Raw genomic sequence first — 235,940 nt, forward strand, 5'->3', positions numbered from 1 at the left:
AATGCCACATTCCCTGAATACACAGGTTAATGTACTGTTTGGCTTTAAATTTCAAAAGGAAAAAAAACCTGAAACTATCAATGCTGTAACATTTTAATTACGTGTCTAAAGATATTTTTCTTACTTTACCAGGTAGTGAAGTCGGAAACTTGGGAGTAAATCTTGTTTGTCGATGCATAAAAAAGATCCCACTAAACTTATAACGTAAATACAAAGCTTTTACCTCAGATCACCGCTGTAATACCAAATGCGGAAAAACAACATCCACAGTGCACACAACACAACAGCACATAACACGCAAGTTTGTTAGCTTTTAGTAAGTTTGAGAAACAGAAATAAAACGCATAAAAATAACAGGGCGCCGATAGTAATGATCAGCGCGCGCGGACACGAAAAGCAAGTCTGCTACCGCGCATTAAACACACAGCATATTAAATAATCATTTAAATAATAAGCTTTTTAATATACAGCCCGCATAAATATGCAAACGCATATCTGCCTCATACTTATTGGATGCATGTTTTGTCGGCGTCTTTACTGCAACCATCCTCATCCACCCAGTTAAATGGTGTTTTCCTGAAGGTGTTAACTTTATAACCTACATGGGGAAAGTGGCGTAGCCTGCAGCCAAATGCCGCTCATGCATCTCGCTTTTCCGCGGTTTCAGCGGAGCGCAGAATTACAAGCCGAGGGATGAAAGGAAACAAATTTACTGGCGATCGGTCTCTAGGTAAATACTTTATTATCGCTGCAAAAGCCGACGACGCAGCTTTGAAGTCTTCAGATTGACCACAAGACGAAACGTGAGGCTTGGCTTCATCTTAGCGGTGTTCCTTACCTCGTTTGTTAACCGGTAAACTAGCTTTACCCATGCGAAGTGCGTGTAATGCGCGGCTACACGAGGTGGGCAAAAGCCTTACCTTTGTTAAAAAGCGAATATAACGAAAGTTAAGCGATGGCACAGGCGGCTCTCAAGTTTGTCCTTCCCAGCATGGCGGCTCCCGTCTGGTTCTCTCTCCCCCCTCCCTTTAATCGCATCTGCCTGTAATATCTGAACAGAGACGACAGACGAGGGGAGGGGAAAGATGAGTATAAAGAAAGCGCCATTCTCTCCTGGGATTATCTACGGCGGCACACCTGGAGGCCATCGATCCGCGGCTCCTGTCCGGCTGGGCATCCATACCAACTGCTCACATTTTTGTTCACGTTTTATTCCGTTACTTTTCATTTTATGTATTTCCAAATAATTAAAAATACGATAATCCTTATTGTTAGACACCCGAATGGATGAGTCACCTTAGTATATCATGGTAACTGCTGTTTGCGTTGATCTAGTAGATCTAATAAAATATAAAAAGTTTGTTATATACATAAAATATATACATGAGTCCGTTTCGTGTTTGTATGTAATAATTTTTCTAAACGGTGGTATTCATCCACTTACCAGGTTCTTCGAATTTATTACAATTTATCAGATTCTGGCACCGGACGAGACGAAATGGACGTCACTTAAAAAGTAAAACCTGGATGTTTATTTTTTTATGAGCTTTACATTTTTAATGATCTTCTCCGTATGTTTTCTCATCTAATTTATTATGTAGTATGCGGGAAACCGATGAAGTAAGCACCAAGAAAATATAATAGCAAAATATACAACAAATTACAGCTGCCGACAAATCAATAATATTACAAGCAAATAACATTTAGATTGAAAATGATTATATTTGCGTTCGGCTCGGTGGCTATCTGGAGCTGTGGTTATGGGTGGGAGCCCTTTCACGCTTTCTGGGATAGACTCCAAGCTTGGTAAGAACTTACACTGGATAAGTGGCTATAGATGAGTGGATGGATTATTATGTAGCTCGGTTATTCATCTTTCAAGGACAATTGAAAAAATTGTTATGCTTAATCTATCACGATCAGAGCGATAATGAAAACAGTGCAAGACCTCAAACACGGGAACAAAGCCGGCTTTGTTTTCTTATAAATGGAGGAAACAAAGCTGAGTCTTTCAAAAAAGATATTGTTGCCTGAACACCACTTTTTTTTTGTTGCATGGACCAGAACCATTCATATTTCATAACCACTTACCCAGTTCAGGTTCATGGTGACACTAGACCCCATCCCAGGAGACCCAAGACAACAGAGGAGCTTCCAGTCCATCATGGAGCTCTGGGCATTTTTAAAGACCAGGGGCAAGAATCGAAACCACAGACCGAGCACTATAAGCTGCCAGTGACTCCACTGCTACCCGAAACCAAAACTTTCATTCGGACTCTGTCTAAATAATATTATTCAGTTCTCCTCTAACTATGTAAATAATCAGGCACTTCTCTAACCAGCTGTTAATTTGTAAATATACTGAAGTGAAAGAATTTTTTGTCACTTTATGTTTCTTTTACTGTGCTACATTGTTGTATAGCTGCAATTGAAACAGTGATACTCTTGTAGGGCTCCTTTTAATAATACAAAAAAACCACAGAAAGGCAGCGCAGTGGCCCAGTGGAGAGACCTGCACCCTCACACCTCCAGGACCGGTAACTGGATCCCGTCCCTCAGATCTGTGTGCAGGTCTTCTTTACGTACTACATTTTCCTGCTGCAGTCCAAAAACATGCAATTACACCAATTTGCATCTCTTAATTTCATTTTCATAGCGAGCGATTCTGGGTGACCTTCAACAGTGGAGTTCTCTGCTTTGTGGCCTGTTTGGGGAAGGTTCCATAATAACATAACAACATAAGAATTTTACAAACTAGAGGAGGCCATCGGCCCATCAAGCTCATTTGGGGAGAACTTAACTAATAGCTCAGAGTTGTTAAAATGTTATCTAGCTCTGATTTAAAGGAACCCAGGGTTTTAGCTTGCGCTACACTAGCAGGAAGACTATTCCATACTCTAACTACACACTGTGTAAAGAAGTGCTTTCTCAAATTCATTTTAAAATGTTCTCCCGCTAATTTTCACAAGTTCTAGCATTTAGTATTGAAATAGCCATTTGGCTGAACAGCATCCAGACCTGTTAGAATCTTATATACTTGGATCATGTCCCCCCTTAGTCTCCTTTGCTCCAGGCTAAACAGATTCAGCTCAGCTAACCTCTCCTCGTAAGACATTCCTCTAAGACCAGGAATCATTCTCGTCGCCCTATGTTGCACCCTTTCCAAGGCAGCAATGTCCTTCGTATGGGAAGGTGACCAAACCTGCACACAATATTCCAGGTGGGGTCTTACCAAGGAATTATATAATCGTAGCATCACCTCCAGACACTTAGAGATGTAACCCAACCCCATTGGCCTTTTTTATTGCTTCCCCACACTGGTGAGAGTGGGACATGGAAGCATCAACATACACACTGAGATCTTTCTAATAATCAGCTACCTTTATTTCCGTGGAACCTATAAAATATCTGTACTTTATATTTCTGCTCCCTGAATGGATTACCTTACATTTACCAATGTTAAATTTCATCTGCCAGGTATCAGCCCAGTCGCTATTTAAATCCAGATCCCGTTGTAGGCTCTCTGCTGCTAGATCAGTATCTGCTACACCACTCACCTTGGTGTCGTCTGCAAATTTAACCAGTTTACTGTATGTATTTGTGTCAATATTATTAATCTAAATTAGGAACAATGGTAGTCCTAAAATTGAACCCTGCGGTACCCCACTATGAACGCAAGCCCACTGTGACATTATGCCTCTAATAACTACTCGCTGCTTCCTGTCTGTTAACCAGTTTTTGATCCAGGCTGAAGCACCACAATCCTGTGCAGGATAAGTGCTACAGAAGCTGCATGGAGCATTGTCTTTTTAAATTTGCCTGCTGCTGAAAAGATAGCATCAGTAAGGTGGGTGCGCCACACATGCAGTGCAGTTACCTCTTGTATTTTTTTCAGAGAACCGATGTATCTTTCACCTTTATGCAGCATCACAGAGAGGCAGTGTCCTCTTTTCATGATCTGACTAGGCACCAGAAAGACACGTAAAAATGAAACCAATACACATCTCATTTATATGAACGAAAGCATTTTTTTACATAGCAATGTACTATGAAGGTAAAATCAGAACCAGTTTGGTTCACATAATGGTCTATAGCAGCTTAAAGAATAATTATATGCCACCCACCTGCCTCTAAGTATTTTAGCCTCACTGAGGGGTCGTCATCTAAATGCTTGGCACTTAAGATTCCTTTGCCTTCAGATTTGGTTTCTATCTATGGGCTATCCTATGCTGAGCTTCTCCATGGGCGTGGTGGTGGTATAGGAAGCCATTTGAGACCACAGTCAATGTCACTGTATATATGTGGCACCTTATATTGAAAGGGTCTGGTAACCTGGTATCGTCTGGTAACCTGAGGAGCCACACTATAAGACCTTGGCCTCACCATTTTTGTGTTGGCCAGCCAGGAAGGCGCATTAAAACCTTATAATAGAATGCCACGTTGGAATATAAGACTATGTCAAGGCTGCTGAGAAACTAAGCACTAATTCTACTGCAGATATTCATCAGCCAGTGCTCTCCCCCATTAAAGATCAAAACTAGTTTCAGACGTATTTACTATACTCAAAAGTGCTCAGCTTGCATCAGCACATAGCTTTTTAAAATCCTTTTCTAAGCCATAAAATTAAGGCTTCAAAGAAAACCGTACACAGTTCACTTTCAGGTCACTGTCGGGGCAAGTCCAGCCAGCATCTCAAGGTTTTTCCGGTTTGTTTAGTAATCCTTCTTTTTGTCAAAATTAGCCAACTCTGTAGGTAGTTAAGTATGCACGTACAACAGAAATGCCGTGGGTGGGATCCTTTCAGAAGTCAGATGAGAACATGTTTAGAGCTTCCTGTTACTTCTGGCGTTTCAGTTGATATTTTGTTGCCTTCACATTTTCAAGCATTTTAATGCTGTAATTATGTGCAAATTTCTACCACTGGGGCACATTCTGCTTACAACTGAGAACAGAACCAGAACTCGTGGATTGTGCAAGATTTATCGGGGTTTCTGTTTTCAGGGGAATATAGGTAGGAAGAACGCAAAGTGTATATGCAAAAAGAAATGAAACAGCCATAAAACATGCTGAAGTCTCTCTAAAGCCTCACATGTCATTGTAAATATCAGACTGACTCACTGGACCATTCCAAGCTCTTACTGGACGAGAAGAACAGGAAGCATAATTTAGGGGTGATGTGGTGGGTCCGTGGATAGCACTGCTACCTTACACTTCTAGACATGGAATCCCACCTATGTGGAATGTTGTCCCTCTGTTGTGCAGGTTTCCCACTGTAGTGCAAAGAAATACAAGTTGGCTAATTTGTCCCATAAGGTTCTACAACTGGGCGGCTCATTCCTGTTCCTACACATCTACCAACCTGCAGAATGTAAGTGCAGAGCTAATTTAGCGCCCTTAATACTGCCTTCAGTGTCATCTCAGTATTAGAGCCAGCTTAGCTTAAACATCGTATTGTCCATCTTGCGTAATGGGATTTACTTTTTAAAATATAGTTTTACATGTTAAGAATTATTTTTAAAGATTTGCTATTCTTACCATATTTAGATAGATCATTTAGCTAGTCCATAACAAATGGCAGCACCTTGCCTTTCACCCCTACTAATCGAGCCCCTAAACTGCTGTCGTCTGATTCTGTTCCGTGAGTCGGAAGGACACGCCCCCTCACGACCCGTGTACCAATCAGCGCTCACGTTTTATTCTGCCCTACTTTTGAATTTTCGAATTGGTTTGGGCGACAGAGAAAATGCAAAAACGAAAGAGTTGAGCGGGTCGTTTCCACGTTTCCTGGCTCAATCGTAGTTGGTCGAAACCAGTATCTACTTGGTAGTATAAGGTTTGTATATGTGAGGAGTGTGCCTCATGGTAGATGAGCGTCATCGGGGCGCGATGGACTAGCCGAGGCCACCTGAGACGAAAAGCTGTTCGAGTAGGATGGGCTTCATATTGAATTCCATCAGACTAAGAGCCTATAAATGAATGCCTTTGTGTTTACGTATAAACGTATTGCCTAGGTGGCCGTCAGATTTAAACCCTACTTTACTTTTTATTGAACAATTTCCCATGTACAACAATATGAATTTGAAATTACTTCAAAAATTACAAGGATCAGGTGCATACCGAGAAAAAAACAAGACAACTCGAAACAGACACCACAGAAATAATATTAAGGCGCTAGGGATTCCTTTGTAAATTGTAATATTATGTTATACTAAACAGTTTCAATGCACTTTAATTTTTTTTTTATCAAGGGCTTTTGTGTAAGAAAAAAAACTCACCAAGAAACACACTACACTTAGCTTTTACTTTCAAATATTGGGATTTGTGAAAATAAATTTTTCCAAAAATATGGATATTATTGATCAGAAAGTCATCGTTGTTATTATCTATGACAAGGCCACAAGCAATGTCCTTTTAGGAAAAGTTTTAAGGATCTTTGGGTAAAGCCAATGACGTACATCAAGCCATGAAGCTTCATGATATTTACATTAGAAAAATTAATTGTCAATGGTTTCTGTACTCTGTACTGTAATATTATTGGTTTCAATTCCAAATCGCTTTCGTAACAAGTCTTTAAGCCGTACTTGCCATCCTAGGGGCCAAGATACCAGGAGCAGGTGTATGACGAAAGGTGTGCGTTGTAACTGTAGCCGTGGAAATAAACATCATTGTATTTTTATTTGTGTAACAGGTGTGGCACCGACCGGAAATTGAATTCGCGAAGCTCGCAGCATAATTACCTGACCTTTCCTAAGTGGATATTCACCCTGTCCCACAACTTCCAAATGTGACGTAACTACCGCAGTGAGCTCTTTTACGCGTAAAGAGCAGAGCTGAAAATAATTTGTGAACTTGTTAAATATTAAAGTACTGAGCGCAAAAATCAGTGTTACCCGACTCTCTGGATCCAGGTTGGCCGTGTTCCTGCTTACGTGAAAATCCTGAGGTACTTTAACATAAACAAAGAGCATGAATCTTGCTGGATATATAGTAGATATTGAGCAACATAACGTTTGCTCTACCGTATTCTTAAGAGGTTAAGCTTTACTTTAGACATCTCATGAAGTACATTATTTTTCCCATATTAAGAAGGGTAGCCGCATAGTTTTACATTTCTTGTGAGGTTTTGTCTGTTCTGTAGTGTAACGTTCGTGATAGGCTATAGCTCATTCAGTTCTTTAAGTGAATGGCGTCTCATTTTTGTTTTTCTTGTGCAAACAACTAAATTCGGTGATAATCTACAATTAATAGTATAGTAAATAATTAAATATATTATAATCTACAATAGATTGATTGGGTTTGAAGTTCCTTAGTGGAAAATTAGAGAAATGAGGCCATCTAGTGGTGTAGTCTTAAACCACCTGATTCAGGAGGGGCGTAATCAGTATTTTTGCCATCCTGAAATCTTTTTTTTTTTAATCCAATCAGCTGTACTTCCTTCACCTAAAAAAACCTTTAAAATATGCTGATATGCAGTCTGACAGTTATCCCACCTAAGAACCATTACCATTCTGTTACTTTTGCTAGTGATGTTAAAAGAGGGATGCCAAAATGTTTTGACATTTTTTTCCACCTTTTTTTTCCACAAATGTACACGGTACACAAAGACACGCGGCAAGGTGACATATAAACAGGAAGTATTTTATTGCATGTGTTGTACTGCTGATCTAGTACAGGAGCAAAACTCAGACATGGTGTAAGGGAACTCAAATCATTAGTCACTATTTTCCATTAATTTTTAAATAAATGGCAAGTGTGCAGCAGACACTCTTACAAAAAGGGGTTGATAGAGTAGGACACAGAAAAGTAACAGTATTAAAGTGGGACAGGTTTCGATTGAGCAATACTTCATTTTTAATAATGTAGTACATTGGTTTTCAGTATACTATTGTACACGAAACAATGTTAAGAAGCATTAAAGTATAGCGGTTACATTATTGACTTCAAAAAAAAAACAACTCTACTGCAAGGTGAGATCCAAAATGGAGGTCTTGTGTCAGAATGGTTATTTATTATTTATTTTTTAAAAAATTAACAAAATGTGAGGAGTGTATTTATAAATTGTGACAACACTCAACAGTCAGCTTAGACATTTAATATAAAAACAGATTTAAATATAAATCTATTTATTAAAGTGCTGTTTAACTATAAAAAAATCATTTAAGTTATTTTGGCTGATCCTCTTCATAAGTGCATCCAGTCATACAGGAAGGAAGGTGCAAAATACAAACTGCTCAAAACAGAAATTAAGAGATGTTTTTTTTTCTAAAGACTGTGTATTTAGAAACGGTATTTGGTGACAACATATAGACATACACAGCACAGATACAGTCACAGAGAAACAAAGAGACAGACTCCTCGGCCAACCTGGTGCCTAGAGCTGACTTCATGAAGCATGGGAACCTGGTTCATCCCTTCTGAAATATTCCACGACATTGCATTTGTCAGTGCGGACGCATTTCCTGCACTGTCGAGAAAAGGCAGTTTTCACAGGACAGATTAAATCAGGGCATGGAATGAAAACAAAGTCTGCCAGGAATGGAGCTTGACACTCCTGCTTTATGGAACCTATACCTATGTCATGTTTTTTATAGCCGTGTTTTAAAATGAGGAACTCAAAGTGATGCCTTTCCAGCTTTTCATGGTCCTTGTCAAAAACACCACGCTGGTCGAGTAAGTCGTACCGTTTGGAGCATTTTAACAGAAAGTTAATCCGACAGAAGTCATACAGTGTTTAACATTAACCAGTCCTTCCAGCCAAGGCCATTCAGCGCGTCAGCAAAGCACGGCAACATTAAGAATACAGCAGCTAACTGGTCAAACTGCATCGAGCACCTAGATTCTCCGTGATTTTTGATCTAAACTAACAGAAGACAGAACAAGTGCTAACTGGCAAATGTTGCTGCTGAGTTTAGCATTAACACAGCTCGTTTTCCGTTTGATTTTTTTTTAAAAATGAAATATGACGTCATACCCTGGAGACCAGCGACGAGCTCGTGATGTATTTCTGCAGGTCATTAGATGAACTAACTGGGCTTGTTGACAGAGTTTCATCCCTCAATGGAGTCAATCTTATGAAGTCTTGTTTGTCAGTTTCAGCTACAAATATGGTAGCAACCAAGATTAACCTTACAAATGCATCGTAAGAAATCTGATAAATAGATGTGCACACAAATGTGGTTAAACATAAACAGTCACCAGAAGTGGATAGTTCAGGTCTAGAAAGTACAAATCCAGGCCGCAATTTTGTTTCAACCAACCACTGAAGTTGTCCACCGTTGTGATTTTTTTATGCTTAACTGGTTGGTTTAAGCAAAATCTTGGTCTGGATTTTTACTTTCTGAACCTGATTTATCCACCTCTGCTAGTCCCTATACCACATGTTGTCAAATGCCCAGGTTGCTCCGAAGCTGGGTTCTTGGTTTAATTTTTAAGCATGGTTGCTGCATGGTCAGACATAGTTTTACAGTTTGCAGGAAAATCCACAGAAAATATTTCTTTACATGAAATATAATATCATTCAACAGTATTTACCATACAGGACGTATACCCTCATTTAGTTCTATGGTCTTATATATCCGAGCATAAATAAATGTCATTTCCTCTCCAACTTTTAAAATGAAACAAATTTCAGATAACGGACAAACATGTGACACGTTTCACTATGCCATTGTTTATTCATAGAAAAGCAACCCAAAATGCGGAAGCCAAATGGGGAACCGTATGTGCACCCTTTCTACTGCTGTAGCACTTAAGAAGTTAATCAGCAGCCACTGCTAATCAAATGTATTGGAACAGATGATCATCAGGATGTGTGACCGTCTCTAACAAAGAAGAACTTTTGGCAGTTTGGTCTATGGAGCGAGGCAGTGTTTCCAACGATGCCAGGAATCTATAACTGATTGGGTAAAAAAATTAAAAACCAAAGTTTTAAAATGGCTAAGTCCAGACGTCAACCACACTGAGATGTTTGGTAGGACCTTACCCTCAAATGTCAATGAGTATAAATAATCAAAAGCAGCCAACATAATGGTCCAAACCAACATTTCTCAGAAACAAATAACTTTAGGACCCTGGGAAGAACTAGATTATTTTTTATTCTGAGATATTGGGCCAATACCTTCTTTAATTTACTCCCTAATGTCACAAATTGTTGGCTTATGAATGGCCAAGTTGATAGCAAATAAAATAGACTTTACAAACAATATTAGTTATTTATAAAGTCAGCCTTATTAATGTGTAGATTTGAATAGGTAACATTGGGTATATTCAAGCATGATGTTAATAGCATGAAACATGAAAATGAAGATTTATGAATATTTATGAAAGTGGCCATTGGGCAATTCCGACTGCATTTCAAAATAATTATTTTACATATTTTAATCAATATAGTTTCAACTTAGTTATTCTTAGGAAAATAGGTGATATTTTGTTCATATGTATAAGTGTACAACAGCTACAGATTTGCAATACCAGGCTGTTATAGAGTGAAGCCTCTGGCCGATCGCAATCAGTAATTATTAAACTAACTACTTGGGAGAACTGAAAACATGGCCTGGATTTGGAATTCAGGTCCAGATTTGAAGAGTCCTGCTATATTTCAATTTCTTTTTCCTAGTGTTTAATTATGCATTTTGGAGAGGTGATTGGTCTGGTGATCTGTATCTCTGGCGTGACTGACACTGGAGCTATGAATAATGTTTTCTTGTGCTCTACAGGTAAAAAACAAACATATATCCTACATCATGCTGCTTAGATGATGCCAAACAAAGGTAATAGGACCAGACTTCCTGTTTCACACTGTACAAATGCTCTACTGTACTTTGGAAATAGTGTATAGGATGTAAATACCTCGCTGTACACGATAAGTCGTACGATAGCTTTAGTGTAGTGTGGTATTCCCACGGAATTCGAAAGCTGCTGAAACATCAGTGTGGCACCTAGAAAATATGCGGTAGCGTGAGTGCGACTTGCCACCGACAAGTCGACGCGTGCAACCCCAAGGGAAAACAAATTCCTGCAATGCTAACAAACACGCCCCATGTTTTAGCGATTAGCGGGATTTTGAGTTTGCAGGCTGTAAGCCTGGGTTCACAAACATTACCCAATTAACCTTGGCGCCCATGTGTATAATGCTAGAGCTGAATGATGGTGCACATTTCCCAACGTTTGACCAGAAAGTCCTCAGAGGAGTTCCAGTGAGTCGAAAGGATATAGTGGTTAGAGCTTGACATCAAACAATTATAATATAATAAAATATAATTAATTCTCTCTCATTTTTCTCTCTTATGTACACATTCCACCAAAAAAAGCATGCATCAGAAAAGCATTTATGCTTATAAAAAAGTGAAATCCACCCCAATCATGTGAACCACTTTGGTTCATTCTTTGCTGCTGTCCAAGCCACAGATTGAGATGTTGCTGTTTTAGGATGTGATGAAGGACAAAAACACCTGTGTCTGTTCCAGCAGAGAGAGGTGAGAGTAATATGTTGGCCTTTCTAATCAAATAAATGTTCTACAGAGATCTCGAGAAGTGCAAAAACATACAGGGAAATCCTGAAAGGACACACATGACAGAGGTATGGATAAATGCTCCCCATTGAACCTTTTCTCAAAAGGGTTGTATCAATTTGCAGTTTATTCATTTTGATTGGCTTTTGCAGGGCCCTGAGACAGCTAACTGCAGCAGTCAGTAAGGTGCCAGCATGCTACCTGTATCCACATAGCCGTTTAGTCCCTGCTGGAGGGTTGGTTTAGCTGGCTGCTGCTGGGCACGGCCCTCAACCGTTCCCTCCATGGCACTACAACTGGGGCCCGCCAATGTCGATCCCCTCTCCAGCAGGAGGAGGTGATCGTTAATGACTTCGCTCACTTTGCTGTATTCCTGCCCCCTGAGCCCCACCTGCCAAAGGTCCCCAATGTCCTCCTTTGCTTTGGGTCTCAGTACCAGTCTGTCCTCCTGGTTTACATTCTGAACCTCTACATACTCAGTGGGCTTCAAGGCTGAAGGAGAGACGTCCGGCCTCTGAGCAGTACCGCGATTTCCGCTGTGGCCTGTCTCACCCTGAGTATAGTTACTATCAACGGGAGAGTTGCAAGGGAAGACCCCAGCTGGGGTGACTTGGCGATCTTGCTGAGTGGCAGGGGGCAGCCCCTTTATTAGAACCTCAGCAACATAAAGGGTCTCCTGGACACACGAAGGCCGTAAGGAAGAGGAAGAGGAGATAATATTGGCCTTCCCATCAGGCTTAGGGGCTTGACTGCTGCTAGACGTCACCAGGGGGCCACCGAAGGCTTGCGTCTGTTTGACGCTCCGTGTGGCGGATTCCTCACCGGTCTTCACCTGCAAAGTGTGATGGACACTAGGGCCCTGCCCAGAATCGGCAAAGGGGGCGGGGCTCCAGTCTCTTTGCTGCTCCTTGGCTTCGGGCAGGGGTGTGGCTGCAGGGTCCTGCTGTAAGCTTTCAGACACCTCCAGGTACTCCACTAACAGGTCCTCGCCGTCCGACGTCGGAGGGAATCCTTGGCCGATCAAGACACTGAAGATCTCCTCTGACTTCCCCTTCTGTGGGCCAAAGAATGCAGCATAACAGATGGGCACCAAGGGGGGGAACAAGTCCAGATATCTGCATCTAGCTGCAGCTCAGCTGCTCTGAGTGCTTAGGGTATTACGTTAGACAGTAATTTCCATCATTAGAACCATAACACTAAATCATCAAGTCATTTATGTTCTGGAACAGAGTAAGAAAAACACGAAATGATACAGAACTGAAACATACTGTCCCGTTGTATTGCTTTTAAATTCCTGACAGAGAACGGGACCCAGTCATTTACCTTGAGAAGATGGCTGTCAAAGCCTTTAATTTTCGGTCCTGGCACCGGAGGCAACAAAAAGTGTTTCACACTTGAAAACAGGAAAAAGTCATTAGTGTTACTTTGATCCATACTCCTCCCATAAGCACTAATTCAGTACAGGGTTTTGGGGGGGGGGGGGGGGCTATGCGCTTTCATAGGAAACACAAGGTACAAGTGGGGGGACAAACTAACATACACACAATATGGGCAATGTCCGGTTTTTTAACTGCATGCTTTTGGACTGTGGGATGATATGGTCCCCAAAATGTAATATAAACATAACCCACACACACACAAAGTCCATCCATTCATTTTCCAAACCGCTTACTGGGTCACAGGGGGTCCAGAGCCTATCCCAGAAGCAATGGGAGTGAGGCCAACCCAGGTTGGGGGGGCAGCCCATCGCAGGGCACACTCACACACCATTCACTCACACACCATTCACTCTCACACGCACACCTACGGGCAATTTAGTAACTCCAATTAGCCTCAGCATGTTTTTGGACTGTGGGGGGAAACTGGAGTACCCGGAGGGAACCCCACGACGACATGAGGAGAACATGCAAACTCCGCACACATGTGACCCAGGCGGAGACTCGAACCCGGGTCTCAGAGGTGTGAGGCAACAGTGCTAACCACTGCACTACAATGCCGCCCCACACACAAAGTTCATATATGAAAATCTTTATGGGGACTCTCCATTCATTTATATGGGCATGACCCTAATCCCTACCATGACGACCTTGACCCCAACCCAATCCTAACCTTAACCATAAGTAATCAAAGAAAAAACAAAACTTTTGATTTCGAAATAACAGGTTTATTACATTGTGAGGAAATCTGGTGTTCACAGTGTAATGATTACAAATAATGCGCACACACACAAACACACACACACACAAAGACTGAGGGACAGGATGTTAGAGGGGTAGGCCCACAGAACAGCGGTATGTACAGTACTAAGAGTGATCAGAGTGCCTTACAAACTGAGAAGGGCCATTTCATCATCGTCTTATTTCTACAGCAATAACCTACACCTTCAGCGTTTATATTAAATATGTGTGCAGTTTACCGCCAAAAGAAGCACATGTTCTGACCGGGAGACATGTCATACCTGCTTTTCTTAAGGACAAGTGCCCACGCGAGGATCAGCAAGATGAAGGAAGTGAAAACAGCCAGGAGAATCCACATGGACTTTTCCCTGGGGATATCTTCACAAAAACAACACAACCCATTTAGATATTGCTCATCCACGACGGCAGTATTTCCCAATCGGTTCCTCAGGGACCCGCAGATGGTGCATATTGTTGCTCCCTCCCTGCTTCCTAAAATGTGCACTGGCACGGGTGCGATGGAACAGATCCCAAAAGCACAGGGTATTGAGCAGGGGACACCCCGGACAGAATGCCTGTCCATCACAGGGTACTGAGCAGGGGACACCCCGGACGGAATGCCTGTCCATCACAGGGCACTGAGCAGGGGACACCCCGGACGGAATGCCTGTCCATCACAGGGCACTGAGCAGGGGACACTGCCTCAGGATGACGGGTTTATGCCCAAACAGTCTTAACAAACTTACAGTCGGGCACTTTCATGAAAGCCGGGGCACTCCACTCGCTCCAGTATCCATGGTCAGGCTTGCAGTGCACCTTCACCACGTACACCTCCCCGGGTACGGGCCTGAAGATTCGGAAGTGCTTCTGTTGGCCTGCAAAGTGAAGCTGCAGAGGCACAGACAGGGGGCCTTCAGGGATTTGGTGGGTGATGGGGCTGCTTTTGTGTACTATGAATGACACAATCTTACCAATGGCCAAGTCACCCATTGTACACAAATACTGTACACCGTGCATATCCTGAATCCGCACTCTTTCTCCATGTATGAGCACATGATTCTGTTCCCATAGCAGGACACTTATCCTAAAGTTACACAGCGCAAATGTGTGCTTTCTCTCACAGGAGTTACCATCAAGATAGTACATGCCTACTCCATAGTTGAAAGTCACCTTAAACTCTTATGGCCTAGTATAACCCTGGTGAGCAGTCCAATCATAAGAACAGTCATCATGGTCTAGCAGGCCCCAGAAGGACAGTCCTATCGTAAGAACAGTCATCATGGTCTAGCAGGCCCCAGAAGGACAGTCCCATCGTAACAACAGTCATCATGGTCTAGCAGGCCCCAGAAGGACAGTCCCATCGTAAGAACAGTCATCATGGTCTAGCAGGCCCCAGAAGGATAGTCCCATCGTAAGAACAGTCATCATGGTCTAGCAGGCCCCAGAAGGATAGTCCCATTGTAAGAACAGTCATCATGGTCTAGCAGGCCCCAGAAGGATAGTCCCATTGTAAGAACAGTCATCATGGTCTAGCAGGCCCCAGAAGGACAGTTCAATCTTTAGCACGAACCTCCGACTTGTTGTCTTTCTCCCGCTTGACACACAGCTCGTAGCTGAGAGTGACCCAGCCGGAGCGGGTGTCCACCATGTGAGGTTTCTCCCATTTCACTTGCAGGTACGGGTTGTCACCATCTTCCAGAGTTACTGTCACGTTCTCTGGGTGGTGAGGCTGAACTGGAAAGAGAGAGGACACGAGAGTAAAGGGTTTCAGAAAGACTGAGCCTTCGCTTCCTGACTGTATGAATATTCATATTCAGTCTTCACAATGGTACAGATCACCGTAAATCAAATAGTTTCAAATCCCCATGAAATGATGTCATTCATTCTTTGGGGTAAAAATCATAGAAACTCACAAAACAAATTCACGTGCCGCATACGAACGTCTCAGACAAAGACGGAGCACATATACAATGGTGGGCCCCTCTAGGGATGCGGGAACTGGGGGCTCAGGGGTTTCTAACTTGGCCCTATTCATCCTCCCAATAAACAATCCTTTGTATATATTTTATTAAGTGTTGTCACCCTGAATTACAAACTGTCTGACGCCATTGCTCCCCTCCATAAGATTATAACGGAGCTGAAAAATTCCCATCAACGTTGTAGCCATTGTAATGTCGTAGCACAGCGCATTACTCCTGTTTTTATGGTGATGCTGGTGTAAACAAATCGACTGCGCTGCCAGCCGTACAAAAGAATAGCTCGTAGAATTATGTACAGTATATAATAATAATGATAAAAAAACAACTGTTACTGGTTTGTGTATTTATTATACTGTACTTTCTGTCAATATTTTAGATTAGGTAATATAGGGTTACGGAAGCCAGGGTTGTCAACTCCAACGCATCTGGCGTCTCACTCACGCTTTTAGACTCTCATGCTCACGTCAGAAATCTTACGGTGAATATGCATTATTCCAATAAAAACCGAAAATTAGCTACATCAAAAGCGCTGAGGTAGCTCGCAAATTTTACAGACTATTTACAAGGTAATAAATGTCTTACATACATGTAAATGCATGCGCTTGCTTGCTCACACCAGCCAGCTGACTAACGTTGGCAGCCCTGATGTAGCACAACCCTGATGTATGTCCGCACAACGACAAAATCGTCTAACCATGCATTTCTCAGAACTTATCCCTCATGTTAAGTTACAGATGACTGTACACATTTGAATCTGAGTTTCAACACAGAGTTATACTCATTTAAAATGTTACCTTTAGGCTACGTTCACAGTACATGCCTCATTGTCCAATTCCGATTTTTTTGATTTGCTTATCTTGACGGTTCACATTCATTAATACAAGTGACCTGTATTTAACTGTAATGTAAACGCGTCTGTTCTCTGAAACAGGTTGCATGTGCACATTTATCGTTTTTGCGATCATCTGCATCACCAAAAAAAAAAACATATATTCTGAATATAGACAGAAAAAAAAGATGAATTCTGATCTGACTGCTCACATTCATGTCTCGTTGCCACAAATTCTATACCACATATGAAAGTGATTTGAATTAATCTGGTTTGAAAAGATTGTATTTGTGTCTACACAGCCCTGAAAAAAATCAGATCCAAGTCACATTCAGGCAAAAAAAGCCAATTTGAGTTACTTCAGCTTGATAGTGTAAACATACAAGCCTTAGAACAAATATTTAAGCCTTGATCTTAATTGCTGATTAGTCTAATTGTCAGACTAATTAGTCTAATTGTCTATAAGACTAATTGTCATGCAAAGTTGTCCTCAGTCTGTAAGCCTGCATTATTCTACATATTAGTATGTTTACATATTTCAAATAAAATATAATTTTTAAAAAAGCACAAAATGAAATTGAACGATGACTCCATAGAACAACTATAAAAATATGTTTGGCAATGTGCCTGGGGAGTCTGACAAGCTCAGACATTTCCCGCCCTTGAATAATAGTGAAACATGAGATATGAAGCACAACATCACTGAAGCAACACCATGAAAAAGCAGATCAACTGCTCTTCATTGCGGGTGTCCTGCTGGTGTCTGACGGCAGGTCAAGGTTCGCCTTTCGCTCACAGTCACTGATACCCTCATCTCACTGCTCCTGACAGCAGGTGGGGGAACTTATCCTGCCACTTGACCTGCATTAAATTTCTTTCTTTCTTGAGCTGACTATGAAATATGACTGTGAAGATGAGAGTCCAGCTCAAAAGTCAAACACGAACATGATTAGCAAACTGTCTAACTTATCTGATTCTTAAGTTCTGGGAAATTTCGGCAAGGTGGGAAGGCCGAGTGGTGGGGGGGGGGGGGGGGGGGCAGGGGAGTTGCTTTAGGTTGGTCAGCTGTAGGAGGCACAGAGATAACAGACAACCTACAGCACCCACTGAGAGGCTTTTACATCAATGCTATCGTCCTCTGACTATTCCCAAGGTTGACAGATAGACAGAGAGATCGACAAATAAATGTTGCAATTTAACTCATGAATGAACTCCCTTGTTTTCATGCATACATCTTCTGTAACCGCTAACCATATTCAGGGACGTGGGGGGTCCAGAGCTTATCACAGAGACTACAGGCACAAAGCAGGGAACGCACCACGTCCAACGCACCTTTCACTCACACAGGCACACCCATGGGCAGATTGGTAACTCCAATTAACCTCTGCACACTGGAGTACCCAGAAGAAACCCCACAATGACATTGGGAAAACATGCAAACTCCACGCACATGGAGCCAGGAAAACGACTCAAACCCTGGTCCCACAGGTGCGAGGCAACAGTGCTAACCACCGTGCCACCACATCTTGCCTTTCCAAGTCATAGTATTGTTAATAAGCTGAGCTCATTTTATACTTACAAGTCATACAGTAGCTTGAACAAAAGCTGTTGATCAGTTGATAAACTATACATAATATGGACACATGTAATGATCAGTACCAGCAGATCTTATTTCAATAGAGTTAATGACTATGAGCATTTCTAAGTTATTCATAAAACAAACAAAATGACGTGACGACTCCGTGAGACCATCCCATGTGGCTCAGATTAGGAAGTTTTGTAACCAGATCTAGGCGTCACACCTCCAGACGAGAGACCCAACGTGTTTGTCCTCATTCTGCTTTTCTCGTCTGAATGGCTGCTTCACTGCACTCTGAAAGCTTTCCATCCCATGTTCTCCAGATTCTGCACCAACGTGCTATGTTCCAGTCTCCTGCTCCAGGTGAACTCAGGCTCACCAGGAACCATCTAGTCTGCCTACAGTCCCGTCTTTCAGGAGCAGTTAGGGTTTGCCAGTGAGGACACATGCTAAGCTGCAGACGACTACAGTGAAATTTCCACATAGTGGACTTCTTAGTGTGTGTTTGATCAAAGTAGCCTGGACCTTCTATATAATCCTCTCTGAATACACGTTTAACCATTTCACAGAAAACAATGCAAACAAAGTAACAAACAAAACCCAACCCAGACAAACCCAAACAAAAGAGTATAAAAAGAATAAAGGGATAGTAGTATTTCTATATCTTTACATACAGCATGAGACACAGCTGTTTCAATACTATAGGAGAAAGTGTGGTCTAAACACTTTTAATTTCTACATTTAAACAAAGGTTTAAAATTTCATGTCTTTCTACTAATTATGTATCTGTTTTAATAATACATTTTATAAATTTTACATTCTTTTTTACAATAAGTTAAATGGTTCCATGTTTTAAAAGTACAGAAATAAAAGAAGCATTATGCAATAGAACCCTGTAGTGAAGACCTGAGATTTGATCTAAGATATTTAAGTACCACGCCTAATAAGGTCATGTTGGGCATCCTGCGTAGGGCTGGGGGAGGGGCTCACCAATGTTCATCACGTCCACATCTATGGAGTCTGAGCTGGCGTTCCCCAGGGCGTTCCTGGCCACCACCGTGATGTTGTAGCTCACCCAGATTGATGTGTAGGTCTTGTTGAAGAAGCAGGAGTTTTCACCCGCTGTTTCATAGTCTGGGCACTCAAAGACCTTTTCAGAGCTTTGCAGGGGAGTAAGTGGGGGTGGGGTTTGGAGGAGCAGATGGGTTTGTTTGGGGTGTTAAAGATCTGGCTTGTGACAACAATGTTGTTTGCTTGAACAGGAGCCACATTGCTGCTACACCCATACAAAATATCAGGATGTGAACAGCTTCAGTAGGCATCAAACTGGTAACCCGCAAGTGCATGTTATCCCGCAAGAAAGCATCTGTAATATCTTAAAACAAATAAACTGAGGACCTAGCATTGACAAATGAGAAAATATCAGCTCATTACTAACACCTTCTTCACTCTTTCGACATTAAATACACAAACTACGGAATTACGCTGAAAGTGCAGAAGGGCCCTTCAAAAACACAGACATTTAAACAAGAGTGATTCCTGGCATGATCCTGTTGGCATCAAAAGGTTTCTCTAGATGGGAGCTGTGCAAGACAATATAAATGAAGGACTTCCCCGGCCTGGGGACAGAGTCCTCCTCAACAATGGGCGCGTGACTCATCGCGCCGGCTGCCACACAGGCCCTTCAACTCCATGTGTGCGGTGCTGCTGTTGTTCTGTCTTTTTACGTATCTACACCACTGGTCACCAGGTCTAGGATTCGAACCCACTGAGGCAGGGGTGTCAAATTATTTCAGTTAGCTGGACTTGTTGGACCCAACCAACCTTGGGGGTGGGGGGTGGCTGTCTACAAGGGGTGGCATATTAAGAATACTTTTCATAACTCTGTATGGGGCTTGAGCAGCTTTGAGTTTGGGGAGCGGGTTTATGGTTCCCTCCGTATAAGCGGATTGTGAAGATCGACTGGAGAAGTGTGACTCCCAGTATAATGCGTGAACAACGATATGTTGTGTGTGACGCGAGCAGAACCTCGGCTGGGGATCAGTTTCAGTGAGGAGTTTCCCATCCCAATGAGATTTATGCAATTAATCACTGTGTAATTGTTCACCAGGTAATGATGAATGACGAAGACAGGAACAGAGGCGAGATTTAATGTGGCATCTGTACCAGCGTTTTCAGGCTGGTTCTGTAGCTGTGACTATGTGTGTCCTCGCACCATCTCAATGGTGTTCTTACTTTATTCATATTTATTTAGTTAACTTTCGCGGCTGCGTCACCAATATTAAAAACGTACCTCCGTTTCCTCAGTCCTGCCAGTCATTCATTCATTTGATCTATTCTGAGTCGCGCTTGTAAACCCCAGACTCAGATCATTAAACTCAGTCAGCCATTGCATTCTTCAGCCTGTTGACTCTGATAGTGGCACCAAACATTACAATCTTTCAACCCCCCCTCCCCCAAGCGGAAACAAAAACAATCACAGGATTTTAAACTTTTTAAACTGTAATGGGGCATTTCTCAATTCCACATGTTCGTGCTCTAGAATCGCTTTTTGGGCCACATAAAAACATCCATTGATGTTGTTCTTCGTACGTTCATGCCTGAAATGGGGCTTTTGACAGGAGTTCCACACCTATGCACCGAGGGCTGAAGCCCACATGCCGTGTTTACTGTGTACATATGCATGTGCGGCACATGGAGGTGAGTGTGATCCTCATTTTAAGGTGTCACTCAGCCACGTGTGCTGGGCTCATGCTTCAGGGCTGCAGGGGGGAGGAACTCGCAGCTAGAAAACCAGCCAGTCCTGCAGTTTACACTGCACACAAAAACAGTGGAAGGGCTAACATATACCAGAAAAACTAATTAAACCAGTTCTGTGTGTGGCTGCAGAATTCACAGCTACTATGTTGATGTGAGTCAAACCCCCGGGTTAAGGTGATTAGGACTGAAGCAAAGAGGTGGAGTCTGAACTGTGTTTAGCCACTCATAGAGCAAATGTCTTCTATAAGACTATGTTAATAAACGCAAATCTTTGACTGGATAAAGGCTCAGGGAAAAAGCTACTGTGTTCAGCTGGTGAAAAAGTGAAATTCATGGCTTCTGACCAAGACAGACGACTGTGTTTTGAACATATTTGGTGAAGTAGGTCAACACATACTGGGGAATTTGACTGTGGTAGTCAGTGCTGACAGAAAGAAAGAAAGAAAGAAAGAAAGAAAGAAAGAAAGAAAGAAAGAAAGAAAGAAAGAAAGAAAGAAAGAAAGAAAGAAAGAAAATTCCTAAGTAGGGAGAAAAAACAACCTCTGGGGGTCCAAGGTCAACTGGCTATCCAACCCCCCCAGGCATGCTAACATTATGGAATAAAAATAAGTTAATAAATAAATGGGCTCGTTTTAATAGAAGCAAAGTGTAAAACTGGGGTCATGGTCACAGTTTCATTCACTGACAGTCCATTTTAAATGGGATCTCACTTCTCCGTGTTGTAGTACAGGGCATGCTGGGTAGGGAGGCCTCCTCTGGAGCCAGGCTCCCACCGGCATGTGAAGGTCTCCTTCTCCGGCGATCGACAGCCGATGAGCCGGGGCTTCCCTGGGGGGCCTACGCCTGGGGAGGAGGGAAAGAAGCAGCAGGTCACGGTTCTGTTTGGGCGGGTCGATGATGAAACAGAACTCTGCATGAAGAAACCCAGCTAGGATTTGCTCATGGCTAATAGAGCATGTAGGTGCAGGATTCATACTTAAGTCCTCAACAAGGGGATCCTCTATTAACTTTCTGTTATAGAATGACAAACAGAAGAACAGTAGAAGTTACGAAGAGAGCATGGGTGGTCCTGCTTTCCAGACCCATAACCAATAGCCTTTATTTCTGAATCAGTGACATTAGGCAATTTACTCATTAATAAGCGCTATGAAGTGGCAGGTGTGGCTGGAATCCTCACGGTTACTCACTGGCTCCCTCAGGCCGCCCGGACAGGAGCAGGAGGAGCAGGACGGATGTCAGCCTGCCGTAGGTCCGTCTCCACACCAACGCGGAGCCCTTCATCATGCTGGCTGGGCTCTGGGAAAGGATCCAATGTCACAGAAAGGGGGTGAATTCTGTGCCCTGACCGGGGGACCAGCTGACCCCGCTGTTTCCAGTGGAAACATAAATTTTCAAGGAAAACAGTGTCGTGATATATGTCAGCGAGAAGGCCCTCCACGCTCCTCAATCAGGGAAGTCAACCTAAATGCACCCAAGACAAATTAGGCTGCAATAAATCTCCTGCGACACATGCTCATACACGTTCCCACGCGCCTACCAGTATTTGCTGTACGCATTCTGCGTGTCCTGCCCTTTATGGCTACAGCCACGGCACTGCGACACCACGGAAAGCCAAGAGGAAAGATGTTGAGATGAGGCCCAATGGCAAAGACTAGCAACTTCCAAAACCTGGGCCCCCTTTGGCTTGTCCAGCGCCCGTAGCAGACTCTGCGCTCCAATCACTACAGCTGAGGTAACCATTATTGAGAAAAACGGAAAAATGCAGCACTTCAGAGGTGCTCCCAAGTACGCGAATGTGTCCACGAAGACAGGAGTTTGTAAGCACTGATCTGGGATCAGGCCAGCCTTGAAAGGGAAGTGGCAGTGAGGGGGGTGGGGAAGGTTACTTATTAGTGCGAGTATACTGGTTATGAAAGGCTTCTGTCGTTCCAGGTAAATGAACGACCTTCTTTTAAGGCTACAACAGCCTGCCTCTCTCTTATGCTCCTTCCTCCATGCCATCTTCTCTTCTCCAGAAATTTCTTGGGTCCTTTGGACAGATCTGAGGCTAAGCTCACAGCCTGCTCCCAGTGCTTGATTTGGAATCTGCTAACCACGCTCGCCTGGTTCTTCTGTGCTGATATTGGGTCCATTAAGGGGTATAGAGCATCACCCATCCTGTGGTGTCACACGCAGTGCCACAGTATCACTGATAGCGGAAGACGGCAAAGACAGAGAAGCAGGTGGACGTGAGCAATAGTGAGGTCTCACACTATAGGAGATTAAAGCATTTCGAGTGGTCATTGTAAAAGCCCATCTGTTGGTTTTCCATGCTAATGCACTTCCTGGAAACAGCTGTCGGACCATTACCTTCCACTCTATTTAAAGGGCATTTAAATTGCTGAAATTACAAGGATGGAGTGTGCCACTGTTTACCTGTGAATTCAATTAGCCTCCTCCGTTTGGATGCACTGCCTGATACAACGGTCAAAGATTTATTTGCAGCTCAGATAATTCTGGAGAATGATAAACTACACACTAGCCAGGGGAAAAGCCAGAGATGAACGTGCTTTACTGTTACATCATCAACTTTCTTATTAGAACTTTTTCTCTCTGCTTGACTAGCCTAGTTCTGCAATTTCACTTTACCTGAAGAAATGGGGGAGTCCTCGATAGAGTATAGTTACTCATATGTCATCATATCAAACAAAACATTATAGCAAAAACCGACCAAAATAAACAGAGATTATTCCTAAACACCACAGACGTACACTGTGTGATGCATTTTTTTCCCCTTCTCATTTGTTGAGCCTATAGTCGAAAACACAATGAAAGGAAATAAGCCATCATTTCCCAGGAACACATGAGGGAGCAAAGGGCTAACCTCGAAACAGATACATTGTTTGTCCCAAATTCTAACAATAACCAATAATGCACGGGGCGGAATACTGTGTTTGTCGCAAACTTGTTTCGACGCCGCACACACTGCATACAGCAAACACTCATTCTGTTATATGTTGCAGAAATGCTTCAGGCATGGTGCGGCTCACCTCGCTTTGGTCTGTTGTTTTTATGTGGCCGGTCTTGATAAAACACACAGTCACAGCAGCGACCTTAGTGGTTTTCAATATATTACCATTCCCCAGACTCCCCCCCCCCACTCTCCCACTTGGGGAGGGACTGAGACAAAATTAAGGGGAGAAGGAAAAGCCACCAGGATGCATTTCTGTATATGCTTGATGAAATTTGGAATCATACTACCGGCATGTACAAGACTGCAGAAGGAAAGACGTTCAACCAGGGAGAACATCGACATTCCACACGGAAAGAGCAGAGGCTGGATTCAAATCCCAAAACAAGGAAATATGAGACAACTGCATTACCCACTGAGCCACCATGTTGCCCAACCAAATATGTATAAATACTGCAGAACTGCCAGTAGGCCCCGTGACTATTATAATTGCACCATCCTGCTTCAAGAGATTCAACATTCCCTTAGATCCTAGGAAAACGGACTAAAACTGTACAGAAACTCCCCTGTGGATATACTGGAAGGGATTCCGATGTAAAACATCTTAAATATTCATTTAAAAGAACAATTCATAAACATCATGTCATGCCCGGCTCGTCCGCTCCTCCTGTGTGCCACGCCCCCTAATTACCCACGTGTGATTTCCTGATCCTGCCCAGTCGTGTCTTGTTTCCTGCTGCCTTGTTCCGTGTATTTAAGTCCTGGTCTCCCCAGTTTGCTTTGTCTGTCATTGATGTTGTCAATGTCTGTTTCCCGACCTGCTCCCGTTTCCCCGATTAAACCCCCGTTTTCCCGTATCCCGCTTGTCAGCCTGCTCCTTCCGCACGATCGCCGCTCGGCTCGCGATCGCTGCCCTCGACCCGTGACACATCACATGGCTACTTAAGCCAACCTAATTAAAGATGATTTTATATACAGATGATTTTAGCTCCACAATATCAATCAGAGCACCTACTTAATTATCACTTTTATCCCAAGCACGGTACAATTCAGGGTCAGCTAATCCGCAGAGCAACTGGGATTAAGGGCCTTGTTCAAGGGACTAAAGGTGACATCATTTTGCCAATCACAGGATTGGAACCTACGACCTTCCGACTGTAGGCATAGACCCAGACAGCACTTTCTCTTCTGTCACTTCTGTTCATCCAGATCTAATCAGATTCAGGCGGGATTATGCTCAGTGCTATTATTCTCAGTATCTGCTCTCCATGAGAAGCGGTGATCTTTAGTGTCTTTAGACAATAAGAGTCCAGCTAAGGTAGTCACACTGCATAATACCAGCCTGCAAATGCTTACAGAGGAATGGTAACTTTGTCAGGGAGCGCGCATCGCGGGAAGCTGCTTGGCAACTGTAGACTGCGCACTCTCAGCTCTGCACCCAACACAGTCCCTCTCCCCCCCACCCTCGTTTTATTGTCAGGGAAACCAGAGGCACCCCCTTGAAAAAAGTGCAAGAAGGACTTATCATGACCTTCTCTCCTCAACCTGTAAAATCTGTCGGTTCCACTCCGAATGAGACGACGTCAAAATTATGAGTAAATCACCATGACATCCTGACAGTCCAGTAACCTCCATTTCTACGATTGGGTCATGTAATTTCAGACTCTGCCCTCATCGAATTCTCTTATAGATAACAGGTCAATTCATCATGCAAAGCGTTCCTGTTAGATAAGCAGACAGCATATGCCTCGCGTCGCGTAGCTGCGTACAGTTTACAAAACCAGAGCATCTGGTCTGGCATAAATTACATAAATCAACAGTTACCTTCTTAACCCCGGTCAAGATCAAGAGGAAAGAAGGTTAAACCTTGTCTTGCTCAGTTAACCGTGAACAGGCACGTTGCTAGAGGGTGATCTGGGACTTTTGGGTCATTGCAACATGCCTGGGTGGACCAGTCATGCAGAATAGGTTCCTGATACAGGCTGGGCCAGTCCTGAGGACCGGTCCTCTCTGTACTTTTTAGCTAAAGGGGAGGACATAGTGGTCATAAACCTGAAGTCAACCCAGCAAAACACAGGTCACATGAGCCAGTATACTACTGGAATACCTGGCTCCAGGCGATCCCCATGAACAATATTATTGTTTGTGTTAATATACAACGGGAGGGTGTTACTTATAAGCCCATGGTGGGAATATGAAGGACCGTCCACTTCCACTTTAAAGTGGATGCAGGCTGTTTGGAGAGCTGGGGGAGGGAGAGGGTCGATTAATGGAAAGTTACTAAATAAACAGGCAGAGGAATGCAATAACTATTGAAGGCACTAAGCCAGAGGGAGACGGTCGTTACGAACAGCCTCCTCTGAGATTGCTGGCTTTGTACTTCACATCCAATAACACCAGAAGGTGGTAGGTTTGATCCTCAGCTCTGATTACCTCCAAAACATTTAAGCTGGTGCATGTCTTGGAATTCCAGGGCTGAACAAAGGGGATTAACCTCCAATTCACAAAGTTTATGCTGACCCTCTCCAATGACAAAAAAACAACAAAGATCTGCAATTACAGACACCAGAAGACAGACAAGAGGCCCAAGAGGTAAATTTTTTCCCAAAAAAAGTTCCCAATCCTGGGATAAACAAAAGCACTTTGGCAACCAACATCTTGCTAACTTAAGTGTTGCCCGCACCAGGAAAGTGATGTCCGCACCAGGAAAGTGTTGCCCGCACCAGGAAAGTGTTGCCCGCACCAGGAAAGTGTTGCTCGCACCAGGGAAGTGTTGCCCGCACCAGGTAAGTGTTGCCCGCACCAGGAAAGTGTTGCCCGCACCAGGAAAGTGTTGCCCGCACCAGGAAAGTGATGCCCGCACCAGGAAAGTGATGCCCGCACCAGGAAAGTGTTGCCCGCACCAGGTAAGTGTTGCCCGCACCAGGAAAGTGTTGCCCGCACCAGGAAAGTGTTGTCCACAGGGCAGGAAAATGAGCTCCACTGATGTTCACAATGCTGGCCGTATGATGGATCTGGTGGCCAATCTGCTGGTGCCCCACAATCCAATATTCCAAAGTCCCGATCATCCAACTCCAAACTTCCAGCTCCCTCACGCAGCACAGCTTAATTGAACTGTGCTGCACTGTAAGACATACATGTGACTCAGGACCCGTGGGACGACCAGGTTAAGGCCTCCAGCACTGAGTGCCATAAAATGGTGCCTCACCTGGGAAATCTGTAAACCACGTAAACAAGATTAACTCCATGGAGCTTCCCTGCAGCAACACGTGTCAAGCTGCATTGTGAAACAAAGCATTTAAAGAGCACCGTAAATTGATTTCGATAAGAATTGACTGATTTGCCTGCCAGTCGAATTAAATATAAAAAGCATTTTTATATGCATTTATATAATTTGCATGCTAGTAAGACACAAATCCATCTTCTCTCCAAGCAATGAAAGAACATGGGGACAAAGTACATCAACATCTCCCTGCCAAGTATTAGAGCCGGTCTGTTTATAGCGGCCTTGTTGGCAAACCAAGCACATGCCTACTCACTGAAACATCCAGTCAACCTGAGAGCAGGACACAATGATTAACCACCCTGTTGAGGATCACATGACTGAAGCCCTACAGGTGAGATCATTGACCATGCTGGAAAATTAGGTATAACTTCCTTACATTTCAATTAGTTTTCTTAAATTATGCTCCAACTCCTCAAAGGCTGTTTTACTCATAAGTGTTCACAGAAGCACTTTGTTATGTAATTTTGTTGTTGCAACTCCTGCTTGGAGATAGACAAGAGCTTTCTTTCAAGTCTGAAACAAGGAGGATGCCGTAATTGTTCCTTGTGACAGGAATCCCATGCAAAACAAGGAGAACATAAAACAAACATTCCATACAATATATCTGGAATTACTAGAACAGCCATCTAGTTTTCGACCTGCGGACAGCCTTTGTGAGCCGTGGGGAGGCTGTTTGACTGTTCTGTACATTAAATTATCTAAAGATAGAGCGTCTATGGTCAGGATGCGTCGTATGTCTCGCATTTACAGTAGTGGTTTTGCAGCATGACCATTAAAAGATTATAATTGTAGCTTAGAAAGTGAACAAAGGCGTCTAAGGATGACAAACATGCTACGATCTTAATGCTAATTAGTATTAGAGCTTCGTATTCAGTGATGAGCGTTTAACGCTGGTGTTTCTTTTTAAGAATATCTGCTTGAAAATGTATTTAAAACTATTTCATTTTTTAAATAAAAAAATGAAAAACTGAAAGTTAATTATAGTTGTCAGCATATTAGTAGCTGCTTCTGCCATTTCTGAATATCTTTTTGAGAATAAGAGGCAAATATGATTGTACAGCTTTCGTGTTAATGAAGCTTCCATTTAGCCATATCGGCACGTGATAATAACGTGCTATAAATAAAAGTGTTCAAGCAATACGCAAGAATATGGTGACGAGATCAACTTGGCCTCTCCGACCTTCATCCTAGGAAGCCACAGATAACTACCATCACACAGCCCTCAAAATTATAACCATAACAATCATGTCTTTGGCATAAGGAATACAGAAGAACATTGATATGGAATATTTACACACTTGCTCACAAGAGCACAGGACAGAAAAATATCAACCCGCACATGGAATCAAGACCTCACACACAAACATTTACCGACGCGGCACAGTAAATATGCCGGTTTAAAAGACAAATCCATGGGCTTCTGCAGCTAATGGTTGTAGATTAATGGAATCCTCTTCAGACTTTAAACAGGTAAGTGAATGACACTGGTGATACCGCGGAGATCGTAAAGCGATTGTGAAAGCCTATGAAATTCCAGTGATGATAATCTCCACCAAATAGCACCTGTCACAAGAAATGTTTAACCAGAACTTGCCAGGCAACACAACTATACCTTAAACAGAGGGCCGATCATAAGCGCTGGCAGACTTCAATCCAAAATAAGACAAAGTCAAATATTTTGTCACTTGGGAGACAGTGAGTAAATACCTATTCAACTGGCTTACCTTTCAAAAGGTCACAGGGCCAAAGCTCTCGGGGGCCAGGAATACCATGTTTAACTCACAGGAAAAGTGAACTCATGTCACCTTTCCTCACAGTGCCCTTGTATAAATCTCACCTTCGAATTATTCCTTATATATTTTGCGAAACATCTAGTAAATGTTTATCACATGGGTCAAAGGTCGTGATAAATCAAGCCAATTAGCAGTGCTTTTCAAAATTTTCCCTATTAACTAAATTAGCATCAAATATTATCAGGCTGCGCATTTAATATTGTGGAACTACAATAACACTTAAGAGTACCAGACTTGAAAATAATGAACTAGCCTAATTATCTGATTAGCTGGAGATTGTGTAGGGAAGACCAGGAACAGTGATATGACTGTTGTGTGTTTCCTCAGCAGGATGCTTTCATGGGACCTTCATCACACACCGCCTGCAGCTTCCCGATCGCACTTGCATTACTAGCTACACTATTACTACTAACTCAGTGACTTGATGCGATAAAGGGTGTGTGTGCTCTTCTTGTTTACTGTGCTGTATGTCTGCCGTACAACAAGGAAACGGCCTCTCCCATAAGCTACCTCGCAAACACCCAGATTTCTAAAAATGAGCCTTATGCTGCAATTACGTCTATGTCACCTGTCTCACGGGGCGGCTGGTTTTTGTTATGAGACACTTCAACACGGAGAACAGGGACAAATGATCCCGCCGAATGGAAACGCATAAACTTTTAATAACGTAGTACATAAGGTTTACAGGATGAACCTTTATCTTCAGTCGATTGAAATACGTCCTTATCTCAGACATTCAATAAAAGGGTTGAAGTCCCTTTTCGAGTCAGATTTACTAGATGTCTGAGTATTGCACTTTCGGATTACTACTAACACCGTCCATGGGAACAATACCATTCAACTAGAATGTCCACATTCTTTCCATCTACTGGTCGAGTCGCAAACGATCGGCAACCAGGATAACCTGCAGTAAATGTAGAGCAGATTTCACCGGGAGGACTGCATGCGACTGTTGTCTGAGTCTCTACGATCGCTTACGATGCCTTATCTAGCCTTTTTCGTAATAAAATTTAGCAGCGTTTATAATGGAATAAGAAAAAAAAACATGTACTTAACTAAAGGATCTTACAGATTTTAAGGAAACACAGTGCCAAACATTTACACCTAATGTACTTTCGCTTTACAAGACTCAAAGCAAAAAGTTGAAATACAGGGCAGGGCGCTTTCGGCACTCAGAGCTTCAAGAAAAGTTCACGGAAAAGGAGACAAACACACAGAATTGCTTATGAACGATACTCCCAGCAGTCAGATCAATAAATTACAGGGGGGGGGGGGAAGCATTTGTGAGAACTACGATCATCTGCATCGCTTACAACATGTGACAATTAACTGAACCTTAACAATACGTATAGTAGTGACTGCGAAGAAACGTACATTTAAAATTAAAATGTAGTCATGAATAGAGTAGGCATACTTTAACTACCAAGCATTTTCCTCAAGGGTTATTTACGCTAACAACACTAAAGAATATAACTAGGAAACTATGCAGCGTGTCTTGTTTTTTAAGCATAATTATCTTAATAATACAATTATGAATACAGGTATTTATAATTGTTTGATAGTTGAATACAATCACCCTAAAACCATTACCAATGCATAATTTACAAATCGGACAAAAACTTATAAAAATGCTCCCTTTGGAAAAATTATTAAAACTTATACAGTAGTATACATATATTCTACATACGTTCATTTACAAGATATTGAGAAGAGGCAGATGTCCAAACTGAAAAAATAGAAATAATATAGTTGCACTTTTTCTTAATAATAGTTATATTTTACAAACAATGCACGTTGATATATTGCTTGCTTACATTACGGATGAATAGGAAATAAATGATATCATGTAAGACAGGGACTGACACTCTCACCTGTGTTGCATAAGGTGCAAACCGAACCGTCCTCTACGAAAGTAATTAAAATGAGTTTTTCATTGCCTAAAACGAGCCATAATTATCGCTGCAGGTCGCAGACAGATAATCCCTGTGGACAGTACTGTGAGACCCCGTCAGGCCGAGCGTAGGTGTATCGATCGTGTCTCCTGTCTGGGCTAGTCGTGGCAGCCCAAGATCCGACCCAAGCCGTCTGCGCTGCAACCACAGACTGTCGCAGATCTCAACCCCCCCAGTGGGATCACCTGTGTTGGCGTCTTACGCGGGCGTGGCATTCTATGGGAACCCAGCTGGCTCAAAATATTGCCGATTCCACGCTAATACAGGACCGAGCGAGCTCTCCACAGCCTTCCAAGTCAAGGTTCCTTCGCAATAATTTACGATTTCTCCAGTCAACGTGGGATTCAAGGATTTTATTTGTCACACGGAAGGTATACAGTCAGACTATAACCTACAGTGAAATGCAAGGTGGTATACTCCGTCATAATACATGGTAAAAGCAAAATAAGGACATTAACGATATGATAAAGATGCTATAAATTAGGGAAATTATAGTACAAAAATAGCACAAATGTGCAGCAGATCAACGAAGTTCACACTGGTAAATAATTCATTAAGTTTAAGTTATTTAATTATCTCTACTGAAATAATAATGAATAGATTATTCTTATTTTTCCAAACATTTTGACTTCTTTAGTATATAAACTGGGCTGAAGATGTGAGGCTACGCTCTGAGCACGCAGAAAGCGTTACCACAATGGGTAAACTGTCCTGGGTGCTAATATTAATAATATCAATAATAATAATCGATTATACTGCACTGCCTCGTGCCCCTTGCTTCCGGGATAGGCTCTGGACCCCCCACGACCCAGTAGGATAAGCGGTTTGGAAAATGGATGGATGGATGGATGGATGGATGGATGGATGGATTATATTGCAGTTACCGTCGCGGCAGGTTTTTCCCTCTTGAGCCCCCAACTTCGCCCTGTTTGCCTTTATTCCTATAAATATATATATATATTGTTGGCGGGTGTAACTGTATCGTTACACAGATTAATACTTGGGATCAGAGGATTATAAATTCAAGTTATACGTTGTTAATATCCCTGCGTGGGTTGATAATGTGACTCGGCAAAGGAATTAAACTGTACAATAATAGTAGGCGGACGTTATATAATAAAGAAACATATAAGCAAAGCAGAGAATTCATACAGCCGTCAACCAACTAACTTAGGTACAGGGGCTGCTAGGGGCTGCCAACTTGTCAGCTGGCTGGAGTGAGATTTTCAGGCGCACACGCATTTACATGTATGTAACAGTTTTATTACTTTGTAAATCTAAATAGTCTGTAGGGTTTGCAAACTACCCCAACGCTTTTAATGCAGCTAATTTTAGGTGTATAATGGAACTATATAGATTTGCTAGTCTGAAAGTGGGACTGTCCCGCCAGATGGTTGGCAACCCTGAGTTATACAAAACATCAGAAAAGGTATTGGAATAAATAACACCGATTAAGTGCAAAATACAAGAGAGCACTCAGAAGTTTTAGTTTTATTCAGTTTTAATGGAATGATCAACGAAGGAAAACAAATAGAAGAAGAAGAATCAGCGGTCCGATGAGGTAGATTCAGTTATTCCTGGAAAAAATGCGTCTATTTTTGTTTATTTAGTGTTTATTGAAAGTTACGAGGAACGAAGACCGAATGAAGTTATGTAACTCATTCCACTTACGTTGTACCACGCATCTAGTGCGGGACGAATCACCAGGTTACTTTCGCTTGTGGACTATAGAGGGCGATATGATCAGGAATTCAGTGTAGGTAGGTGCCGGCCATTTAAGAGATGTGAAACAAGGAACCAAGAATTTGGATTTGAAGTCAATGAGGAGAGCCAAAGAGAAGTATGAAAGGAGAGCGTTTTGTCTGATTTAACACCAGACATGCTGTTGCAGTGGTTACACAGCGTTTGCAAGTGCGCGTAAATTCTTTAAATTATGTGGCCACTAGATGGCAGAAGTTTGTAACTATAACTTAAAGCGGGGATGAACATGTCAGACGAATATGCCTCGAGTCATGAACGTAGGATTATCAACATTGATGCCTTTTTCCGTTTTTTATGCCTTGATCAGAATTTTATCTTTAAGATTCAGTATTCAGTATAAAATCGCAGCAGAGGGCGGTGAGGACTGCAGAGAGGATCACCGGGACTTCTCTCCCATCCATCCAGGACATTGCATTCAATGTCTCAGCCGAGCCCATAACATCATCAGCGACTCCGCCCACCCCACCACGGACTGTTCGCCCTGCTGCCCTCTGGGAAGAGGCTTTGCAGCATCAGAACCCGGACAGCCAGATTCTGCAATAGTTTAATTCCTCAAGCCATTAGACTCCTGAACTCTTAATAACTTATGGCAACCCCTCCCCACGCTCCGCCTCTCTCCATCCACGCACATGTCACTTTTTTCAAGAACTTGACTACTATATGTCTTACACTAAAACCGAAACGGTGATGTACGCTGGGTTTTGCTGCTATACTGCGGTTAATATATTTTTATGCTAGTTCCACGTATATTCCGTTTCCCATTAATTTTCTATTTAGACTATATTTTTAAGTTTAAGGTTTTTTTTTAGCATTAATACACTTTGCTAGGCCCCTGGTGAGTCAATGCAACGTAATTTCGTTCTGATTTACACAGCCGGTATATGTTCTGAATGACAATAAAGTGCCTATTCCGTTCTATTCTTCTTCTATTTTTCCCTGGTGAATTTGCATTATTTTTCTAAAGTATTTGAGGCCAACCAAAGTAAATTCATGTAATAGCATTGCAAAGATGATTAACAATTTACTTTCCAGTTTTCCAGTTTCTCTAGCAAAAAAATAAATGATTAATTGCCTGTCTTTCCTTCTTCTCTTATCACCTTTTCCGTTTATCATTCTGACCTCGTTTAACTAAAATGTTATGGGTAAAAATAGGCTTTTCTCTTGGTTCAGGCATGAATGCATGCAGTAGCAACAGACTGAAACTTTCCCACGTTGTGCGCAAGTCAGGATCTAAGCTCACTGAGGCTGAACATCAGATGAAACTTTATGGCTTAGACTTGGATAGAAATGATGCCCGCTGAACGTTTCAGGTAAGTTCCGTTTTCTGTCAGAGCCAATATAGTCAACATTTCCAGAATAACACCTTTACAATATGTATGGAAAGATTTCTAGGGGATCAAAAACCAAGGAACTGCGTTTCCCGAGCCGGAGACTTTGCAAGTGAAGGCACGGTGATCACATTCCATCACTCCTGAAGCAGGGAGGCCCCATGTTCCATGGACATACTCTTCCTGAAGACACTAGGTGGGTCTGTGGGATTGTGCAGAAGGTGACATGTGAAGGAATATCACCACATGATCAGAATAATAACTTTACTTTTGTGATCTACAACCAAGTCGCAAAACTCCGGAGCAGGTAGAGGAGTGAGGCTGGGCCAAAAATGGAGACATTTCATTGTAGGTAATAAGATGCTTCTACTAAGAAAGTTAATGACAATTAGTCATAACTATGAAATGTCTATGGACAAAAACATGTCGACATAACTTTTGAAAGTCAGGTAATTCGTGAAAGGCTCCATTAAACTGATAACATCCTACAGCAGCTGATATACCAAGCATGGCTCATGGCATTGATAAGATCAGGGCTGCAGTTAAAATGGGGTGCCTGTGGATAGCACACACCCCCCCTCCCCATGGGAAAAAAATGACATGAACCATCCTCTTTAAAAATATATCACCACTACTCCCCCCTTGAACCGTTCTGCATAATTTCAATCTCACTAAAGGTAAATCTACTGTCTATATCAGAGAGGAACACTGGATATGAACAACTAACATGCTTCCATATTATGACCCATTTCACCCAAGATGTGCCCCATGAACAATGATAATATTACTCTCTAAATATGCTGTCTCACAGTTGCATTTTGGTAGTTGATAATGTTCAATATCTACTGCGATTCAAAAGGCACTAGACTGGAAATCAGGGGTCAACTGAGTACTGCAAGTAAATCGTTAAAACACAATTCCTGAGGCTAAATATAAGGTCTTGATTGCCTTTTAAGAGCATATTTACAATTAAAATAGGCTTTCATTCAGTCAGAGGGCTCTTCACCCTACTGCTGTGCACTGCACTGTTTGACGCCCGACTGGTGAAAGGAACCTAGTTCATTGACACAGACAACCTGGCCTTTATCGGTCTCCAAGGGCGAGCAAACACAGGGCACAGTATCAAAACCTCATTCCCAGGAGCCACATGGCTGCATCCCAAGTCTCCCTCACCCAGACCTTTGGAGCAGAATATGACATGCGGAGGCACATTCCGGAAAAGCAGTTCATAAACCTGCAGTGAAGACTATGCATGAGTCGCTCAGAAGACAACATCACCCACAAACACTAGCGGTCAGTATTACCCAGATTTATTCTTACTAGTGACACTGATGAGGGAAAAAATAGGTACAATTCAGTGGAGATACCCAGACTCCATACAGAGAAGAAGGAATGGAATATTACCACTTTGAGAATTAATGACCAATCCCAATTAGAATGGCACGGCGTAATATTCAATCAGCAGATGTGTGCCTACGTGGGTTAGGGTTTTGTGCCTGTGATTGGAAGGTTGCTGGTTCAAATCCCATGGTTGGTAGAGTGACTAGCTGACCCTGTTTCTCAGTTGTATATTGCTTTGGATAAATGCATTTATTTAATGTAACGGCATGCATACAAAATATTATGAACAAGCTATCAAACTATATAGTAGCTTTTTACCTTGAGTCTGCTCATGTTTACTGTCGTTCTCATATAAGCACGTCGGCCTGTTTGAGGATGTGTGTGCATCAGAATGCAGTCTGAAGACAATGTGTCTTAAATCCATTCCAGCTAAAGAAAAACCACGGCGCCCAATGAAACCGATCAATACTTCCTCATTAGCTTATCTCCAAAATCAGCTACCTGTTTGTCTAACTTCTCTAGCTACATAAAGGGAGGTTCTTCCTGCAGCAGAGTGCATTCAAAGTACTGTGTGAGCTCTGTTCTGAAGCCGGTGTTCACGTAGGAAGCTGAAGATTGCGGTTTATCCCTGATTTATTGAGGACTTCTAAAGTTGGCAGAGCAAGCTTCGCAGATACCGGCGGCCCCAGGTGAGTCATGGGCTGCTTTTGTCCGTTCCGGCAGCTGTGATTGTGAGTTACTCATTTTGTTTATGGTATTAGTATAACCTGTTTCTGATAACAAAATGCTTCTCATCAGCAATTTGGACTTGATACCTGTGAAACAAGGACTAGAAGTTGTAGAGTGGGGCATGCAATTGTGATGGTAAAAAGAACACTCACTTTTCATCAGTTGAAACTGAAGTAGTTAAAAGAACCATAAAAGCACTGCGTTTTCAGTGGGTTTCGGCTGGTGGCTGAGATGAAACAGGACCGTTGACGCTTCGCACACCAGGTCTGAGAGAACACTATGACAATCTTTTAAACAGTAATATTCCTTGAGTCCGTGTGTTAAATCCATAGAGGAGAGGAAAGCTAACAGAGAAACATGGTAGATTCCAGAGCAACTGTTTTCCCATCTGCCATGGGTCTCTGTGGGGCTCGCAACGTGACTCGTGACCACCTCCTCAAACAGCAGGTTGACCACCATTAACTGAAGGAAAATGTGCACCTGCCATGGTGAGGGGGGGGGGTCACACAGAGCAGGTGCTAAGCTCCCCATGTCACTGTGAGACTGACATTGCAGAACGTTCGTGTGCAACGTCATCTTATCTCACTGTAAGGCCGAGCTGCAGGAGTAGCTCACTGGTGAAATTTTAACACACATTAGGACGTTACTTAAGTGTCTTGCATAAAGTATCTACCGCTACGTTTAAATAACTACATTTCGCACATGTACTAAAAATGTGACGGATGGTGCTGCTCAATTCAGCCAAAGCTTCATTGTCATTTCACCTTACAAACGTGTGTGTACAGCGAAAGCTTTTACGTGCTTTACTGGGTTCACATTTAACAAAAGTGACAACAACAATTACTGTAACAATCCAAAACAGGTGTGGCACATAAAACAAATATGAGGGGGAACGGGTGTAATCATGGGTACAGTACCAGTCAAAAGTCTGCACACGCCTACCTAAAATTAGTTGTTTTTCAACAAGATAGTGACCCTAAGCACACCTCGAGGTTATGTAAGTACTGCATTATCACGTGAATAAGGAAGAAGATGGAGCGCTGTGACAGATGACCTGGCCCCCCCACAATCCCCCGACCTAAACCCCATAAAGCTGCTTTGGGATGAGCTGGGTTGAAGAGTAAGAGCACGGTAGCCAGTCTGTGCCCAGACCATGTGGAGACTCCTTCAGGACTGCTGGAGAAGCGTTCCAGGCGGCTACATGTGGAAGCTGGTTGAAGGAATGCTGTCGTCAAAGCAAAAGGGGGATATTTCGCAGAGTATATAATTCTGAGATGGTGAACATTCCTCTTAGTCATTGCAGTATCTGATATAAAGCACTTCATGGCCTCGAGGTCCTTTACTATGAGCTGAATAAAACGGTTAAAACAGAAACAAATGTGTTAAAAGCAGCTGTTTCCAGACTTTTGGCTGATTTTTTATACGCTTGCAACAATCTCAAAAACCCCTGACTGCCTCTTTTTCTTCCCTCTCTTCATGTCACTGCCTCAGCCTGGTCCCTGCCACCACACTGCTCCTGTCCCCCAGAGTTGTGGAGTGTGACAATGGTGTTTGTGTCCACTGTCATCAAATGCCATTTTCACACTAATAGCTATGGTGAGAAATTTCCCCGCGAAGTATAACAGGTAACCAAAGAGGCCGAGGATGTGCATCACCTGACAACCAGCCCAAAAATAGGCTCGTAATGCAGTCACAGGTTTATTGTTGCTCAGACGTTGTCGGTGCAACACCCAAACCAGCCAGTGATGTACAAAAACGGGCAAAAGATGCTCTTTATTAATAGTTTGCGCCCAGTACTTTGTCTGTTCTGCATTTTATTTAGCAGATGCTTTTGTTGGAAGGCTCGAAGCCAGCCTGGTGAAATACACACCACAGTAGAGGCACACGTGAGGGGGGGCTGGGGGGGGGGCAGTATCTGCCGGTGCACCTGCCCCATTTGCCCAAACGATTGAAGGTATGAATAATGATGATATTAGGACACAGGCAATGGCTCAGTACATAAAATTATGACAAGATTCTGCAGGAAACACTATGGCCTATCATGATATCTGTATGCAAATTAGTCAAGGATCACTAGTGTAGAAATACCACCATTAATTAATCCACAGACAGGCCAATCCATCCATCCATCCATTTTCTGTAACTGCAGGGATAATCCTGGAGGCTACGGGTACAAGGCAGGGGACATCCCAGGATGGGGGCGCCCTTCCATCACAGAATCCACCAATGACTGTGAAACCAAACTCCAATACCACATACAAGCACACACTTTCAAAAAAACTGGACAGTTTTCTTGAAATCAGGTCTGAAATGTCTAGAATGACAAGTTGATCATTTCTACAGTGCCTGGGCAGTAACCATCTTCCTGGAGAATGTCACCCATCATTAAATGTTATTAGTTCATAATAATATCAATAGCTGGTTGATATGAAAATATATAACCATGATGTAAGACATTAAGGGCTGGAAATAAAGAAATATTGAGGTGGGAGCAATTGGTTGTTGTTTAAGTGAACAGGGCACCACAGATGATTTCGGAAGCCTCTGCTCTGTCCCAAGCAGGACTCACTCTCTGGGTCCTGTCACTAGTGAGGTTCTTCATTAGGCCAAGCAGGATTTCCTTCTCCCATGAAGCTTGCTGCCACCTAAAGTGTTCAGCATCAAACAATGATTTAAAAGGAATAAACAAAAAAACAGTGTTTCTATATTGTGGATCCAAGTCCTATTGATGCAAGTTTGATGGAAAATTTCCTTTGTATAAGAAATAAAACAACATCCAGAGCTGGCTCCATGACGTGCAGCTGGTCCAGGATTGGTTGCAGGTCGTGTCCTGAGGCCGTATTCCTTGTTTTTTGTTTTGATTTTTACTTTCCTAATTCTGACATTTCTCAGTGATATGTCTGTTATTTCTTTTCTCCTCAGCTTTTAGCTGTGCTCTCCGTGGCTGGGTGTGCCGGTGACCTTTGTTGGTCTTGTCTCAGGGTGTATTGGGGGTGGGGGTGGGGGTGGAGTACATTCTGTTTTGTTCCATTTTGTTCTTTGTTTAAAAAAAAAATCTCTAATAAAAATTTCATCACAAAAAAAAAAAAAAACATGATACATTTGATTTGTCCCTAATTTACAAGCTCCATGACCCCGCTTTCTCAGGGCCTGGGCTTGTGGGGGTCACCCAGTATCCTTTTCTTTGGAGTCGGCTTTGTCTCATTCCCCGGCCTTCTGGCCTTCGGCTGGGTGGGTTGCAGGGACTGCAGACCCAGTAGCGTGCAGAATTGGTTACACTGGTGCAGTGCCCTGAACTGGTCGATGAAAGACGTGGCACAATTCCCCCTGAAGCCCCTGTACCTGCGAGAGCATCAGAGTGACAAAACTGTGAACAAAGCTGACCGCTTAATGGTGAGGTGAGCTTGCTTTAAAATCTCATCTTCTTTTGCGCTAGCTTACCCCTTTCTACACGTCGCTATGCCAACGTCGGTCAGCTTCATCCCCACACCTGAAGGGGTTACAAACACCAGAGGATCATGAAAACGGTTTTTAGTCTGGCGAATCGTCTCCTTCCGACAGTGACGTTAATGGCTCTGAAATATGATTGTGGCAAATCTCGAATCCCGAGAAATTCCAGACATGCACTTTTCCACGCGTTGGCATGTTAGCCACGCTAGCGTGCTGACACTGCCCACAGTGTACCTTGCATGTCCGTGACCAGCAGGTTTCCCTCCGTCTTGTGGAAGACCCAGTGCTGGAAGGCGCAACACTTCTGTCCCGCCTCGGTCTCCCGCCTCATCAGGTTGACCTCCCTCCCGTCCCGAACGGAGTACTTCACAAAGTCTCCAATCAGCTCCTCCTCCAGTGTGGCATAAGGAATGTCATTGGAGGGCCGGTGTACCAGGTAGATGGGAATGATACTGGGGCAAAGGGGTCACAGAGACCAGAATCAGGACAAGAGGACGGCCTGATTGGTCACCGAGACACGGGGGTTGGGTGTCATACTCACTCGGGAACGTCCCCAAAAGCCTCTGCTGATTTTGCTACCTCTTTGTAGGCCTTGATGTACTCCCGAGCCGTGTTCTGTGTGTAACACTCCTGCAACATAAAACAGACATTTTAAACCAGTAACCCTCACATCTAATCCATTCATATTTATTTCCAGTAACTGCTTAGCCTAGCAAAGCCGCACTGATTTCAATTCTAAGTACAGAACGTCTGCCCATTTTTCATACACACGAAACCAATTTGTCACACGCCAAGCCATTTAAGGTCACATCTTCACTGAATTTTTGTGTTGTGAGAAGACACTTAACTAGAAGATGGAGACCATGCTAACATGGAAAGAAGACAAAGCTTTATTACTCACTGAGCCAATCCTTTACACTGTTCATTGAAGTACAGATTGTGATTTGGTATTAAAAATGTACTGCCATCCTTTAACTGAGCAACCTTTCATTTGCTTGCTTGCTGACTCAGGTGTGCACTTTAGTATTATTCAAAGGCATGAACTCAAGGTTCCCTTTCAAGTGACTCAAAGCCTTGCAGCTGGACATCTTCCTCATAGTTGTATCTCAACACTACTCACCTCCACAGCCAGGTTGTAGTTCTTACAGACCAGGTCATCGCTGCTCTTGGTCCCGTAACTGATGGCGTTATGCACCTTCAGGACGCAGGACTGTCCAGGCCTGAAAGCCTCCACCAGGCCATCCAGGAGCTTTGTCCGGAAGGCCCGCCGGTGCATGCCTTCCCCAAAGTGGACCCCCTCGGTGATAATGCTAGCTGCCTCGTGCTCTCCAAAGTACTGCTCGCGGAGGAAGTCCTCCCTGAAGAGAAGTGGGGCACACTTCACATCCTCTCTAATGCCCTTGATGACTTCTGTAGAGAGACAGAGTAACATCCATTATGATTTAAGGTTTACAGAAATGAATAGTATGTGGTGCCACTTTACCATAAGGCTACCCTTATGAAGGGATTATGAATGGTTTATAATCAGGTTATTAATTAAGTGTAAATAATTACTAGACAATTATAAACAAGTTATACCACAGTTTTCGTCTTATTAATGAGTTACTACCATTTATAAGTGGCAAAGGGTAACCTTATTGTAAAGTGACGCCTAGCGTGTTTAGGTCAGGTGACTTACGTGCAGGGCTGTGGGGAGGGAGAAGTTCACTCAGCACTGTACGAGAGAAGATGATGTCAAAGACGGAGCCGCGATAAATGACAAAACCAAGCTGAAAAGACGAGCTTGCGGTGGTGTACCTTCTGCGGTCAGGTGGAACCTTGAGGACGCCTCACCATGAGGACCACTGAGAAGACACTGATAGGTCCCCAGGTCCGAAGGAGAGGCCTCGGAAATGTCGAGCGAGACCTGAAGGGCATCACCTGTACTGCAGAAGAGAGCAGAATCTCAGTTCTCGAGTCACGTACAAGGAGGCCAGCTCTTCATTAAAGGTGCTAAAAGCCGCCTTCAGATTGCGCCTGTTGATTAGATAGACAGACAGGTGAGAGTCAAGCTTGGGGTCAGAACACAGAGTCTGCTGTTAATCCAGGAGCCCTGGAGCAGTTTTCGTATTGTAACCCAAAGAGACAAAAAGTACTGGTTGTTGTAGCCTCATAAACAGTTCATGACCTCCTGCTTATGAAATACTGTACATTGCAACGACAATGGGTCAAATACCTCAACGCACTCATTCATGCTCAAATTCATGCTGGATGTTAAATTAAAGGGTATTTATTCAGATGCTTAAGCGAGCATCTGCAGGAGCTTGGTCAGAAACCAAACACAGTTACAGTGTACCTTCTCTCCTGGCCGGCCAGAACAGCGCCATCTTTGGACCAGACAATAGAGCAGTCCTCCGTGACGTGCCCCAGCAGGCAGAGCAGCCTGAGGTCCGTGTCCCCGCTCCTCTCTGGCCAGATGTCCCGTAACACGCTGGCGGCTGGAATGACACACAGCACAGTCGTTAACGCTCCATTCTGGCAGGTCCAGCCATTCCTGAGAGACGCCATGAAAAGCCCCTTGGCCTTGTTAAACAAGCTGAGCTCTCAGGGACTCCAGTTACTACTGATTCACAAACCGCATGCCAAAGTCTGCCAGCTCAGCAATCCCAGGGGCAGAAACAGCTTTTCAGTTAGGATGTCCTACCTTGGGACAGGCGGAGGCGTGTAGCGGGGGGGCCAGAGCCACTACAGAAAACTTTACTTAAGCCAAAGTGTTTGGTAACTCATTATGGTAACTGCTGTTACCAGGGGTGTCGTTAGAGATTTTGAGCCCAATGAAAGCATATCAGTCTGGGCCCCCAACTCAGATCAATCATATTATGTTCCAAAATTTTTATGGCTCCTGTCACTCAGGGGCTCTCAGAATCATCCTAACTGCCCCCCCCCCCCCAAGCTTTATGGCGTCCCTGGCTATTACTGTAATATTACTGCAGCATTTAATGCCAGCAGTAAATCATTTCTTAAGCATGTTCTCTACTAGATGTTTTTATCTGCGTAAAGGGATACTGGAAAGTGGTGCAGTGTTCCAGGACCAGGACTGGACCAGCTGTCCGGTTACCTTCCTTCACCCTACGAGGTCGCTCTTCCCTCGCTTCATGGTCAGGCCTTTTATGGGTCGGCGCTCCTGTGGGTTTATCTCGGTTATGCTCTGCTGGCCAGCTATCTCCTAAAGTAGTGCTGCGCTTTTCTTCACTGGATAACTGTCTGCTACGCAGTAGGTCATTTTTATGGTTGGCTGTTTCATACTGAGTCAAACGAGCCACTTGGACTTGGGAATGTTTTGGTTCGTTCCCTGGTGCGGAGCTTTCTGTCACCGTAACGTTCTCCACCACTGCTATGGCTCCACCTGCCCTGTCTGAACTTTCCCACTTAGCACGTGTCTCCAGAGATTCTCCACACTTCTGTAGCATTTCAGGTACCCCCAGTGCAGCTTCCACGACCACCCCCTCAGGGAAGATAAGGTCCTCCTTGCATTCTGAAGATGTTTCCGGTACGCTGGGAGGAATATCAGCACTCTGCTGTCCTTTCCCATCACACACAATATCAGTCGTTCCCATTTTAGCATGCCCAAAGGACGTCTGACCGTGCACGTCTCCCAGACAAACCGAACCAGCGTGAAAGAAGACGTCGTGGAGGTCGAGTGTTAGACAAGCGACGTGGTCTTCCTTTGAAAGTATCAGGTTCTCCGCCGTCACTATGATCATACTGGCGAGCTCCTGGCCAAGGGCTCTGACTCCATGAATGGGATCCGTCCCCGTGGGGTCAGAGGTCACGGCTGTCAGGGGACCTCCAAATGACGCCGGTTCTTTTTCTGGAGCAGGGCCGTCACTGCCGAGTACGACTTGTGGCAGGTCTCCATGAGGATCCTCATCACCCCGATTCAGGAAAACCTTCTGAGGCACAGCTTCATAACTGATGCTGTCACTGGCTGAGTGTGAGATGCACAGCAAGCTGACGTCGGTCTGGTCGTCTCCTCCCAACACTGGGGCCTCAGGCAGTGGGCCTTCCTGCCAGCAGGGGCCCGCCAGTATGCTAACGTTCAGGTTCTCACGTTCTTCCCCTTTTCCACATTTTTCAGGGCAGATAGTCTCACAGGCAGGGAGCTCCTCGGTTACCACGTCCATCCTCCCTGCTGCTCGCTCCCTGGTCTCGTCCTCGGACCCTGGCCGGGTGTGACTTGTCACCTCTGAGTCTCCTACAACACACGTCTAGATAGGAACAAAAAAACAGGCTAAAATCTATTTCATTTTCATTGCAGCATTACGCTCAAAACATCAGATAAAACTACATCACGACATCATGAAACAGTTCAGCAAAACAACAATGATCATTTGTCACGATTTATACAAGACTGAAACAGACGCTGAGGGATACGCCTGAATTATGGCGCCACTGTTTGCATAGTTTAACGCTCTTCGGTTTTTATTATTGTGAACAATGACCTGTCCTCCAATGGAGAAAAATTAACAAAGTGAGACATCGTTCATTCTACTCCAATCATGCAACCTTAGCGGCGCTTTGTTAAACCTTTCAGCTTCAGCCAGGCCCCTGTCAGATATCATTATCACCAAGTGCCTCTATAATTAGTTGTCTTATCTTTCTGTCTGTGTTTATATGAACCAGCTTAAAGCCAGTTTAAAAGCTAAACTTTAGAATGCACCATAGTTGTCAAACAATGAACAAGACAGCATATTTCACAACACTGACACTCTAATGCCTTATTCTCAGATTCTACCTATAATGTATCTTTTGTCCATGTTTATAATGAGTGTTTGTCTACAGGACAATGGATGGTTGTTCTTTATTGTCTGCTGTTGTACTTGTGTTTTTATTTGTGTTATAGTCCAAAGGTCAATAAAAACTTGACGTTTAAACAGTGCCTTTAATAAATCTGCCAAAGACTATTTTTATATGCACAATCGTGAAAGACGCTTTGAGTAAAAACATACACTTAATAACCACATGTAAATGCAAAGGTAAAGCCATGGAATGTACTGAAGAGCTTTACGCAGATCCCTCAGCTCACCGTTGGCCACTGTGACACCGGAGCTGTACTGGAGTATTGAGGTACTCTGAAAATCTCATCAATGGTGCACACAAACACCTTCTCCTGGTCATCACATTCCTCGGTCATCTCCCACACCGTCGCACTTTCCATCCCAGGAACGGGCTCCATGATGGTGCCTGTGAAGGTAGCAGCAGTTCCAGGGTATCTGATCTCGAAGGACCTCCACTGCTGATCCAGGTCTATCTCCAGGCAGGCTTGGTTGCTTTCCAACCTGGTATGATCCTGTGGGCATGTGCTCGAGTTCACATCCTCCACTGGTTTGGTGGCCTCCTGATCTGGCCGCAGCTCCTTGCTCTGGTCTGTGAGGGCCATGGCAGATAGGGTCTGGCTGATTGCAGTAGGAGATTCAGGGACCGTCAAAGTAACCATGTCACAGTTTGTGCTTATCCAGCTGTCTGAAGACGGCCTTCTTTTGACAGGGGAGCTCCGCAGTTCTGAGTCATCACCTGACTCATCGCCTAGCTGTCCAATCCTGGCCTCCATTCCCCTATAACCCGACACCGGCTGGCTCGTGCTTCCTCCAAACGCCCCCTCCTCCGCGACCTTTCCCTGAGCTGACGGCAACTGCACGTGCAATCTATCCACGTGACTGCCGGGAGCCGAAGGCGCAAGATCATCCCCACCTGTCGCCACCTGGCTGTTATTCAGCTCCAGCTCTTTTTCACTGGCGATCCACAAAGACGAGTTGCCGTGCGGCTCACTGCCATGTTTGTTTACATCCCCTGGGCTGACAGGTCTATCAATGTCTTCTGCAAAATGAGAATCGCAGCTCCTTTCCACCTCCTCAGAGCCGGAATCCTTCATTTCGAGGCATGTTGCATCTGTACAGTCTCCCCTATGATCTTCAGTGGAGCGATTCAGATGGTTTCCCATGGTTTGTAGGTAGTGGGCAGGCTTCTGACACCACCGGAGTTAAAGAATGACGAGGTTCAGCACAATGGCATGTCAGAGCCCTCGTAGCTTATTTGTCATGTAAACCAGACTCTTCTTTTCACCTTCAAAAAGAAAAGAAACTGTTTGCAATCTTTTCCCACTAAATAAAAATGGCATCACTTCTAAAATGCAAACACAGAAACTAGTTACACTAATTCTGCAACACCTGTTTTCCATTTAACTGCGATGTATTCATAGTTTCATAGTTTTTGCAATGGGTTGAGCCCCCATTCTCGTTCGTTCCCTGCCTTCCACCTCCAGGACAGGCTAAGGGTTAGACTGGACAAGTGGTTACAGAACATAAATTTCTGGACATAAATTTAAGAGAAGAGATATAACATATTACACGCTAAATAATAATCACTGATATCCATGGTGTGCAAAATTGATAGTATGTGGAGAAAGTGCAATAGTCTAGGATTAAATATGCATTTACATACAGTATGTACTTGTGGGTGTGAGAGCGCTGGCGTGCAGCTCAGAAACAGTGTCCTCATTTAGGATCTAACATGTCTTTGCAAAGGAGCTCTTCCTCAGCCTTTCTGCGCTGCCATTCATGCAGGGTCTGCCTGACCCCAGCGTAGAGAAGAGGCCATTGTGTTTATCGATAGCGCAGTTTCAGCATAATTCTGTAGTTTTGTCTAGTATCAGTACCAGCATATTAGAGTTATTAAAATTACAATATTCCTTTGTTGCGATAACCCTATATTTGTTTGGTTATTTTCTTTTCATTAATGAAAATGTTATTTAATGGTGTGTGATGGAAAACAAGTAAGATAATTCTGAGGGTGCCGTATCAAAGCTGGTGAAGACTAACCCAGTTTGTCATCCGTTTACTATGAACCGAAACCCACAAACTAGCAGCTGACGATCGTCACTTTTAGATCAAACATCATTAATAATAAAAAAAAAAAAATCGCTATACCTTCATTGTATCAGTTTTGTAATGAAAAGGCAGCAGCGACTAATTGTTGGACAGGTTCTTAGAAAAAAAAGTCGACTGATTAAACGGGTGTGCGGTGAGCCACTCAGACCGAACTACCGGCAGTATTCTTTAATTTAAAAAGTGGTACAAGTCACCCAAACCTTGTACGCTACAATAGCAATATACTCGTATATAACTCATATATACAAACATTCTTGTACCAACATATCAATACAAGGTCTTGTCGTTAATTCTTTTTAATTTAATCTCACTGGCTAGTTACTAACCTTTTATAGGCCTATAGTGTGTTATGTAGGCTACTGTATGCTTTTTAAATAAAGAGGAAAATAGGATTTAGTCAGCTCTTTCCTTTCACAAAACAGCAGTGTATTCCTCCAAAGAAGGTTTAAATGATGCCCCTAATACATGTTTACAGAAAACCTTTCCATACCTGTTTCACGGCGTAGAGCTGGATTTGTTGATGTTGGTGCAGGAGCTGGGGTTAAAAAGCTGTGGTCTGCTTAGGGACTCAGGCTATTTTTACAGTGACCCTGCACCCCCTCTCCCGTACACTGATCTATAGTTACCTGATAGCGAAGACATGTGCTACTCTTGAACACTTAACACCGTAGATCTATATCTGTGCTATCTCTACGTTAGCTAGCATGCTAAACTTTCACTTGTCTTTTCATTTTGCCGGAGTCCGCACCCACTGACGCCTGTGGTGGGGGGGGGGGGGGTTGGCTATGCCGCATTCCCCACTCCAGGTAACATAAATATGCCGTCCGGTGCTGACTGCAGGGGTGCGACTGAAGACTTCTGTCCCCACGAAAGCATTCAATGTTTAAGACTCAGGTAAACACACTAATCATGTATAAGGCTTAAGTAAATATGTAATAGCTTCTACATTGAGAAAAAAAGGCTACAGCCCTGCCACTTCTGTTCCCCAAGGTACAAACAATATTAATGTACCCCGCAATGGTACAAAAAAGTTCCTTGGTGTCCATTTCTCTTCCGTAAATTAGACTAAAAGCTAAATTAGTCGATAGCTACAGTACAATTGGCAAACACTTGAGGGCACAGCCCCAGTTACATGTGCCCTCAAAGGTACAAATTGGTACTTTTTATGAGCGTGTACATGCCGATACCCCCTGACTAATGTACATTCTGTACCCTTCCTGCTCTGGGTGAGGCTTTAAATGCCACCCGCATTACGTTTTATATTAGTATGTCCTGATATCCATGTAATTGTATAAGTATGGGGGCGGCATGGTGGTGCAGTGGTTAGCACTGTTGCCTCACACCTCTGGGACCCGGGTTTGAGTCTCCGCCTGAGCCACATGTGTGTGGAGTTTGCATGTTCTCCCCATGTCGTCGTGGGGTTTCCTCCGGGTACTCCGGTTTCCCCCCACAGTCCAAAAACATGCTGAGGCTAATTGGAGTTGCTAAATTGCCCGTAGGTGTGCGTGTGAGAGTGAATGGTGTGTGAGTGTGCCCTGCGATGGGCTGGCCCCCCATCCTGGGTTGTTCCCTGCCTCGTGCCCATTGCTTCCGGGATAGGCTCTGGACTCCCTGGGACCCAGTAGGATAAGCGGTTTGGGAAATGGATGGATAGATAGCTCAGTGTTTCTCAAACTGGTCCTTGAGGACCCCCAGATGGTCCATGTCTTGCTCCATCTCAGCTCTCTGCCAGGACTGCCTGGGGGTCCCTGCGGACCAGCTTGAAAAACACTGCCATAGCTGACCCTAACCCTATCATTTTCAATCCTAATCCATGTGCCCCCAAACCTCCTAATTTCCAAACTGTCATTTTTAAAACTGGTATAATTACTCTAGTACTTATTCAAGTACTTTTAAAATATATGAAAAGGCATTTATGCAGCAGTAAATAATTTCCATGCAGTTTCCATAAATGCTTTTGGAAGTTAGCATGAATATATAGCTCATGGGAGGTGGGCCAACCAATCAGATGTCTTGGTCCCACCACCTCTAGTCACTTGGACTCACCTATACTACAGTCTTTTTGGTTATCACTCTGCATCAATCATTTTGTTGTTCTGCCCTCAGAACAGTTTTGTGGAAGTAAAACTCCCATGAGTGAATATATACCAGGGAAAACATACTAGCTAACCTAAACACATATTTTGTGCTATGGGGGGAATGTGGTACCTGGAGCAAACCTGAAATGACTCACTATCCAAAGCCTGGAGGTCAGGGACGGTTTACGGACCGAGCCAACGGGGCCGCTGCCCAGGGGCCCTTGGGGTGCAGGGGTTGTGTATGACAGTTTGGAAATTAGGAGGTTTGGGGGCACATGGATTAGGATTGAAAATGATAGGGTTAGGGTTAGCTATGGCAGTGTTTTTCAAGATGGTCCGCAGGGACCCCCAGGCAGTCCTGCCAGAGGTGTCCTGGCACATAATCTGTGAGGTTAAATATCGCAATGGAATCTCAGGCATAAAATACCACTCTACCACTGTGTGGTAGATTAATTACAACTATAAATACTACCATCATAACTGGCGCAACACAAAATAGATTATGCAGTAGCTGGTGTACACATAAATTGGCAAATTTCCAAAGCCAACCGGTTTCATTTCCAGTAAATAATGTAGAATTATAATTTTTATTTTAGCTTTCCAGATTATATTCTTGCCTTGTCGGTCTCTACAAGAATATTCCCAAAGAGATCGAACCTCTTTCTGTTCATCATTGTATATGTATCACTGTACATGTATTATTTTCATGTTGAAGTGTATTCATCGCGTGTAACTGAACAAAACTATATATATATATATATATATAAATATAGTTTCCTATAGTTGAATACACTTCAACATTAAATGATTTCAACTTCTGTAAACGTTTCATCATCTTTCTACGTTGGTCGCGCGTCTTTACCACGCCAGACACTAATCAGAAAGTAAAACTAGGCAAATTAACGCGAGGACGTATTTTTAAAACATCGGATTCGCTGTGGAGAAATAAAATCACACGTTTCATTAAAAACAACGCTGATATTGAGTTTTGGTTCAGGTTTGGTTCACTCGAACGAAGTGTAGAACAAGAATTTAAGGAAATCACACCTTTTTTTACTTCATCAGGAAGTGAAATACGTAGTTGCTATCGGTTTCAGTACACTTTCTGGTTTTCCCCCGGCACTCATCACCTTGACATATTTACTGGCTCTTAACACGGAAAGTATTGTGCATAATTTATCGTCACTACACGACAAACAGTAAGTGACGATCTATCTGCTTACCCGTCGCTGGATGCTTTCTACATTCGTGCTTTTATATTGTGCTGCTTGTTTTAATGAACCTATATCAGTATCGTCAGCATGTGCGAAGTCACGCACGGTTCTTTTACTATAGTTATTGGACAGATTATTAAAAATGCTTTATTCGCGGATTTGCCGTGGTACTGTATTTAAAACCGCCGTTTACACAACTGTCTTGAGAAATAAATGGTAATCTCTCACTAACAGCCAGTTCATGGCATGCAGGTGATTGAGGTGTAGAAATAATTTATATGATACTTATTTCCGTAGCATTTCCATGAATATAGCCTAACCGATTGGCTTAAATATCACTTGCATGAAAACATATCTGTGCACCATAAGTAGTGGCCATAAATTAAAAAGATGTTTTTATGTTAAGGTGGGCAATACGCGTGTTTATTTTGTGGTGTTTTAGCTTTTGTAGTCATGTACGAATGAATTAAATGTTTCCCGGAAAAGTACTTTTGTTCAGTTATACAATTTTAACCATGCGAAAAGTAAGGAAAGTGACATGCGTAATAATATAGTTTTTACGTTTCACGCTGCAAAATGAGCTGTTGATATAACTGCATTCCCAGATAGCAAACTGACTCTGGCACGGATCTGATCCAGAGGTAGCATAGGCTTTGGAATGGATCCAATACATGGAATGGATGGAAGGAAGCAAGTACCGTTAAAGATGAAGACACGCACTCCGCAAGAACGTTTCTGGTGCAAGTAATAGTCACCGGTATTAATGGGTTAGCGTTGTAAGTGTCAGCTAAAAAACAAATGTAGTTTGATGATTCCTGTTCATGGGACACTGAGCCCTGAGGAAGATTTATGGATAATTCATAAGATTCAAATACCTGAAGCCTACTTTAAACTAAGTGTGCTTCTCATAGGTACTAATTCATTTGTTCTTGTTGATTGATTCCTGGTCACCTTATTGGTGTAATTTTATTTCATTCAGCGTACATCTAATTACTCATGCTACTTTGAAATAACTGTACAGAGACGGTCTTACGTAATGGAGGATATTCCACAGCGACGCAGGGAGGACAGAATGACAACTGGGAGAGACACACGTGATAATTATAGAAATTAGCAAACAAATTCAGCAACGTACAGCATTGATCACGTGACACACTATGTTTCTACACAGGCGACAGTATTCTGTAGAACAGATAATATATTTGGTGCTGATTATTTGTTAGAATTTGCACTGGTTACAAATCTGCATTGTAACAGTTGACCGGATTGGATAGCATCGACGAGAAAACCTTTTTTAAGTTGAAAAATATAATTGTTTGATATTCGGTTTGTGTCACCAAAAATGAAACAGCATGGCATGACTGTAGACGGATTTCTGGAGTCTCAGTCTGGAGTCTCAGTCTGGGCACAAGATTTCTTGTGCTGTGTAAACAAATTTAAGCCTACTACTCTTAAATGTTTATTAATGAATGTGGTGATATTGGTAAGAGAACAGAATAGTTATAACTTAAAAAACTCCAAAATGCAAAAGCTGGATGACTCGGCAGCTTTGACTTAATGAAAAATCTTCTGTCTGCAGCAGACCAAGGCAGATGAATCCGTGAAGACCATCGTCTTGTTTTTCTCCATTTTGTCGTTTTGGGAGGATAACCTGACATTTCTGAGATGTCAGAGGCCCCTGACTTTTATTCCATGAATATTAACCTGCTGAGAGAGCCGGTTCTGAGGCGACTCTGCGAGATACTGGACAAGACAAACAGCAAAGGATGGCGTAAACTCGGTGAGGTGGTCAGCAATGACAGACGCTTCAGAGTGAGGTGAGGACCAGGATCATATGGAACACGCCAACACCTTCCCCTTCCTGCGACAGGTCATGCAGTTAACACACTAAAATGCCCAAATAACCTTTGCTTTCTTCTCAATTACCTGTTGGAAATACTTTCCAGAAAAAAAATAGAAAACTACTTGATGGGGACTGAAATATATAAATTACTTAAGTTTAGTGAATCATACATACAGTATTTCAAAGTAGTGGGGTATTGCTGGTGTGGGCATTAAAGCTCACTGGTTTATTGACTAGCTGTTTAAGACACACTTTGTTCAAAGGGACTCCTTACTTCTGAGGAAACTAGGAGTAAACTGTGTGTAATAGGCCTGAGAGTCTGGTCTGGTATATTTTTGTGGGTATTTTAAAGTTGGATGTCTTGGTCCTCCTTCCCGTACTTTAGCTCGGACGAGATGGAGCGATGCTCCCTGAAAGTGCTGGAACTGGAGGGAAGCCCAACGCGCTGCCTGCTGAGACTCATGGGAGATCGCGGCTGCCTGCTAAAGGACCTGGTGGACTTCCTACAGGCTATGGACCACACCGAGGCTCTTCAGTGCATTAAGCCAGCAGGTATATGCATCTGCAGCATCTGTGCTGGTGCCTTTATTATGTGTGCGTCCTGTGATGGCTTGGCACCTGCTCCTGGGTCGTTCTCTACCTTGGGCCGTTAGCTTCCAGGATAGGCTGCAGACCCCTGTGACCCTGCATAGGACAAAAATGGACAGACAGACGGAATTATTCCAAAAAGTCCTCACTGAGATCCCCCAGAAAAGCCTGTTCCATTCAGACCTTCCATCAAACAGTGCTACAGAACTCATTAATATCATGGGTAATGAGGGGAATTTGCTATTTCAAAAGGCCATCACTTGCTTTAGTAGTAGGCTCCTTGTCACAGTGGATACATTACATCATCCACCTTCAATCCACTTATTGTGCTGAGGGATACGACGAGGAGCCTGGAGCCTATTTTCAGGGAGCATAAACTGTGGAGCAAGGAAACACCCTGGGTGGGATGCCAGTCTGTGCCAGGGCACATACTGGGAGTTGCTTAGGAATAATACAGTAATGCAACTGGTTTTAAGCTCCTATTTCTTGTCCATAAAAGGATCTTAGAATTACTCTTTGTTTTTTTCTTAGACCTGTCACCATCACTAGGAATAAGAATTGTCATGCAACCGCAGTCTGTGTCCGCTGTACCTGGCCAAACGGTTCGACTTGACTGTCACGCCGTGGGAAATCCAGGCATGCAGTACCAGTGGTTCAAAACAAAAGATGAGGTGAGTACTGTTCGGGGACACTGTGGGAATTTTGGGAACTTCCAGTGTGCACAGTCATTTGTCCTTGATGTCTACGCTGTCACATATATTGTGGTTTTACAGATAAATACACAAATTCTGTGTACATGGAGAGAAAATCCAGGTTCCCATTCCTCCAAAAGTAACTTTTTTTACTGAAGCTTCCAGATGTTCTTTGAGAGGAAGGAAACAAATACAGTGAACATAAAATTATTTAGATTCATGATGCTTTAAATAGTGGACGGTGTTTCCCAATCTGGTCCTCGGGGACCCACAGACAGTCCACATTTTTGCTCCCTCTCAGCTCCCAGGGGACTGTCTGACAGGGAGCCCAGAGGGAGCAAAAACATGGACTGATTGTGGCTCCCTGAGGACCGGATTGAGAAACACAGTTCCATAGCTTATTCAGTTTTGTTCGTATACCATTTATAAGATATAAAACAAAGGTCAACGCAAAGGACTCAAAAGATAAAGAAAAACCACATTGCATGCCATTCCTTAGTATAAGTGTTTTGTCTTCATCTTGTCTTATCCTGTTATGGAGAATTATGAATCCAATCCACTACTTAGAGCTGATTGATTTAGGATGGGTGCTATTCTCAGGTGCCTAATGGAATCTTCCCAGAACTGGAATTTAGTCCAGTGCAAGTAAAGGATACCGGTTACTACATCTGCCGGGTAAATTATGGCGGCATCTTTGAGTTCAGCAACTGGGCCCAAGTGGAGATTCTGGATGCCACACTGACAAGCGGTGAGCATGCGCAGCTTTTTCTGCATGTTGTGCCAGTTAGCTGCAATCAACAGCGTGAGGTGCTACCCAGTGCTGATATTATGCTAACTATGCTAATATTAAGGTAATATTATGACGTTGCGCGCATACTTTATGCCTTCTTCAGAAAGACTTTGAACCTAAAGGTCTTTATTTGAAGACGTGACCTCTGCACACTTGCCCCTCCCCAGGCATGATGTCCCAGTCCTTAGAGGGTCGGGTGAAGGTTGTGCTGCAGCCCCAGGATCAGAGGCTGCCCGAGGGGGCTGTGTTGGAGTTGGAGTGCGGGGCAGTGGGGAGACCCATACCTGAATATCAGTGGTACAGGAACGGGGTGCCCCTCCATCATGCCTGCAAGAGGAAATACATGGTGAGGAGGTGGAGGTTCCAGGCCCTGTAGTCACCTGCTCCTCACACATGGTGGGCCTGGAAGGCTGCCCCTACCTATTGATTTCCATTCACACACCTCCCATCTGTGCCCCAATGCAACAGGTCCACGTAGCGGCCAAGGAGCACGAGGGGAAGTACCGCTGCATGGTGTCCATCAAGGACGAGCGCACGTGGTCGCGAGAAGTGGAAGTCCTCATAGGTACGTCAGCGCAGCAGTGGCTGAAGATGGTGAATAAGTGTCACCCTTTCAGCAGAAACGGGTCCAGCGTGCAGGAAGACAAGTTGCTACTGCTTAGAAGTGCTGCTATTGCAATTATATGGAACAATTTCAGATATCAGTTTCATTTATTTAAAGTTAACTAAAAAAATCCATAATTCATGGCAAGATGATTGAAACTTACACCCAGGACTTGATCTTTCATTTCTTTTCTTTTGTATTAGAGTGTTTTGTGTTCAGCAATGAAACCCTCACTCAAGGTAGAATTCCATACAAAAGTGTGTGAAGTTAGTAGTTTCAGCAAAGATTCGTAGTTTGCATAGTTGGAGATGTTTCAACAAAGAACTGAAGTGTTTCTTGGTTTTGGTGGACAGCAGACAGGAGGTGCAGAGCATGTCGTCAAACATGGCAGCTTAATTGACTTAATCCCTCCTTCACTTGAATACATTTAGTATGTAGTTCAATTTTTAAAAATATTACATTTCATGTTCACATGAATTTACACATTACCGTGTTTTTTTTTTCTTAAATTTTCCAATAACCATGGACAACCCCTGTAGTAACGAAACAAAAAGACTAACGCAGGAAACATGAGGAGTTACGCATATTATTGGATTATAGTGGAGATTCCCAGACATCAGTCATTCTGACTACATTCTATGGGACAAAAATAACTGCGCCTGAGACATTTTGAAACATGACTTTTACCGTAAATGCATTGATCTTTTCTGTTTCCACAGAAGGATATTATTGAGATTACTAAAAGTGCAACATGAACTACTTGTTTTCATAATCCTAGATGTATATTTGATTTGTATTGTTAATGTATTGTATTACCATCGTTAATATTTGATTCATTCATTTGTTTCAGTGTGTCTCTGATTCTTAGGAGACATTTGCCCACTGATCTTATCTATGTTCACAATTTTCTGTGGACATACTAAGATATAGATATTAGTTTGCCTACTAGGATTAAGGAGGACACATCGTGCATAGGGTGACCATATATTGCTTTGCAAAAACAGGACTCTAGCGGGCAGGAGGCAAAGAGAGGCATCAACATAGTGCAAATATGGAGTCAGAAAGTATTCTGTATCAACATGAAAGAAAGTAAAATCCTGGACATTTCAGGCATTTTTAGGTCCCAAACAAGAGGACATGTTCGGGAAAAAGAGGATGTATGGTCACCGTAATCATGTCGGAAAAGTCAGGCAGCATGATTACTTTGATGCTAATGACCGTATTTTTGTGTGTTGCCTTCAGACAGTTATGATACCACCAGGTACCGGATTGCAGAAAAGCCCTTTGGTAAGTTATGGAAAAACCCAAAAACAGCTACCAGCAAAGGAAGTAACTTGTCTGGGTTATTGTTTGTTGAAAGGCGGCGAGCCAAGCAGATCTACGGTGGTCACCGATGTTGCGGTTTCTGTCCTGAGACCGGGACTCGCCTACAGCTTTGAGAGCGTACTTTGAGAGCGTACTTTGAGCCGCTGTTGGATCTGGTTTCAACCAGTATGTCGATGCCCCCACCACACATGTGGTTTTTTTACCACCAGAAACCCAGGTTTCTGTCTGTACCTCCTGCATACCCCACTGGTGAAAATGCAGTGATCACATGACTGGCTTCTGTACGCTGCTGTACGTGTTAACACATAACTGCTGGCTGACGTAAGAGATAAACCTGATGGGGTTTTTTTTTTGTCTTTGTTCCTATAGCAACCGACAAAGTTGCCTTGCTGATCGGGAACCTGTCGTACCAGAACCACCCGCAGCTAAGGGCACCCATGGTTGATGTGTATGACCTCACCAACTTGCTGCGGCAACTCAACTTCAAGGTGGTGTCCCTGCTGGATCTTACTGAGTCAGAAATGCGCAACGCCGTCGACGAATTCCTGCTGCTTCTGCACAAAGGCGTGTATGGTGCGTGTATGACGTGTGCACATTGCATGCATGGCACAAGTGCAGACCATGTACAGTGCATATATGGTGCATTGGAGTCAATTTGTCTAATTGGTCGGTGCATAAATTACACACAAGCCTAGAGGGGAAAGTGGAGAAAAGCTTTGGCAAGGCATCTACTCCAGACCAGACCTCTGAAACGTACCAGTTAAAGGTTTTGCACCCTTGAGATTTTCTACAAAATCTACACTTCGAAATGTCAAACAGGCAAAGTGGCTAAATGAAAAATCTACAAAATCTACCCTTCGAAATGTCAAACAGACAAAGTGGATAAATGAAAAATTTACAAAATCTACACTTAACATTTACTGAAACTACACTGAACATTCTTCGCTAACAAATAAACTGACAATATGTTTACCATGTAACTGTTTTTATTAGCAAGAAAATGTTGTATCTTTCATTCATCAAAGTAACCTCCTCTAGCAATTATAACAGCAGAGACAATTCAAGGCGTTCTTTGTACAAGGGACATTAAATACTGCTCTGTTTCATGGGATGAAACAGTAAACTAGTGCATATAAAGTTAAAGGACAGCCTAGAATTTGACTATGCCATCACCACACAACCAGCTAATAGGATGTCAGACATGCACTATTACATACTCTTTCCACATTATAAAGGAAACTTGTTTTATTTGACTTATATTTTCATTTATAGTTGCTCACTCAAATTTCCAATGCCTAACGACAATAAAAAATTTTAGTGTGCAAAAGCTTTTGATTGGTAGTGTACATGCTGTATGTGACCCAAGGCCAGTATGTGAAGTGCAAACACTTGGGTATAGGAGCAACAAAAATAAGCAATGGGAGAAATGGAATGCTGGGTTTTAGCTATTAGCGACAGCTATTCGCTAAAGAGCAATTTAAGGGCAGTTTAATAAATGATATTTCATAAATAAGGGTGAAAGGTAATACTGTAGCATTGTTTTCAGAGAGGTGGAAATAGTGAGTAGAACTGTTGACAGAAGTGGGCTGTCTGTGGTTTACAATCTTATCAGATTTTGTATGTAACTTCCTGTGGAAGACCTCATGTCAATAAGCTGATACTGAGAACGTGGCATTCAAGGAGCCGGGGTTCAGCCGCTGGGCTACAGGAGTGGAAACTTCACTGAAAGCTCAGCCCACACTGGAAGCGCCAGTCGGCGTACATTTGCCTCAGTGTGCGTTTGATTTATCAGAGTACTAAGTACTTGTTTGTGAAATTCTAGCTGTCATTTTTGCTTGTGACTTGACACGCGCCCGTGCGGCTCCTCTCCAGCGCCCTTCGAACTGATATCCAAGAGTACTGAGATATCAAATTGTGACAGATTTTTCGCGACGTACCTTTGAACCTCGATTTGAAAACACGCCCCCGACAGACATCAACGACGGCATTTGATGATGTCTGTCCTGCGATGGCAAGCTGCGACGCTCCGTCAGAACCGTGAGGTTCTCACGTGGTTTTCACAGTACTGGAGTGGGTCAGGACGAAAACCCCGAGTGAAGATTTAATTTTATCTAGGCCACATGAAGCCCTTGCCAGGAGGGCAGCTGAAAACGTACCTTTGGCCTGGGAGGGGGGGGGGGGGGTCGGAGTGGCCACTGGGACCCTGTGAGACGAGTGATGAAGTTGGCAGAGCACCGTGCGAGGTCCAGTGTCATGTTTCCAATGGGATGACAAATAACTCATGTCACACTGCTAGTGTTCGCCTCTACACCTGATACCAGACACCGGGTGTGAGGGGGGGCAAACGATAGCTTGATGGGCGTCACTGGGCGGGGGGCTACAAAGGGGAGGTATGTCTTCTACAGGATTGCCAGTGACAGTAACCTTTTATGAGGGACGTGACATGTCATAGCTAATATCATGTGGAGACTTTAGTCAAGAGCTGCTCTGTGGTCACGTCTCCGTCTGACGGGTGTCGTAGTTGCTGTCTGCTCTAAATTCGGATCTGTGTGTCTCGTATTTTCCTGGCTTGATGATATGTTTGCGTACTAATGCCTGAATTCCAGAACTGCAGATCCAGGTATGCTTGGATTCATGCACAGAAGAGTCCTCTAATCTGATCACATGACGTGGGCAGGGGTGTGGGTGATGAGCTGCAGGAGTGCTCAGAAGGGGGATGTTATTTTTAAAAAGGTGGTTTTCAAACCAGAGTTTTCCCAGAAAAGTGCCTTGAAGTTGGGTGCTGTGCTTTTGATAGAACCTCGTGCCATTTGGTCATGCACTGGGGACAAGCTCACTGCTCCCCCACCCCCTCAGAGTTCTGAAAATGGTTAACAGGGCTTTAATGAAGACCGCGTGTTCATTAGTAGGCATTCCCAGCCCACCGGCCCATGACTAGTATTCCACCAGGCCCAGGAACTCCCATATCGTTTCACAAAAATACCAGATTCGTCTTACATTTCCATGTACACTGTGTCCCCCCGCTCAGTAATTTATAACACCAGTGTCCCCTCCCACCAAATTGATCGGTCTGTGATATGTTTTGTAGGACGTAAACTGCTCCACGTACATCAAAATGTTGGGAACCCCTCTCCTTCCACTCTGTCACATGACCTCACAGCTGAACGTCTCTCCCATTCAGGGCTCCTGTACTATGCGGGCCATGGCTACGAGAACTACGGTAACAGCTTCATGGTCCCCGTGGACGCCCCCAACCCCTACCACTCAGCCAACTGCCTCTGCGTGCAGAGCATCCTGAAGCTGATGCAGGAGAAGGAAACTGGCCTGAATGTCTTCCTGCTAGACATGTGCAGGAAGAGGTGCGCTGTAACTCCAAATGCCCCCCACTCTCATTTATTGTCTTGTTAAGGGTGACCCGCTGCACTTCTGTAACCATAGCTGTTTGGTTACCATCTTCCTGCCCTTTCTCGTGACATAACATAGGTAGAGCTGAGTCAAATAACCCACCAGTCATCCTGTTGGTTCATTCATTGTGTCATTCAGCGATGGACATCTGAGGCCCTACTGTTACTTACTGAACCATTAATTGCTCATGTACAGACACAGATTTACTGTTCATGTTGCTAGATATTTTCAAATGGTCTTTACCAGCTGGATTACTTTTTTCACTAAAGGAGTAAGTCTAATATCAGACATGAAAGTTGAATGCTTATTTAAGAGAAGTATTCTGAATATGAATTACCTGGTTAATTGCACTGTTTTCTTTAGGAACGTCCATGATGACACCACACCCAACGTCGTGTTGAGAGTCACGGCTAACATCGTCTTTGGATATGCCACGTAGGTCTAACAGCTACGTCCTTCACAGCTTTAGACCTGTACATTTATGCTGCAAATGATCTTCGAGCGGCTTCCGGAATAGGCTCCGGACTCCCCGCGACCCAGTAGGATAGGCGGTTTGGAAAATGGATGGATGGATGTATGGATGATCTTCAAGCGTTTGATCGAGTCTGTCTGAAAAAGTGGCTAAATGAAACGTTTCTACAAAAAGTGGGCCATTATACTACGCAATGCGTCTGGTCAAAATAACATGATTTGGGCATGTTCCAATACAGCACTCCAAGGCATTCATATATCTCTTTAGATATATCGAGCCATATCAGTATATATTTTTTTGCCTGTTTGACATAATTATGAAATATTGGGTCCTGCTCAGATAATAAAATCAAACAACCTTGAATGAGAGGGTGAGTTCTTGTTCTGCTTGGGAACCCGCTGGAACCTTAAACGAGACGTGCTGTTAAAAGGTGCCAGGACGCAGAGGCATTCGAGCTGAACTCGAGCGGATTCACCAATGGCGTCTTCATCAAGTTCCTTAAAAAGCGCCTCCTGGAGGACGAGAAGATCACAGTGCTCCTGGACCGTGTGGCAGAGGGTAGGTGGAGAAGGCCGAGACACAGACTGTAGTTCTGGCGAGATGTCCAACCCTTGCCTGTCTGAACGCAATTCTCGTGCTGTTTGCTGATTGCTTAGCTTGTCTTCACCCAAAAGCTGGGGATGATGTTGTTTTGCAAAGCTGTTGCCCAAAGGAGATTATCTTCACAGTGACCACATGAATGCTCCCTCGTGTAACGCACAAATATCTCATACTGCCTTCCTAAATATAGTTCCTCATCCGCTTACATTGGCCATCGCAGTCTGTTTGGTCCTTGAATGGTGCACATATCCCTCTTGTGATTTCAGCAGTGTCACCTTTAGCCTCCGTCACTGTAACGTCTTCTCTCTACTCCAGACATGGGTCAGTTTGACCCCACCAAGGGCAAACAGGCCCTGGAAATCCGCAGCAGCCTGTCGGAGAGGCGGTCCCTTACCGACCCCATCCTGCCCAGAGGCTGCTCGGACGAGGCCCAGGCTCGCAACCTGCAGTGGGCAAAGGCGCACGGTACAACTCCGGGCCCAGCGTCCCGCTCGCACTGCAAGTTCCCCTGGAAAAGCCTTTGACCTCCCTTAGCTGTTCTTGGAGGCTGATAAAACGCACGCAGCCTTATGCTCATACACCTCCCACATCTTTCCAAACATACGGTGTTTCTGCAAATGCACCTACACTCACCCAGAGAGATGATGTTAATACGTTATATTAGCCAATTATCTGATAACAGTTGCAGTCACCTTTTCCATAATTTGCTTTCCATAAGATGGAACTTACAGAACCTTTGCAACACCTTCTGTCCCATTTTATCTTAAAATATCAATATAACAATATGTACGAATTCGAACATTTGATCAGAAATCCTACTATGCCCTGAATTTATATAGGTAATTAAATACAATGGCTAATGTGCCATTTGTGTGTGACTGTTCCCAGAACTGCCCGAGAGCATGTCCCTGAACTTTGACTGTGGGGTGCAGATCAAGATGGGCTTCGCTGCAGAGTTCTCCAACGTGCTGGTCATCTACACCAGCATTGTGAAGAAGCCCGAAGACATATCATCCTGCCAGGCCTATGTCACCAACTTCAGTCCGGTAAGACTGCACACCCAATCACAAGCTGATATCACCCGACCAGGCAGGCCTCCCACCCAGGTACCACTGGCATAGTGTCCCCTCTCTTCTCAGGAGCTTGACGTGGATCCCAAGGAGATGAACAGGGTGACCCCTGAGGAAACCGGAAGCTACCTGCTGTCCAAGAATTTGCCTCAACACTGCCTGTATACCCGCCTGAGCTGCCTGCAAAAGCTCCGGGTACGTGGGGGCTGCGTTCTGTCGGCACACCTGCTTCCATCATTAAGATCGTTACAGGCTGTTATTAAACCCCTAAGATATTGCAGCGGCAGTAATCCATTACAGACAGAGGTGGAAAGTTCAGGTCCAGAATGTACAAATCCAGAGCAAGGTTTTGTTTCAGCCAACCAGCTGAGTACTATGTGACTGTAACTCTTTATGCCCAGTTGGTTGGTTGAAAGAAAACCTCGGTCTGGATTTGTACTTTCTGGAACTGAACTCTGTCTTTAATTGATTGCTTATGTGAGTGACTTATTCAGCAAGGCTTGCATGTTATAGGGATGAAAAATCACATGATGATAAACAGCAATTAAGTCCTTCCTTGTTCTCCCAGCGTAGTCTGGCTGTATTGCTGATCTCTCCCTGTTCTGTTCATTCTGTGCAGGAGCAGCTGGTCTTCACAGTGTGCCTTCAGGGCACCTTCACAGCTGTGGAGGAGCTGGTAGACTGGACCATGGAAGTGAACATCGGGAAGCCTCTGATCGCCAAGCTGGACCTGCACCGGCCCGTGCGGCGCAATAGCTGCCTGCAGACATGCCTGATGCCCCACAGCCCCTCCCACAGCCCCTGCCACAGCCCCGGGGCCGAGCATCTCCAGCCACACTGCTACTTCCCCCCAGCACACGGTAGCACGTACCTGGAAGTATATGAGCTTCCCCACAGCTCCCACGGCGCCCTCTACTGGGGGCACCCGCACTGCGACCCTCCCTTCTACAGTCACTACCACATGGGTGACGGTGATGAGGACCCTCCCTTTCTGGAGTCCCACAGTAGAGTTAACATTCCCATAGAGGCCACGGACGACATTGACGATCTGCAGACAAGCTTCATCAACAGCCTGCAGATTCACGGCCAGCAATGACACGCCGGTCACCGGGCCAAACAGTAGCATATTGTTAGCGGTAGCATCTTAACAGTCCTTGTTCCTGTTTTACCATTTGTGCGGCAGCTGGTTAAATGTGTAGAATTTTGTCATATATATACTTTGTGAATGTAGCCAGTACCCAGAAGGATTCTGCTCTGGAAAACAGCCGGCTGTATAAATGGGTAAAACTGTGACTTTGGGAAAATAATACGTCTTTCTATTTTTTGTTGGCAATAACGAATCACCGGCGGTGAGTACTGTCTGAATAATCACCTTTGTAGTGTAGCACTTAAGTCGTCATTACATTTCTCATTGCATAACCCGCAGACGGGGATTACCTTAAGCCACCCCATCTGCATATTGATACCATCACCAATTACACTTGAAGTCTCCGCTACTTGGTTTCTTCTTGCCAAGTCAGAATATTTCATTTCCTGTCAGTGCCTGGAAGCTTGAGGCCTCGGTGTATCCGGCATAGTGCCTTATGCAGCACTGTTGGTCAGCTGGAAGCAGGACAGCATTGGTTTTGGTTCAATGCACTGAACAGAAGATGTGCTGTTCGGAACTCCCTGGTATTATAAATGCAGCGTTGAGTGGATTATTACTGTCTACCTTATTACTATTAATAAAATGTTGGTTATTTAATGTAGCAATCGATCACTAATCCAACACAGGGTCTCAGTGAAACGGATCAAAACATACAAACCCCAAAAAAAGTGCACTGATAACTGTGAGCTGATCATATGGGCACCGTGTCCACAGGGGGCAGAACAACCCCCATAACCCCCCACCATCCCATTATGAATGTTTGTGTTTAATATGATTATATATTGTTCTTTTAATATGGCACTCAATGAAAGGTTTATGTGATGTTCCCCTGTGTCAGATGCATTTCTGAATCCTGTGAGCCAGTAATCAGCTCAGTTTCTCTTTGATGAAATGTCATATGTGCTGTTTCCCAGAGGCACTTAATACTTTTAATACTGGATCCCATTTAAACCCCCCGTTTTCTGTGCCCACTTGTCTCATGCAGGGTTGCGGGGGTCCGGAGCCTATATCAGAGGCTACGGATGCAAGACAGGGAATAACCCCGGATTTGTATTGGCAATGTACAATAATATATGAGTGTGTGAAAAACCATTTGAAATGTCAGATATTTAAACATGGGTATCCATTTTGTACTTAATCACTCATTCTTTCATTAATAATGATTCACTTTTGCCTAATTATGAATAGCTCTACATCATGACGAACGCCTTATGATCATTCAGTATAGAATATGAAAACTTTTTAAGTCACACAGGGCCTCGGCTTGATTTAAAGGGATCACATACCCAAGAGGTTTGTGGAAGCTAAGGAAATCTCTTTAAGTCATTGTACGACGGATTTGTCTAAGGTGTAGCTGCAGATGTGCAGGACTGTCAGTTACCAACCGCACTTTCACAGTCTTGTCCAAAAGGTGCATGTATGGTAAAGGGAAACATCACGCTTTCATAACTGACAGCGAAGAGTTAGAAACGGTGTTTTCAGACAGGAAACTATAGTCCTGCTAAAACATACTCAAACTGCACGCAGCAGCGCAGTGTTCCTCTCGCAATATATTTTTCTGAGTTATATGAAAAATTCTGTGTAACTGTTTCATGAGGCTTTTAATAAACATCAATGCAGCCTATTTCCACAGCACTGTCGAGTCACCGGGCTCCCTACCCTTCTTAAATATATACAGAAATTTTACATAAGTTTAACAGAATTAAGAGAGTACGTTTCCAATCAGTGTGGATGCTCTCAGTGACGGACTACCATGTATTTAGCTTTCTGCTAATTAACTGCGCCCCCGGTAGCCACAGGTGTGTAAAATCAAGCACCTAGGCATGCAGACTGCTTCGACGAACATTTGAGAAAGAATGGGTCGCTCTCAGGAGCTCGGTGAATTCAAGCGTGGTACCGTGATAGGATGCCAACTGCAATAAGTGCATTTGTGAAATTGCCTCGCTACTATATATTCCACAATTGTGAACAACAGCAACTCAGCCACAAAGTGGTAGGCCGCATAAAATTACAGAACGGGGACAGTGCATGCTTAGGCACACAGTGTGTAGACGTTGCCAGCTGTCTGCAGAGTCAATAGCTATAGATCTCCAAACTTCATGTGGCCTTCAGATTAGCCCAAGAACAGTGTGTAGAGAACTTCATGGAATGGGTTTCCGTGGCCGAGCAACTGCATCCAAGCCATACATCACCAAATGCAATGCAAAGTATCGAATGCAGCGATACTTTAAGCACGCCGCCACTGGACACTAGAGCAGTGCAAACATGTTCTGTGGAGTGACAAATCACACTTCACTGGCTGACAATCCGATGGGCGAGTCACCAAAGGGTTTGGTGGTTGCCAGGAGAACGGTACTTGCCTGACTGCATTGTGCCAAGTGTAAAGTTTGGTGGAGGGGGGATTATGATGTGGGGTTGTTTTTCAGGGGTTGGGCTTGGCCCCTTAGTTCTAGTGAAAGGAACTCTTAATGCTGTCGCTTTCTAAGACATTTTGGACAATTTCATGCTCCCAACTTGGTGGGAACAGTTTGGGGATGGCCCCTTCCTGTTCCGACATGACTGCACACCAGTGCTCAAAGCAAGGTCCATAAGGACATGAATGAGTAAGTCTGGTGTGGAGGAATTTGACTGGCCTTACCTGAACCCGATAGAACACCTTTGGGATGAATTAGAGCGGAGACTGTGAGCCAGGTCTTCTCATCCAACATCAGTGCCTGACCTCACAAATGCTCTCCTGGAAGAATGGTCAAAAATTCCCATAAACACACTCCTCAACCTCATGGACAGCCCTTCCCAGAAGAGTTGAAGCTGTTATAGCTGCAAAGGGTGGGCCAACTCCATATTAAAGCCTGTGTATTAAGAATGGTATGTCACTAAGGTTCATGTGCGTGTAAAGGCAGGTGTCCCAATACTTTTGGCAATATAGTGTATCTAAATAAGAACAAAATTATTCAGGACAGATTTTGAGAAACTGAATTTTACAGAATCAAATTTCCAACAAGATGTCAATAAAACGTTGAACACATTCTCAACCTGTGGCTCCAAAAAATTTTATTCCTTGTATGATCCAGGTGAAATACACACTTTTTGTGTCCCTCCCCTAATGAGTGTCTAAAATAATATTTAAGCTTGTAATGGATTTTTCATACGGACTCTGAATATATTCCTCCAGTGGATAAAAGAAACTGGATTAGATTAACCGGTGCCCTGTGCTGCATCGGGGTTCTCATTACTCTCAAGAGAAGATATTTGTGTTTAATTGTATGTTATTTTAACGAGACAAGACAAAATACCTGGGCCTTGCTGTTGAATTATATAGATTTTGTACAAGCAGCCTAAAAAGTCTGATGTAAAATAAGTTTCACTCGACTCACCGCGAGCTCCGTTTCTGTAGCGCACAGTCAGCTGAATATCACCACCTAGTGGTTGTGGTGCTTCTTATTGCCTCAACAAAGATGGCGGAAAACATCGACCTCCCGGCCGGGTTTGGCCACGCCCAACTTTATATTCGAGGAGGGACTCCGCTTGGCGGGAAATTGTAACCGGAAAGTCGTGTGGTTCTTGTTATTGTTTTTATAAGAAGCTCTCCAACTATATGAAATTGGAAGTAGCGGGCAAAATATACTGCAGATTTCATAAACTGGCTGTAAAACGCATTATTTAGCATAATAGCAGAATGCGCTGCTTTTTAGTTTGCTAATCTTGTTAATCTGAATGGGCTTCATCTAGCTACCTGATATTCTACTGGTTTAATATAATACCTGCTTTTTAAAATCGGTTACTTTGCTGTCTCAACATAAACCTACAACAATGGCCGATGCGTTTTCCGAAGCAAGTGACAGAAGTGAGGATGACAGTCAGGATGTAATGACCCCGGCAGAGTTGATTGCTAAATTGGAACAGGTACGTAACGACTTGAACCTTTTAATATTCAGGGAGAAATAAGTACAGCTGTACAACTGTATAAAAAAATTACCAAGGTTCCAATAAAAGATTAAAAATGTTAGCTAGCCACTTAAAATAATAATACATACGAACTGCTAGAGATATTTTTCAATATAACTCGTCTTGCTCATCTGATGGCATCGTAGCCATTCTCGGGATTTTTATGCACGTTGCGTCGTTTTTCTACTTAATGCCTACACGTTATATCGTTTTTAGTTCACCCCCCCACCCCGAACATACATACTGCACTTCAAAGGCAAAACACAGTAACTACGCTGACAGAAAAAAATGTGCCCTGCCGTGGTTTTAGTGTGAATTTTGTAACAACTGTAGTTTTTAAACTATTTGCGTTGAAACCCATTAAATATATAGTTAGAATATTTTGTCACGACATGAAACAATCTAAGGAACGCGATTTCGGCAATAACAAAGTTTGTATGAAATGTGCAGTTACAGTGTTTTGCCTGTGTGGGCCAGTATTAGAGCCGTATTCTTTACACCCAGGCCTGGCTGAACGAGAAGTTTTCCCCTGAGCTAATGGAGAGTAAGTCTGAGATCGTGGAGTGTGTGATGGAGCAGCTGACCCACATGGTGAGGAACTGTAATTTAAAGTAATTTGAGGGTGGGGTGATCTTGATTCAGTAGTTAGGGTCAAGATTCACTGTTCCCTCCCTGTGTGGGCAGGAGGGGAATCTGCAACGGGTGAAGAAAGGCGATATCAAGGCCAGCATCCACCGGATGGAGATAGACCGGATCCGTTTTGTCCTCAGCAGCTACCTCCGTTCCCGGCTTCGAAAGGTGCTGATCTCAGAGCAGCCTGTTTTATACCCCTTAGGGGATGGCATCATAAGTGCTTATCAGTGCAGGTCCTGAGCTAAGCAGTTTGTCCAGAACGACTGGAGCGGTTCAGGCTAGCCATATTGTTACATCACACAGCAGTAACGATGCTTTTCCATCTGAGCCCTGCACTCTGTTGGTTACAGCTTTAGCCCCTTACCCCGCCCCCCATGTCTTGTCTTAATTACATCATTCTGAGGAGGGATCAGTAGGCCTCTCACATTTAATTAAGGTACAAGGACAGAGACCCTTTCAGTGGCTTCGCTTGGTAATATATTCATATGTCTCTGCCTTCCTCAAGTATTGCTCTTCCCACTACGCTCACCTGTCTCTTAAGATAGAGAAGTACTTCCCTCACATCTTGGAAAAGGAGAAATCCCGCGCCGAAGGAGACCCGTCCTTTCTGTCCCCGGAAGAGTTCGCCTTTGCCAAAGAGTGAGTGAAGCATCGAAACCAAGTCAGGTGTTGAAATGAAAGAGGGCGGCGGTTCGTGTTGAGACAGGCGGAATGTTCTCTGATTATTAGTGCTTTATCGTTATGCCTGTCTTGATTTGCAGATTGTTATTAATGTTTTTTTAATGTTTTGCTTGCTGAGGTGATTAAGGGGCATTTCGCACTATGTAGGTAAATATCTTCCTGTATCTAATACGATAAGATTCACCCAAAAATTTGAAATTATTTTTAAGAGTAATTCTGAGTAACATTGATGTCAACAGCAGCTACAGCTATCAGATTTTATATGTTAATTCCACATCAGACCATAAAAATGCTTATACTGGATTATGTTCCCAGAAAAGACTAGAGAATTCCAATATGCGACTGGGTATATATGGACATATTAAAATGAATGCCTGTAATTCAGTAGCCCAATGCATCTATTCTGTGACACATTTGGCCTCACTTTCTGCTGTGCTGTTCATACTAAAAAATTTATATAAATCATTATAAAATCGGCTATGTAGGTCATTAGAAATAATCTTTTTATACATTTTTAAATCAGTCTATTGAGCTGTATTGTTTGCAGATGCAGTTAGACCAGTTAACATAACCATATGAGGAGTTAGTATGAATATAAAGAAACGTCTAGCATTTAATTATGTCTAAAATGAGTTTGAACGAGGCTTAAAAAAGGACATGCGATTCTGCGGCAACGGTTTGAAAGTCTCAGTGTCGGTCTGTTAACTGGGTGTAAGTAGTGTGGTACAGGAAAGGCATCAGCTCCTCTCTCCTCCACAGGTATCTGGCAAACACAGAAACCTACCTGAAGGCTGTTGCTCTAAGACACATGCCACCCAATCTGCAGACTGTGGAAATGCTGAAAGCCGGTGAGGTCCGCAGCGTAGGAATGAAGACGAGGGCGTGCATTGCAGTGCGTCACTGATAAAGCTCTGGATGGAGGTGTAAATGTGAGACGCTGTAATTTGCAGTTCAAAACATGCGTGTTTCTCCTGTGCTCATGTCGCCCCGCAGTGCCCAAGCCCTGTCTGGATTCTTTTGTGTTCCTGCGTGTCCATGAGCGTCAGGAGAACATCCTGGTGGAACCTGAGACAGATGAGCAGAGGTGCTGTGACACCGAGATTACTTATCCTGTCAAGTGCTGTCACAGGGCGCCGTTTCACAAAGCAGCGTAATTCCTTTCGAACACGGCTAGGTGGCGAGCTGATCCACGCCGGCGTTTTCCCGAAGGCCAGCCAGCTACCAGTATTATCATCTTACAGCCGTAGATTCGTTGCTGTTTTTGAAGTCGCCCGGTAAAAGCCTAATTTCTGTGTGTCCAAAGGGAAATGAAGACGGGGCATTAACATTAGGATCGAGAGGGTATGGAGGGGTAGTGGGACAGCAGAGGTTGCACTCGGGAAGATGCCAGGTGGCCTTTGCAGATGTAGGAGCATGGTGCATCCCGGTGCTCCTCAGGCTTGCTCAGCGGTATTATGGCTGAGTTTGGTCGTTCTTTTGCAAGTTTGTGATGGATGTTTCATAACAATCCTCTGCAATGTGTTTTGTGGTGGGAATGTAGTTTTAGACTAACATAAGTTTGTAATGACATGCTGAGTAAAATATTGCAGTAAATATAGACTCCTCTGAACTCCTGACCCTGTCTGTTTGATATATATGGGAGACCAGCAGGGTGTGATGTTTCCCATCATCTCCGACCATTTTTCTAGAGCAGGATTTTTTTTGTTTTTTTTGTACGTTCTCTCACTAGCGAACATCCACAAATCAAATGCTTTATCTTTTAGATTATGTGGATAGATTAAAAGCGCTGCGATTTGTTTCTCGCTGCTGTTACTTTGCCTGACATATAGCCCCCTTTTTCAGGGAATATGCCATCGACTTGGAGGAAGGCTCCCAGCACCTAATGCGATACAGCACTATAGCACCCCTAGTGGCCAGTGGAGCAGTGCAGCTAATATAGGAGGTAACGCTGGTCTGAATACTGAGTGCATACCAGGACTGTCTAAATATTTCTCTTCTGCGTGGGAGCATGAATGTTGTCTGGTTGACTTGCGTTTAATTTGTATGTTTAATTTTTTTCAGTGAGCTGATTAATTCTCTACAGTTGTCAGGTTGAGTCTTTCTGCTTATTTGAAATGACATACTTCAGCCTCCGATAATAAACATGAGGTGCAGTAAGGGAAGAATTAATGTCATTCAGTGCCATGCGGAGCATAGGCCCCAAAACCAGCATTACTGAATAATACATCAAAATGTATTTTGAACCGGCTCTGCTGACGGGTCACAGGAAACCGTTACATCACTTCTGCCAAAACTTCATAGGCTTTTTGCTCCTGTTGTTGTGAACTGAGCTTTTATTCATGCAGGGACCTACTGAGAAATTTGGTCAATACAAGTATGACCTAGAGAGGCTGCCTTGTCCTTAGTTGCCACGTAAACCCAGAGTGCCGGTTCATTTGGTACTAGGCAGGAATTAATACAGGGAGGCGTGTCTGAAACCAGCTTTCCTGGTGACGTTCGCCCCGCGCTTCTCTCTGTGGCATCTGTCACATCTGCCCCAGCTGGATTTGAAAGGGAGCCCATTTGTCTTCTGGATCGGTAGTGGCTACTGCATGTAAAGCATTAAGCGGCTAATCTTGTGACAGCTTTAATTCAGTTTTGATTAATTCTAAGCGCGTGTCGTTCCGCTCTTTCAGTTTCTCCTCCGCGTCTCCAGCGAAGAGGCTGGTCGATTTCTTACAGCCGGAATCCATTGAGGTTCTGTTGACTCGAATTGAATGCGGCATCTGAGTCGGCCTGGACGCGTGAAGGAAGCTTGGCTGTCATTTTGTCGGGCCAACCTGGACTCCACAAAGCGCGCAGATCTGAGGTCGACCGACAAATCATCACCATCTCAGCAGCCTGTGTACCTGATGGTCTTCACCTCCATGAATTCTCCCTTTCCCCTGTCCTCTATCGCATAGACATAGACATGGTAATGGACGTGATTGGACATAATTGGCTGAATCGGGTGCGTTGGAGGTGTTGGACCAAAATAGGCAGGAACCAATGGAGTAACGAGTGTCAGCGGTCCTTCAGGTCCTTGGTTTTTATATCTTGTGATGTAACAATGTATGACCCCTGTAATAAAGTGCATTTTCTGAATATTTATTTTAGCCTCTTTGAATTATTTCCTGTCACACCTGATGGTATCTCAGGAAATATGATGCATGTTCCCTTGGACACATCTCAGCTAACTAGTAAATTATCTGTTATCTGCCGCTTGCATGGGGTCGGGCCGTGAGGGCTGCAGTCTAAGCAGGGATGCCCAGACCCCCCTCTCCCCAGCCCCCTCCTCTGCGGGGATACCAAGGCATTCCCAGGCCACCCGAGATATATACTCTCTCCGGTTTGTCCATGGTCTGTTTGGGGTCTCCTCTGGGTTGGACATGCCCGAAACGTTTCCCCAGGAAGGCGTCCAGTAAGCCTCACAGACTGATACCCAAACCTCCTCAGCTGGCTCCTTTCAATGCACAGGAGAAGTTGCTCTGCTTCGAGTCCCTCCCGGATGCCGAAAGCTGCAATGCTGCTGCTTGTTGGGACATGTACACTATGGGATGGTAAGCATGACAGGTCTGGTCTTCAGGGATCCTGGCCCTATATGTACAGCACCAGTTTAAAGTTTTTTGCAAGCTACAGGATTTTTTTTTACCACTTTTCCATTCATTTCCAAACCGCAAATTTGTTATTCTTGCTAAGCATTGGAAAGTTGAATGGGCAACTAAATGAAAATGTCAAATAAAACATGTTTCCTTTATAACGTGGAAAGAGTATGTAATAGTGCATGTCTGACATCCTATTAGCTGGTTGTGTGGTGATGGCATAGTCAAATTCCAGGCTGTCCTTTAACTTTATATGCACTAGTTTACTGTTTCATCCCATGAAACAGAGCAGTATTTAATGTCCCTTATACAAAGAACGCCTTGAATTTTCTCTGCTGTTATAATTGCTAGAGGAGGTTACTTTGGTGAATCAAAGATGTGACATTTTCTTGTTAACAGAAGTACTGAAATGGTGAACACACTAAATTTATTTGTTAGCAAAGAATGACTATTTTTAGTAAACATTGAGTAACATGCAAATTTAGATATGCGTAACATTTTTGATTAACACAATTGACATTCCTTAAATCACCTGATCTGAATTGTGTAATCCATTTGGTGAATAGTTCAATCAAGCCTAATTACTCTGCAGAAAACTGAACCGTTAATCGTCATACAGGGCGTACTGCACCCCTTAGGGTGTGGAAATGCTTTGAAGGCTTGCATACAAAAGTTCACATGACTATACTTTTTGTTTAATTCAGGCTTTTAAAAGCGTACTTATGCTGCTGTTGTATTACAGCTGCAAAAAACATTATATGAATAAGAGGACCAGTTATTCCCCTTAAATACTGAAATGTCTTGCAGGGTGGCATAGAAACTCTTTCAGCATGTTAATCACACGTCGATTAAAAAACGTATAACGTTTTATTTAGGGATCAGTAGTCATTGTTGACACACCACAGCACACAAGGCACAACAACAAAACCTGCCCTCTGCATTTAACCCATATGTGACATCGTGCCATAGCAGGGGGCAGCTAACTCACCGCCCAGGGAGCAGGGCTTGGGGGCGGTACCTTGCTCAGGGTATCTCAGTGGTAGTCAGGGATTCTAAGCAATCTTTCAAATACAAGTGCATTTCCCTAACCATTAAGATGCAAAATGCTGAATGCTTTTTATGAACATAAATGTCTTGTATTTTTATATTTTGTGTAGTGTTTCATTATGATCTGCTGTTCTTCTCGAGCTTAAAGAAATTACTTTTTGCTGAACTGACTTGCAATAACAAAAGTTTATCTTAAATGTTCAGTTTTATTTCACCACTACCCTATCTTTAAGCAGGTTACCATTTGTCTGAAATGATGAGTATGTCACTTTGGGTAACAGCATCTGATGAATGTGAATGTAATCGTTAAGATGTCACCTGAAGGCTGTCGGTGGACCTTCGGAGGAAGTTGATCTCTCATGTTTGTGAACTTGACTGAGTATCAGTAAGTGAATCTCAATCAATGGCCGCAGCCTGTCAGTGGCTTCCTCATTACTGATCATTTACTGTATGAATGTTACACAAAGGAAGTGAGAATTGCATCAGATAAGTTGTGACGCAAATGATTGCTCGTCAACTCCATGACACGGGCCGTCCATTGGATACCGGCAAAAGCTGTGATTAAGGCCTTTCTGTAGGTGTGAAAATGTTCAGCCCGTGTCAAAGACGTCTGACTGGTTCAGCAGTAAAGAGCAGCTTTTCAGATACGTTTGTGAGACCAGGTATTCCTTACCTTGTGGGGACCATTTGATGAATACCCATTTACCTTAAACCTACCTGGTCCCCATATGGGAAAACTCTATTTTATAAATATCCGTTACTGCAATGAAAAAAATCAAAAACTCTTGTATTTTTGTTAGCATTAGCATTTTGGCCCATAGAAATGAATGAGCAGTCCCCAAAAAGATATGATGACACGACTGTGTGTGTGACAGAGTGAGAAGCTCACACCCTTATGAAGCCTCGTCTCCTCGGTCTGCTGCTAGTGGGAAGGCAACTGAGCATATCTGATAAAGGACTCTGCAGTAATTCCTCAATAGAGTTTGATTTCTTCCATAATGTGAAGTGTTAGACATGCCCACACATGCAAAATGCATCACCAGACCGCCAGTTAAGTGACTCCATGCTTTTCATAGGAAAAACATGCAGAGGGTGTGGCCCGTCTACCAAAAGAGAGAGACGCATCCATTGAGAATATCCCATGATGTTCACAGAAACGTAAATGGAGATAATTTCACAACCAATATATTCTGTAACTTGTTCTGACATACAGCTCTGAAAGAATTGAGACCACTTTATGTTTTTTAATAATCTGCATTTTAAAATCCTAGTTTAATGACAGTTATACTAGCAGAAGGCTGCATTGTGAGGCAGGCTGCTTCCAGGCCACCGTACAGAAGAACATGGTGAAGCAGGAGACACTGGCAGTAACCAAAAATCAGCCAAGTAGAGAGTAGAAGCAACTTCCTAATGTCAGAGATGACTGTCAATTTATCCAACAGTCCCTCATGCATAAATCAGAGGTTGACCTTAAGTGACCTTCAAAAAGAATGGGGAACATTGAGTGCAGGTGTGAAGTGCACTGCTAGGACAGTTCATGTCAGGCTCCTAGAGGCAGGACTGAAGTCCTCTAAAGCAAGGAAGAAGCCCTTCATTAATGAGAAGCAGGGAAGAGCCAGGCTGCAGTTTTATATTTTACACAGACATATTCCTATAACCTGAGAAATGAGTGACACTGAATTTTTTTCTGTGGTCTCTCTCATTTTTTTCCAGAGCTGTATACTGACTGGGAATCAAATCAAAGTGTGTTATCTGGTGTCCAGGTTAACAGAGTATGGTTTCGGATGGTAAATGAGACTGTAAAACACACAATACAAACTGAAAGGGATGAAAAAAAAGAAATGGATTGTATTAACTGCATCATAAAATCATAAAAATGTAGGTAAATGTTCTGCAAGGTGTCCAGCCTGGTGAAGTTCACTCGAGTGCCTTGTGTCATGTGTGACCGATGTTTTTCCACCGCTGAGCACTTTCTGCAGTCCTGCTTTATTCCCCCCCTGAGAATTTCATATGTGAGACAGTAAAAATGTATTTTTTCAGCATTTAAATTTAAAGACACAAGTCCATCTGTAAATCTTCCAGGTGCTAAGCCCCAGCGTAATGCCACTGAGTTTTCTAATCGCTGACCGCGTTTCAAAATTAAGCCAACGAGGACTTCAAAACAAAAGATTACTTACGGCAATTTACCGGGTGATTTCCCTTTCTATCAACACACTTGATTGCTTAACGTGTAACCTCTTGAACCTTGCTACAATTAATGTCCTGCAGCCACTGTAGAGAATGCTTAACTGGAAACAGACGTGCTGAATAGCGAAGACCCGCTTCCTACACATAGCACATGTCCCTCTACCCCCTTGACCTATTTGAATGCAAATCAGACGATACCTTAGAGGGTGAAAGCATGTTACACTTGTGCCGTTGACAGTATCCTGACCAAGAGCATCAGCACCTGGATTGGGAGGTGCTCTAAGAGGGACAGCACAGGCCTATGCAGGGTGGTGCATTCTGCTGAATCAGACGCGTACTCCCTAACCTGCAGGACACCTACAGGAGATGGTGCCGGGACAAAGCTAAGAAAATAATGAATAATGAAACCTACCCCATGAACCGCCTTTTCTCTCCGCTGCGGTCAGGGAGACACTGCTGCCGCCTGAAGGCCAGCACAGAGAGCCTTACGACGAGTTTCGGTGCAGTCCGAATGCTAAATCAGAGCGCTTAATAGCTGACACCTCACTTTATGGACTGTGTACAGTCACCACACCATTTTGGGAATTCATCGTTATTCTTTTAGATCTTCCTGACATAAATGCAGTTACTCACTCAGAAGAAAGAGTAAAAATTTGTACCGTCGCTTGTTACTGGGGCTGTACCTTTGTTATTGTACCTTTTAAGGTACAGAAATGGACTCTGAGAAACATCCCAAAGGTACAAACAGCATTAATATACCATCAATGGTACAGAAATGTTCCTGAGTCCATTTCTGTACCTTAAAGGGTACAATTACCTACAGCTAAGGGTACAACTGGCAGACCCTTGAGGGTACATCCCCAGTGACAAGCAAAGGGGCAATTTTTGACCATTTTTTCCTGAGAGTGTACTGATATCATTACTTCATATTTTTATTTTTTTATTGTTAAGTTATAAGAATATTGGTTTTTAAATCATATTTATTTTCAGTTTTATTTTTTGTAATTGTGCATTTCCATGTAGCACAATCACTACACTGCACTAGACATCTTTTGTATGTTCGTGTATGTGGCAAAACTTGAAACTGATTTTTTTATATGCATACAATACTATTATCACATAAAAGCAATTAATTTTGTCAAGTTCCCTCTTTAAATTGATATCGGGATATGTAATTCCATCCATCTCCCAACCTTGTTATTCTCTTCAGGGTCACCTAGAGACAAACGTCTATGTAAGTCAGGATGGCCGAGCGGTCTAAGGCGCTGCGTTCAGGTCGCAGTCTCTCCTGGAGGCGTGGGTTCGAATCCCACTTCTGACAGTTTGTTTGTGTCCAGACGATACCTGGAAAGATTGCTGTTTCGAATCCCCGACTAGCGCGATACCCTGAGCAAGGCACTGCTGAATTAGCTGCCCCCCTTCTATGCCATATATTGGTTAAATGCAGAGGACACTTTTTGTTGTTGCGGACACATTTGTTTGTTTGTTGCAACAATGACCGCTGGTTACCAAACTCTAAATTGCAAAAGTCACAAAAGTGGATTTTGGATGGGATGCCTGTGCAATCAATCTGTACACCCCCTCCGCCACCCAAATAATATATCATTTTATTTGTACCGCTGATGGAATTTGGCTCTCAGGGAAAATAATTAAGTAACCTTATTGCAGTAGCGAAAACGATTGACAAAACGTATTTCTATTTCAGTGTATTTTAAAAGGACACTTATCTGATAATGATATCAATAACGATAATGTAAATAATAAACGACGTTTTGAAATGACGGGTCCAGATTAGTGGAAACTGAGTCACGCTTTTGCCATCGGCTTGCTCAACGGAGCTTCTCATTGGCTGATGGCTGCTTGGTGTTGATTGGCTGCCAGGAGGCCGAGGTCTGAACAGCTGGAGAAGCGCAACTGAGAAACTTCAAAATCGTTACAGTCGCGCATCCCTCCGTGTTTCCAAAGCGCGTATCGGGGGAGAAGGTGCAGGACCACAGGTATTATTATTATTATTATTATTATTATTATTATTATTATTATTATTATTATTATTATTACTTGTTTGCTGTCAGAAAGTAAAACGGCGAAATAAGATAACACATTATCGCAATTACAGTCCATTGTTCATTTTGTCACTCTTTTATATTGTTTTGCAGTCTGAAAGTCCGAGGGAATTGCAGTATAACAATGTTACTAATAGTTTAAACATTTCGGAATGTTTTTGTGTAGCGAATTCACTTTTAGAAGACGACATGCACGTGTAGTATTTATCTGACAGTTACATGCCGATTTATCGATTTAAATATTTGTTATTAGACCATGGCACTGTTGAATTGTCGAATCTGATTGGTCAGAAGGGTGCTGATTTATTTTCTATAACTGCACGCGTAGTGCCATCCAGGCGAATCACAGTCGCAAATCAATGCATGATTGTAATCTCTAAATTTAACTAGGGTTACTTAAAATTCCAGAAGTATTTAAAATGTAAACTATAACAAGGAACTAATACACATCACTTAGACAGCAAGAGTGCTTCAGGATGAGGACCAATACCTGTTTAATAGACATGCCAAAATCATTTGCTGACGTAATACACTTGTTGCCCAGTCGTACATTACAGTCCTGTGTAACCTGCCTGAACGGGATGGTGCGCAAGTTCGGCTTAAGTAATCGGTAAACTGTAAAAAGCTCGACTACCAAGAGGTACATAACACTAAATTAACAGAATAATAGCAGTATATGTTTACATTTCTTTGCCACTGCAGCCAGTGTTTACAAATGGACGGCTTGCTGTGCATTAACTACACATTTGACCTACATGTTTCTACCTAAAAACTGGCCTTCGGGCTTAGCAATGGGCAATTTCTAATTAACGACTGTGTCGGGTGTTTCTTCACTTCTGCAGCTGTAATGTATGGCTTGTCATGCATTAAATCTTACTTAATCAGCTCCTGTTTCATCCTTCAGAGGGGTTTGTAGTTTCGACAGTCCATGACACCAGTGGAGCTCGCTGTGAGGTGCTCATTCAGCCATAGTTCCTCCCTTGAGCCAAATGCTGGAGGTCCCTTCCCTCGGCGAGAACCTCCGCAAGTCCCAGCTGCCCCCCAAAGAACTCCTGGTGTCAGGTATCCATCAGGTGCTTCCTACCATGGGCAAGGAACAAATGCAGCCAGCAGCCGGCACAGCCTGCAGCGTGGCGAAGAAGAGGCGCGTGGTTTTTGCCGACTCCAAAGGGCTCGCCCTCACAGCGGTGTGCGTCTTCACAGCCGAGGAGGCCATCCCGTACCCCAAACTCACACTGAGGTCACGCCAGCCAGTTACACTCAAGCAGGCGCCACCTACAGGCTGCACCGGGCATGACCGGGGCTCATGGGGAAAGAGGCGGGTGCGTCTGGGCTTTCCTCAGCCCTCGTCAGACTTCCAGTCCTTCCGTGCCCAGCTGCAGGGAGCCCTGGTGGCACTGGAGAGCTGCACCGTGACGGGACTCACCCTGAGCGGCACGGTGCTCGTCAAGAACGTCAGCTATGAGAAGGACGTGCGGCTGCGCATCACCTTCGACTCGTGGCGCAGTCACCGCGACATGCCCTGCGTCTACCTATACCAAGGCTACTACGCTCCAGATACCGACACCTTCACGTTCAGCGTCCCACTCCCCGACAGCCTGGACCCCCAAGACCGGCTCGAGTTCTGTGTGTCCTACCTACCGGGAGGGTATGACACCCCTCTGTGGGATAACAACAGGGGACAGAACTTCCGCATTCATGTTGACCCTGAGAGTGTCGACCCGAGCAGCGAGCCGAGCCGTGCCCCCCCGACAGTAGCCTGTGCGCTTAGACACTTTGGGGTTTCGCAGCCCTGGAGCTGGAGGCCTGGTTCAGATTACCTAACACTCCCCCATTCATTCAGCTGCCCCGACCTCCTGATGGGACATTGCTGGGACATTCTGGGAAACACTGCCCCCTTCTGATGAGAAGGACACCCCAGTTGTCCACTTCTACATACCTAATACACCCTGGAAGCAACTCTGACTTTTGCTCCAACCCCTTCTAAGAGCAGTTTGCTAGATTATTGATTTTAGAGTTACACCATTTTCTCCCTGCGTGGTTCTCAAACAGAAACCACTCACTGCAACATTTGTGAACTTACTGAAAATCTGGGGTAGCAGGAACACAACTACCCTCCAAGTTAAAATCAATTGTTTAATGTTGGTCCTGCCAAAAACTGGACATTGGAGAATTGGAGCGTGCCGTACTATGTGAGTACATAGCTGTAGTCCTCTGTGCAGTTTCATTTCTTTTCAAATCACTCCGTTATATTCATTTGAATCCTTTTGTACTTGTGTATAATGGACATAACATTTGCAGAAACCTTCATTTGCCCCTTTTGTTGTAAATGAAGTAGACAAATGATTCTCTTTTTTGTAAATAAACTAATTTATGAAATTGGTTGCTGTTATTTTAGAGCATATAATCAAAAAGACAGAAAATACCAGTAGTATACTCTGTGTGTGTCTGTGTGTGGTGGGTGTATACAGTATATTACTGATATTTCCTGTTTTTTAAAATAAATAATTTCACAGTAATATAATGTGAAAGGAGTCATACCACTTGTTCACAGGACTGAAATTTCAGAAACGTAGCACTGATCAGATTGCATCCTGAAATCTATTTGGAGTAATCTGACTGCCCTTGACTTATATTACAAATGTGAGTTGGTGTTTTGTGGATTGAGTGTTTGATTTAATCAATCAACCGACCAATCAATCACTTCCTACCTCATTTACTCTACAAAGGCTGGCTAATCAAGGATAATATATATAGACATAGGTGACTCAGGCGGGGGGTCCACAATAGCTCTTTGTGTCTTCTTTGCCCTGTACATAGTATATTCCAGTTGGATGAAATAGTTATTTTCTGGGGTAATATATCACCAGTCCTGTAATATTGGAGAACTAGTGCATGAATACATTTTGACCAAGTGCTAAATTGGTATATATACAACTATGAAAATATTTTAAAATGATATTAATACAGCTGGCTTGTAACCCAGTGAAGGCCTTTGATGATAAGAAACGAAAACCTGAACCAGGCCACAGTCAGTCGCACACAAGTAGAATAACAAAGGAAAATCCAAAAGCGCTTTTTAAATGCACAGGAAGATGTGTCAAATGCAGGAGAATCAGAAAGCAGAACTTATGGAAGTAAGAGACAAAACTTTGCGGAAGTCATGGGGTATTTTAATGGGTTTGAATCCACACAGTTAACGAGAGAGAGGTGAAAACACCAGTCTGGTTAGTACTCGGGAAACGATGACAGCTGTGTGGGTGTTACTGAAACACGCAAGGGTGCCATACAGCTGGTGCCGCAGGACGCTCTTCCTGCAGATCTCCCCTGAAATGAGCTGGTATGTGCTCTTCGCCCTTCGCTGGTGTCAGACCGCGAGAGCTGCCCGGTCACTCTCCGTGTGCCATTTCCAGTGTCATGCTGTGCTCCCATTTTGCTGCGGGACAAACAAGACATCGAACACCCCTGCAGTTCTAAAGCACATTCCCCAAATCGGTGTGAGGAGGTACAGTAAGACTAAGAAGTACATATTGTACCTCGTGGTACCATCACTGGTGACGGGCTGCTGGCTGGCCTGGCTGGCTGGTCTCTCATGGCTGAGTGACGCGACCCGTGCAAAGCTCAGTCAGATACTTTGCCTTGAAGACGAGCCAAGCCACACAGGATGTTGCTGTCAAAATGACAACAGGAGTTGCTGCTAGCCAGCACGTACACAGTGGGTCACATGATGGAGGAATTTAGGTTTTGGTAAAGAAACGAGGGCAGGCATGTCTGTTGTTTTAATAGTAGCTGTTCATTTAACTACTGGGTCGCTGCCATTTCTTGACACGTCCATGGACTTTCGTAAACCATTCAAAACTATTGCGAAAGCAAACGTATTGCATTCAGAAGAGCGAATACCTTTCCAGAGCAACTTATAGTTGTAGTATTTTGTTTGTTTTTTCCAAAAGAGAATATTGTAGCTTGCTAAAAATCCTGTGTTACGTGCAACCATGTCTTGGCTGGGTGTGTTGCTTCTGGTCCAGGTGAATTTTCGCCTCGGTACCCCAAGGTACTGCTCATGTGTCTGCACACGTGTGTGTGTGTGTGTGTGTGTGGTCCAGGTGTACCTTACCTTGTGGGGACCATATGTCCCCACAACGTGATGAATACCTGTTTTTCTTTTTACCACATGGGATTTTATAAAAATCCGTGACTGCGATGAAAAGACTGAAAATGCAAAATCTCATATTTTGTTTGGTTACTTAAGATTATGGTTGTCATAGTTAGCATTAGCATTATTCCCATAGAAATGAATGAGCTGTCCCCAAAAAGATATGATTACCCGACTGTGTGCGTGTGTGTGTGTGTGTGTGCGTGTGTGTGTGTGTGTGTAAGAGAGAGATTTTCACTGCAACCTTAGAGTTCCCATCTGCGACAAGGACAAAAAAATATTGCTAACTCTGGAAAGTCACGGGGCCTCCCTGCAAGAATCTCCTGGGGTTGCTGGGGTAGAGGGGGGGGGGGGGGGGGCAGAGATTTGGAGGTGGGGGCGTGATACCGCATTATAAATTGGAGCTGACAGGGTAGCTCTGCTGAAATGCCAGAAATGCATATCGGCCTGCCTCCCCTTCACCAGGAGAGACAGTCACCTGCTCCATGTGCTGAATGCAAAGACCGCAAGCTCTGCTGCCCTGCCTTTCATGCTGCCACCCCCAAGCCACTACCCCACGCTCTGATCCAGGCCGGTGTGAAGCACTGACCCGGCTGCCGGCTCTGTCCCTTTAAATGTTACTGCCAGCCTGAACATGGCTCACATCAGAGTTAATTAGCACCACCTAGTGGTTTTATTGATGAGATGATTGACGGCTTCAGATAGAGCAGGAAACTCTTCAATCGTGCTTTTAAAAACCTATAACCCTCCCACTCTGTTAACACCCCAGGGTGAGATTTGCTGTTCAACAGACCTGGTTACTGTTGTCATGGATGGTGATGTGATCTCTTTTCAGTATAGTACACCTCATCTTATTGTTAAACTGTGACTGATAAAAATAAGTGTTTTTTTCCATTTCAAGGTCATTTTGAGAGTGCGCGAGGCATTTCCTGGCGCGAGGGTAGAGCACGAAGCTAATCGCTGGTGGAATATGCTGCTCATTCCCTATGTAAAAGAAATGTGATTTCTCTGAGTCTCAGCTCAGCTTGGCATTCGTAGGAATGTGTCACAAGATAACAAACACAAATATTTAGTGTTTTACAAAATGCACTCGGCTGAAAGGCGTAGATGGCAGGTTCACGTAACATAACACGGTCAAGAATGTGTGTTTAAATAATAACTCTGATCAAGCAGACACTCCAGTATACACAGATCACAAGACTCATCCTAGCTTTATTGTGTGAATATTTGTTACGGCCTTATTGAAATACTACTGGTGGATGATGCGTCTCTGTTAGACTAAAAGTGCTCGTTAGCATGACCGATACACAGATGTCCTCGATCTGACATAAAAGCTTAGAGAAAGAGAGGGATGCTACGTCCGAAATCTACGGCTGGCACCTCATGTAGGAAGGTTAAAATTTCTACCTCGTAGATCAGATGATTTAGCACCTTGGTATGTCCGTCGCTTTCAGATTCTCAATTTCCACACAGGCAGTACAGCCGTCTGTGACATCTTTTGTCAAGAAGCCGAAGAGCTTGCTTAATGGCTGGAGGCCAGCAGATGCAAATAGATTTTATCTTTACGTTACATATTATCCTCTCTTTTTCCAAAATATAAATCACATACATCTAAACAGACTAACCATGCATGCATATATTTTGTAAGACGATGAAATAAGCATTCTGACATTCATGATTTCCTCAATGCATTTGAGTCGATGAAACCTCTGACAGTTCATCAGTCCTCTTCTGTCCATGGCTAGTGGACTATAGTCATTGTTTAAAGAATGCCAGTAGAGTTGTTTTTTTTTCTGTAAATATCTGCAGCTGCACTATGAAACAACACTGTCAAGAGAAGTTAATTATTTTGAACAGGCAGGGAGCAACAGTGAAAAATGAACAGAAAGACTGTACAGGATGCAATCTATGCATAGTATATACAGTGATACCAAATATGCGCCTGGTAGACGAGATCTGGTGCCCACATTTTGGAGGTTTATCAGTTAAGAATCTGGTGAATCGAGCAGTGAACAGTTTGGCCGGTTCCTGGGTATGTTTGCAGAGGAGGGGGAGGGAGACGCAGGTGAAAACGAAGACTTTCTGCTATGTGACCTGGTGCATGGGCACCAAAACGCGGGACAAAGTTAGGACAATTCCTAGGGCCCCAGAGTGACAGGGGCCCTAAAAAAAAGTGAAGCATGATAGGATTGGTCTGGGTTGGGGGGCCCCAATGTGCCCCTGGCCTGCTGCTTCACAGGGGGTTAGGGTTCGCATTCTAGATTTGGGAAAGGGTTGGGACTCCAGGAGTGTTATGGTTAGCAGTCACGGACAGCAGTAGTGGAGAAACACGCAACTTGATTAAGGAGTAAAACTGTAAGGTGTGTCCTTTGCTTTGAGTGATAGGAGGGAATCAAAAAATATAAAATCAAAATAAAAAATCCAGTTCTCCACCCTCACTGGATCCCCATAACCATGCACAGACACTGACAGGGCAGACTGTCTGCCAGTTTGTCAGGTTGTGTTTCATTCCCTGCTTTTGGCCTTTGACATTGTTAGAGAGATAAGCCCTCTGAGATCTCCATCCCTCTCATTCAGCGTCCAACGCTGATGTTGCACACCTTGCAGCTGGGGTCCTTTTTGGCATTGGCGGTGGACAAGCTCATCAGCTGGTGACCACTGATCTCCACCAGTGTGCCCTGGTCCAGGTGCAGTGGCTCCGTGTAGAACACCTCCAAGATGACGTCGCGGGCGTGGCAGTAAACCGGCTCCTCCCCCTCCCTCTGTGGCGGGTTGTATGTCAGGAAGGGGTTTGCCGCAAGGTCCAGCTGGGGCAAGTGGGCGTGGCAAAAGCGATCGCCCTCTGAGCCAGCAGTGGTCAGCACAAGGATGACGTAGTGGTAGGGGGTGTACATGCAGTAGAAGTCGGCAAAGTAGAGGCAGGCAGTGGAGGGGTTCAGCAGCTGAGATGCAGGGATCTGGAAACGCAGAGGGCCATAGGGCGAATCTCTGGGGGGCAGGCCAGTGTCGAACTCTGTATTACAGCTGAGAAACACTCCGTTGAGTGTACCGTTGATAGGAGAACCATGACTACCGCTGCTGTCTTTGAGGGAGGGGTACATCACCCCCGCACACGATGACCTACGAGAGAGAAAAAGAGAGAGAAGGATCACAAAAAAAGCAGAGGATAGAGGAATTGTACAATACAGAAGGGATAATGCTTATCAAAGGACTGCGAAACAGCTTGAAGCAGGTGGTATCAGAATAGATCATTAGAACCAGAGACTTTCTGGAAAGGTACCTGATATAGTGGAAGTATTCTGGGTGCTGGTTGCGGTAGAAAACGGAGAACCTCAGAAGTCTCCCGGCAGCACCCTCAGCCTTATGGAGAAGCTGCTGAAGATGGACTGTACCGTAATCTGCGATGCCAGAAACACACAGGGGGAAAAAAGCGATGCGTCAATCTCTGTGACTTGTGAGCGGTTTGCTCACATCAAAACCTGGGCTTTCAGGTTTCAGGTTGCTGAAGACTGCAGTAGTGGCAAAGATAGCAGAATATGTGGTCTTTTAAAAGCACAAGGGCAGTGTTAGTTTATAGCTCTCAGCACCCATCATCTACTCCCCATCGGCTCCTCTCTGACCTTCTCCAGAACACGGTCCCTCCAGGCTTCTCCTCCCACTAACCTCCAGTGTGGAACTCCACCACTTGGCTCCATTCTGACACCAGGTAGTCAGCCCCCTCTGGCTGCCTCACCGCCGTCTGAACCGCCACACAGTACTCGGTCCGTGGGCTCAGGAACCAGTGACCCCGCACAGCCATGGGAAGGGCACCTGCTTTGGCTACCAGCTTGGTCGGCACATCCTGTGGGGAGGGCAGGCGATTCAATCAGCATACTGGAAAAAAACTAGAGATGTATAGAGGTTTCCGTTAACAAATATAATGCATCAGAATATATATTGTTTTGATATTTTATGCTAAGTTCAGTGTTTCCACTGGTCCATGGGGACTTGTTTTTGCTCCCAAATGTGCACTGTCTGGCAGGGACCTTGGAGGGAGCAAAAACAGGCACTGGCTGTGGTCCCCCAAGGACCAGATTGGGAAACACTGCTAAGTCAACTGAGTTCCAGCTGAGTCGATGGCCTGTAAGACATTTCAAAGCTAAATAGATCTGTGCTGATTAGGTGTTTCATCAATATAATGGTTTGTGTAGAATAAAACCTTCTATTGTCTCTCAGACACTTTTTTTCTCCAAACCAGCATAAGATCTGTCCATCTTCTGAAACTGCTTGAGCCTATGGGTGCAAGGCAGGGAACAACCCTGGAGGGAGCACCAATCCATCACAGGGCACACTCACACACCATTCACACACACACACCCACTCACACACCATTCACACACACACACCCACTCACACACCATTCACACACACACACCCACTCACACACCATTCACACACACACACCCACTCACACCTGGGCAATTTGGTATCTCCAGTCAGCCTCAGCATGTTTTTGGAGTGCGGGGGGGACACTGGAGTTACCCCCGCAGTGACATGGGGAGAACATGCAGACTCCAAACACATGGAATACCAACAGAGAGCCTCAGCAGCATGAAACGACAGTGCTAACCAACACAGCACTGCACCGACGCAGCATGACACGACAGTGCTAACCAACACAGCACTGCACCGATGCAGCATGAAACGACAGTGCTAACCAACACAGCACTGCACCGACGCAGCATGACACGACAGTGCTAACCAACACAGCACTGCACCGATGCAGCATGAAACGACAGTGCTAACCAACACAGCACTGCACCGACGCAGCATGAAACGACAGTACTAACCAATACAGCACTGCACCGACGCAGCATGACACGACAGTGCTAACCAACACAGCACTGCACCGACGCAGCATAAAACGACAGTGCTAACCAACACAGCACTGCACCGATGCAGCATGACAACTGACTTGCTCAAGGATTCATTGTAACTTTACTAAGGAGCATAAACCTCTTAATTCTGTCTTTTCTGGAATTGCCACGATTTATGGTTTAATAAACAATTGTTACCAAGGGGATCCTGTTTTAATGTTGTTTTTCTGTTTATTTGTTTTTCAGTGCTTAGACCTGTATGTCTTCCTTCCAGGAAATTTATGTCTTTGCTTTGTTCTGTCCTGGTTACAGGCCCGGTAAAATTTTGGGGTAACACTTTACTTGGGTACAAACAGCATATTTATGTATTAATTAACCACAAACTAAGTCTTAGTTGCATATTGATCTTAAGTTAATTCATCATTAATGACTCGTGATGCATGTTTTATCTTAAGCAGCTACTGTATTTGTTACTATATCTGTTAATTCTGTAAAGCTTTGTGAACAACTGAAGGAATAACGACGTCATGAACAACACAAGAAATACTGACCTGTGCTTGTTCAGTATTAATGAATCCTGATGCATCTTTTATCTCATGCAGCCACTATATTTGCTCACGATTTGTACCTCAGTGTTTTCATTTTCGGCAGCCACGCAGAAACGCGGCGTCACACAGCTTTAAACAATGTGCTGTGTAGCTTTAAATTGAGATTACATAAAAGACAACAGATGTAAAGACATTTGCCTCACACCAGCACTGGCAAAGAAACAGAGGTAGTATATAGGGATGCCAGGAACTGTCACAAAAGGGAGAGTAACAAATCCGTGCAGAATCTCAGATCGAAATGCTGTTATCTTCTCGACTACCAACAAATTAATTTTAAGAAGAAGGTTTTTACAATTGAGCATAGAAGTACAGGTATCATGTCCATTTTTGCATTTCAAGACATTGTTAATAAAATTTTATCCACATCCACTATCAATAATGACCAATTCAGAACCTCCGACTGACATTCAAACTCATGGTTTTTACTCATCTTCCATGCCACATAGACGCAGTGCACGTCTGGAGCCTATCCCAGGCAGCATAAGGCACCAGGCAGGGGTGGACCTTGGACAGGACCGTCCATCACGGGGCACACAGTACCACACACTACGGGCAATTTACAGAGGCCAATTCACCTAACCGCATGTTTCTGGACTGGAGAACATGTAAACTCCACACGCCAGAAGAAGGACGGGATTCAACTAAAATATCATAAGATATCGATGAACCATTTAAAATTTCTCTTCATGAAAAATTTCCTTCTAATTCTTTAACCAGTTGACAAAATACACATTTTGTATGAACTGAACTATAGCCTATGTACTGTAAAATTCTCAGTTTTATTTACAAATCACCATGACCAAGGATTCAAATTAAATATTTATAATTCAGACTGAATCAGTTGCTGAAATTATCCATTAATTGTATTTCTTTTGCACCTTCTGGTTCGAGTCTGATCTGACAGTGCATATGGACAGAACTCAATGTAACGGAGGATCAACACAGCCCCCCTCCAGGGTCCACGGGGTTCGGCCTCCTCCACATTGTGCTCTGGGGGGCTTAAGGCCGTTCAAGAGGAAAGAAGCGACTGTGAGTCAGGGATTTATTTATTTCTGCGATTCGTCAGGCCTTTGCGCTCCGCCTTTTACTGGGTGTTGCTGGGTACCTTTCATCGATATCACTGAGTAATCTTCCTGTAACAGCACTTCAGGAAAATGCAAACTGTTTCTCCACCAACGCATTTCATTTCCAACGCCATGAAAACAATCTAGCTACACTGTGATTTGTTTCACCGCAATTATAACTCATTTCATCGTATATTTGTGAGTGCCTTTAGAAAGTGTAAAAGAATAGACGTAGACGCAGGTTTTGAGAGGATTCAATGCGAAGTAGATCGACTCTGGAAAATAAGGGAGGCACTGAGAAGAGGACGTGTGTGGCTTGGTGTAGAAGAGGTTTGATGAGGCCAAACCCTGTGTTTGAAGCGATTTGGGTCCCTGCCCTCCTTGCGACTCAGGTCGATGAAGTAGTGGGTGACGCGGCCCATGTCCTCTGGTGCCATGTCCCAGCCGATGCGGAAGGAGTCGCAGGTCACGTCGGAGATGCGGATGTTGTTTGGGGTGGAGAGGGAGTCCATCTCCGCCATGAACTGGCATCAATACATAAATACAAAGGAGTGAATGAACAAAACGACCCGATACACAAATACAAGCTGACAGGCTCATGAATTTCCATCTCCCTGCCAGTACAGCCCACCACACAGCCAGGCACAGTGAATGCCCTCACCTGCTTCTATCCTTCACTGGGGACCCATTTAGTCGGCATTTTGGGCCGGAGACCCAAACACAATAAATAAAAATGTAGACCATGTTTTTTATTAGCTGTATCTTTGAGCCTCATCATCCATGTAGCTGTCAGTTATAATTACTTCCCCCCCCAAAAAAATGTTAATGTTACTATAACCATCAGTTTTACCAGCAGAGTGGCGCTTAAGCTGTTTACATTATGAAGGAAAGACGCTGTCGCCCAGGGTCTGATCAATAGCCAATCAGCCAGGTGGCTGAGCTTCATTAACACTGGGCCCCTTTCTGTCTGGGGGGAAGGGGGTGATGTGAGTGGTGTTGACACTGACGCATGCACTGCCCCCCCTCACCAACGTTTGATGGCTCACTTTGTCTGGAAAAAAATGCCCCCCCCCCCCCCCCCCCCACTGATTCCTACTCCCGGAGTTGGACGGTGGTGAGGCGACCAGATTTGGTCACAGGTATGGCGAAATTGATGCCAGCCCCCCCCACCTGCCCACCCTTCCGACACGATTTTCTGAATGGTCTGGGTTTATTGAGGCAGCGGAGTCTCCTGGCAACGAGCTGAAAAGCCACGTCGCTCCCCACCCCCCCCTTTTCTGAGGGGCATTCCAGCCTCTGCGTATTCGCGGCCGCACACAGCAGCCCAGCAAAGTTTAATTAGCCGCGCTCTGATCCACTTCTCTTACATTTCCCTTCTTTCTTCCCCTTGTCGACCGAACGCAGCGTGTTTTTTTCCCTTTTCAGATGAGGCAGGCAGCAAAAATAGCAGCGCCAGCAGAATAAAGCCCCAAAATCCAGCACAATAGCATCACATAATGGGTTTTATGGCATTTAAGACACGGGGGTAAATTGAATCGCAGCGGAGCAGGAGGGTGATATATTTCTTTAGAGCGGGCGATCCGGTTGGACGCCCGCAGCCCTTGGGAATGTGGGCCCTTATTCACCGTTATTCACCGGCCCATCCATCGTGTTTGATTTGCCATCAGCCTCTGCCCTCGGAATCAATAACCCAACTGACGCTTTCCTAGGAAAGACTATTATCTGCTTGTGCGATCTTGACGCTGGTCCACGTCACGCCCGAGGCTGGGAGGGGGGGGGGGGGCAGCATGACCTACGAGTGCTTGCTTTGGTGTCGTCGTTCCTCTCCTCTTCTATCACTTTTCTTGCATTGCGCATCCCCTCACTTTCTGCAGGATCCTCCCCAAAAGCCTTCCACCACAACAAACCCGTTCCAGCCGCCTGGCCCCTCGTGGCCGGGGCCGGTCTCCCTCCGGAACTTTCCGTGGCCCTGAGTGTGGCGGATGGTCGTTAAGCCCAGTAACATGCGTGACGGTCACCTTCGCCGTTTACGGACTCTGCGGGCAGCTGTGGCCTCTGTTCCAGCATCTCCACATGACGCGTGTGATGTAGGGCGATTGGGGGGCCTCCCCAGAGCCCCTGTGACTCGTTCCACTTTCCAGCTGACTCCCGGCCCGTTTAGACATATGTGCACCCCAAGGCAATGCCGAAAATCTCCCTCGCTTGCAACTGTACGCTTTTCTCTGCGTATCCCCAAGCGAAGGATGGAGAAGGGAGGGAACGTTGCCATTTTACCATTAAACAAATGCCGCGAGATAAATTTAGGGCCCGATAAATCAAAGAAAATGAATAAACAACTCGGACCATTTCCTGGCAACTTTACCGCCATTAACGTGCGTTAAGTAGCTTAAATGAGCAGGTCGTGTCAGACCGTCTTCCTCCCAAGAGGCTGTAAATTATCGATGTGCGAGTAGCAGCCGTCAGGTCGGTGTGTGCCGACAGCTAGACACACTTATAAGCTCACACTTATAAGTGTGCACGCAGCCCGTGCTCAGGAATATCACCTTCAAGATTTTCAGGGCTGTGATTTCTTTTTGGGTAGAGGGCTGACCGCAGGATGTTCCGGAGGTGCATAATGATTTTGGGAGGAGGCGCCGCTGAACGGGAAGGGGAGTTGGGAGCTCTGGGGGGGCCGCCGTGGGCTGGCTCACGCTCTGAAGTGCCATTGCGGGCACCAGAGGAGTGGGGACGGTGCCTGAGGGTGCTGACCAACATGCCGGAAAGTTCCACTTTAACGGGACTTGTGTGAGTGTGTTTGTGATTATTACATTCTGGGGACCAGATGTCCCCACAATGTGATAAAAACCTGAAACTTTTCACCTTGTGGGGACAGTTTTTCGGTCCCCACATAGGTAACCTCGGTTTTATAAAAATCTGTGACTGCAATCTAGAAATGAACTTTGTTTGGTGGCTTAAGGTCAGGGCTGGGTTGGAGTTAAGGTTGCTTAAGGTTGGGGTTCGGATTAGGGTCATGCATATAAAAATGAATGGAGAGATTCCCATAAAGATATGAATATGTGGACTTTGTGTGTGTGTGTGTGTGGGGGGGGGGGGGGTTATGTATATATTACGTTACCAAATGTCCCGACAATGTGATGAAAACTTGTTATTTTTATATCGAGGGGACCATCTTTCAGGACTCCACAAAGATCTGTGAATGCAATCAAAAAAGTAAAAATGCCGAAAAATGTTGTATGGTTATCTATACTAGAGCTGGGTAGGGGTTAAGGGTGTCATTGTTGGGATTAGTGTTTTTCCCATCTAAATGAATTGGCAGTCCCTGAAAAGATATACTATATATATATATATATATATATATATATATATATATATATATATATATATATATATATATATATATATGTGTGTGTGTGTGTGTGTGTGTGTGTGTGTGTGTGTGTGTGTGTGTGTGTATGTGTGTGTTGGTAAGCTGGTCATGTCCAGAAACATTTACAGATTCAGCATATCTACACGACACACATTGAAATGAACCCCAAACAACATGTATAGATTATGTGGAAATGATGTGTACAGAGCAAAGTAGGACATCAAACACTTCAGGGTCATTCTAACTCACATTCATCCACAGTGATATTTTATTTGTGTTGCACCTTCAAATTGCCAGTGCAGACTGAACTGTGACATGAAATCATACATCCTTTCATTCTTACATAGAAAAATACACGTAGACTCCTCGCTTTCTTCATAAATCATTAAATGCCTTCCATTTTTGGCTATAAGATGAAGGAGGGTACTTGGATGTCCAGCTGCTTACTTTGAAAGATCACCTTTGTAACACCGCCTGAAGTGATGTGCGGTTAGTCATGCTGTTATATAGTGCACAGCCATACGACAAGCACAGGGGTGCACAAACAGAGCAAGCAGCCCTCCGACACAAGATACTGAGCCTTTAGAGACTAGCATATTAGCACATGGACTGCTGAACTGAAAACAGCACTTATCATAATGTAACTCAGATAACGCACGCTAAAACATCCACTCTCCTTGCATGATAATTACTTACGCCCTGCTCACTTACTTGAAGCCCCGTTCATGCAATTCTTCTGAGGCAGTGTCTAACGTAGCGCAAGGTACATATATTTTAAAAAAGCCTTTACCTTGCTGTAGCAGTGCTGCCTGTAGCAGTAGACAGTTAAAAATCCCTCTTCGAACCAGACGGGAGACCACAGAGCTAAGTGGTAAATGCTCCTAAAATGATTTTTGTTTCCTCTCTCACCCTCTTGCTTTCTTCACTGCAGTGGATGATAAATCCCTGAGGAAAAACGATTAGGAAGCAAAATAAGCGCCCCTCTCTCTCTCTGTCTCTCTGTCTCTCTCACTCTCTCATTCCCGCTCTCACTCTCTTCTATTCCACTCTCTTTCCCTCTCTCACTGTCTCTCTCTTTTCATTTCACAGAGATGGTCATGTATCTCTCTCCCTTATCACATCTCTCTCTCTCTCTCTCTTTCAGTTGTTATGTTTTTTACAGTTATGGAAACCGATGTTGACTTCACCACCACAGAGCTGCATTACCTAAATTTTGATCCACTTTGATATAACATGCTGTATAGGAATCGAGACAAAGAGCCAGTCACCTACACTTCAACCAACTTAAAAAAAAAACACTCCAATTAGGTCGACAGTAAGGACTCTCAGAAAAAACATTCAGCAGTGTTCTTGGCTCACATGTAACTGCATGTAACTCTTCACACCTCCTAGTGCCGAAACATCCATCAAAACAAAAGTGTCACAGTGGCAAAAAAAATAAAAAAAATACAAAATGGTCCTTTAGAGACAATCTGATGGCCTCTCTGTGAGTTTGCATGTATGACAGGTTGAATTGCTATAATTTTTTAGGACTTAACAAACCAATCAGATCCCCCCCCTACTGTCTTGCCTTCTGTTGGAAGTGGTGGATTGAGATGCTTGGGCCCCCTGAGGAGCGGGGAGGTTCCGGAATGCAGGGATGGCGAAGGGGGGTGCAGATGACCGCATGAGTACAACTGCATGGAGGGCCTGTTCTGTACTGTCCGGGGCTGGAGCCTGTACAGTCTCAGCAGATGCTGCACCATATGGACATTCTCCGCTGGCCGGTCGCATTGCCTCTTCATTTCCTCCGCCAATCGCAGGGATGGAACAGCACAAAGTGGCAATTCGCAAGTCGACTGCGCCGCTCTTGTAAATCGTTAGCAAATGAGCAGGTGGGACATTTTTACTCAGAGATTCACAGCAGAATGAAAATGCTGCCCCTTCATGCTGAAGGCATGAATAATCAATGATGGAACACAAATCTCTCTTAGGAGAGGAGATAAGCATGAAATGGGTCAAAGTGGAGAACAAAGCAGCAGCGGAACATGCGGCTGGAAATGATATCAACAGAGAACAGGAAGGGAAGGGAGAAGAAAAAACTACAGCATTTGTATATTAACAAGAAGCCCATCAGAGGATTCCTCATCCCAAAGCCACTAGACTGATATTACTTGCACTGACTCCAGCTATACATGGATGAGACTGAGCCCTGTGAGTTAAAATGGCGTTTCCAGGCACCTCATACACGGCAGCCATGCTGCAGCTCAGTGATCCTGCCCAAATGCAATTAAGATCGTGCCATCCGTCTTCGGACTGGGCTTGACAGTGCAGAGGAAGGACACAGGATCACTTAACAGTCATATACGCTCTTCTGACCTTCGTGGCTTAACAAAGGCCAGAGGGCATGACAGTTTGTCTTAATGTGTTTTTTATTGAATAAAGCATGAATTTAGATCTCACTATATTTGGCTGTTTATTTATTGGTATTTAATTGTTAGTTTAATATTTCTTAATGATATTCTTGGATTAATGAAATTAGCAAAAATTGATTTATTTCACTCCTACACACAACCGTCACCAGGATAAATGGTTGGATGGTGGATGATGGATGGATTATTTTGGTTCTTTCTATAAAATTCTGCTTGGGGGGGGGGTAAGGGGTGTGATGATTGCAAGTACATTTTTAAATGTATTTTGTTTAGATGTTTAATGCTGTTGATGTCTGACCCCCTGCAAAAATTCCCCACAATAATAAAATTTGCCAAGATGGGGGTCTCTCAGTGTATAATTTTAAATTTTGCATATTTAAGGGCCCCGATAAAGCACTGCCCCCTTGAATCTGCTAAGGTGTCCATGCCCCTCCCACACCCCTGGATACATTACAGAATTTCTTTCAAATCCCTATTTTAATGATATATGGCATCATGCTTCTTGTCCATGATGTTTTACATCATTCTCCGGTAAGTTTGCTGGTTATCCTGCTTGTGCCAATTGTGTAAGAAAGTGCTGTCTTCAGGAAATGTTGACAACAATTTCTTAAAGTGTTGAACTAATCCTTTATTATTTAGGATTTCTTGCCAAATAATGACAGCGAAACCAGACAAGAAAAGGAATATATTTTAAAAAATCAAACAAAAGAAATATGTGAAACAATACAGGGGAGAAAAGCAATGCAGATTATAAAATATTAACTATACAAGATTTACATTTTTATTCACATGCCTTTGATTCATACGGTTATGTGCAGATCTAATGCAGCCTTTACAAAAACAAATATGAAACGCTGTCATCCTCTTGACTTTTAAGAACATGGCAAGCTTAATGCCATCATATTAAATCACTCTACATGTAGCCTACATACAGACATTCTACATGTAACTCTGCAGCCATTCAGACTTCCTGTTTGTCTGTCTTGTGGTCACTGCCTCCAACCAGTTTCACCTCAGTTAAGTAAAAAAAAACTGTTATAAAAAAAATCACCAAAATTCTCTGAGAAATGAACACTGTTAAAATATGACTGCAAACAAAACAACTAAAATGTCAAACGTTTTGTATTTAGTTTGGTTACTTAAGGTTATGGCTGGGTATGGGTTAAGGTTGCAAACAGAGGCAGTCCTAATAGCTGTAGAGTGAATTAATAAGATGGCATTAAATTTGTAGACGTGACACGAGACAAATGTTGGTTGCTATTTTGAATCAGCTGCACGCATTGATTGTCACACGCTCCCATTCGTGCATAAATCAGGAATCACACGGTTTAGTAATTGTGTCTTTCGTAATTCTGTTCAGATATGCATGTTGAACGTCAATGAGCCACAATAACTGCCAAGGTCATTCCAGTAAATGTATTAAATACCCAGAATATCGTTATTAGAAAGTTTATTATTATTATATATTATTTTACACCCGCAGGGGGCATATGTGAGTCTCGTACAGGACCGTTCAAAACGCAAAGAAATGTAATAAAGACCTCACAATAAGCATTTTATGTGTCCATATTAAACTGCATTCTGCGTCCAGATTTAAATCATTTTAAAAACCGAAAATGTAAAAAAAAATAAAAATTAAGTTTTGACCCGCACAAATATGGCGCCTGAGCAACACGTCATCCGGGCCACGTGCTGACGCAACAAAAATGGCGGCGCTGACATGAGGCTGGGGGTGTTTGTTATTACTTATGGGGAATGTGTGAGGAGCGATAGTTACACTGTAGAAGAGTCCTAGAAGTTGAAGAAAATAAAGTTCATACGCAGGTAATTTGAAGCCGTATGATTTTGTTACCTGGCAGTTATAATAAGTGTGTAAACATAATGTTAGAGTATGATTTCGGATCTGTCATGTCATTATGCGATGCTTGAGATATATTACTGTCGGTGGGAAATGAGTAAAATTTAAAATTTAAAGAAGAATGGAGCTGATGAAGAATGACGATTCAGGCTGATTTAATACTAGTTTGACCTGACTTTCATTGGTAGACATCAGAAATGCCTGACTAATTCAATACATATCTGTTTCTGTAGATTGCTTATTTATATGGAAAGATAATAAAACGTAAATTAAGCTGTACTAATTTGCACGATGATCCGTTAACAGAATGGACTTTAAAATCACAGATAAAGCTATTAAAAAAATCTGTCTCTATCGACACCTTCATGTTAAATTAGGGAGGATAATGTAGTTTATTTAGTGGCTTGTGGTATAAGGTGCTGTGTGTGTCGTTTTTGCTATGTCAGTCCACAAAGACAGCATGGCAGATGCAGGTAATCGGGACACGAGCCAGTCCCCCAGGACACCAGTTGCCACTGGCAGTGGCAGGGGGTTGCTGGTGGGCCGCCGGCTCCCGGTCACACTGTCCCCCGGGCGCCTTCCCTCTATGCGTTCTCGGGACCTCACGCTCGGAGGGGTGAAGAAGGTAGGTCACCATCTGACACTGCAGGTTATTTGTCATTGTGTCAGTTGACCAAATTCTCAGACTTTTGTATACATCTGCATATGATATATAAAATGATAAAATATTGTACGAAAGAGGGGAGGCATGGTGGTGCAGTGGTTAGCACTGTTGCCTCACACCTCTGCGACCCGGGTTCGAGTCTCCGCCTGGGTCACATGTGTGTGGAGTTTGCATGTTCTCCCCATGTCGTCATGGGGTTTCCTCCGGGTACTCCGGTTTCCCCCCACAGTCCAAAAACATGCTGAGGTATGCATGTGTGAGTGAATGGTGTGTGAGTGTGCCCTGCGATGGGCTGGCCCCCCATCCTGGGTTGTTCCCTGCCTTGTGCCCATTGCTTCCGGGATTGGCTCTGGACCCCCCGGATAAGCGGTTTGGAAAATGGATGGATGGATGTACGAAAGATGCATTTCCTGCAGACATGTAGCTACTAAATTGTCAACAAGGATCATTTTTATTGTTAATCAGAATCGTTGCTTGGTTATTGGTATATGCATTGGCCCACTCAGGAGTGCGTTTAACCTTGTTGTTTGTCCTATAGAAAACATTCACCCCAAACATCATTGGCCGAAAAATTAAGGAAGAGTAAGTACTTTGATGATAATGTACTAGACATTTAATGATATTGTACTAGACAATGCCACTAGTTCACAACATATGGCCATGGAAAAAAATAAGAGACTACTTTTCACTTTTAGACACATCTGCATTTTTAAATCCTGGTTTAATTGTGGTTTTGCTGGTAGAAGGTTATGCTGAGCAGCAGGTTTCTAAGACAAGAACAAGGTGAAGCAGGAGACACTGGGAATGAACAGAAACCAGCCAGGTAAAAGGCAGAAGCGACTATCTAATAAGATATGACCGTTAACTTATTCTAGAGTTTCTCATGAATCATAGGATGACATGGAGTGACCTTCAAGAGGAATGGGAACCATTAAGCGTAGGTGTGAAGTGCGCTGCTAGGACAGTTCGTATCAGGGTCCGAGAAGCAGGACTGAAGACCCATAAAGCAGGGAAGACACCCTTCATCAGTGAGAAGTGGGGAAGAACCAGGCTGCAATTTGCAAACTAAAATATAATATTCACAGATGCACACCCATGAATTGAGAAATGACTGACAAAAAATTGTGCTGTGGTCTCTTAGTTTTTCCCATGGCTGTATATATATCCATTTATAGCTTCTCTATTGTTAGAATTTTTGTCGATTACAAACATCTGATATGAAAGTAAATTTTAAAGTGCTTTTCCATTCCGCTGTGGCATTGTAGGTATGTCTCGGCATGTGTATCTAGGATTTCCGTACTGGCACATTAGTAGAACAGAACAGTAAACATATCATATAACTACATTAGTCCGCATTATTAATTACTGACCACAGCCAAATCTACTTAACTCCCCCTCCCCATTTAGTATAGTATTTTTGAACATTGTCTGCAACATAATGACCCTCTCCTTTTGAACCTGAGTGATAGCTTCAGAGGAGAACGGAGAGTACTTTTTCCTTCTACAGGCAGAAAGAGGAGGGGGGGCCAAAGAGGGGCAGGAGGGAGACGGAGCGTGGCCGTCAGCGGGATGGGCGTGGCCGAGGCAGGGGCCGCCCAGAGATCATTCAGTCCCATTCCATTTTTGAGCAGGGACCCGCAGAGATGGAGTTAAAGAAGAGGGGTAAGACTTCGAGGCTCCTCTCTGTAAGGTCCACAGCCCCCAGGTTGTGATCCTGCATTTATTTTAAATGTGACTTTTTACAGCCACTAAAAGCAGCCGTTGTGGTTTCACACAATCCAGCCTTATGTTTTCCGTGAAGGTATAACTAACCTTTTTAACCATCCCACCACTTTGCTTGTGTTGTCTGGTCTAACAGCCAGTCTTAATTTAGGGGTTTCTGTCTGTGGTCTGCGTAGGTACATGGGATGGGCAGAGGGACACTCCTACCATGGGCCCCTCCCCCATTATTAACATCAAGAAGGAGAAGCGGGAGACCGAGGAAGAAACCAAGGAGATACTGCGCATGCTGGACAAGGACAACGTGAGCTCGCCCCACAACATGGCCGCCCCCTCCCATACGCCTAACGTGATTTGATGGCCCTTTGCTTGGTATCTGACTGACAAAATAGGGGAACCCCGGATGCTGATGCGATCCCACTTGCGGTGCTTTTCCACTACTACCGAGAATTGAGCCATACTAGGAAGTACAGCACGGTTCCAGCTCGCTTCGGTTTTCCACTGCAGGGGGGTCGGCTTGGTAAAGGCGTTGCCGGGTTTGAAGAGCGAAAGTGACAGAAAACTAAAGACATTTTTATTTGCTGTTCACACAGCGCGCATCACGATTTACTATGTAGTAATTTCCAGTAGCATGTCTATGAGAATCTTCATCTTATGTCAGCATCAAACACTAGCGGAATTAGCATTCGCTTGCGTAAATTTGCATTACAAACACATTATCTTCAGCCATTCTCTAGTACTTTTTTTAAGTAGGCTAAAAATTAGGCTAAAATATTGGGAATGCATCAATACGTCATGATAACTAATAAGGAATTATATATAGAATATGCCCTTTTGTCCACCCAATAATCCTCGTGTATTGGTGCCGATCACGGAATCTCAGTACATTTTGACCAATCAGATTGGTGATACGACCAGCTTGGTTTGGTCATGCTTTCGGCCCTACTAGTAAGCAGGACCATGTGATTGCAGGTACATCTTGGATAATTTACAATGGGACTCTGCCAGCTTGCAGAACGGCTCGGTTATTGGTGGCAGTGGAAAAGCTCATTGCTTACCTCTCTCCTCCTACCTTAGTTCCTGGATGACCCTCGCCTGCATAATGACTTGAGGAGCTGTCCTGTTCAGCTGCCCCTGGCTGTGTCAGGTTGGACCTTCAGGGAGGAGTCTAGCGAGGATGCTGTCAAACTCGAGAACCTGAAGAAGGAGCAGGAAGCCGATGGCATGGATGTGGATGATGCCGTGCCTAAAGTTAAAGGTTGTCCGTCTTAAGGAATATTTGTGCATGAAGACTGAATGGATATCCATGGAATCTTTCCTTCAAAGGAAAATTATCCCCACTTTTTATGTAGAAAATACAGATGGTCATATTAAAAATACTGCAACTGTCTTGTTTAAAATTACTATTGGATTACAAAGGCTGCCTTATGCTCCCAGTCTGATTTTTAATTTGGGGCAATTCGAGATCATGGTCCCCAGTTAATCAGTTGCTCACCCCTGGCTAATTTCTCCTTACAGTGAAAGAGGAACCAGCCGAGATGCAGGATGTGAAGAAGCCTGAGGCCACCTTCAGGCCCCCGCGGCTTCCGGAGCCCCATCTGCTCCCTGTGCTGCTGGATGCATGGAGCCAGTGCAAGGAGGACGAGCTAATCTTTGTGCAGCTTCCTGATTCGCTGCCTGGGCAGCCACCCACTCAGGAGGTCAAGCCAATCAAGAAAGAGGTGCAGTCACAGGATGGACAGCCGATGCTCCAGAAAGTTGAGAACAGTGAGGTGTGTGGAACCACATTATTTAACAGCTTTGTGTGTGGATGTGTAGTTTAATATGCCCATTTATCCATCCATCCATCCATCCATCCATCCATCCATCTATCCATCATATTCTACACCCTGGATACCAGTTTAATAAAGGACAGATGCCCATGCTCTCACACAGTACTCATAATAATCATACAGTATGGGTAGTTTAGAGATGACAGTTAGCCTAACTGAAGGCTTTTGGATTGCTGAGGAAATTTGAGCACCCATGGGAACCCTCTGGAAGACAGGAGAACATGGAAACACTAGAGGAAAAGCCAGATTCGAACCAGCACACGTCAGAGGTTTTAGGCCCCTGTGGTACTCTAGGAGCCTTCATACCCCCACCCAGTCTAAATGTGTGAATTAGCTGTTTGTGTGTGATTTCCACCTCATCGTGGGTAGGAGGAGCAGCAGGAAGACAACAGCTGCAGTCTGAAGGATCTGCGCGAGGGTCTGGTGGGCCGGCTGCTGGTGCGAAAGTCCGGCCGGGTGCAGCTCATTCTCGGGCACATCACTCTGGACCTGGCGCTGGGAACTCCTTGTTCGTTCCTCCAGGTGAATCAGCCGGAAAGTGTTTGCCTTCATTCCGTGAAAACGAACCGTTGTGCTTCTCAGGTTAACCGTCTCTCCAGCACACACGCACGTCACTGATGCCACCCTTACCCGCGACTCTCTCTCCCTGACTCTGTAGGAGCTGGTGGCAGTCACGACAGGGGAGGGCAGGACCGGCGATATGACTGTGTTGGGCCACATCAAGCACAAGTTGGTCTGCTCACCAGACTTTGAAGACTTGCTGGCGAACAGGGCATGAGGAGGACGTCTCGTTTTATGTGGTTCTGAAGAGGAACCTGCTTGCGGGGGATTTGGCATAGGATTATTGGACCCTTTATTCCTAGAGAATGGGGGGTGGGGGTCTTTATCAGTTTGAACTTGTTTTACGAGTTAATGAGTCGCCTACTAAACAATTCAATGCAACCAAAGTCAAAAGAACTAAGAGAATGTCTTTATTTCTTAAGGCAGCAGAATAATGATGGACTATAATTTAATATTCTCTTATTATTAAAAGCGGGTAGTGTGGTTATTTTGAAATAAGAATGCTTTTGCAAGTCATTAAGGAGAGATTTGTGCCAAAAAATGCCTATCTGTGTTGCTTGATAAAGTGGTCTTAGTAATGCCCTGGGATTGTTGAGGCATGGAGTACTTCTTATGTTATAAGATTACCCACACTACACTGGGGTTGCATATTCTGAGCTCTCCTGCCCCCAGCACTACTTGATGATCCGCTCTGATGAATGGGACAGCTGCTCGCCGTATGTGACCAGGTTTAGGTGTTGAGTGGAACTAGAATATTTTTTTAGTTTGAACAAATTTTGTTGTTAATAAAATAATCTGAGAAATTGTGTCCTTGTTCTTTGTAATTAATATTGTACTGTGCAGAAAGCCTGATATTCTTCATTTATGATTGCATCAATTTGTGCTGTATGAATAGCAGAGTACCCTTTAGTTCGGAAGTATATTTTAGTGATTTAATTTAGTTGTCTGACGCTAATTTTATAAAAGCAGCTGTGCCCTTGAATGAATAAAGAGGCAGTAAACGGTGTTGAAAAATGAAAGGTGTTTTTAACCTGGCTAGAGGTGGGATGACGATGAGTACAAATTTGGTTGTTTTCATTTTCGTACTTTTCATTATCCTGTAAGTGTGGCAATACCAAATCTGCCCACGGGGCGTGCCCCGCTGCTCCGGGGTGTCGTCCTTCGAACATCCTGCCGCTAGGTGTCGCCGGCGCGCCGCCCGCTCGTCATCTTTTTGTTCATTTTATTCCCTTGTATTTTAGTTCAGGCCAGTTGCGCGCGGTCTCACAGCTCCGGAGGTTTGCGCTGCTCTGACTTGGCCGGGCGGCACGAGGGAAGCCGCTGGGCAGACAGGAGACGCTCGTAAGCTGGTCACGACAGCGGAACCCGGGTAAGTCCCTCCGAGAGCCCGTCACATTCTGACGGCGGCGTGTCCCCTCAGTCAGCTAGCTAACCACGGCTGTCTGTTAAACAGCGACGCTCGTTTTCCTATCGTGAACGAGGGGTGGAAGCAACATCTTCGCGTACCTCCGGTCCTTCCTAGTCTTTTTCTTAATTGGCAGTTATTTGCCGAACTGTCCCTTTTGTTTAACACGTCGTTAACGGGTTACTTTGCCGGGGTGGGTGTTATCTTAGCATTACCAGCCCAGTCGTCGATAGCTGAGCGTTTCGTCTAATCGGGAACGCCGCCTTTTATCAGTTGGTGGATACGTCGGAACACTATTCCACGGTAAATTAAGCGGTTAGCAAAAGCTGACTTTGCTTATTAACTCGAAAGCATCATTTTTTGTTAAAAAGAAAAACTCCACGAATTTCAGTTTTTAATATCTGTTTATCAGTTGAATATAGAACCGGGGTACGCCGTTCGCTTCCTTTACGGCTTTGTGTCCCAGCCTGGGGTCAGTTACATCAGGGTGACGCTGAAATGTTTTGGTCTTGCCGACGTTCGCGCATCTTTAAACTCTTTTAACCTCCAGCTTGTTCCGTTCAGATGAACGAATTCACGAACAAATATTTGCCAGGTCGAATGGTCACCGCTACACAGGCTCCTTGCCTTCATCCTACTACGTGTCAGTCTTTTGTTGTTCGTGCCCCAGGAAAGTATGCGAAATTGATTTTTATTGGCAGTTCTTCACTTTCAGTTGTTTAGTAGCTTTTGCTACCGATTGGCAGAGACCGCACATGTAGAGTCTACGCAGTCGGCTTTTTTGCCCATTGGAAATCGCCTTGAAATTTACCTGATTTTTGCGAGTGAGTGGTTGTTGGCTGTTTTTTTCTGTCATTATGTAGGAAAAATATTATATTCAGTGTCTCTTCTTTTCTTGTAGTCTCTCGTCTTAAGTTGGTGTCTGTGTGGTGTGTAACAGTTTGTCTTAGGGGAAAAATTGGTTTATTGGTAGGACTTTTGGAAACCATATTTTTTTGCTCTCCCAATCTTGACTCCTGGAAGAAGTTTGCTCTCCAAACAGATATTTAGGGTTAGACATTTCTTCTATGGGAGTGGAAAATGGGTCCCATCTTGATGGAGAAGGCCTGTGTAGGATTTCTTGAGGGTCAATTTGGCAGCTTCTCATCCCTCACCCATCACTGGGTGCCTGTGTTATACAAGGAACTTTCATTTTTGTGTTTTTTGCCATGAATTTTTGTTTGTTTTTTTTCTTGCTTTTAGGAACCCCTGCCCATTTTCTTTAGTACCAGATGAGTTATTTTAGCTACATAGCAAACCGTTTTATCTGAGATGACTTGCATAATGAAGCTATGAATTTATGAAGTTAGAAATTTAGCAGAAACTGTTTCAGTTAATTGCTTTGTTTATTTGTGTTTAAACCTGTTGTTAATGAAACCTGAGCTGAGGTGCAGACTTCTGTCTGCTTAAGGATAGTGCAAGAGTAATCTGTGCTTCTGAAGTTAGGGGATAGTCTTCCAAACATATGACATGCCATCAGTTGCTGCTAGAACATTTCCAAACAGGTGAAATGTTGGCTTTTTGTCTTTCAATCATATTGTATAGACTGTTGCATCTGTTCCCCCAAAGTCATGCCAGAAAACTGCTGGCTGCAGTCAGTGTTTCTTCTCCCTGAAAATAATCAATGTTTTGCTTTTTTTCCTTTCCTCAGGTAAAACAAAGCCGGGAAGGTTCCATCTTCTTTTTTTTTTCTTCAACTCCCTGTACGCTCCCAGCTCATTTCACAGTTTGACTGTTCTACTGATTTTTCAGTTTTACGTGCAGCTGGTACTCGGGTGGGGGAACAGTCACCTTTAATACTTTGCTTTAACCTGCTCATCAATTACATTAACAAATCTGGAGATGGCACACATCGCACGGCAAGTTTTGAAAGGGCATTTTTAGCTTTAAGGAAAAAGGAAGAAAAAAATCTCAACCTCCAAGACCTGCTGCAGAAAAGTAGGAAATAAATATCAGGGACCTCCAGCTGGTGAGAGCAGCACTTGGAATGCTTGTCTCCATGGAAACAGCGTTCCACACTTCTGGGGGAAGGAACCTTGTGTCAAATAAGCATTTATGAAGGTTAAATAGACAGTGGTCATAGAGGGTTTGTAAAAAGTTATTTTTTCTCACTTGATCTGGGCTGCTTGGAAAATAAAGAATTCTTTCCTGTCAAGTGAAAATTTAGCCATCATCCAGGATGGGCTGGTTCCCTTCTCCCTTCGATAATTTGCTCTGCATGCTCCTGGGCATTTCCTTCACTGTGTGGTTCACCCTGCTGCTGGTCTTCATCATTGTGCCGGCCATCTTTGGCGTGTCATTTGGCATACGACGCCTGTGCATGAAGACGCTGATTAAAATCTTCAAGGTAAGTGGCTGACTTACTACGTCCCGTTTTTCTGAATACAGTATATCATGAATATCTGCATTTTCTGTGTTTCAGGACAGGATTTCTTGCACATCAGTTATGATGGGGGTGTGGGGTTCATTCTGATGTTAATCTATAATAAACCAACCATTAGTCTTATGCTTCACTTGTGCAGTTTAACTCATTCTTGATCATAGAACAGTATTCATGTAGCTTTTGTAGTCATCACTGCATTGTCCAACCCTTGTGCTAAAGGGTCACTCAGCAGAGAGTGTGTTTTAATTTGCTTGTTTCTGCCACCTGAAAACAGGGGCTGAATGATTTATTGTCAAAATACTTTTATGATGGAATTAAGAGCCTCGGCTGAGTGAAGCTAAAATTTATGGGCTATCGATTTGCATTGTGCATTAATGCTCTGTTTTCAGGTGGGATTTTGGGCATCCTGATATAAATGCATGTCAGTGGTGTGTGTGTTGTTGGGACATACTGTCCAATGCTGCTACTTCTGGATATATTCATTGGTGTAAAGGTTCTTCCACCATCTAGTATTCTTTTGAAAATCTGGTTTACTTCAGGTCATTGACACTGCTCTGTGCCCTGTGCCACCTGCTCTGCTCCCCCCCCCCCAGCTTGACATGTGATATGACTGCTCCAAGCTTCTGTGGCCTATCCTGGAACATGGAGCCTATTTCCTTCCTGCTATGAGGAGCCTGTTAGCCATAAGAGGGGCATGCTCATGGAAAGCAAAAATAACACATCATCTCAGCCTACCATCTAAGTTTTTTTTGGGCAGGTTTTCATCTTTAATGGACTGTTCATGCAGACTTCATCTGCATCATTTTGGCATTTTAGATGCCTCCCATTACTTTCTTAGTGAATGAATGGCAGCCTTACTATAAGACAAATGCATTCAGTGGGCTACGTTTTCTTCTGCTTTCTAAGATGACACTTGTAAAATTTTGCACTAAATGATCAATAGAGCTATCTTTTTTGATTAAAAAAAAAATGCGGAGATTTTAACAGTTTAACTTAATTCAACCTGAAGCTAATAGCGAATACTGTTTACCACCAACCACAGGCATGTAATGACTTTCTAGGAGCAGGATGAAGCTTTGAATGATGAAGATTTCATGTCTAAATTGGGTGGGTTAAACCTGGAGGTGTTCTGGGTGTCAGGCAAGCAATGATCTGTTGTGTTCTCCCTCACGACCTCGTAAAAACATTCCAACATCAGTCCCAACATGCTTTACTTGGGATACAGCAGCAGTTGAAACCAGAGAAGGTCAGTGCCATGTTGCATCCACAGTGCTGGCTACTTGCCCCCTGGCAGCTCTCTTAAAGGCAAATGTGTGCAAAAGTTGAGTTGGTACATTGTGACCCAAATTAGCTTGTGCAAGAGATAGTGGAAGTGAGACTGAAATATTGTATTCCTTAATGGTGGTAGGAGTTTCATATAAGTTCTAGTAGTTCTTGAGAATTTTTTTGTGGCATCTGTAGTTTAGTGTTTCAAGGGGCTGGATTCAATTTATTTTTGACATTCCGTTTATCCTATTTAATTCTCTAGTTTGGCGTTTGCTCCATTTTATGCTGAAAATATGATTTTGGTGAAGGCAAAGCGGTTTTCTTATTGTGTTGTTGTGGTACCATGAACCAGAATGAGGTCTGATAGGCACAGTTTGCTTGAGTGACTGCTGTCTGGGCATGTGAGGCAGGATGGTTTCGACAGCTGGACTAGCATTAGCATCATGTGAAGGATAGCTAGCTGATTACCAGAAAACAGAAGAGAAATAGCAATCATGGGTTACAGAATTAATCTATGGTAATCAGTTCATGAGTTGACACCTAGGCAACCACAGTTCATATCTAAGCCAGGGGAATCAATCAGCAATGTGTATGTCAATCAGGGGTGCTTTAGGGATGTATTAATTTATTCTTGGGCTGACCAATGAAATTTCCTGATTAATCCGGAGATGAGTTGTGTAAATCTTGTAAACAGACACGCTGTTCTCAGAACTACCAGTCCAGCTATTTGTTTCTAAAAGTAACAAATTTCACCTCAACACCTAATTTCATCCTTGTCACACTTTTGAAATGGAGCACTGTTTTCCACTGATGGTTTATATTTATGTTAAAAACATAGTACTTGTTGGGATTAACAACTTGCTGGAGCTGTCTTCCGTGTGTAATTCCTATTATCAGCAATAGCTTCTGAGCTCTGTCAGCTGAAGATTAGGTTCTCAGGCACCTGTGTGACGTGGAACTGAGGTTTGGTCTCAAAAGAAGTGTTTAAAAAAAAATGCAAGCGACTGACATTGGATTCCTGATTCGGGCAAGGCTTTTGTGAGCCGTACTTTAAATAGAAAGTAGTATTAAAAATACACTCTGCAGAAACTTCCATGGGAGGAAGACCACAGTTCAGAGGCAGGCTGAGCTTTCATGCTGGTGCAAGCATGTGTGAAGATGGTGTGAGCAGCAACAGCTGAGGAGTCTAAAGGCTGGTCCATACTTCTCTGCACCCTTACTATGGGATGTGTCTGCTCTAGTGTTTATGATGCGTTTGACATCACTGTGTGCCTCTACGGACAAACGCCTGCTGCACTGCAAATTTGTGTCCATGCATCCTTGTATGGGCAGCTCTGGACACACTGCGCATGATCAGTTCGCTAGAGTCCACTTTAAATACCAACATACATTTGGGGTAATTTTCAAACCCTGAACATTTACATGTAAAACATACATGTAAATGTGTGTGTGCGTGTGCAGACTTGTCTCAAATTGGCAAAGTTGGCAACCCTGTGAGATGACTCTCAATTTATAAAATATAGAGACCTCGCTGATGGGGTACATGCGCAGGGAATTTGAGAATAATATTTTGTATTAAGAAAAATATAAATAAAACTCATTGCAAAGACCGGAGAACTATGAGCATTTCTGTGTACGCATAAGCAGAGTTGATACGCCAGTGTTGCCCTTTGGCAGAGAAGTATGAACCAGTCTTTGCAGGAAAGCAGGGCAGAATGGACCCCATGGAATAGGGTGAATACAAGGGACCTGCCAAGAAGATGGTATTTCTCATTGGAAGTCCATTCTAAACGTGTGTGCGGGGAATCTTTGGGTTGAGTGGACTGTGCTTGATTGTAGTTAACTGTTGGAACTGGCTAACCGCCCTGTTGTCCCAGTCATATGCTTGTGATGTATTATTCGTCTGCTTGTTCGTCATTTTGGACAAAAGCATCTGCTTAAGAAATAAAGGTACTACTTTACAATAAGAGAGCCCTTGTAAATGGTTTATGGTTTTTAATAAGGCTATGAATTAGGTTGTAACACTTTGTAAATCATTAATAGATAAGTTAAAACACCATTTTTTTTATTGGTTACTGCTATTTATAAGTGACACGAGAGCCTTAGTGTGGTGCCGAAATAATAAACAATCTTGTTTTCTCTTCAGCGGCATTTTAGTGTAAGATCTTGCTGGGTGTGAAAATAAACCATGCCTTCGATACCAATCAGCAACGAGGAAGCATGAGAAGCAGAAGTGTTTGTCAAGTAGAGGTGTTGCAGTGAAGCATCCTGTCACTGTTAAGCATGTACTTTTTTTTGCAGTATTGCCACCATACAAGGTCTCTGACAGGAGGTTCCGCACAGGCAAATTTAGGAGAGGTTGGGGCCGGAGGCTTTTCAGTTAGGGCAGTGTTTCCGAACCTGGTCCTCAGGGGTCCCCAGACGGTCCACGTCTTTGCCCCTACTGGGAGCTTAAGGACCGGATTGGGAATAACTATGGTTGGGTATCTAGGCTATTCTATTGCAAGAAAACGGTGACGCTCGCCAGGAAGACAGGCGGAAGATGGGTGGTGTATGTTGCAAGACTTTTTACAAAACATTCTTTGTGAAAACATGACTTGCTTCCATCTCAAATGAATTGAAGTAAACCCCCCGTCACATATACAAACTCTGATCTGTTGTGAAATGAGTCTAACATTCGGGGTTTTCTCGAGAACGTGGACTGCACAGAGAGGGAGGAAGTCTGTGAGGAATAGGATACACATAATAATGGTGTAACAGTTAACAGTATGAGCTTTGGTTGCAAGTTCAGGTTAAACAAAGGCCTGTGCAGTGGTATCCCGCTTCAATGTCTTTAACCTAAACTGTATCAGTAGAAAATACTGTCCACCATCTACCCATCTATCTTCTAAGCACTTATTCTGGTCAGCGTCATGCAGAACCTGGAGCCTAGGCCCAGGTAGTACAAGGATGGGCTAAACCCTGGACAGGATGCCAGGATGCACATACACACAGTAATACATCATTGGTACATCAGAGATTAGCCAATTAGTCTAACTGCACGTCTTTGGCCTGTTAGAGGAAACAGGGCATTGTAAATAAGAACAAGCATGTCAAGTAGGACTCATTACAAATGTCAAGTCAGTGTGCTTGTTCTACTGGCAATGGTCTGAGATGATAGGAGACCTTCTTGCTTTAACGTTTGTGTTTTGGGGACATTTGCTTTGGTACTGCCAGCGTCTGCGGTAGTGCTGGGCGGTATACCAGTTCATACCGAAAACCTTTTCTTATTATTGTTATAATATGAAGTTTTCTTATACCGCAATACTGGTATAAATAGCCTAAACAACGTTCCAGAAGTGGCATAGCTGGAAACTGTTTAAGGGGGGGACCTTTTTGTACTGCGAAAGATCAGAAACGGAAGATATAGCTGACACTGGAGTTGAAAGTAATGAAACACTTGGGTTGTCAAAAATTGATTCTCAGATACAAATTTTTAATATCGATTAGTATCTGATTAGATACTCATTTTCACCATTGATACCAACAGCGTGGTTCTCGCCTCATTCACCGCACTTCACACAGCACTACTACAGCGCAGGCACGCGTGCATGCACACACTCGCGTAGCCCCTCCCCTCCTCTCAATAGCCGCTGAATGCATTTGCGCTGGTTAACACGCACACCGAGTTGGCCGAACTTGGCATATGCTGCAGTTGAAGGCACTTCGCAAGCTGCTTTAGTGCCGTTTGTAAGTATTTTGTTGACGAGCATGGAAAGGATAAGGATGTCGATAAGCCTGCACGCAAACAGTACTACAAAGTTGTGGTGACGAAGTCAAGTAGCACGTCAAACCTGGCGAAGCATCTTAAAGGCCTAAAAAATCTGATGCATAAGAACAAAAGCCGGATTTCCTCAATTCTGTGCCTGTGGTGGGAGGCTGAAGGAGAAGTTTAACTGATGAGCGGGTCCTGTATGTGTTAGTGCGGAATGTCAACAGTACATATGTACTGCGGTAATTTGCCCATTAAAGTCTTTGCAATAAATCCAGGGAATGCATTTCCTTCTAAGAAAATGAAATCTGTAAGCAGTTAGGCAACAAACACGTTAGCCGTCTGTTATTGTTAAGGTAGCAGATAGGCACACCGGCTAATAATAAAATAATATAGTTAATGTGGGAACAATATAAAACAAAAATGTATCCTTTAAAATCCTGTAAAATGTGGTAAACGCCCAGTAAAAAAACGTTGTATAACGTGAAACTGATATAACTTTTTGAAAAATACCGTGATATAAATTTTTGGTCATACCACCCAGCTCTACTCTGCGTGGCCATGTGAAGGTTCTGACCCGGCTGTCGTGAGCTCAGGCGCACAGAAGCCGCGATGACTGACTGCAGGAAGCTCCAGCAGGATCCCAGGCCTGTGTTTTAATGCTGACAAGACCTGTTCTTTTGAGCAAGCCAGTGGAAAGGAAAAGTGCTGTCTAATGGTGGGCAAGTTGCTGAAGGGTAGTGAGGCTAACAGGTGAGTGATGTGAAGACTGCTGTGATGTGCAGCCTTAATGTAACTTGGCTCTCCCTTCTGTCTTCAGTGGGCCACTTTGAGGATAGAGAGAGGAGCCAAAGAGAAGAAGCACCTGCTGTACAAGCCCTACACCAACGGTATGAAGCCCGGCACATCTCGCTGTGCGTCCATCTCTGCGGCAGTGCTTGTGTTCTGTCACTGCAGGATGGCGAGCAACCAAACGCAGCTGATTCAGAATTACAAGTGTGGCTTAACTTTGTGCTGTCTAATGTCACTGTCTGTGAAGGCATATTGTCACTGGTGTTCTGGTTTGATGTGGTTTCAGGTTAAGCATTTGTAATTAAGTTGTCTTTTAGCTTTTTGGAACTGGGATGTTTTTCCTAACCGTTTTGCCATGAATATTTCTGTAGCATTAATATTTGTGTAGAAATTGGATGCATGGCTTTATATATATCGTGGTTACTTTTTTTAACCCCTTTTGCCATCTTAACTCTTTTTGGAATTTGAATCAGTACTGTTTACAGTTTAGTTTTAAAATGAGAATTATAAAACTTGATGGCGCTAAGCTGTGAAACACCTGATCGTGGACATTAGCCCCCATCAGTAGAATTCTGCTTCATCTAACTGTGCTTAGGAGGTTCTGACAGTTGTGGGTGGTCCAGATATCTGTGAGATTACAGAAGTATCATTCTTCCCTGAATGACCTCCATGTTTCTCCATGCCTCCTAAGGCATCATCGCGAAGGAGCCCACCTCTCTGGAGGAGGAGATCAAGGAGATCCGCCGCAGTGGCAGCAGTCGGGACTTGGGTGCCGCCTCCCAGGAATTTGAGCTGTCGGACATCTTCTACTTCTGCCGGCGTGGCATGGAGAGCATCGTGGACGACGAGGTGACCAAGCGTTTCTCGGCCGAAGAGCTGGAGTCCTGGAACCTGATGACACGCAGCAACTACAACTTTCAGTATATCAGCCTGCGACTCACTGTCCTGTGGGGGCTGGGAGTGCTCATCCGCTATGGCTTCCTGCTGCCTCTCAGGTAAGGGGGAGGTTAATCTGCATGTGTATACGCTACCCATGGCTTTAAAGAGAGACCTCGTAGCTCAATCCCACGGTGGAGGAGCGCTGTCAGCCACTTCGATGACCTCAGTGCTGTGATCCAGACAGACGCAAAGATGGCAGACAAATGCTGTAACCGTTTCAAAATTCCATTGAAGGGTGATTGCAAAACACAACTGTAAATACTGGTTCCAGTGAATTTCTTTGTGTTTCAGTTGTTGCCTTTTATATAAAATTGTGATTACTCCGCTTAAGTTGCAACCCATGTGTGGCTGCAGCGATGGCTTATTTCTTGATGAATGGCGGCCGCAGGCACAGCGGCTGTGCTGCCAGTAGAGAAGGGTCACACCCGTCTGTCAGCTTTCTGGATATGTTCAGCTGGAGCCGCCCCAAATGCTTCCCGACTAACACTGTAGCTGTGATGAATGGCCTAGACCTTTAGCACGGGGTCACACTGTGGAGGCCTGTGATGTGTTGGCCACAGCCGAGGAGCACTGCAAAATACCCGGCTGCCACTTGAGGATTGTGCTTGGATTAGGTGTGTTGTTTCAACCTAGGGGGATGTTGTCTTCTGTTCCACTTTTAGCTACATGTAGGAACTAACATACAGGATGGTGTGCAGTACCTGACACTCTGAATGATTAATGCGTCCTTGCAAAGGCTGCCGATTGTCAGGCTGACTGGGACTGTTATGGGCTCCGTGTGAGAAAGATGTTGAGAAAAGGATATACAGCCATGGTGGCGAGTTTTATTTGGGTGCAGCCTGGTACGTGTGTTGCTGTTGGAGCATGTGCAGTGGGTAAGATGCCCTACCTCATTATGCACGATGTCACTTAAGTTCTCCTGTGGCTGTGTTGTCTTTGACAGGGTGACTCTGGCCTTCACTGGAGTGGGCCTCTTAGTGGTCCTCACCACCCTAGTGGGCTGCTTACCCAATGGGAGGTATGTAGCTTTAACGTCCTTCAGCCTGCCTCCTTGACCCCAGCTTGTAAACATTTGCAGGTACGATTGCTTCTGTAACTTGCGACCCTCTTTTACCATCTTTTTTTCTTGTCCTCTTGAGAACGAAGAACTTCCTCAGTGAGAAGATACATCTGATGTGCTACCGGATTTGTGTGCGTGCCCTCACTGCCATCATAACGTACCACGACAGGTGAGCAACGCGATGTTTGCCGAGCATAATTTAAATTTCCCAATTTAAAAAATGATTGAGCAGGTTATATTATTTAGGTTATACTTGGACCCAATCAGCATACCAATCATAAGTTTAAACCTGTTTTGTCATTAGGTGACTGAACAGTTTTAGGAGACTGGAACACTACTGCTTCTGTTGTTGCTAGATGGATTAGCAGAGATACAAGGCACTGAGTCTTTGAAGCGATGCAGTTGATGGAACGATACACCCCTTTTTGCTTGTCAAGCGATTTGGCGTCTAATTTAACCGTTTGTGACTCATTCAATCAGCACAATGTAAGCAGAATTAAATGGATGAGGAAGAAAGCATGTAGTCCTCAACTGATGCATTTGATTTAATATTCAAATTGCGTGAATCATTCAGGAATCCGCAAAGTGTCTGCTGAAAGCTCAAACGGTTAGATTCTTTGTGGCAGCTATGTTGGGATTGGACTTGAAGATGAACTCTGCAGGCATGAAAACCAGCCTGGGGCTTGGGAGGATGAAGGTTGCACACCCTTGCCAATCGCAGTTAATATGCTGAAATTTTTACAGGCCACTAGTTGTTAATTAGGCGAGGAACACCTTGGCTTTCTTTCAGATCACTTCTGCTAATTTTAGAGGTATGTTGTACTGTGACTTGACCCCACCCACTGTTTCAAACCCATTTTTATGAGCCTGTTCATACGTAGCTGGCGCTGTTGGTTGAAAAGAACCTGCAGGTTCCTCCCTGACATTCGATCTGTTTTCAAAACAGCTATGTAGCAGCACCATACTGATGTTGCATTGCTTAGGTTCAGGTAACTCGGTTTGCACTGTCTCAGGCCCATCGTTGGGAAAACTCCATCCTCCCAGATGCTAAAATTACAGTGCTGGGGAAGGGCCATGCCCACAGCTGTCTCCTGAAGTGCCCTTCAGGAGATTCAGTCTTGTGTCCTGCTGTTGAACGTCAACTCGGAAATGTGATGTTGTGCACTTAGCCTTTCTTCGGTTTGAAGACTGTCACCGCAGGTCATCTCGCTTGTTTGAGGTCTGTGTGGACATATTGATGCACGCAGCTGGCGTGTATATATTTAGTAATAGTTGAGTAAGCTAAACCTGAAGCCAGTGATAATCCACCAAGCTTTTAAAGCCCAATGGGTTACTGAAGCTGAGTAATCTCCCGAAGCAGAAGTAAAATTGAATTGTATTAGATTTATTTGTTTACTTATTTGATCCTGAATTTGTAGGAATCAACAGTCTCCTGCCAAGATTCATAAGATTGTTGAACACACAAGTGTGGCTATTTGTCTCCTAAACATGTTTCTGATTTTACCATCCCAGGCATAGCTGCTAATATTATAGAACAGTGCAGGTTAGAGCAAGGCCCTTTGGAACTGTTAAATTGCAGGTTGGTGCGAAAGTTTAAAAACATGGAGAGCCGTAAAATGTTCGGCGCCAGTAGGCGGATCGCCCGTATTGCACTGCAGTGTATGACTTGCCTGTTGCTGAGCTGAGGGTTTGCTCTCCATGTCGTCTTCCTCTTCCCACTGTTCAGTCCTGCCCATGAGTTCCACGTTTACATTGGTGACCCTCCTTGTAATCACTGCCTTTTAGCTGCTGAACAAATGAGGAAACCGGGAATAACAGGAAAGGCCTGTTTAAGCATCCTATTATGGATATCCGCTGACTGTGTTTACATCTCTGCTGTTTAAATACCATTGCTGCACCTTTGACTACCTTGACATTAATAGTTGGAAAGTCAGAATTGAGTGCTAAATACAGTCCATAATAATCACTGAACCATAAGCAGCTGTGGGGGAGAAGTGAGTCACAAAGAATAAAATATCTCTGATTTAACTACTATGCCAAACCACTGGTTACACTGTACAGGGCTTTCCTGCAAGCAGTGACAGAACACTGGGGGTACCTCCTAAATAGACATGATATAGGTATAGTTATTAGCAAAGTGCTGTGCTGAAAGGGGTGGACAGGCTGCCAGATATCGGTTCTTCTGTTCATTATGTCCATTTTTCTTGTTCTTGCAGTGAGAACAAACCTAAAAATGGTGGGATCTGTGTTGCCAACCATACCTCACCGATTGATGTGATTATCCTTGCCAGCGATGGGTGTTATGCAATGGTAAGCAGTCAGTTTGGAACCAGCTTCAGCTTTGAGGTTCTTCTGGTTTTTTGCTAGGGCTGCATGATATGACTTTGCGATATGATTTTTAGTATTATATCGCAGTATGCCTCTCATTTATATTTTAGACATGCTACTACTCTGCTTGCTAAATTGTGGGCATAAGTAAACTCTTGTATAATACCGAACAACTATGGACAAATGTGTACGCCTGTCATCTGAAGCCATGGTGATTACTGCGTATATACCATACAATTGTGATGTGATATCATCCAGCCCTCGATTTTGCCATCCGAATGAAAATTGGCTTGGTTTTGTATGTCATTGTGCAGATTTTGGCTTCACTGTCTTCATCTTTGCTCACTAAAAACACTGCAGTTTGGATGGAATACATCAGACCCACCCGTTTACATTATAGAAATAGTACAGCTGATTGATTTTATCTTTAGTAGCAATGGTGTATATACACTCCTCACTAATGAATCACTAAAGCATGTCTGCCTGTGATCCAGGTCGGTCAGATCCATGGAGGGTTGATGGGAGTCATCCAAAGGGCTATGGTGAAGGCCTGTCCACACATCTGGTTTGAGCGTTCTGAAATCAAAGACCGACACCTGGTGGCGAAAAGGTAGCATCGCATGTGTTCATTTTTCCAGCATCAGTGAAGTGCAAGGCTTCACAGTGTGCTCTTCCACCAGGAGTGTCACCTAGAGATTAATGAAAGCTTTTGCAAGGGAGCTCTGATTTTTAATGGAGTGAGAACAGACTGTTTACAGTAATTAGTGCACATTTGTTTGGGGGTGGCAAAGGAATGGTTTTATGAGGCTAGCGATGCCCCCAACTGTTACACTTGTGACTGCAATTGTGTGTGATGGCGCTATTCCTCGCTTTTGTCATACAGGCTAAGTGACCATGCGGAGGACAAAACCAAACTGCCCATCCTCATTTTCCCTGAAGGTGAGCTACGTAGATCTGCCGTTCACTCTTTGCCAATCCGCTTGCCGAACAAGCTGTTGGCACGTGCATCTGACCTCTGCATGTGGGCCGCTGGAATCACCATTGTTTGATTTTTTTTATTTTTTTTTGCGACTTAACTCAGGAACCTGCATCAACAACACATCTGTCATGATGTTCAAGAAGGGCAGCTTCGAGATCGACGCGACGGTGTATCCCGTGGCCATCAAGGTGAGACCCATCTGCCAGCCTGGCCCCCCACCTTCACATCCCCCGCGCTCCTGACACTCCCATCTCCGCTGTGCAGTACGACCCAAGATTTGCCGAAGCCTTCTGGAACAGCAGCAAGTTTGGGATGGTCAACTACCTGCTAAGGATGATGAGCAGCTGGGCTGTGGTGTGCAGTGTTTGGTACCTGCCTCCAATGCACAAAGAGGTGGGCCGTCTGTCAGCCTCCCCCCCCCATCAGCCATTACATCCCCCCCCTTGCATAAATGGTATGGGTGGTGTAGCTGTGGAAAGGCCACAAAGGCTACACACCTGTGTGGTATGTGGTGTCACGTTCAGTGGAAGATTTTAACCCCCCTCCCCCCCCCATCTAAGGTTATCGGAAGATCATCTCGGGCCTGCTTTGAATACCCAGTGTAGTGTCTGCAAGGGCCCTGGCAAGTCTGACCAACCCAAGGGTTTTGGGAACATTTGGCAGTGGTTTATTTCCCTGGGAAATTATCCTGGCCCGAAAGGGATGCAAATGCCCTCAAGGTTTTTTGGGCATGCAAATGTCAGCCAGCCTTCGACTGCGCCTTCAAATCAGTGCTCAGCAGTGAGTCCAGCCGCATGACTGGGTGGGCAGGGCAGGCCACAGCCTACAGGCCACTCTACTGTGATAAGTGGAGAAAATGATTACACAGTGGCTATCTGACCAGCTAATCTTCTCAGCTATATTTTTCTTATATTGGTAAATTCTGAACCGCCATAGAAAATGTGCAGTGAGGAGTTTAGCTGAGGAGAGGAGTCATTCCATCATTTCTGACTGCAAAGGTGCCACCAGCCCTCTGGGGTTTTTAAATGCAGCTGGAAGTAGGAGTGCAGATGATGTGACCCAGCTCTGGAATAACAGGAAAAGGGTGAAAGTCTCACTCACCTAGAGCGAGGAGTTGGCAGACCTCCTGGTGGGTGGACTTCCCTTTAAACTTGGAAAGCAGGCAGGTTTGTCTTTGGGAGGGGAGAGGGGATGGTGTAGGCCTCCCAACTGCTCTGTTCTCTCCTTTTCACGCTCAGGCGTTTTGTGTTGCCGGGGGAAACGTGTCTGTCAGCTTGCAGAGGTAGCAGCTGAATTTGGCCTTCCATCAGCTAGGACTCGGATCCTTGACATTTGTTCCATGTCTGCGAGCTTTTTCAGCTCCCGACTCAGTATAATTTTTGTTTCCTTCTCTCAAAGAATTTCACTCCTTTAGGCTGATTATGAAAAACCTTGTAACCGCGAGTTTAGTTGCAAACCCTGCTTCTTTTGTCATGAAATTCTGCAGTGCTGTCAGCACCCTGGCTTTGCAACAAATCTTGATTTGTGGTACGTGCCCTGATTTTATTATGGCCTGATGTTCAAACAAGGGGAATATTTACATCCTGCCCCCTGGAAATGGATTAATGATTAATTCCTGTCAAAACCAGGTGATTTTTCTCAACTGGACGATTGTTTAGACAGAGTCAGCTGCGAAGTAGATTGTAACCCTGAGGCAGGCCTGCTAGTGTGCTTCCCCATTGCCAAGTTGATATATGTAGACACATCTCTGCAGCATTTTCATCTCGGTGCCTCGTGCTGTAATTGAAACATAGGAAGCCACCCTGTATGCAAGATGCATGCCGGTCTCCTCTCCAGCCAGGCATTTATTCAAGCTTTCTTTGGCTAATGAATGAGTTAGTGAATGAATGAATGAATCAAATTCACATTGAACGGCATTTTCTGAGAACTTAAGACTTAGGTTCCTGGTTCTGTTAAACCAAATTGTCCAGGATGAATGTAATGCTGGAAGAATTATTATATGGATGCTTTTGCGTGATGCTTTCGCTTCACCATCAAATTTTAAATGCAAATTTGTTATTGCCTAAAAGACTAATTTTATCCAGATTAGTCAATAGTTTAGCAAAAGAACCTTTTATTAATGTTAATGATTTTTATGATGACTGATTGGATGGACCAGGATTGGGCAGAGGCACTGTTAAGGTTTGGCTCCTTCATCTGTGCTTACAGAATGTGCATGTTGAGGGCCAAAGTAGTAGAAAAATAGTAGTTCCCTCCATGGGGACGTGTGTGTGTGTGTGTGTGTGTGTGTGTGTTGCTACAATCTCCTTCTTTGGGTGATACTTGTCCTCTGTCCAGGAAGGAGAGGATGCAGTGCAGTTTGCTAACAGGGTCAAGGCGGCCATCGCCAGGCAGGGGGGCCTTGTGGATCTGCTCTGGTGAGTTGGCTGTCGGTGTCAGTATGATGTAGGTAACCTTTTAATATGGAGGGACCTCCGTGTCTATTAGACCGTGTTCACAGACGTTACCTAAACTGCCAACATGACACACAAACCCAATTTACTCTCTGGCACTAAGAGCTGGAGTTGCTGAACCTTGAACGCTAGAATAACTATTCCCTGCGCACTTTCCTTCCATTTATTTCTTTTGGCACAGTTTTGAAGGCAATTTACAGGTTTAAGCCCCTTTGGCAAATGGCGCCCTCATTTCGGTGTACCCCTGTGATGGTGGCTGCCCTTTGTGTGCAGGGATGGCGGGCTGAAGCGTGACAAGGTGAAGGACACGTTCAAGGAGGAGCAGCAGAAGCTGTACAGCAAGATGCTGGTGGGCACCCAGGAGGACCGCAGCCGGTCCTGAAGAGGGACAGAGAGCAGAAGAAGCGACGGAGCAGACCCGACAGAGACGGGAAGGGGCTGAGCACCCTGAGGGGCCTGCAGCTCTGCAGTCTACACCGGGGGGGGGGGGGGGGTTCTGGTGCTGCCCAGGACCACAGCAGTACTTACTGTCCAGACTGTTACTCAAATAACGACGAGGAGCCACTATTTTCTTTCAGTTGTGGATTTTTTTTTTTTTTTTTAAATTGCTATTGCAAACAGCTTTTGGCAAGAGGACCAGCCTTCTCCATTTTTTATTTTTAGATTTCCTCCGCTTTTCTTCCATGATAAGAGAAGATAATGTGCCAGGGACTTGTGTAACTGCATACCAGGGAGGCAGGCAGAGTCGTAGCCGTCTCGTTTGTGGTGGTTTTACAGTATTTTTATAAGGAGTGACTGTTAAGTTTCACCATTTTGTTTTGCTTTGTTATTTAATATTTTTATTGTGACATTTAAGACAAAAGTGAAATTACAAGCCATGAGGGACACTCTTATGGGACTCATTGTTTTAAGGACAGTTTAAAGCTTTTTGTTCTCATTCTGTGTGGGAGAAATAGTTTTGAGCTTTTCATGCGAATGTGTAAAACACAGCAGTCTGAAATTAACCAGTCTTTGTTCCTGCCCACCCATTAATTTTGTTTCCAGAAGCATAAAAAAATGCAAGGAATCTCTTTACCAACTTTCGGTTGCAGGAACCGGGGATGGGATGTTATAGTACTTGGTCTCAAACTCAAAGCTCAGTCTATCTGTGGTTTATGTCAGGTGATTGTCGCTGACCGCAATGTGGAAATTATGGAAAATATACGTTGGGGGAGACATGAAAAAAAATTTACATGTTTCTATGCTATATGGAATATTTATTGCTTTAGCCTCTGACGAAGACCCCAATAGGTAAGGGACGACGACTAAAAACTGGTTCCACTTCCGAATTAAGGTAAATTATTTTATTGACTGAAGCTACCTCATAACTGATGTAAAGATTTCATCTGATATTCCCCACTTCTCCTGTGTATGTTGAAGCGGTCATGCTTCCAGGATGTGACTTAACCATACGTAATTTTTTTAAGGGGGTGGGGGGATTAGGGAGCTGTATTACAACAGCTGATGGTCTGTCTTGCAGTCAACCTGTAATTGAGGAAAAAGCAGTCTGCTTCCTATCTGTTCAGTGGTTCACCCTCAACATGAAAAGAGATGCATCTCAAAGTGCCCTTGTTTGCTGCAGATTTTATGTTTTAAGGACAAAAGAATTCTCAGTCGTGTTAATAAAATGACACTGATATGACTCATAAATCTGAAAATAGACACCAGGTAAACTCTGCGCGTTGCGATAAATTATTACATTTTCACAAGGTGGCAAATTGCCAAGAACACTGATATACAAACTCAAATTCAGATGGTAGTGTTTTGTTAGTATAGATGAGATGATGCTGTCAGTTTTACTAGTATAAAAACATGGGGGTCAAAGAGTCCGTCCCATTGAACAGAGGTTACAAAAGTTTCACCAGCTGCTCTTTGTATTATATAGACATCTACATGTTTAATAGTCAGCTACCCAGAAATTTTGTGTGAGCATTGAAATGTTATGGGGATTGAGCACTTCAACTGTACAGCAAGATTTCTTGGAAGAATCTGAAATGGCACTCATGTGGATGTGCTGTCAGCAGCCCCTAAACCACATGTTTTAGCCCTAGCCACATTGCTTTAAGCGAAAGTGAAGGTTCCAGCATTTTTTTAATATAGCGCACAATTTCCTCTGATCAAATTGTCCTACTGGCCATGCTCCAAACCCCACACCCCTAGATTGAGTGGGGGACCATCAAAAGCTCTCAAAGTGAGCAATTGTTACTTTTAATAAGTGCTTACTTTTGGTTTCTTAATGGTGCTTTCAGATTCACTCGCTCACTCAAAGTAAATGGAATGTTCAGTAACTTGCATCGAGGCACCAGTAAGGACTGATTTGATTTAAATGCACATTCCCTTTTTCTATTCACAGTTGCACCCCCATTTGTATACCTAAAACTTGTGGCAACATACCATCAAGATTCACAACAATAGCTGGACATATGCATAAAGCTGTCTTATCTATGTTCAAACTCTCCTCTTGGGTAGTACAAAAGGCGGTTTCTCCATTTGTAACTAGAGGGTCTGATCCATGGTTCGTGTAGACGCAGAACTATCTTATCCATTTGAAGAACTACATTTCAAACTGGGTTCAATCTATTGTACCTGACTAAATAAATTTTCTAGCCACTGAGCATAGTCCCTTTAAAAGTGGCACGAAACTTCCCTTATAGCCATAAAATTAAAACCACTGACATCTGAAGAAAATAACGTAGATTTTCCTGTTACAGTGACACCTGTCAAGGGTGCCATTATATGGTAGGCAAGTGAACAGTCAGCTGATGTGTTGGAAGCAGGAAAAATGGGCAAATGTACGGATCTGAGTGACACTGACAAACATCAAAATGTGATGACTAGATGACTGGGTCAGACCATCTCCAGAACGGCAGGTCTAGTGGGGCTTGCAGTGATCAGCACCTACCAAAAGCAGTCCCGGAGGGATAACCAGTGAACCAGGGACAGGGTCATTGATGCACATGGGGATCAAAGGCTAGCCCATATGATCTCATCCCACAGAAGAGCTACTGTAACACAAATTGTTGGAAAATGTGTAAGAACACAGCGCATTGCAGCTTGCATAGTTGCAGACTGGTCAGAGTGTCCATGCTCTGTCCACCAACGAAAGGGCCTACAATGGTCTTGAGAGCATCAGAACTGGACCATGGAGCAATGGAAGAAAGTGGTCTGGTCTGATAAGTCAAATATTCTGTTACATCATGTGGATGGCCAGGTGCTGTGTTGTTTACCTGGGGAAGAGATGGCACCATGATGCAGGGAAGAAGGAAAGACAGTGGAGGCAATGTGATCTGGGCAAAATTCTGCTGGGAAACCTTGAGGCTTGGCATTCATATGGATGTTAGCTTGACACATACACGCTACATAAGCATTGTTGCACACCATGGACACCACTTCATGGCGACCATATTCCTTGATAGTGTGACCTCTTTCAGCAGGATAGTGCGCCCTGCTGCAAAATATTCAGTAATATTTTGAGGAACATGACAAAGTGTTCAAGGTGTTGATTTGGCCTTCAAATTCCCCAAATCTTATTCCAAATGAGCACCTTATTCCATTAAGGCCCTACCTCACAAACCATGTACTTAGAGGATCTTCTGCTAATGTCTTGGTGCAAGATAACACAAGTCGTCTGGATGAACAAATGGAATACTTAAGAACAGAAAGGTGTGTGTGAGCTTTTGAAGTAGTTTTAATGCTGCAAATGTTTGAAAGTTATGTGTGTTGCAGAATTTGAGTGTTGGAATAGGGACAGAACAGCAAAATAGTTATTTGAAACTGGAGTGGTGGGTTTTATGTGATTTGGCTTTCAAATTTAACAAGCTAGTGAAATACAATCAGGAAAGAATGACCCCACATTTCCAGTCAGTTGACTTCTTACGTTTTTTAGTTTGAAATTAGTTCCGGACATGGTTTTTACCTGAGTTTGTTATGCATGTTGATTAAGCCCATTCTGAGTTGCAGTCTTTGAAGAGCAGTCAAAGTCATACCTCTTGCTTATTAGAAAACAGGCCCACATTTTAATTTTTGCCTTTTAAACTGTCTCAAACTGGCTTTACGGTCAAGTTTTAATTATCCATTTTAACCATATAAGACGCCTGCTTGTACCGCGTTATCTGTCTCTACTGTATACTTCCTTTAAAAAGCTCATGCCTATTTGAAAGGGTAAATCATTTATTTTTGACTGAAATACTACTTCTTTGGTCACCTGAGGCCATTGGACACGAAGAAGAACCCGTTCAACCAGAATGGAAATGTAAGTTATTAGCAGGAGACTTCATCATTAGTGATTTACACTGGCGCGTAAATATCGCCACAATCATCTCTAGCATTTCCAGTACCTGCCAACCTACAGAGATGGTGGAACTGGGATTATAGACGTAGTAAATTTCCGCTTAGGTACAGACCACAGTTCAAGACCCGTGCGCCTCTTAACCTAGTACTGTGACTTTCAGTCCAGTATCTTTTCTTCACTGGTAGCTTCACTGGTGCACACTTAAAACTTGCCATAAACTACATTAAAATGACAGTTTATTACGGCAGAATGGCGGATGAATGTAATTTCATTCTGCGATTACAGCTGCTAGGCCTACTTCAAGTCTTCTCTGCTCCTTAGATCGTCCATTCCAAGATGGTAATCTCCTAATAATCCAGCAAGACTTTACTCGATCATTGTGCGCTGGGTCTGGCGGAAACGCCATCTGAATAAACACACTACAGTGCAATGCCTGGGCGGAGCTCCGGAGCGCCACTAACGTAACATTAACACCAGCGGCGCTAGACTCAGACAGGACGGTGGTGCGTTTAAATGCGGCAGACACGCCGTGCCGGACTTAATTCTGCTGGGAACCAGGTCCAGTTGCTATGCGGGGACGAGAAGAGGCCCCTGTCATGTCGGTTCCTCGCAAGGTGTCAGCCTGAAGAGAGGGAGCCTGGAGAGAAGCTGGGTTTCACAGCGCTAGGAGAAAACAAACAGCATGAGAACAACTAATATGTCTGTCGCAGAGGTCTATTCCGACTCAAGCGTTAGATAGTGTTTTATAGTCGTTGGCGCCAGACATTCATCCTGCTGTTTGTATACAGATACATTGTACGTGCGGGATAACCAGCAAGTCTGCCACAATCCTTCTCCTCGGACTATTTGTGGAGCTCGATCGTTATCATGGGAACCTACACTGACGCCCTGCTAGTCACTGCAAATGTCGGGTCACTTTTTGACAATGTAAGTACTTGGAAATTAAAACTTAAGAGTCAGCCATGGCTTATTCTTAACCAGGGAGTTGTTTAAATTAGGAAACGCTACCGGGGTTTAATGTAGATAGCGAATTGGCACTTTCATTCTGTAGTTTCCACGCGAGTGGTGTTGCGGAATTGATGCATTGAGCAATTCGTGCATTATTGTCAGTCGCGTGCAGAATTTGCGCGAAAGGAATGTGTTTTTTGCGTCTGGCCGAATAATCGGACAGGTCGATGCTATTGCATGAATATTCAGTCTTGGGACTGGAACGATCGCCTAGCACCTTGTCAGTTATTTACATTACCATCCTGATAGCAGTGACATATTTCAATTTAAAAATGCTAGCAATATTTCGTGTATGGTTACATACAACAGTTAGTGAAATATTCGTTTTTTTCCATTCGAATATGTAGATGTACCTACGTCCCGGGAGTGAAGTTTTTGCCCCCCTCCTGTATACGCGTTAGCGTTGCGAGCTTGCTGTGGGTGGCGAAGGCGTAGATCCGCCGTCACAGCCGCTGCCTATCACTGCCGAGCTCTTGGATCGTGTGTCTATTCAAATAAAACAGGAAATTAAGGGCGCACAACTGCGCCTTAAAAGCCCTCGAGAAGCGCTGTCCACCGCTTTACTCACAGCTTTTTATCCATCCATCAATATAGAAATAAAATCCTGCAAGTCTTATATAGATTTTGAGGATTTTAGAGCTTACAGGAGTTTCAGATTGCAGTAGGTTTTACGTAAGGAATCTGTGGAAAAGCGCCAATAAAAGAAAATGCAATTCAAGAATAAAATGCAAATATTACTGTGACAGGGGTGTCGCATGGGTCAGTTTAGGCTTACATTTACCAAATATTTCACTTGAAAACCGCGTCTAAGCTTTGGACACAAGGCAGGGGATACCAGCTCATCTCAGGGCACAAAATGAAACCTAGTGACCCAAAACCCAGCATAGATTATAACAGCTTGTCAGCGGGGGCGATGCCTCCTGTCATGGAGAATGAGTTTGAATCAAAAGCTGCATCAGCCTTCACCTTCACTCCATTTACTCTCCCGCGTCTTATAGGAGGCTTTTGAATAGGAGTAGGAAAACTTGCCGCGATCACATAACAGGGACAAACTAAGCAGGATTCTTAATTTATCTTTTATGTGACGGATGTATTCTAAGAATTTACGGTGTTTTTTTTTTTTCCTAACACGTTTGACTGGTTCAGAGGCATCAAACCCACAACCATGGACGTGTGAGTGTTTCCTTTGCACTGGTAGTATAAAGTGTACGCGTCGGCTTGGTGTTTGTTTGGGTGTCTCCTGCAGGGCGATGACGGGGGTTGGCGTGTAAATTACCTTTAACGTGTGATTGCATGTGCCCTGTAATGAATCCGAATTCCATCCAGGATTTTAAATCACCTTCTGTACTTTGCTTTCTGGGATGGGTTCCAGGTTCCCGTACATTTTCAAAAACAAGTGGTTGTTGAAAGTGAATGGGATATAATTCATTTGAAATTAGATGGTTTGATATACACACAGCCAAATGGTGTAAATTTACGTTATGCTTCTCCAGTTAATACATTAAATATGAAGGTTATATGTTTCCTGAAACTTCCCTGTATTTTCTGTGTAATTTAACTCTACATTACAGTGTTGTCAACAGGTCCTCCATTGTGTTTTACAGTAGAATATGGCTGAAGTTCTCCAGATTAACGTAGTTGGTTCAGTTTCTATTCTGACTTTACTTCTCTTGAAGTCTTTTGAAAGTGTGTAAGAGTCTCTAGTTCACTAGTATGTAATGAACTTAAAAGAGAAGTTTTATATACCTTACACAATAGAGACTGACGTTTTGATAGTAAAACATTGTCATGTGTTCACTGCTTATCATGACCCCAGTGGAAAAGGTTGAAAGGAATGAGAAGGTAAGTCCGTTTGCTCTCAAAGTTCTGCGCAATCAAGATTCCTGTAGCATTACGCTTGCTATCTATCCATTGGTAAAGCCCTTTGAAAATCTGATCTGTCCACTCAGTGTAGTACTTGACAAAGCTGTTGGGATATAGCTAAAATGGATACTTCTTTGTTCATCACGCCATCCTTTGTAAACTACTACAAGTATACCATAACTAAGTAGCCATTAAACAGAGCTCAGTTTAGAAACGGGATACCTTTTAACAGCTGCATTCTGTTCTTACAAGCTTGAGACTAGTGTAATTAGTCACTATAGTCCATCCATCCATACATCCATCCATCCAGCCAATGCAACATTGTGATGTGCCTGGAGCCTGCCTCTGATCGCATAGGGTAATCATTAATTATAATAGATACTTTATTGGTCCCCGTGGAGCCTGCCTCTGATCGCATAGGGTAATTATTAATAATGCATCTTTATTTATCCCCATGGGGAAATTTTCTTTATGATTCTCCCATTTTGCTCTCTGTAGGTGAGGGCATTGCCCAGGGAGCTGGGGGTTAAGGGCCTATAGACGTGCTCTGGCTGGGCTCGACCCGGTGACCTCCTGATCAGGCTTAGCCCACTGAGCCCCAGCAAACACCTTGGATCAGATGCTGGTATATGACAGGGCACAGAGTCACACACAGCAACGTGGAGGCAGCAGTGGCTGTGTTATGATATATTTCTTTATTGCTTTGTCTGATGCTTTCATCTAAAGCAACATGCACAGAAAGCCAGGTGAGAGGGTGTTTGTTGCGGTCGGGGTTAGGGGCCTTGCTCAAGGGCCCGATGGTGACGTCAGTCTGCCTGCCGTGGAAACGGCTGATCCTTCAGTAATGAGCGCAGGGTCCTGTCCAGCAGAGCCCCACACTCCTTTTGTTATGTATGATTTTGTATTGGGAGTTAAATAGGAAGCTGAAGTGAACTCCATCACTGTTATACAGGGGTGGCGAACCTGACCCATGGAGAGCCGCTGTGGGTGCGAGATTTTGGGATGACCTCTCAATCAGCCAATAATAAAGCTGTCCTGGGGTCCCGCTGCCATTGGCCGATTGAGAGGTCACCCCAAAAACCCGCACCGTCTCTCCCATGCTGTAGTAAATGGTAAATTGTTGCTTTCGGAACTCTCCCAGTTATGGGCAATATGATCAGAGGTGCAGCAGGGGTGCGGGTTCCCTAGATTCCCCTCAATTCAGAGGGGCAGCACTTCATAGGGGCCCTTGAATACATAAAATTAGGCAGCGGGGTCCATGGTAGCATTTTGTTAGGGGTTCAGAATTTCTAGGTTTGATACATTTCTAGGTATGCCCCTTCTAGGTACGATACATTTCTAGGTATGATACATTTGGTGAAATCAAGGTTGCAGCAGGACCATCCGTAAAGACAGGCAGGAGCTCTGCTTCTTCTCAATCACAGGGCTTTTCTCCCTGGAGGCTCACAGTCCCTTGCTGCATGCCTTCCACTTCCCCCTGGGTGGACCCCCTGTGTGTTCTGCCTCAGTTCATTTCAAAAGTTTCAGTCACGTTTCATGGTGTCACAGAGTAAACGCGCTTTCTGGCTTCTGGTCGTCCAGCGCAGTAAGGGACTTAAAGCCGGCATACAACTGACACTGCGGTGTGAGGGTTAGCACTGGAGACTTTCACGACACAGACGTGCTAGGAAATGATGGTCATAGTGAATCTCATGTTTCCCCTATTTTGATGTAACTATCTTATTTGGGATGAATCTCTCGCCATGCATGTCTCAGCAGTCCTGCAGCATGTGAGAAATTCTCACCTGCCCACCCATATGTTGGCATGGATGAGCTGACAGCATAATGCTTATCCCAAAGGCAAACGTTTCATTTCACAGTTTTCCTTAATCTTTAAGCATTAGTAGTCTCATTTTCCCAAATGGCACGCTGTGTTAACACTGTATCACAGTCTGTCAGGGTCCCTTTATGCAACATTGTCATGCAAGGTTTACTTATCCCACTCATGGATTCTGACCCATCTTTAAACTCCCTTATCAATTCACTCGCTGAGTACATGTAAATGTAAAAAAACTTTTCTAAAAGCTTAAAAGAGACCTGCACACAATCGCCGCGTGCATGACAGTGAGTCGGCTGCGCTGAAAAGCAGGCAGTGGAGCGGGCGACGTTGCGGGATCCGTTTCTGTGCGTGATGTGGTGCCTGTTTATTGACGCTGGGCCGCAAGAGCGGCAGCTGCACGAGTCCGTTTGCATGCAAATGTCTCTTAAAGGAAAAGGGTTTGTAATTTAGGAGATGACGTACGCAGTGGGTCAGCCGATATCACGGCTGCAAAACACTTTAAGAACCTCGGGATGGTCCTTGCTTTGCATCAGTGAGCAAGGTATGGTTATACAGCCAGCCGTATAAGTAAAATCAGTTTAAAGTGACAGTACGTTGTCGCTGCCAGTCCTGGGGGACTCCTTTGTTTACTTATTACACAGCAATAAATCTAACTGTCTCTGGAAAAGGCCGTGACACCCAAACAGACCCGGGAATTTGGGTTAAACTCTTATTCGGCAGCGTGTTCTAAATCGGTGTCAAGTTCTGGTCTCGCGCAACGTAAACACGTGATGGAGGCGAAGACGTCGCACCTCGACTGCGCTGGAGCGTAACAAAAAGGGACGCCTGGCGTGTGACTTCTTCCCCACATAGGCTCTGCTTTCTTTTGTTTTTGAACGTGTTGTTAAGGCCGTATTTATAGTTTGAGAGATTTCAGAGAGACTCGCTCATGGAAATTTGGCTCCAGGGCAGATTTTCCGGCTCCCATATTTGGTGCCATAGAAAATACGTCGGGTCCCGCCGTAGATGTTAAGGTTTCTGTAAAAACAGAAAGGTTCCTTTCCCAGGAGGGGGAGTCTGGGGGATTTGTATGTAGAGACACTTCCTAACATGGAAGCGTATGGGCCTTGGTCTATGCTTTCTCTGCCCCTCTTCCGCTTGTAGTGCGATGTCAGGATCCAGCCTGGCCAACGAGTTTAGAGTTAATGTGAGATGGTGCGGTAAGATAACGGTGCTGGGCGTTATTTCACGTGTTTCCTGGCTGTTTTTCAGCTTGATCTACCCAGGTCAGCGTTTCATGGCGTTCTGCTGTATTTTTGAGGGTGAGCAGGCTTTGACGGTTTAAGATTTCTTTTTCCCAAAGTAAACAGACAAGTGCTCATGACTTCATGCCCCTCCCACCTCGTAGTCCATGACCACAATCCAACTCTGGAAAAGCAAAAACTGATGGACTGGGATTTTCCCAGCATTTATTAAAAGGTCATTCAGGCATTAATACTAATGACAAGATAAACAGTGTTAAGCTTACATAATGTTTCGCTGCAGAGTAATGCAGCACTTTCTGTATGTATACCTCCATTATCGTCATCAGCAAACAAACAGCTTTATGATTTGTTTCCAAGACTACAGTTTTATGTTTCAAAATAACAATATCATATATTTATCTAACCCATAAATTCTGCGTGTGCTTTTCAGTGTTTTGTTTATACATGTTTATTAAATTTCCATTCGTACGGAATGGAACATTTAAATATCTTTTGTCCTTGTAGCTGCTAAACACACTCATTATTAAAGACATAAAGTTGTCTGCCTGCTACCTTAGAATCTCCATTGAATAGGTGTTTGCAAAAATATTTAGGCTAGAATCTAGGCTTAGGCTAATTTTCCATTGATAAATGATGCCAGGGTGTGATCCTGCAATTTGGGCTTGATGGGACCAGTGTTGACAGGAAAATAGACACTAAATTAAAAAAAAAAAATAGTCCATGAGCTGAAATAAAAATGAAAACGTTATTTACCAAAACAGAAACGGGCTTTAATCTGCAAAAAAGTACCACCATGCCACCAATGTCTTTTTACCTATTTTAACCACAATATCTCCTCCTTTAAAGGATGTGCAGTTGCTGAGCTGCCCCTTTCTTCCCCTCTGCTTCAGCACTTATCACTTCCAGGATTTGCCAAATCAGTCGCATGTGACCTGCTTCGCCAAGCAAATTTAGTAAGCATAAAGAGACCCCCCAGGGTGGAACAGTGGTGCAGTGTTTATCACTGTTGCCTCATACCTCTGAGTCTCTGACATGGCTCCCTGTGGGTATTGCAGTATACCTGTATTCCCGTTTTCCCCCCCACCACAGTCCACAAACATGCATAGGTTGATTGGAGTTGCCAAACTGCCTATTGGTGTGAGTGTGTCCTGCAATGGGTCGGTGGCGCATCCTGGGTTGTTCCCTGCCTTGCACCTGGGATAGGCTCCCGACCCCCTGCAGTCCTGAATAGGACAAGTGGATACAGAAAATAGGTAGAAAGGCATGCCGAACCTTCACAGATTACTGACTTTTGGGCATGACTATACACATCTCCTTAATATTTGAGGCATATTGTACTACTAATCTGCTTATCAGATTGTGCCCATAAAGTACTGAAAAGCCAGCATCTTTTATGTAAAGCCCTGCAATGACATACAGTTCGTTGTTGTCAAAATAAAATGAACTTAAAAGGTCAATTTGATTTCCTGGAGGAAATTTAATCATTTATATTAATCGACCAGTTGGTAAACTAGTCGATAGAGTAATCTGTAGAAAAATAGTCGTTAGTGGCAGCCCTAAGTTGTGTGTAATTGACGCTGTACATGTAAATCGCAGTGCGGTATGATGTGGTTTCTGTAGCGCTGTGAGTACTTAAGAGGTGAGTAACTTAATTAGTTGAGCTAGGTTTGCTAATTTTCTGGCACTTTGAGGGTCAGGACTGGGGCTATAACCTTACCTCACTCTTTACTCTCTGGATAGGGAAGGTTTCCAAGAGCTATTTGTTACAGAGTGACCTGCAGGGACCGATGATCGTATTATGAGGGTCTATTTCTGTGCCTGTAGATGTTGCTTTCCTCCTGTAGGGATGCAATATCGCTGGCATCTTTGCCCTTTAGGAGAGTGTTTCTCAACCTGGTCCTCACAGACCCCTACACCGTCCATGTTTTTGCTCTGTCCCCACTCCCTGCCAGACGTCCACTTTTCTGCTCCCTCCCAGCTCCCGGTGGGAGCAAAAACATGGACTGCCCGGGGGTCCCTGAGGCCCGGTTTCATAAACACTGCTTTAAGTAACTTGTCCCATTGGACTCCTTTCGCGGCCAAGAGGGGCTGGGGTGCAGGGGTGGGACACTGATGGCGAAACGTGAAGCCCATGAGATGCTGCTTTGGTGGTTCTCCAGATGTCCATATCCCCATGCAAATGGGGTATGCAAACCAGCTGCCACCCCCTCACTTCCTGCAGCGGTGACACCGGTGTTGTGACCCAGACTCTCATGGCCAATACCGGCTTTCCAGGATATAATTTTATTTCCCCATTTTTAACACAAGTGACAGTATAAAACTCTTGGGTTTTAACTCTGGGGAAGCAGCAGGGGTCCTGTGCAGAACTGAATTTGATTTTGGTGTTTTTCAAGTATGGAAAGCGGAAAGAACGGAAATATTTAGATTTTTTTTCGTACTATTGCAAGAAATTGGAAATTGGAAATCTACCATGTATTATAAAAAGATATCTGTATTTACTTATTATTGTTTTTGATTAATTCATTGATGTGAGCTGGTTGTCGGTGCCAGAATGTGCACAGTACACAATGAAGAGCAAACCGAGGAGATGGGTGCAGGCTTGGCGTTGTCTGTCTGTGGGGTCCATGCTTGATTCATCTACAGCAAGGAATACAGATGTAGGGTTATTTGCAGTTTACATTTCCTGCATTTCCAGTCCCAAATATTGTAACTGGATGACTATAGATCTCAAATGTGAATGGAAAGCAAAATGCAAAGTATGTGTAAAGCTGGTCCCACATTGTGAACATGGGCGAGCATTCAGCCATCTGGCAGGCAGAAGCATTGCCCTCTAGTGGCTGCCAGTGGCAGGTACTGGTCCGGGCAAGATGGGCAACTGCCCAGAGTGGCATCATCTGAAGGAACACCGATTTAGCAAACAGTCTATGCCAACCCTCTCCACCCCCACCCCCCAACTGCTGCCCTGACAACTTTTACTGTCTCCCCCCCCCTGACCGGTCTGGAAAATAATGGAATTTTTCAATGGGAAGCAGAGTCATTTGTGCACAGCAGATCTGGTCCCAAGTCCACAGGGACTCTCCTTACCTACAGGGCAGGAAACATGCTCTGTGTCCCTGTCACACTCTGTCTGGAGACGGCATCTGGGTGAATGTTGCATTATTTTGTCTCTCGAGTCGATCGTTTTTTTTTTTTTTACATAATACATTACATGCCTGGCAATATTGTATGAATCCTCTTTAATGTGAATACATTTGCAGTGCATTTACATTAAATATTCACATGTATACAAATGTGTATAATTACAATGTACACTATGTACAACATAATAAAATATACAGTTTTGACATTTTTTATCTCAGACTTCAAAAATGTTTGGTGGGGTGTCCGGTCAAACGACTGAGCAGAGAAAGCTCTTAAAAAACTATTAAAATTGGTATTTAAGTAATTAAAAAACTTAATTAGTCAGGTTTGATTCTGTGTTTGAAGCCTTTAAACTCTTGAGTTGCAAAACACTGGTTTTAAAGCCGTTAAGATGATTGAAAAACATTTCTCTGTAAATTTATATTACGTCAAATGTCAGGTGGCACAACCAGGAAAAAGAGATATTTAGTTTTAAATTGTATATGTAAACTTGATATGAAGGACAAACACTTCTGCAGGTGTCTGTTTAATTGAAATGAGCTTGAAAGGTGGTTGGAGCAATTGCAATTAATATAACTAAATATTATGCATCAGAAATGTCTGATGCATTTTAGACACCTAAATTGTTAGTTTATGAAGGTTTTCATTTGAAAACAAAAATTGTATTTTTTTTAATCATGCCACCTTTTATAAAAACCTCAGCTGTCATTCACCCTTTCGCCTGTGCCAGTCAGCGCCAGCCTGTGCCAGACTGTGCCAACCTGTGCCAGTCAGCGCCAGACTGTGCCAGTCAGAGCCAGCCTGTGCCAGCCTGCGCCTGTGACGCTATGCGTGGCTGCAGCTCCAAAGCCATCCTGCGGCTGTTTTAGTCAGCCTGCGCTTCCTAAGTTTATCTGGCTCCGCCGCCCCCCCTTTTGGTTCCCCGTCTTCCTTTCGCTGCTGGCCGTGTGCTTGGGCCGGAGTAGATTAGTGCCCTTTAGACAGTGTGACACAGGGCTGCTGAGGGCGAGGGGAGAATTTACTGAATGTCTGTACATCCCGATAAGGTATTTCTCTGTCCCTTATTATTTGTGTCATTGCATGCAGTTATAAACAGAATACTCTCCGTCTCACTGCACTGCCGTGTGACAACTTACATGAAATGAAATCAATTCTAATGTCATTTTTTTATTTTCTTTTTTGTCTTCCCTTCGGATTGGCGCAGTACTTGGCAGAGAATTCTCATGGATATAAGTTTTTATATTGTGTACATAGAAAAGCCTTTTTCAGTGGTTTTATCTCTAACTGTTTTCCTTGTAATACAAGTCCAAGATGTTCTAATGAGTTCTGTCCCGTCGTCTTGGTATGACTCTGCATTGGTCCCTTGTCTATTTGTTTGTATGTGGATCTTGTGTGTAGTGCTGTTTGATGTGTTATTTAAAAGGGACTTCAGAAGATGTCCTGTCCCGATTGTGCGGTACCTAAAAGTCTCTCTTTCCTCCCCAGCTTGGAGAAATTGAGAGCGAGTGGCTCCGGGAATTCTTCACGGTGAGTTTGGTGCCTGTGCAGCCCTCCCCATCCTGCGTGGCATCCGCGGAATAACCCCCCTTGCTTGTTATTGCAAACCGTTTCCAGCAGAGGGCGCTGTGTTGATCATTTTTCCACTGAGGAGCCGGTGTTTTCTTTATGAGATGTTGCTGTCAGGATTTGCTTTTGTGTTTGAGCAATTAACTTTGCAAAAGCTTTCCAAGTGTAAAGGCTCTCAAAACTATTCCGGAATCTTTCTGAATGTTGCATCCAGTTTCTGTTTTTGAATGTTTGGTTTATTGATGTAATTGTAATTAGCTGTATATAAATAACACATTACTCTGTAGGTCATTCACAAAACACAATGTCTGATGGTGGCTTCATATTCACACTGTGTGCACATGTTGCAACCCTTTCCCAAATGTACATAGATGGATCTGTATAAATATATGTAAATATAGAATTGAATACGCATTGATCCCGAATCCACCGAGTGCCACAGCACCCCTGTCTGTACCTTGTTTCTGTTGTACCATTGAGCAGGTAGCAAAAGCCAGTTGCTCTAGGCATGATTTCAGCTGTATAAATGTGTGATAACTTTATATTAACTGTGCATTCATAATGTATTCGTAGAACATTCAGTGCACCTTCAAAATGCATCCATAATACATTTATAAAACATTCATAGGCAACATGTATGTATACTTTGATATCATAACTTACCCTAACAGGTTCAATAAACTTAAAGGTGTTAAGGTATGTTAGGATGTTGAGGTGCAGTTACATGCTGCTTATGAATGCATTATGAAGGTGCACTGAATGTTCTATGAATGTATTATAGAGGCATTATGAATGTGCATTGAATGTTCTATGAATGCATTATAGAGGCATTATGAAGGTGCACTGAATGTTCTATGAATGCAATATATAGGCACAATGAGGGTGCAGTTAATGTGTTAAAGTATGACCAGAAGTGCTTAGTTGCATCACCCGGTGCAGGTGTGCAGAGCAGAGCGACCCGGTAATGTCACTCGGTCTGATGTGAGCTGTCGTGTCTCTGCAGACGATCCACACGTACAGGCCTCGCTTTGTGGCCCTGCATTTCCAAGAGGTGGGGGGGAAGGAGTACATGTCCAACATGAGCCACACCGAGAATTTCATCTGGTAAGGGGTCCTGGGCAGGGGCCACACGTGTTGTTGCTCCACAGCAAGTTTCCACCCTGTTCGTTGCGTCTTTTTGTCCTAAGAAACGATGTGCCAGACTTGGTTACCGTAGTAACCAGGTCGTCTTGATTGGATCTAGTTCATGCAACAGATGCATTGCAGTAATGTCACATAATATGATGTATGGCTCATGCTAACAAGTGGGAAAACATTAGAGATGCATGAATATAACTGAAAACAATCCATAAAGAGGGGCTGCCGGCATTTAAGGAATGGCCTGTGTTACTGCATATGGCATTAACATTAAATCAGTCGTCATGGTACACACTGGCAGCAGACTGCTCCTTTGTCTCTCCCAGGAAAATAGAGTCAAGCGAGGAGATGAGGGACTTCGACAGAGTCTGCATCTACGTGGACAGTAACTTCAAGGCTGTGGACAGTTTCACGGTGAGATTCCACACCCGGTATTGCTCAGCGCTGGACCAGCGTTTGGATCCAGTAAAAGGACATGCTGGGTTTACAGAGAAAGACAGGAGTAGCCAAGATTGTCACATTCTGGTGTCTTGAAGGCCTGTCAGGAACACAGAGGCCAGTGGAGGCTTTCGGTAACCATGACCTCAATGGGAGCAGTGATGTGAAAAGCATCTCAGGCTAGGTTATAACCTTTAATCAGATAATAACAAATTAATTCGTTTCATCAGGAGCAGATGCACACAAGATTGCAGCCTGTATAGAAGTTTAGAATGGTGTACCACACAGGCAGTGAATTGTTTTGTAAAACAAGCAAACTGATTGCCTTGACTATCACCACTAGAGGGAGCCAGCAGTCTGGCAAATGCATTTCACTTCTTACTGTTCTGCAGTGAAGCAGATTTTGAGAACTAGAGTTTGGAAAAACAGGGGAAGACAATGTAGCGTTCAGTTAGATTTTTAAAATAAACTTCATAGGTTTTATTCCTTGTTAATTTTGGCCTGGAATATATTCTCTTGGTAAAACTGAAATGAATGACTCACTGCTCCTTAACTGTCAAACTTGAGCTGCTCATCTGCGCACCGAATTTTGAGTGAATGCTGCAAGCATTACACCCTGGTGGACGCTGTGACCAGCTACTTCGCATCGTGGAGAGTTAGTGGGCGGCGGGATCTGACAATTAATATCAAACATGAAATTAATGTAAATTTTTGTCTTTTATGTTTCTTCATTGAGCTAGTCAGTAATGGAGCTGTCCAGTGACTTAATCATGGTCCCTGAAAATATGCACTGCATTTATGACTTGATAATAACAGCGGTTTGTTGTATTTAAACCGCCCGTGTATATAGAGTAAACAAACAAACGTGTCACTTGTTGATTTGATTTACTGTTGCATTGGTTTCCTGAATGTGACATTTATGGCCACTAGGAGCAGTGTTGAGTAGAGACAGCTAAGAACTGTTAAGGATCACTGATGTAGGTTTATCAGTCTATTGCAATATTCAACTTTTACATTTTTTTTTGTATTTTTGACAATGAAAAAACATCTGTAAATGGCAGAGTTGAGCATTGTTGCCATAGCAGTCAGATCTTAGACTTACTGCAAAGGTTTGTCTTTTCATTGCCAGACCTGCTTCAGACAGACGTCTTCTTCAACTGGCTTGTTCTGACATCGTAATTCATGATTGCTTAAGTGATGTTTCATTGCACCTTCTAGTAGTTTTTCTTTTTTTCATTTTTAAACATGCCGTTTATGAGCTTTCTTCTTTATGTAAAAACATAATCCATCCTTCTTCCAACCACTTGTCCATAGAGCCAGGGAAGACATCAGTCTACATGTGTGCCCAGTCCATCACTGGGCACACATGTAATCACGTGCTTAGGGCAAGTTTCATGCCAGCTAATCTAACTGCTTGTCTTTGGACTGCTGGAGCAAACCAGCATATCTGGATTAAACCTGCAGAATGCAGGGTTAACATGCAGGAGCCACATGAAGAGAGTGACAGAGCTGCCCACTGAACTGCCCAGTGAAGCCAAATGAGCACAGATATTAACGTACACATTTATCTGTTTTGCTCTCAGTGTAATGCAGAGTCTTCAGAAAATGACTAATCAAAGTCTACACCTCTTTATGTAGCTGTGTCATTTTTAAATTTAAAAAATAACTGGTAATAGTGCATTTTTTTCTATTACAATTGTTTGTTCCACTTTTTTACCTGGAGGTGTTTGGATGCTGTCCCAGAAGACTAATTAACATTTTATGAAAACGAGCCAGTTTAAGCGAGCCCAGTGACTTTGTCCATTTTTTTTTTTTTAAATTACTGAGGCATCGGCTTATTATCAGCGGCCTTGGCCAGGATCCTGGCCTTGATGGAAAGCAAACAGTGCCAGCCGGGTTTGGCATCCGCGGGCGCCGTACCGCTCTGGCACGGCAGAGGGAACGTGGCTCGGGGGCTGTGCCACCCGGAAGCTTGGCCTCGTATGTCAGAACGGGCTGAAGAGAGCTTCAGCGTGGTCACATGGTTAGCTTGTGATGCCCGCCCTGTGTTCATGTTCGGCGGTGTGTGTGGTGGGCCCTTGCCCTCAGGGGGGCTGACCACGATTTTACCTGAGTGTGTCAGAGTGCAGAGCGACCTCAGGCTATTGTTTGAGATTCCTTCTTTGTGAGGCGTTACCTCCATCAGGTTCATTTCTGGCTCGCTACTTGGCAGCCAGAGCACATGATTAAAATACCACGTGTTCTGCTCGTGTTTGCTCAGTCCGCTGTGTTTGCTCGCCTTCTCCCGTCCCGCTGTCAGGCTTGTATGCCAACACGCGTGCAGGATGGCCGACTCGACGAGCGCGTCCGGTTGGACGTACATTTGGAGCTGGCAGCGTGTGGATTGTGTGCTTTATGACTGCGTGTTTGTGTCGCCCGGTTACCGAGGGGCTGCCGCTCATCGCCATGGCTGCAGCCTTGCAGGATTGCGTCTTACGGGGCTGTCAGTGACCTGAGAATCCAGCCTGATTCGTGACTTCAGGCGCCGCAGTGCGCAGTGGCCTCTCCATCTGGCTCTGTGTCACCCGGAGTGGTTGGTACTGCTCTTCCTCATCCTCCTCTCTGCGGGACTGGTACACCAGGACTTGGAGGGGGGGCGCTGAGCAAAGTTAATAAATTTAACTCCAGATTAAAATTATCGATTCTCTCTCCCATTCACAAACGATAAATAACGCGTGGGGGGGCTCAGACGATGCCCCACCCCCTCCTGGAAACAAGGCCCCAGTCCCCCTCTAATCGTTCTCATTTCATCCGCGACTCCAGCATTGATTTTCAATTTGTTTAACTTCGGCCACAGATCAGCGCCTTTGCCAGGGCTGAGGATGGGGGGGGTGGGGGGCGGGGGGGTGGTGCCATGTGTACACCGGTATAAATGGTGTTTTGATAAAAAATCACTCGCAAGTCAATACATTTTTATTAAACTGCACGGCGGGCTGATTGATGAAGATGGGTGAACCTGCTGTTGGGGTCTAAGAAAGGAGGGAAGGATTGGGCGAGAGGAATAGAGAGTAAAAAAGAGGAGGAGGAGAGGAAGGAGGGACAGGGAGTTTAACCCCAGACTGTCAAGCTTCATCCGCACTGTAGCTGCTTTCGCAAACCAAATTAAATGAGTAAATCCAATTAATAAGAATGAGTTAAACAGCTGGATGGTTGTTTTTCCACAAAGTTACTGACTTTTTAACCTAAACTGGCTAGTAGCGGATTATCCGTCAGACTGAGGTCCTGCTGGGTCCGTGAGAGTCGGCATCCGAGCCGCGAACAGACCCGGCCGACCGCCATGCCCCGAAGGCCCCCCCTCATGTCACTGTGGTCAAGGGGACAGCTCTGTCACTTTACGTGAGGATCGTTTTGACCTTAAGATTAATCTGCCATTTTGTGTGTTAGGGGTCCAACACCCCCAGCGTGCCGGAGTTGTGAATGCCCACATCAGCCCTATCGCTTAATCCGTTTTAAATGATTTAATTTTCTGTTTCTATTGATCTCCGGGGGTGTGATTAATCAGATCAGTGAAGCAGGCAGTCAGTACATTAAAAAATTGTCAGGCCGTGTCAGTGGTGATGGTTAGGTAAAGTGTGGGTGTGTACCTTTTCGGGGGGGGTGAAGTAGTGAAAAGGAGAGGGGTTTGGCAAGGCTGGGGGAGGGCTGACAAATGAAGAGGTGCGCGCCTGTCCGGGCACAATAGCGTCTGATCCAATTGGCCCTTCTGCAAATAACCTTAGTACCTTGAGCCCTAATGCAGGACTTGGCTCTGCAAAGGCTTTTTCAGGAAAGCCGGAGCTGAATCCTGTAAGTGCTCCAGTCTGGATTGCAGAGTCTCCCATAAAACTTCACGGCCATTGGCAGAGGGGGCGTGTTGTAATTGAGCCAGATCACTAACGTGAAGTTTGTCTTTAGTATTTTATTATAGCTTGCAGCTTGCAAATATAGCTGCTTATCACAGGTGTTGTTTTAACTCCATAACACATACAAAATGCTGTGTAATATGTTATATTTGTTACAGAGTCCATATTGGAATTTGTGAATAACACATGAACGCATTAAAATAGAGATGCGCATGCATGCATGCATTACAAAGGTTTCTTTCCTTGTTTGGTTTGTCGTTTAGGCCCTTGGCAGCATGTACTTCGTCCACAAGACCCTGAAGAACATATACCAGTATGATTTTAATGGTAGGTATAAAAATTTATATTCGCCCGCCAGCCATTTATTAAAAAGAGAATCAACCCGGTTATGTTAAAAAGCAACCTCTCGTTGTTGTCCGCTCTGGTTAAAAATGGGCTTTGGTGATGTCATGGTTGGCCTCTCCCAGTGGCTTTGGTGATGTCATGGTTGGCCTCTCCCAACAGCATGTGCAAACACTGCGTCTGACCGCTAGCAACATAAACACAAGCGAGGCCTCAGCTCCTGGACTGGAGCAGTATTTACATTATTCATTCACCTGAAAGCTCTTATCCTTAAACAATAGACCGGCCCTCAGCAGAATGTACACCAGAGAGAAACAAATTTAGCAGCATTGTCGCTAGTCAGACGGCTACATGCAAATGACACCGGTGCCTTTGCCTCACCATGCTTGAACTGTTCGTTTGAACGATAACTGCAGTGAGCATTTTCAATAGGCAAACTGAGGGACTGAAACTTCTTTTTTAGTTCTAAATATTTTCGAATGTTTACTTCTTATTCTCCCCTCGTTTGACAAGATTTATACATCTGGGGGTGGGACAGAACCAAGTGGGCATTAAGCAAATGCCGTTAACAAAATCGTTTTCCCAATGCACAGTCCAGCGGCACCACAAGTACCTGAAATGAATCAGGCGATAGAAGAGCTTTAAATCTCCCAATGATGCCGTTCTGTCCAGCTTGTCGTACCTCCGGATCTGGTCCTCAGGCAGCTAATGGGCCGGTTATAGATCTGTTTATCATTGATGTGGCTTCCATGAGTGCTGCATTAGCTTATTGATTGGTGTTTGCATGTTTTTTCACTCTTTTACCTCACCCCCCCCCCCCTCCCCCAACCCAACCCCCAGCGAAGGAATTCAAAGCTGTGTCGGGGCGGAACAGATTCGTCGGCTCGCTAGATGGAGTGACGATGATAGAGAAAGAAAAATTCCCCAAGAATTTCTGGCCAGATGTGAGTATGTAACGCCGGTGGGAGGATTGAAGGTGCCTCCGGAGGTCTGCGGGGTTCTGGGGGAATTTCTGGGCATCTGGGAGTCAGCTTTTATTGACCTTTTCACCACTTAAAATCCTGGATCTGGGTTCCTTTAGGAATTTCCCAGTTTCACACTCGGCCGCTTAGCTTGTGCTTTTACTTGTAGATCCTCACAACTTTCACCTGTTTCTACTGCAGAATTATTTAACAAATTGAACCCTTACAGGAAACTACAGTCAAACTCCGGCCCCGTAGATTACGATACTGCTTAATTCTGTAGTTCACCGAATCTACAGACACCTACTTGTGGGCTCTCTGGCGTGTACCCTGTTCTGGCGTGTACCCTGTTCTGGCGTGTACCCAGGTCACCAGTTCAAATGTCGTGCTCGGCAAAGTGATGTCACCGTTGGCCATCGAACGACGCCCTTAGAAATGTCCGTCAGTTTTAATGGTAAACAAATGGATGGAGATCATGGAAAGACCATAAGCCAAAGTGACGCAAATAAGAATCTCAACACTGGAGTTTTCTAAACTCTTGATGTTGTCCTGTGCTGTGCACTCTTGAGTATTTTGTCATCTATACATAACTGCGGGATCTGGTCACTAAGCCTTGTTTCTAACCTTCCTTCATTCATTTTGCAGTTCAAGTGGTCCAGGAAAGGCTATATGAGATCGCGGTGGATCATCCACAACCAGTAAGTCTCGCCCTGAGTGCTGCGGGGTGTCGCCTGGTGGGAGCTCGCGTCCCCAACACATGTCAGCAAACGTGCAGTGCGACTCCACGTACAATAGCCACTGTTTGCTCTCTCATGTCCTCCCCCCGCCTCGCTGTGATAAAGGGAGCCCAATTCCCAGAGTGCTGCTGGAGTCACTCTAGTGAGTCAACACTGTGCCTCTCAGATGTACATTAATCGTCACCAGGTGGCAGGGAGAAGAGGAAAAAAATGAGGGAACGCCAAGGGGGGGGTGACTAATGTCCCCGTGTGGGCAGGGGCTATTTAACCTGTGCTGCACGCCCCGGGTGGAGGGGCTGCAGGGATAGTGGCTGTTAAATCAGCTCTCTTTGGGACCCTGGGCCTACCGTGCGAGTCATGTCTTGCTTGCACTTTTACCTACTGAAAATTTCTCCTCTGAATGCTTGCAGTTTCTTTTTTGTCAAAAGCATAAAACAGAAGAAAGCAGAAGGCAGCGCCCTGGGCTAAACATGTGGCCTGTAGTCATTTCATTTTCGTTTTTTTTGTTTACCTTGCCCTCTGATCTGGGCAGTGATAAGCTGTGTTTATGACAGGAATCTGTTTATGACAGGAATCTGTTTATGGTAAATATGCTGCCTCGCGATTTTAATCATTTTACAGTCACCGTAAGATTGATGCTTTAAAATGCAGCCGCGATAAGCAGCTGCCTGACATTGCAGGTTCCCGGGTGGGGTGCAGGGGGGGGGGGGTGGGGTCCTCTGAATGTCAGTTTGACCTTGCTGTTCTTGCAGGGGCCTCGACTTGGTCAATGTCCACCTCTTTCACGACGCCTCCAACCTCATTGCCTGCAATTCCAGCCCCTCCATCTACTCGGCCAATCGCAGGAATGCCCTGCGCTACGTCATTGACAGGTGGGGGCGGGTCACTTTTATCACATTCACTTTATTATATTATATTCTGCAGGACGTTCTAGGCTTCACCAGTATTACAGTATCTGGCCCTGTGGGTTGGCCGTAAGCTTGTTGGTTCTAATCCCTTGGCTGGCATTGTAATGTCACCCTTGGGCCTTTGAATGAGACCATTAACCCCAGCTGCCCTAGACACTCTAACCCGGTTTTCTGATCCTTGTACAGTTCTTTGGACAAAAGCATCTGTGAAATTTGTTAATGCACCTTTTTTTGTCACACATCGCAATATCAGTTACTAACTGAAAAGCTTAGGAGGAGTCACAACTTTTCCTAAGCAGGTCAGGCCCGGTCTGCTTGCCTGACTGCTCTTCACCATCCGACTTTGCTTACTGACTATAGGTATCCCTCTTTGCTTACTGACTGTAGCTATCCCTTTTTGCTTATTGACCGTAGCTATCCCTTTTTGCTTATTGACCATAGCTATCCCTCTTTGCTTATTGACCGTAGCTATCCCTCCTTGCTTATTGACCATAGCTATCCCTTTTTGCTTATTTACCGTAGCTATCCCTCTTTGCTTACTGACCATAGCTATCCCTCTTTGCTTACTGACTATAGCTATCCCTCTTTGCTTATTGACCATAGCTATCCCTCTTTGCTTATTGACTATAGTTATCCCTCTTTGCTTACTGACCATAGCTATCCCTTTTTGCTTATTTACCGTAGCTATCCCTCTTTGCTTACTGACCATAGCTATCCCTCTTTGCTTACTGACTATAGCTATCCCTCTTTGCTTATTGACCATAGCTATCCCTCTTTGCTTATTGACTATAGTTATCCCTCTTTGCTTACTGACCGTAGCTATCCCTTTTTGCTTATTGACCGTAGCTATCCCTTTTTGCTTATTGACCATAGCTATCCCTCTTTGCTTATTGACCGTAGCTATCCCTCTTTGCTTATTTACCGTAGCTATCCCTCTTTGCTTACTGACTATAGCTATCCCTCTTTGCTTACTGACCATAGCTATCCCTCTTTGCTTATTGACTATAGCTATCCCTCTTTGCTTACTGACCGTAGCTATCCCTCTTTGCTTACTGACCGTAGCTATCCCTCTTTGCTTACTGACTGTAGGTATCCCTCTTTGCTTATTGACCGTAGCTATCCCTCTTTGCTTATTGACCGTAGCTATCCCTCTTTGCTTACTGACCGTAGCTATCCCTCTTTGCTTACTGACCGTAGCTATCCCTCTTTTCCCCCCAGAATATCCGACAGCAGCTACACATCTCTCCCCTTCTTCCTCTTTGGGGATTTTAATTTCCGGCTGGACACATTGAGCCTGGTTCAGGTACGGCTCTGGTCCCGCAAGCATAGGGTGGGAGGGTGGGGGGGGGGGGGGGGGATTCCAGGCTTGTCAGACATCTGCGTGTGTCCACAGGCCCTGGCCCGGTCGGCGGAGGTCCAGACAGTGAAGAAGGACAGCAGCAATGAGGTGGAGAAGATCATCTGTGAGGACAAAGATGACGACCACAGGGTAACCCCTCCCGCAGTGCCACTCCCCCCCAACCACCACCACCATCTACGCAATGAAGGCCTCTAAACGTCTCCATGTCCCCGTCCACTGTCTCTTTGGCCTCTCTAGGTTCTGCTTCACATTGAGACCAAGCAGTTTGCGTACCTGCACCAGGCAGTCTTCAGAGAAGACAATGGTAGAGAGGTACGGGGGGGGTGTCTAGGCCGACTCTCCCATCACCTTATGTCACCTTTACCACGTTCACCACACATGCACTGTTTTCTCGTCGCATGGGCAGAAAATGTCCTCTATACTGGATAAGGAGTCTCACATTTATTGCTTATTTATCTCTCATGTAAATGACTCCTGTATAAAATATTTTCATGTTGGAATAATCAGGCAAGCAAGTCTGGCAGAATGGCCTTCCTGTGTTTATAACACTACTTCTTCTATAACACTGGTCAACACGTTTTTACTTTTTTTTTTATCACACAAATCAAAATCATATAGGATATTTTATGCTATATGTGTATTTATAGAGCATGTACCTAGTGTAAGTGATTTATCCAAAAAATAGAAATGTATGATTTTCTGCTGTATTTGGCCTTATGAACGTCCCTCTTAAGGGACCAGCAGAAGTCGGGCAGCTTGCTGGGACTCCGCGTGTTTTGATGCTGTCCTTCGATATCAAAAATATCCTGATGAAATGTCCAAACATGTTTCAGCATGTGAACTCTGTCAAAACAGACTTGCAGTACCTTGCCCTCTTCTGTGAATCTTAAAAATGTTCACAGATAGGAATAAAATCCATCCATCCATCCATTTTCCAAACAGCTTATCCTACTGGGTCGCGGGGGGTCCGGAGCCTATCCCAGAAGCAACGGGCATGAGGCAGGGATACAACCCAGGATGGGGGGCCAACCCATCGCAGGGCACACTCACATACCATTCACTCACACATGCACACCTACGGGCAATTTAGCAAGTCCAATTAGCCTCAGCGTGTTTTTGTGCTGTGGGGGGGAAACCGGAGTACCCAGAGGAAACCCCACGACGACATGGGGAGAACATGCAAACTCCACACACATGTGACCCAGGCGGAGACTCGAACCCGGGTCAGCAACAGTGCTATCCACTGCACCACCATTTTCTCCTGGGATCAATAAAGTTAATTTAATCTAATCTTCGAATGTCTCTCTAAATTGTTAACTACCTGCAGAGGTGGAAGGTTCAGGTCCAGAAAGTAGAAATCCGGACCAACGTGTTCCACAAGTGTTTTCAACCGACCAGTTCAGTACTCCCAGTGACTGTGACTGCGATTCTTTATACTCAGCTGGTTGGTTGAAATAAAATCTTGGTCTGGATTTTTACTTTCTGGACCTGAGCTTTACATCTCGGACTATATGGTTTTTTTTTCTTGCAGCTTCTGAAGTACGACAAGGAGGTGATGGCGTTCCACGATGTCCTCACAGAAGAGGACATCACCTTCCCACCCAGGTGCATAGCTCTCTGAACCATGGAGTGCCTCAGCCCCCACCCAGCCCTTCCCCCTTAACCCTGTGTGTGTGTGTGTGTGTGTGTGTGTGTGTGTGTGTGTGTCGCTTTACCCAGTTACCCCTACAGTGAGGAGTACACTAAGCCCACGCAGTACATGAACACGCGATGTCCCTCCTGGTGTGACCGGATCCTCATGTCCCACACGGCCCGCGACATCATGCACAGGGTGAGTGGCCGTGACCCGGAACGGGGGCCATTACTGCAGCCCTTTGTCCCACATGAGAACTGTCACTCACTTAGGGCGACACGTGTCATCTAGTTATTTATCGCCTGCCTGCTATTTATCTTTCTTTTTTTCTTTTTCCAATCTGCCTCCCTAAACTCCATCCTTTGTTGGAGGACGTGTCGTATTTCTCTCTCCCCTCCACGTTCGGCCATTTGTTTCATGACCTGCATAGCAGTAACGGGAGTGTGTGCTTGTCCCTGCAGGAGGACGGCAGCGAGATGGGCATCGTCTACAACACTCTCGGGCCCACGGTCTGCATGGGGGACCACAAAGTGAGTGGCCCGGCGTTTTTCCTCGGGCTCTTCTCTCCGGCTCCGTGTGGCACTGAGTCTCTGACATCTCTTCTCTGCCCCCCCCAGCCCGTTTTCTTGTTCTTTACACTGAAGACCAGCAGACACTGAATAGCCACCGGCGGCAGCCCTGCAGGTGGGCGGATCACCTTCTCCTCGTCGCCTCCATGGCTCGCAGATCTCCGGCTGTCAGAGCGTTTGCTCCACCCTGGCACACAGTCCCCTTCCCCCCACCCCCAGGGGTCTGTTTAGGTCACAAGCAAAGTCATTCGAAGCTGTATTGTCATCTGTCATGTACGATAGAGAACAAGATAAAATGACATTCCTCCTGAAGCAAGGGTACAGCAGGTTAGACGTTATCGTGCAGAAAAACAATTCACATAATGCAAAAGAAGATTCCCGTACCATTGTTCACAATTTAAGGGGACAGGAGGCAGAGGGAAGATTGCTACTTATATTTTCTACCTATTATAAGAAGCATTGCACATTAGACAATGAATATATTACGCCGCAGAGCACTGGTAAATGAGTGCATGGAAATGCTGGCCACCGTCTGGCAGGAAGTCTACAGGAATCCTTCGGTTTCCCTCCTAGTCTCTTAAGGTTCTGAGGCGAGTCAAGGTCTGACTTACCTGAGACACTCCTCTGCAAAGATACCTCGCGTATACTTGTGGAGTGCCCCATTTCTCTCTTTAAACCCCGCTGATAACCTTGAGAGGGCGTCCCGGCAGTGTTTACTGTTCGCCGCGGAAGGTGGGGGGGCTGTTGCGGCCCGGTGTAAGCTCGCTGATGGATGCATATCGAACGTCCTGCGGCCACCGCTCTCCCTGCCCCCGGCGCCATGCTCTTGGCCCCCGGTTCATTAATTACCCAGTGCTTCACTGGCGGGCTAGCGGAAATTTATGACGTGGTGTCGCGTATTGGCATTTTTACTGCCGGGATTCTGTTTTGGCACCATTTATGGGCTTTCCATTGCGTACCCCACTCCTTTATTAAGAGCAATCTCTCCCCCGAAGCCGACAATGATTAAAAGGCGTCCGTCGCGCGCGGGAGGGTCCTGCTTCTGTCAATTAGCTTTTAATTTAAAGGGATCGGCTCGTCATGCATTGCTGGTTGTAGCTTCGCAGCCCAGAATAATCTGAATGTGATTGTCGGACCAAAGCCGTGTAGTTTTAGCTTCAGCTGACAGCAGCTTCATCCCATATGCTCTCCAGGTGATGGGGAGCTTCATCCTGACCTGGGCTGCATGCTGGAGGTCAACTTGCCAGCCTTCCACCAGGGCGTGTATGACCAGGACCCAGGACCATTTTCACTGTGTAGCGCTAGCATTACCCTGGCTGTGTCCGCGTCCCCCCCACCCCAGCTGTAGCCTCTCACAGCTGCAGCGCCGGCATCTCATTCCTGCTCAGCACGGACATCTGCTACACTGGTATTGTGACTCCCTCGCCCCCTCCCCCACTGAGTCGTGACCCTCTGCACACCCGGCAGTCTGATTCCCACTCCAGCTTTCCTTGCGTCATTTACGCAGCCCTCATCAGCCGGGTGTGTTCCCGGGCAGGTGCGTCTCTCGGAGCGCCGGGAACTTCCTGGTAACTCAGGTTCCTTAACCGTTCTGCCACCTGCTGCCGTGTCTTGTCGTTTCTGGGATGCGGCGATGGAAGCCTGATGATCTAGTACTCAAAAAAAAAAAAGATGAGAGCACACATCGTTAAAAAAAAAAAAAAACTCTTAAAACTTTTATTATATTTATTTTTTTACAGCATATGATGTGTAAAGGGAAGGGTGGGTGAAACAGCAGCAATGTTCCCACAGCCCCCCACCTGATCCCTTCCTACCTGAGGATTTGCTGCAGTGGGATCACTGCCCCTTTACTCTGTATTCCCCAACATCTCTCGCCCGTGACCTTAAACTACGAGCCCTTTCTGTATGCTTACTGCTCATTGCGCATTATTCCTGTGTCAACTGCATGTGTCTCATCACTGTTGCGGGGGGGGGGGGTTGTACTTCACCTTCATCAATACACTTAACTTCAAGAACATTCACCCCCCACCCCCTCTGTCCAAGCCGTAACCTGATGGGACCAGTTGTCTCTGTCATGGTGAAGGTGTCTCTTTGCCGCCGGAATCGATACAGGATGTCAGCGACGACTGGGGACACATTTACAACCCCGTCGCCTTTTGCCTTGAATATTGAAATCCTGCCCCCTTGATCCTGAAGCAGCACCTCTGCCGCCTCTGACTTTGGAGCCGGCAGTTTAGGTCCTGCAGCAGTGGCCCTAGCCTGCTAACACCCTCTGCTCCTTACTCCGGCTCAGTCACCCACCCCTCTGCTCTTATTCAGTCTTACTACCACGAAGTGCATCGTTCCATCAGCTCTCGTCTTGCACTTTCTAAACGAGCCACGACCATCGTGCCGCTGGAGGACGCGGTGATTTTAATAAAGAAGCTCCTCTTCGCGGACCTTGAAAGGTTCCGCTCGTTTTCTGTTTTCGTGCGGTAGACGCTTCCCTTCCTTGACAGGGTGACGGGGCTGGTTCTCCGCGGAGCCTGCAGGTAGCTTTTTCGCTGGCCGTCTTCGCTCTTGCTCGTCCGGTACCATTTTGCTGAATTCACTGCCTCGTGTCGGGTGTGTAGAACGTGAGTTTTCTTCATGGGTGTGGTTTTCAAATCATTTCCCTGCCAAGCCAGAAATGTATGTTTAACATTTCCCACACCTAAATGTAGACTTTAAGTATTTAAGGTGGCTTGGATTTCAAAAAAAAAAAAATCCGTATTCGCCAAAGCACAGACGTACTCGCATACAAATGGATTTTATCAAGTCACTGGAATAACCAGGATTTATGATATTTTATTGACGATGAATTTTACCATTCCTTATGTTCTATGATTTTTAATTTTTTTTAACAACTCTTCCACCCGTCCGCACTAATGGCGTGGTCCTGCAGAGATCATGACTCATGTTTAAAATGAATATGAACCCAAGCTCAGTGAAACCTGTAAAACCTCTTTGTAATTTTTTTTTCTTCATTAAGTGCTAAGAGATGGTAAACATTCATTCTCAGGCCCGATTTTCCTCCACCTACCGTTGGGTTTTAACACGTGGAAGGTGCAGTTGATGTTTTTTGCTTGATGCATTAATCAGTTGGATATGAATTAAGTGCCGTTGGTATCTGGAATAAGTGGAGACTGATAGGACAAGAAACCGATGACTTAGTACAGCTAAAATATACATCTATTACACAGCATGTAATAAGGAATATGAAATGTGTTGACAATCGATAATGTGTGTTGTTAGAGTATGCAGCGTAGTACCCATTTGTCAAATGCGTGTTTGCAATTGTGTTTATCTGTATATTTTATATGTATACCCCCCCGGGAAATGTTGTAGAGTTCACCGTTAGGAGTGTGATATTATTAAGCAAGAAGTACTGCTGTAGCTGTACATTTGTTTAAAAAATAAACACTACATTTATGTAATAACTTAAACGTTTGAACTGTTATAAACTGCTGTTTGTGAAATGCACAAGTGCCGTGTTTTAATATATCCTCATTCTGAGCTTGTGTTTGTGTTTTCTGATGTTCTGTCCATGTCTTAGCGTCCCACAGAATGTTAGTGTCCCACAGGATGTGGGACCTGCATGTTTTGTGATCAAGCAGATCTGGTTGCAAACACACTGAGGTTCACTCAGATAAATCGGGTCCCTGCCTTCCTGTTCCTTGGGGTTCAGGGCTACATGTGACCCTCCTGTAGAACGTTACTTGTCTGCTAGCTATAATCTGTTAGGTGGCACCAAATGCTAAACCCAGACTGCGCTTACTTCCCACATGCTTCCAAGACACCAAAGCTCATTCCCAGCTCTTCGCCCCCAAGCCTGTGATTAGACGCTTTTTGTGCAGCCGAGAGTTTTTGACCAACTTTCTAACTAATGTTGTACACGACTCACGGCACGACCACCGGTCAATGGGCTCTAAGGCGCAAATGGATGAGATATTAAACATGCTTTCGCGAAGGTGAAATGGAACCGCTGTTCTGGACCGTGGGAGCTGCGAGACGTGTGAAGATCGATACGCAAGAAGAAAAAGCTGGACAGAATTAGGTGTTTCAGAATCTGGTCCTAGCTGCTGCTCAATCTGAGGAGATAAATGCTGGCCTGATAGAACAGCTTCAAATTTGTCTGCGGTGCCCAAAAGTTGACTGCAGCTCAGTGGAGGAAGCCATGCCTGTCCAAGGACACAGGTTTGGTTTGACCGTTGGTAGGGACGACGTCACCCCCGAACCCCCCGCCCCCAAAACACTTAGGGCACTCCCTCAATATTGATAAAGACGTGGCCATGCCCTAATCTATGCCCTTGATGCTGTCCTTCTAGATCTAGGTGACTTAGATCTTCCAAAATGAAAATGAACATATTATGGTAATGTGACCCGCATCCCATATTTATTAGATATTCAAGATGCAGTCAGCCCTTTGTATCCGCCGGTTCTGCATCAGCAGATTCAACCAACCGCAGATCAAAAATATTTAGGGGGGGGAGATCATTCACAAAGATACACAAAAGCAAAACTTGATTTTGCCGCGCGCCGAGCTCTGCATTGAAAGTGTAATTTGGATTGTCTGGGCAGATTTGGGAGTGTTTGAAAAATGCCCCCCCCCACCCCTCCTAGCATTCCGGTTTGCCGTATTTTTGAGGCTGAATGCCAGAGACGCTCTCCTTTCTCGTTTACCCACACTGCTTTACTGTGCTGATAATGAGGGACAAAAATTCGACATGCGATCCTGAGTTTTTAGAGCAAGTTTTATTTTACATTATCATCCCTCTTATTTGCTGTATTTTCCTTCATTATTTGTGTGCCTTAGGTATTAGCAGTAATCTAGAGGTGATTAAAAGTACGCAGGAGGATGTGCCTGGACCAGTCAATCCTATAGGCAGCCGCCAGGTTGCCAGCCAATTTCACTTTGCCTCAGATGGGGGGCACCGGCAGTGATGCTCGTCTAAGGTTCCATGGCTTGGACCAGTACTGGGATGTGCGTAGGTCATACAGACACTCCTCTACTTACGAATGAGATACATTCCGAACGGCCGTTCATATCTTGAAATGTTCGTATGTCGTTATTCAGCATGATTTAAAGGTTTACGCAAGTATGAAGAGCTAGGATGCTGGGAGTACATAAGCTACGCTGCTGCGCGGCGGGAGTAGCGGCCAGAAGTCGTACTGGGCGGAATTGGTGCGCAGAAAAAAAATGATGTTGTGGACAGGAAACGGGAGCCCAAGGAACACAGTTTGGATTCACAGTCCTCTTCGTTCGTATGTCTGAAAGTTCGTAAGTTGAACGCTCGTAAGCAGAGGAGCGTCTGTATGCAAATCCCACACCAATTTATATAAGGGACTTTATTTTGGTTCCAGGACCCCCTGCAGACACTGGCTGGTTATTCCTGCCCATTATCTTAAAGATGTAAATGTACCATTGTGCGACACATCAAAGACTAGCCCAACCAGAACTCGACAGACCGGGCCTGGTCACATAGTTTGCAGTGACATTTGACTGGTTGTTATAATAAATGCTCACTGCTCTGTACCACCACAACTCATACACATTCACCACTGTCTCTGCTTACATATATAGAAAATACAGTTCGCGTCCTGGTCTTACTGGCGCTCCTGTTTGCAAATGTCTGCTGCGAATTACATCCATTACCTCTAGTTCAGACATTCATTTGTGCAACTCCCTGAAAGCAGTACTGATAAATATTCTCTAATTCCGGTTTAGCTATGGTTTAATTAAGTTAATTTACCTCTGGCATGAGCAACTTTGAGTATCTTTTATATGTGTTTGAATATATCTATATAAATAGAAAAAAAAAGTTACGTATAATCTTTGTAATACTTACGATTTACATCATCGGTTCGGAATGGAGAGAAGGTTCTGGAAGTTCAGATGGATAAGTTCCATTTCATCATGCCCAGGCCGGCGTAATTACAGTATGGTTTGCCCAGTGTGGAGAACTTTCTGGAAGCTCAGGAGGCTGAGTTACATTTCATCATGCCCAGACTGGCATAGTTACAATGTGGTTTAATGACTGATGAGAACATTCTGGAAGCTCAGAAGGCAGAGCTACATTTCACAATGCCCAGAGTTCCCCAGCTGCAGGTTGGTCTCCCCATTCCGTAAACCATTCTAGAAGCTGAAGAAGCAGCATTGCATTTCAGTGGGCCCAGATTGCCATCGTTGCAGCGTAATTTACAGGGAGGAGAAAACATTCTAAAAGCTCAGAGTAATTTTCATTTACCATCTCATCTAAATTTACCCCAACAAGTCTGTCCAGTTTCACTTGCCTAATAGAGATACCATCCCTTGTAGCTGAAAGATGATCATACCTCAGCTACCAGCATTCTTCAGTCTTAATTAATGTCCATTAACCCTTCCTTCTTGGTAATGAAGAAATATGACCACTCTCGGCTGCGCTGTCCTCAGCGAAGAACATAGACTGTTTATCAGATGAGCTGATATTCATGGACAATTTGTACATAACCTAGAAAATGTCAACTAAAAAACTAATAACCAGATTAATGATTAATAGTCATGAACACTTTATATGGGTAGCCGTATTGTAAAGTGGCACCTTCCCTTAGAAGTATTTTGATCAGGATTTTTTGAGTTAATGAAAAGATCGGACACAAAATCTCTATTTTTAACAAATGGGCATTTTATTTTGTACAAGTTCTCAGTTAATTTATATAACTTGTAAGTTGCTGAAACATGGAAGTGGGATGTTTTGCCATAATTGTTCTGCAAAAATATGAACCAAAAGATCATGTTACCAGCCAAATTCAACCTACATCCCAGTGAAAATGCTCTGAAGTTTCAGCCACTCAAACTCTAATACATTATGCTGTTTATACCACAGTTATTATAGTAGCATTCAGGGAAATCGAGTAACAGGCAATGGCAGACGTCTTCAACTGCATCATCTTTACATCTATATTATAATGGATTTAGCAAATTACAGTGAATATGCACGGGCTGTTTTACGGAGGAATCAAACGGCACTATTGCAGTCATTTATGTTCATAGCGATTATCTCATTCTTTAGCCATTATCAGGCCGTATTGTTTCAAAGAAATGATGCCGAGCTGTACATGGTTACTGTAAGTTCTTGAAGTGGAGGAATGGGAAACCGGTTTCTTCTGATTTCTGATGATATCATTGTTTGTGAATCTGACGTTTTCGAGTCTTCCAGCGTCTCTCTCTGGCTCAGGCTCACAGCACAGAGTGAGATGTTCTGTGGATAACCAGTAGCCGCTAATCTCCTTGTCAGGTTACCCTGCTGGAGAACGGGGGTTTCTGTGTGCCAGGGATCGCTGCTGCACGGTCGTAGCTCCACGTTGCAGCGTGAACGTGGCATTGCGTCTGCAGACAGTTCACCGCAGTTGTGCGCAGACGCGACGTTCTCTGGAGCTAGTGTGAGTGTGCGCATGCATGTCAGACCTGGTGCGGCCCGAGGCGAAGCACTGAGAATGCTCTGCGGTGTTTGCGCAGTAACAGCCTGATCTTCTCGTCGTCGGAGTCCGGATCCAGAGGCTTGTTGTACTCCTCGTCCTCCACCTCATTCTCCGAGGCATCGCCTCCCTGCTCCCCCCGTGCCACCTGCGTGGAGGTGGGCTCTGACGCGCTCTTCTTCCGCCACTTGGTCCGGCGGTTCTGGAACCACACCTGACGGGGGCAGATGAACTCATTGGTGTCCCCAGACCCAAACAGCGTTGTTCTGGAGTATGTGAGCATTCTTTGGAATGGCAAACATTATGCATTTATGTCATCGGATTCCGAAACATGGGTGTTCATCGACAGGCAGTGTAATTAACTATAAATACTACATACATTCCTGTGACGTTACAATTTAAAATGAAAGTAACTCAGCGCTCGCTTTCCAGTGGAGATGATCAGCAACTCCTGGCTTCACAAACTCATACAGGCTGAGTTGAACAGAGAACATTAGATCCTGCCTAGACCATCACTACCTGAGAGTCTGACAGTGCTAAGGAGGAGTAGTCATACTGATCCTCTTCCACCGCTATATATATATATATATATATATATATATATATATATATATATATATATATATATATATATATATATATATATATATATATATGTGTGTGTGTGTGTGTGTGTGTGTGTGTGTGTGTGTGTGTGTGTGGGTGTGTAGACAGTATTACAGCTCAGGACAGGAAGGCCCTGCAGAGAATTGTAAGGTTGGCACAGAGTATCATATGATCCGAACTGCCATCCATCACAGGTGGATAGTTGAAATCCAGAAAGTATAAATCCAGACCAAGATTTTGTTTCAACCAACCAGCTGAGTACTCTGTGACTGTGACTCTATATACTCAACTGGTTGGTTGAAACAAAATCTTGGTCTGGATTTATACTTTCTGGACCTGAAAAGTCCACCTCTGCCATCCTTATACAGTACATAGACCTCTGCCGCAACAAAGAACAATGACTATTTCGACCAAAAGCAGCACAGCTGCACCATGGGCTGTTCTGACCCCCGGAGTCTAGTAGGAGGTTTTTCAGCATCAGAATGCTAACTACAAGATTTAAGAGACATATCTACTTTCACGCAGCCTTCATCATGCAGAAATGCACTTAAGAAATGTCCACAATAAGACAGTAACTCTTCTAGGTGTCCCCACAAAATATCGCGACTGTCTTTTTATCAATAAATGCCAAAGATTTTTGCCTTTTTGAGTATGGAGGCAGTAGGCTTGGGGCGAGCAGTATGCAGATATCACAGAAATGGGACTGCGAGTGTGATTTCCCAGCCGTGAGCAGCCTTACCTTCACCTGAGACTCAGTCATTCCCAGAGAGTACGCCAACCTTGCCCTCTCCGGTCCTGCCAGATACTTGGTCTGCTCGAACGTTTTCTCCAGAGCAAAGATCTGGTGCCCGCTGAAGGTGGGCCTCGTGTGTTTCTTTCTGCTGCCAGCATCGCCAAGCTGACCACTGCCTGCAAAAAGTGAACAGACACCTGTGTGGCACAAAGACCCTCACATATACTGGCTCAACCCCATACAACCGTCTTCAGATGTCCAGCAGGATGGAGCTTGATTACACATCCACTCTTCACACTTTTCCTGGGTTTTAAACTCACGTCTCCATCCTCTGACTCCTTAAGAACCAATCCTCAGCACCAAAGGCAATGCAAACTTAATTTACTTTGAATTAAATGTCGTTTCCTTGAAGAGAAACTTATACTCTGTGATTTACTGGCCTGCATTAGTAGCTGAAAACAAATGCATTTACATCAATACAATAAATGTCCAGATTAGTACATGTGCAGTATGGTCTGACATGGTCAGATATGTCAGAATTAATCACTTTACATATTTATAAACTATATATTTATATGCCTATGAACAACCCAAGTTCATAAAATGAAGGTTAATGGCTCAGACAAAAAGAGCGCAAAAATATTTCAGTTTCACAACAATACTTATTTACAGGGCTAGGAAGGCACATAATCCTTACCAGCTGTCTAGATGTTACTGCAAAATAAGTGAGTATTAAATCAAATAAGACACAGACGCACTTTTTTACTTCGGATGACATAACTGGATGTGACATGCTTTTGTGATTCCTAACGTTGATGTATTACTCCGTCGATTTAAAAATTTTCGAAAAAACTTTCGGTTTTATAACAAGAGCCCGAAAGCAGACTTTTCACAATCCAAAGCAGGAAAGAAACCGGATTTTACTAGAAATTTGCAATAGGGAATTCCTGAAAAGCATTCTATCAAGCAGGACCGCAAATCAGCAGCGACAGCTTGTGAGCGCTGGAGTCAGCGCAGCACATTAGTCTGGCTGTTGATATCGGTTCCTCATTAAAGATGTTTGTGTGAAACCTGAGGTGACTGAAGGGATTTGTCCCTTTTGAGGCTCTGTAGTGCTAGTAAAGGATGTGCCCCCCCTAGTGGCGTGGTGCTGTTGGCAAACTCACTGGTGCCGCACTGCTGCCGTCCTCCTCTCCACTCGTACCCGGGGTCACCCCATCCCCCGCCGCTCCGCCCTTTCACCGTGCACTCCGGACTGGGCTTGGTGAAGCTGCCCAGCGAGGCTCCGTAGTCCCGATTGTAGTAGACACCGGAGGCAGGGACGGTTCCGAAACTGCCCACGGCGGAGTAGCCGGAGAGCAGCGTGGAGCTGGGGGAGCCGATGACGGAGCGACTGAGGATGTCGCTGATGCCGTGCGGCGTGCCAGAGGCTAGTTGGCTGTTGAGGCCCGGGCCCAGCTTGTAGAAGGAGTTCTGCACCGAATACTGGCACACCGGCGCCTTCATGTCCGAGGGGTACTGGTTCAGGCCGTTGTTGAAGAGAAAGGATCCCGGAAGGTTGGGATCCATAGGAAAAGCTTCCTCCTCCAGGTTGGTTCCCTCACACAGTCACTCAGTCTCCACCCAGCATGAAAGGATCTGCACCGTCAGACAAGGTGGAGGAGATGGGTGGGGGAGGGGTGTGTTTCTCTGGTGCTTTTGAGATGAGTTTCAGGCTGCCCTCAGTGGTACTGCTGGTCGGTTCGCAGCCCCCCTGCCGCTGGTTGACGTTCTGCCGCTCCCTTCCTTGGGAAAGGTGTTTGCCCCCCCCCCCTATCGAAGCCACTCCGTGGCCCTTTACCTATTTTGTAACATCGCAGTTATTCCAAAACAAACGTTGAGGATTGACGGAAAAACCTATGTTCACATTCCTCCTCGAAGTGAACTGTTTTGCACAGAAATGTTCTTGTCACCCAATAAATAAGAAGTACCTTAAAGACGGGTGACACATTCTTGATAAAGACAGGCCGCATTATAATGCAGAGCGGGATTGGCTGGGGTCTAGGCGCACAGCTGCTTTCTCATTGGCCACTCGCTGGAGCACAGGCCTCTAACTGGATGTCGGCAAATTAATCGCTTTTTAAAAAGGTAGGGTGGGAATAAGTTGCTTTTTGATGGCCTGCTGTTGTGAAAGCCGAAGATGCAGGCACATGGCAAGGGGGACATGCAGAGAAGCGGTGCCTGTTTCTGGGGTCAGGAATGCCCACAGTTCCTCTTGTAGGCCTCTCAAATCATACAAGACTGAGAAGAATGGTGTTACTGTACTCATTAAACTCAAATGCGTGTCACCTTGCAGTGTTTTCACCCAGGGTGATTTTAAGTGTCCGCATTAAAGTGAAGTCTGTCATGCTTGGCTGCATCATTTCTCTATCTGACCTGTAAGAAAAATTCTTTAGTCTCCACTCACACTGACTCTGTTTATATGTAACTGTAGTTAACAAACATTTTACTGTATTTTGCAAATAACGACTTCCTGCAACACTCAAGCGACACACTCTTTGAACACAGTAACGTCATGAATCAAATTTAGACGGCAAAAGTTCTAGAAAAGATCTTTGATTAAGGTATTCTTCTTTGTGATCAGAATTTTGATTTGATTTTCATTATTACACCTACTAACAGATTTACAGGCTGCCCTCGATCTGCTGAATTTGCATAAAAAAGTGGACCTCAGCGAAGGAGATGAGCCCCTAAATTGTACTCTGAGAGCAAAATGAAACTGGCAAACAGCTCTACACCTTAGATCTTATCTGTCCTGCCTGTAAGTATCTTTAGATTTGCTTGTAACCTGGAGACCTGCCTCTCGTGAACAATGGCAAGTGGCGCGTACACGTTTTGTCATGCAGAATCTAAAACGAATCAATCATAGACTAAATTATTACAACACTCAGGCTTCCCCTTTCGTTAGTTCTCCGCCCTTGGTAATTAAAGCCGGCCAGAAGAACATGGATATTAACTGATACCGAGTTCACTGCCTGGTACAAGACATATAATCGACTATGGTTTTAAAGATTATGAAATCAGCTTCATCACAATAATATGTATTTTGAGAAAGACGAGATTTATATGCAAATCTTCGCGTGTTTTTATAGCACTAACCAAAGCGCCAGACAATCGGATTTGGAAGCCGGATAATTATCTTGTATGTTAAAAGACAATACGATACAATACAGTTGATTAGTTTATCACAGTGGTGCCTATTTAATGAAAACTGAGGGTGAACAATTTGCCTTTACCAAACGGTCTTTATTCAGTTATTTGTTCTCTGATCGTTGTATTTCATTTTCTAAGACTTTAGATAACTTAACGATACTGCCGTGACACCCAGCGGATAACAGATATTCAATGCAGTTTTGTATGCCCATGAAACACACACCACTGCGTTCATTTTCACTCGTCACTGGAAACACGGAGCTTTCATTTTCCCCATTAGATATCTCACCAAATTCCTTAATCTACGGAATCACGCGAGTGTAAATTTGTTCCACGCACGGTTAATAACTTTTGTACTGAACTGTGTGTTTTTTTTCCACCAGCAGGGATTTAAATAAAATAATTGCGTGTATTTAACGTTAAACATAGAATTCGAAATCTTTACATTTCCGTAGATATTGTAAACAACAGATATACATTTAACTTAATAAATAAAAGCAATCAAAAAGAAAAGCGAAGATATTGTATAGACGCGCTTGCATCTACCGCATGCAGACCAGGCTAGAGCATGCATGATACTGTAAAAGGTGGAAATTTCCAGTAAAGCTCTGGGTTGCATAGTTAAAGGGCAAGGATCAAATGTGGTCTTGTGACTGTCACGTGTGGGGGTTTCCAATGTGTTACGGTCCCTTCTTGTAAACCATGCATTCCAGTTACAACATTTCACAGCAATATATAACGATTGCCAAACGCAGCATCGCTTACATTTTAAAGTCTATATATCGCGTTCAATTCTTTGTAGTGCTATAACCCCATAAGGTAAAATAATACTAAAGGTACAAGATTAAATGTATTTTAATCATTCTGTAATACACTATAACATGGATTAAAGAGCAAAGATTAGCCAAATCGCTCGCAATTTTATGGTTATTGTACGGCTAGGCTATTTTATGGTTAGTGGCTTAAAGAGAAAGAAAAAGTAGCCTAAAACCACGGTAATGAATTTATAGCCGGTGTTTGATGATATTTGCAATTTCGTCTGTGATACCGGTGATATTTGGTATATCAGTATTTTAATGCCATTACAGGCTTGAGAGAAAATGTGCTTTGCGTTTTCCCCATGTTTCCATGTATGTTAAAGGTAACGATGTGCGGATCGATACTGAAACATTCACATTTATTAACACACAGTCGTGTTTAATGCGCGAGGTAAATAGCACATTACATACAATCCAGTGAGGAGTCAACTAGGCGTTAGTGCGACTGGGCTCAGCTTCCAGTAAATGAGTAAAACGTTAGCAGTCTTTCGATCTGAGTGATTCATTTTTGAGAATTGATTCTAACGTTTAATTAAACCCCAGTTTTTAACCTGTGATTTAAACGCTTATGCTATTACGGAGAACAGGGCAGGCTAGAAAAGGGGTGAGATAGAGAGGACTTCCAGGGGCCCAGACACTAGTGACCAGTGAACAATCAGTTCGCCGGGCACTGCACCCCCACCCAATACCATCGTTAAAATCAATGTTAGTCTTTTTTATTATTTGCACTAATTCTTAAATTGGACACCGGTAATCGGGTAGCCTAATTAAATTTAATAACGGCATTACAGGAAACTGCTGATCTCCAAGCCCCCCAAAATGTCGTTTTGGCACGCATCTCCTTCACCACAGAGAGGTGGTGCCTTGTAGCGTCTCATTTTTGGCTTTGATGCCAGAGCTCATCATTTACAGTGGATATCATTCGCAGGTTATTTTCCTGGAAAGGCGATACCGCACGTTGTCTTCAGATCATTAACGCCCGACTGCGAAACCTGCCACAGCCTATGTAAGGACAGGCTTGACAGCCAATGAAAACTTTTTTATAAGGACCAAAAGGGAATATCAGATATAATGGGAATGTGGTTTAAACGTTATATAATAACATAGGCTATTGTATCGCAAAGAAATATGGATGCATTTTCAAAGAGCACACGAGCAACACACACGGGAATTGAGCAGAAATGTGGGGTTTTTCCAGCTCGCCGTCAGTCCCCCTTAAGCTCCTCCCAGATGGAGTGCAGTTTATCGCCGCCCTGACACATCCTTTGTATACAAACTAGAGCACATGGGCTGTAAATTTATGCGCCTGCGGAGGATCTTACGGAATCATTTGTGCGCCTCTAACCATTGCGAAAACACACCTGTTTTCTTCGGCAGGACGTCGCTGCTCGCAAAGTCAAGATGCCAGATCGGGACAATATATGCACAAGACGCGGTAAGAACATTTTCCGCTACACTTTTCCCGTAATCCTGCTAATTTTTTCTTATTATTTTTTTACGCATTTATGAGTGAGGTGACTTAAAAGAATCTGTAAAATAAATGTAATGATACAGCGATGCTTAAAATAGGCCTACATAAGAAGTATTTTTTATTTATTAGAATTTGCAATATCTTTCGCTAAGCACGTTGAATGTTTCGCTTTCACTTTGGCTGTAGTTATTTTAGTTCCTTTGATCTCTGGCGAATTCCAAGAAATGTAGCGCGGCAGCGGCATGGATATCGGAGTGCTGATCTTTTGCTGTATATCTCACAGATTCATCGCACTGCTGTAGCGGGCGCTGCCTGGGACCCCTTTCGTTCTACACGGGGGCCACGGGGGCCAGGGTGACCCTGAGCTCGGACGGCCGGCGGGCAGAGCGGGTTGGGAACACCTTCCGGGATGGGCTGGTCTTCAGCAGTCGGCCCGTGAAGGTGCGGGAGCGGGTACGCCTGCGTGTGGAGCGCTCCGCCCCGCAATGGCACGGCGCTCTGCGGGTGGGTTTCACTGCCATTCGGCCCACGCACCGGACCCTGCCCTCCTTCGCCATCCCCCACCTCACCGATACACCCGGGTACTGGGCCGGTATCGTACCCGAGGTATGCTCCCATCCTGGATCCGAACTGCAGTTCTGGGTCACGCCACACGGAGAGCTAAAGCTGAAGGTACTAGGGACAGAGAAGATCTTGCTGAAAGGCGTGGATGTGAGACAGCCACTGTGGGCCATGATCGACGTGTATGGTCAGACTTCCGCGGTGCTCCTTTTGGGTACGTATGTACGTCCAAATGACACATACAATTATACTCACCTGAGGCATGCTTCTGTGAACCTTTCGTGCTGAAGATTCATTTGACTTGTGTACATCAGGACATAGGAATTCTTACTCACACCACCCAGTCAGTAACGTATAACAATATTAGACGGCACAAGTACAGGAAGAATAGAAAAGAGGTGCGTAAAGGAAATGAGTAGATTAAAACATGACTTTTAATTATCATTTTAGGTTCCAAGAAAAAGAATCTGTTTTCTGTCCAAACGTCTTGTCCAGTCCCAGTGCCACCTCCAGTCTCCTCACGGGACGGGCTGGCATCTCATATCAACAGCAACGTCTTTCCTTCTCACGCTACTTTGAGCCTGGAGTCTCTATGGCCACCTATGGACCCCTGGTACTTTCTCTCTGACAATGAGCAGATCACAGGTTAGCCTCAAGCACAGAATTTTTATTATCAGACCTTATTGTATTCTTTGTATCCATTGTAAACATCATGTGTGTGTGTGTGTGTGTGTGTGTGTGTGTGTGTGAGTGGGTATACCTATCCTTATGGGGACACAATGTCCCCATAATGTGATAAATATCTGTCTTTTTTCCCTTATGGGGAATGGTTTCTCTTATATTTTGCTTGGTTATGGTTACTTATGGTTATGGTTAGGGCAGGGTGGGAGTTAAGGTTGTCATAGTTAGCGTTAGGATTTTTCCCATAGAAGTGAATGAGCGGGCCCCATAAGGATAGGTATACCCTATGTGTGTGTGTGTGTGTGTGTGTGTGTGTATTTGTCGAATTGTAGCCACCAGGGGGCAGCTTGTCAGCTGATTTTGATGAAGGTTCTGCAGAATGACTGCAAAGGTTCTATCTTAGAATTCATAATGTTGGGATGTTTGAATGTGGTGTTCTATAGTACATGCAAAATATAGTGCCACACATTTAAGGTAAAATGAATGTTCTGTAAAACACTTAGATCTTTTGGCATATCGAGCATGTGCTTTTAGATAATGTCTCCTGACATTAGCCTACTGTGTACAAATAAAAAGCAGCCATATGATAATTATTTTAGAAAATTGTGGTATCAAACACCTATTCCTCCTATTGCTCTCATCAACTCTACAGATATTATTATTATTATTATTATTATTTTTATTATTATTTGGTTTCATAGCTCATTCCTGTTAAAATATTCTAGTTTTTAGTACAACTGAAAAGTGAGAAACATTCTGAAATGTTCACAGGACAGATAGGGGAAAAAACTGTTATTGACTGAATAGAAAGAGAAGGATCAAACACATTTTTAAACATAATCTGAAGTCACACTGTTCTTAAAAAAATAAATTCTGAGTAGACATGCAGAATTGTCTCAGTTCAAAGTAAATCTTTCACCTGAAAGCAAATAGATACAATCTATTGTTTACATATTTTTGTTCATAGACAAATGTACGTAATAGCATATGTGAAATTCCATTGCGTTTCAGAAGAATCTGTGTTGGCAGACATAGTGGAATTGTGTGTATAAGTAGTTGAACAATTTCTCTGCTAGTATAACCTTCTTCCCAACAAGCTACAGGACCTCTGACTTTCTTCAAGACCCCCCGTTTAATCTCCCTCTAAAAATGATAAGTGATGCTTCAGTTTTCGCATCACACACACCCAGGGTCAGGCCATTTATTTGGCACCCCCGCAGCATTTCGGGAGCCTGGGGGCCTTGGCCAGGGGCCCAATGGAGATGCGATGATTCTCCTGAGGAACACTTCCGATCACGGCCACAAAACATTATTTCATGGGAGAAAATTCCCTGAGAAATGCTTTTTGTTTTTTTTTTCCCCAAAATTCCAAACTGTTACTCCACGTTACTGGTAAATATAGGCCAAACATAATAGACAATGAGTGTGTGCACCATTATTCTGGCCTCTGTAAGTGAGAGTACTATCTTTAGTGTATGTTTGCTTTTTGCAAGCATCCCTTTGGCTATGTACATAGTCGCAGGATGCAAGACTGCCAAACCTTGGCAGATGTAGCTGAGATCTTCATGCTGGGGCATGTTTGCCAAGTTGCAGAATGAACTCCCCCTGCTTTACTTTCATAATAATGCAGAAAATGTGAGCCTGACATCTGACTTGAGGTTTTTCTTTTTTGTCCCTCAGGAGCTTCCGAAAACTGCGTTGTCTGTCTCTGCCAGAAGTCCACAGTCATTCTTCGCTGTGGACACCAGTGCCTCTGCCTCGAGTGTGTGGACAGGGTTTGTGTCATCTTTAGGGAGTGTCCTCTGTGCCGGGAGCCGTTCTCGGACCTTCTCGATGTCAGCCTGGCTCCCAGCTAACACCTCACTCCACGAGGAGGACTTATAAGACAGAAGGGATGTTCCCAGTGAGTGTGTTGGGAGAATTCCAGCTGAGCCATTGAATGTAATCTCCCTTTACGGTTTATCATTTACAGATTTGCCTAACAAAGAATGGAGACAAGTAAGCACTATGGTTTAATGGATGAAGCTCATGACTACTAACTAAACCAATATGCTGACTGAGAAGGCAAGATCAGATATACTCTCACTTTACCATCTGTGTTTAATAACAAATGGAATAGCAGTCTATCAGTTTGATTGCAGCACTGACCTAGTTGCATATTGTCAAACTCTTCTACCTCCTGTGCCTGATATTTAAGCTTTTCTCCAAGCCCTCACTAACCCATGACTTGGGGAATGAGCTGCCCATTGTCCAGGACACTTATCACTGCATCAACTCTAACCTAAGCAGCTAGTTTCATACAAAGCAGGCCTCTCCTGAATCTTCATGTTTTATTCAATGAAGACAATACAATTTTAGAGCTGTTTTAACGACACAATATGTACATAATGTACATCCATGCACAAATGTTCTGCGACTGCTTATGAAATTCGAGATCACAGGCAGCCTGGAACACGTGATGTAAATCGGGATGCATATGAAATATACATATAACTTTGTAAAGCTTGAATTTCAGTTAATAAGTGAAAAGTTGCAATGGGTAGCTATTATTTTGTTATTAATGCAACTAAAAACAAATATCATTTGAATCCTGGAATTATGAGAACTTAAATTGACTGTGAAAAAGCAAATGGAATGCATTTATCTTGTACATATGTATAATTTATATAATTGTAATGGAATGTATTTGTGAATATATGAAAAAAGATGAATTATGTCACTTGGATGACTAAGACATTAATATTTTTATAAAGGGTAACTTTCATTATGTGCAATAAAGCGTCCAAACGAAACTGCATATTGTTCCCTTGTAGGACTGTAAGATTATGAAACTTATCAAACTGAATCCATCTCCTGTCAGGGTCAATAACCATTCCTATGGATGTCTGGAAATGATACAGGACACAGGTTGAAACGTATACCCAAAAACGTTGTCTAGCAATCAAAATACTTCAGAATGAGGAGCATTGTGTAATCCATATGGGGACGTACTCATTTTCTGTTATTAGTTTCGGGGCTGGTGATGCATGTAGCGCAAACTCACACAGAGTCACACACTACGGGGAATTCCGAGGCGCAGTGCCCTCAGGAACCGGGAAGGACAGGGGGGTTCTACAATGTGAACCCGAGTCCAGGAGGTGCGGAGATACCGCCCTAGTGAAGGACCGTCAGTATTTGATAACGCCCCCGTGTAATGCTGAAAAGCTGTCTATAAAAATCGTATCCGAACGGCTCAAACAGGGCAGGTCCTACACATGTGAGACGGGCTGGTAAGTCTACGCCCCCTCGGAAGTTGGCGTTTTAGGCGGCTGCTAGTGTTGCCTACGTTTGGCCCTGGGTCCAAAATCATGCTGAAGAAGAGAGTTAAATACTCAAGCTGTCAAAGGAAAAATGAGAGGGCATTATCCATAACCAAGTGTCAAGTGCATTCAGAAGACTTATTATTTGAAAAAAATTAATTTATCGGCGGTAATAATTAGAAATCTAGACGTATAACATAAGTTATGTTAGCTGGTCAACTTTGCTGCAAACCAAAAGATTCTGATGAGAGTTGCTTCCTTTTTTCTGTCTTTCTCCCGGTACATCTGCGCATTATTCACTGACTTAGCTGGTGCTACTGTGAGGGGAAGCGATCCCGGGGAGCCGCCACGGTATTCTAAAAAGCGCATCTCATATTTCTGTTGTTTATTGGCCTAAACATCCGCCGAATGTCCTTTCAAAAAATAGAAGAAATAATTCGCTCACAATTTACACAGGTATATACGCAGAAAAATTAAACATCGATCGAAGGTCTGTGCTTTTCGAAAATCAGCCATAGATCTCCGCATCTGCACAAGTACCCCATGCAGGGCAACTCCGTAACGACAAATTCATATTGAGCTATAACTGTTGATAATGCTGTCTGCCGCGAAGTGACACAAATATTTTACCTAAAGACAATTTTAAATTCTTCGGCTGTGTGTGACTGAAGATGCGAGCGTCAAAACGTGCGTCTGTTTCCAATGAACTCTAGTCCCAAGTATCATGAACGGCGATTATTAGAAAGTGCAACTACTCTCTGTCTAAGCTTCAGGGCCTTAATTGGTTATATGGTTATAAATGAGAAATGATGCTTTGGCCTTAATTCCACTATTAGATAAAAACAAAAAAGCGCATCGCTTGGCCTTGAGTCCTGATTTAAGTAGCATCAAAAAGACCAGAAGGAGCCTTGAGATAAACAAAGAGGACCTAAATTGTTAAATTAGCAAGCCTAAGTCTATAAAGGAGTCAAATTATTTTTAAAATAAAATATGTTCAATACACGTGTTTCTGTTGTCAGAGGGTAAAATAAATGGTTAATTTTTGTCTTATTATCGTACCCATTTTAAGAGTGATTTATAGATGCAATGGTACTGCCTACAGGGAAATTACGAAAATTAAGTCAAACCTAGCGAACGATTCAGACACAATCTCCAAGTTGAAATGATGAGAAATGCATTTAAAACTCAATAGGATAGAGGGCGGCGGCAGTAACGTATGTGTCTAAAAAGGAATGTCATTGGCTGGAAGCTTTCGGGAATGTCAATTGTTTAAAATTGTTTAACTTTTCAGCCTGGGAGCACAAGAAATGCGATTGTCTAATATGAAAGCTAATACTCCGTAAATCTGTAAAACGATGAACTGTAAATCCACAAAGCAACACTAGGCGGCAGCACCATCGCAGTATAAATTATATTTCAAAATAACTTGATGCTTGAAGAAGCCGCAGTTCCTGCTGTTTTGCTGTGTTTTTCTTTTACAATATTTAACTGGTGGTAAGAAATCTTATAGTTCCCATAGTGTAAGTGTTGTTTGAAATTGATTTTCCGGGAATATTTTCCTTTAGACATAATATGATGCACCAATTGAACACTGCAAGTTTATTCATATTATTTATTGTATCTAGTGACGCAGTTATACAAACGTGAATGATATAAATGGCACATATAAATCATGCATATTATATGTGTCCATATGCGTGTGTGTATATATAAATTTGTGTAAATATAAACCACAAGATTAATTTAACTTTCCTAATTTAACATTCCACTCTGAATTTTTATGCTTTGTGGTTATGTTTTAACTACATTTTAGGTAAATACTTGGTGCAGCTATGATGGGAAAGTCGCTGCTTCAATTGAATTTCACGGAATTGAATTTAAATTCAGTTACGTTTGGCATAAACTCGCTTCATAGTCTTCTAACGTCGGCACGCATTTAGTAACGGAATTAGTATTCAAAGTCTGTGCAAATACAACTGAGGTATTACTGAATAAATTAAGGAGGTATCCCTACTTTGCTGCATGTTAAATGCTCTGCCCGGCCACAAAAAAAACGTCAACAAAAACGTCAAAAAAGAACAGCCTTTAGCTTTGATTATGCTGCACATCTGTCAATGCATTGTTTCCACGTGCTTGTGCAACTTTTCATCCAGAATTGCATTAATTTCTTGTCGAGATCTTGCATTGATGATAGGTGAGTTGAAGCGCTCGATAAAGACTTTCAATGGGGTTAAGGTCAAGACTCTGTGGTGGCCAACTGACGTGTGAAAATGATTCTTCATTCTCCTTGAACCACTCTTCGACAATTCAAGCCTGATGAATCTTGGCGTTACCATCCTAGAATATGTCCGTGCGTTTAGGAAAGAAAAAAAATCCATTAATGGGACATGTAAGGCATGCTTCTGTTCATTATCAGTCTCCCAAATTAAAGAAACATCTCACAAACATCTCACCCAAAGTAGCTTCGCGTAACTGCATGCCAACAGTGAATGACAGCTGCCTCTCACAAAGAATGATATGGTTTGGCGTTTATAAAGTAACCAGGCCTGCCTGCCTCGTCAGTGCCTGTCGGTGTGAACGCCTGTCACCCCACATCTGTCCCCAGACGTGTATACGTTAAAACTGAATCTGTATGCGTTCATTTAGCAAATTTAATCGCCTCACATGCTAAAATACTATGAGAGTTGATATTTACATTAATTGTACCGTGAATGGTTTTGCAGTAATGGAAAATGTGTATTGCACGAGAGACATGCGTACTCCGCAGTGAGTGAACAACGTCTCCCCCACGGCGCCTGGCTGCTGCTGGAGCCCGGTGTGGAAACACTGAGTCCTACGGAGCTCAATCTGTTCCAGCTGTGTGTGCGTCCGTGCCCGTCTGAGCCGGAGCGCCGATTCGCGGCTTGTTTCAGTGCTTCCTTAACTTTAGTCAATTGTAGTTCAACTACCTTTATATATGTAGTTGAAGGGATAAATGAATTATTCTGCCTGAAGCCAGAGCAAGTTTCGCACTAATGAATCTTTTTTTGTGTGTTGTGTTATGAAATGACAGCATCGATATTTTAGCGTATGATTCAGATAGTTACACCGTCAGCCCAGAGGCTGAGCCCTGCGATGGGACAGGCCATTTCTATGTGCAATGCAGAGAGGGCTGAGTGGGCCCGTCCTTTCCTGCTTGTGAAACACAAAAGGGCGTTTCCATTATACTGTGCCTGCACGGGAATTTGTATCATTTCCAGCTGCGGGTGGAAACTATTACAAAGCCCCCGCGCGCTGTAGCGGCGGAATGGGAGGGTGCCGCTGGGCGGCGCGGTCCCGCACGCGCGTGCACACACACACATGCACACATACACACACAAAACACTGCCTGCTCCTGAGCGCGCATCACCGCCCGGTCTCCGATCTAAGACGCGGGAGCGGCACTTGGAGCTACTCCTGCACCTCTCCGCGTACTGCAGCGACTCCACGCCCAGGGCGTTGTAAGTACCTAATCCTCGCTCATCTGCACCTCGCTGGCTCCCTCACACGGCCGCACTGAGGGACTGTCTCACGCACCAGCGGGACCGTCTGCACGAGGCTTGCATGTTCTGTCTTTCACCAATTTAAGTGTGGAACCATGTCTAGAGTATGTTAATATCCGCGATTCCCGGTCTGAGCTGAGATGGGCATCACTCTTTCGTTGTCGTGCTGAAACTGGCAGTTGTCTGCTGCTGGATTTGTGAACTGGAAGGTCTGTAGCCTGTTGGCTGTAGAGGTGAGCCCTAAAAGTTGTGTAAGAACTGGCGGATTTTTTTTTTATTGCTACCCCTGCTCCATTCTTGGACTTTCTGTTGCATACCTCTGGGCACCAATTCTGACTTCATTTCAAGTGTTTCGGACATTTTCTGCACTTACTGGGAATTGGCCAATATGTCCCAGTCTAGGGTCTAGTCTGCTCTTGGAGATCACTGTGATCCCTCAATGGAGATCTGCGCCCCATCCCCCCCCCCCACTATGTCCTCTCTGCTGCTTGTCAATGACTGGTAAAACTTGCATGAGAGGTGCAGCGCAGGAAAGGGTTCTGGATTTTTACAAAGTACCATTAGCTTCTGTCACTGAACGTGTGGGTCGAGTGTTCATAGAGGTGCATTTCACAGGTTAAGGGGGAACAGAGCTTGTGACTCTCAAAACAACATGCTCATGTTCATTCATGTAAACAAAAAAAAAGGAGTTTGACATCTTTCCAGCACAAGTAGGATTAAGGGATTGATATCTTTAACTGTCAAACAGCCTTCTGTTATACAATCAAGCAAACTCTGTCGTGCCAAGCGGAGATTTGAGTGCATCTCCTTGCGAATATCGCTGACGGTCAGAAATGGGAGCAGAGTATATCTGCTGTTCCAGTCTTCCATGAGATTTTTAAACCCCAAATGACGGACTGTTGAAGAGTCTGTATTTGGTCATAAAGGCAACCAAGATACAATGTTACAGACTGTGGGCTTGTGGAAGAATGTCGAACAAATGATTAAATGTTTTATTCATTAAGTTCTGTGGGGGGGTTTTGTTTACATTTAAAAAATGTTTCTTTAAAGGTTCTTGGAAGAGCAGATGTTTTAGGGGAGGATTTTCCATTTTTGGTTAAGTTTGTCCAAGGCTGTGATGGCAACAGGCTATGGGTGATAATCACAGTAGATTAAAGTTCCCGAATTTCGTTCCTGGGGGGCCAGTCTGCGACACAGTTTGCAGATTTCCCTGCTCAAACACACCTATCAAACATGGCAATTAGCTGGTGAGCTGAGTAAGTGTGCTGCGGACTGGACCTCCAGGACCAGAATTGGGGAACCCATGAGGAACCCTGGAGTAGACTGTCGAGGAGGGGGTGGTGGGTTAGGGTCATTGTTTAGTCTTTGTTTCACTCTGTGTTTGTCTCTATGTTTTGTGTGGATGCCTGGTTGAGTGGTGCCAGGTCTGCGATCAGATCTGCCCCTCCAGTGAGCTGGCGAGTGACATGTCGCGCAGTGTGGGCACAGCAGGGAACGCTGCCACACTCAGCTCTCACAGCGGCGCAGTTCAGCCCCTCGTCTCACTGGGCCTGGAGCTCCTCACTTGAGCGCTTCATGTTGGTTTGAGCTGTTCCAGCCAGCCTGCGCGACCGCAGAATTATTGAGAATGAGCTGACGCCGCGACTCCGCGCTGAAGCTGGGCTCGCAGAGCTGTCGGCGAGTCGGGAATGCACTGCGGCAGATTGCTGAACAATGGGGAAGCAGATTCAGAATTAGGTGGGTGGACGAGGGTACGTCTCATTCCGTCTGCGTCCTCACAATGAAACAACCCAAAGCCTCTTCGGGAATCTTCTGCACCGAAACTCTTACGGCAGTCAGCAAGAACTTCTCTCGGCCGGCTGAAGTTTTGGGCAAACTAGAATAGCGAGTTTTAAAGTTATTTCAGTTTGGTTATGGATGTATTGTGGATGTATTCGTGGAACCTGAGCACACTGCTTATCCATGGTTCTCCTTAAGAGTGATAAGTTTCACTGCGTTATCCTGAACCTGTGAAGTTCAGACTTTTGTGTTAACATTCCTGCGTCTGTGGACTGATTTTTGATAATCTGCCAGTTTTGACAATTAGTATAACCTTGTAATATACAGTTGTAACAGTAAGACATAGCTAAGCCAAAATGCTCATGGAGTGTTAGGAATTATAACAGAATTTTTACAGAATGAGGTCAGCAATTAATGGAGAGCTAGTGCAATTATATCACTGTCAAGGGACTGCAAGCAGAGGGCTAATGAACATGGTGCAGGATCAGTTTGCACTGGTGCACAAGGTACCTCCACTGGCCATCTACAGCACGTTGAACTGGTGAAAATTTAGTAAACGGTTGTAGAGAACCTGGGGGTTGAGGAGGTTTTGAAAGCACTGCTGAAGGACCTTGGTGGCAACAGGCAGGGGGAAGCACCTTACACATCTCACGTCCCGGAGAGTCGGCAGTTCCTTAAGAGCTCACTCAACTACAAAGAGCTGCTCTCAATGCATCCTCCTGTTTCTCCTTTTCAGGCCAGGGTTATGGAGGAGGAAGGGTGGAGGTGTAGTCTGCAGACTGTTTGTTCCGTCTTCCATAACTTCGTACTGTGAAATATCACCTTATCACTACAGAGTGTTTTCCGCACGGTGCACGGGGCTGGCAGCCGGGAGGAAGACGCCCTTTCAAGGGGGCCAGCGATGTTGCCATGGTGACGCCTGTCAACCGGGAAGTTGTTACCAGAGAGAGTGAATTCAGAGAGGGAGAGAGGGAGGGAGAGAGTGAGAGAGAGAGAGAGAGAGAAAGGGGGAGTGGGAAGAGGGACTGGCCAGAGGGCACAGGGCTCCGCACAGCACTTCTGGCCTGGATAGCGTGTGAGGACTGTTCTCCTGGGATTTCCTCACATGGTCTGGTGAGTGAAGCTTCTCGGGTGAATGCTGCAGATTCCATTTGGCTGTGGCTCTCCGGTGAGGGTTAGTCGGACACAGAGGGCCCGCTCTGGCAGCGAGCTGGCGGTTTGGGTTTCAGCAAGGCTCTCTGACGGCTGCTTGTTTCCGACGTTGCCTCGTTCCGTAAAAGCGCGCCCTTTCTAAGAAAGACTATTCCGCTCTTAGGAAAGTCTCAGTATACGACCAGGATGGTGGGTGAGACCAAAAGAGCTGAATTTGGGCTTTGTATTCCACAGGATTTATCTAAAGATGTACTTAGCATTTTGAATTTCGGCTTCTGTTATAAAAAGGCTTTTTGCAGATTGAGTATTGACTTCCGCTGGGAACAGGATGCTGACATTCTGGGGGCAGCATGGTCTCCGGGCAGCTGCAGGTGGGTGAGGGTCGTCCCGTGAGATGCAGATAGGGATGGACGGCATCTGCAGATTCATTTCTCCTGCTGGCCCCGATGAAAGACTCAGTTTCCCCCTTTGGTTTCCCGGAGAAGGCCCCCTCCTATAGGAGACCTTTGCACACCTTCAGAACGTCGCCTTCAGTTGACCCTGCCTGTAACCATCGTTTCTCTTATCTACCTACCTACCTGAAAGAGATGGAATGGAATGTCAGCAGATGCACCTGATTCTGATAGAGCAATTCATTTTCACAGATAAACCATCTCATGATCAACTCTGCTTCTCCTTTCCATATATGAAGATGTGATATATTTATCTATATCGATACTAATTTTAAAAAGCAGCCGGTTGACGGTGTGATTATCGCCTGATTGGTTTCTATAGCAAAACGTACCTCTGTGCTCCACATCTGTAGTGAAACGGTTGGTGGATGAATCCTGTTAATATGTCGATAAATAATAACAGATATTCCCAGACAACACCATAGTTGTTGGTAGACAGAGGTGGAACATTCAGATCCGAAAAGTAAAAATCCAGACCGAGATTTTGTTTCAACCAACCAGTTTAGCATAAAGAGTCACAGTCACAGAGTACTCAACAGGTCGGTTGGAAAAAAACCTTGGTCTGGATTTTTATTTTCTGGACCGGAATTATACACCTCTGTTAGCAGAGGAATGAAACTTGTATGGGAAAGATGCGGGTGGAACAAAGGGGACTGGAGATTGTAATAGGTTTGGTGCTTATGGGAGTTTAGTGGAGGATAAATTTTAAGCCTGTTTCCCGAGTCCAGCTTTTTGCCACTGGTACCTTTGACAGAGAAATAGATGATTACATGATTAACATATGAAAGAGCTGGATGATAAACTTCTTCATAAATGACCTGAATGAGGTAGGCCTGGTGCGGTAAGCAACTGTCCGCAACTGTCCGCAACTGTCCGCTGGGAGAGGAACACTGCCATACAAGGAGACAAGCCAAATTTGTGTATGATTCATGTGTGTATTCCTTTTAAAAAAAAACACATTTAATTAGCAGGACCCCTCCACATCCTTGTATGGTTCATGTCCACTTTTGGTAGCACCCAGCTTTTCACTCAAGGAGACCTTTCCTTTACAAGGCTGTTTTCTCAGAACGAGCAGGTACCTTGAGGGTCATCTTGCAAAGGGTGCGGTTTTCTGGAGAATTTTCTCTGAGAAATGCACATCCATGCTTGGCGCAGCGCTTAGCTTCACTAGGGGAGCCCTGGCCTTTAACGCCCTGGTGCCAATATGCAGCCTAATGATCGAACAAAAAAACAACTCCTGTGAAGAGACGTGATAAACACGCAGTAAGTAAGAAGTCAGCTTTGAAGTTGTGATGTGGAGGAAGACTGCCAAAGAGAGAGAAGCAGGAACAGATTTACATGTTTGTTAGGCAAATTTAATGCATCTGTTTCCTGTTCTTCCAGTGTTTTAGGGACAGAGTCTGAATCTCAGTACAGAGAAATTTAAACTTAAAACAAGAGTTTACTTTAAGGGCTGAAGTTCGAGGGATAGCTATGTGGGCTGTTAAAACTCCACCGGTGGGTGTTTCGAAGGCCCTGACAACGGGAGCTGTCCTCCAGCAACTGGCAAACAAATACCAGAGTTCTGTTTGCAGAAGACACCCATCTCACAGTCTGGGGCCAGACCCCTCAGTCCCAACGTGTGAAATGGTCAGGCTCAGTGTGGTAACTCCTGCGGTTTTCCCACTGCCAGCCAGAGAGAGAGAAGAAGATCGACAGAGGTTAGGGCTTCTCCTGAAGCTGATTCATCCGAGCTGTAATCGGAATGTCATGCCGGAAGGTGAGAAGGTCATGCACCCACCCAGTGCTGGAAAAAGTACGTGGTAAACCAGACTTTATTTATTGTGTTCAAGGACTTTATAATTTGCAGCTACTTTAAAAGATATACTGTCTTCACTTAGGAAGGCTTCATCTTCTCCAATGGGACAGGAAGTAGCCACTAAGAGATGTAAAGAATGATACTTCCCGGCTTCTGGGTGCAGTCAAGTGGACCTTCTCATGACAGATGTATTGTGCAACGCGCACTTGGCACAGTGTTCACAAGTGCTTACCGCACCAGGACACCATAACAAGCAAGCCTCTGATAAGCTTGTCCCTGCCAGGATCGTCCATATGCCGGTGATTTAATAGGCTCTGTGTGTAATCCACGCGTAATTCTCCTGAAGCCCATTGAGCTGCGCGTGAGAATGCACATCCACCCATCTTTCCGATGGCAAGCAGAGGATTCCTGAGAGAAGCCGTCGCGTAGCCCAGTTCTGGACCCTAAAGCAGCTACTGTGGCTTCAGACAGATTTACCTTTACCCTCTTTGTCTTATAGAAAGATGCTTTACTGGTCTCCGGGAAACCCTGGTGAGAAAACGGTGTACGAGAGCTAAAACAACAGCGTCGTTGTCGTTCCAGCATTTAGCACCCCGCATATTTACAGACGCCGCGGAGCAGGCCGGTGCCTTTCATCCGCGCTGTGACTGCCTCCAGATTACTGGAGTCACCTCTAAAGTCACAGCCAAGTTTATTCAACCGGTGGCAAGTAACGCTGCTCTTTGGGGCATCTTGTCAGGGCCAGCAGTAATTGAGCAGGACGGCTCTGTAGGCCGGAGATTACAGAGCCATATTAGGGAAAACACATCTGTAAATATGTGGCTCGGGCCGCTCGGCGTAACTCGCAAGAATGAGGCCGCCCCTCCATTAATCCCGCGCGGCAAACAAACATTCTGTGAGCCCTTGGAGGGAATCCCGTCCTATGGGAGTGAGGGGATTTGTCTTGATGATTTAGGGGCACCTCCAGCGAATGAGATGCAAAGTAAACACGTTCGGCAGGGCAGTGGTGTTCCGGGGAAAGATTTTCACCCAACATTCAGTCTGATTTTACCTTATTAGGTCTGACTAATTTTTGGCTTCCTCCACCGTGACACTTAGCCAGTCGGCCGGATGTCAGGGTGGTGCTTAAGTCAAACTTATCATTTATCCCAGTTCTTGCTTAGGAGGGATGTGACTGACTGACCGACAGCCACCCACTGCTTTTTTTAGGGCTCCTGAAGCCTAAGCTGCTTTCTTTTTCGCTGTTGGGATTTTATTTTTATTTAAAATCCTTCATGCTAGTCCCAAGGAAATGCAGGAGAGACAGAATGGACGACAGAGAAGGAGACAATGACCGCAAGTCAAGTGAGCAAGGAAGCTTCCTGGCAAATTTAAAGACACCGCGCTGAGGACTGACATTAGTGTCGATCGGAGCGCACAGCTTCGTTTCCCAAAACCTCAGCACAATCAAATACTCAATGAAAAGGGGAAACAGCTACAGAAGAAAGCGCACTTTTATTTATGCCGGAGACTTGCACACACACATGAATGGCAGCAGTGTAATGACGAAGAAGGATGCTAATTGTTCGATCTGCTGCCATATTGAATGAAACAGTCAGTGTAGAAAAGGTCGGTTGTGCGACTGGGTATGGAATACAGGCCACTGTTCTCAGATCTAGCTACGGCCCGGTATCATTGCCCAGGATCCACGGCCCTTGTGTGCCAATGTCTTTGGTGGCATCATGTCAAATCACAACTGGAGCTCTTAGGACTATAGTCAGGGCTTGAACGGGATATTGGGCATTTCCAGGGCTGATTTTTAATCCCAGTCCAGCGCTGACTGTGATGAAGAGTGAATGAAGTCGTTGAAAATCTACCTTTGGCTCCGGTGAATTTGTCCTCCTGACTGCAGATGTCTGCTGTCCACATCTTGGGAGCTGCGCTGTGGGTTACTGGGTGGGAGTCGTACTGACACTCGACATATTCCTTTGCTTATTTAATGCACTCGTTTGATGTGAGTGACTCACAATGATGTAACTCCTTGGAACAATTAGGGGAGGACGAATACTGAGTTCCTCTGGAATTTGATAATGTTAATTATGGATATTAACCTACCCCAGAACGGGTCGTCTGTAATAAACCCAGGAAGGAAAGGTCGTTGTTGCTAATTACTTTTAAGGTCTAATGTAAAAAGTCTGAATGGTGAGGAAACATTGGTTTCTATGGTAACCATGGCTGGTATCCCTCCTGTATCCCTCCTTCCTGTCACATGGTCACCTCCATCTTTCTCTGGATGTGACCTCCTCCATCTGTGTGCCAAGAGACGGTATCTGATCTTCCTCCCACAGGTACTGCGGGGTCGGATTTAGAGTTCAGGCCATTTCTCTGCCTCTCCCCCAATCCCACAGTCCTGGTCGCAATAGAAGAAATTTGTTAGTCCACCGACTGGCCCCCATTGTTTCAGATGACTGTGTTCGGCCAGCAGAGGAATATAAAGCAAATTTTTCATTCTGGAGTCCCGAGATGAATGTTGCTATAAATCAGTTCCCTTAAAGCCTTGCTTTTGCATTGAAAGGCTGTTGGCTGAGTGTTGCTCCTCTCCCTGTAGTGACACACAGCAATGTGGCACCAGGAAGGGGGATTAAATGAAGCAGACCCCTTCAGTGCTCTAAATATGGAGATATTCAGACTGCTATGCGCTCATTGGCTTTGAAGAAGCCGACCCTGAAATGATGGCACATCTGCTCGCCTCCACAACCTGCTATCTCATTTCTCACCTGACATGCTGCCAAAACTCAACTGCACACAGGGTCTGAGACGTGTTCTGCCGAGAGGAGGGAAAGTTGGTGTGTGCAGTGGCTCAGCCGGCGTCATGTGACCTGTAAGAGGTTCTGCAGGTGACTTTCATTAGTGCTCTTTGGACGAGTGGCAGGGCTGAGGAGCGGGATGTTAGCATCCTGTACCTGATTTGATTAGACGTGAGAACAATGGGTTTTATTGTCTTTGTGCAGTTATAAAGGGGGATGGAGCAGGAACCTTCAGCGCACGTTCGGGGTTTTTCACTGTAGCCTCGCAACGGTAACGCTTAGGGAAAATGGAAAGAAACTGAAAACCAAACATCTGTGAGGAGAAATTTAGGTTTTTTTTTGGGATATGATTGTCCTGTGCCTTTTCTGATCCTGTTGATCGTCATGTTTGAATATGGTATCAGTAATGTGACTGTGTTTTTTTTCCCCTGTTTTTCTTCACCCCCAGAGATCGGTGATCTGCACACTAAGAGATAACAGCTAGTAATCAAGAAGCAGGGACAAAACCAGATGAAATGCAGCCTCAGGTACTGGACAATGGCGTGACTCTACAAGACACTTTTTTCCTGTTCTGTTGACAGCTTCACGATTTAGAAAAAGAACAATATTTACTAAAGCTGCCAGGTGAGATTCGGACAAAACAAGGAGCAGCAGGGCTTCCCGTAACGTCTGGCTGCCTGACAGCTGTGCAAACAGGGCGGCATCACCACTGACAGCGGGGCTGTGCTTGGGGTGCCGGCCGATCCCAGTGAACATCGAAGGGCCAAAGTTGGTCTACGGTTCTGACGGCTGTGTCTCAGCTACGGATCCTCCTCGGTGCTGCTTTTGTGCTTGGAGAGCTGTGTGGCGGGTGTCTCAGAGGGCCGCAAGTGCGGATTAGGTCAGAATCGTACCTGGATGGACATCGTTTAGCTGCGTTAAATGACAAGGCGATGACGCCGGAAGGAACAAAACAGAGTGGAGTAGGGAACTGTTTGAGGACGGGCTAGAATTTCCATTTAAATGCTCCAGTCTTTTACGCGACAAAGGGCTGCGCCCTGATTTATCTAGATACGATTTCACGAGCTGTGAGAAACCGTGCCGCTTCCCATGACCCCGATGTGCTAATGGCTATACTTTGCACAGCCCTGTCATCCATTAAGTAACAGAGGCTGGGGGGGTGATGGCGGTGGGTGTGCCGGACGGGGCGGGGTTGGTTTCCATGGGAACAAGTTTGTGATGCGAAAAAGAGCATCGCTGCCCTTCGGTCAGACCGCTTACATCCCTGACCCCTCCTCCTCTTCCCCCAAACCGCCCTAGCAACGCCTTTGCATCTCAGAACGGAGGGCTTTGCTGGATGTCTGGTTAATGGGCACATAATGAGCCTCTCCTGTTTCGACCTGCTGAATGGGCTCCATTCTCTGACCCACGCAAGGGAGCTGATGGAGTAGGTGGAACGGCACTTCCTCTAGGTCCAGCCGCAAATAAATTAGCGGCCTCTCAGCAGCACCCGGGGAACAGGGGCTAATTAGCACTCCAAGGTAAGCAGTGGATGTTCCCCAGACCAGCCAGCTTTTGGGATAGGCAGGTCCTGGAAAGTGCTGGATGGGTGGAGTGTTGGTGCGTGTGTGTCGCGTACAAGCAGGTAGAAGGTCACTCAGCTGCCGTCTCCCGTGCTCACAGCGACGTGTGGAAATCCTGGACCATGTCAACGGCTCGCGGATCACCTTCTCGGACGGTGGCGTCGGCAGTGGGTACCAGAGCCCTTTGGATCTGGCCCAGCAGGTTGTGGTGATCTCGCCCGGACTGCTCACCCCTCCCCAGAGCCCATATCACACCGGCGATCCCGGCCACAAGGCGTCCCCCCCAGAGGAGCAGATGGTAAGCCTGGCTACATTTAGCACTTGTGTTTCTACAGTAGCTACACTCTCAGAAAAAAAAACCTTTGTTTGTCACTGGGGCTAAACCCTCGAGGGTCTATTAATTGTACCCTTAGCTGTAGAAAAGGAACTTTTCTCTACCATTGATGGTACATTAATGCTGTTTGTACCGTTGGGATGTTCCTCAGAGTCCGTTTCTGTACCATAAAAGGTACAATAACAAGGGCACAGCCCCAATGACAAGCAAAGGTACAAATTCTTACCCTTTTTTCTGAGAATGTGCATCTTTGATTTAGGAGAAAATACACCCCCCCATGACAGTTCCTAGTATCAGACCAATTGTGGTTTGTGACTGCGGTAAACATTGTTCTAGCTGGGTTTCACATTATGTTCCTTATTGCTGTCTTAGTTTTTATTTTTCTGTCATCTGAGACCTTGTCTGCCTTCAGGTCTCAGAAGTCAATGGAGGTGCCCTTCCTGTCCCCAAGTTTGGCACCTACTATGGCCCTTCTCAGTCAGCCGGTAAGGACTTGAATGCAATCTTCATGTTCAAAACACCTTCGCTGTAGGAACTGTTATTGACAATGATTTAAGTATTTGTGCAACTTCAGTGCTTATTGCGATGTTCAAAAACAAGCACATCTCCTGTGCACAGTTTTGGTATCCAGTTGTGACTTTCCTGGCTTAATATGGTTGGAAACTCATTCTCTTCACTGCTGATTAATGGCCTGGGAACTTTCTGCAAGACGAACATGTAGCAGTTTAAAGCATTTTTTTAGGAAAGCAATGAACACGATTCATTTTTTTTCACTGTCACTTGGTCATCCACAAAAAGTAAAATTACAGGTTCTTAGATGTGAACTTAGGAGATGTTTCGGGCATCAGCGTTTATGTTGCCAGCCAGTTGGGAAACGAGTATAGAAAGACATGCAAACGAGGATCATGATCAGCAAACGAGGATCATGATCAGCAAACGTGGATCAGCAGAGCATCAACAATGCAGCATGAATTTCAAATGTAAGATGGCAGCAATCTTATTACCCAGACCTGGCGTGAGGTTATTTCAGAAATACCCCAGTTTACATGAGTGTGTACATGCGTGTACGATGTGTGCTGCCCCAATTCTCCTTTCATTACTTGCCCCTTGCACTTGGGGGGCGGGGGACGACGACTTGTCACCTGTGTTACCTATTGGATTGACCTGCACGGGATTAAGCAAAGGGATGTTCATTGATAAGCTTAGTAAATGGACTATTGTGAACTAATGCCTACCAGTGGCTGCATGCGGTAATGACACCAACTATGCAATATTTCAGCACTGCAGTTGTAGTAACACGAATCTTTTTTTAAATTTAGGGTTACAGAAGTAACCGTTACAAGTGCTTTGTATTGGGAAACTGGGTTGGGAAACTCTATTGGGAAACACTATTGTAGGTGATGCTGGCTTGTACCTGTTCACCTGCAGTATGCCTGGTGTAGAGTCTAGCATTGTTTATAGTGTAACTAAGTTAGCAGAGAGTCCAACATATTTCATCCCGTCCATAGTTGGGTCTATCAGTGTTTGATTCACATACACGGTAAAGCAGGGATGGGCAACTTTAATCTTCAGCTGGGCCATAAAATTAATTACAACTGTGATGGGGTCAGTTAGATTTGTCGAGTAGGGGATTTCGATAAATATGCCGATTAGCCACTCTGGTATCGGCCCAGTACAAATGTACCGCAACCGTTTTTAATAATGTCCACCCTTACGGTCCAGCCTCCCACATTGCGGACCACAGGCCCCCTGTGATCTGGGAAAACCAGGTAAAATGCTTTGGTTCCTTTGTCGAGCTAAGAGATCAGGCGAGCAGAGCGAAAGCGGAAAGATAAGACACGAGAAATACGGGATACAAAGTTCACTGCGCAGTACCTCCGAGGTGTCAGGACAGAGGCTGCCGGAAAAACGTTTGCCAGCTTCCAAACCAGCTCTGTTCACGTATTTAATGCATGTATAGGATACTAAATGTTTTGTGTGTCGTCTGTGGCTTTTGCAAGTCAACAAAAAAATTCCATTTTAATTTCTTATGCCCCCCCTCCCCCCATGATATATCGAAACTGCGACAGGGGACGTCAAAAATGCAGGAGAATCGACTGTGCATTACAGAACCCTACAGCTTTCTGCAGTTAGGCTAATATCTTAAATCGTGTTAACGAGAAATCAACATATTGTTTGAAAATACCAAAATGCTGTATACTGTGGTATAATCATGTAAAATGCGCGCAAGGGATAAAGAGTAAGCGTAACGTGAACTACATAAAGTACTCAAGCCATCAGGGTACCGTAATCCCGCCCAGGCCTACGTCTAACCAAGAAATTACGCTTGCTATAATGCATATAATACAACGCGAAACAGAAAATGGAAAGAACCGCTGACGACAGACATGAATATTCGTTATTAATCTGTGGATAGCAGTCGGCTTTAATAATAACGCCTTTTTCATGCTGATCACATCTAGCGTTCTGCATTTCTTCTAATGACTGTCTCCAGCTCCTCCTAGTGGTCAGGCAGCATGAGGTGCTGCTATTCGTTTCAAATTGCTTTTATTTTGCTCATTCGTAAAACATGCATTTAATATTTTTACACAGCAAACAGGCTTGGAAAAACAGTGTAAGGGGTCGGTGCAGCCTGCAGGCTGCCAGTTGTTGATCCCTACCAGACTTTACATGTCTGTGGTACAATCTAGCAGCATTTGACACGTCTACAAAAAACAGAGTCGGTCAAGCAGTAGTATAACGGAGAAGCCGCTCTTTATATTGTATAATATAAACACTCCTTTTCCTCTTGCCTGTCACAGGTTCCCCAGCTAATGGGTCCTGGAGTGGGTCAGCTGCCACGTTACCCAGAATGTCCATGCGAGCCGAGGAGAGGCTGATCAAGTTCTCTGGCATTGGCCCTGTGGACGAGACTGGAATGCCCATCGCCTCCAGATCGGTCAGCAGCGTTTGTATTGAAGACCGGGGATAGGGCAGTGTATCCCAACCTGGTCCTTGGGGACCCCCAGACAATCCCAATTTTTACTCCCTCCCAGCTCCCTATCCGGAGCAACAATGTGGACAGCCTGGCAGGGAACTGGAAGGGAGCAAAAACATGAAGCATCTGGCAGGGGGCTGGAAGGGAGCAAAAACATGAAGCATTTGGCAGGGAGCAAAAACATGGACCGTCTGGCAGGGAGGTGGAAGGGAGCAAAAACATGGAGCATCTGGCAGGGAGTTGGAAGGGAGCAAAAACATGGACTGCTGGGGGTCCCTGAGGACTGGGTTGAGAAACACTGAATTAAGGGTCCCTGGGGGATGGGAGGTACAGGATATGGAGCACAAGTCAACACAAGTCTTTTGACCTCATAACAAGGTCAGAAAGTTTTGCTACTCTAACAGACAATTTGTGTCCTAGAACCAGGAGAATTCCTATAACCTTCTTTCACGTTGTTTGGCAGCTGATCATTCCACTGTTGTGTAATCTGTGTTCATTCTGTCTCTAAAAGGACTCCTTACTCCTCACGTTAGCTATAGGCTGTGTTGACTCATCTTCACTTTGCCTTCGGTCAACAGAGTGTGAACAAGCCCAAGGACTGGTACAGGAGCATGTTCAGGCAGATCCACAGGAAGCCGGCAGGCAAGGACCCCGCCCCCCTCCCGTGCCTCGTGTCCTGTCCCGATTCACGGCCCCTCCACCCCAAACCGAGACTCCATTCCTCCTGCGTGAAGTGACAGAGTACAGGTTGAAGCCGGTGGCTGCAAATAGGTGTGGCTAGATGTAAGATACTCCATGAATGCGGTGAGGTGGAGGGACGCGTCCCTTTTCGCTTCCATCTCGTTGTGTCGTCAACCTCTCATAGCCAGACTGGTTTGCTGTGCTCAGACCTCTCCCTTCCAGCTCATGTGTGTCATTTGGCTCTTACACATGTAGGCACTGAGGTATGCTGTCGAAGGAGAGATAATCACCGGTGAGATGACGAGTATGTTTGACAGTTAGGCTCTGAAAGAAGGTGTTGTGGTTTAACAGAAAGAGGAGGTCATGCTGTTGGAATGGTGTACGTAACAGCCATCTATATTACATCACTGAGTATTAGGTGCAGACAGGGGGCGGCATTATAGGTCACTTCCCCAGGGTTGTGGGTTCGAATCCTGCCCCAGGCTCTGTGTGTGTGGAGTTTGCATGTTCACTCTGTCTGTGGGGCTTTTCTCCTCCTGTTTAGCAAACGTGGTCAGATGAATTGGTGTCTCTGAATGGCTGATAATGTGCTATTTCGCGATAGACTCCCAGACCCATTGGTCCTGCTGACTCATCTGCACGCTTCCTCCCCGTCTCACTGGAGCATTTCTGTGAATTTGTGTTTGGGTCATTAACAGGGGCTTGTTTTCTTGCAGAGCCTGACCTGGTGACCTCTGGGCGGTTGTTGGCGGACGGTAAGTGCAGTATGAGTGGCCCGCCCCCTGTTTCTGAATGGGGAGCTCGAGAAGCAGAGAGGCATGCTGGGAGTACAGCCTCTTGTTCTTCATCCTTGTTTCCCAGGTGACAGGGCCCCGCCCACACATCCAACTGCTGTCGACATACCGCGGGGACAGCCAGCTGAACGGGACCCCTTCATCCTCACGGTGCACGGAGCCCTGCCTGACTGGTGAGTCCGGCTTCGGCCCCATAGATCAGGGGTGGCCAGTCTTACCCACAAAGGGCCGGTGTGTGTGCAGGTATTTGGGGATAACCTTTAGGTCAGCTGTTCAAACCCAGGTGTGAGGACTCTTCTGCCAATTAGTCCTCTAATTAGTTATCTAATTAGGGAATGGCAGCGAAAACCTGCATAACGAATGGCCCATTCTGGATACGGTTGCCCACTCCTGTCGTAGATGGTTATGAGCAGATAAAAATAAATAAAGATGATAAATAAAGATAAATAATAATAAAGGCAGACAAGGGCATAACTTTGGGCTGAGCATCTGGAGGGGGTTGGGGTCTCCATCCATTTATGGGGGTCTAGGGGGTTGTATTGAACAAAAGAATGAATGAAAGTTGCATTTATATAACACTTTTCAAGACACCCAAAGTTGTTACACAAGCAATGGGGAGCCACTTCGACCACTGTGTAGTCCCCACCTGGATGGTGTGATGGCAGCCATTCTGCACCAGTACTCCCACTACACAGCAGCTACGGCGGTGAAGGGGCAGGAGAGAATTCACCAGTTAGATATAGGGGATGATTAGGAGGTCAGACCGGATTTACAACTTTGTGCCATTTTATTTAGTTTTTTTCTGCTGGTGTACTGGCTGGCCTTGATTGTTGGGGGGGGGGGGGGCTTACAACCCCCCAGCCCCCTATAATTTACGCCCATGAGGGCAGATGTTGCTCGGTTACATAAATTTCATGGCTACAGTGTCGAACAAACGTGCTCCTACCACCTGACCGACAAGAACCCAAAGAACCACCTACTGCAGGAATTTCAGCAAATACCCCTGCGGGAGGATTAAGTAACGCGGCGAGGAGGGGCGAGCTGGGGATGTGTCTCTGCAGGTGGCAGCAGTGAGAGCGCCGTGGAGTAGCTGTCCGCCTCTGTCTGTTTTACGTGTGTGTGGGTGTGTCTCAGGAGCCGGCTGGGAGACGGGGACGGAGTGCGTGACCTGCAGAGGCCAGAGCCCCGGAGCATATATGACTACGAGCCTGGGCAGGGGGCCCCGACACCGGACTCCATCAAGGTAAAGAGGGGCTCGTCTGCTCCTGCGGACCCTCCCCAGCACAGCTCAGCGGTCTGATTAGCGACTTTGTGCCGTTTCATTTAGTTTTTCTCTCTTCTTTTTTTCTTTATATGGTGTGTGAGTGATATAAATGGATGCTGTGGGTCAGATCTGAGCAGAATGTTGGCATATTTAAGGTCTGAAGATGAAAAGGAAACATGTATGGAAGTAATTTGTAAATGATTAGAGAATATCGCCATGTGTGTGCGCATAGCAGGGTTCATTTGCATAACAAAAAAAAAACTATGGAATTTTTACACGCTGTACACATCTTACAGGCATCTGTGTAGAGATCTCTGCTATGGTGCCTGTGGCGTGTTCAGAGGGGAGTGCAGGCTTTGGAATAGACGCCTTTGGGGTCCTATTCCCTGGCTTGAGAGTGCCCCTGTTGTTTGCCAGTGAGGCACTGGGGCGGCTTTGGGGGCGGCTGCTGCCTGAGTGGTCTATAGGCAGGTTTAGTGTGGAGACGACCCGGCGCTAAGGCGTGTTCGGACCTGTGTGACCAAAGGCATGTCTTTGAGCAGACGGCATGCTCCCCCCCCCCCCCCCCCAGGGCCCCTTCCCTACCCTGTGAAGAGTCTGAGGCTTTAGCTGAGGCATTTGCAGTCCCCTTTCTGTGTCACATGCAGGGGCACAATAGGGTCACAGATACCCTGGTGGATTCAGGGGCCCCAGCACTTTACTGGGGCCCTTGGAGACATAAAATTACATGCAAAATTGAGTGGGGCCCCAGATTTTTAGGTACGCCCCTGGCTATGTATGAATGGGAAAAATAAAAGACCCAGTGAAACTCTGCTGATGAGACCTCTGTGTCCGAGTCCAGCAGATTGCTGGTTCAAATCCCATGACTGGCAGTGTGATGTCACCATCAGGCATTTGAGCAAAGCCTTTAACCCCAGTTGCTCCATGGATGCAGGCTGACCCCGCTTTCTGATCCTTAGCTGTACTTCTCTGGTGTAGATTTATCTAGAAAACCAAGGTGAGACACAGTGGACCTGCATTTCGAATTACAGAACTCGGGGCCAGTGCCCGGCGTCAGTGAATGGGTCTCCTTTGTAGTTGTCCCAGACAAAAGACCTCCTTAGAAGGGAGGACCCATGAAACCAGGGAACCAGTGTGTGTGCAGGGATGCAGTGTCTGCAGCACTCCTCACTGTACAGCTCATTGCTTTATTCTGAGCTGGGAGTGAGGGTCTGTTGTCTGCCGGAGAGGTGGTGGGCGAGTCCATGGGTTGCAGAATGGAGTGAAGTGGCGTGGTCAGGAGGGGAGGATGAAGAGAAATATTGTTCACCCCCCAAACTGAGGCATCCTGTCTACCCCGTTAACTCATCATGGGATCGCGATCCTCAGAACGCGTGACGCACTGCGGCTCGTTGCCGGGAGACGCACCCCCGATTACCATCTTACCATATCAGGCTCCGCTATTCACTAAGATGACTTATGGTCCGCATTATTTTGGTCGTGGTGGGTGAACCCCCCCCGCACACCTGGCTTTTGGCACGGGGGTCGTCTCGTGTTGCCAAGGAGTTTTAAAAAAAAAAAAAAAACCCAATAAAGGCCAGGAAATGCAACGTCTTTAACTCTCACACCATAAAAGCAGTTCGCTCACCGCCTGTTTTCTAGGTAATCGGTGACCAGCCGATAAATACATGAAGTTAAATGCACCCCATCAGCAGCAATGTCAGCTTCCGCATATGTGCAGAGTCCCCTCTGTGGTTCTCTGTAAGCGCACTGGGCTGGTACTGTGGTGACCGAGGCTGTGTCCTTCTCAGGGTCAGTGGTTCCTGTACCGACCTCCTGCAAGGGCTCATTCTCCTTCCATCGAGGTGAGTGACAAACCGCCGGACCTGTTTCAGCTGCATCGGGTGCTTGGGTTCGGCTAATACTTCTGTGCTGAACCTCGGGAGGTTGCATTTCACATCACTAGCTGTGTACTAGCTGTGTACTAGCTGTGTACTAGCTGTGTACTAGCTGTGTACTAGCTGTGTACGCTTCATTAATGTCCTGGGAAATATATTTCATTTGGGTGAAATGTGGCGATTGTAAGTTTTGGGTCTTTAGAGAGCTTGCTTCCTATAACACAAAGGGGAGCAGCGTCATTTCTGTGCTCTTTGTCTCTGGAGGGTGTTGCATAACCCCTCTGTAACCCCCCCATCCCCCGATCGCCTGGGCCAGGCGACGCTGGTCACAGAGCTGAGCCGCTTTGAGGCCGAGCTGGACTCGGACATCCTGGGCCTGGAGCGGAGGCTGTCTCAGAAACAGCAGCGGAGAGCCCGGGGTCAGGTACTCAGCCCCCATGACTCTGCTGATGCTGCCCCCTCCCCCCTACCCGAGTCATGCTCCCAGTCCCTGCCATTAATAGACTGCAGATTGACCAGTTTGAATCACCTAGGTGATTTTGGTTAAATCAACATGGAAAATGCCATTACAATCAGGCAGTTAACAATCCGATGGTAATTTGAAATGATTCAGCTTAAGTACCTAAATCAAAGGTACGACGATCAGGCCAACTCTGCTCCGCCCCACCCCCCCCCCCGCCCCCCCACCTCGCCTCTCACTTAGCCTCTCCTCTGGGCGGGACGGTGCAGACAGGTCATTTGTGAGAGGAGCTGACCCTGCATGCCAACATCACCTCCGCTTGTGTGACCCGGCCCTCATGCCCCCCCCAATGCCCCCCCCCATGCCCCCCCCGCTAAAACAAGGCAGCCGCCCTTCACCCTCCTTTGTCTGCCGATGGGAAATCAGTAGCGGGTGTCTGATCTGCTTCCCTTTGATTCTGCTTGGGATCTGGATGAAATGGTGAATGCGACCGTCTCGAGTAACAATGCCTGTTGCATTGCATGCGGAAGCACGACGCGTCACTTTGTTCCTGAATTTGCACAGAGTGGACTCACAGATTCAGTTCCCATCCGGAACACTGTCCGGCGGGAAGCGGCACACTAATTCAGACGTCCACCTGCCATTTGACACTCCTTAAAAACACACCTTCCCCCAGCTGTTGACAGGACAGCAAACTGTAACGATACCCAGAGGAGCGTAAGACCCAGGGGAGTGAGACTGGTCCGGGATGGGAGTGTCCACCACCTCCACTTTCTGAGCGCCTGTATTATTTTCCCCGTAACTCAGTGAGAGCAATAGGTCGGGCCACGCAACCGAGACAGCCTTCAATGCCATCTGTGTTTCCCAGGCGCCCCGAGGCTCCAGCCCAGGAACGGCTCACGGAACAAGAGCGGGACAGGACACCAGGTGAAATCCTCGTGGGTCACGTTCGGTGTGTGTGTGTGTGTGTGTGTGTGAGTTTGCGCCCAGGCATGTGTCTGGAAGTGTGACAGCCACGTCTGAGTAAGGAATCCTCCCCTGATCAGGACGCCCCCGTCTCGCACTGAGGGGCATTTCTTTCAGCTAAGCTGAGCAGGGAAACGTGCAGAACTCTGAGTGTTGCACACTAACGGCTAACAGCTAATAGCTAAGCCACTTGTTTTTGTTTTGTTTGAGCCTGTTCATCAGTAGCGGTAACTTTCTGTGTTTGCGGTCACCTGTCATTTGCAACCTTTTCTCGTTGCTTTAAGGAGCATCTTATTCACTCAAAATAAGGCTGTTTGTCGATTTTGTCTCCCATTTCTGTCCTGGCTGCCCTATTCCCAAACACAGCTCATTCCACAGCAGCGGGGTTGACTCTTCCACTGTTACAATGGGATAGTAATTCCACTTGAATTTTTCCCATGCAGTTCCTAATTGGGTCAGCAGACTCTTACTGTGCCCAGTCTCTCCATGGCAAATGACTCGAATGTTCCCAGTAAAAGCCGTGGATCGAGTCACTTCCCAGGTCTCCATGTGGCCCATGTCACTCCGGTATGTTAGGTAGTATCCAGAATGTTAGGAGATTTACAATCGAGTGGGGGTTCACTGGACCACCAACACAGCTATTTTCCTTCTAAATACATTCTTGGCTCTGTGTTACTTTATACTCCTCTGACCTTCATTTTTTTTGCCCCAGTTGATTGAACACTTTTATAATGCTCTATTGTGGTACGTTTCAGAGCTACAAATATTTGGAGTTCTTTCCTAAAATTCCTGTTCACAGCTACCTAAAAAGGTAATGCTGCAGAGGCCTGACCAGTTCTGCAGGCCTTGTTTGTAAAGGTATCTCTCCCTTGAGCTGTAATTACACATTTTCCACTCCTGTGTGTTCATTAAATGCATTGTTCATCTTTTCCTTTAGAATGTTAAGCAATGCCAGCTTCCATGCGGTTGGGGCAAGTTAATGGTTGAGCCTCTGGCTTGCAGCCCGCATACCTGGCCTCCTTTAACCTCCCCAAAATCCCCTTAATCCATCTGCGTGCATCCGCCCCCACCGACAGGATGGGCAGTGTGCATCCATTTCAGCTTTGGGCTCACCCTCAACCCCTTGCAAGCGATGGCACCCCAGGCACCAACCTGGACGGGCCGTTTCGCGAAGCCGGTCTTGTGATTTTTTTTTTTCGTGCCGCTTGGGCCTTTGAACCCAGATTCTGAGTACAGCAACAGGAAGTGTCTTCTGGGAACTTTTCAGGATTCCAGACAACAAAGTCCCTGTAGGAAGACGGAGCCGGTTTGCTTTACTTGGACAATGGCAATACTGCCTTGGGCAAAAGCCCTCTTACCGACCTGAATGTGAAAGCAGACAGAAGCGCGCGACGCACCCTCTATCGCCATTAATCACAAATCCGCACCGCTGCATGAGACCTCAAAGTAAACCTCGGGTGAATAATAACAGACATAGTAATTCCAGTGATGTATTATCCTAAGATTAAAGATGTGTGAGTACAATCATTAAAGCATGTCAGCGGATGGTGCTTCATTCTGCACCCCTCCCTGTCTTTCTGGGACACTGACTTCGTCACCCTTGATGCCTCCACTGTGACGTCACTTAGGCAGAAAAGAAACCTGACTCACTGAAACCCTGCTCAGCCGGCCCCTAACCACTGAGGGACATCCCTACCAGTCGTCCGTCTGTTCTAGCACCTTCCGCAGGCCCTGGGGGGGACGGGGCACCTTCTGAAGACTCATATCCCCTTTTCTCTCCTCTGTTTTCTTCTAGCACCCCAGCAGGAGCAAAGCAGCTTGGGTTGAAGCCTGATTGTCTGGCGGGAACCATCCACCCCATCGGTCCCAGGCCCGGTGGAGCTTTGAGGACCACCTGCAGCCCCCCACATGGTAGAGGTGTGTCCCACACTGCAGGCCAGAGATGAGAGAGAGAGAGAGAGAGAGCGAGAGAGAGAGAGAGAGAGAGAGAGAGAGACACTTCCTCCATGCAGTGCTGACTCCTCTGCAAAGCACCATGAGACCTGAACTGTGAAAAAGACAACACCCTCGCAGTCGGCTGTCTGTGTCTTAAAAATAGCCAGATCTAATGCTGGAGATAACTAAGTCTGGATTAATATACGGATAAGTATTACAGAAATGTGTATTCAGAAACCAGGAAGTGACTGTTTGCTTCCCGGATTGTTCTGTTCTGACTCATAAATACCCAATCATGAGGGAATAGTCAGGTTGACCTTAGAGGCTGAGGGGAGATTTTTTAAAGGGGGTTAGGAGCTTAGACACTGAGAGTTAAAGACCGTGATTTACAGAGCAATGTTGCCTGATTTTATCTAATTCTCCTATTTGCGTATTAGTCCACTAAATCTGGTCAGGAGGTTTGTCTGTTTTGTTCCAAGTTTATACTGTGCCGGAGGATGGGAGATACATTCCTCCGAAAGACGTGGAACGTTTTTCTTAAAGTGACAGCACGCTCCCTCCGAGGCTGTAGCTTTCCCACAGTGTGTTCCAGCGCTTGACTTACACCAGAAGGAATCTGGGATGTTTATGACACATTTTGGGGTGGCGCTGGCAAATGGGAACGCCGGGATGACACAGAGCGGCACTGATGCTACCCGATGACTCACTCCCATATGAGGTGTGTAGTTCGCTCTCTCTCTCTCTCTCTCTCTCTCTCTCACCTTACAGGTAGCTCTGCTGCCTCAGCTGAAGCCATGGAGTTCCTGCCCAAGAGGGAGGAGAGGAAGGTAGGACGATTTGTCCTGAATAAAAGATGAATTAGTCTTCCAAAAGCTGCTGTGACACTAAAGAAAAGGCATATTTCTAAGCAATGTATCATTTGCCCTTTTGATGCTAATTCTAGAACATTTGTAAGCATAAAAAAGATCTATAACCTGTGTTGATGATTTTTTCCCCCCTGCTGGGTGACTGATAAACTCTCCTTGTGTTTCTGCTGTGCAGATGAAAGCGGCAAGAGCTAAGTTCAGTTTCCTTGCCCAGTCGCCAAAGTGAGTACAATGCCTACTAATCCCTCAAGATTGATTGGTTGTACTTTCCAGACAATTCATTCCAGCTTCATTCATTGGCGCGATGCTCTGCTTCGCCCTGTGTGTGCAGAGAGCTGACGCTACAGAAGGGAGATGTGGTGTACATCCACCGGCAGGTTGATGCCAACTGGTTCGAAGGAGAGCATCATGGGAGAGCTGGGATCTTCCCCACCACCTATGTGGAGGTTATTTCTTTTCCCTGTATCCCTGTTGACTAGCGAGTTGACTAGGTGACCGTCTCTGAGCATTATCGTGCTCCTCTCTTTCTGCTAGATCATCCCCCCGACGGAAAAGCCGACGCCCATCAAATCTCCCACCATCCAGGTGCTGGAGTATGGAGAGGCCATCGCTCTCTTCAACTTCGCTGCTGATCTTCCAGTAGAGCTGTCCTTCCGGAAGGTCTGCATGGCACGAGTGTGGCTCTGTGCCTGTGTGCGTGCGGCTGTGTGCGTGCGGCTGTGTGCATGTACCTGTGTGCGTGCGGCTGTGCATGTACCTGTGTGCGTGCGGCTGTGTGCATGTACCTGTGTGCGTGCGGCTGTGTGCGTGCGGCTGTGTGCATGTAGCTGTGTGCGTGTGCATGTAGCTGTGTGCATGTAGCTGTGTGCGTGTGCCTGTGTGCGTGTGCATGTAGCTGTGTGCGTGTGCCTGTGTGCGTGTGGCTGTGTGCATGTAGCTGTGTGCATGTAGCTGTGTGCGTGTGCCTGTGTGCATGTAGCTGTGTGCGGGTGGCTGTGTGCGTGTGCCTGTGTTTTGACCAGATTTCCCCAAAATGTGATAGAAACCTGTTTTACCTTGTGGGGACATTTTTTAGGTCCTGGGGGAACCCCAGGAGACAGCCTCAAAGGGGCTTGGTTGAAGTAATTTTGTCCCAAGGCTGAGCATTATGCTTGGCTGTTGGCTGTTGGTTAAATAGCAAGCAATAGCAGTAAGAGGCAGTTACCCTCAGGTATATGTGAGTAAATGTGCCTAGATACCAAATGCTGTGGTCCCTCTCCAGGGTGAGCAGATCTGTGTGACACGGCGTGTGGATGACAGCTGGCTGGAGGGCAGAATCACCGGCACGTCACGCAGCGGCATCTTCCCCATCAGCTACGTCCAGGTCACCAAGATGCCCCGCACCAAATCCAGCGACGACTACCCCGCCAGCCCCAGCTCGCCCCTGAGCCCTGGCCGTCCCCTGCACTCCCCCATTTATCCCGGCCCCTTGAGCTCAGACATGAGATCTCCCCTCCAAGCCGTCCAGTCGCCATCCACCCAGGCTTCCTCTCTACCCAACGCCTTCCAGTTAAGGCAGTCCCAGTTTCCCAGTCAATCCACCTCCCCAAAACAGGCCTTTAACCACTGGCCTGAATCAGACTCCCTGCAGACCAACCACCGGAGTACAGCACACTCTGTGGGACACGCCTGTTCCGGCAAGGAGACTGGCCCAGCCATGGCATCATCCAATCGGATGCAATCGTCGCCCCCTACAGGTCCACAGAAATCTCTCTATTGCACTCAGGTATGTTTTTTTTGATCATTTTCATTCACAAATACTAATTTTTCATGAATAAGTTTAAAATAGAACAGGACATCAGCTGCATGCAAGACCAGTCTAAACATTTTTATAATTTACATAAGCAAAAAATTTCATCATCTAAATACATTGATTACAAGTCGTTGAACGCTCTACAAATACGAGCATATAATTTAAAATGTGTATTTCTCTAAACTCTTTGGGGTCCTCCCCTGCTTTTTTTATAAGGATGGAATTTCCATAAACTCCACCCAACCCAGCCCCCACACCAAGGCCTCTCCCAGCTCACAGGCCCCAACCAGTAACCGCTCCATACTGGTCCAACGACAGCCGTGAGTTCAAGACTGTTTCTCGCTATTTCTAGCAGGAAATAAGTGTAGCAGATGCTTCATTCCTCATGACCACCAACACAGACCCTGTTGTAGTCTGGGCCCTAGAGGTTGCTGGGTTACAGCCTCGGTAAACCAGGCCTGCTGTCCGAGAGCCATGTGTCACCTTCATGCCTACACTCTGTGCTCAGGTATAAAGCCATTTACAACTATAAGCCGCAGAATGGCGACGAGCTGGAACTGCGGGAAGGAGACATTGTGAATGTGATGGAGAAGTGTGACGACGGCTGGTTTGTAGGTAATGGAGCTGCACAGGCGCCCACTTTGATTATCTTTGCTGCCCTCTGCTGGACATTTTTGGGATATTTTTTTCCATGCGCTGTCTCGGCGCTGGGGCACGGAGAAACTGTGACCCTCCTCAGCAATCTTCACCTGTTCTTCCCTCTGCAGGTACGTCCGAAAGAACTCAAGCATTTGGGACCTTTCCCGGCAACTATGTGGCTCCAGTCTAAGCGGCTTTGCCCACCCTGTCATGCTGCACCAACCCGAGCTGAGCTGTTTGATTATTATGGCGGATTAGCTTGGAGTAGCACTCGGAAGAGCACCGGCGACTATGCCGCACCTCACTCTCACACCCAGCCGGCCGCCCTGCATGCTCACATCACCGGCTGCCCTAAAACCAACCCTCGCTCTGGGTGCCCAGGAGTGCGAGAGCCTGTTCGCCCCCTTGCATACAGAGCTCTCCCTCAAGCTCTTGGTCACTTGGAGAAAAGACCGATGTTTGGGGACCCAGCCTGCACAGGGACCCAACCTGCACAGTGGCTATAGCTAACCCCCACCCGCACTGTCACAAAAGCATCCTTCTGGATTTCTGATGAACTGAAGGCTTTCAGCTATAAAACTCACATTCCGTCCATCAACTTTCGTCCCTGCAGCACGTCCTCAACTTGTTTGTTTGTCGTGGTCGTCGTTGTCGTCGTCCCCCCCCCCCATTCTACTCCACTGACATCCAATGCCTCCACAACACGAAACACCAGGGGGCGTGCTTACATTTCCACGAACCTTGTACTCTATTCCACGAACCGTGTCTTCTATTCGGGAAAGCTGTCTGCTCCACGGGATGGAAAAGTTCCTGCACTTATTTGCGTAAGCTGTTCCTGTCCTCTTCAGTTTCAGATCTCTAACAACCTCCAGGCTGAGCTGAAGAAGAAAGTATAATGAGAAGAAAATGGCTACTACAACTGTATTGGATTTCGTTACATTTTACGTGTTATGTATAATTGCGTTTTAGATATATAGCCTTGGGGCTTTAACAAATTACACAGGATCGTGTTTCAACACGTCTCTTTATCTATTACTTTTCACAACCCGCTTTGCGATACACACTAAAGCTCGCTAAACCGATAACCCCGCTCTGTAAGATAAGGTGATGCTGACTGAATTGGGCGAAGTGACGTCTTAGATTGTGAATGCTGATAGTTTTGAACGTCTAGGGAAGCCCACCTCCCCAGGCTGGTGGGGGGCGGGGGTGTCCGTTCTCTAAATGACGTAAAATGGGAAACCACAGTGAGCAGAAGTCTGGTCAAGAATGTAGATAAGCAAGTAGGACAGAAATGACCCTGGATATTCGAGTTTGACAGAGTGGAGAAATATCAATTGTATCAATTTAGTAGAATCTCTGCCGTATTCTAGCTTGCGACTGGGTAACTTTTTAGTGTATATATGCAAAATTTTGGAGCGTATTTCTCAATGCTCTGGCATCACGTTTGGTGCGTACGGATAATCTGTTCATTTAAGGTTAAGACGCACTTCCTCGTAAGAACAGGAGGGGGAAAAAGGACGTGACCGGATTGTTTGCCTCACGGAGCACAATTGATTGAACTCAAGCAGGTCCACGTTTTCTTCACTGTATATTAAAAATAAACTAATCCGCTTTGTTTGGCACGTGTGTGAAATAAAAGTACTGGTTTACGTAGGGGCCTGCAATCATTAACGAAAGAGCCACCGAGCAAAGGATCAAGCGAACACATGAAAAGCAGCGAACCTTGACTTTCATAACATGTTGCGGTAATACGGGGTGATATAATTCATATGAAAGTCAAACGACCCCTTATTCTCCTGTAATACTAGAATTTAGTCATGGAAAAGACTGCTGTTTCCTTGTATTCCGTTTCTTTACGATTACCTTGAAAAAGAGGAACAGAATGGAAGTTCACATATGTTAAGAAATAAAAGATCATTTCCAGAAATGCCAGAATGACAAGTGGACATTATTATTATTGTCATTATTATTGGTTTTTGTTGATAAACACTGCAGGCACGCCATACTTCCAGCTGTACCAATCACTGCTATTGTATTTTTTTACTAAACCACATACATACAGATATGTATTTTATTACTTATAGAATGTATTTAATTTTCTAAAATACTCACAGATGTGGTTGATAATAAATGTTTTCAGGTATTGAAAAAAATATTTTTGGTTTGTGCACCTGCTTTCGGCTCACACTGACAACACGCTATTTCGCGTAGACTTTAATTTGACAGTTGTTATCAAACGCGATTTATCACCACAGCATTTGTCACATTATAAATCTTGCACCGTATTCTCGTTATCTACGAAGAAGACCGCCAGAGCTTTGCAGTTAAACTCTTTTGTTAGGCTCATAAAAACTGGTGCTTCATAAGGGGTAATTCGCAGCACCGTCGTTCCCATCAGCAGATGGCGCACTTGAATAGGTTTTGTGAAGCCTTATTGGCGAAACGGAGAGATTATTTTGATGAAAACACAGGTTGCCGGATGTTATTTTGGAGGTTTTGATGGCAGATTGGGGTCAATTCATAAAGCCTTTCAAACTTGTCATTAACATCCTTTAGAAAGATGCCCGGGAATAGTCAATGCCGGCAGTAAAGTGAGCTGGGGCGTCCTTTTTGCGTAGCCGAGCTTCGGTCACATGTACCGTATATAACTGCGGCAGCGCACGGCGCAGACCGCACTCTCACCCTAGCAGCCGGCATCCCACATCTGCTGTATTCCGAGCGACACCAAGCACATTTTTAATTGAGGGACCGTCATTAGGGGAGCGTTTCACTTTCGGTAGCGATCCAGGCTTTGGACCTCACAGGTGTCCGATTTAACAGCTGTTTTGCGTTAGAGCTGCAAATTACCTGCAGCTCCCGCATCTTCTGCTGAATCTGGTAAGTTTTACGTTCGTAATTAATAATCTGCTTATATTTTTAATTCACAACTAACCTGACCCGACCTAAAATATCGAGCGTACTTCCTAATTTAGAGAAGAATTGAAGTTTTTGTTGCTGTCAGGCGCCTGAATCTACAAGTGGCGCAAATCCTGTATGAAGTAAGTACTCCAGCCACTGATGTCAAATTTAGGTCAGTTTTCGGGCCGCAGGTTGATTTTAACATTTGCTTAAACGGCCTGTCGCCACGCATTATCTTAAAGGTATCTGACATGAACAATGCTGCAATACCACAATGATAAGTGGGTCCGTTTGAATGCTTTTTGAGGTTTTGGGTTATTTTGTAGAGAGCATGGGCTGTATAGTCGGTGCACCTCACAGCCAAAGTCATTGATCTGCCGTATTACCTTAATTAAATGTAAGAGCAGAGTTTTGAAATGTTTTAAACGCAGTATATCAAAGCAGTCGATATGCCCGGGGATCCTTTGACGCTGTAAGAGACTTTGTCCTGGATTCAAGTAGAAAGAGTTGCTCACATGCAGAATGAATTGCTGTGTGCGGTTTGCTGTAATTTCCGGAGAATTGCCTCAGGTCGGCGTTTAAACACCCTGGCATTTTTTTTCTTTTTGGGTCACGTTTACTAAAGTGTGACTTTATATGCGGCAGAATGAGGGGGAGATCTGCGTGCGCGTCCTTGCAGTACCGCGACACGTAGATGTGAAACTTGCGAAGTGTGCTAAAAAATGATCAGACATCAGATAGAAAATCGCACGTCATTCGTGGGAAGACTTCAGCGTTCGCCCTGAGCTGTTTCTGACGGGTAAATAAACGCATGCTTTTCTCTTACTAGAACGTTCACATTTTCCTGAAAACATTTTTTGATTGTCACGAATCGGGCTGCAGGCGAATTCATCCGCATATTTCTTAGTGTTTCGTTGCTTCCGTTTATTATAGGCCTTCATTAGGACGTTCACCGTCATAATTTTTGTATTTACTTTGAGAGAATGTGATTCATCGCCATGTAATTAAATGAGATGTGGATATCTGGATATAATACGCGTGCGTTACACGTGTGCATATAGACAGTCGCAATACCGTATCCACCCAGCTGCGCACTAATTAATAATAAGGGGTTAAAATGTTCTGATCTCGATTATTTCGTATAAGCAGCATCTGAAGAGTTTACTGCGGAATGTTTACCAAATGTTAAAATGTATAGGTTTTATAAAACATTTGAAACTTTCGGAGGAAAATATCAGCGCTGTGTGTGGGGTTGTCTCTTTAAGATGGTACATGTAATGTTGATCTTGGATAATAAAGTGCGATAAATACCCTCTTGAAGCGATGACGATGGTGGATTTAAAATCGGTCTTTAGAGAGTTGCCTCTATAAAATGCTGAGTTAACTGTAGCTTGGCTTCCACTTACACTTAAGGAAGTGTGTGGGCTCGCAATATGTTGGCAGGGGAAAGCTACAGGTATTACTATCTTTTAATAAGATGAGGCAGATTTTGGTTATCATTAGACCTATTATTTACGGGTCAATCCACTCGGGGGCTCCCTAAGCGCAGTGACGTAAGAGGGGCACAGAAGCCTGCTGACGAACTGTATGATTTCACAGGGTAAAAAAAAATGTTCGTATGTTTATAGTGTTCTGTCGGACGCCCCCTCGCAGAACGCAAGCCAAACTAGTGTGTGTGTGGTAGGGGGGGGGGGGTCTGCTTCGCTCCCGTCTCGCCGGCAAGGGGCGGAGGAGTCTGGTTCGTCGCGGGCAAGCGGGGCTTTTGCAAAAGTGTTTTCCACGGCTTCCTTTCTGCTCAAAAACACGAGCACAACCCACAAAATGTTGGAGAGGGAGCCCCTTCATGTTTAGAAATAAGATGAGTGGAATTTTATTCATATACTTCCGGATGCATTCTGTTGTTTAGTATCCTACCCCAAAGTCTTTTATTATTATTTATTCACGAGAGGAAATGTTCTTATCGAGAGGCGCACAGTCAGAGCGGCACATGTGCAGCCGGTTCTGTACCTCTAGGATTGACAGGTGTAACATCAGGAACGTTCATATCTCCTTTACACTCTGTGGTCATTCTGAAAGTTGAATCGTCATGCTGCACTTGGCTGAAAGTGAAATTTCTGTGGTTTTTTTTGTCTCTGCTCATCATGCCGTGGTCGTGGTTGGGGCATGTGTTATTTGTCGGGCTTTGCAACAACACCAACAGGACAAAAAAACAAAGATTCTGGCCTAATACAAGTAGATGTTGGATTGTCTGCGGTGTAGACACTTGCAGTAACAGGCGAGTGGTGACAGAGCCCCAGTGACAGGACGTGCCTCTCTTCACGGCCGGATGTGGCATCTACCCGAGCGGCAGAGCTCGGCTGGTACATAACAAATCTTTGTGGATGGTAACTTTTGCATGAGGTCTGTTTCTGATGAGTACATGTGGAGCGGACCGGGGAACTTCCTGTCAGCTGAAAACGGAACTGCGAGGCGATTCGTAGGTGCCATTTTGTCATGCCACATGAGCCGTGGTGCTGGGATGGTTCTACAAAGTTGGCTCTGTGGTTAGGGTGGGGAGGGCCATCAATTACTGTCAAATTTTAAAGGCAGCTGATAGTGAACCAACTTCACATTGATGCCTGTCAGTAAAAGAGTACCAATGTTTACCTTTTGCTTTTCACTGGGGCTGTACCCTCAAGGGTCTGTCAATTGTACCCTAACAGTAGGTAAATGTACCTTTTTAGTCTAATTTAAGGTATAGAAATGGAACCTGAGGAACACCCCCAAGGTACAAACAGCATTAATGTAGCATCAATGGTACAAAAATGTTTCTCATAGTCAATTTCTGTACCTTAAAAGGTACATTTACCCTTGAGGGTACAGCCCCAGTGACAAGTAAGGGTACAAATTGGTACTTTTTTTTTTTCTGACAATATATACATCAAAACCATGTTGCCTTGGTTCATCTTCCTTGGAACTTGTCTGGATTCTTCTCAGCTCTGATCTGTTGTGAGTCTCTCTCTCCTTCGCAGTGATGTTTTTCTTGAACTCCAGAGTGCAGTCTGTGGTAGGAAGGCTCTCCTAGGGAGAGGCCGGAGTTCCTTCCCATAGGGAACACTCCCTGAAGTGCGAGGCACCTCCAGGAAAGGGGCTGTGCAGTAGCTGCTCTTTGAAACTCTGACTGAAGGCTGGTCAGCGTGGCAGTGATGACCCACCTGTTAGCATTGGCATCTTGTGCTTTTTGTCATTCTGCTCTGGTTCTAGTCCATTACCACACCCAGCCGATGTTTTATTTTGCGGTTTTGGGAAGACGGCTGTCACAGCTGGTACTGTCACAGGGCTGGTAGTAAATTCAGCTTGTATGGTATTGGGTGAAGTAACATCCTTAAATATTAAGTAGTTCCGATTGAATAAATGGCATCTGGCATGCAGTGGGCTAATGGCGCTGCATGGTAGGTGGATCTGGCATTGCTGAGATGTTCTTTGGTTCAGTACCAAATAATACCATTGATCTTGCCAGTCTTTTTTTTTTTTTTTTTTTTTTTTTTTTTTTTTATGACCCGAAACCACCCACAACGAAGTCATCCTGAAGAGCGTGCTCTGCTCTGGTTGAGCCAGTGATGACCACTGGGATTCCTGTTGGGTGTAGCTTGGTGACCTCTAGGTCAGGTCAGCCCTACCACGTTCCCTTCCTGCATGAAACACGCTTGTGAACACTGACTTGCCAAGATTGACCAATGACCAGCCAACGCCTACATTCTGCAGCATGGAGAATGGGCACTGGGCGCGGACAGCAGATGAAAGGATACCAGGTTTGGTCATCATCACTACTGCGCAGTGGGAGTGTAGGTGTCATCAAGTCTTACCCACGCAGAGTTTCACTATGTCACAGGCGGGATGTTGGCCAGGGGTTGATGTGCTTGCTAGTGCTTTTGAGCTGGTATATCAAGTTCCACTTTCCACAACGGCATAAGAAAGTCTTACTTGCATATTTCCGGATGTGTTCTTTGGCTTCATTGCTTGAGTCTATCCTTTTTAAATCCTTTTTTTTGCTTTTGCCTTTGTCTTTCATGATATCCCAGCCTCTTCTGTCAGATAATTCGTAAGTTATGATTCTAAGAAATTCTATCGGTTTCATGCTGATTGCTCACCCCAAACCATTTTCCCTCCCTCCTGGCATGAATGACTGGCAGGCCCGAGGCCTGTTCCCGGGAGGTGTAGTGGTACGTACACATGCGGTTTGTTCCCCCTAAGGCATTCTCACCTGATAGTGTTGTGATGCAGCGTGATCACTGCTAAGCAACGCCGACAAAACATTGTTTCCATGAAATGCACGTTGAATGTGAGCTGTTCATGTATTTCGAATTACTGGAATGTTTGACTTGAGGAACAGAGCAAATATTGTTACTCTGTAGAGCCCCATCAAGACATCCGCGCTGTACTAATAAAGTACGTTTGAGTAATGATACTGCTATTCCAGTTTTCAGCAAGTAAAATTTAACATTGAGGTTTTTTGTTCATTTTCCTTTATTGCCTTTTAAAATAAAATTAGTCTGAATTAACAATAATGGGAAAATGGTCCCACTTAAAACTATTTGTATCTTATAAATATTCGATTTCTTTGGGTGTTTTAAGGTGAAATCCGACATGGTGCCTGGCGTAATTATTCGGCATTAATGTATGTGTATTCATGGCAAAACTTAAGCCTTTTTCATGTTTAATCTACACCCTGGATTAATTAGGTGTGTATTTTGGTGTTACTCTGAGATGTGACACGACGCTAAAATTGCATCTGAGATTTTTCTCAAATGGCAGTAACTGTGAAAGTAATTTTTAAAGTTGGCTGTTTATTTGTGTCTGATCCGTCCTGGTCATGGTGGCCAGCGGGTCTGGAGCCTCCCCCAGTCGGCATATGGTACGAGGTTGGATCACACCCTGGACAGGATGCCAGTCCATTGCAGGACTCGTGCACTGATACTACAGCAGAGTTAGTGGTGCCAATTGGGCAACTGCACGTCTTTTGGACTGTGGGAGGAATCTGGAATATCTTGAAAAATCCCCGGGCCACATGTGGAGACCATATGAACTCAACACACGCAGAGCAGATGTGAGATTTAACCCCCCTACCCTAGAGGTGTGTGATTAGCAGATGATCAGTGGTATATTGAGTGGAGTTTATTGACTAGAGTTTGCTAATACAGACATGGTTTCCATAGTGACCTCTTTTTTTTTTCTTTTTTTTTTTTTTTTTCACCCATGTGACCATGTAATTTTCATCTTAAATGTACATATGATGAATGTTTCTCCTGCAAACATGAGTCAGTCAGTGGGGAAAATATTACTGGGAAGCTCAGGCATTTTGTATTGTTTTACGGGGCATGGAAGCACAGCGCTAAACTGTCTCATGGCCAGTAATTAAGCCCTGCTAATGACGGAGGGTGCCGTACCTGTGCCAGCAGCTCAAGTCTGCTAATGACTGGGTGGGTTTCTGCTCCTTGCCCCAAACACTCGAGGAATGTGCCGACGGGGACACTTCCGGGCTGCTGCTCCTGGGCCAGGAGTGATGACGTCACTGCCATGTAGATCACTGCAATCTGATTGGCTGTCAGATCTGCGCTTTCATGACACAGGTTGTCGGGCCCCTGCGAGTTGTGTGGGAATCGAGGTTATCTTGTGTGGCGCTTGAGGCATCGTGGCGGTCGCACGTGGACAGTCAGTTTTGTGTCATTCGTCCTTGTGTGAACGGCAAAGCCGTGAGCTAATTCCTCGAAATGGATGTGACCAGCGCTAACTGCAGCTCGCACTGGGGAAATTACATGCTTCGTTTCCAAGAATGTTGCTTCGCTGGCTGTCCTCAGGCCTGAAATTGACCTCGCGCTAAATGTCCCTGGTGCCTTGTTTTCAGTCTCTCTTCGTTGCTGAACCAGTACTAAAGATTCTAAATTGCTACCTCCATAACAAACAGCCATTACCGTTTGTCTTGCTGGAACGTTCACGGTAATACGGCTTGGCTAAGTTGTACCCCTGAAAATTTGGATGTCAACCTGCTGTCCTCTTCTCCGTTCTGGGCTGGCAGCAGAAGACTGCAGCAGATTTAAGAAAGAAAAAGCAAATTCGCCATCTTTGCCGTCTTTTTGCTTTAAAAATCTCTAGCATCGTTCCCTGCTGCATTTTCTGTGATGTTTATGACCCTGACCAAACACCCGCTGTCACTATAGCAATATACTATCATGCATGCATCAGCAGATGCATTTTAATTACTTGCTTGGCTTACAGATTAACAAGTTACTTTTTTTTTTTATAGGTGGAATTTGCTGATGCAGCTTTAATACTTTGCTCGACCGAACAGCACGGGGTCGCGTCCTGGACCTGCAGGTGGCATGTCAGTTGGAAGGCTGTCCCAATTCTTTTTTCCATTTAACTAGATAAAGGAATTTGTCCTTTAGTTCATCAGGTTTGGTCAGCTTCTCGTCTGATAAGAGTAACCTGGCCTGTTTTACCTAAGAGAGGGAACTGCATTCCTCAAGATTCATAATATTAATCCCAGCAGAGCTCATTGCTAATAAAACTTCTTGGTTTCTTTTAAATCGACTGCTGAATTGGTCTAGTATACTATATCACATTAACCCAAATACCTTTCGTGGTCAAGCTAGAACTTCCTGCTTGGGATAAAGGTGTATTGATAACTGCTGAACTGGATATTCGACACATTTTACTTCTGTAATAACTTAAGAGTCTGTGTGTTTGCCGTTTTGTAGTGCTCTTTATAACATACCCACAATGCAATGCAGAGTGTGCCGTATAGAGGATGTAAACTGCTCCCAGTGTACCATAATGCAGTGCAGTGCTGACGTCTGTTGTAAACTGACTGCTCATGGTGCAACGGTTGCACAAGGCAACTTTGTATACAAATGTAAGCATGTTTTATCTTAATTGGGCCTTGAATTATTCAAGCAGGCCTTTTGAGGGCCGCACCTGTGACAATTTGACTATGAAGTTTGAATACTGTTAAATGGCATGATCCATTCAGTTAGTAGCTCGATTTTTAAAGAGAACCGGCTTTTGTTGGAAAAGGCTCAGCCCTAACCATTAACTCGCAGCATTGTTGAGGCCTGCAAGGTCTTGTGGCTCCTGTGACCTGTGGCATTTATACATATTTAACAAGCCTACAATTTTACAAGCGAATTAGCTTAAAGGCAAAGTCCCCACTCCTGTGAACTACCAGTGCTTTTCTGTCTGCAGTCATATAGACAGACCAGGTTTATGGCGTTTGAGAGCCTTTCAGCACTTTCCCTCAAAGACTGCAAGCTGAGTACGAGGTTCCTCCTCCTCTGTATCTGTGCTGGAACGGGAACATCCACTGTGTCGGAGTGAAAGCTGACTGCCAGGTGGGGTAGGAAGCGGCCGCCCTGGCGTTTGTGGGTCTCGGGTTTCAGAGAGCTGATCATCTGCACAGGAAGATGTGCCAGGCTGCTGGAGTCCAGCAGTACGAAATGGGTTAAGTGCAGAACTATTCAAGCCCGTTGGGAGAAGTTTGTGTCATAAGGTGTAAATCATACGGTGAATGTTTTAAGGATTAGTGATCTGTGATTCCACCTCCCAGATCTTAATTCCTCTGAACGATTTGAAACACATGTGGATTTGCAGCTAAACTTATTTGACTTCTCTCTAAGTGTTTGCGCCATACGGTTGGCTTGTGATGTAACCCCTTGAGAGTGTTCAAGATTGAAGCCTGGGTATAAACTTATCACAGGTAATAAACGCATAAAAAAAACAATTATGCTCTGCCAATGTAATGTTGGATTACTGACTTATTACACTGGGTGTTGCATGGCCGATGGTAATGTGTGTTTTAATATTAATCTGTAGATGGAATAAAGTAGATGGAACAGGATTAACGGCATAATGCAATGCAAGGTTGTTTTCAGACACTCGACCCCCCACCCCACCCCCAAAGTGAACTTCTGCTCAGAGACTAGTGAGATTCAGTGGCATTCAGAAAGTGTGCAGGGAATTTTACTGTGGTTTGTTTGTCTTCATGGGCTCGGCTTCCTCTCCTGCAGGTGGAAGAGCTTCCTGAAGGCTGAGTTCGGCAGCCAGCGGCCACACGATGGCGCTAACGGTCACCCTCATCGGCCCTGCCCCTTGGGGCTTCAGAATATCTGGAGGCAGGGACTTCAAGAGAGCTATAACGGTTTCCAAGGTAACCCCACTGCCAGCTGTGCACTGCGCCTGCTTCTGTGAAAAGGTCGTCATGCTGTGCTCCAAGGTTTCCCAGCTAAACGCTGGATTTTGGGAATGATTGTATGGATGAAAGTCCCATCTTAATCTTGGGTGGGTGTGACTCCTATTCCCTGCTGTTTGTTTTTGCCCCATAGCTGCTACCTGTTTGTCAGGCCGCTGAGGTCTGGGAACGAGCCCCTTCCGCCACAGGGAAGTCGCTGAGTACAGTTGCCCAGGGGGTGGGGGGGGTTGTTGTTTTTTCCTTAATTTTCTGTACATACTTTTCCTCTGCCAAGCTTTAGTGCAGATGAAACAGGAAGATGGAAGTCGCGCTGGTGTGTATGAGAGGAAAGGGAAGGCAGCCCCCCCCATCCCCCCCCCCACTGCCAGAGGCTTCTCTGGAGACGCCTTAATGCTCGGCATTTTGCCACCGGTTCACTGCCCATTTACGTTAAAAAAAACATTAAATAAAGAGGTGCTGGATTCGGATGTGGGTTTATTCTGGGCCTTAGCTAGGCATTCTGAACCTTCATGTACTGAGCCCTGCGGAGAGAACCTCACCATCAGCTGAGTATCAGCAAATGCCTGTCGGCCACGTGGCCTAATAGGCTAATAGATCACGGCTGGAAGCTCCAGATGACCAGCATGGTGCATCCTTGTGATTCGTTGTCAGCCGCCAGAGGTGGATATCCACCTCCGTCAGCCGCTGCCGTTTTCGTCAAGACTGTACCAGAACGCGCTCGTCTTTCAGTTTTTCATTTCATGTTTTCATAGGAACAAAATTTGAATGTTTCTTTTTTTTTTTCCTCAAGCTGAGATGGGGGATGTCTAGTAATTAAAAGCAGTCGGAGGGTTAATTTTAGAAGGACTCATTTTGAATAGCAGTAGGTCTGTTTGTGGCTTCTTCGTGTTTTACATGCGTTTCAGCTGTGCCCTCTGTTCCCTTTGGGCTTTGCACAGATTGAGGTAGTAGCTGTCTGGCAGAGAGACTGCAGCGACTGTTTCTTATTGCAGCCTTTTTGGGGGTGGGACAAGCGAGGCATGCCCTGATTTGAGAAGGCATGTGCTATTGTGAGTCGCCATGGCAATATCTAATTGTCACTCGAACGGGCCAAGAGAGACCTTTTTGGTCTATCACTTTACGTTTGCCAATAGACTGTTTGTTTGTAAGCGGAGATCATTTAGCAAAGTTTCTCCATGTGATCCTGTTTTTGTGGCATTTGTTGGACTCTGCCTTGTTAGTTTAGTCTTTTGTCCCACTTACTCTACAGTGGCTCGGTATTTGTTCCCTCAGTGTGGAATCTCTCCTGTGGTGAATGCAGCTCTTTAAGGCTCAAGCCGTTAGGACAAGGACAGGTCTGTCCTAATCAGTCAATCTTGTCTTGGCATATTAGGTATTGGAGCAGCTGTTGATCACATGTGAATGACTGATGAACTTTAGGTCATTGCCGTTTATGAGTTTTTCAATTCTTTAAATATTTATAATGGATTGGAAAATGGGGCGTTGATGTGAGTGCGACATATTGGATCAGTGTAACGGTGACAGCATATTGCGCCCGGAGATGCTTCTCTGGATGCGGTCAGGCAGGTTCGTGTTGTCCTTAAGTGGCTGTAACGTACCGCAGCCTGAGCTCCAGTTGTTGAAAAGTTTATCGGCTCTGTCGGAGCTCGAGACGAGAGCTGAAATAAATGAGAGGCTTGGTGCTTGCGGGAGACTGGTGCCCGCCTCGGGCGGAGGGTAAGAGCTGAGCCCTGACTGGCATCTTTGGAGTCCGTTAGGTCAACGAAGGCAGCAAAGCTGAGCTGACCGGCCTGTTCCCTGGGGACGTCATCATGGAGATCAACGGGGAGAGCACAGCGGAGATGCTCAACGTGGAGGCCCAGAACAAGATCAAGAACTCCAAGACACAGTTGCTGCTCCTGGTGAAAAGGTGAGCAGATGCAAAAGGTCCATCTGGAGGAGTCGTCGTGACTTGAGGCCCATAGATAGTAAGTGGATGAGAGAACCTTTGAGCCCAGTGCTCACCTTGAGGTTACTCACTGCTCTGCCTGCGTTCCTGTGGCATTCCTGCCCTGCCCTGCCCACTGGCACTCCCATATTTGTGCATATACTGGCATCTGGGGCTGCAACCTTTTTTTTTTTTTTTTTTCCTCTTTTCCTCTCCTCTCTACAAACAATCAACGCCTTGCATCAAACCCCCTCCCCCTCCCCAATAGGTCTCAGGTTCCAGGAAATGGTTCATTTTTGTTTCTGTCTAACGAGGGTTACTTTTTTTTTTTTTTTTCCCTCTTCTGTCACTGGATGCCTTGTCACGCCACGTTGTTTGGGTCTCCCCGATTGATGCCGTCTGGGGTGGTCTCATGTAGGATTTATGTTCATGCATTGGTGTCACTGGCTCTGAGGCATGAGGTTTACATTGTAGGCTTTAATTGGCGGCTTCCATCTGCCGCTGAAATGCCATCCGCCGCTGCTGAGCTTGGATCAAACGGCTGAAATGTTTACCCTTGTCTCTCATTTTCTCTCTCACGCTCACGTGTGTGTGTGTGTGTGTGTGTGTGTGTGTGTGTGTGTGTTTATGGCCCAGACCCATGCGAGTGGATTTTTCCCCGCTGACCTCATGTCTCTGCCATGGCCAGAAATAACACCCCAACCCTCCCTTCCTCAGACAGTGCTATTCTATCTCCTCTGGCAAATTTGACCAATCAGGGCCTGAGTACCAATATGGGTGCCTCGTTGTGGTTGGAAGGTGCTGATCTCATCCCAGCCAGTGACCCGACACGAAGCAGACCCCCCGCAGACTCGTGACTTCAGATACCTCTAAGAACAAGTGTGCACAGCATGATAACTTGGCTAACCACACACACCTTGTTTCTGGTGGGTCATTACCGTGTTGGCTTCATGTTACTCAGCTCCTTGCTCCGATGCACGTTCTGTGCAGGAGCTTATTGCTGCAGATGCCTCGGGCTGCCAAAGTCAGGAAGCCTCTCGCAGAGTGACCTCATTGTCATTGTCCATCTCTTAGTCACCCAGTGTAGGAGAATAATGCCTTTTTTTTTGCCAGTATTTTTCTAGATTTTTATCTGGCTGGGAATTCGATCTGTACCACGCTCTGGAGGAAGGCATGGTTTTTGGGTGAAGGGGGAGTAGCTTCCACAATTCGATGTGGTGCCCCGTGTCTTTGATCAGTATCAGCAGGGAAGGTCCTGCTCATCCCATGTTTGCATCGGGCACAGGCTTCGTGGTTGGGTGACGTATTGACCACTGCCTGGCATGGTTAGAATTGTGGGGAAGGGGATCGCAGAAGCGGTGTTTCACTCTAGGGCAGGGCTCTTCAAATCCGGACCTCGATTCCAAATCCAGGCCGTGTTTTCAGTTCTAGGTACTTACACTGAACAAAAATATAAACGCAACACTTTTGTTTTTGCTCCCATTTTTCATGAGATGGACTTAAAGATCTACAATTCATTCCAGATACACAATATTACCATTTCTCTCAAACATTTCTCACAAATCAGTCTAAATGTGTGATAGTGAGCACTTCTGCTTTGCTGAGATAATCCATCCCACCTCACAGGTGTGCCACATCAAGATGCTGATCTGACATCATGGGTAGTGCACAGGTGTACCTTATACTGCCCACAATAAAAGGCCACCCTGGAATGTGCAGTTTTGTCTCACAGCAAAATGCCACAGATGCCACAAGCATTGAGGGAGCGTGCAATTGGCATGCGGACAGCAGGAATGTCAACCAGATCTGTTGCTCGTGCATTGAATGTTCATTTCTCAACCATAAGCCGTCTCCAAAGGCGTTTCAGAGAATATGGCAGTACATCCAACCGGCCTCACAACCGCAGACCACGTGTAACCACACCAGCCCAGGACCTCCACATCCAGCAGGTTCACCTCCAAGATCGTCTGAGACCAGCCACTCAGACAGATAATGCACGGCCCCATGTTGCAAGGATCTGTACACAGTTCTTGGAAGCTGAAAATGTCCCAGTTCTTGCATGGCCAGCATACTCACCGGACATGTCACCCGTTGAGCATGTTTGGGATGTGCTTGACCGGCGTATACGACAGCGTGTACCAGTTCCCACTAATATCCAACAACTTCGCACAGCCATTGAAGAGGAGTGGACCAACATTCCACAGGCCACAATTGACAATCTGATAAACTCTATGCGAAGAAGATGTGTTGCATTGCATGAGGCAAATGGTGGTCACACCAGATACTGACCGGTTCTGAGTCCCCAGACCCCCAATAAAGCAAAAAACTGCACATTCCAGGGTGGCCTTTTATTGTGGGCAGTATAAGGTACACCTGTGCACTACCCATGATGTCAGATCAGCATCTTGATGTGGCACACCTGTGAGGTGGGATGGATTATCTCAGCAAAGCAGAAGTGCTCACTATCACACATTTAGACTGATTTGTGAGAAATGTTTGAGAGAAATGGTAATATTGTGTATCTGGAATGAATTGTAGGTCTTTAAGTCCATCTCATGAAAAATGGGAGCAGAAACAAGAGTGTTGCGTTTATATTTTTGTTCAGTATAGTTCAATAATTACTGATTCTGATTGGGCAGAGGCTTCACGCCTGGATCACAGGTAAAAGGCTGGAAAGTCAGCGGTGCCCTGGACCTTGATAGCCCTGCTCTGGGATGTGAACCCAATTAATTTGAGTTAGTCAATGCATCCAGCTGGGTCACGATATTGTTGGGGAGCTGGTGAAAGCATGCCTGAAACGATGATCACCATGTGCTCCTGTGGCAATAGGGTCAATTGTGTAATCAGAAGGCTTGAGGGAACGTTTTATGGTCCCCTTTGTCAGCTTTCATTGTCCAGTAAGTCAGGATGTCCAAACGGTGATGGGTTTGATTATGCCAACATGAAGAAGCTGCATGAACAGCATCGGACTGAAACCCTTAACGACTCATTTTATAACCGTCTGAGAAAATTCAGGGATTAATTTTCATCTAAGAAACAGAAATCTGTATATACACAGTGAGGATGAGGAGGTGTCTGGTAGGTGCCCCGTTTCACTGCTCCTCATAGAACACATGTAGGTTTCAGTCCAGCCAAAGCGTGGGGTGTGGTATGGCGGGCAGGGGGGGGACTGCAGACAGATTGTAAATTGCATACTTGACAGCAATCAGTTCCATACCTGGGATTTCTGCATGACTGAGCTTGAGGCAAACAGATTTGTGCTGCACCACCCTAACTCCCCACGTCTTCCCAGGGTCAACACGGGCTGCCTCTTCTCATACCCCAAGTGCTTTCACTTACAAGACGGTGGACATTTTAAATCATCTCGCTGTTTCAGTTCATTTATTTATTTTTTTTAAGTTTGCCATGAAAAGGACTTTCAGGGACAGGCTATATTGGTGTGCTTCAGTGGTCTGAGTGTTTCTTCCACTGAAACTGTAACCACAGCCGCGGAAGACCAGATGTGCCCTGTAATGTCACCCACGGCCCCCGAGACTGTCATCCATCCCTTTAAGCGGGCAGCCCAGCCCGCCTCCTCCATCCTGCACTGTTATTGCCGGCTCTGCCCGATTCCTTCTCTGGCATTTGTTTTCCCCAAAGTTTTTTGTGTTTGCTGTCCTTGTTACTATCCACTTCTGCTTTGGCGACGGGTGGCCGCGAGTTTTGGGGCTTCACGCGCGATTTACAGTCGGCGCCCGTGGCCGTCCTGCAGGCCTCATTAGTAGCCGCTGCCGTTTTGCAGCAGTCTGGGGGGGGGGGGGGGAGAATCCCGCCTCCGTTTTTACGGCTTCTGCTGGGGGCGCCTGCTTACAATGTGTTTTTTAAAGCCCCACTGTGCTCGGTGCTTCGCTGTAACTGTCCCCCAACTCTTTGCCTTTCCAAAGTGTTTATTTCAGCGCTCAAGCTCTCCCTGCACATTCAGCTCCCGGAACAACACAACAAAGGTCAAGTGACTCCTTGAGACTGGTTGGGGTTTTTTTTTGTTTGTTTTGGAGGGAGAGGAGAGGAGAGGTATCTGAGTTTGAGATGGATGATGCTCCTTTTGTTTGGAGATCTAGATGAAGCCGCTGGTACTCCAGCGTTTCAGATAAGTGTCCATCGGCTCTCAGAAGGTGACATGATATCTACTCTCTCGTGGTCCATCACACAGCTGTAGGGCTGCCCTGCATCTCCAAGTCTGTCCTTAAGTGGACCATCCCTGGAGCAAAATTTTGGCATTTTGTATGCCTTTTTTTTTTTTTTAAACCCCCCTACCCTATATCTGAGTCTTCCTTTCTTGCCAGGCCAGAACCTCCGAGCCCTGGACAGACAAACGGGATCAGCTCGCCCGAACAGCTCACAGGACGCTTCCAGGTCAGTTACAGCGCATCAGTTACTGCCGCCATGCAAGAGTTGCCGGTTCGCCCGCATTCTGGAACTTCTTGTACTGTGACTATTTATTTAGCAGATACTTTCGTCCAGTGTGACATACAAGCATGGTAGTACATCACACAGCATATGGCTGTCAAGGAGCCAACATAGATACAACAGCTGCTAGGCTGCACTTCCAGTCAGTGACCAGTATAGGGTGTGGTATTTATGGGAACAAGAGTTGTACACCGTTTCGTATAACTTATTATCAAAAGGTCATTGGCATAAATAACACCAAGAAAATCTAGAAAGGAAATGTGCAAAGACGAAGAGAACCGTCAGTAGCAGGACCAGAGAGAGCTCAGAAGGGTGAGGATGATGGCGGGTTGAGGTGCAGCTGAGAGTGGCTGTTGATCTTATTGTGATTCAGTCTGGAATATGGGTGACGCTCGTCATCTGAAGCATTTGCGAGTGGCTGTGCGGCACCGTCGTGGGGGGAGTCTTACTGTTAATTTTCTAAGGGAGAATGGCGGAAAGAGCAGGACTCCTGTGCTTGTTTGGATGACGAACTCCAGCCTGACATGCTGCTGAGGATCAAAGTTGTGTTTTCAGTAACATCCATCTAAATTTAAGTCTTCATGCTAATAATGTCTCCTACATTTTGTTTGGTCAAACGTCTAGGGTATGCCGTGCTGTACAGGATGTTTTGAAACTGGGAAAATAAGAGAAAATATACCAGTCGCTATGGTGTTTTCCCAGTATATACCGCAGATGTACTTGGTGCTCATGGGGTGTATCGCTTTACTGCACCCTCTTCCTAGGGTTATAATGTGTTTTTTGGTTACCATAGTGCTTATATGCGTCAGAAAAGCATGAATCCGCAAACTTAGTTCCATGTGACTGTTTGGTTCAGGCGGTAATTTTAGATACTCATCTGTTTGTAAAAATCACACCTGTCCATTCTATAGAACAGGGTTCTCCAATTCTGGTACTGGAGGTCCGGTTTGCAGTCTTCCCTGCTGAAACACCATTATTCAGCTCCCCACCCAGGTTTAGTATGTATGTTAAAGCAGGGAAATCTGCAAACTGTGTTACAGGCTGGCCCCCCAGGACCAGAATTGGGGAAACCCTACTATAGAAACTTGCCAGTTGGACTTCAAAGCGATTTCCCAGTGATTATATGTTTAGCATAAGGCTCGTACATGATGGATTGAGGTATGATCTATCGGATTGCTTGGTCCTTCCATACATTTGCCTATTACTTGTCCCAATGACACATGGTTTGCGTTTCATGACAAGGTTCCTGGTTTTTTATGATCATTAGCAGGCAAGTGGAGGTGAGAACATTCGGGTATGATTGTCTTTTCATTTCTGTGACTATCAGCGTTCAGCCGTGTGACAGAACATGATGTCTCAGCAGGCTTTTGTGTGCTGCTGATGTAACGCAATTCCTATCGAACCTCCCTGGGGTGTGAATGGTGACATCTAATACACAGCAGCAGTAACTAGAAGCTTAGGCTCTCTGGGGGGGGCACAAATGAACAGCCTTTTTGTCATATTCACGTTCACAATCTGTATTCACACTTTTGTTTGAATAAACATCCGTTGCACATCTGACTGAAATTGTATCAATTTCCCATGTCACGCCCTGACACAAAGTCCAGCAATCTTGTGAATATTTTTACATCATAAAATGCAAACGAGCTCTTTCCTGTGATTGGATACTTTTTCCCCCTACATTGAGTTTCTGTCCTTGCTATTCAGGAGGTACTGCATGTGAGTCGAGATGAAAACCAGAACTACAGAGAGTACTCCATCCCCAGCCCAGCCTCTCTGTCCCCGGGCCCCTACTCTCCAGAGCCTCCCTTGAGTCCTGATCGAAAGGTGGAAAAACGTTTGTCTTCCAGCACTCAGAGGTACAGCCTTATTATCATAGGTCACATGCTCTCAAGGGCTTAGAGAATTTAATATTGAGTTGGGGAAACAGCTTAATTTTTTATATATATAGATTTTTTTTTTTTTTTTTTTTGTGGGGGAAACGATTGAAGCCAAATTTTAAATATTGAGGGGGTACACGTCCCCCCCCCCCTGCCTTCTGTTTCCTATGCTCCTGTCATATGCTTGGAATAAATGTCAAGTCAGTCTTCTGTGCAACTTTAAAATAAGGCTTTTAGTCATGTTCCACGCACGCCTGCTTTTTGATGGGCCGCTGGTGTGGGGGAGCATGAATACGGTCCAAATGCAGAGGTCCGTGTTCAAGTTTCCGCATCTGTTGTGGATGTGAATCAGGAGGCAAATGGAGCCGTTTTGTTTGGGGAATTAAAAAGGACGAGGTGGGTGGCACCGTGTCGGCAGCCAGGGTTTGCTGGGCGGATAGGAGGCGATGAGGCGCGTCAGCCATCGCGGCGGGGGCAGCTCTGCGGACTCGGGGCGGTCAGTGGACACCCGAGCGGAAAGCGAAGCCCTGGATCCGTGGGCCGAACAAAGGACGTGCAAAGGAGAGTGCATTCTTCCTTTTATGTGCAGCCACAAAGGCGTGGGGCGTGCTGTCCGCTGCGCGCTATTCCCCTGGGTCCGGGATTTGGGCCGCGCTTCGCTGCCGATGGATCGGGCCGCCGTTTGGGACGGCCCGACTCCCAGGCCCTGCTTGCACTCAACTGTCCAAATAAAGACATAACCGTGGAGAACACGGGTGCATTCCAGACATTGTATTTGATTCATTTATATTTTCATTAAGTGTTTTCCTTTGGGTTAAAGTGCGGCCCTTTTGGGTTTTGGTGTAGGAATGGGCCGGCAAGCGGCAGCAGATGTACTGCAGCCTTTCTGTGCCAGCGGAGGTCATGCTGAGAGGCACCCGAATAAAGGGTCACGAGGGTATTGGAATGTGAGTGTGGTTATTGTAGCTGGGCTGCGGCTAGAGTTGGTGGAGCACGGTCTGAACGACAGCATCCGAAAAATCGATAGTCAGCCTGGCTACGGCCGCTGGATGGGTAAAGCAGTGGAACGGGGAAACGTGTCACACAGCTTGGTGTCTCCCTCAGCTCGGGTGTATGTTTGGGTATGGATGGCGGGGATATGTTCCTACTGATATTGTACAAGTACCGTGGGGGGATGGCGGGGCATTCGGGACTGATTTGGTCCCTACCAGAGGTGGACATTTCAGGTCCAGAAAGTAGGAAACGCCAAGATTTTGTTTCAACCATCCAGCTGAGTGACTGTGACTCTATACTCAACTGGTTGGTTGGAAACAAAGGCTTTGTCTAGATCAGTGGTTGTCAAACTCGGTCCTTGAGCCCCACTGCCCTCCTTGTTTTCCTGCTATCCCTGCCCCACACACAAGTCCCAGCTGTCTTTCAGCTTCTGATTGACTGAACACACCTGATCCAGTGTTGAGACCAAACCTGCTCCCTTTTCTCTCAGCCACCAGCTGCGTCCATGGTCCCCCGTGGAGAAGAACTCCAGCCATCGCCTGTCCAGACCCTACTCTCAGGTAAATCTTCATCGGATCCTTCTACGCTGAGAATGTGGATGTGCCGTCCGTGAGATCTGCAGTTGCAGTCCTCTAGCTGCACGGGAGACCCGCAGTCATCACTTGTGTGCTTGTGTTTTTAACGAAAGAGCTGTTCAGGGTTGTTAAATGGTTCGAGGAAACTTCAAAGCAGGCAATGCGTGTAAACTCAGTCATTGAAGCTTTAAGTCATAGTGGGTTTGGTTCCTGTGTGACATTAACATGGAATGTGACCAGGGACTGATTTGTCAGCAAAACAAATCTTCCATTACAGTCGTTTGGAAGATGGAGGTAAAAACGACCTTTTAGGTGGATCAAAAGGTTTCATTCTAATTACCCTCTGCGTCTCTTGCAAACTTAAATTGGCTTATGGAGGCCCTGGGTAGCTGGTTGATTTTTGCATGGGTTTCCTGAGTTTGTTTATTATTCCACTGGTGACAAAGAGGGTAAAGGAACAGAGGGTCCTGATGAAGCTGAAGGAGAAAACGCCATGGGAAAGTTCATCCAGAGATATTTCGGCTATGTGGACTCCATGACTTTGGAGCTCTGGTCGGACAGAAGAGACATGGGATTTGACAGGACAGGAAAAAACATACAGATCTTAACTTGGGGGAACAGCCATGGAATTTCAGGAATTTTCTGAGTGGTGTGGAGGTTGAATTCACTTGTTAGAAATGGCAGCTCTATGATTCTTGAGATAAAATTCCTAAGTGGTATGATCTGAAGATGTTTGTGTTTACTTGTAACTTTTAGACAGTCATGCTGGTGACATTGGACCTGGAAATAGTCAAGGCTGATGCTTAGGTGCACGAGAACTCTGTGCTCCTGGGGAGCCTCTTGGTGAAGCACCATTATTGGCTTGTGGTAGAAGAACTGGTCTGCTACTTTCACTGAAGTTGCCTGAAAGATGATGCCCTCTACGCAAAGGCTGAGCACAGATGCACCTAAAAAGACAATGGTGGTCATTCCTGCCCATGAACTCATGACTTCAATTCTTCACAATATGAATTTTTTTTGTGGTTTCATGGTTTCAAGATGGGAACATTGTGATCAGTATTGTTTGTTTGTTTGTTTGACAAATTAGGACTAAAACAAAGAGATTACAATAGTTTTTTTTTTTCCCCCGCATAAATCAAGAATGATTTATAATTTTATAATTGGCAAATATTTTAAATAGTCAATTTTAAATATTTGGCAATTTATACATTTCAAAATTATTCTTCTGTAAAACTTACTATAGAAAGGCTAAGTAATACCAGTGGTTGTATATAAATCCCTTTATACAAGGAAGGCTGTATGATTACTTATCGTCCGTTGGTTTGCTGAGCTGAGGATTTCAGGGCGGGTGGTGAGAATGGCCTGATGCACGGTCACGTCAGCATGTGGATCCACAATGTAGACCCCCGTTTCCCAATTCATGTTTTTGCTCCCTCCCAGACAACTGAGGGAGCAAAAATGTGGACTGTCTGGCAGGGTGCTCGGAGGGAGCAAAAATTGTGGACCAACTGTGGCTCCCTGAGGACCATATTGGGAAATGCTGCTGTACACACTCGCAGGCCAGAAGTCAGAGTACTTTTCTGTCTAAAACCAGTGCTAATGACAGGAGGCAAAACAGAGAGGCTGGGTATTGTTCTAAGAGATTATTTGGTTACACAACAATACTGTTAACCAGATGCAATACGCAAGAGATGTGGAAGAGGATCTACATAACCCTGAGGAGAATGGAGACCGTAAAGACAAAAATGAGGCTCTGAATAGCCAGTTGGGTTAGCTGGGTTAGGAATGCTGTGGCAGTGGTGTTTCATTTATAAATGGGTCTTTGATCAGTTCTCAGCCCCTGCTTGGCCTCTTAACTATGACAAACTAAGGCATTATGCTTTGATGCGTCTGTTTAGCTCTTTAAAGGTGAGAAGTTCATGCATTCTGAATTTGGCAAGCAGTGTAAGGTGGTGCATGCAAGACTCCTAGTAGCGTCATTTTATGAAACATTCTTCTAGTGTCTGCCTGTTTCTAATAAAGACTTTTTTTTTTTTTTTAAATAAGCATTTTTGCAACCGCATGGCATTGGCTTCCCCTCCACATGGAGCAGCTTTTCTGTATAATTAATAGAACCCCCCCCCCCCCTTACCTTGGCTGTATTCTGTACATGAAGGATGTTTGAGGTGCTTGCAATGCAAATGAATCCAACCCGAGAGACCTCTCAAAAGGCCTCTGTTCTCCATATTTACTTGAAGCCATTACAGTTCATCTTGGTCTGGCAATCAGGTCTAAGTTAGGTGGGAGCTGAACTTCCTGAAGTTCTGTGCCATCTACTCCGCGGTATGTGTGTGAATGGGGTCCATGCCGTGAGAGCCCTCTAACATGCATCAAGCTGCGTGCCTTCAGAACAGCAGCAAATTAACTCTGCTTGTGTAAAACCCCAGGGTAGGGCAACACCTAACCCCCACACCCCTCTAAATTTCTGTGAACTTCACGCAGCTACTTTGAGTATCTCAAAAAGTATATCTGTCAATTTCAATAATTTGGGAGAAGGCCTAAAAACCAAGAAAACACCTCTCCGCTGAGATATAGTGGCCTGTGGTGTCAAGAGGCAAGGAAGTGCAAGAACAGAGAGACACAACCGCAGTACAGAAGGAAGGTGTCAGTCAGACAAGTGCTGCTTCATGACTGTGGTGTTTTCTAAATTCAGACTGAAACGTGTCATGTTCAGTGTTGGGTTGTAAGGGCCTGAAAGCTGCTGAAATGCCGTGTCGTCCTTTTTAACATAGAAGCGGTTTTCAGGGGCCTGTTGTTGGGTCCAGCTTCAGCTTCGTGAGAAGGGGCTAGATTACAGCGGTGCTGAGGTTTGGGAAAATAGAAGATAATGATGTATTTAAAAGCTCTTAAATGCTGTTCTTAATTACAGGCAGTCGTTCTGTCGTCAGCGTCGCAGATATGAAATGCTGTACACAAGTGGATTATACAGAACTTCATGTTCGCTTAAAGCAGCAAACAGCATTTAGCACTGATGTATCACAGACCTGCAGTTTCTGGCAAAATACCTTCAGCCTTAATTCATTCATAAATTAGCGGGGCGAAGGCAGTTGGCGGGGGGGTTACTGGTTGGTTTTGCAAAAGGAAAAAGAGCCTTGGATGCTTCCTACATGTCATTGATGGTACCTGTTGTGTTACACAGGTTTCTTCCAACAGGCTAGTAGGTGTATCTCAAATGCGTGTAGTATATGACTGTGTGAATGTGTGCGTGTAGAGGTGCCCTGAAATGGACCAGCCCAGCTAACGGGTCACTCCCAGAACTTTCATTAACATTAAGTGAAGGTCACCTCAAGATTGGCAGGCTAACGTTCTTACTGTGACATTAATGTGACGTTATTTCCACGCGTTGCATTTTAACAAAGGTTCTGTCAGTGTTACCATGCTAACATTATTACCTGACCATCCTTCTGAAGTAATTCATGATGAAAAGTACTTTTAGAATATAATTTTATAAAAGTACTATATGTGTATAATGCAAGCACATTACCCAGTCTTGAACCTATGACCTTGAGAGGTGTAAAGCGACAGGGGGGGGGGGGGGTGGGGGGATGGTGGTGGTGCTGCTGCTCTTCCAATCCCCTGTGTTTGTTGCTGCGTTAATAGTTGTAGTATTTGTGTAAATATTTGTATACCTTGATTGTAACCTCCAGTAAACGTTCCTAGAATGGAAAAAAATAGTTAGTTGGGAGCGTCCCATCCAGGCTGTACCCCTGCCTGGTGCACTAACTGGGGTGGGCTACAGCCACCCTCCACCCCCTCCACCCCTACCAAGACCCTGACCAGAGAAACTGGGCTGCAGAAAGATGGATGGATGACTCATTGCTTCTTTTTTTTTTTTTACAAGCAAGATCTGCTGCCTCGTCTGAGTTATGGTTAAGAATTTAGACTATTGGACAAATTTCTGGATAAGAACCACATTGTGAAGAATGCACACTTTGTACATAGCAGGTCGTTTTCCCCCCAAGGTAGTCAGATGGTCTCCCATTGTCCATTCGACGTGGGCTTTTCAAGCGAACAAGCTTTACTGATGTTAATCTTCTGTGTCGGTTACCTTTCTGAACAGGCATGGGGGTCACATTTTGTTTTTGTAGCGATGTTGGTAAAGTTCAGTACCTTCCACTCATTTCTGAGTGTGGAGTCACCATTATGTGGGGCGCATGTCCGTTGGTTGGGACCCATCTGACACAGCTATGTGCTACTTTTGTTTGAGCTCCAGCAGAAATAACCAAATCCTCTTTTGATCTCCCGGCTCGCATTGTGTTCTGTGCCATTGTAGTTGGTCCAGCAAATAACTAATAAGGAAAAATGCTTTTAGGGGTTAGGAGGGAGGGGTTACGTGAAACTGAAGCTGCACATCAGAAGACGTGCTTCGCAGCCATGGCGAGGGGGTGTGTCAGTCATTTTGAAGAGTTTGTATTGAATGTTTGGTCACACTGGAATCTCACATCAAACTGCTTTCCGCAAAACCTGGCTTTTGATTAGAATGTGCTGGGAAAGCCGTTCAGCAAGTCTGGTTTGGACGTGCAGGCAGGAAGCTTCCAGTGCGACTCCAGCTGTGGCCCTCGTGTGAGCTGGTTACACTTTTTTTTTTTTTTTTTTTGTCTTTCATTTCATACTGACAACAAACATTTACATGATTAACTTTCTGGTCTGTGGCCTATTATGACCTGTCTGGGTTCTGTGGCTCTTATCAGTGGGAACTGAGGAATGTCGGCACTGATACTCGCATGTCTGACCGGTTGGGAGGCGGAGGCTGTTTGTCGAGGTCAGGAAGCTCAAGGTCTTTTCCCAAAGCCCTGTGTTTAAGCCAGTTAAGATCGGCCCATTTTGTGTTTGACTGAAATTCCTTGTCTGCAGTTGAGCTGCTCTCCAGGGATTCGTACATCCTTCTGCTTGTGCAACAACCTGCCTAATTTATATCTCGTGTGATATCGCCTACTTTGTTTGGTCCTTCCACCCAGTAGCAGCTGAAGCCCATGTGGTGCCCCAGCAAGCCGCACTGCTACCCCCCCCACGCACCCGCCCCCCAAAGCTGACGTAACGCTTGTTGACCAGAGGGTGGCTGTGCCCGCTGTTTGCCCCTCAGAAGATGCCACCTTGCCAGTTGTCAATACTACCCATGCCAGGGTCTTTCACTGCTCCCACCTTACAGGAATTGGGTTCACAGACTGGTGTGGCATTTCCCAGCAGCCTGCTCCAGTTATCCCATCAGAAAGCACATTTTAGGCGAACCGTTGTGTAGAAGATCGTTCGCTAGAACTGAGGCTAGCGAGTGGATCATGGGCCTTCTGTGACTAGTATTGGGGGCCTAAAGCCAGTTTAGAGAGAGAGGGGTCTGAAATGGTAAAAGGAGCCACAATGAACAGAGAGTACTGGTGCTCCCAGTAGGCCAGCGGGTGGACAGAGGCTGCCCTGTACTCGCACGGCACGTTGCACTGGTCCATCGGGCAGGAACATGGGTCCTCTCTCCCCGTAAAGGGGTAGGAGGTAACCATTCAGGGGAATATCGAATGATCAGAGCTTGGTTCTCAAGGGGCGTTTTTCCCCCCTCTGTGAGCCCAGAATGTGGAGAGCAGGGCCCCTGACTGGTGCCTATTTATGCGGCCATTAGCGGGGAGGAGAGCGCAGCCGGTGCGGGTGTTGGGTATCCTGAGAGCGCGCGGCACAATGGGGTTCTGATGGTGGCGCTCTGGGAAGCCGGTGTTGGTTTTCTCAGTTCACAAGGCCTGCTGTTGTGCTGTGGAGGTTGGCAGGGACAGTGGGTGCAGGGGATCCCTCTGTCACTTTTTCAGTGACTTCACACTCAACCCCCCTCCCCCCCCCCGCCCCATAAAAAATCACTCTTCTCGATTAGTGCCCCTCCCTCCACCCAGTCTCCACAGAGCCACCCTTTGTCCCTCTTCGTGCCTTGTCTCTCTAGCTCACAACCTGCAGCATGTCTATGAGGATCATATTCCCGCTGAAATCCAGAAGCCGTCTCCATGTCCACCTTTTATTGCTTAGAAAAAATAGTTTGAAAGGTGACTGTCTTGACCAAGAGCCTTGGGATGGAAATAGTATCTTGGAACAACACTTTTCCTGAACAATAGCTTGTAGGGAAATGTAGTTGATCAGTGCTTTCTTTAAATTTTATTTTTTTCAGAAATTTTGTTCTTAAAGCGGTGTTTTTCAACCCAGTTCTCGGAGACCCCCCCCCCCCCACTCCAACAGTCCCTGTTTTTTGCTTCCCTCCCAGTTCCCTGCCAGGCAGTTCACATTTTTACTCTGGGAGCTGTAGGGTAGCAAAAATGTGGACTGTCTGGGGGTTGAGAAACGTTGGCTTGTGTTTCCCTGGCCCCAACTGCATGGTAGAGTAGGTGGTCTCCAAGGCTCATAAATCCAGGCCCTATTTGTGGTCTTACATGATGGTTTCGTGCTTTATGTTGGCTGCACATACCTCTGCAGGAGGAACGAGCATCTGGAGGGTAGGCCGGGGTCCTGCATGGAGAGCTGGAGAAGCCCTGGGCTAATCCAGACTGGCGGAGAGTTTCTGCAGGGCTGTCAGGCACCTCCAGGAGCCAAGGCGTCTGTTTCCAACATCAGGAAGCGGGCGTTGAAAGATCCCTTTCTGGACCCAAACTGCGACCGAGCCAAGCCACAGTTACCAGGAATGCCTTGCTGTTGGGGCCAGTATCCCCCAGCTTGGTTGCTCTGATTCCAGTTGAAGGCTTCTGAGGGTCGATTTGGTGAGCTGCTGCATCCTGTGTGCGTACTGCCCAAGTATAGAGCTGGGATCTCCTACTTGTCTTCCCCCATGCTGACCAAAGGCTGCTTGGTTCAGCCTGGGTGCGGAATGTTCTGGCCTGTTTTTGAAGGATGTCCCGGAGTCCTATCCATGGTGTCTGTTTAAGGTTTTTGGGGGAGGGGGTGTCTCGGCTGACCAAAGCCTGAGCTTTGGTGCATCACGGCCAAAGACGATCTGTTATGCTCCACAGGGTGCAGTGAAACCGTGTCGCTAAATATCAGCCCCATACCTTTCCTTTGCGGTCTGATCACGACCAATGACAGTCGGCGCAATCCACCCCCAGCCCGAAAACAGATGGGGGAGCTTCGTTTGGGGGCCATTCTGCTATTTCAGGGCTGCTGTGAACGGAGCTGCTATTTGGGTTGGCAGTGTCGGCATATGCCGTCTAATGGGGGGGGGGGGGGGTGGTTGAAACTCCCGTCTAACGCCAGAGCGTCCTGTTTAAAGCTGGGGTCACTGCAGCCCCCGGATTGGTAGTACGCCCCAGCATACCCGTATGGGTCGATCACTGGTATATTGCACCCCCTCCCCCCCCCCCCCCCACAAAATGGAAAGTCAGGTGCTGGTCTTCTGTCTCTGTTACCCCTGGTTCCCAAATGAGGCCCTTGCCCTGAAAAGTTTGAGTGCTTGGCCCAAAGACCAGGGGCTTTTTATGACTTGGTACACTTCGAGAAGCGGGCCAGCTAATACGTCCACACTTGACAAGGTGCATTTCTTTTTAAGCCCGATTTGTTAATTTATCCCAAGAAATTCCGAAGGCTAGGCTATGTGAGCTACTTCTGACAGTTTAACTTCACCCCTCCTTTTTTAAAAAAAAAAAAAAAAAAAAAAAACCTTTTGGCTTTCAACTGTAGTGACCGTTTGTTATACGGTGCAGTGAAATGCCTGGCAGTGCCCCTGGGGGGTGCCGCTTCCCTGTGTCCTGCTCTCGCTTGTTTATCACCTCTATGGCTGGTCAGGAACTACTTATTCGGCGTTACTGACCATGTCAGAAAATGGGACGGCAGAGGAAGCGAGGAATATTTATTTTGCTTCTGTAGTGAGACGGGTGGGGAAGAGGGTTAAAAAAATAGAGCCGGTCTCGTGAAAAAATGAGTTATCGTCCGTCACCTGCCTTCGCGAGAGGCCTTGTACAGCCAAGCTGTTTGTCTTAACATATAACCCTCACAAATCAAAATAACCCCACGTTATTCGGGGTGCCACAGAGGCGAGGAAGGCTTGTTTGCCATGAGGTCCTTGTGTATGAGTGTGTTATTGTCTGCTCTTGTTAAATCTTGTGTTTTTCTCTGTGCGGTAGAGAGGCTATGGAGAGTCTGTGATTCAGTATGTAGCCGCGCTATAAAAATGGTGCGGTGATTAAAATGGGGATTTTTTTTTTCCCCCTTTTCCTTCTTTAATTTTCAGAAATTCATGTTCATTGCCAGTTAGGGCTGTTGCAGAAAAATTCAGTAATGATCAGCTGCTGTGGGTCTAGGGCATATGGTTGCTTATAGAAAACAGAGGTGTGGGTGGGATGGGGTTTGGGGACTTTGGGCGGTGGGGGTGGGAATTGGCTAAGGTTGCCGGTGAATAAGAGGCCAGAAATCTTGGTTTCACCCATCCTGTCCCGGCTGGCTCTAACATCGGTCCGCGCTTGCAGACTCTGTTGCCTGGGAAATCTTCACAGAGTCGGGGCTCACTGGCTCCTTGCTTTCTTCTCCTGTGAGTGTTGATTTCTCTCTCCCCCCCCCGTCTGTGCCACATGGCTGGCATCGTCTTTCAGCGTGTCGCCCGGGAGCCTGGGCGCAGTCCTCAGCAGTAAATGCGATGCCTTTTTCAAGCAGAGGCGTTTATTGGCTACCGAACTGGCTGACTGACGCTGACGAAGTCAGTACACTAAATCCAGAGCGCTTTCAGCGCTGATGGGGTTCCAGTCCGTGAACTCCGCATGGGGAGCGGCAGGAAGTAACACTCATCCCTCCACTCCACCTGAGTGTCCAGCCCCTGCAGAAGCATGTGGGCGCAGCCCTGTCCCCCTGCAGTTTTGGCAGATGAGGGTTTTCCCTTGACTTTGCCTCTGCAGTAACCAGTGATGTTGCAAGTTAAGAAGCAAACCCTGCAAGACGGCTCCTGTAGGGACGGCTCGGACCCCCAGGAGACATTCTGGCTCTATGCCGCCCGCAGCCCTGGATGCTGGCATCAGTGTTTCACTGTAATACAGGTGACTGTCTGAGCCGGGCACCTTTCGGGGGTGGGGTGGGTCACTTTGCTTCTAGGAAATTTTGATCCTGTTGCTGAGTGTAGAAGATGATTTCAAGAATGTCTGGCTAGTTCCTGTCAAAATAATGGAGGGGGGGGGAACTACGTTTTTGTTTCTGTGATGGGGGTGGGATGTCATCAGTGCTGGGGGAGGAGCTTCTTTACGAAAAGGGTAGAAGATCTTGAAGTGGCGAGGCTGAGCGGCGGGGCTGATTGCCTGCGGGGGTGTGATCTCTCCCAAACATAAACCCAACAGCAGCATCCCTGACAGGGCCCTGTAACTGAAGCGCTCTGGGACGATTCAGGGTGACGGACAGCTTCTCAGGCTGGAGCCCGGCAGTGGAGCAGCCTGCTCTCCATCGCATGTCAGCCGATGGCGTCCTGCTTGGCTTCCCGATGGAGCCCAACACCGCTTCTGTGCAGGAATCCCCAACACACAGCCCAGCTGGCTGCTCCTTTGCTCCTGACGCAAAGGCAACTCCCCCCACTAATCTAGTACTTTGTGGATGTTGCCCCCCCCCCCCCCACCCCCCATCACCTTCACAGACCGCTCCCTGCTGTGGAAGTCACCATGGCCACACACACACACCCCAAATCCAGGTCCAGCACTGACCTCCAGGCTCCACATCAGTGCCCAAAATGAGCCATTCAGGGGCAGCACATTCCAGAGGCTTGGAATACACTGGGAGAGTCAGCCCCCCCCCCCCCCCCCCCCGCCAGGAAAAGGCGTCAAAGTCTTCCTCAAGAAGCCTCTGGTTTTTTTTTTTTTTTCTTTCAGTTTTTTCCATACTTGCCCCAGTGTTGAATAGAGCTGATTCACATTCCATATGGCAGGAAGTAATGAAATGGTTTAGTGTTCTGTTCATGACTGGGGGAGCAACCGATCCGTGTTAGTTTGTCTGTTTGTTTTCAAGTGGACCAATTCCATGAAGCCCCACCCCGATTCTGCTGTTGTCACTGGAAGTACAGAACCCCCCCAGCATGCCCAAATCCCCTCCAAACACACAGGCGTGTGATTTGGCGTCTTGCACCAGCGCGACTTGCTGACTGAAAGCGCTGCAATCAGAGTTTCCTGCTCTCGGCCGCCGGGAAAACTGGGATTAGCTGCCTGCTGATTCGCTTTCTTCCTGTCAGCTTCTCCCTGGGCAAAACGTGGCGTTGGGGGGAGGAGGTCAAAGGGTGATGCCAGGGGGCAGCAGTGTGGGGGTATGAGTCTTGGAGGGGAAGTGTAATAAAATCCCCCCCCCTTCCAGCAGTGCGACAGTGAAGAACCACAAAAGAGCAGTGGCACCGAAACTTCCCATAAAAATAAACTGGCTTGAGCTCTGACTGGTTTTGGGGTTTTTGGTGGGGGGGGGGTGGGGGGGGCAGGCATTCGGTGAGTTCAGAGCAGGAATCTGTTCTGTTGGAACCGGGTGTCGGTTTTGGAGACGGTCATAGGGCGGCATTGCTGGGTCGGGGTCTGTCCGACCCTCCTGCTGCGTGCAGCGGCAGCGTTGGTGGTGCGCGTGTTGGCGTGCTAAGCTTGGCACTCCTGTCCTGCCTCTTCATCACGTCCTCCTTCACACAGCAGCTCCCCGGCCCTCATCGTAAACGCCAACACCTGATACGCCGTCCTGCGTAACGAGTGACATTTCCAGAGCGGCACCTGTGTACCTGACCGCTCTGTTTGGGTGTGTTTCTGACGGTCTCCTGGCAGCGGTTTTCTGACGCTCCTGTGCTCTGTCTGCCTGTGCCGGCGTGGAGAGGAAGCCACAAACCCGCTGTGCGGCCTGTGTGTGTGTGTGTGTGTGTGTGTGTGTGTGCGCGTGCGAGAGAACCTTTTCTTCCGCACAAGGTAGGCTGTGTGGGTCTGGTATCACACTACACCTTTGGTTCCCTTTAGTTCTTACAGGGGCAGGAGTGGGGGGTGGTATTCATGCATGGGGGTAGTCCAGGCTAGATTGAGAGCCTGTTACATTCTGGTTTGTCGTTGGGTACATCAGTACGTCTCGCTCTTTCGTCTGGGAATTTGGCGCCCCCCTGTGGTTAATGTTTTATCTGCTTCACTGGTGTGTGTTCCCCGTGCTTCCTGGCCTGGGTTTCAGGCTAGGTGTGACCCTACGATGCACATGTGCTTGTGGACGGACGGATGGATGAATTGCTTAATATGCCCCCCAGAAATGTTGCTTATATGAGGGGAACTTCAGTGGAAGTTGTGTTGCGCTTCAGCTACTGTCGTGTGTTGACATTCCCTCGCGTCGCCCCACCCGCTGTCAGCGGCTTCTCCCGCTTCTCTCTGGGGACGGTGAGCAGAGCACCGCCAGCTGCCGTCACACCCAGTCGACACGCCGCTTATGAAAGGCGATCCAGTGTTGGCAGCGACAGCGGTGTTTGTTGTGGGAGGCTCGCGGGTGACCGTGCCGGCTGAGGAGTGACGTGTGTCGTGGGAGGGGCCCCCCCATTTGTGACGGCGGTGCTTCAGCAGGGAATGCAGGGTGGTGATGGACGGACACACCCTGAATTTATTCTGAGTGGCCGAAGCACAAGCTGTTCGGACCTCTGCTGGGATTCGCTGTGAAGTTCAGAAGGACGTGGGCGACCTATGAGTACTGTGAGGGTTTGGCTGTGCTGAGCGCGAGAGGTTCGCCCCATTGAGCATTTCTTGTCCACGCTGCCTTAGGTATTCGAGTTCTTTGGTAACCTGCCCCCCCTCCCCCACCAACCACCATTTTTGTACTTCTTCTGACCCTGAAAATAATGCTAATTTTAAACAACCCTGGAAAGAAAACCTTGACTGAATTTGCACGGAGTTGGATTTCAGAGCTTCGACATTACAAATCTCATCACCAACCACTCAACCCCCGCCCCCAATAAAAGAAAGCTAACTGAATTGATCAAATGTTTTTAACATGTTTTGCCCATAGTCTGAGGGCAAATATTTCAGGCCCTGCTGGTTATACTGGTCTGATGCTTTAGGTGCCACCATACCACTGGTTATGGTGCCTTGACCTCAACCTTTGCTCCATGTTCAAACTTGGCCTCCAGAAAGTCATGTGGTTCCAGATGAACAGAGCTGAGTCCATCTAAGATGTTGTTTTTGCCCTTCTAGGACTTCTCCTCTCCAGAATACCGGAGCAACTCTGGGTCCAGTAGAACCCCCACCCCCCCTGGCCACCAGTCTCCCCACAGCCCCCTGGATAGAGAGCCCCCACTGTCCCCCCGCCGCAGGTAAGAGGTCCCCTGTCTTCGTCCTCGACTCTTCAGCTGCAGGTGGGGAGATGCAGTTCCCACATGCAGATTCTCCACTGTTGTGGGGGGGGATTCGAGATTCTTTAATTGTCACATACATAATCATACAAAGTACAACATGCATCCTGAACCGCTCTTTTTTTTTAGACTGCAAGTTTAACCAGTTTACATAATTGGGTTTTAAGTGCAGAAAGCTAAAATGCAAGATAGAAGTGCAAGCAGTGACCAGTGTGGCAGTGCGGATATGGTGAGGGGTACAAGAGCACAGTGTACATCAGGGTGTGAGGTGCAGTGGCATGTCCAGGTTCAGAAGCCTTATGGCCTGGGGGTAGAAACTCCTAAGTCTCTCAGTCCTGGCCATGATGTTCCCGAGTCTCTCTCCTGATTTCAGAAGCTGAAACAGGCTGTTATTGGGGTGGGGTGTGTCCTTCATGATCCTGAAGGCCCTGCTCCTACATCTCATAATGTGAATGTCCTGAAGAGATGGAAGTTCTGCTGCACGGATCACCCTCTGGAGAGCATTTTGATCCTGGACGCAGCTATTCCCGAACCAGGAAGTAATGTTGTGAGTCAGGATGCTCTCCACAGCGCCTGAGTAGAAAGTCCGTAGGATCGTTGGAGAGACCCTGAACTTCCTCAGCTGTCGCAGGTGGTACAGGTGCTGCTTAGCCCTTTGTACTGGACTTGGATGTGAATAGTCCACGTCAGATCCTCAGAAATGTGGACACCCAGATATTTAAAACTACCCACCCTCTCCACAGGAGATGCGTTGATGTTGAGGGGAGTGTAGGCTCTCTGCTGCCTCCTCCTGAAGTCCACCACCAGCTCCTTTGTCTTGTAGACATTCAGCTGGAGACTGTTGTTGTGGCACCACACTGCTAGGTTCTCCACCTCCGCCATGTAGGCCGACTCATCGCTGTCGGTGATGAGCCCCAGGACCACTGTCTCGTCTGCAAACTTAACAATGGTGTTGGAGCTATGAGTGGCCTTACAGTTACGAGTGTAGAGTGCGTACAGTAATGGACTGAGTACGCACCCTTGTGGAGATCGTAGTTGATGGTGATTCTGTTGGAGCTCTCAACCCTCACCACCCGTGACCAACAATTCAATTAAATTTTATTTACATAGCGCTTTTAACAACAGTCATTGTCACAAAGCACTTTACATTTAACCGGCCAAAACCCCACCAAGCAAGCCTGAAGTGACAGTGGCAAGATAAAACTCCCTCTAGCAGGAAGAAACCTTGAGAGGAACCTAGACTCAGAAGGGGACCCCATCCTCCTCTGGGCGACCGGGTAGCATGAAACTGTATTTATATTGAGATTCATTAGAGTTCATATTCCAGTGAGGAAGTTCAGCAGTCATGCAAACAGTCGGTTATTCACTCCTAAGCTCCTCAGTTTAGTAAACGGTCTGCTGGGCACTATTGTGTTAAATGCTGAACTATAATCAATGAACAGCAATCTCACACAGTTGCCCATGGAGAGGGGCAGATTAAAATAACGGGGGGGGGGGTTTATGAAACCACCGCAGACCCTGGATGCTGTTCCAGAATACTGGGCCAGCCCTTCTGAAGAGTAATCGCCCCAGAATCTTCTACAACTTCCACACCCCTCCCCTTCTCATTCAGCCAGTCAGAAACTTGCTGGACCTCTCTGACTGCCCCTTTTCGCTTCGAGCCAATGAGGAGCGGCACAAGGACACACCTTTAACCGAGAGCCGAACTTGGTGCAGTGATTCACTCAGACACACGTTTTGCTTGCGTGAGAGTGGATGTATATTATTAGAGGTTGCTGGGCCTGAAAACATCTGTTGGATCTATTAATTAAAATTGAGTCTGTTCGGAGATTTCTGTCTTTGTTCTGACACTGGAATATAGGTAAGCCTTTCGACCTCTGTGCCTAATCCTAAAGATGGACCTTAAAATGTCGTAGTGCACCTATTTGCTTATCTGGCATTGAAATTTTAAAGAAACTTATGCTCTTTTAGACAATGGGGGTGGGGGGGTGCTCTTCCTATTTTTAGCAGTAGCTCCGTGGTTCAGCATTTTCCATTTTCCCCCATTTTTTGTGTTTATATCATGGTTTTACCTTGTTTTATTAATGGTCTCCCAGATGTAGGTTATGGAGGCATGAAAAACCGTATTTACAGGAAACATTTCTGGCCTGTCGCTGAAACCATGCGCCACTCGGACGCCACCAAAGCCTTACTGCGCATTTTTGCTCCCCTCGGTTTTCAGAGCAGTTTGTTACATAAAATGGGGTCCCGTGTGTGTGTTGGGGGCGGACTTGACCCAGACTCCTTTTTCCTCCCCCTTGGATTTTGGGGTCCCTGTTTCTTGATGTATTCCACCTTCAGGCTTTTTGGCCCCCGGAAGGTGGAGCATGTCGGGGGCACAGGAGTCTCCGTTGGTATGCTTTCAGTTTTGCACGCTGTTCTTCCTTAACATGCGAGGAATGACATCCGCCGGGTGATTTATGGTGTCTCCTGTGATCTGTTTTCAGGCATGTCCCATTACATGGACTCGGGGGGGGGGGGGGGGGGGGGCGATGTTTTGTTGAAGCGAAGCTGTTCCAAATGCTGCACAATTGAGGGACCCCAGCTCACACATGTTACCCATCAGCCCCACCTCCCGCTTCAGTGTTCGGTCAGCGTTGGCTGTAGTCTGGTCCACCGGACACGTGCTCGGGGTCCCCTGGGTAGTGCTGTCGCAGTAGTATTTCAGTGGGTGGTGCATTCTGAAGTTTAGCCCTATTGAAATCGGTGGTGGCGGGAGGTGGGGGGAAGGTCATGACCATCCTCGGCATGCGTGCAGATACCATGGCGACCATCGCCATCATTCAGCACTGCCGATTCGCTGGCCCGCCTCTCTAATGTAAGCATTCCAGTTCTGCTCTGTCGATTTACAGATGAGGGGCGGACTGCGCCTGCAAACCAGGTGTCTCTTCAGGACAAACAGGTTTCCAGACCTGTGTTTGATATGCGATTGTTTGTTTTACGAGGAGGTGGGATGGGACATCGAGGAATGACTTATCCACGCCCCAGTATTAAATGCAATGGCAATAATAGCAGTTTAGGGAGTAAAGTTTACACAAGTTACAGTAATAGATGATGATCCCATGTCTAATTAACCAAAGATCTCTCTGTGCTTATGCTGAATAAAACATGCGATGAGTGTGGTTAGAGCTTTAGCAGTGCGGCAGAGAGAGACCGTCACCGATGTCCTTGCCTTCTGCTTGTGCTCCTGCCCTTCCCTCGGCTGCCTGTGTTGCTCCTGGTTCTCGTCCAGGGTGTGCCAAGCCTGTCGGCCTCGTGCTGCACGTCACACAAAGCTACGTCAAGTAAGGCCTCGTACAGCAGTGGACTGTCACTGGTCAGCTGTGGGCAGGGCGAGTGGCACTCCCCAGTGGCCTCGCATCACACGCTCCCTCGAATGGATTTCAGATACAGACTCTTCGTCCTGATGCGGGCAGGTCGCCGGCTTTGGAGTTGCACTTAGCTTACGTTTTTGGTATGATGGGGTAGTTTATCAGGGTGGATTAAAAAAGTAATTCTTAGAATGTGTGAAGTGCGTATCTGAGGATCGATGACTAGTTTGTAACGTTGGTTAGTCGCCAGTGTGACGTTTCGGATGGATCTTTTTCATGTGAACCCCAACTAGGTCACCCTAAGGTCTGCTCCCCCCCCCCACCCAGAACGCCGGGGGCCTACAAACCCTGAGGTTCATGCATCGCCTCTTGTTTTCTCCAGCTCTGACTTCAACATGCAGAAGTTCGACCGTGACTCCGAGGTCTACAAGATGATCCAGGAGAACAGGGAGTCGCGTACGCCCCCCCGCCAGTCCAGCACCTTCAAGATGCTGCAGGAGGTGTTGGAGGCGGACGAGAATGGTGAGCTTCTGTCTACGCGAGCGGCCCATGGGCGTGGAGCAGTGCTGACATGCACAACACTGCCCCCTTACTGCGGAATCATTGTTTCAGTGTTTTACTTTCTTGAAGTTAAGTGTCAGGATACCTCCTGTGTGTGTGTGTGTGTTTGTCTGTTTCGTTTTTTGTTTTGTTTTTGTTTTATTTTGGTGTTGGGACAGTTTTTTTTTTTTGATAAAACTCCATTTTATCAAAATCTGTGAATGCAATCAAAAAACTAAAAAACCAAAAGTGCCCATAAAGATAGCAATAAAAGTGTGTGTGTGTGTGTGTGTGTGTTTGTAAATACAGCGATCTTGACCCAGGAAGTGAACAAATGGGCTGTGAACGTTTCTGTTTATAGAAATGAGGCGTTAATAGCACTCTCTGTGTTGCCGTGTGTGTTTGTGTGTTCGGGGGATGGGCAGTGGGTTTTGCTGACAGCCCCCCCCTCTCTGCCCGTCCACACAGTGGCCGCTCAGCGCTTCCCTAGCAAGCTGACCCCCAGCCCCCCCAAGCCCATCTCTGTGGCTGGCGTGCAGAAGTTCCACTTGTGTGAGAAGTGCAACACCAACATTGTGTAAGAGGCGTCTCACTGTGCACGTCAGTGCTGGGGGGTGGGGGGTTGGGGGGGAGTGCAGGATGCGATTGTCTTGGACCTGGGACATGCTTCCACTTTAAGAAAGGTGTGCAGCGGAAACAGTGTGTAGTAACGGCATCTGGGTGAAATGAATCACCGTGTGGATGAACATTATAACCGTTTTTCTTTTTTTCTTACTTTCCCAGGCAGATTACCGTCTAATCGACATTTGTATATTACATGCATAAAACGGACGGCGTCGCTATTTACTAAATTTTGATTCTAATAATACAGTACAGCCATTTCCTACGCTTTTCAAGTTGCATTACTGTACAAATAAAATTACCGAACTGTGTGTGATTCAAATGTGTGATAATACAGCACAGTACTGTACCTAATACTCAATTCAGTTCAATTTTTATTTATACAGTGCATTTTCACAACGTTACATGGTCTCAAAGCGCTGTGGTTTCGCTGCTGCCTCTCGGTGGCTCATTTTTGGCGGTTTATCATAATCTTTGAGTCCATTTGTCAGGAATGATTCTGTCCTGTGTGTTTTGATCCATATAAGTGATTAATCCCTGTAACTGTGACCACAATATGCAGTTTCCGCGGCATTATGAACTTGTATTACAGTGAGTGGATAGCATGGTGCCCCCTGCTGGTGTTCGTCTGCCATCATACCCATTTCTTCCCACAGGAACCTGGCAGTGCGCATCGCGGACGAACGCTACCGCCACCCCGAGTGCTACACCTGCTCTGAGTGCGACCTAAACCTGAAGATGCGAGGCCACTTCTGGGTGGGGGATGAGATGTTCTGCGAGAAGCACGCCCGGCAGCGGTACCAGGGCCCAGGCGCCAATTACAGGGCCCCCGTTTCCCCCCACCACTGAAGGCCCTTGACGTCTCAGCCCTGCCCCCACCTGCCTTGCACCCGGGCTCTGGAGACTCTAAACATAGGCCAGGGGCCCGGGGCCAGGGGCCAGGGTGCTGATCCACGAGGCCTTAGCCATTTCTGTGCCCCCCCCACACACACACACAGACATTACTGGTTAGATATCAAGTGCTCTGAGGTTTTTTCCTGGTTACAATCCATCACATGGCATTAGAATGCGAATGAGGTTGAAGGTGCTTCCTTCAGGCTCCGCCTCCACTGAAGCAGGCAGTGGGTGAAGTCAAAACAGGAAGGAGGCCAAGACCTCCAGCGACGTGACACGTGCTGGTTGCTTTGAAGGGAAGCGGTTTGAAATGTATCGTCACACTCATATACTTCTGTTTGTAAGGGTTTGGTGTCCCCCAGCTCCCCTCCCCAAATGTATGTAATGTATTAATGTATTGTATTAAATCCAGATGCCTTTACTTAAGCATTATAAGCACATTTAATAGGTTTGCCTTAATTGCTTTTATTGAATGAGGGACTATATCCGCGACTTTATAAATCTAGCCCTATAGTATGTATGTAAATATCTATCCTGGAAGTGCATGTCACTGAGTGATGCCCCTCTTGCTGCCCGTTGGTTGCACCCTTAGATCCGTGCGAACAGGGGCTGGTGAGGTCCGTGGTGACAGCGGCGAGTACTTGGTGCAGGGACACTTTGATTCGCGTCGTATGTATATTGCATCTTTTGGAAATGCGAAGGTTCTTCATTTAGCAAATGTTAAGAAAGAAATATTAAAGATGTGCCTCTTCTCTAGAGTGTTGGCTCCTTTTCCTTCGGCCAGTGTGACTTTTCCTTAAAGCGCCCGGCTGATTCACATACTGCACTGCTGAGCGTCGGCCGCGGGCTCTCTGAGCGACAGTGCGACACTGGCACCGTAACGATCCTCTTCTGAATTCTTCTCAAGTCATGTAGTCATGCAAGTTGTCGGGTGAGTTCTGCAGAATCCTGTGCGCTACACCCTGCCACTCTGTCACGATTTGAGGAAATCGACTGCGTGTAAATGCCTCGTATTCTTTTTAAAATGCAGTGCCCATCCCTGCATGGTCACGCCAAAGTGCTCGGAGGTTTCATGACGGGAGCAACATCATGAGTGAGCTGGCAGCAATTAAAGCTGAACGTGGTTGAAGGTACCAGGAAATTTTAGCCGATGCGTCTGTGTGCGGGGAAACGAATGAACGGGGAAACCTCTGGTGGTCTAAGGTCAGCTGGCTCCCTGCAGGGATATAGACATTGCACAAGCTAGGAACAGGTGTGAGTAGTTAGTGCCGGGAGTCAATGTCACACTTATTGCTCTGGTAGGAAACTAGGGGCGATCTGTCAGCTGGTGGTGTGAGTCAGCGTGCAGGTCTTGCAACTTGATCTCCCTGGCTGGGCAAAGAGATGCTTAGTCTTGGTGGGGGAGGGGTGGGGAGCGAGATCAGTTGTGAAAATACTGTAGATGCATTACTGTTATGTATGGACTTGCAGTATTCCAAACCTTTTATCATTTGTACAATGAAATACTAGCTCATATACCTCCCCGAAGACATAGGCAATATATAATAATGAAAACCGCAAATAGCATAATGGTGAATGACACCTTACATGCAATATGTACAGCATGCAAGTAATTTGCAGGATACATACAAGATGCAATAACATGCAAGTAAGACAAAAAGGAGCTGAGGTTAGAGTGGCAGTGGCTGCTAAGGAAGAAGCCTGGATGGTGATGGACCGGTGGAGTCTGCAGGGGAGGGAAAATATGACTGGTGGATGACTGGGCTCTCATTGTGTGTGGGGGGCTTTTCTGAGGCAGAGCTCTCCTGATCTGTTAGCAGTGTCTCTCCAGTGGTGGTATGCGCTGTCCTTGTCACCCTCTGATACTGGGCTGAGCATCTGCTGCTACCCCAAGGAAGTGCTCAGAGTTGCCAGTGACATTCAGGTCTTCCTCAGACGTATGAGGGCGTAAGGGCATCGCTGGGCCGCCTTTAGCACAGTTTCCACGTGTTCAGCCTTTCCGACATCTTGGTTGACGGTAACTTCCCCGTTTTTAAGGTTGCTGAACCTCAACTCTGCAGCTCTGCTGATGCAGGTTTGATTGTGATCAGTCACTTTGCTTCCTGTAATGTGTGGTTTAGCTTTGTGGTTTTGCTGCTGTTTTAGGGAGAAGTTATTGTCCTGATCGCTTTTGTCAGGAGTTCCATCTCCTCCCCGCAGGCCATCCCATTTCTGTTGCCGATCCATCCCATAATGGTGGTGTCATCAGCAAGCTTCACAATGGAGGTTTAGGAGAAGCAGTTTATGGCCACAGCGTCAGGTATAGAGGGTGAAGCACAAAGGGATCTGCACATTGCCCTGAAACGTGCCACTGTTAGGCACTGGGGCGACAGGGGTCCACTTGGCTGTTCCTACATGATGTGGTATGTTGGTGAGGAAGTCCGATTGCGGTGGGAACTGCTGAATCCTGGGCCTAAGAGCTTGGAGATAAGTCTGGAGAAGATGATCGGGTTGAATGCGGAACCGTAGTCCGTGAATAGCAGTCTGGCATGACAGTTGATCGTTTCCAGATGAGTCAGGATGGTGTGAAGTGTGGAGGAAACGCCATCCTCTGCTGACCTGCTGTGACTGTCAACCACAGGTGTGGAGTCATGACAGCTTGTGCAGTGATGTCGGTCATAACCAGTGTTTAGGCTATGCTAGTGTGACACTGAAGGGATTACTGAGGGATTATCAGTTTATTTGATGGAGTCCCAGAAAACCTGCTACATAATCTAAGATTATGTGTGTATGTGTATATGTGTGTGTGTGTGTGTGTGTGTGTGTGTGTGTCTGATAGATCAGTCTGGATAAGAACTCATCTTTCTATACTTTTCTTAAAAATGGTAATGCAGTTTCTTATTGAATACGATTTACAGAGTAACAAAGCACAGAAGTATCGTTAATGTGGTCAATAGTATCAAAAACAGCACTAAGATCGACACAGTCTTTATAAGCAGAAATCCCATGTGTCTTGGATGACACCTAATGAAAAGGAAGATGCAATCACGTCGCCAATTTTTATTTTTTTAGATATTTTTAAAGCTTTTAGATAATCGATCAGGTGAATCTTAGGGCTTGTATTTATTTAACTAAAAGGCTCGTTTATCATTCTTTTTTTGCATATTTTATCTAAGGGGGAATCCTCTAGTAAATGTTTCCACTTGTCCATAGTGTTGTTTTAAAATGTTATCCACGTGCTTTGACGCTAGTTGACAGTTTGTATCCTTCGGGTTCGCTCACATACCACAAGAGGGCGCCCTTTTATTACTTTGAGAGTCACTTTCAGAATCAAGCATCAACTTATTCAGTAGCCAAGCAGCTGGTATGTCAATGCATTAGATATTAGTTGGTGTAATATAATTATTCTTCTGCATATTCAGTATTTTTGTCTGTTTGACTTCACATAATGTGTTTAAATTTTGATGAATTTAAGGTACCAGGGTATTATGAACATTCAGATACTATCTATGGACACTGGATCAAAAAAAATGATTAATCTGCAGCCCTGACACATAGATGGCTGGAGTCCAAATTCTATGCTTGTGTTCCTGCATCTGCTGCAGTTTTCCCCTGCAGAATTTCCTGCGATGCAGATGGAGGCTCAGGGTCATGTGGTACACTGCATTAATGCCACCTTCTAATGGATCGAGGAGGCCCCTGACCTCTGAGACACTGGCCGGACCCTCCAGCTGCTGGGCCCAGGCCCTGGGGAGGGTGGGCGCCCTCGGGGTGCCTCTGTATCCACACACCTGTGCTGTCGGTCGCCGCTGCAGATGGAACAACCTCAGGCCGCCATGCAGTTTGTAATACAAGCCCTGAAAATTCTCTGCTGCAGTTTGACCTTCAGAAGCTCACAAATACAATAAAAAAGTCTATCAGTAAAAGATTGTACTGCCAGTGTAAAGCTCAGGAGTTCAGATCCCTGCTGACACATAATTTGGGTCACACTTGGTGGGGCACAAATAGTATAGTATTATAGTCTTGCTTATGAATTGATTAACCACAAACTAAGTCTTTGTTACATACCGATCTAATGCTTGTACTCTTGTTTTATCTGAAGCAGTTACTGTATTTGTTACTAAATTTGTTCATTATGTGAACAACTGAAGGAACAACTAAGGAACTAGTGAATAACAAGATAAATACTGATCTCATATTTGTTTGACGTTGCTGAATCATGACGCATCTTTTATCTCCAGTCGTGTATATTTTTGTTCATTATTGTACTTCAGTAGTAACTGAGTTATTACTAAGATTTTTGTCCCGTCAAGTAAAGTGTTACCCATCAATTGTAACTCTTCCCTCAATGCAAGTCAGTTTAGATAAAGGCATCAGATAAATGAATTAGTATTTTGTGAAATAGTGGAAGGAGATGGCAGACACATGTAGGCAGAAAGTGGATCGGGACATTAAGCATTACCTCATTAATAAACTGATTCCCTGGTTCCCTATAATTAAAAAGACAACACAGAAGAATAAAGGGTGGCACTAATAAGGATTTCAGAGCCAGCAAATAACAGTGAAGTTGGAGGGTGATTTTATATTAGAATCCAGTATCTGCAGGCTGTTATATTCATTTTACGCCTCTGTCCACTAGATGGCGCTCCTTCTATAAGGGACAGATGGCTCGTGAGGTAAGGGATCTTTTTTTTTTTTTCACAGATGCCTGTCCTCACTTTTCCAATTTCCACATTTTGTCACATTTAATAAAGTGAGAGGGCGGCTTCGATCTACCCCGACTTGTTTAGCTGGTGCTAAATTCTGACTGGCTGGAGCGTGATGATGAAAAAATGTTGGTGCTGGGTAGACATTTGCCGATTTGCGTAAGCAGCAAGCCAAAGTTCTTGGGTGACCCTCCCGCTACCTGTCCATCTCCTTGCCCCCCCCCCCCCCCCCCCCCTAGATCATGCGCGCACTCAAAGACAGATGTTCCAACCAATGAGAAACTGATTTTGGGGGAGGGGGAATGGGGTGAAATAGTGATTGCGTGTCAGAGGAAACCATGCCGGACTCCCTTGCACAAGTCCCCTTTGTCTCCCTCCCATATTCCCCCCAAGAGCTGTTCACCTTTCCCTGCCAGCCATCTTCCATGTTCCTGTTTTCCACCTGGAATGGGGTCCAGATGTGTAGCAGAACGAGGGAGCGAGATCCCTGGCTGGGTTATGAGAGGCATGGAAGTAAGGAGGCAGGAATCGAGCGGGGGGTGGGGGGGGGGGGGGGAATGTTGGACCGACATAAAAGTTTGTCTGGATGCCATTAAGTACAATTTGATGTAATGTGCAGTTTGGGACGTGCCATTGAAAATGGAAACTGCACACCAGATGAGAGAGATTTTGGGGGCTGGTGCTCTGAAGCAGGGTGTTGTACTTCAGGCCTTCCTCAATGGGGCTGTATAAACATCTCTGTGTTTAGCCGCTGAGCAGGCGCCGCTACTCGCCTTCTGGTTTCCTTAAGTAGTCAGGCAGGCGTTCCCAGCCTGCCCCGGTGTACAGTATCACACGCAGGAATAATGTGGGGGGGCTGCAGCTCACGGTTCCACATACACTGTGCCTTTTGTGAGGGGTTGGAGTGGTGGGCGTGGCAGCAAGAGCCCATCCTTTGCCCTTGGATGTGGCACTGCATGATGACCCGTCCCAGTCCACCTACTCAGCTACTGGCTGACCAGCTAAGCTATCAGGATTTGAAATGTTTGTTGGGAATCTGTGTGCATTTGCTTGTAAGATATCTCTGTGTGTTTGCTTGTAAGATATGTCTGTGTGTTTGCTTGTCGGGTATCTCTGTTTGCTTGTAGGGTATCTGTCTGTCTGCTTGTTGGTCTCTGTTTGCTTAAAGGGTATCTCTGTGGGTTTTCTTGTCAGGAATCTCTGTCTGCTAGGTAGTCTGCTTGTTGAGTATCTGTCTGTTTGCTTGTAGGGTATCTCTGTCTGCTTGTAGCATATCTGTCTACTTGTAGGGTATCTCTGTTTGCATTTAGGGTTTCTGTCTGTGCTTGTTGGGTATCTCTGTGTTTCCTTGTAGGATATCTGTGGGTCTTTGCATATCCTCCCCATGTTTGCATGGGTCTCCTTCATGTCATCTCATGCCAAAAACATGCACTTAAGTGAACTGGTTTCTCCACATTGTCCTTAATCAGAGATTCTGCACATGAATGTGTGCCCTCGCACCTTCTGCCCATCCCGGGTGTCCCCCTGCATCATGGTCTCTGCTTCTTCATCATGACCCTGCACAGGATAAGCACTCATGGAAAATAGATAGATGGCTTGTCTTGATTTCTTCCATTAATAAAAATATCCTTAATAATAAAGAATGGTATTAAATCTTGCACAGCACTTCACACTCGACACAGCTTCTTGAATACCTGCACGCCGTACCCCCCAGGCATACTAATGCGTAAAGTGTATCCACGGCAAGACCCTTTGTAGTGGGAAGGGGCAGGGGGAGAGAAGTGAGAAAGCAAATTGTTTCAATTACTCTGTATAACTTTGCTGTGCTAAGTTAGTGACATGATTTCATATGCTGAACACGTGAGGACTCCCGTGTGAGGACGGCATGGTTACCACGCTGCATTGTCCCATAGTCTCCTTCTGAATGGAGCAGATGTACTTCCTTAAAATAACAATCGCGGTCTAATCGTGCTAAACAGAGACCTTTAGCCAGAAATGCTACAAATTGGGCAAAACTGGTGAACGAATAGCCTGTTTAAAAAAGACTCTTCGGTGAACAGGCCTTAAGAATGGCTACACGTCTGAGATTTTACAATAGGTAATGGGGGTTTCTCTGAAATTGTAAGACCATGTTTATATGCTTGGAGTTTAATTACTTTTCATAAACAGTAATGTATTCCACTTGGAGTAAAAATTAAAATTAAATGATGAAGATGCTTTATTTACCATCTGCACAAGAGTGTGTGTGTGTGTATGTATATGTACATACATACTCACACAGATATACAGTTGAGAACTAAGCTTAATGGCATTGTTGCCTTAATGTCTCAATAAAGTCCTTTCTTGA

The 235,940-nt window shown here is 45.3% G+C and overlaps 13 protein-coding genes and 1 non-coding gene across 24 annotated transcripts; 10 read left to right on the forward strand and 4 right to left on the reverse strand.

Moving 5' to 3' along the window:
• Window positions 1–7,616: 7,616 nt before the first annotated feature.
• Window positions 7,617–30,998, reverse strand: LOC125716659 (prolactin receptor-like). The gene is made up of 9 exons (XM_048989229.1): window positions 30,735–30,998; window positions 22,022–22,130; window positions 21,545–21,677; window positions 19,065–19,234; window positions 15,258–15,421; window positions 14,434–14,575; window positions 13,969–14,065; window positions 12,834–12,903; window positions 7,617–12,564 (listed from the first exon to the last, which is right to left on the reverse strand). Exons 2-9 carry the CDS (start codon window positions 22,116–22,118, stop codon window positions 11,689–11,691), a joined length of 1,749 nt encoding a protein of 582 aa, XP_048845186.1. The 5' UTR covers window positions 22,119–22,130; window positions 30,735–30,998; the 3' UTR covers window positions 7,617–11,688.
• Window positions 30,999–33,924: 2,926 nt separating this feature from the next.
• Window positions 33,925–47,069, reverse strand: LOC125726336 (uncharacterized). The gene is made up of 12 exons (XM_049002633.1): window positions 46,841–47,069; window positions 44,490–45,526; window positions 42,522–43,671; window positions 41,760–41,901; window positions 41,222–41,349; window positions 41,103–41,138; window positions 40,545–40,834; window positions 39,966–40,054; window positions 39,659–39,876; window positions 39,416–39,464; window positions 35,564–39,316; window positions 33,925–34,106 (listed from the first exon to the last, which is right to left on the reverse strand). Exons 2-11 carry the CDS (start codon window positions 45,402–45,404, stop codon window positions 39,118–39,120), a joined length of 3,216 nt encoding a protein of 1,071 aa, XP_048858590.1. The 5' UTR covers window positions 45,405–45,526; window positions 46,841–47,069; the 3' UTR covers window positions 33,925–34,106; window positions 35,564–39,117.
• A 2,410-nt stretch (window positions 47,070–49,479) lies between these two features.
• malt1 (MALT paracaspase 1) lies at window positions 49,480–63,803 on the forward strand. 4 transcript variants are annotated; one of them, XM_048999556.1, is made up of 17 exons: window positions 49,509–49,627; window positions 50,248–50,418; window positions 51,222–51,459; window positions 51,871–52,037; window positions 52,605–52,744; window positions 53,366–53,513; window positions 53,723–53,901; window positions 54,024–54,120; window positions 55,402–55,446; window positions 55,855–56,058; window positions 58,667–58,844; window positions 59,254–59,325; window positions 59,793–59,920; window positions 60,278–60,427; window positions 60,851–61,008; window positions 61,102–61,227; window positions 61,652–63,803. In XM_048999556.1, the coding sequence occupies exons 3-17, from the start codon at window positions 51,308–51,310 to the stop codon at window positions 62,126–62,128; spliced, it is 2,421 nt and encodes an 806-aa protein (XP_048855513.1). In that variant the 5' UTR covers window positions 49,509–49,627; window positions 50,248–50,418; window positions 51,222–51,307; the 3' UTR covers window positions 62,129–63,803. The 4 variants fall into 4 exon arrangements, with proteins under 4 accessions (XP_048855509.1, XP_048855513.1, XP_048855532.1 ...); XM_048999575.1 differs by having other exon boundaries at window positions 51,225–51,459; XM_048999552.1 differs by lacking the exon at window positions 50,248–50,418 and having other exon boundaries at window positions 49,480–49,627.
• A 1,796-nt stretch (window positions 63,804–65,599) lies between these two features.
• Window positions 65,600–70,561, forward strand: gins4 (GINS complex subunit 4 (Sld5 homolog)). The gene is made up of 8 exons (XM_049004475.1): window positions 65,600–66,082; window positions 66,629–66,715; window positions 66,809–66,922; window positions 67,299–67,396; window positions 68,198–68,286; window positions 68,432–68,522; window positions 69,281–69,380; window positions 70,114–70,561. Exons 1-7 carry the CDS (start codon window positions 65,990–65,992, stop codon window positions 69,375–69,377), a joined length of 669 nt encoding a protein of 222 aa, XP_048860432.1. The 5' UTR covers window positions 65,600–65,989; the 3' UTR covers window positions 69,378–69,380; window positions 70,114–70,561.
• A 4,969-nt stretch (window positions 70,562–75,530) lies between these two features.
• Window positions 75,531–75,613, forward strand: trnal-cag (transfer RNA leucine (anticodon CAG)). The gene has a single exon. It is a non-coding gene; the product is annotated as a tRNA-Leu (tRNA).
• Window positions 75,614–76,200: 587 nt separating this feature from the next.
• LOC125728330 (protein phosphatase 1 regulatory subunit 3C-like) lies at window positions 76,201–78,734 on the forward strand. Its single transcript, XM_049005317.1, has 2 exons — window positions 76,201–76,289; window positions 77,260–78,734. Exon 2 carries the CDS (start codon window positions 77,345–77,347, stop codon window positions 78,257–78,259), a length of 915 nt encoding a protein of 304 aa, XP_048861274.1. The 5' UTR covers window positions 76,201–76,289; window positions 77,260–77,344; the 3' UTR covers window positions 78,260–78,734.
• A 2,973-nt stretch (window positions 78,735–81,707) lies between these two features.
• LOC125727430 (phytanoyl-CoA hydroxylase-interacting protein) lies at window positions 81,708–91,534 on the reverse strand. The gene is made up of 5 exons (XM_049004137.1): window positions 91,194–91,534; window positions 87,384–87,560; window positions 84,172–84,349; window positions 83,789–83,906; window positions 81,708–83,628 (listed from the first exon to the last, which is right to left on the reverse strand). Exons 2-5 carry the CDS (start codon window positions 87,555–87,557, stop codon window positions 83,082–83,084), a joined length of 1,017 nt encoding a protein of 338 aa, XP_048860094.1. The 5' UTR covers window positions 87,558–87,560; window positions 91,194–91,534; the 3' UTR covers window positions 81,708–83,081.
• A 2,981-nt stretch (window positions 91,535–94,515) lies between these two features.
• polr3d (polymerase (RNA) III (DNA directed) polypeptide D) lies at window positions 94,516–100,254 on the forward strand. The gene is made up of 9 exons (XM_048978471.1): window positions 94,516–94,638; window positions 95,119–95,297; window positions 95,875–95,918; window positions 96,844–96,998; window positions 97,235–97,359; window positions 98,133–98,313; window positions 98,574–98,827; window positions 99,257–99,409; window positions 99,546–100,254. Exons 2-9 carry the CDS (start codon window positions 95,133–95,135, stop codon window positions 99,663–99,665), a joined length of 1,197 nt encoding a protein of 398 aa, XP_048834428.1. The 5' UTR covers window positions 94,516–94,638; window positions 95,119–95,132; the 3' UTR covers window positions 99,666–100,254.
• A 398-nt stretch (window positions 100,255–100,652) lies between these two features.
• On the forward strand, window positions 100,653–118,532 carry LOC125709714 (glycerol-3-phosphate acyltransferase 4-like). Of its 2 annotated transcripts, none has more exons than XM_048978448.1 (13): window positions 100,653–100,817; window positions 102,544–103,239; window positions 109,113–109,182; window positions 109,776–110,079; window positions 110,967–111,041; window positions 111,163–111,252; window positions 113,300–113,393; window positions 113,906–114,021; window positions 114,295–114,350; window positions 114,493–114,578; window positions 114,655–114,783; window positions 116,728–116,807; window positions 117,117–118,532. In XM_048978448.1, exons 2-13 carry the CDS (start codon window positions 103,072–103,074, stop codon window positions 117,223–117,225), a joined length of 1,377 nt encoding a protein of 458 aa, XP_048834405.1. In that variant the 5' UTR covers window positions 100,653–100,817; window positions 102,544–103,071; the 3' UTR covers window positions 117,226–118,532. The 2 variants fall into 2 exon arrangements, with proteins under 2 accessions (XP_048834405.1, XP_048834414.1); XM_048978457.1 differs by lacking the exon at window positions 100,653–100,817 and adding an exon at window positions 100,857–101,156.
• Window positions 118,533–121,611: 3,079 nt separating this feature from the next.
• Window positions 121,612–147,315, forward strand: inpp5l (inositol polyphosphate-5-phosphatase L). The gene is made up of 16 exons (XM_048978478.1): window positions 121,612–122,100; window positions 131,734–131,775; window positions 132,818–132,918; window positions 133,278–133,365; window positions 137,534–137,597; window positions 138,453–138,556; window positions 139,220–139,272; window positions 140,064–140,183; window positions 141,438–141,522; window positions 141,613–141,708; window positions 141,817–141,891; window positions 143,111–143,184; window positions 143,299–143,410; window positions 143,674–143,742; window positions 143,830–143,896; window positions 144,975–147,315. Exons 1-15 carry the CDS (start codon window positions 122,041–122,043, stop codon window positions 143,869–143,871), a joined length of 1,185 nt encoding a protein of 394 aa, XP_048834435.1. The 5' UTR covers window positions 121,612–122,040; the 3' UTR covers window positions 143,872–143,896; window positions 144,975–147,315.
• A 3,020-nt stretch (window positions 147,316–150,335) lies between these two features.
• nkx6.3 (NK6 homeobox 3) lies at window positions 150,336–154,191 on the reverse strand. 2 transcript variants are annotated; one of them, XM_048998175.1, is made up of 4 exons: window positions 153,759–154,191; window positions 153,267–153,270; window positions 152,603–152,761; window positions 150,336–151,471 (listed from the first exon to the last, which is right to left on the reverse strand). In XM_048998175.1, the coding sequence occupies exons 1-4, from the start codon at window positions 154,163–154,165 to the stop codon at window positions 151,241–151,243; spliced, it is 801 nt and encodes a 266-aa protein (XP_048854132.1). In that variant the 5' UTR covers window positions 154,166–154,191; the 3' UTR covers window positions 150,336–151,240. The 2 variants fall into 2 exon arrangements, with proteins under 2 accessions (XP_048854132.1, XP_048854123.1); XM_048998166.1 differs by lacking the exon at window positions 153,267–153,270 and having other exon boundaries at window positions 152,603–152,772; window positions 153,763–154,191.
• Window positions 154,192–157,840: 3,649 nt separating this feature from the next.
• On the forward strand, window positions 157,841–162,111 carry LOC125721906 (E3 ubiquitin-protein ligase NEURL3). The gene is made up of 4 exons (XM_048998125.1): window positions 157,841–158,041; window positions 158,361–158,852; window positions 159,089–159,283; window positions 161,000–162,111. The coding sequence occupies exons 1-4, from the start codon at window positions 158,008–158,010 to the stop codon at window positions 161,173–161,175; spliced, it is 897 nt and encodes a 298-aa protein (XP_048854082.1). The 5' UTR covers window positions 157,841–158,007; the 3' UTR covers window positions 161,176–162,111.
• Window positions 162,112–165,856: 3,745 nt separating this feature from the next.
• On the forward strand, window positions 165,857–192,188 carry sorbs3 (sorbin and SH3 domain containing 3). 4 transcript variants are annotated; one of them, XM_048998003.1, is made up of 21 exons: window positions 165,857–166,097; window positions 174,555–174,633; window positions 175,769–175,966; window positions 176,415–176,487; window positions 178,804–178,940; window positions 179,558–179,621; window positions 180,377–180,415; window positions 180,522–180,627; window positions 181,589–181,697; window positions 183,509–183,562; window positions 183,912–184,019; window positions 184,924–184,982; window positions 186,817–186,938; window positions 187,725–187,783; window positions 187,998–188,044; window positions 188,154–188,268; window positions 188,357–188,482; window positions 189,084–189,587; window positions 189,831–189,934; window positions 190,123–190,229; window positions 190,382–192,188. In XM_048998003.1, exons 2-21 carry the CDS (start codon window positions 174,622–174,624, stop codon window positions 190,441–190,443), a joined length of 2,205 nt encoding a protein of 734 aa, XP_048853960.1. In that variant the 5' UTR covers window positions 165,857–166,097; window positions 174,555–174,621; the 3' UTR covers window positions 190,444–192,188. The 4 variants fall into 4 exon arrangements, with proteins under 4 accessions (XP_048853960.1, XP_048853965.1, XP_048853951.1 ...); XM_048998008.1 differs by lacking the exon at window positions 165,857–166,097 and adding an exon at window positions 168,882–169,031 and having other exon boundaries at window positions 191,102–192,188; XM_048997994.1 differs by lacking the exon at window positions 165,857–166,097 and adding an exon at window positions 168,883–169,031.
• A 656-nt stretch (window positions 192,189–192,844) lies between these two features.
• On the forward strand, window positions 192,845–229,660 carry pdlim2 (PDZ and LIM domain 2 (mystique)). 3 transcript variants are annotated; one of them, XM_048998058.1, is made up of 10 exons: window positions 192,845–193,130; window positions 201,194–201,333; window positions 203,133–203,284; window positions 207,625–207,694; window positions 209,456–209,607; window positions 211,112–211,181; window positions 223,346–223,464; window positions 227,236–227,375; window positions 227,862–227,970; window positions 228,671–229,660. In XM_048998058.1, exons 2-10 carry the CDS (start codon window positions 201,241–201,243, stop codon window positions 228,861–228,863), a joined length of 1,098 nt encoding a protein of 365 aa, XP_048854015.1. In that variant the 5' UTR covers window positions 192,845–193,130; window positions 201,194–201,240; the 3' UTR covers window positions 228,864–229,660. The 3 variants fall into 3 exon arrangements, with proteins under 3 accessions (XP_048854015.1, XP_048854038.1, XP_048854026.1); XM_048998081.1 differs by lacking the exon at window positions 192,845–193,130 and adding an exon at window positions 193,151–193,291; XM_048998069.1 differs by lacking the exon at window positions 192,845–193,130 and adding an exon at window positions 193,437–193,950.
• Window positions 229,661–235,940: the final 6,280 nt, after the last annotated feature.

This window comes from Brienomyrus brachyistius, chromosome 2, assembly GCF_023856365.1.
Source record: "Brienomyrus brachyistius isolate T26 chromosome 2, BBRACH_0.4, whole genome shotgun sequence".
Taxonomy (NCBI): domain Eukaryota; kingdom Metazoa; phylum Chordata; class Actinopteri; order Osteoglossiformes; family Mormyridae; genus Brienomyrus; species Brienomyrus brachyistius.

What these genes read in the sequence shown, in the direction of transcription:
- LOC125721906 (XM_048998125.1), top strand. Translation starts at nt 158,008, where the DNA reads ATGCCAGATCGGGACAATATATGCACAAGACGCG. An exon ending in CAATATATGCACAAGACGCG is followed by an intron (nt 158,042 to 158,360) that starts GTAAGAACATTT and finishes TATATCTCACAG; the next exon opens with ATTCATCGCACTGCTGTAGC. An exon ending in TGACAATGAGCAGATCACAG is followed by an intron (nt 159,284 to 160,999) that starts GTTAGCCTCAAG and finishes TTTGTCCCTCAG; the next exon opens with GAGCTTCCGAAAACTGCGTT.
- inpp5l (XM_048978478.1), top strand. Translation starts at nt 122,041, where the DNA reads ATGGGAACCTACACTGACGCCCTGCTAGTCACTGCAAATGTCGGGTCA. An exon ending in GGCTCCGGGAATTCTTCACG is followed by an intron (nt 131,776 to 132,817) that starts GTGAGTTTGGTG and finishes GTGTCTCTGCAG; the next exon opens with ACGATCCACACGTACAGGCC. An exon ending in CGGTGGATCATCCACAACCA is followed by an intron (nt 139,273 to 140,063) that starts GTAAGTCTCGCC and finishes CTGTTCTTGCAG; the next exon opens with GGGCCTCGACTTGGTCAATG.
- LOC125716659 (XM_048989229.1), bottom strand. Translation starts at nt 22,118, where the DNA reads ATGATGAAGGGCTCCGCGTTGGTGTGGAGACGGACCTACGGCAGGCTG. An exon ending in TGTGGACGTGATGAACATTG is followed by an intron (nt 15,422 to 19,064) that starts GTGAGCCCCTCC and finishes CTCTCTTTCCAG; the next exon opens with TTCAGCCTCACCACCCAGAG. An exon ending in TTTCATGAAAGTGCCCGACT is followed by an intron (nt 14,066 to 14,433) that starts GTAAGTTTGTTA and finishes GTTTTTGTGAAG; the next exon opens with ATATCCCCAGGGAAAAGTCC.
- LOC125726336 (XM_049002633.1), bottom strand. Translation starts at nt 45,404, where the DNA reads ATGGGAAACCATCTGAATCGCTCCACTGAAGATCATAGGGGAGACTGT. An exon ending in CGGTGTCACAGTGGCCAACG is followed by an intron (nt 43,672 to 44,489) that starts GTGAGCTGAGGG and finishes GTTCCTATCTAG; the next exon opens with ACGTGTGTTGTAGGAGACTC. An exon ending in GTTCCACCTGACCGCAGAAG is followed by an intron (nt 41,139 to 41,221) that starts GTACACCACCGC and finishes TCTCTCGTACAG; the next exon opens with TGCTGAGTGAACTTCTCCCT.
- pdlim2 (XM_048998058.1), top strand. Translation starts at nt 201,241, where the DNA reads ATGGCGCTAACGGTCACCCTCATCGGCCCTGCCCCTTGGGGCTTCAGA. An exon ending in TTGTCTTCCAGCACTCAGAG is followed by an intron (nt 209,608 to 211,111) that starts GTACAGCCTTAT and finishes CTTTTCTCTCAG; the next exon opens with CCACCAGCTGCGTCCATGGT. An exon ending in GTTGGAGGCGGACGAGAATG is followed by an intron (nt 227,376 to 227,861) that starts GTGAGCTTCTGT and finishes CCGTCCACACAG; the next exon opens with TGGCCGCTCAGCGCTTCCCT.
- malt1 (XM_048999552.1), top strand. Translation starts at nt 51,308, where the DNA reads ATGTCAGAGGCCCCTGACTTTTATTCCATGAATATTAACCTGCTGAGA. An exon ending in GATTGCAGAAAAGCCCTTTG is followed by an intron (nt 55,447 to 55,854) that starts GTAAGTTATGGA and finishes TTGTTCCTATAG; the next exon opens with CAACCGACAAAGTTGCCTTG. An exon ending in ATGTCACCAACTTCAGTCCG is followed by an intron (nt 61,009 to 61,101) that starts GTAAGACTGCAC and finishes CTCTCTTCTCAG; the next exon opens with GAGCTTGACGTGGATCCCAA.
- nkx6.3 (XM_048998166.1), bottom strand. Translation starts at nt 154,165, where the DNA reads ATGGATCCCAACCTTCCGGGATCCTTTCTCTTCAACAACGGCCTGAAC. An exon ending in ACGGCAGCAGTGCGGCACCA is followed by an intron (nt 152,773 to 153,762) that starts GTGAGTTTGCCA and finishes CACTTTTTGCAG; the next exon opens with GCAGTGGTCAGCTTGGCGAT. An exon ending in TGACTGAGTCTCAGGTGAAG is followed by an intron (nt 151,472 to 152,602) that starts GTAAGGCTGCTC and finishes TGCCCCCGTCAG; the next exon opens with GTGTGGTTCCAGAACCGCCG.
- LOC125727430 (XM_049004137.1), bottom strand. Translation starts at nt 87,557, where the DNA reads ATGGCGGAGATGGACTCCCTCTCCACCCCAAACAACATCCGCATCTCC. An exon ending in CAAATCGCTTCAAACACAGG is followed by an intron (nt 84,350 to 87,383) that starts GTTTGGCCTCAT and finishes CCCTCCCCACAG; the next exon opens with GATGTGCCGACCAAGCTGGT. An exon ending in GGTGGAGTTCCACACTGGAG is followed by an intron (nt 83,907 to 84,171) that starts GTTAGTGGGAGG and finishes CTGGCATCGCAG; the next exon opens with ATTACGGTACAGTCCATCTT.
- LOC125709714 (XM_048978448.1), top strand. Translation starts at nt 103,072, where the DNA reads ATGGGCTGGTTCCCTTCTCCCTTCGATAATTTGCTCTGCATGCTCCTG. An exon ending in GGCTGCTTACCCAATGGGAG is followed by an intron (nt 111,042 to 111,162) that starts GTATGTAGCTTT and finishes TGTCCTCTTGAG; the next exon opens with AACGAAGAACTTCCTCAGTG. An exon ending in TGTATCCCGTGGCCATCAAG is followed by an intron (nt 114,579 to 114,654) that starts GTGAGACCCATC and finishes TCCGCTGTGCAG; the next exon opens with TACGACCCAAGATTTGCCGA.
- gins4 (XM_049004475.1), top strand. Translation starts at nt 65,990, where the DNA reads ATGGCCGATGCGTTTTCCGAAGCAAGTGACAGAAGTGAGGATGACAGT. An exon ending in TGATTGCTAAATTGGAACAG is followed by an intron (nt 66,083 to 66,628) that starts GTACGTAACGAC and finishes CTTTACACCCAG; the next exon opens with GCCTGGCTGAACGAGAAGTT. An exon ending in CCTGAGACAGATGAGCAGAG is followed by an intron (nt 68,523 to 69,280) that starts GTGCTGTGACAC and finishes CCCCTTTTTCAG; the next exon opens with GGAATATGCCATCGACTTGG.
- polr3d (XM_048978471.1), top strand. Translation starts at nt 95,133, where the DNA reads ATGGCAGATGCAGGTAATCGGGACACGAGCCAGTCCCCCAGGACACCA. An exon ending in TGCCGTGCCTAAAGTTAAAG is followed by an intron (nt 98,314 to 98,573) that starts GTTGTCCGTCTT and finishes TTCTCCTTACAG; the next exon opens with TGAAAGAGGAACCAGCCGAG. An exon ending in AGAAAGTTGAGAACAGTGAG is followed by an intron (nt 98,828 to 99,256) that starts GTGTGTGGAACC and finishes CATCGTGGGTAG; the next exon opens with GAGGAGCAGCAGGAAGACAA.
- sorbs3 (XM_048998003.1), top strand. An exon ending in CACGGAGCCCTGCCTGACTG is followed by an intron (nt 180,628 to 181,588) that starts GTGAGTCCGGCT and finishes GGTGTGTCTCAG; the next exon opens with GAGCCGGCTGGGAGACGGGG. An exon ending in ATACTGGTCCAACGACAGCC is followed by an intron (nt 189,935 to 190,122) that starts GTGAGTTCAAGA and finishes CTCTGTGCTCAG; the next exon opens with GTATAAAGCCATTTACAACT.
- LOC125728330 (XM_049005317.1), top strand. Translation starts at nt 77,345, where the DNA reads ATGCTGGAGGTCCCTTCCCTCGGCGAGAACCTCCGCAAGTCCCAGCTG.